At 41.0% G+C, this 247,578-nt stretch overlaps 13 protein-coding genes and 2 long non-coding RNA genes across 23 annotated transcripts; 9 read left to right on the top strand and 6 right to left on the bottom strand.

Annotated features, from left to right (window-relative positions):
- Positions 1 to 4,592: 4,592 nt before the first annotated feature.
- Positions 4,593 to 19,565, bottom strand: LOC129038405 (histone H2A type 1-C). Its single transcript, XM_054491364.2, has 2 exons — positions 18,935 to 19,565; positions 4,593 to 5,659 (listed from the first exon to the last, which is right to left on the bottom strand). The coding sequence occupies exon 1, from the start codon at positions 19,449 to 19,451 to the stop codon at positions 19,059 to 19,061; it is 393 nt and encodes a 130-aa protein (XP_054347339.1). The 5' UTR covers positions 19,452 to 19,565; the 3' UTR covers positions 4,593 to 5,659; positions 18,935 to 19,058.
- A 93-nt stretch (positions 19,566 to 19,658) lies between these two features.
- LOC129038409 (histone H2B type 1-C/E/F/G/I) lies at positions 19,659 to 30,454 on the top strand. Its single transcript, XM_054491368.2, has 2 exons — positions 19,659 to 20,168; positions 28,488 to 30,454. Exon 1 carries the CDS (start codon positions 19,779 to 19,781, stop codon positions 20,157 to 20,159), a length of 381 nt encoding a protein of 126 aa, XP_054347343.1. The 5' UTR covers positions 19,659 to 19,778; the 3' UTR covers positions 20,160 to 20,168; positions 28,488 to 30,454.
- Positions 30,455 to 35,493: 5,039 nt separating this feature from the next.
- Positions 35,494 to 46,947, top strand: H1-6 (H1.6 linker histone, cluster member). Its single transcript, XM_054491349.2, has 3 exons — positions 35,494 to 36,463; positions 42,601 to 42,699; positions 45,901 to 46,947. Exon 1 carries the CDS (start codon positions 35,494 to 35,496, stop codon positions 36,160 to 36,162), a length of 669 nt encoding a protein of 222 aa, XP_054347324.1. The 3' UTR covers positions 36,163 to 36,463; positions 42,601 to 42,699; positions 45,901 to 46,947.
- LOC129038414 (uncharacterized) lies at positions 39,278 to 124,143 on the bottom strand. Its single transcript, XM_063665889.1, has 4 exons — positions 123,459 to 124,143; positions 119,903 to 119,907; positions 97,502 to 97,865; positions 39,278 to 39,680 (listed from the first exon to the last, which is right to left on the bottom strand). Exons 1-4 carry the CDS (start codon positions 123,742 to 123,744, stop codon positions 39,355 to 39,357), a joined length of 981 nt encoding a protein of 326 aa, XP_063521959.1. The 5' UTR covers positions 123,745 to 124,143; the 3' UTR covers positions 39,278 to 39,354.
- On the bottom strand, positions 48,041 to 56,222 carry HFE (homeostatic iron regulator). Of its 3 annotated transcripts, XM_054491347.2 has the most exons (7): positions 56,056 to 56,222; positions 52,474 to 52,737; positions 51,990 to 52,265; positions 50,947 to 50,977; positions 50,626 to 50,861; positions 50,354 to 50,467; positions 48,041 to 49,400 (listed from the first exon to the last, which is right to left on the bottom strand). In XM_054491347.2, exons 1-7 carry the CDS (start codon positions 56,129 to 56,131, stop codon positions 49,360 to 49,362), a joined length of 1,038 nt encoding a protein of 345 aa, XP_054347322.2. In that variant the 5' UTR covers positions 56,132 to 56,222; the 3' UTR covers positions 48,041 to 49,359. The 3 variants fall into 3 exon arrangements, with proteins under 3 accessions (XP_054347322.2, XP_054347319.2, XP_054347321.2); XM_054491344.2 differs by lacking the exon at positions 50,947 to 50,977 and having other exon boundaries at positions 50,626 to 50,901; positions 56,056 to 56,219; XM_054491346.2 differs by lacking the exons at positions 50,947 to 50,977; positions 52,474 to 52,737 and having other exon boundaries at positions 50,626 to 50,901; positions 56,056 to 56,221.
- Positions 52,544 to 57,277, top strand: LOC134739695 (uncharacterized). Its single transcript, XR_010126599.1, has 2 exons — positions 52,544 to 52,855; positions 55,412 to 57,277. It is a non-coding gene; the product is annotated as an uncharacterized LOC134739695 (long non-coding RNA).
- On the bottom strand, positions 66,877 to 70,442 carry LOC134739696 (uncharacterized). Its single transcript, XR_010126600.1, has 2 exons — positions 70,343 to 70,442; positions 66,877 to 68,258 (listed from the first exon to the last, which is right to left on the bottom strand). It is a non-coding gene; the product is annotated as an uncharacterized LOC134739696 (long non-coding RNA).
- Positions 87,008 to 87,798, top strand: H1-2 (H1.2 linker histone, cluster member). Its single transcript, XM_054491356.2, has one exon. It carries the CDS (start codon positions 87,073 to 87,075, stop codon positions 87,712 to 87,714), a length of 642 nt encoding a protein of 213 aa, XP_054347331.2. The 5' UTR covers positions 87,008 to 87,072; the 3' UTR covers positions 87,715 to 87,798.
- On the top strand, positions 99,532 to 100,032 carry LOC129038410 (histone H2B type 1-B). The gene has a single exon (XM_054491369.2). It carries the CDS (start codon positions 99,593 to 99,595, stop codon positions 99,971 to 99,973), a length of 381 nt encoding a protein of 126 aa, XP_054347344.1. The 5' UTR covers positions 99,532 to 99,592; the 3' UTR covers positions 99,974 to 100,032.
- On the top strand, positions 111,868 to 112,401 carry LOC129038408 (histone H2A type 1-B). The gene has a single exon (XM_054491367.2). It carries the CDS (start codon positions 111,921 to 111,923, stop codon positions 112,311 to 112,313), a length of 393 nt encoding a protein of 130 aa, XP_054347342.1. The 5' UTR covers positions 111,868 to 111,920; the 3' UTR covers positions 112,314 to 112,401.
- Positions 113,392 to 118,575, top strand: LOC129038217 (histone H3.1-like). The gene is made up of 4 exons (XM_054490949.2): positions 113,392 to 113,853; positions 114,645 to 114,712; positions 115,326 to 115,343; positions 118,175 to 118,575. Exons 1-4 carry the CDS (start codon positions 113,447 to 113,449, stop codon positions 118,489 to 118,491), a joined length of 810 nt encoding a protein of 269 aa, XP_054346924.1. The 5' UTR covers positions 113,392 to 113,446; the 3' UTR covers positions 118,492 to 118,575.
- Positions 124,144 to 124,260: 117 nt separating the features above from the next.
- LOC129038404 (histone H3.1) lies at positions 124,261 to 124,940 on the bottom strand. Its single transcript, XM_054491362.2, has one exon. The coding sequence runs from the start codon at positions 124,938 to 124,940 to the stop codon at positions 124,530 to 124,532; it is 411 nt and encodes a 136-aa protein (XP_054347337.1). The 3' UTR covers positions 124,261 to 124,529.
- A 2,670-nt stretch (positions 124,941 to 127,610) lies between these two features.
- On the top strand, positions 127,611 to 128,456 carry H1-1 (H1.1 linker histone, cluster member). The gene has a single exon (XM_054491352.2). It carries the CDS (start codon positions 127,666 to 127,668, stop codon positions 128,311 to 128,313), a length of 648 nt encoding a protein of 215 aa, XP_054347327.2. The 5' UTR covers positions 127,611 to 127,665; the 3' UTR covers positions 128,314 to 128,456.
- Positions 128,457 to 160,833: 32,377 nt separating this feature from the next.
- Positions 160,834 to 182,547, bottom strand: TRIM38 (tripartite motif containing 38). Of its 2 annotated transcripts, none has more exons than XM_054491343.2 (8): positions 182,345 to 182,547; positions 181,920 to 182,151; positions 178,235 to 178,833; positions 175,755 to 175,850; positions 173,075 to 173,305; positions 172,115 to 172,137; positions 171,906 to 172,018; positions 160,834 to 162,070 (listed from the first exon to the last, which is right to left on the bottom strand). In XM_054491343.2, the coding sequence occupies exons 3-8, from the start codon at positions 178,643 to 178,645 to the stop codon at positions 161,547 to 161,549; spliced, it is 1,398 nt and encodes a 465-aa protein (XP_054347318.1). In that variant the 5' UTR covers positions 178,646 to 178,833; positions 181,920 to 182,151; positions 182,345 to 182,547; the 3' UTR covers positions 160,834 to 161,546. The 2 variants fall into 2 exon arrangements, with proteins under 2 accessions (XP_054347318.1, XP_054347317.1); XM_054491342.2 differs by having other exon boundaries at positions 182,283 to 182,395.
- A 32,480-nt stretch (positions 182,548 to 215,027) lies between these two features.
- Positions 215,028 to 232,894, top strand: SLC17A2 (solute carrier family 17 member 2). 6 transcript variants are annotated; one of them, XM_054491425.2, is made up of 12 exons: positions 215,028 to 215,138; positions 219,842 to 219,952; positions 221,795 to 222,006; positions 224,303 to 224,536; positions 224,622 to 224,709; positions 227,128 to 227,214; positions 228,605 to 228,723; positions 228,846 to 229,007; positions 229,817 to 229,949; positions 230,039 to 230,186; positions 231,002 to 231,092; positions 232,221 to 232,894. In XM_054491425.2, exons 2-12 carry the CDS (start codon positions 219,925 to 219,927, stop codon positions 232,353 to 232,355), a joined length of 1,437 nt encoding a protein of 478 aa, XP_054347400.1. In that variant the 5' UTR covers positions 215,028 to 215,138; positions 219,842 to 219,924; the 3' UTR covers positions 232,356 to 232,894. The 6 variants fall into 6 exon arrangements, with proteins under 6 accessions (XP_054347400.1, XP_054347403.1, XP_054347401.1 ...); XM_054491426.2 differs by lacking the exon at positions 215,028 to 215,138 and adding an exon at positions 215,166 to 215,401; XM_054491428.2 differs by lacking the exon at positions 219,842 to 219,952.
- Positions 232,895 to 247,578: the final 14,684 nt, after the last annotated feature.

Genomic DNA, 247,578 nt, shown 5'->3' with positions numbered 1-247,578 from the left:
ACCGTCCCATGCTAGTCTCATATAAAATGCTTCCACCACTTCTCAATCAGCATGCAGTTCCTAAACCTTCCTTGTGGAAAAATTCTAGAGTCCCTAATATTCAGAGATTTAAGGGACCACAGATATCACAAATCCTCCCACTTTACAAAACAAGAAACTTAAGCCCAGAGTGGTGAAGGTACATCCTGAAGAAGTGACCATCCTCTAAATTTCCAGCAGCGTGAGGACCAAGTCTGACATTTAGGACTAGCAAACACTCCAAACCATGCTCTCTGTACATGAGTTGCTCAGGAAAGGCCAATGTTCATTCAGTCCTACTGTTTGTCAGTGTACAAGTACAGTCCACTCTAGGGATTTCATATAGAAAGAATTAAATAGAGGTAATTAGATAAACAGGTGATGAAAGAGTTGAGAAACCCAAGAGAGGGGGTGAGAGCAACCCACAGATAAGCTGCAGCAGAAAGTTGCCACCTCTGTCCTCTAGGAACAAAGGGAAGAGGTGATGCTGGAGTCAGGCAGGGAGAGCGCAGGCTGGTAAGGCAAGAACTGAGACCACCAGGAGAAAGGCTCTGTGGTAGGACTAAAGTCAAAGTACCAAGGAGGCTGGAGAAGCCCCAGGAAACAAAACAGAAGAGAAATACTCTGGCCCCACCATCATCGTCCATCAGTGACACCCATTGGCCAAATCTACTGGAAACTGGAGAGCAAGGAAACCTGGGAAATGTAGTTTCCAGTGAGATACAGCAGCATCAGAGAGTAAATGGGCAAATGATAGAAACAAACAGAAACTCAAACACCACAAATATTTCTGCAGTTTTAGATTATGACCCTGTACCTGCATGTGTCCCTGTACTTGCACTTAGCAAAGTGCCCTAGAAAACACAGAGGTGCACTTCCATTTGTAAGGATGTCAGATCAAGAAGACAGTTTTGCCTTGTTTTACACAGGTTGTGATTTACCCAGTGTGGCAGGTATTCTCTAGGATGATCCCTGCCTCTGAGGGTTCATCCTCTGGTATTATCTGCTTTCCTGTGGGCTGCACCTAGGGACTTGCTTCTAACAAATAGAATATGTCAAAAATGATGCTGTGTCACTTCTGACATTAGGTTACACAAGGTTATGGCTTCTTTCTTGGGCCCTCTCATTTGCTCATTCTTTTGGAAGAAAGTCAGCTGCCATGTGGTGCACTGTCCTGTGGAGAGGCCCACATAGGGATTTGAGGCTTTTGGTCTAACAGCCCTGGAAAGAATTGTATTCACTGAATCATGTGAATGAGCTTAGAAATTGATCAATTACATGTAGTTTGGATAGCATAGCAAACTACAGTACATTTGGGCAACAAGGAATATCGATCGCAACCTGAGGCTCAGCTTCTGAGCTAAAGGTTAGATGCGAGCAAAAAGTTAGACTCCTGATCACAGAGCCAGACGACCAGTCCACATATGCTGCACCATGACACAAATGTGGGCCCACCAGAAACCAGGAGCTCAACTCTTAGGTCCTACATGACTGACTGCCACTGGGGCATCTTTGGCATGTGGCAGTAGGGCCTCCACATATTTCAACACTACCCAGTGCAAAACAGAAAAGAAACTTTTCTAAAGTGCTGCTTTAAAAATAGCTAATGTTAAATGGAGAGGAAAGAGAGATAGTGGGCAAATAATGGACAACAGAAAGGGGGGCATAAATGGAAAATTACAGAGACAGCTATTGGTTTGTGACTTTCATTAAGAGCATTTGAGAAGATGAGATACAAGGTGACTGGAATAATGATTAAGAAGTTAAATCCTAGCCCTTTAATGAAAGCCTGTATCCACTCATTTCCACTGTCTACCACCTTTAGAGGTAATTTAATTCCTCTCGTGGCTTCTGCCTGTCTTGTCAGCAGGCACAGTGTTGCTTGTGCCAGCTGGAACTAGTGGGCAGAGGGTTGCAGATACACAGTGCCTGTTCTCCTGCAGCCTACAGAGCCCTGAGCCCAGGAAGGGGGTAGCCTGATGCACAGAGAGGCTGTGCTCCAGAAAGGGACCCACACACAGCCCGGGCTGTTCCTTTTCAGAGAGAAAGCATGAGAGCAGACTTGATAAAGAGAATAAACATTTTCTGTGTGGGTGTCAGCTGAGAAAGCCAGCCTTCCAGCACCTGGGAACATTGGCTGATCCTCCCACAGGGAAAGAAGCAGCCATTGTTCCCAGTTCATTGCCAGGCAACCCAGAGAAAGTCCCTGGGGTCATTGGTTGAAGAGCTCTGCTTGTGTCTTCAGTGCCTTTGCTCACTGCATTCCTAGCTATGCTGTTGCTGACAGTTCACATTCCCAGCGTCACCATCCACCAGACCATGTTCACTTTCTCAGAAGGCCTCCCTGCCCCTCTGGGAGTGGGAAAATGGTCAATGGAGGGCCTCACTGAGGTGACATTTAAGCGAGTGAGTATCTGCAAAAAGAGTGTTCTAGGCTTCCTCATAAAATTTGGAGAGCAGACATGAAAACAGGGAAGGTGAGAAACAATATAGAAATATGTGCAGTGGGTACAGCTCATAGGAAAGAGTATGGAACTTAAATCGGACCAGAAGCATGGGGGTTATTTGAGACAGGGCCCTTCCCGGTAGGAAAACAGCACAATAGTGACCCAGTGTGCATGTGCTGGATGGAGTTGAGGAGTGGGGAGAGAGAGAGAGATGAGGCTATCGTTACTGGGAAGGAGCAGAGAATATTTAAGGCAGTGGTGTGATGATGTATGTTTACTGACTCTCCAGGAACAAAACAAAAAAACCCTGATGTAACATATGCTAGTTCCCATGGTGTAAATGCTGCCATTATGGCCAGTTTCAAACCACCCATGTTACGCTGGCCACAGAGTAGAAAGGAAGGAAGGCTTTAAGATGACGCATAGATCTTTAATTGGAGATCAGAGAAAATGAGTACCAAGGGCAGAAATATACCTCATTGTGTGGATGTGGAAAAGCCATTGACTTGTTTTTGTGACCATACCTAAGGCCAACCAATTCACAGCCCCAGCCTCTTCATCCTTGATCTGAAGGGACTGTGCTAAAGAAAATGGGAGTTTCTTTCTGTGCTCTTTCATTGATTCTTTCCTTCCACAGGGCCAATCTACCTAGGGCCTTCCTCATTTCTCTGCTCTGCCAAGTTTGCTCAGGTACCCAGACTAGATGAATTCTCCATGTCCTCACTGAAGGTAGGAAGTCAAGTTGAACCAAAAGCAGAATGGGCAGTGTGGGGGGCATCCCTGTTTGGAAAGCCTCTGCTTCTGGAAAGGTGGCTCAGCTGAGTTACAAACACACATGCCCTCCACTGGGGCTGCTGCTTCTGAACCTGGAGCTGACTTGGTGGGAGGTGTGTGGGTACACTCCACCACCATTCAACATTCCATGTCTACCAGGCTGACTCTTCTAAAAGCTTCACTTAGCCATGGGGGCAAACTGCAACCAGAATCAGTTAGTACTTAGGTGTAAGAACCCCAATTACTTCAGTTTCTGCAGGTGGAAGCCAGCAAATCTCTGACAGAAATCCCAACATCCTCTCCTGCTTTCACTTTTCCGCATTTGAAAATGATGGACAGAAGACAGTCTTTATATAAACTTGCACATATTTATGTCAGGTTTTACAAGGAATATAGTGTTTTCTCATCTGCCATCTCATTTGATAGTTTTTCATAACTCTGGGAGGTACTATTACCTTATGTTACAGAAGAAAAATTCTGAGATGGCAGGCAACTAATCCCATCAGATATTTGGTGAGTGGCCGAGCTGGAACAAAATCACAAGTATTTTGGCTTCAGATTCCTGTGTCTTTCCAGAACACCTGAGTGTCTATGCAGGTGTGTGTTTGTGTAGACACACAAAACCCACTTTTTATAGGTTTATTGTATAGGCATTTTTGTTTTTTTTGAGACAGGGTCTCGCTCTTGCCCAGAGCTGGAGCGCAGTGCTGCAATCATGGCTCACTGCAGCCTTGACCTCCAGGGCTGAAACAATCCTCTCACTCCAGCCCCAGAGTAGCTGAGACCAGAAGTGCAGGCCCACTAAGCACAGTTAAATTTTACATATTTTGTAGAGATGGGGTTTCGCCATGTTGTCCAGGCTGGTCTCGAAATCCTGGGTTCAAGCCATCTGCCCAGCTTGGCTTCCCCAAATGCTAGGATTACTGGCCTAAGCTACAGAACCTGGCAAGGTACTTCTTAAGAATAAATTGGGTGTTCCCTTCTTCCAACTCAGCCTATGATATTAAGGTGGCTCTCTTGCCAGCTCCTGAAAATTCAGGGCCAGAATTGAAATTTCCATCCAGATTAGGCCTCATAATTCATCAGCCATTTCTCGAGTGCCAGGCAGCGTCAGGCACCATGCTGGGACCTGGGAATACAGCAGTGGACCATACAGGCCCTTAGCCACCAATACACACAGATTTTGTAAGAGTAACAGTCAGTCTTAAAACCAGACCTTGACTGCAGATGAAAAAGGAGGCAAAAGACAGCAGGCAGGTCAGGAGGATGTGTTTCCTAATCATTATGCAAGAAAGGAAGGACATGGCAATTTAACCAGCGAGGTGTCCTAGGCAGAAAATTAATGACACATGCTTTCCTCTCCCTTTGCGTTACCTTTTATTACCTCATGCCAGGCTGGAATTTGGGAAATCTGTTTTTATTACAATGTATACATTATACATTAAATAAGATTATGCACATTACAAATACAATTATTTCAAAATTAAGAAATTACACATAGTACAATTAAAATTAAATTTGAAAATAAAATAATTTTATTTGTGCTGTTCTTTAGAGCACCAAACAATTCATACACATGATCTTCATTCTCATAGCCACTTAAGCTAAGTATTACGTCCATTTTAGAGGTGAAGAAATTAAGGTTTAAAATAACTAATTTGGTGATGGCCACATAGTTTTTAAGAACCTTGAGTCTAGCCCAAGAGTGACTGGAATTTTAAGTTCACTTACCACCATACCAGCAGAATAGCAGAGCAATTTCAATTTTGCAGTAAATCAGGGTTAATCATCCCAGAACTGTTTGATAGCAAAAGACTAAAACAACTCAAGTGCCTACCAACAGTGGACAGGTTACATAAAATATTATATGCATTTGCATAATGCAGTACATGCAACTGTGTACAGGAAGCTCTGTATGTTCTCATAGGGAAAGTTCTCCAAGATAGATTGCTATGAAAAGGGCAAGTGCAGAAAAGTGTATACAGTCTGCTACCTGACAAGAATGAAAAAAGTGAAGAAAACACGTATCATTCATTATTGACTGATATCAGCAGGAATGAATACTGGGCAGATACACAAGAAAAAGAAAAGTGATCACCTGGGTAAGTTGAGGGATGGATTCTTTATATATATCTCTTTACTTCAAGTAGTTTGAACCCTGTGAACGTAATACTTATTTAAAAAATTAAACACATTTTGTATTCAGAAGAACTTCCCCTCAATAATATTCTTTCTCTTCATTTTACCCTCCTTATCTCCCCACACATGATGTAGAATGTTTTTAATAAAACAATCTGTGGATGCAGAATCAATCAGTAATGTAGGAATCAGTAATGCCATCCATCCACTTATTCCTTACAACTGGTAAGTTTGGCAGGCACTCAGGATCCTGGCATCTCTCTGAAATAAGCTTTTGCAACCTAAGAGAGAGAGAAGAAAAAGTAAATATATCTGGAAACCTCCTTCTTGGCCTTCCTTACACATACAGAAAAACTTACAGATCCTTTTCTTCATGAGCTAGCTTCTTTACAGGTACCACAGCCCTTCTCAATTCCTCAAATAACTCCCCGTGGTGTAAAAGGACCTATCCAGACTAGACACTCCAGTTTGCTCTTCAGATAGGGTTGCTAGATTTGGCACATTAAAAATACCAAATGTCCAGTTAAATCTGAATTTCAAATACACAGCATATATATATATATTTTAATGTATAGGATGTCTCATGTAATATTTGGGTGGGCAGTGAGGGGCATACTTAAGCAATTATTTGTTGCCTGTTTGAAATTCAAATATAATTGGGTGTCCTGTATTTTGTATGGTAAATTTATCCTCTGATTCCACTTGGAGGAAGCTAGTTAAGTGCACTTGATCTTATTAGCCCAGGGGCACAAAAAGTACCTAGCCCAGTGCAATCCAATAGAATTTTCTGTGATGATAGACATGTTCTATGTCTGTGTATCCAATACAGTAGACACCAGCAACTTGAAATGTGGTGAGACTGAGGAAACTGAATTTTTGACTTAATTATTTAAATTTAAAATATCACATGTGGCTAATGGCTACTGTATCAGAGAACAAAGCTCTAAAAAGAGTAATGTATCTGCCTTCAATTTAGCAACTGGGATTTAAGATCCAGTGATGGTTAAAATGATACGTAACTCAGGAATACACTCCTAAGTCTCTGTAGCTTAGATAGTGACTACTCCGTTTCTGCACAAACATGTTTTGCTGTCAACATAATCATTCTGGGTTTTTTTCCCTGTATTTACTGAAGATTTATTATATGGAAAGGATGTGAAGGGCCAGGGTACATGCAGATGTGAAGGTAAAGGGTACAAGGTAAGGTAAAATTCTCCAACAAACTTATCCTAGCAGGTACGAGTGTTAACTGAATAATCTCAGCATTAGAACATAAAAGCTGGGGTCGGGCACAGTGGCTGAGGCCTGTTAATCCCAGCAATTTGGGAGGCCTAGGCAGGCGGATCACTTGAGGCCTGGTGTTACAGACCAGCCTGGCCAACATCTGAAACTCCATCTTTACTAAAAATACAAAAACTAGCCAGGTGTGGCAGCATGCACCTGTAATCCTAGCTACTTGGGAGGCTGAGGCAGGAGAATCGCTTGAACCCGGGAGGCAGAGATTGCAGTGAGCTGAGATCGCACCACTGCACTCCAGCCTGGGCAACAGAGCTAGACTCTGTCAAGAAAGAAAGGAAGGAAGGGAGGGAGGGAGGGAGGAAGGAAGGAAGGAAGGAAGGAAGGAAGGAAGGAAGGAAGGAAGGAAGGAAGGAAGGAAGGAGGGAAGGAAAATAAAAACTGGGAGGTTCCATTATCACAAAGTAAACATTAAGTGGATGAAACAGCACAAATTTGATCACACACACCAGCTGTGTGACCATTTTCTTTCCATGATTTTAAGCAAACATCTATTAACCCTAGACCCAGAGCATATTAAAGAGAATTATTTTATGCATGATGCCAGCTAGTAGAGAACAGGCCCTTAAAAGAATTAACAATCTAGACAACTTAGAATTATCAGTATACATGATGTCTGGAGAGGTTAGTGCAGAAACTGGGAAAATGGTAAGAGTGTGGAAAACAAATGGGGTGTAATTCTAAACTTCACAGTTTTCCTGGTGGCTGGGTAAGGTGAGCAGGTAATGTATTAACAATGATTTATAGATAGACATTTTTATAGAGAAATTCAGATAATCACACTCTGTGCAGTGAAACAGCTTTCTGGGCTAAAAAATATCTATTCTCTGGTTTATTTACCAGATACTTGCGTTCCCACTAAGTGTCAGGCCCTCTGCTAGATAGATGCTGGGACATAACTGTGAATGAATAGACCAGGTCCCTACTTTGTGGAGCTAGGTTTAATGGAAAGAGGCAAACAACAAGGAATCTGATAAATAAAACTTCAAAATGCATTTAAAAGAATCTAAATAGGATGAGTGATAGAACATAATTTGAGGTGGGAAATGGAGAAAGCTTACTTTTTTCTCTCTTTATACTTTAAAAAAAATATACTTGCTCATTTTAACAGTTCACACAGAGATGTTTATAAAGGTTTACCTCTCCTCACTCCATTCTATTAGGTTGGTACAAAAGTAATTGCAGTTTTTGCCAGTGAAAGTAATGGTAAGAACCACAATTACTTTTGCACCAACTTAGTTTCAGCTCTCTGAGATAATTAATGTGATACGTTTTCTTCCATATGGTTCTCTATTTACTCTCATCAGTTGTGTGTGTGATTTTGTTTCACCGGATTATTGTTTTGGGTAGCCGCGTTAACATTCCATAGTATAAATGGATGTCTCACTATGTCAACAGTATTCTTATTTATAGTTATTTAAATGTTTTACGTGTATAATTAGTTTTTTTTTTTTTCTCATTACAGTTTTAAGTAGTTTTTTTGTTTTGTTTTGGGATGGAGTCTCACTCTGTTGCCCAGGCTGGAGTGGTGCAATCTCGGCTCACTGTAACCTCTGCCTCTTGGGTTCAAGCTATTCTCCTGCCTCAGCCTACCAAGTAGCTGGGATTACAGGCATGTGCCACCATGCATGGCTAATTGTTGTATTTTTAGTAGAGATAGGTTTTAACCATGTTGGCCAGGCGGGTCTCAAATCCCTGACCTCAAGTGATCCACCCGCCTCAGCCTCCCAAAATGCTAGGATTACAGGCATGAGCCACCATGCCCGACCTCTTGTGACAGTTTTGAAAGAGTCCTTACATATGTAACCTTACCTAGTGGGGCCTTTATTCTAGATTGTCGACACTCTTCCTTTCCAAATGTCTATTAATACAATTTAATAGACATTGCCAGGAAAAGTTATGAAAAATTTTATGACAATGGCAATTCTTCCTCATCCTTTGCAGTCCTGAGTATACTGGCTTTAGTGGTTGTCTATTCATAGGTAAGAAATGGTATCCCAGGCTGGGCGCAGTGGCTCACACCTGTAATCCCAGCACTTTGGGAGCCTGAAGTGGGTGGATCATCTGAGGTCAGGAGGAGTTCGACACCAGCCTGGCCAACATGGTGAAACCCCATCTATACTAATAATACAAAAATTAGGCCAGGTGCAGTGGTTCACGCCTGTAATCACAGCACTTTGGGAGGCTGAGGCGGGCGGATCATGAGGTCAAGAGACCGAGACCATCCTGGCCAACCAACATGGTAAAACCCCATCTCTAATAAAAATACAAAAATTAGCTGAGTGTGGTAGCAGGCGCCTGTAGTCCCAGCTACTCGGGAGGCTGAGGCAGGAGAATCGCTTGAACCCAGGGGGTGGAGGTTGCAGTGAGCTGAGATTGCTTCACTGCACTCCAGCCTGGACAGCTGAGCAAGACTCTGTCTCAAAAAAAAAATGGTATCTCTTTGTTGTATTAATATGCATAATTTTGAATTACTAGGAAGGTCTTGTTTTTCATATGTATTGGCCATGTGAATTTAATACATGATATAAAATACCATTTAATCATTTTTTATATTATGTTGTTTGCCTTTTTACTAACATTTTGCAGTTTGTCCTTGTAAATTGAGGTTACTAACCCCATATGTTTTAGAAATCCTTTATCCCAAATTTATTGCTCTTTCCACAACTCTCTTTACATATATTCTGTCTTAAACCAGTTTTGGACCTATCTAGTCTGTGTCCTTTCCTATATGGCTTTTGTGTTTCCTCCTCACTTAGTAATGACACCCTCCCACCACCATTTCCAAACACACACACACACACAAATTAGGTATAAAAAGGGTCTCCTAAAATGTCATCTGATATTTGTTATTTCATATTCTCAGATTTTTAATCCATTTAGGTAGGTCTATTTTAGACAGCCTTGTCTGAAACAGAGCTGAGACCTGATGAGTGAAAATGAGATCACTAGAAGAAAAATCAAACAGGCATTTCAGAGATTGAGGCCAAGAAGGTAAATGACCAGAGCTTAGCTGTCTTAAATGAGCAGAGCTTAGCTGCTTGATGGGAAAAGAGACCAGCGTGGCTGGAACAGCAAAGGAGAACAGCAGAAGACGTGAACAGAGGCCAGAGGTGGTCACTGAGTGGGCCCTCAAGTCATGGTAAGGAGTATGGAGAATGAATTATTGCATGTATTGAATATGTAGGTGACGTAACTCACAAATACTTTGGATTTGTAGAGATGAAGGAAATGTAGCAAGTGACACTCTTATAATGTTGATTTGAGTAAATGGTAGTGTCAGTTATTGAACTGCGGAGAACTGGAAGGGATAACAGGCGTAAGGAGCACATTTATTTCTGTGTCTTGGAAGTGTTTAAGGTGAAAGACCTATTAGAGTTCTAAATGGAGATGTCAAGTGAAAATGTGGCTACACACATTTGCATTTCAGAAAAAAGGTCAGGCTGGAGATGTAAAATTGGAAGTTTACTGCATATAGATAGTCTTTGGAACCATAGTATTGATGAAACCATTAATGAGACAGAACAAAGACTAGGAACCAGAGCCAAGCTCCAAGTTTCTAAAATTTAGAGCACAGTACAGTCTGGTCATTTCGAGGTGAATACTTAATGACAGAACAATTTGCTGAAGTGTAAATTTAGAGCCCTACACTTTTAGCTCTGATTATTAACGAACACAAGAAAGAATGGATATAGTTATCTGCCTGGTGTCTGTGAAATAATTTAAGCCAGGAAGAGATCCTCACCAGAAACTGACTATGCTGGCAACTTGGATCTTAGACTTCCAGCCTGCAGAATTGTTAGAAAATAAATGTCTATCATTTAAGCCACCAGTCTGTAGTATTTTGTTATGGCAGCCCAAGCTGACTAAGGTTTTGGTACCCAGGCGTGGGATACTGCAACAACAAATACCTAAACATGGGGAAGTGGCTTTGGAAATTGGTGATGGGTAAAGGCTGGAAGAGTTTGAGGTTCATACTAGAAAAAGCCAATTGCGAAGGGACTATTGATAGAAATATGGACATTAAAGGCAATTCTGGCAAAGGCTCAGAAAGGAAGAGAGCTGGAGAGAAAGCTTCCATTTTCATAGAAACTTAGATTTATAACGATCATGAATAGAATATTAAATATGTTGGTTAAAATATGGACATTAGGCCAGGCGTGGTGGCTCACACCTGGAATCTCAGAACTTTGGGAAGCTGAGGGCACAGATCACGAGGTCGGGAGTTTGAGACCAGCCTGGCCAATATGGCGAAACCCCGTCTCTACTAAAAATACAAAAGTTAGCTGGGCATGGTGATACGCTTCTGTGGTCCCAGCTACTCGGGAGGCTGAGGCTGAAGAATCGCTTAAACCGGGGGGTGGAGGTTGCAGTGAGCCAAGATCACACCACTGCACTCCAGCCTGGGAGACAGAGCAAGACTCCGTCCCCCTCCACAAAAAAAAAAAAAAAAAAAAATATATATATATATATGTATGTATGTATATATACATATATATGGACATTAAAGTCAACTCTAGTGAGGTCTCAGATGAAAATGAGGGAATAGTTATTGGAAACTGTAGAAATCGCTGTTCTTGTTATAATGTGTCAAGAACTTTGCTGAATTACGCTCTAGTGTTTACTGGAAAGAACTTATAAACAGTAAAACTGGATATTTACCAGAAGAGATGTCTAAGCAAAGTATTGAAGGTGGGATTTAGGTCCTCCTTATTGCTTATAGTAAAATGTGAGAGAAAAGAGCCGAAATAAAGAAGGAATTTTTAAGCAAAACACAATCAGAACTTGGAGATTTGGGATAGATTTCTCAATCTATATTGTAAAAATTGAGAAAGCTTTTCTTGAAGAGGTATGGTTGAACAATCTTTTCTTTTTCCTTTTTTTTTTTTTTTTTTTGAGACAGGGTCTGGCTATGTCATCCAGGCTGGAGTGCAGTGGCACAATCTCAGTTCAGTGCAAACTTTGCCTTCAGGCTCAAGCAATCCTCCCACCTCAGCCTCCTAAGCAGCTGGGACTACAGGTATGCACCACCACACCCTGGCTAATTTTTTGTTGTTGTTTATAGAGATGGGGTTTTGACATGTTGCCTTGGCTGGTCTCTAACTCCTGAGCTCAAGTGATCTGCCCTCCTCAGTCTCCCAAAGTGTTGGGATTACAGGTGTGAAACATTGAGCCTAGCCTGAACAATCATTTGATAAAGAGATAATGGGTGTGACCCAAGGATTTAATCAGCCATCTCAGCAGAAGCCAGGAAGAGAGATGGGATTATTCCAGCAGAGACACTGCCAATTTGAACTAAAGTAGGCAGAGAAAACAGAAAGGAACAAAGGAAGGTTGTCAACTTTTTGAATTCTATAGAACAGGATCATAAAGCTACCTGGCTGTCAATGTGTACTATTCTTTAAGAAAAGGAGACTGACCCACCAAAGGCAACTTATGAGATCACTAGGGCTGACTCTTGTTTTTTCTTGAGGCAGTCTCACTGTCACCCAGGCTGTAGGGCAGTGGTGTGATCTCAGCTCACTGCAATCTCCACCTCTCAGGTTCAAGGGATTCTCTTGCCTTAGACTCCCGAGTAGCTGGGATTACAGGCCCTAAATCTATAGCCTCCCAAGTAGCGGGCCTGCCACCACGCCCAGCTAATTTTTGTATTTTTAGTAGAGATGGGGTTTCACTATGTTGGCCAGGCTAGTCTGGAACTCCTGACCTCAAGTGATCCATTCTCATCGGCCTCTCCAAGTGCTGGGATTACAGGCAGGAGCCACAAGGGCTGCCACTTTGATCTCAGACTCAAAGAGTACAGGTGGGATAGGGTGGGGGTGGAACATGTAGTCAAGGCTGACTCTACCTGAGTTTCAAAGATGCCCTGCAGAACTGTGTGGGAGAGTCTCTCACAGATGGCTGCCTGGGTGGGACCCCACCAAACTGAAAGACTGAGACTTCAGGCAGGGCAGATGGAGTAGGCCAACCACAGAGCCAGAGGTGATACTGAGACACCACTGGGCCTGGAAGTCAGGGCATCAAGCCAAAGAAGGTTTTTCTTAAGAGCTAACAGAATTTGCCTTGCCAGGTTTTGGACTTGATTAGGACACATTACACCTTCTTTCTTTCCTATTTCTCCATTTTCTAATGGGAATGTCTATTATGCCTGTTTCACCATTGTACCTTAGAAGCACGTAACATTTCTGGTTTCACACGTTCAAAGCTGGAAAGGAATTTTGTCTCTGGATGAATCACACATTGAGTCTCACCCATAACCTGATTTAGATGACTTTTTAGATGACACTTTGAACTTTAGAATTGATGCTAGAATGAGTTAAGACTTTCAGGGGGCTGTTGGAATGGAATAATTTTTTTTTTTTTTTTTGAGACGGAGTCTAGCTCTGTCGTCCAGACTGGAGTGCAGTGGCGCCATCTCGGCTCACTGCAAGCTCCGCCTCCCAGGTTTATGCTATTCTCATGTCTCAGCCTCCAGAGTAGCTGGGACTACAGGCGCCCGCCACCACGCCCAGCTAATTTTTTTTTATTTTAGTAGAGATGGGGTTTCACCGTGTTAGCCAGAATGGTCTCCATCTCTTGACCTTGTGATCCGCCCGCCTTGGCTTCCCAAAGTGCTGGGATTACAGGCATGAGCCACCGTGCCCGGCCGGGATGGAATAAATTTATCTCGTATGGGAGAAGGACATACATTTTGGCAGGTCAGGGACAGAATATTATGGACTAAACTGTGTCCCCCAAAATTCATTTATTAAAACCCTAAACCCCAGTGTGACTGTATTTGGAGATAGGGCCTTTAGGGGGTACATAAAACTAAAGATCATAGGATAGGGCCCTAATCCCATTGGGGATGGTGTCCTTACAGAAGATGAGACACTTAAGAGCTCACTCTCCACTCAGGCACCAAGGAAACACCATATAAACACACAGTGAGATGGCAGCCATCTGTAAGCCAGGAACATATTCTCACCATAAACTATGTTGGCACCTTGATCTTAAACTTCCAGGCTCCAAAACTGTGAGAAAACGAATTTCTGTTCCAAGCCTCTTAGATATGGAAAAAAGATCCCGTTGTTTAAACCATCCAGTCTCTGGTATTTTGTTATGGCAGCCTGAGTAGGCTAAGACAATGAAGGATGTGGTAAAACTTTACGTCCCAACCACATACCAAAGAGGCTGGAATTTAGCACACTTTCTTCTTTCAACTATAGGCAATGTGCACAAGTTCTAAATCCTAAGACATGTTGGTTCCTTTACTCTGCCCAAACTACAACTCAAATAAACAACTGTAATATAATAACATCCAGTGAAGTTCTGACATTTTTTCAACATGAGTACACTAATTCAATGCCAGATAATTCATTTTATTTTGAAATCTACATGCCATATTTCCAATTTCTGTTGAAGGCGCAATGGTTATATTTATTCTTTTTAATATAGATTTATCAGGCTGGGCGCGGTGGCTCACACCTGTAATCTTAGCACTTTGAGAGGCTGAGATGGGCATATCACCTGAGGTCAGGAGTTTGAGACCTGGCTGGCCAACATGGTGAAACCCTGTCTCTACTATAAATATAAAAATTAGCTGGGCGTGGTGGTGCACGCCTGTAGTCCCAGTTACTAGGGAGGCTGAGGTAGGAGAATTGCTTGAACCTGGGAGCAGGAGGTTGCAATGAGTAGAAATCGCACCAGTACACTCCAGCCTGGATGACAGAGCAAAATAATAAATAAATAAATAAAGTAGATATATCAGTTTATCAATAATATAGTTTTCTTTTCTAGATGTAAATATAGGTAATGACTGTCCTTTAGTACATTTTCTCACGATGCTCCTCTTACTTGGTTTGGTACAATATTAAGTATTGAAATAAAAGAGAATCCTGTCGCTACATATGAACACTTATTCCATTTACTCATCTCCAATATGCATGGGAAATTCTCAAATTGCTAATAATCTTGTAACACACATGCATTATATTTAACAGGAATATATAAATTTATAATTATAATTTAGGATCAACAAACCTTTAGAAGGTTTGTATTTAACCTTAAAATATAATTTTTAAAAATTGGTTATAAAATTTCTAATACTTTCTTTTTTGTGACCTCAAGGGGAAAATATAATTCTTATAAAAAAGAGTTCAAATGATTTACTGAATACAAAAAGTGAATAGAGATGATGAATGAATTAAAGGAAAGGATATTGCTACATAGATTTGGAAATTTAAAAACGGAAATTACAATTGCTGATTTTGTGTTAAACTGATCCGCTTTGTTCAGGATACCTTATGTACCAAAAAATGATTTTATCTCAGCCTCACATCTCAGTAAATTCCTGAGATAAACTTTTGTCCCTGGTGCCCAGGTGCCTTTGGTAGTTGGAGACCTCTAGGTTTAGCATCCTCATCCAGTCGCCCCAATTTAAATAGTCCTCCCCAGGGCCATTCAGGCAAGGTAGATGAAAACTTGCTCAACAGTTGGAATCCAGTTGAAGCTACCGACATTCATTGCTCAATAGATAATTTTCCCCAGAAGTAACTAGGACTTTTGGATACAATAGTGGCATTTCAAAGTAGAAGGTAAAGTATTTTGGAGATAAGGAGACAGGACAGAGCTACAAGGAATGTCCTTTGCTTAGGAACTAGGGTCTTAGCAGTACCTCTTAGGTAAGAACTGGTTAACTGGCACCTTCTGTGTCTCTGAAGCTCCCAGAACAAACTGCCAATGCAATTTGGATTTTCGGAATATATTTTCTTTTTTGTTGTTGTTGTTATTTTTGTTTGTTTTGTTTTTTTTTTTGAGACAGTCTCACTCTGTTGCCCAGGCTGGAGTGCTGGAATGCAGTGGTGCCATCTCGGCTCACTGCAACCTCCCCCTCCTATATTCAAGTGATTCTCTTGCCTCAGCCTCCCAAGTAGCTGGGACTACAGGCGTGCACTAGCAGGCCCAGCTAATTTTTGTGTTTTTTAGTAGAGATGGGGTTGGTTTTTTTTGAGACGGAGCTTCACTTTGTTGCCCAGGCTGGAGTGCAGTGGCACGATCTCGGCTCACTACAACCTCCACCTCGCGGGTTCCAGTGATTCTTCTGCCTCAGTTTCCTGAGTAGCTGGGACTACAGGCGCCTACAAGTGAACACCGCCATGCCTGACTAATTTGTGTAGTTTTATTAGAGACGGGGTTTCGCCATGTTGGCCAGGCTGGTCTCAAACTCCTGACCTCAGGTGATCTACCCACCTCAGCCTCCCTAAGTGCTGGGATTACAGATGTGAGACACCAGACCAGCCTCAGAAGACATTTTCTATTGGAAAGAGAAAACACTATTAGCAACCTATGAGTCTAATGTTTAATACTTAATGTCTTCCTTAGTAATAAACCAACTCTCTAGAACAAAGTGCTTCCTGGCTGCCTAGTCATTGATTCATTCAGTTCAACATTTTCTCAATGCCCAATAACCAAGTGTCTCTTGTATGCCAAGTTCTATGCTGATTATCGGTACTTGAGTAAGAGAGGGTCTACATCTTAAGTATTGCTTAAGATGAAAGCCTCTAGGTTAACAAACTTAACACAATGTATCATTCACTACTAAATAGACCAAATACAAAATCTTGTTATTGGAGCCCAGAGAGAAGAATTGAAATTCAAGTTTTCTCTCTTCTTTTCTCACTCACCACAGTAAGTCAGTTGCACCAAGTCTTGTAGCTCTTTACTGAGCCATCTTTTCACCTGTCTCCTTGTTTTATTTGCCACACCCTAAATAAAAATTGTACTGGCTTTTTTTTTCCTGGGTTTACAGTGTTAATACATTGCCAAAATTTACCTCTTCATGTAGATTCCCTGGGGAAAATTACCTTTCCTCCTTCCCTTAAATTCTTCAGAGGTTAGAAAGCCATTAGTAACATTCTGGTATGTGGACAAAGTTTACCCATTATGTACGGATGTTTTACTCTTCCTATTTTTCTGACAATAATCTCTTAAGGAGGTGTGGTTACAGAATAGCCAGCTGTTATAAGTACTGTTTTCTTGGCCTTGGAACTTAGACAAGCTCTTTAAGCTGTTTCTTAGTTTGCTCATCTCAAAATTCAGAATAAGGATAAAACCTATCTCTTAAATTTTTGGATTAAGTGAATTAACATACTGGAAGCTCATGAAATGTGCCTGGCACACAGTAGTGCCCAATAAACCATCTCTCTTATTCAGCCTGTTTTCTGATTTCAGAATCTACACTTGCTGAGCCAGGTTCTTTTCAAGGTGAGCAAAAGCATACAAGGAAGAGATGGAGGCAGGGAGAGATTAAGCGCTAGGCCAAGGTCACACACCGATTGGGAGCTGGAATCAAAGGCAATTTGGCCTGTGAATAAAAAGGATTCCAAGGCACATAAGGCAATTCTAACCTTAGGATCCAAGTTCTCGGACATACAGGAAATGCTGGAGGGGGGGTGGAAATCCGGTCTTCTCAGCCACGTGAAACCAGACCTTCAAATCTGATGATTCTCAGCCTAGCTGCCCATTAGAATCGTTGTAATTTAAAAATACCCTCAGAAAATTCTAATATGTGGCTATCAAAGGTGATCATTTGCTTTGATGCCACTTTGTTTTCACCCAAATGGGACATCCAACCCTTTTCCTTTGAGGGTAGTGGTAGGGAAAGGAGGGGGTGGAGGGAGGGAAGAACAGAAAAGGCTGGATCCGCTCTGAGCCGGTGTCAGTATCTGGGAAGTGGGAGGCGCATCAGCAGTAAACAGCTTCTGCTTGGATTATCATCTCCTGCCACACACTCGATTTGAAGGCTCCAAACGAAACAATGCAAAATGCTTCAGTTGAGTTCCAGAAGCGTTAGACTAAACGACTGGGTCTGTTTGGCCAGTCTGAGCAGCTGGGCGCTGATGCGTAGGCAAGACTTAGCCCGCCTAGACTTTCCTGCCCACTTAATTCCGATCAAAGCGGAAACCGGCCGGGCGCGGTGGCTCACGCCTGTAATCCCAGCACTTTGGTAGGCAGAGACCGGCGGATCACCTGAGGTCAGGAGTTCGAGACCAGCCCGGCTAACCTGGTGAAACTCCGTTTCTACTGGTGGCGGGCGCCTGTAATCCCATCTACTAGGGAGGCTGAGGCTGAGGCAAGAGTTGTCTGAACCCGGGAGGCGGAGTTTTCATGCTGTGAGCGAGATCGCGCCACTGCATTCCAGCTTGGACAACAAAAGCAAAACTCCGTTTCAAAAAAGCAAGCAAACAAACAAAAAAACGCAGAAACCGAGATCCGGAAGAAAACCTAGGCAAGATTCACAGAATCCAGGAAAATAGGTCTCTAGAAATTTGTCCATGGTCCCAGATCTCCATTTCTTGCGGGTGGGGCAGCTGTTACCAGATCCCTAGAAGCAAAGGTTTTCTTTTTTGGGGACGGTGTCTCACTGTTGCCCAGGCCGGAGGGCAGTGGCACGATCTCAGCTTACTACAACCTCCGCTTCTCCCAGGCTCAAGCGACTCTCCTGCGTCAGCCTCAAGAGTAGCTGGGATTACAAGGTATGTGCCACCATGCCCGACTTATTTTTTTTATTATTTTTTTTTAGTAGAGAAGTGTTTCACCATGTTGGCCAGGCTAGTGTCGAACTCGTGACCTCAGGTCATCAGCCCCCTCGGCCTCCCAAAGTGCTAGGATTAGAGGGTTAAGCAGAAAGCAAAGGTTTTTGAGTGGCCACAGGCCCCATTCTATTTCCTTTTCTGCCTGTAATAGCAACCTGTACGCTTGAGCCTCTTAAAATACAAAAGTAAGTTGCCTGTCAGGCATCGTTCTAGACTAGGGACATTAGTCTGTTTTTTACAGACACCTTTCAACTCTCTGGTTAACTTTTAGATAATATACTCTGCACTTTAGCAGGAATGGAACCTGTAAGTCTCACAGAATTAGGAAAGTGAGGCTGCCTACAGCCTAAATTGAGAAAGAAGTAGACGGGGGACTAGTCGGAGGACCGAACAAGGTTACCAACACGTTAGAGTTTTGCCTTCAGTTTACATTTTTAAACTAATCAGAACAAAGTTTTTAGATCCAGAGGCATCCTTGCATGTAAACTACTGTTAGGCACTAACTGTGGTCGATCTTACAAAACGTTAACTAGAATATTTCGTTAGAGTATGATAGTACGTGCGAACATTAGATCCATAACTGACCTATTACATACAAACAGACCAACCTTTAGTAACAGCGCTCCCCAAAAAATCGAAAAGCAGGAATACACTTTGCTCCAGGTTGGCATAAAATTAACTTACCTTAGTTCCTTTTTTCCTTCTACCTACAAGCAGTGAGGTTAGCTCTTCCTTTGAAACGGTAGGGGGGCTCTGAAAAGAGCCTTTGGGTTTGATAGCGTTTCCGGGAGCTCAGATGCCTGTCAAATCACTTGCCCTTGGCCTTGTGGTGACTCTCGGTCTTCTTAGGCAAAAGCACGGCCTGGATGTTAGGAAGGACGCCGCCCTGAGCAATTGTCACCCGGCCTAGCAGTTTGTTGAGCTCCTCGTCGTTGCGGATGGCTAGCTGTAAGTGGCGCGGGATGATGCGGGTCTTTTTGTTGTCACGAGCCGCGTTGCCGGCCAGCTCCAGGATCTCGGCGGTCAGGTACTCCAACACCGCCGCCAGGTACACCGGCGCGCCTGCCCCAACCCGCTCTGCGTAGTTGCCTTTGCGGAGCAGGCGGTGCACTCGGCCCACCGGGAACTGGAGACCAGCGCGAGAAGAGCGGGATTTCGCTTTAGCGCGAGCTTTGCCTCCTTGCTTACCACGTCCAGACATTGCAATCAGACAAAATTACCGAAACCAGCGGCCAGAGCTCACGAGAAAACAAACAAAATCGAGAAATATGTAAAACATGGCTGCTTTTATAGGTAGTTCCTGGGGAGTAAATCCGACTTTTTGATTGGTCGATAATAAATGCTAGTCAGGTAGCCAATAGAAAAGCTGTACTTTCATACCTTATTTGCATAGCTCTGCCCACGGATGACAACTCTGCAGTTTGTCTTCCAATTAACTAAGAGGTACTCTCCATCCCTCATTAGCATAAAAGCCCTATAAGTAGCAGAAATCCGCTCTTTACTTCCGACACATTTGTGGTGTTTTAAGATGCCTGAGCCAGCCAAGTCTGCTCCCGCCCCGAAGAAGGGCTCCAAGAAGGCGGTGACCAAGGCGCAGAAGAAAGATGGCAAGAAGCGCAAGCGCAGCCGCAAGGAGAGTTACTCTGTGTACGTGTACAAGGTGCTGAAGCAGGTCCATCCAGACACTGGCATTTCTTCCAAGGCTATGGGCATCATGAATTCTTTCGTTAACGACATATTTGAGCGCATCGCGGGCGAGGCTTCCCGCCTGGCGCATTACAACAAGCGCTCGACCATCACCTCCAGGGAGATCCAGACGGCCGTGCGCCTGCTGCTTCCCGGAGAGCTGGCCAAGCACGCCGTGTCGGAGGGCACCAAGGCCGTCACCAAGTACACCAGCTCCAAGTAAACTTTCCAAGTAAGCGTCTTAACACCTAACCTCAAAGGCTCTTTTAAGAGCCACCCACATACCCACTAAAAGAGCTGTGGCCAGGCGCCAAATTTTATTTGGCGGCGGAAGGGTATTAGAAGGTACGGATTGGAGAGGGATAGTGACAAGTATTGCGTCTTAGAGACAAAGGGGCCTGAACCCGGAAGAAGCTAGCCATTAAAAGTCGGTTTGGGGTCAATTAGTTGTGCTTAAATTTAAAATGGAGACAAGCGGCCATTTTGCTAACTCGGCGTTCCCGGAAGAAACCTCAGGCTTGCTTAGGTTTTGTACCCAGCTGTCTGTCCCTGTCTACGTCGCCGGGATCAATGGTTGCCGTAATGTCATAATTTCGCCACCAGCTTCTAGCCAATAGGCTGTCCTGTCATTTTTAATATTAACCAATCGAGGGAAAGCTGGTTTGAGACTGATTTACATAGCGGACCGGAGTGAGAACCTGGGCAGTAACTGCCTAAGGAAGGACACCCCCTCCTCTGTCTTCGTGGCGCACACCTTCGTAGTATACTGAAGGCTGAGTCTCCTGGGTTTCCAACTGCCCCGGTAGTACAGTTTTTTAATCTAATGCGTCAGTTTTGATAACAAGACTAAGGCAGTACAGAACTAAAGATGTAAGCACTGCGCCAGATGTTGCTTCATACATCTTATTCTATTCAACTGGTTTATTCAAGATTCAAATCAAATCAAATTTCACTTGAATCCCAGTGCTCAGTCAGCCATAAATGGTGTGTTGCCTGATTGAAACTTAAAATCTCCGTAGAGGGCTTGTAACATGCAGAAAAGTTTGAAAGTTGCTTTGGGAGAAGCCAACTCTAAACTGCTGGGTAAATTGACAAGCCTTCGAACACTGAACTGAAGGCCAGTAAGGACTAGGCGTTGGGTGGGAGAATGAAGAGGAGACGCCATTAAACTTAGCACATACACTGTGTCTCCTAGAGGACCTTCCCTTCCTAGACAACTGCAGGCCGCATTATGGCCTGGGAAATTCCACATTCCCTTAAGTATTTTACTCATGGTCTTTTGCAGGCAAAGATTTTAAGATGAAGGGTTAGTAGTCTACCTATCTTTTTATTCAAGTCTAGAACACGTTTTTAGCACCTAGAAGTGAAGTTTGCTTTCTTCATTAAAAACCGGGAATATACAATAAATAAAATTAGTGTTAAAGCAGATTTTTCCAAATTTAAATACCATGTAATTTAGGTTACAGTTATTTAACATAACGACTGTGTGATCTTAAATCTGCAATTTCTTTCACACCTGGAAAATAAACTAAGGCCCGTCTTTGGTGCCAGACAAGGCCTTATAGTTGAACACTGCTGTGCAATCACAGGAGGCATAACTTATCTGAGAAATTCTGATGAGAAATGAAATTTCCGGAGTCCCTCACAAGTAAATTTTTTTTTTCTTTTTTTTTTTTTGAGACGAAGTTTCTTGTTTCCCAGGCTGGAGTGCAATGGCGCGATCTTGGCTCACAGCAACCTCCGCCTCCCGGGTTCAAGCCATTCTCCTGCCTCAGCCTCTGGAGTAGCTGGGATTACAGGCATGCGCCACCACACCCTGGCTAATTTTGTATTTTTAGTAGAGACGAGGTTTCTCCATATTGGTCAGGCTGGTCTGGAACTCTGGACATCAGGTGATCCGCCCGCCTTGGCCTCCCAAAGTCCTGGGATTGCAGGCGTGAGCCACCGCGCCGGGCCTAAATGTTTTTTTTTTCTATGCCTCTAATGGACCTGGTTAAAGACTTATTCCCATTCAGACTGACTGCTCTCCTACCTGCCAACTAACTAATCAATGTAACCAAAATCTGCAAACAAAATTCAGTATTCTTTCCCCGCCTTTTCCCCTTTCTCTTACATAAATTATGTTTTTGCCTGTGTTAGATGAAATAATTCTGTTGCTTGTTCTCTCTTCTGTACAAGTACCCAGTAAGCAAATTATTAACTTCTTGGTCATTTATTTCTGAATTTTCCACCAAGAAAGTGTTTATGTGAGTCATACAATAAGAACAAACAGAAATGTGTGTCTTGGAAACAGCTTGTCTATCCCTGGACCCTTTGAGTTTTCTGCTCTCCTTCCTTTGGCTTTTGCATGCTGAAAGTTTATCGTCCGCGTTTGTTTCTTGTTTTGGTTATTCTAATTGGACTTGGCCGATTGGTTGCATATTGGTAGCAGTAGTAGAATTTGAATTCTGGTTTTCTGGTCACATCATTAAGTGATTAGTCAGTGGAGAGGACAGGAAATCCGGTTTATTTATTAACCTTTTTTGGGGGTGTTTTTGTTTGAAGATGTTGATATTCTCTGTGAGGACACAGGGTTAGAGTTGGTGTTTTTTTTTCTGACTTCACATGGGATTTGATGTTTTGTGCTTGTATGCCTCTTTCCACCTTCCAAAACTTGTCTTTTTTGAGTCCAAATAGTTGTCGATATCTGCAAAACCAGTATTCCTGTGTTAAGATGATATAAATATAAAATGGCTGCCCTGTTATAACTTTTGACTTTAAGAAAGTGTTAGGACTAACGGGAGACAAAAAGGAAATCAAGGAAACCGAATGTCTGGTCTCAATAACTGCTATGCCAGAGGCTCTACAGCTTATTATTAATTTTAGTAATTTCACATTATTGCCCCTTCAGGTTCTTTAAGTAAGGTTAGAGGACAGAAGAAACATAATGTTGTTACAAATTGGACTATTGAGTCAGGAAAAAAAAAGAGTGCTTTCAATATCTGAATAAAACAAAGATTTAATATTTTCTAAAACTTAATGAGTTTATTGTAAGGGATGTGATGCTGGAAACTAGAATTTTCTACTAAATTGAGAATCAGAGAATTATTCATATTCTCGGCAGTGGTGCCATCTGAGGGACCTCTGATCTTAATTAGATACTTTTATTTCTTTAACTGATCAACATGCTAAATAGATAACCTATGGCTCTGTTTTTACCCACTTTAAATTCTGTTCTATTAGCACGGTTAGCTTTTCTGATTGGCAATAAGATTGAGACTATCTTTTTTTTTTTTTGAGACAGAATTTTGCTCTGCGGCCCAGGGTGGGGTGCAGTGGCACAATCTCGGCTCACTGCAACCTCTGCCTCCAGGGTTCTAGCGATTCTCCTGCCTCAGCCTCCCCAGTAGCTGGGATTACAGGCGCACCACCACGCCCGGTTAATTTTTGCATTTTTAGTAGAGATGGGGTTTCGCCATGTTGGCCAAACTGGTCTTGAACTCAGGAGATCCACTTCGGCCTCCCAAAGTGATGAGATTACAGGTGTGAGCCACCGTGCCCAGAAAAGACTATCTTATTTTATGAATTTAAATAATTGTGAAATTATCCACTTAAGGGAATTAATAAATTATAATGTAATCTTAAATTTTAGTTGGCTTACATAAAGACTTAAAATACATCAATTTAAATAAAAACTCATTTGTCTAAAAAAAATCAAAAATTTTCCTTGTGCTTTAAATGTGCTACCTCTTTAAGTTGTAATTAAGAGAAAAAAAGTTTAACTGTGAGTTTCATTACTGGTCTTAGTTAACAGCTTAAAGTATTTTGTAAAAAAAAATACTTCACAATTTTTAAATAACTTAAAAATATTAATACCTCTTTTATTAGGTTTTTTTATAGGGAAAATATATAATACATCTAATCAAGATTATTTTTTGGACAAATTGGCTTAATAATTTCATTTTAAAAATGGCTTCTTCTTTATTCTTATAATGTAAAAATAATATTAGCATAATATTATAGTATACACAAGTTTAGGGTTCATGTTCTAGAAAACAAAAACAAAAGCTAATTTAATCTGAATTTACTAAATTTCTTCCACTATTTGTACTGGTTACATGAGTTAACATCACTTTATTTATAATTTTAAAATTGTAAATTATTCATTGAACCAAATTAAATCATAATAGATAGTCATTTTAAAAAATGGAATTAAATTTTATGTTACTAATTATAAGGATTCAATGTGTGAGCTTAAGTACTGAGTTCACAATATATGATAACTTTAAGAATTTAGGTGAATATTATTAAATTGAGTAAATTAATGCTCAATCTTTGGATACCTGGACAATTTCTGAATTGGAGGGTACAAAATACAAATCACAAGAAACAGTGTAGTTTATGCAAATAACATTCTTACACAGTTTAGAATAACCATTGATAAATAGATAAGAGAACATATGATTTCCTTAGAATAGATACTGTTGCTTTTGCCACCTTAGATTTGTAAATCACGTACTGTATACATGTGGGCCTAGAGGACCATGCAGGTTTTGGATGACTGCCTCTGTTTTCTTCATGCCTATGAGGGAACACAATTGCCTGCTTTGTTTAAGGGCTATGGTTAAACCAAACAGCTCTGACTCTATCAAGTACTATAGCTACAGAGAAACACAAGTAAGCATTCAAGATAATGACTACCTTGAGCCTTTACTTATTTAAAAAGTTGTTACTGTTTGTTAACGTGGTACATTCAATTTACTATGGATTGTCACTCTAAAATAAGACTTCAATCTTTTTCTTATTTTTATATAGCCATGATTTATATTCATATCTTAATGTAATAACCAATCTTCTCTGACAACATTATAACAATGCTGGAACCTCCATTTTCAGTACTTCAAACAAGAAATACTGCTTTTATACTTCAGAGCAGATGGATATGTGCTTCCCAGTGTAAACACATTTGGAATCTCACTGAGAAATACACTATCACTAAAAATACAGTTCTGAGATTCATTAAAAGACCTCCAGAATTCTGGAAATAGGAAGTTTCCTCTTCAAAGTCTACACATGAAGATGAGGTCTGAAATAGACAGCTTCTTCCTTCTTTTACCTGTGGTATTACTCTGTTTTGTCCTTTTCTCCATTATCTGTCTTTCCAGTGATGAAATTTTGATCTGGCCCTCCCAAGTATTAAAAAACAAGCAAATAAACAAATCTCAGTTATATTTTACTAAGATATTGGCATGCTAACTTTTTGCAGGTTTGTAACAAGGACCTTTATACCTTGACTAAAAGTTCCTAAATAAGAATATTTACTAGAAAATTTATTTCTGCCTATGGCCCACATTTGAGTCAAAATAATCAATTAGGAAAAATGAACTTGTTTAACTAAAGTTGACCAAACTGATCTTTGAGACCTATTCATCTAACTAAGACAAGCCAATTAAATTCTTGGAGACAATTTGTACTTTAAGGAATTCTTATAATATTTGTAATTACCCTCATAACTTTTTTTTTGCCCTACTTCTGTGCTTCTCTAATATGCAAATTATTAAATGTTGTTACAAAGCCATTGTCAAAAAAAAAAAAAAAAAAAACTAAACAAACTCACATGGTTAGACTTGCTCCTTTATGAGATATTTTTACCAAAAATGGAGGAGTTGAAAAACTCTGGTGCCAGAAATCGTGAAGACATGGCCTACCTAACATGGAAATGTTGATTGTCAGTGGAAAATATTACACAGAGATAGCTACAGTGCTGCACAGCCAATCTTAAGTGTTTCTAGAGAATCACTAATTGTTTTCTTTTAACATTCTTGGTTTATACAAGAAGAGAGTATCCATACTAAACTCTTTTCTACTGAAAATAATGTGCAAACATAACATCCTATTCCTAGACAGTTTGTAGTTTTTTTCTCCCATTTCTATTTTATAAATCATCTTTTTAAAATACTTTGTTGAGTGAGATCAGTCCATTGCTTGATATACCTTGTGCACAAGTAAATAGTATGCCAAAAATTAAATGTCTTTCAGTCACAGTTTGACAAACTCAACTACCCTGAGCCTATAGAGTGGTAATAATTGCCCTACTCATAAAGATGGGGTGAAGATTAAATGAAATAGCACCTATAGAACACTAGTTTCAGACGTGGTATCATGCTAGTAAAATGGCTGCACAGCATTGCTCAATGATGACAAAAAGTGAAGCCTCTGGTGACAAACTCCAAGTTTGACTCCCACATCACCGCATATCAGATGTGGGACTCTGAGGCAGGTCATTTAATCTCTCGGTACATTAGTATCCTTCTCTATACCTTTAGGGTGATGGTAACAGCACCTACCTTCTAGAAGTATGTGAAGATTAAAGATCCTTAATGCATGTAAACCACTGTGTTTACTGCTGTTTGACAAATTTTATTTATAACCATCTTTACACCCCTAAAAGGACTTGAAACAGCTTATGACTGAAGACTTTGGTAGGAGTTGGCCTTCTATAAATTATAAGAATTTCATAAATTATTTGATATAAAAATGCCAGTTGATCATAATGTGTTTACCGGGGTCCAACAGGTTGAGAAAAAATACACTTTTTTCCCCTGAATATATAAAATTAGCTCTCTAGGCATATTCCTAAGGACTTAAAGAATGATAACTATCATTTCTCTTAAATCTTCCAGATTTGGAAGGATATATATATTCAGCACATTGACAGACAATCCCAGTAGTCCTAAATTAAAAGACATTAAAAATTAGTGAAACTTTTCCTACCTTTAGCCTGTGTAATCCTGGATGACCAAGCATAAAATTAAATTGAGTAGAGTATACCACTGTAACATTTCCTGAAAGGTATTCTAGGCTCTGAGTAATTTCTTTGGGGTCTGAAGATCAGTTTGACATATCCTCAAGTACCATGAGTTCATTATAATTAAGATAAAGGGAGTAAATCTGGAGAATGAGCCACTTTCTTACTACTCCCTGACCTCAGTTCTTTTTTTCAGAGACAGGGTCTTGCTTTGTTGCCCAGGCTGCCAGGCTGGAGTGTAGTGGTGCAATCGCATCTCATTGTAACCTCCACCTTCTGGGCTGAAGCCATCCTCCTGCCTCAGCATCCTGAGTATCTGGAACCACAGCAGGTGCACACCACCATGCCAAGCTAATTTTTTAAAAAGTTTTTTGTAGAGATGGGGGTCTTACTATGTTGCCCAGGCTGGTCTCAAACTCCTGGGCTTAAGTGATGCTCCTGCCTCAGCCTCCCAAATTGTTGGGATTACTAGTGTGAGTCACTGTACCCCACCCCACCTCAGTTTTGAGGAGGAAAAAATATGTAATAATAATGGGACTTTGGTTTGCTGATTTAAAGATTCATGTAACCTTATCATCCAATGCGCAATTTGTAGAATAATTAATAGAGACATCTGGTCTCATGTTTCTACAGTTGCTCATGCCTTGATAGTAGATCTCCTTGCTGCTGGCTCAGAAGGGTAAAAGAGCAGAAATGATGGGGCTTTTCTCATTCTATGAGGAAATAGACCTATGTAGAGGAGGCTACCTGTGGTAAAACCTTATCGTCATCACTTAAAATTCTAGGCTTATTCTCTGACCATATCAAGTTTTCAAATGGTAAAAGAATTGGATTCAAGAGAAATATGAATAAACTTCTGTTTTCACTTCTCTCCCTCCTCTCTCCCCATTCTCCCTTCCTTTATTTTCTTGTCCTTAGTTTTCTTTTCACTTTTTTGTCTACTATTATTGGTCCAAACTCAGCTGTAGGCTAGCACAAAAAAAAATTGAAAATTAAAATGTGCCCCTTTTGTTGTTAGACTTGCTTAAACAATTGGGGTAATAAACCTTGGACACTAGATTTTAAAACACACACATTTGAGCTTCAGTGCACTGAAATAAATATATTTTTAACAATTAAAAAATAAAATTGCATGTTTAAAAAATCTGCAGAGACAATACACGTTCTGAGATCTTGAATGGAAGGAAAACTGCTAGCCTCAAGAGTGGATCAAAGATACTCAGCAGGCAACAGAGTAAGAGCATGTTGGAGGGTTTAGAGAGAGTGCTCAGGATTCTAGGCTCTAAAAATCAGACAGTCCCCACGGCCTGGCCTTTGTCGCTATATCTTCTTTATGAAAAACATTAAGTCTTTTTCCTCGCTGGACAAATTTTTATCCTTCAAGTTTAGATCAAATGGAACTTTAGGACACTGACTAGGTTACATTCACCTTTTAAGAGCATACAGAGATTCAAGGGCTAGAGGGTGTGGGTTTACTGCACAGGCTCACTATCCAACAGCTGTGCTACCTGGGAAACTTAACCTCTCTGTGCCTTAATTTCCTCATCTATAACGCAGGGAGAATGACAGTAGGTATCTCATAAGGTTGTTGGAACAACTAAATGCATTGGTATCTATTGTGTAAAGTGCTTAAAACACTGCCTGGCACAGAGCAAACATCCAATGAACTTTAGCCATCATCATCATTGTTCTCAGAGTCAAATACAATATCTCATATCTGATAAATTACAGAAGTGAATCAATCACTCTCTCTCTTTTCTCCAGGGGGAGACAACAGCTTTTAGACATATCTTTTCCAACAGTCGTCACTGCTGGACACTGTTTCATCTTGCAAATAAACCAATGAAAATGAGTGATCCTAGAAGAAGATAAATGGAGATATTTTGAACAATCAAAGAAGGACAAATGAACACCTGGCTAAGAAAAATTAGCTCTTTTTTTCTATGCATAAAACTATTAAAATGTTCTTCATAGAAATTTATGACACGAGAAACATAAAGACAAAATTAAAATAACTCCTAGTATCTCCTGTTCTTTTTATATGTATATCATATATACTCATATTCATATATACATATATCTCACATCATGTATCATATATAAAATAAATTTAGGTGTCATATGATATATATTTAGATAAATATACTTAGAAACTTTTTTATGGATATATAATTTATGGATGTATTGATAATTATGTATTTGTTATTGACTACTTCAATTGATTCCCATTTTTATGCATTATATTATAGATTATATAGCTCACACATCTTTGTACATAAATCTTTGTTCAAATATTATTTCCTAAGGATAGACTTCATGAAGTGGAAATACTAAATCAAAAGTGAAAAACATTTTCTAAGGTTCTTAACATATACATTGCCAAATTCCTATTCAGGATCATACCAATTTATAATCCCAACATAATATGGAAATTCCAGTTTTATAGCACTCATATTTACAATAAATTTTTAAGATCATTGTTAACCTAATAGTCCCCCAAAAGAAAAAAAAATTGAAATTACATTTCTTTATTTTAATGACTATTAGTGAGGGTCATTCTTCCCATGTTTCTTGTTAGCCATGACCCTATAAGAAATAAACTGCGCTGCAAAATGATAAACATGATATCAATCATTACATGGGAAGGCACTATATAAAGAATAATACCTTAGGTTAAGGCCAAATAAATATTTATCAGGTGCCTTTTCTGCGGAGGACTCTGAAGGGATATTAAACTGCATTTAGCTGCGTGCAACTGAAACTACTTTTACCTACATTGTCTCTTATAAACATTATAACTACTCTTTGAGAAAGTGTTTACTATGGACTGAATTGTCTCCCCATCCCCCCAAATTCATATATTGAAGCCATAAACCCCAATATGACTCTATTCCTAGACAGGACTTATAAGAGGTAATTAAGGTTAAATGAGGTCATTAGGATGGGTTCCTAACTGGATAGGATTGGTGGCCTTATAAGAAGAGGAAGATTCTGCACTTGGTTTTCCAAATTAAATAATTTATTAAAAAGAAAAAAAAAGAGGAAGAGAGGGAGCTCTGCACATATACTGAGGAAAGGCTGTGTGAGCTCTCACAGTGAGAAGGTAGCACTCTACAAGCCAGCAAGAGAGCCCTTACCAGAATCCAGCCATGCTATACCCTGCTGTGAGACTTCCAGCCTCCAGAACTGTGATAAAATTTTGTTGTTTAAACCACACAATCTATGGTATTTTGTTATGGCAGCCCAAGCCAACAAAGACAGCATCATTGCTGTCACTTACAGACAAGAAAACTAAGACTAGGAGAGAGAAAAGTTAAACTTGTCCAAGATCACAAAAGCCAGAAACAAATGAGGTGAGAAGTTGACCTTGTTCTCCTCAATCCAAGGCCAAGACTCCTCCACTCCACATGTAGATAGCCACCTCACAGTCAACTGCCAAATGTCCACACCCCAGAGTCAGCATTAGACCAAGATGTCTTACCAGGAGACAAATGCCTCATCTTGAATAAATATGTTCTAACAACTTACCCATGTAAAACATTGAACCTCATGAAAAACAAAAATGCAAAGTATGTAGAAAACTATGTTTACCACTTAACTGACAGTGATACAAAGCTTAATGATATCCTTATAGTCTTGGAGGGGTTTGTATATGTGATGAAACAGGTGCTCACGCACTGCTGATAGACTGTAAATTGGTCCTAGAGAGAAAAATAAACTGGAAGGAGATATGCTGTATGTTTACTTTTTTTATGGAAATCTATGAGATATACCTGGAAATTCGATTGGCAATGCATCTATTTCTTCAATGGGTATGCACAGTTGAGCTGTTCCCATGCACCAGGCACTATAATGGGACAATTGCACATGACAGTCAAAAATCTCAGTCTCATGAAGTCGACATGCTCATGGAGAGGTGCCACCCACTAAACTAATATTTGTATATCAATTATGGATACATTGGGCCACATTTTACAGAAATTTACTTACAGTGGGTTAGCCAGAAGGGATTTGTTTTTCTCGATTGGCAAGACGGCTAGGCTGTTTTGTTGGGGGCTGGCAGGAGCTGTCTAGGCTGCCCAAGTATGCAGGTCTCTTCTATCACCCTGTGTTAACCATCTTCCGTGTAGCTTTCAAACTCATGGTCATCTGCAGCATGTCTAGGGGTCATATCTATGTTCCATGCAGGAAAAAAGGGTAAAGGCAAAGGGAAGTAGACATGTACCTACCATCTTAATGCACACCTTGGTTTTCAGAAAATTTAAGAAGAAAGACTTTCTGCTTTTCTCTGACTATTCTGTATTCTGGATTACAATGCAACAAAAACGTCACCCTAAATTCTAATGTTTTTCTCTCCTTGCTTTCAAAAACTGACTCATTAGCCTCCATGTGGTTTGGAAAAATTATTTCAGTCATCCAGTAATGAGCTGTTGATAGAAATGTTTTGGACATCAAGTCTGTGTTGTTAGCATTATACATGTTAAGCATAGAATAAAAAACATGATGTGGGTACATTTCTTTACTTACATATAAGTACTTATATACTTATAGCTGAAAAGAGAGGTTGAAATGTCAGGTGGAACAGAAATAAGATTACCTAGATGTTTCCCCTATGGGCGATTTTCAGCTATGCTAATCTTTCTTCCAGGTCAGGTACTTCCAGAACTTCCTAATTAAATGGTGGCCCTGATCTTAGTTCCTCTCTCCTCTTAGACATTTTCCAGGACTACAGAAGATGTGCAGTTTATAAATGAGTAGCAGAAACCTACTGAACAAATTATTCAGGCTCATCTGAACAGAGAGGACACTCTTTCTGCTATACTGTCTCAGTGATTTCCCTGCCTTGGGGTCAATTATTGTCTTGGACATTGATTTAAGCACATAATAATTGTTGTCATTGCTTATGTTTGGATTTTATCTCCCGAAATAGATGGTAAATTCTTTAGTTTAGAGACCAAGTAATACTTAAAAAAAATTTTTGTGTGTGTTTTTTTTTTCTGTGTCTCTCAGCCCTGTAATAGCATCGTACTTACACTTGTTAGATTTTTAGAGACAACTTTTACAAAACATGGAATTATCTACATACCCTTTCTACAAAACAGACAAATACTCGGTAGTTGAACAAAAAAAAGCAGTTCAAATAAAATACTTGAAAATGAAGAAATCATTTGAACAGAGTTAAAGTTAATTGTAAAATAATGTCTGTAAAAATTATTGCCAATCAAATATAAAGTTCAAAAATAGTGCTTGAAAAAGGAAGAATCATATGAAAAGGGAGTACTCGTTTTAAAAATGTGTTAGATATCAGGAAAAGCCAAGAAGTGAGTATGGTAAGAGTGCTGTCAAGTGAAACCCTGCTGATCTCACTGAACATATAAAAATCTGTAGATGCCTTTATTTTATTCACTCACACACATATGTAGAAAGAGAAATATATGGTAAACATTAAAAAAAAACTAGAATGTAAAATTAATACTTTAAAAAATGGGCTGTATACTTTTCTTATCACCAGAGATAAGAATTTATTATTTTTAAAAGAAAATAGTTATTTTCTTTGTGACTGTTTCCATGACTTTGCTTAGAAGTTAGAGATGCCGAAGTTTATCTAAGAAAATGTTTATGGAAGTATTATTTCAATAATGAATGTTTAGAAGACTGAATTTCCTGACTGGGCACAGTGGCTCATGCCTGTAATCTCAGCACTTTGAGAGGCTGAAGAAGGAGGATCGCTTGAGTCCAGGAGTTCAAGACCATCCTGGGCAACGCAGCGAGACCCTGCAGCAAAGTAAAAAGAAAAAAAATTGAAAAAGGAAGACTGAATTTCCTTTGGGCAAGTCATATGACATTCCTGTGCCTCAGTTTCTTCATCTATAAAGTTAATTCCTACATTTTTGGGGGAGGGGGAGAAAAACTTAGGATAGTGACTAGCACAGGAAAAGCACTATATACTATATATATGTGGATATCATTTGTTTTTATGGTACCATTTTAGCTATCTAATGCAAAATGAATCTTTTTTTTCTGGGTCTTAAATTACGGAATGTAAGAATTTTCTAAATTCTCTATTTCTGTGTTAGTTTTAAAGCAATGGAGTAACATATCTGTCAACTTCTAAATATAAGGATCAACCTGATCCACAATTTGACCCGTAGCCACTAATATTTAATAGTACAACACTCAGAATTTATCAAAGGTCAGAGAAGCCAAACAAATGTAAAAACATACAGGTGCTCAGAAAGATGCACCTGTAATCTCTAAGGAGAAATATTTTCCAAACTGAGTGACACAGTGCTTTAGTGAGTTGTGAAATCAATCTCATGATTTCCAACCTAGTGTTCTTCTAAAAATGAACTAGTCCACAATAGAATATACTAAAGTGCTGGTGCTTAAGATAGTATTGTTTTCTGAAAAAAAAAAAAAAAAAAAAAAAAAATTTTTTTTTTGAGACAGGGTCTCGCTCTGTTGCCCAGGCTGAAGTGCAGTGGCACAGTCATGCTCACTGCAGCCTTGACCTCTTGGGCCCAAGTGATTCTCCCACCTCAGCCTTTTGAGTAACTGGGACCACAGGTACGTGCCACCACACCCAGGTAATTTTTTAATTGTAGAGACAGGGTCTTGCTATGTGCTTAGGCTGGCCTTGAACTCCTGGGCTCTAGTGATCCACTAGCCTCAGCCTCCCAAATTTATGGGATTATAGGCATGAGCCACCTTACCTGGTCTGTTCCCTGAATTTTTTTTTCTTTCAGGTGTTTGTGCATATGTGTCTGTGTATGGGTATAACAGAGAGAGAGAGAAAGAAACTTTTCTATCTCACTTTGCAATCAGAAGTTTGAAGTCTTATCTTTTGGCTTTTGTTTCAGAAATATTTCAAATGTAGACTCTCTCCTTTACCACACTGTCCCCTTAGGCAAGTTCTTTGCCATTCTTCTGAGACTATTGCAACAGACTCCCAACCTCTGACTGTGGGCCCTTCTCAATAACGATTGTTTATGCAATAAATCTAAACCCAAGACAACTACAACAATACAACAAATTCTCTGCTTAAAAACTTCCAATGTCTGCCGGGCACAGCTGCTCACGCCTGTATTCCCAGCACTTTGGAGGCAGAGGCGGGCAGATCACCTGAGGTGGGGAGTTTGAGACTAGCCTGGCCAACATGATGAAACCCCATCTCTACTAAAAATACAGAAAATTAGCCTAGGCGTGGTGGTGGGCACCTATAATCCCAGCTAATTGGGAGGCTGAGGCAGGAGAATTGCCTGAACCTGGGAGGTGGAGGTTGCACTGAGCCAAGATCACACCATTGCACTCCACCCTGGGCAACAAGAGCAAAACTCTGTCTCAAACCAAACCAAAACAAAACTTCTAATATCCACCAAATGTCTCACACAAGTATTGGGGGATCTTCACAAAATGGCCCTTATGGAGTTTTCCTTTGCTGAGACCCCATGGCTCTGGCCACACTAATCTCATTCAGCATCCCAGAAAGGCCTCGGCCTTTGTGAGCAAGCTCTTATCTCCAGGCCTCTCACAAAGACCTGTTCCAGTAGAAGCTCAGGGGAGCACACTGGACATTATTCCAACAACCCTTTCCCCACAGCTATGCAGCCAAATCTGCCAGCTCAGTTAATTAATTAATTAAGCAATTCAGAGATGAGGGTCCGCCCAGGCTGGAGGGCAGTAGCTGCAACCTCAAGCTCCTGGGCTCTAAGTGATCCTCTTCAGTCTACCCAGAAGCTGGGACTGCAGGCATGTGCCACCACACCCAGCTAATTTTTTTTTTTTTTTTCGGTAGGGACCCGGCCAACCTATTCTTGAACTCCTGGTCTCCAGCCTCCTGAAGTGCTGGGATTACAAGCATGAACCACTGCGCCCAGCCAACCCGCCCAGTCTTGTTAGACATGGGGTCTGTAGTTTCTAGTAGTTTCTTGAGTCTAGGGTTCCTACCTCATGTTTTATAGTTAATTTAGGAGAGGGACTGTGTCTGTTTATCTGGGGAGGTAGGGGCGGGCAGGGGGATAGAGGGGACTTCAATTAATGAAACCAGAAGCAAAACTCAGTTGAAGACACCGGTCATGAGAGTGGCCTGATTATGGCCAATCTTACATAATGTGTGAGATCTTGATATTAGCCCATCCTTGAGAGTTCTCTATAAAGCTACAGGGACTTGGGAGCACCTTTAATTACACACAACCCATGTTCCTGTGGATTATGGTTTATTAGATTGCACATGCCTAAATAAAGACATCCTCTGCAGTCTTTTGACAATTCTATAAGCATCTTCTGACTCCACAATTAGACAGCTAAGAGATCTGTGTTACTTCCCTCACATATATAAATAATTTTAAATAAAAATCATGGCGTGAATAATTTATTTCCTCTACCGATTTGAAGCTATCCATTTGGAAGACCACTGTGAAGAGACGAAATAAGTCTTCTGCCAAAAATTACTTATTAATTTACAAGGAAAAGGGGAAGTTTTGTTCCTCTCCTTGAATTTGACTGAAAATCGAGGGCTTTCTCGAATAGTTTTGGCATCCAGGGTCATTTTTCATTAAAAAGCGAAAAGTCATGTGAAATATGAATTTCCGCAGATTATTCAGCACTAGACCCTGGGAGATTCTGTAAAAAGGGGTTTTGTTATAATCAACTTTTCCGGGTAAAACAAACACAAATACTCCTCCTCCAAGGGGCGGGGGCGGTGCCTAGGTGATGCACCAATCACAGCGCGCCCTACCCTATATAAGGCCCCGAGGCCCCGTGGCGTTTTATGCTCTTCGCTGGTTATTACGGCTTTCGTTTCTCTGTTGGTATGTCTGAAACCGTGCCTGCAGCTTCTGCCGGTGCTGTTCCAGCCGCTATGGAGAAACTTCTAACCAAGAAGCGAGGGAAGAAGCCGGCTGGCTTGACAAGTGCAAGTAGCAAAGTGCCGAACCTCTCTGTGTCCAAGTTGATCACTCAGGCCCTTTCAGTGTCACAGGAACGAGTAGGTATGTCTCTGGCTGCGCTCAAGAAGGCACTGGCCGCTGCTGGCTACGACGTGGAGAAGAATAACAGCCGCATCAAACTGTCCCTTAAGAGCTTAGTGAACAAGGGAGTCCTGGTGCAAACCAGGGGTACTGGTGCCTCTGGTTCCTTCAAGCTTAGTAAGAAGGTCATTCCTAAATCTGCCAGGAGCAAGACTAAAAAGTCAGTTTCCGCCAAGACCAAGAAGCTGGTTTTATCCAGGGACTCCAAGTCACCAAAGACTGCTAAAACCAATAAGAGAGCCAAAAAGCCGAGGGCGACAGCTCCTAAAACAGCTGTTACGAGAGGGAGAAAGGCTAAAGGAGCCAAGGGTAAGCAACAGCAGAAGAGCCCAGTAAAGGCAAGGGCTGCGAAGCCAAAATTGACCCAACATCATAAAGCTAATATTAGAAAGGCCACATCTAAGAAGTAAAGAGCTTTCCGGGAGGCCGATTTGCAAAGAACCCAAAGGCTCTTTTAAGAGCCACCCACATTATTTTAAGATGGCGTAACACTGGAAACTTAAGTTTCTGTGACAGTTACCTGTAGGTTTAAGTTGTGATGCAGCTGAGTTGAAGTCTTGAGGTTGGAGAATTAATTCAGGCCAGGCTTCAAGACCATCCTGGAACATAGCCGGACTACCATCTATACCAGGGGTTCTTATTCCCCCGGCCACCGACCGGTAACTGGTCCCTGTCCGTGGCACGTTACGAACTGGGCCGCACAGCTGAGGGGTGAGTGAACATTAACCACCTGAGCTCCACCGCCTGTCAGGTTAGCTGCAGCATTAGATTCTCATAAGCTCAAACTCTATTGTGAACGGCACATGCAAGGGATCTAGGTTTCAGGCTCTTTGTGACAATCTAATGCTTGATGATCTGAGGTTGGAACAGTCTTAGTCCGGAAACCATGCCCCCAGCCCCTGCACCCCCTGGCCCGTGGTATAATTGTCTTAGAACAAAACCGGTCTCTGGTGTCAAAAAGATTGGAGACTACTGGTTTTACAAAAAAGGAAATTAATCAAGCATGGTTGGTGCGCTCCCTTAGTCCCTGCGCCCAGGCGTTTAAGGATACAGTGAGCTATGGTGGTGCTACCTCACTCCAGCCTGGGTGACAGCGAGTCAGACCTTGTCTCAAAACTTTAAAAAAAAAAAGAGTTGAAAAAGGGCTTCTTGTCAGAGACTGATGCGTATCTAGAGGTCCAGGAACTAAAAAGTCTGATGTCCAATCCTGAAAAGTTCGATGGTGTACTAGAGTAGGCTTTTACGTATAAGATCATCTAAGTTCTGGAAATGCCAGTGTCAGGGAAGGGAAGTGGAGAGCAATTCGGCATCGAAACATAATTTGCTGATACTTTTTTTTAGCACAAGTACTACATTCTAGTCTTTCTGTGGTGTCATTGTAACTATTGTTTCTTAATATGCTGTCCACCATCTTCAAGGGATCAATAAATAGGAATCAAGGTGTCCCAGAATATGGATTAGGGGAGCTTTTTTTTTTTTTTTATTCATTAACCTGTAGCTGAAATTTAGAATTTTATTCCATTGAGTGTGACTGATAGAAATAACAAATTTGTAGGTTATAGTTGTTGCAAGAATCTTGAAATTGTGCTTGCTTATTTCCAAAGTACTATTATTATTAGGTATGTCAACAAAAACACATATTACTGTCAAGTGGTTTGATAATTATTTTAATATTATTGGTCTAATACAATTGTAACCCTATGAATTACTTTTAAGTATCTTATTTATGAAAAGAATCTATAAGTTTCATCAGACTGCCAGAGCATTGCGAACACTGAAAAATTTTAAGAATCCAAACCTTAATGGAAATGTTGGAGGCTGCCCAGTTGGGGTCTGAATTCAACCTTCCTGAATCACAAAATTGTTTTAACTCTCGGTCTGAGCTAAAGTACGTTTCTCTCTAAACAAACATAGTTTATTTTAATTTTCCTTCGATTTGTGATTTAGTATTCTTACTGATCATCATAAATATTCAATCAATGCTAATGTTAGTCTACTTTGGACCATGGTATTTCGAGAAACTTTGAACAAAGTCCCCTGCAAAACTATGCATTGCATTATTTCACATATATTTATGTTTTCCAGACGGTTCAATAGTACCTCACTTTTCTGAACTTATTTGTATAGTTTGGCATCTTTTTAAAAATTAAGTTGTGTCCTATAATGAAAAGTTATAAACACTATGTTTTAAATTTGTATAGATAAAATCAACCACAGACCTTTCCTTGCTTGGATGTAATTGCCATTCTTTCCCAATGAGTTCGGAATTAAGAGGATTGTGCAAAAATATGCCTCACTTGCCTGACATATCAGAGAGCCCTTTTGTCTAAATGCTGTGCCCAGCAATGGACTGTCGTCAGATTCTCATCACATACAGTGAGGATGAACAACTGGCCTCCCAGCAGCTGGCTGGTCTCTCAATAATATGGGAATCCCTCAAGATGGCTTCCTGCACCTTTGCTCCTCTATCCTTGTATGTATACAAGGCTAGCATGCCTGGCATACATAAGGTTAAAAACAAAATCAACCAGTTATGGTTCTTCCTCCAGTTCTGGGGATTATTAGACCACTTTTTTTTTTTTTTTTTTTTTGGATGGAGCCTCGCTCTGTCACCCAGGCTAGAGTGCATTGGCACAATCTCGGCTCACTGGAACCTCCACCTCCTGGATTCAAGCAGTTCTCTGGCTCAGCCTCCCAAGTAGCTGGGATTACAGGTGCCCGCCACCACGCCCGGCTAATTTTTGTATTTTTAGTAGACGGGGGTTTCACCATCTTGGCCAGGCTGGTCTTGAACGCCTGACCTCATGATCCACCCGCCTTGGCCTACCAAACTGCTGGGATTACAGGCGTGAGCCACCGCGCCCGGCCTTAAGACCACTTTGTTTTGGCCAATAGGACAACAGCCATAGAACCCTCCGCGAATGAGAGCTTGTCCCTAAAGATGCTTTATTTACATAGCTGTGCGCCGCAGGAGCCAAAAGGTGATAACCTTTGTTCAACACGCGCCTCCAGCCCTTTGGTTAAGTTGAAAGTACCATTCTTAGAATACACTAAAACACTTAATTTTTTTTTTTTTTTTTTTTGAGAGGGAGTCTCGCTCTGCCACCCAGGCTGGAGGGTAGTGGCGCGATCTCGGCTCACTGCAACCTATGCCTCTGGGCTAGCTGAGCCTACAGATGCAGACCACCACGTCCGGCTAAGTTTCGTATTTGTTTTGGTAGAGATGGGGTTTCACCATTTTGGCCAGGCTGGTCTCGAGTTCTTGACCTCAAGTGTGATACACTCACTTTGGCCTCCCAAAGTGCTGGAATTACAGTCGTGAGCCACTGCGCCCAGCAAAATGCTTCTTTTGTGGAGGCAATCACTGTATTAGCGCTTGCCTCTCTATGCCTACTTTTTGCTTTGAAATTTTGTCACAATGTGGCCGGTCATTGCAAACACAATTCATTCTTATGCAGGCTATCACAGTGAATTCCGGCATCCAAACTCATTCTCGCAACGCATTTCAGCTCTTTAAAGATTTTGTGAGCGGCCCTGAAAAGGGCCTTTGGTGTTTTGTTTTGTTTTTTTTTAAGTTCCCAGGAGACCGCGTATTCTTAGATTCAGCCGCCGAAACCATATAGAGTGCGCCCCTGACGTTTTAGGGCATATACTACATCCATGGCTGTGACGGTTTTGCGCTTGGCGTGCTCCGTATAGGTGACGGCGTCTCGAATAACGTTCTCTAAGAAAACCTTAAGCACACCTCGAGTCTCCTCGTAGATAAGACCGGAAATGCGCTTGACGCCACCGCGCCGAGCCAAACGGCGAATAGCGGGCTTTGTAATGCCCTGGATGTTATCCCGGAGCACCTTACGATGCCGCTTAGCACCACCCTTCCCCAAGCCTTTTCCGCCCTTGCCGCGACCAGACATGATTTGTATCACAGTGGAAGTTATGAACTGAAACAGTCCCTTAAATACAAACTTGGCGGACCTGATTGAAAACAACATGAATTGGCGCGGATTTTTTTTTTTTTTTCAAATTAGGTCACCAAGTGGGTGGAGCAAGAAAACTGTTTCATTACGAGTTCATTGTTTTCATTGGCCAGTGACAGCTCACTCTTCCTGGGACTGGAAGGGTGTCTGCAAGTTGAATGCACTGTATTCGTGTCAGCTTAATGACGCTAAGCACAGCCCCACTCCAGATTTCTTTTTATTTGCACTTACTAATAAATTACGGAATAGTTCATTGGGGAACATACAAATAATGTTTAAAGGAGGTCAGGTTTATAGGTCAAGGGATTTACCCTCCCAATCATTTTAATATTTTTATTTAAACCAGACATTTTGATGGCCTTCTCTGTGCTGGACAAACTATAAGTTTGGCTATGAAGCGTCACTCGTAAAGACCCTATGTTTTGGGAAGGCAAAACGGTAGCCAAATAATTGCAAATTAAAACCTCATAAGTGCAAACTTCTTTCTCGTCACCTTCCCTATCTCGATTCAAATATTTATCGAGTGACTCATTTTTCTGCAAAAGTCTGAGAGAGACAGGGAACATAAACTTAAGTCTGGATAATATGTTTTCCCGGGACGCTCTTCCTGGTCTGCTGTGCCTGTTTGGTGTGCCTGAAATTCCAAACACTCTTCCCTTCCCTCCGTTTTTAATCCCCTTTCAACTTGCTCCAGCTTTAGAGAAAAGAACATACGTTTTGTACAGTTGGGGATTAATTGAAGTGTAGGGCTAATACTTGATTAAGGTCATTACAAAATCTACAGGGTCTTCCTCTGGGAGGTTTTTGTGATAAGATTATTGGTGTTAAAATAAGGCTAATCCCCTTGAAAAATAAATAGAATAAGAGAATTGGGTCTGAATGTGGTTTGAAGAAAGGGACTTCTCAATTCAAAATTATATTCTTAGCTTCCTGCCGGAGCTTTCCAGAATGCCCAAAAGATCCACTTTTGTTTAAAAAACAAAAACACAACCCCACCCACCACTCTCTGGTTAATAAATGAATTTCTATTGGGAATATTTAGAATGGGGCTGTGGCCTGTGAGAGACATTATATAGTAACCTCAGACTTGCTCACATGAAGAGAAGAAATCCAGGAATGGAGAAAAAAGACCCAGGAAAGGCCAGAATGCTCTACATGTCATATTGTTTGTATCACTTCTGAAATAATTGATTACATTTTTGTGCCCCAAATTGGTTTTTCCATTCACTGTCCACATGCCACAACACAGACCTTATAACTAGAGACTTAGCTAGGAAGAAATGTCAAACATTACGGAGAAAAAATGCAGAGTCTGAGATCATAAGTAAAACTCTGAAATCTCAACATGCCTTTTAATTCATGAAAATAAAAAATATAGCAGCATATGCAATATGATAATTCTCTGAAAACATACATCATGTGAACTACCCTGCAACACATCTCGCCAAGTGCCATCTTCATTTAAACCAGAGATCTGGGATGCCTTTCCTTTATTTTGCCTATTATATCATTTATAAAACCCTATTTTTATTTTGATATTTTATTTACTTTCTATTTCCTGCTCCTAATATCTCCTTTCTAAACTTTTCTCAATGGTAGTGACTGAAAAACAATGAATGTCAGAACAAATATTTAAAGGATCTATACGTGTAGATATATATATTTAAAATGGATTCTTCCACTCTGGGAAGAATTCAGGCATGCTCAATCTTATGGTTTGGGAGAGGGGTGGCTCACTCGCCGAATCTGTATGGCTTCTCGTTCGCTTTCCATTTCACCTTCCTCTCACCCATCAGATCAAACTCATTCGTTGAACAAGAGACCTAGGCCCTTCAGATTAAAATTCTGCAAACAAGTTGTGGTTGAGAGGATACGTGAAGCATTCAAACAAATAAACCTATGATATTAATCAGAGGTCTTGCCCTGATGCAGTGGCTCACGGCTGTAATCCCAGCAATTCAGGAGGCTGAGTTGGGAGAATCGCTTGAGCTCAGGAGTTCAAGACCATTTTGGGCAACATAGCAAGTCTTCATCTCCACTTAAAAAAAAATAACCAGAGGTCTTATGAAAATATAAATTGTCCAGAACTACCCTCCACAAACTAACTCTCTCAGAATATTTGATATGAGGAATGGAATATGGCGTGTGTGTGTGTATGTGTATATGTGTGCGTGTGTGTATGCACCTATATATGGCACCTGTATATTCAACAAACAATTCTGATAATTGGCCAGTGTTGAGAATGACTAGCAGTCCAGCATACACTATCAGTTTTAAGTATATAATTGCACTTTAGTAAAATGTAAAGAAATCCCAGAGTAGAAATACTTTTGAGCTATATTACAGGTGAGAAAATGCATAAGTATAGTCTCACCCAAGTTAGACTATGGGGGCTTTATAATGTCACAACAGTTGTTTCCAGGCATTTGGGGACATCACCACTGGTCTTGGGCAAACAACTCCTCTAGCCAATGGCTGATTTATCTCACTCCCATCTAAGGCTTCACTGCATTTCTCCTTTTCAGCAACCTAACTTATTTAAAAATATCCATTTTCTGATTCATTTTTTTCTGAATTAAACTGTCAGTGCCATTGGCACACCTTTGGTTCTGTAGCATAACCTATGTCTCTGCTGTGTTTTTTTTTTTACCTCCACTCCTTACTTTTCTAGGAAAAAATCTCTGCTTTTTTTTTCAGTTTAAATTATTTTACAAAAAGCTTTCTTGACTTGCACTTCCTAGGCTTGCTGTCCTTGTGTGGGCACTCTCCCATAAACACTATTAATACACTTCGATTTGTTAAAAATAAAGATATTTGGACAGAAAATTTCTTTTTCTTTTCTTTTTTTTTTAATTTTTATTTTTTTCCTAGACTGGAGTACAGTGGCAACATGATGGCTCATGGTAGCCTACACTTCCCCGGAATCAAGTGATCCTCCCACCTCAACCTCCCAAGTAGCTGGGACTACAGGTATGCACGACCACATCTGACTAATTTTGTTTTTTTGTTTGTTTGTTTTGTTTTTTGAGATGGAGTTTCGCTCTTGTTGCCCAGGCTGGAGTGCAATGGCGCGATCTCGGCTCACCGCAACCTCCACCTCCCAGGTTCAAGCAATTCTCCTGCCTCAGCCTCCCGAGTAGCTGGGATTACAGGCATGCACCACCACACCCGGCTAATTTTGTATTTTTAGTAGAGATGGGGTTTCTCCATGTTGAGGCTGGTCTCGAGCTCCTGACCTCAGGTGATCCGCCCACCTCGGCCTCCCAAAGTGCTGGGATTACAGGCGTGAACCACCACGCCCAGCCACTAATTTTGTGTATTTTATAGAGATGGGCTTTCCCTGTGTTGTCCAGGCTGGTCTTGAACTCCTGGGCTTAAGTGATCTGCCCACCTTGTCCTCCCAAAATGCTAGGATTACTGGTGTGAGCCACCAGGTCTGGCTGGAAAGATAATTTCTAACATTATCCTCTCTTAAACATTTGTTTCAAAAATTTTACAAACATGATAGTAATTAAATTTGATTTTCAAAATTCCCTTGAATACTTTCTTAATAGCACTCAGAAAGCACAAAGTATTTTTACATTTGTTTTAGTGATGAAATTGTGAACCCAAAGTTACACAAAGAAAAACCTGTAACATTATCCCCATACTTAAAACAGATGCCCTCATATACACAGTAAAACTTTTGGGGGCAGTAGTGAAGTTGGTTATTTACTGTTTTATGAAAGTGCCATTCAGCCAGGTGCAGTGGCTCATGACTGTAATCCCAGCACTTTGGGAGGTCGAGGCAGACCGATCACGAGGTCAGGAGTTCGAGACCAGCCTGACCAAAATGATGAAACCCCATCTCTACTCTACTAAAAATACAAAAATTAGCTGGGCGTGGTGGTGTGTGCCTGTAGTCCCAGCTACTCAGGAGGCTGGGGCAGGAGAATCACTTGAACCCGGGATGCGGAGGTTGCAGTGAGCTGAGATCGCACCACTGCACTCCAGCCTGGGAGACAGGGCGAGCTCCGTCTCGAAAAAAAAAACGAAACAATGCCGTCGTAGGGACTCAGTTTTAAGGAATAAATCAAGGATATTTAACTCAATAGACTACAGTTAGCTAACGTGACTTGCACTGAAAGTTATACAAATATTGGTACTTATTCCCCTGCCCCCAAAGTATGAATTAAAGACTCCAAAATTCTTTTTAGAATCTTCAGAGTAAGAGCTAGAATTTGATTTTTTTTAAAGAATAAAAAAATACTTTGTATCTAAATCTGGTGTATAAAATAACTTGGTGGATGATGCTTCAAGGCTATCCATCCCCACATTTCTCCCTGAATGATAAAGAGAATAAATGGATATGTCAATTCAAAAGTTAGAAATTTGGCCGGGCACGGTGGCTCACTCCTGATAATTCTTTCGGATGCTGAGGTGGGTGGATCGCATGAGCTCCGGAGATCAAGACCAGCCTGGGCAACATAGCCAGAACCCGTTTCAATAAATAATAGAAAAAAAATGAGCCAGGCGTGGTGGTCCCAGCTACTCAGGAGGCTGAGGTGGGAGGATCACTTGAGCTCAGGAGGTCGAGACTGCAGTGAGCCGTGATCGCACTACTGCACACCAGCCTTGGTGTCAGACTGAGACCCTGTCTCAACAACAACAAAACAAGTTAGAAATCTGGCTGGCGCGGTAGCTCACGCCTGTAATCCCAGCACTGTGGGAGGCCGAGGAGGGCGGATCATTTGAGGTCAGGAGTTCGAAACCAGCCTGACCAACATGATGAAACTCCATCTCTACTAAAAATACAAAAAAAATTAGCCGTGCATGGTGGCATGCACCTGTAGTCTCAGCTACTTGGGAGACTGAGGCAGGAAAATCGCTTGAACCCAGGAGGCAGAGGTTGCAGTGAGCCAAGATCATGCCACTGCATTCCAGCCTGGGTGATAGAGTGAGACTCTGTCTCAAGAAAAAAAAAAAAATTCTGTAGGAACGGAACAAAATATCCTTAAATTTTAAAATACATCTGAAAGATAGTTCAAAATATTTAGGAAAAAAATTATAGGGATCAGGCAAATTCTGAGATTCCTTTTTCCCTGCAGCAAACATTAGGAGTGCTGCTATTCCTAAAAACATGTTAACAGTTGCCACACCATATGTTTCCTTGGCTCAGACATAAGTTTGTGTAGTTGTTATTCCAGAATGGCTAGAATAAAAATCCAGCACAATCATTTTCTTCAGCAAGTTAACTAACCTCTCTGTGCCTTGGTTTCATAACAGCAACATAAGCATAACAGAATAGCAGCAATAGCTCCTACCTACCTCATAAGATTCTTTGGAGGAATTAAATTAAGATTCAGAACAGAGCCTAATATCTAGTAAGTAATAATAATTGGCTAAAAAAATTTTTCTTAAGATTATATATATTCATGGGGTACAAGTACAATTTTGCTACATTGATATATTGCATTGTGGTGAAATCAGGGCCTTCAATCCATCCTGGAAAAAAGAAAAGTTTTTGAAAAGATTTCTGCCATGGAAAACTTTTAATGTACAAATTCATCCATCCAATAAATAGAAAATATATAAGTATCGACTCCAAATCCACCATATCAATCTCTTCTACACCTTAAACAATTACTCAGAAATAGAATGCTTGAGATACCAGAATGCATGCATATCAAGTAATAAATGTATGCAGGAGGTCAAGGCATCCTAGGCTTTCAAATAAAATTGTCATACAAAATACTTTAATATTGTAGTAACATTCTACATGTTAGAGTGTAGAAGTTAATCGCTGATGCAAAAAAGGAAAAGAACACCTTATACCCAAAGCCTACAGAGAGAATCACAATTACAAATATCAGCCTGCATGTGAAAATCTTTAATTTGAAAGTCAGAAATATGTAAATGATAGTCATTGTTAAATCAGATTGTGATTTGAAAAAAAGTTAGTTTAAAACTGAGTTTATGAGAAATTTGGGGATTTTAGAGACAGTGTTTTGTTTTTAAATGTGTGTGAGTTTGTGAAGAATGTTTTATAAAATACTGACAGTACTATAAGATGACATTATTATAATACAACATAAGAATTTTGGCCTGTACCTCTCAGCAGTCCTCAATCACCTGCTCTACTTGTCTCAATGATTATCAGAGTGGTTTGTTTTCCTTCTGTTGTGTTCCCAGTTCAGGCAGCTCAGCAATGGCCTGTGATTCCAGCAATTCAAATAGCTGGTAAGTAGTTTCTTGTTTGTTTTCTCAAATTTTCAGGGGCTTTTCTCTACAAGCGATTTCCAGTTCACGCACCTCCACCCATTCTTTATTCCTTTACCGTCAGGAAAACCCTCAGCCCTGCATCTCTGGTCACCGGACCACCGTGGTATGTTTACCTATGGCCACCAGGTGTCACCCTTCTCTTTACTACCATGGTTTGTGAATGGTTTTGCCAGGGGTGAATAAGAAAGAATTTAAAATGCAGGTCTTTGATTTTTCAAATGTAGTTGATCTTAAGAATTTATGAATAAAGCCAGAAAAATTAAGCTTAAAAAACACCGAAAGAAAATGAGGACTTAAAATTTCTATTAAAAAAATTAACAGGCCACAGTTGCTGATGTTTAGTAAATGTGTTACCGAAATGTGTTACTGTGAAGACTGGGGTGTTTCTTGAAATCTCAGCCCAGGTGAAATAAAACCAATATAAAACAAATGCTTACCTAATGAATTAATTGTAACATATTCTTTATGAGGTAGAAGAGTAAGTGAAGCCTTATAGCAGTCTGCTTTCAGTATACTACAATATTAAGAGAGAAAGAATTTGTCATATGCTTTCAGAATGGTTTGTTGGTAAAATAACCAGTGCCTTACAACTTAGACGACAATGTCCCTAGAGTGAAGAAACACAATTAATTCGGCTACCACAGTTGAATGAAAATATTCCGTAAGACAAAATGTAAAGAAATTAGAAGCAAAATAAATGTCTCCAAAATGACAAAGCGATTAAGTATATACACAGGATGAACAAGAACATCAATAAAATCATGCAGTATACAATACAATGTAAATTTATTAAAGTATATGCATTTTTAATGCAACAATAATACTAACAGGTAATAGACAAGCTGTTAATAGTTTATCACTGGCTAATTAAATAACAGCTTTAATTGTATTCATTTTATAGCTTTTCTACAATGAGCATAAATCACATTTACTTTTTTCTACATAACTTTTCTAACCAGAAAAAAAGAAAATGGTTTAAGAGATGAGATATCTTTGCTAAAATTTAATGCCTACAGAAGAAACTTTTGAGCTGTACATGTTATCCTGAAGCACCTGCCCTTCAAGACAGAATGCTTGTACCACATTTATGCAGCCAAATGCATGTAGCAACATAAACACATGCCATCTGGACATATATATTAAGACTATTGACGGCCGTGCAGGGTGGCTCATGCTTGTAATCTCAGCACTTTGGGAGGCCAAGACAGGTGGATCACAAGGTCAGGAGAGTTCGAGACCAGCCTGGCCAACATGGTGAAACCCCGTCTCTACTAAAAACACAAAAATTAGCCGGGCATGTTGGTGCACGCCTGTAATCCCAGCTACTCGGGAGGCTGAGGCAGGAGAATCGCTTGAACCTGGGAGGCAGAGGTTACAGTGAGCCAAGATCCTGCCATTGCACTCCAGCCTGGGCAATAGAGTCTCAAAAAAAAAAGACTCTTTTGAACATGGTGAACTGATTTCCCAGAATCTAGCAATTCCTGAGTGTCCTGGTTAGATTTTTTTTTTAATGTGCACTGGAACACCAGTGGTCCCATGGCAGGACCTGGGCATCCTCTAAGCCACTTGGTGGCTTCCATTGTACCATCTCAAAATGAGAGAGCTTACTCCACTTCTTCGAGGGAAATACCACCAGAGTTCTGACTCCAGAGGCACTGGCCTAGGGAGGACACTGTGTGTGAAGCCCAGCAGGGCCACTAGCTGTCCCCACCAATTACAGTCCTTGCGTAGGGTCCAAAGAAATGAATGCCAAAGAGAGCAACAGAGGAGCAAGGGAGTCACATTCCAGGACCTTCCTTCAGGGACTTTTAAAGGAAACATGACGGCTGAGGATCAGCTGGTTGTTTTCTGCTGTTTCCCTTCATGTGATTCAAGCTCACTCAGAAGAAACACAATGAGACAAGAGAAGAGCCATCTCCTTCCTTCTCTATTTACTCTAGGCATCTAAACTACTGAATGTAATGGTGTGTGAGATGTATCAAACGGTCAGACTGACTGAGTTTGAACCTGTTTCTATCACTGACAAGCTATGAGATACTCTATTCTTCACTTTCTTTATTTTTTCATTTTTTTTATTTTTATTTTTATTTTTTTGAGATGGAGTCTCACTCTGTCACTTAGGCTGGAGTGCAGTGGCGCGAACTCGGCTCACTGCAAGCTCTGCCTCCTGGGTTCATGCCATTCTCCTGCCTCAACCTCCCGAGTAGCTGGGATTACAGGCGCCTGCCACCATGCCCAGCTGATTTTTTGTATTTTTATTAGAGACGGGGTTTCACCATGTTAGCCAGGATGGTCTTGATCTCCTGACCTCATGATCCACCCGCTTTGGCCTCCCAAAGTGCTGGGATTACAGGCGTGAGCCACCATGCCTGGCCTACTTCACTTTCTTCATCTAAAAAAGAAATGGGGATAATAGTACCTATCTCATAGAATTATTGTAAGAATTGCATGCAGTAATGCATGTAAGTAGGTGCTCAGAAGAGTTGGACATGAAGTAAGTGCTTTTATCATCATTATCATCATCCTTATCATAATTTTCATTATCAGAACAAGGAGAGACCAGGTAGAAAATTATTGTGATTCTTCAGGTCTGGAATACTAGAGTAGCATCCCAAATGAAGTCACCATTAAACTTTGCAAATATGTATGACACCTTCATGCCAATTAGAAAAAGACACCTCTTCGCAACCCCTTTCAAGATATTTGCCTCCTACCTGCTAAAAACACCCATCATACTACCCACAGATAGCCATGATGCTTTTTCTGGGACAGGTGCCTCTTCCATTCGTGCAGTGTACAGCCTTCATAGCTGTGCAACTCACACCACAATCAGATGGAAGAATCCCCATGGCTTGATGACAGATGAGTTACTGGGTAACACAGAGAGAGGATTCAAAGGAAAAGTCGAAGGAGTCCAGAAAATGCATAGATACATGTGTAAAATTCTGGTAAGGTTATGACTAGCCATGTCCCAGGGTTCAAAGCTTTTCTCAGATGTTAAAATGAATCATGTAAGTCCCCCAAATTTAAGGAGTCCTCTTCCAAAAATAGGAAATGAGATGACATAGGTGTATGTGTCTGAGGTGATGGAGGAAATGAAGGAAGCCTCTAGATGCAGCTTGAGGTTCATGAGAGGCAGTTCCAGGGGAGAGGTCACAGCTAGGGATCACTGGCATGCAGGAACTCAGAAACCTAAATAGTGAAATCTTTTTGAGGAAATGAACAGAGAAGGCTAAGAGCAAGGAGTTCTTCAGGCAATTTCTATGTTTAGGTTCAACTCTGTCCTGAAACATGAAGAGCTCATAAATGCACTCCCTCTTTGAGTCTCTAGTTTTGTCTCCTTCCCACAATGAGTCTGCAGGCTGCGTGTCACTCACGTTCAGCTAAGACGTAGTGCCCCATGGCTCCTCCTGTAGAGACAACAGACCCAGGAAAGAGGCATCACAAACCTAGGCATCATCTTGCCTCTTCTCTGTTCCTTATTTTCCTCATTCACCCGTCTCAATTTAGACCTGGGCACTATTGGATTTCAAGAAACATTATTTCTCATCTGGAAATGCTTATTGGCTTTCTAACTGGTCTCCTCACCTCTCATCTAACTTCTTAACAACACATTCACCATATAAGGGAGATCGTGGTCCTCCTTTCTTAGGATCCTTCAGTGACAACCCAGTGATCATAACCCAATATCCCAAAAGACCTTTGGACTCTGTATGAGCTGGTTTCTTTCTGATTCTCTTTTCCCTACACCACAGATGTTCAGGGGGTAGAAATGCAAAATTGGTGAGTGATAGCTATGCAAACTCAGGGTTAAGATACAGTAATTATTTCTAATCTCCCAGTATGCCTTATACTCTCCTACTTGGCATGGTTGCTCTGTCTGTGTAGACTTCCCATCATCTTCAACCTCACCTAATGGAATCAAGCTTCTCCTTCAAGATCCAGAAGGCTTTCTTGATCCCCAGCTGAATGTGATCATTCCTTCCTTTGACACCCTAAGCATTTGCTTCCTGCCTGCTTTAGGACCTCATGGGGTCTTCTTTAACTACATTTACTTGCTATCAATTTCATTCCCTACCAGATTTGGGTTCTGAGAATAGCCACAGTGACTTCTCAACCTCAAAGCCCCCGCACTACCTTAAACAGCTCTTGCAAAATAGCAGGTGCTCTGAAGATGTTTGTTGAATTAGAGACTTTCATTCTGGGGAGAACCATTATTTTCTGTCTCCCAGGGAGCTGCTGGTGTCCCCAAAGAATATAAATAAGAAAAATGCTTCCCATGGATGCCAGATCCCCTCTGCCCTTCTTCCCACTGTGCCCTGGGGCAGAGGTACTAAGAGACTTCCCCCTTGTTCCTACTCACTTGAAACCTGCCTCTTCCTTAATATTATGGACAAAATTCCAATGAACAAGATGACGACAAAAACAGCAATTCCACTGATGACTCCAATGACTAGGGTGCCAGACGGTGAGGGCTCTAAAACAGAAAAAGCAAGTTAAAGCCTTTGATTGCCACCCTCAGCCCACTCCCTAACAAAGAGCAGATCCTCATCTCACTGCCATAATTACCCCCTCAGGCACTCCTCTCAACCCCCAATAGATTTTCTCAGCTCCTGGCTCTCATCAGTCACATACCCCAGATCGCAAGGAGGGGCTGATCCAGGCCTGGGTGCTCCACCTGGCACGTATATCTCTGCTCTTCCCCAGGGGGTACAGCCAAGGTTATCCAGCCCTGGTAGGTCCCATCCCCATTGGGCAATACGTCTTTAGGTTCGAACTCCTTGGCATCCATTGGCTGCCTATCCTTCAGCCACTTCATGGTGATGTTCTGGGGGTAGTAGTTCAGGGCCCGACACCGTAGAGTGGTCACTGAAGAGGTCACATGATGTGTCACCTTCACCAAAGGAGGTACTTGACAGGAAAGAGGAAGGATGAGGAGAGGGGATCTGTTTATCCTTGCCAGGAAGATTGGAACTTTCACTTCCTTCTATAGGTTGGAGGAAGGAAATATCCTTTTCAGAAAAAAACAAGCTACAGGAGAGACACCATTTTGTGTCCTAAGATTGGACTCTAACACAGTGTCACTTGGAGAGCAGTCAAATCAGCTTGTTCTCCTCACATGTAAATATACACATCTGTTACCCATGTTCTTTGTTCTGATAGACAAAATTGCCCTTTATGTGCATTGAAAATGATTGAATACAGATGGTCAGTTTCACCTGGGTCAACCTAGGAGGCATTGTTATAAGAAGGGGCCTTGTAAGATAGGTACCCTCAGTGATTATTGCTATGTTATGTGAAAGAAACTTTTAACCTAAAGGATTCTGCTACTCTGATAAGTGGCCTCACTTGATATTTTGTCCTGATATTCATATGATAGCTGACATCTCTGAATTCTCTTTTTTTTTTTAAGATGAAGTCTCACTCTGTTGCCTAGGCTGGAGTGCAGTGGCGCGATCTCGGCTCAGTGCAACTTCCACTTCCCGGGTTCAAGCAATTCTCCTGCCTCAGCCTTCCAATTAGCTGGGACTACAGGTGCGCACGACTGTGCCCAGTTAATTTTTGTATTTTTTTTTTTAGAGACGGGTTTCACCATGTTGGTCAGGCTGGTCTCAAACTCCTGACCTCGTGATCCACACACCTTGGCCTCCCAAAGTGCTGGGATTATAGGGGTGAGCCACCACGCCCAGCCTTGACATTTCTGTATTCTTAACATGTATAAATATACAAGAGATTATTGGTTAAATAAAAAGCAAGGGCTGCAGACACTTCCCTTTGAGCCATATGCATGGAGAAAAGAAATTAAACCCATGACTTGTGGCTGTCTCATACATCTCAATTATAAGGTAGAGACTCTAGGATTGAGAAAGTCCCTTCCCAGAATTTGGAGAGGCACACAACCTCAGCCAACTCTGAAACTCCAATCAGGGATTCCATGCCCTGCATCCTCCTGCACTCTGCCACTATAGTGTGGGGGCAGAAGCATGTTTCTACCATACCTTGTTGGTCCAAAACACCTCTCCCCAGCTCCAGCAACTGCTGCAGCTGTGCAGGGCAGTCCCTCTCGAGGTAGGCCCTGTTCTGCCTGGCCCGAATCTTGTGCCTTTCCCACTCCAGCTTGGTGGGCCAGGCCCCAGGTTCTGCTGCTCTCCAGTCCAGCGTGTCAGGGCAGAATTCAAGGTGGTTCTGCCCATCGTACCCGTACTTCCAGTGGCCCTCGGTACTGTTGTCCTCTTGCATTTCACAGCCCAGGATGACCTGCAGGGTGTGGGACTCTGGAAAAATCCCCAGCCTTGTTACTGCAACCAAAGAAGTAGGTCCCTATTTCCACCATCCCCAAGGACCAAATGATCTCAAGAAGCAAATTCCTTCCCTCTTCCCTGCTCCCACAAGACCTCAGACTTCCAGCTGTTTCCTTCAAGATGCATGGAAAGATGAAAAGCTCTGACAACCTCAGGAAGGTGAGGCCCCCTGTCCACATACCCTTGCTGTGGTTGTGATTTTCCATAATAGTCCAGAAGTCAACAGTGAACATGTGATCCCACCCTTTCAGACTCTGACTCAGCTGCAGCCACATCTGGCTTGAAGTTCTACTGGAAACCCATGGAGTTCGGGGCTCTACACGGCGACTCTCATGATCATAGAACACGAACAGCTGGTCATCCACGTAGCCCAAAGCTTCAAACAAGGAAAGACCAAGGTCCTGCTCTGAGGCACCCATGAAGAGGTAGTGCAGAGAGTGTGAACCTGGAGACAGAGCAACAGGCCTTCACCATGTGTAGTAGGAGGGGAGCAGGATGTTGAGGCTCCACACACCTGCATCAACTCATACCATCAGCTGTGTCTGGTCCTCATTTTGTGAAGGGTGAGTTGCAGTCCTGTCTTTCTTCCATATGACAGTCCTGGCTGCTCTTTCCTTGTGCGTCTTTCTCTGCCATACATGGCTGCCACCCCCTCACTACCCCCAGATCCTATTCCAATACTCGTGATTAGACAGACTCCACTAAAGCTGGTGGATTCTAGAAAATGTTAAGGTGTCTCTAGCCATGATAGTTGAACTCAGGAGTTGGTGCTCAGGGCAAATTAGACCCAAATCCTGAGGAAAAATTCCTTCAGTTTTTTTTTTTTTTTTTTTTTTTTTTTTTTTGTGACGGAGTCTCGCTCTATCACCCAGGCTGGAGTGCAGTGGCACAATCTCAGCTCACTGCAACCTGCACCTCCTGGGTTCAAGGGATTCTCCTGCCTAAGCCTCCTGAAAACCTGGGACTATAGGCGTGCGCCACCCACCAGGCTAATTTTTGTATTTTTAGTAGACATGGGGTTTCACCATGTTGGCCAAGCTTGTCTCAAGCTCCTGATCTCAAGTGATCTGCCTGCCTCAGCCACCAAAGTGCTGGGATTACAGAAGTGATCCACCGTACCCAGCCTTGGCCCTGAATTCTTACACTGAACTGCCTATGTGGCCTCACCACTTGGAAGCCTGACTGGAATCTCAAACTTAACATGTCCAAATGCAGATCCTTGATTTACCCCAAACTGCTCTTTCCTCTGCCTTCACCATCTCAGAAATGGCATTGCCAATTACCCCACTGCTCAGGCCAATAAAATAAAGAACAAAGTCAACTTTAACTCTTCTCTTTTTCAGGGGGTCGGCGGAGACAGGGTCTTGCTCTGTCACCTAGGCTGAACTACAGTGGCACAGTCATGGCTCACTGCAGCCTCAACTTCCTGGGCTCAAGCAATAGCCCCCACCTCAGCCTCCCGAGTAGCTAGGATCACAGGTGCATGCCACCACACCCAGCTAATTTTTGTATTTTTTGTAGAGAAGGGGTTTTGCCGTGTTGCCCAGGCTGGTCTTGAACTCCTGAGCTCAGGAATCTGCCCTCCTTGGCCTCCTCCTTGGCATGAGCTACCACACCCAGCCAATCCTCTTTCTCTCACACAACATAGAATCCTTCAGCAACTTCCCTCAGAATATATTCAGGAGACAATGGTTTGTCACTCCCTTTTCTGTTCCCACCCAGCCCACTCCACCATCTCTTGCCTAGACTGTGTAACAGCTTCCTGGCTGGGCTCCCTGCTTTTACTGTTGCTCCCTTCATTCTGCTTTCCACATAGCAGCCAGAGCAATCTTTTAAAAGCCTGTGACAGATCACTGTTACTCCTTGGCTAGAATTCACACCACAGCCTACAGGCCCCTGCACAACCTTGTTTGTGGCTCCTCTGCTGAGCCCATTACCTACTTCTTGGCCTCTACTCCCCAGCACTACTTGTTTTTTTTTTTTCAACCTGAGCTTTCTAACCAGGAGTTTGTCTCCCAGGTGACATGTGGCAAAGTTTAGAGACATTTTTGGTTGTCAAGACTGGGGGAGTGCTCCTAGCACCTAGTGAGTAGGGAGGACAGGATACTGCTAGACATCCTACATGCAGATGGTAGTCCCCCTTCCCACCCCCCCGCCACCCCCCCCCCCCCCACACACACACACACGTGAGTAGTGCTGAGAAAACCTGCTTTTTAATCCAACTTGCCAGGCCCACTCAGTTTGCCTGGGAAATACTGCTCCCAGTCAATATCATTCTTATTTCCTGCACGTCTCTGCTCAAGTGTCAGCCCCAGAGTGACTTGCCCTGACTTCTCTGCTTCTCACAACACCCATGGTTTCCTGATGTTGTATATCTTTCTGCTCATTTGCTTATTGTCATCTCTCCCACTAGAATGCAAAATATCAAAGGGTAAAGACTTGTTTCCCTGCTCTCTCCCTTGGGGCTTGAACAGTACAATACATGGTTGGGACTCATTTACACTTGTAAACAATGAGTATTTCTGCTCCACATGAAATTTTATTATTCAACCTCTAATGCAGTGTGATGTTTAAGTATCATAGCTATGAAGTGGAGACACGAGCTTTGCCACCAAAGCCCAGTGTACCATTGAATAAATTTGCCAGGAAGCAGGCCGTGCCATGCCTCATTCTTGTCATGTGTAAAATGTGGATACACATAGTACCAAAACTCAAAGTGCTGTGCTGAGGCTGGCGTGTGACCCACAGAACACTGTGCTACACTACGGGCAAAATCACTGTCAATTAAGATTAGAAGCAGCTGTAGTACTTGAAATAACATCAGAAAACCAGATTACTTATGTTCTTTGTAACCTGAAAAGAGTTTTATAATCTGAATTCCAGTTAACTTCTAGTAAAATAAACGTATTATTAGCTCCTACCTCCCTATGCCTAGTGAAAATCAAATAAGATCAGATATGAATGTAACTTACAACTGAGTGCATTGCTTACATGTTCATTATCAGTACTTTGTAGAGAGGCCTCTTAATTACACAGTACATTGCAAATCAATAAAGCCTGGCCGAAAAGAGAATTGTTCAGTTCAAACGTTCAAAACTAACATATACTTAATTTTCCAGGCAAAAGAACAATTGCCAAGAGTGGGGAAAGGCCGAGGTAGGCCTCTCTCCAGGAGCCTCCCACCCCAGAGACCTCCACCCCAGGTCTCACCAAAAGTGGGTGGAATGGTGAAGAATTCAGATCCCCAACGCCACTCTTTCGCGCCCCCACCGCCCAACGCATTCGTTCTGAGGTGGAAACCCCGTGCAGATCCTGCTGTGGGTTTGCTCAGCCTTCTCGGCAAGCACTCAGGGAAGAACTTCCTGTTTGGAGATGACTGGGGAAAAAACTGCACAGCTGACATTGGAAATAAACCCGACTTCCAGGTCCAAGGAGCCCCAGGCTTAGCTCAGCTCAAGTGAGGAACTACGAGATTTATTTAAAAGCATTCTGGTTGGGGAAGGGAGTGGGCGGTTCCAAAAATCACTCCGAAGAGCCCGGACAGCCGGGGGAGGGGGCAGGTCCTGGGGCGAGGGTCCCCTCTCTGCAGTTCAGTGGTAGGCACTCCCTCACGGGGTCTGGACGCAGAAAGTAGGGAGAGGGGCTTGCGGATAGAGTTGAGCAGGTCCTCCAAAGTTAGCAAACTCCCAAGCGCAAAGAAAAGCTAGTTTCGATTTTTCCACCCCCGCCGCGCCCCTAGTTCGCCCGCAGCCCTCGGACTCACGCAGCAAGCGCCCCTGCAGGACCGCGGTCTGTAAAAGCATCAGGAGGAGAAGCGCCGGCCTGGCTCGCGGGCCCATTTCCCCAGCTCTGACCACACGTCCCCGTTAAATCTCCGCTTCTTTTGAGGGGCGGGGAAACGAGGATGGCTCCAGAAGTCACCCTACAGCTATTGCCTAGGCTCAGGAGATGCCCAGTAAAACTTCCTGGTGAAAAGCAACAGGTCTTCAGAACTTTAATTCTCTCTCCTACAGCAGAAGATACCTGCTTGTGAAACACTAGGTGATCCAGTGTCCCCCTTGGTTTTTAAATCCTGAAGGGGTGTTGTGATTGGGGAAAGTACCTTCGCAATGTTCTGATCTGAACTTTAGATATTTAAATATTTATTATTTTCAAAATTCAATTATACATTTAAAAATTTTATCTCAACCTTAGACCAACTTATGTTTTATTTGACTTAGAAATATAAAGCTTTTTCATTTTGTTTTTTGATTCAATTAAATCATAACATTAACCAATTAGATCCTACTGAAACACCTTCCACAGCCTTCATAATTGAGTTATCTGACAAGTGTTTCACAAACTTTACAGTTTTGGGATTATCTGAAGAATGATTAAACATCTTGAGGCCTGCTCCTAACCCCAGACACACTGATTTAATGGGCAATTGTTAGGTAGTTAGACATTAGCAGTTGGGAGGGGATGACAGAAGAGAGCGGAAAGGCTGTCACTAAGACAGCCACTGGCCCACCTAAGTTCAGGCCCAAGACTACCCTAGTGCCACCCTAAGGGATGGAGTTTATGATAAAGTCTGTGGCCAAAATATCCTGGAGAAAGAGAAAGGAGGGTACAGGCGGAAATTCCCTAAAGTGGCACATGCCCAATAACACAAAAGCCTGTCCTCAAGTTCACCCCAAGTTCATCATACCATCATTATAATCAAGTTTACATACAGTTTTGCCCCCCATCCCTGGGAAGCTTTTCTTAACGAATTATAGGTAAGACCATGCACAGTTTAATTTTAGATTGTATAGCTATAAACTTCAGTCAAATAACATCATCCTGTCACTCAGATACAGCCCAAACCTCAACTCCTCCCCACAAACCCCATAAAAAGCACCTTGAGCTCTGTAAAGAAGTGCTGATTTCACTTCGCAGAAATCAGCCCACTCTCTCTCCCTCAGAGTGTATTATTGTGCTTCAATAAACTTTGCTTTAAGCTTGCATTTTGGTGTTAGTTTGTAGTTCTTTGCTCACTATCACAAGAACTGAGATTGCTGGTTCAGAGCTCCAGCTCTAATAATCTCCTCGGTTAAAGGATCCATCCCAAAGCATAATTCCCAGTAACAGTATAGGATGCCACCTGGGCAATGGGATTTTAAAAGCTTTCCTCCTCCCTCAACAAAGTTTGGGAATTATTGCCTTAGACATTTCAAACCATATTAATAAATTTAATACACCTGATTTGCTCCAAACCTTTACATATCTAGCAAATTCAACAGGCATTATTTTTGTAAGCGTGTATGCAAATTTTGGCAATTCAAGAAAATCAAACAGGATATCATCAGGGCCTCAACTGTAGGCGAACAGATACAATAACATTGGAAACATGTAGAATATTGATGATGGACACATTGGGGCTGATAGTACTATTCCTTTTTTTCAATTTTTGGTAAGATATAATTAGCATACCATATAATTCATCTATGTAAAATGCAAAAATTGGCCCGGCTCAGTGGCTCACACTTGTAATCCCAGCACTTTGGGAGGCCGAGGAAGGCAGATCACCTGAGATCAGGGGTTCGAGACCAGCCTGGCCAACTTGATGAAACCCCGTCTTTACTAAAAATACAAAAATTAGCCGGGCGTGCTAGCAGGCAACTGTAATCCCAGCTACATTAGAGGCTGAGGCAGGAGAATCACTTGAACCCGGGAGGCGGAGGTTGCAGTGAGCTAAGATTGTGCCATCGCACTCCATCCAGCATGGGAGACAAGAGCGAGACTTCATCTCCAAAAATAAAAAATTAGCCGGGTGTGGTGGCATGCACCTGTAATTCCAGCTACTCGGGAGGCTGAGACAGGAGAATCGCTTGAACCTAGGAGGCGGAGGTTGTGGTGAGCCGAGATGCCATTGCCGTCCAGCCTCGGCAACAAGAGCGAAACTCCGTCTCAAAAATAAAATAAATAAAATAAAATGCAAAAATTAATGGATTTTAGTATATTTACAGAGATGTGCAACCATTACCAAAATTTTACAACATTTCTATCTCCCCAAAAAGAAACCATGTTCCCCTAATTCAGTACCCCTAATTCATCACCTCCCAGATTCCTCCATTCTCCTCCTCCTCCCCTCCCAGCCCTAGACAATCTTTAATCTACTTTCTTTCTATTTGCAACATTTAGTATACATAGAGCCATATAATATATTGCTTTGCCGTGACTGGCTTCTTTCTTTTAGCATAATGTTTTTATGTATGTTTTTCATGGACCAATAATATCTATTATAAGGACATATCACAACATATTTTATTTATTCATTCATCCACTGATGGACATTGGTTTGTTTCTACTTTACGGCTATTCAGAATAGTGCTGTTATAAACATTTATGTACAAGTTTTTTTGTGGACTTATGTTTTGATTTCTTTTGGTTATATATCTAGAAGTGGGTTTGCTGGGTCATATGGTAACACTATTTAACCTTTTGAGGAACTGCCACATTCTTTTCCAAAGTAAGCATTTTATCCTCCTATCAGCAGTGTATGAGAATTCTGATTTCTCTCCATCTTTGCCTGGGTTTTTGAATCAGGGCCCCAGAAAGAACAAAAATGTGGTTATTCAGTTGTTCCGCCATCACTTGTTGAGAAGACTCTTTTTTCACTGAAGTGTTTTGGCAACCTTATCAAAAATCAATCTACCATAAATGTGAGAGTTTATTTCTGGAGTCTCAATTTTATCCCATAATGCTATAATCTATAATCCTACCTTTTTTTTTTTTTTTTTTCTGACAGAGTCTCACTCTGTTGCCCAGGCTGGAGTGCAGTGGCCCAGTCCCGGCTCACTGCAACCTCCGCCTCCTGGGTTCAAGCGATTCTCCTGCCTCAGCCTCCCAAGCAGCTGGGATTACAGGCACCCGCCACCATGCCTGGCCAATTTTTGTATTTTTAGTAGAGATGGGGTTTCACCATGTTGGTGAGGCTGGTCTGGAACTCCTGACCTCAGGTGATCTGCCCACCTCAGCCTCCCAAAGTGCTGGGATTACAGGCGTGAGCCACCGCACCCAGACTATAATCCTATATTTATGTCAGAACTACACTGTCTTGATTACTATAGCTTTGTAGTAAGTTGAATTCAAGAAGTTTCTCAACTTCAAATTTGATCTTTTTTGGAAGACTATATTAGCTATTCTCAGTCTGCTGAATTTCCATAGGAATTTTAGGATCTATTATCAATGTCTATTCTATTTTTGTATGTGTTTTAATATTTTCATAAGAAACTTTTTTCATTTAAACTTTTTTTTTTTTAAGAAAAATAGTGAAAATCAGAACACTGGGGGTCGGGTGCATTTAACAGGCAGAAGAAGAATAAAAATTTGTCATATAAACAAAAAAGAAATGACCAACCATATTCTGGAAGCCATGGAGTGGTTATAGGTGCCAAAAGCTGCAGAGAAATGGTGTCAGATATACCTGAAAATTGTCCATTATATTTGGACATTAAGAGACTTGGAAGACTTAAGGCATAGATTGCTCAGTGAGACCCCGAGGGCAAATGGTCTGAAGGTGAATAGACCGTTTCACCTTTAAGAGAGCAGGTAGGAAGCTATAAATCCAGGTCTAAAAAGTTGACTGAACTGTTAAGGAAGAAACTGTAATCTTGAGCCACTCTATCCTGGCTCCACCTTCTGCTGCAAGCAAACAGAAATGCTGAAATTCAACACTCACAAAGGCTGGTAAGCTGGAAATGACACAAATTACTCCTGGGAAAGTCAGAATCAGAATTAGGCCATATTTGTTGGGGTTCAGATTTTCATGTACACTTGGGAAAGGGTTTAGCTTATAGGCACATACATGAAGGGAACTGGTATAGGGCTGTGTTCATAAGGTCAAGAGTTGAAGGCCAGGCATGGAGGCTCTTGCCTGTAATCCCAGCACTTTGGGAGGCCGAGGCAGGAGGATGGCTTGAGCCCAGGAATTCAAGACCAGCCTGGGAAACACAGGGAGACTCTGTCTCCACAAAAAAATTAAAAAATAAAATTAGTCAGGTGTGGTGGCACACACTTGTGGTCCCAGCCACTCAGGAGGTTGGGAGGATCACTTAAGCCTGGGACATTGAGGCTGTAGTGAGCCATGATAGTGCTACTGCACACCAGTCTAGGTGACAGAATGAGACCCTGTCTCAAAAGAGCTGTATCCACATCCCAGGAAAGTGGTTGAAGACCTACTTTTCTCTGTAAACCTAATAAAAAATAGAGTGACAAATGTGTGTTGTGGAAAGAAATGGGGTGAGGGCTACGTAGATGCAAAACAATACATCCCCACATACGACTTGTTAATCATCCTTTTCCACCCACTTATGGGATGAATTGCATCTCCCCAAAAGATACTCTGTCCTAACCCTCAGTACCTGTGAACCTGACCTTATCTGGAATAGGGTGAGTTCACTGGTTAAGAAGAGATTATAGTGGAATAGGGTGAGTCCTCCAACCAATGACTGGTGTCCTCACAGACACAGAGGGATGATGGCCATGTAGAGATGGAGGCAGAGATTATGCTGCCACAAACCAAGGAACACACGAAGCTGCTAGAAGTGGAAACAGGCAAGAAAGAATCCTCCCTCAGAGGCTACAGAGGGATCTTGGCCCTGATAATACCTTGATCTCAACTGGCCTACATAACTGTGAGAGAATAAATTTCTTTTGTTGTAAGCCACCCAGTTAATGGTACTTTGTTACGGCAGCCCTCAGGAACTTGATATACATTTCTTTTACTGTCATAGAAGTTTTGAATCTTTTAAGTAGGTCTGTCCCCTTCCTCCCAGTGTCAACGCATGGAATTCCTCTCCTTGTGCCTTGGAAAGTGAAAGGTCTTTGAACTGGTAACGAAAGAAATCTCAGCATGAGGCCAGTTGCTATACCTCACACCTGTAATCTCAGCACTTTGGGAGGATGAGGCGGGCAGATCACTTGAGGTCAGGAGTTCTAGACTACTCTGGCCAACACGGTGAAACCCCGTCTCTACTAAAAACAAAAAAAGTTATCCTAGCTGGGCATGGTGGTACACACCTGTAGTTCCAGCTACTCAGGAGGCTGAGGCAGGAGAATCGCTTGAATCCGGGAGGTGGAGGTTGCAGTGAACCGAGATCACACCACTGCACTCTCTAGCCCTGGTGACAGAGCAAGACTCAGTCTCAAAAAAGAGAAAAAAAAAAAAGAAATTTCAGCATTATAGAATAAAAATGTTTCCCCTTCCCCCCAAACTTTAAAAAAGCAGAAGTCTGCTCATAAAATGGTCTTTGCCAATGTTATTTTTATTATAACAAAGGAATCTTGCAAGGCTACCAGATCTCAGCAATTGTCACTATGTTCTATAAAAATCACTTCCTAAAATGTCTGAATTGACTGCTTGTCTCATTTATTTGTTTCTCGTGTCATACTGCAATGGATATCTGTCGTTAGTATAAATATTTGTGCATTTTGTTGTTGTTAAAACAGCTTTTTTGGCCTGTCTTCTTCCACCTATGAGGTAATATAAAACTCATGTTTAACACTTATTTTTGTAGCAGGACAAGCCACAGACAAAACCCCTCAGACACTGAGTTAGAGAAGGAAGGTCTTTATTCAGCTGGGAGCTTCAGCAAGACTCACATCTCCAAAAACCGAGCTCCCAGAGTGAGCAATTCCTGTCCCTTTTAAGGGCTTGCAACTCTAAGGGGGTCTGTGTGAGAGGGTCATGATCGACTGAGCAAGTAGGGGTATGTGACTGGGGGCTGCATGCACCGGTAATCAGAACAGAACAGGACAGGGATTTTCACAATGCTTTTCCATACAATGTCTAGAATCTATAGATAACATAACTGGTTAGGTTGGGGGTCAATCTTTAAACAGACCCAGGGTGCAGCACTGGGCTGTCTGCCTGTGGATTTCATTTCTGCCTTTTAGCTTTTACTTTTTCATTCTTTGGAGGCAGAAATTGGGCACAAGACAATATGAGGGGTGGTCTCCTCACTTATTCACCCCCTTTGAGAATCTCACTCATTAGTGGGAGTTCTCACTTTTATTCTCACTACCCATGTCTTCTTGAAAGACAGATTGATAGTGATTCATATAGTACACTTGTGCTGAAGCATTTTGGTGAGCTAAGGTAGCGATGAAGCTTTTTATCATTTGGAGAAGTACAGATAGCAAACGAGGGAGCAGTAAGCAGGTTTCTATTAATATTATAACTCCTATTATAAGAGTTTTAAATCTTCTTAGCACTGGAAACCATTTTTCAAACACAGCCCCAGGATCAAATCCATGCCACACCTACATGGGCACATGTGCCACTTTTGTCATATTTCTAACTATGTCTTCAACTATTTGCCCTTAATCATCTATGTGTAGACAGCAATTAGTAAGGTTAAATTTCCTACAGACCCCTCCTTCAGTTGCTAGCAAGTAGTCGAGAGCCAATCCATTTTGATAAGTAGCATTTTGCATCTGAGTTTCTTGCCAGGCCAGAGTAGTCAAGGCTCTGCCAGTCTTATTAGTGATTAATTCTAAGACAGCTTGTAACCGTATGATCCGGCTGAGCATGTAAATGGGGGTCCGGTATCCCCACGAGCCATCTTGTGCCCAAGTAGCAGGCCCATAATATTGTATGATTCTCTCAGGGGGCCATTCATTATTTTTCCAATTTTCTATAGCTATGTTTTTTGTTTTTTTTTTTTCGGGAAGCCCAGGAGTTTGCCTGTCTTTATGGGCAGTAGGAAGAAAGATGGTTTAATAGTGCCAATAACACAACTACCTGCCCACTGTTCGGGTAATTTGGCATAAGCTCTATGCCCACATATCCAGTATAATCCAGTGGGGGCTGTGCAGTCCCGGTGGGACTCCGGGTGGGTCCACACAGTTTGAAACTTTGGGAATTTACTGAATGGATTTTTCTTAGTGTGGTTTGAACTCCACTAGGTGGCTGTTTTTGTAGTACTATTATACAGTTTTTGCCCAAGGCAGCTGAGTCTTCCCACAGGAAGGGTGAAGTCCTTCCGCACTCTTGTTATACAGTATTGTCTAATGATTGAGGCTTTTAGGACCCAGAAGTTATCAGGGTGATTCTTTTGAGCTGGGAATTTATCAGGAACTGGGTCTGTAGGTACTAATTCTCGTGCTTCCCATGGCCATTGATCTCCCATTACAGTTCCTCCACATACATAACATGAAGTGACATTGAGATACTGGGCTAGATGCTCAGCTAATTGCAAAAACATATTTCTTGTTTTTCCTGGAATTTCTGGTACTGGCACATTCAGTTCATCATAAGAAGGTTTGAAATACTGGCTCAGGGGAGTGTTTATAAACTTCTCCTCAAACCACCATATTTACTCGAGGATCCAGTCCAGCCCCATCTATTTCTAGGGTTATACGCTCCCCTTTTTTCCAGCGAGAATCAAGGGGGTTGGTTATTACTAGTTCTAAGGGGTTACACTGAACACTGGTACAGGAAGGGCCACTTTTCCCTTTCTGAAGGTGGACAGGATTCTTTTTATTTTTTAACCAAGTTGCCTAAATGACACAAGACCAGTATCTACATTTATTTCCACACAGTCCCAATTCATGACAAATGTACTTATTTTCTGCTATATAACCTCTTTCCTAATGAAGAGAACCACATCCTATTTCTAACTTATTACTATTAATGACAGCACAGGCATCAAATTTCAAGGTGACTTGTTTGGGCATTCCTTTTTCTTCTGTTTTGGCTAACAATGTACTCGTATCGTTTATCAGCCCCCACCAGTCCTCAGTCCTTAATCTTATTTCAAAAACTGTGGGAGGCTCGGATGGGTCATAACACACATCAGGTTGGTCATTTCTTGGGCTACCTACCTTGTATAGAATAGCATTATATAAACAAGTTCTTTTTAGCATCCCTGTACACTTATAATAACCATAAAATAGTAAGAATGTAGCAACTTTTTGTCCTACCTCAGTGACTTGATGTATACACTGGGAACAGCCCTCAGTCTGAGAAAGGTCTGTTGAATTCTTTACTGTGCAAGTCCAAATTTTAAGGAAAATGAGTCCCTTGATGAGTTTTCTCATGTTTCGGCCGTGCATGGACCAGTCAGCTTCCGGGTGTGACTGGAGCAGGGCTTGTTGTCTTCTTCAGTCACTTTGCAGGCGCTGGCGAAGCTGCCACGTACAGCTCACAGTCTACTGATGTTCAAGGATGGTCTTGGAGGTTGGGCCCACTAGAATTAACTGAGTCCAATACCTCTACTCAGTTACTTTCAACTGGCCTCTCTGATGCCAGGAGCAAGGTGGCGGGTTTTAGGGTGTTGCAAACTTCAATGGTGATGCAGGGATTTTCACATAGCAAACTTTGGTACTTGGTTAATCTAGCATTTGTTAGCCAATGATGTAGTTATTAAAGTCACTACAGCATGGGGGGCCTTTAAGTTTAGGTTTTGTGCAAGAGTTAGCTTATCCGCCTCTTGTGCTAGCAGGGCTGTTGCTGCCAAGGCTCTTAAGCATGGAGGCCAACCCTTAGAAACTCCATCTAGTTGTTTGGAGGCCCAGCCTCGGCCAGGGCCCCACAGTCTGGGTCAAAACTCCAACCGCCATTTTTTCTCTTTCTGACACATAGAGTGTAAGGGTTTTGTCAGGTCAGGTAGCCCCAGGGCTGGGGCCGACATGAGTTTTTCTTTTAACTCATGAAAAACTCATTGCTATTGGTTGTAATAGATGTAGTTTATCCAATCTACATTTTTATTAACTGTCACCCACCAAAATATTGACTCAAATCCTGCAGCTATTTGATTTTGGGCTTTAAATTGATCTGGTATTCCCTGTGGGACTCCAATTGCGTCTAAATAGATGTGAGAGTTGAAAGACCCATAAGGGGCTTCTCTTGCTTTACGATGTCTTATTTTTCCTCCCTCTGGTTGATGAAATGCCAGGGTGAAAGCGATAGCCAATTGGACTAAAGTACAAGTGCCACTCCAGTTATTTGGCAGAGTGTCCAGTAAAGGTCCACCACCATACCACCACACATCCACTTGGGGATGAACAAGGGCTGACTGATTGATAAGCTCCTGAAAATTCTTAAGCTCACTGCATCCCTTCAGGTCTCCAAGGAATGCTAAGTTTCCTCCCTGTCATGAGAGACAAGAAGTGAACTTAGCTTTGGGAGATGGAAGCTGGATGGCCCTCGGGGGTTGACCTGCAGGGTGCTGGACTTTGGGATATAGCAGAGAGAGCTTGGCACGACTTATTACTCCAGGCCATAGAATCCTGGAAAACAGTTACCATGAAGCCCATGCCTGGTCAACGGGAGGACCGCCTTAGTGGAAAGGGGACAATCTGGGCCTCTGGCCTGCCATGTGCACAAGCATAACAATTGGTTTTGTTTAATGTGTGGACAGAATATTTGATCCATTCCAACTAAGCATTTGCATCTTGGTATCCTGCTTAATTATCAAAGTTTGTTATAAGTCTTTAACTTCTATGATCCTCTAGTAAAATGAATGTATGATTTTAGGAAATTACAAAAACCAGTTGGGGCAGTCCATCCTTGCTCTTTAGTGGTCCACACAACATTGGACCAACTATGGCATAAAAGCTCTACATCGGGGGGCAAGACTCCTGGTTGACACTGGGGTCTTTATTGAAATCTCTCTGGATTAAATGGTCTCAATTTACTAAGGCCCAGTCTGAGGAGAATCAGGAGGGACAGAGGTACTTTTCTGAAGTAGAGAGATGTCTTTGACTTGGCAAGTCCCCACAGGGTATAACAAGGCAAGCATTAAATTCAATAGTTTGAGGCAAAATTGACTTGGTTATGTTAATAACTAGATGGTCAGAAATAGAGTGAGGAAAGAAGAAAGAGTAATAGAATAGATGAAGGAGTTAAATTTTTCTTAGCTTTAGTTTGGCAGGGTTTTCCCCTGGGACTATGGCCCACGACTTGGACGGGGTGGCACTTTCTTGACTCGGGTGTGATGAGTCCATCCCTTTTTCACCGTATGAACAACAGTCTTGGTGGTTAGCAGCACAAGGTAGGGTCTTTCCTAGGCTGGCTCAAGTTTTCCTTCTTTCCACCCTTTGATGAGAATATGATCTTCAGGCTGGTGCTGGTTTACCAAAAATTTTAGGGGTAGTACATGTGCTAAAAGACTTTTAGTTTTGAGGGAAAGGAAAGTGGAAGATAAACCAAGTATATAACTTTTAAGAAGTTGACCTTTTGTTTTAAATGTGGGGACATCAGCAGTGGAGTTTATAGTCCTTGGTGCCTTCTTACTGAGAAATTTCCTTTAGCACCTATTTTTATTAGTTTTTAGACCAAAGAAAGTCAAATGCCATTTTATATTTGACAACGCTTCTTGTATGTTTATACCAGATAAGCTAGATTTCACCTTTATATTAGTGTGTTGTTAATGTTAAATTTGGTTTTAATAAAACTTTGTAGACATATTTATTTGATTTTTAATGTCTGACCATAAGGTAAGATTTTTATAGACTTTTTTTAACCTTTTATAATTTTTGTTAAAGAACAGGTTAGTGCTTTAAGAAAAACCCATTGTGTTTTATTTTAGTGTTCAGTTCACAGAAAAACTGGATGATACCCCTTAACTTCAGCCAATATGTTTAGACACAGAATTTTCTTTACAATTAAGGTTTCAAAACTTGCTTAAACCTTCAAAACAATTTTTGTAACCTTTTAATGTAGGTAAAAATCCACATTCTTATGCATCCTGTTAATCTTTTTACCAAAGGTATATTTTACTTTCCTTACATACCTTGCACATAAACTATTTATTCAATAGTTTTACATTTAGGAGGCCTAATTACTTTTAAATTATACAACATTTCTTGCATAAATTTATTTTTCTAACACACATTTTTTTCATGACTTTCACAGACAATTCTTTTACATGCCTCAACTTTCTGACTTATTGCAAACATCCCTTTCTGTAAACAACTAGTTAGTTTATCTCAGGACAAGGATTTTCCATATAACATTCTTTTTTATATAAATTCTGCCTCCTTTTTATTTCCTTTTTTTTTTCCGAGGATGACAACCATTCTTTTCCAAAGAGAACTTCCTTTATGTCTGTGGACTAGACTGTCTAAGGTCACAAGATTAGAAGTTACTATAATACATGTTACACTGTTAACTTTTAGCAAACTTTACTTTTGTTGAAAACCTTGTAAGTTTTGGATTTCAATTATCCTTTGCTATTAATAAGACCTTATTTAGTCCAAATTAACTTAGAATTGGTATAGATGGCTTTTTTTTTTTTAATTACCTGGGAGGAACCATCTATCCTCCTGTCCTGAAGGGAACCCCTCCTAGGTTTGGTCAGAGCTTTGTATGGTAATTAAGATTTAGATCCCCTGTTAGGAAACCTGCTGTGTTAAGAGAATTTTCAGTGGTTAATGTTAAATCATCTTTTTTTTTTTCTTCCTTAGGATACCTCTGAACTGGTGAGGTGTGCTCACAATGAGGTTTCCTCTAAAAGTTATTTTTTTACTTTCTTCTGTTAGCAAAACAGTTGCCGCTACAGATTGAATGCATCTGGGCCATCCGCGGGTTACTGGGTTAAGGATTTTTGATAGGAAGGCCTTAGTGCTTTTGGAATATGCCCTGACAACAAAGTGCCAGTTCCTTCCCGGTGTTCAGCCACTGCGTTGATCCTCCACGAGGGCCTGCCACGCGCTGCTCTGGCGAGGCGTTCCACCCGGGCAATTGCCTACCCGGAAGCGCTCTCCAGATCTGTGTCGCTCAAACAGGCTGGAGTTCCCCCTAGGGATGCTCCACAGGGCAGGCCTAAGCCACCTAAGGGGCTGCCTCGACCGTCCCTTAATCACCTCTCTCTCCAAAAACCAGCTCTCTGAGTGAGCAATTCCTGTCCCTTTTAAGGGCTTACAACTCTAAGGGGGTCTGCATGAGAGGGTCGTGATTGATTGAGCAAGCAGGGGGTACGTGACTGGGGCTGCAAGCACCTGTAATCAAAACAGAACAGAACAGGACAGGGATTTTCACAATGCTTTTCCACACAATGTCTGGAATCTATAGATAACACAACCTGTTAGGTCAAGGGTCGATCTTTAACCAGACCCAGGGCACGGTGCCGGGCTGTTTGCCTGTGGATTTCATTTCTCCCTTTTAGTTTTTACTTTTTCTTTCTTTGGAGGCAGAAATTGGGCATAAGACAATATGAGGGGCAGTCTCCTCCCTTAATTTAAACAAAATATTCAAAGTCCTACCTCAAGTAAGTTGGCAAATATTAATAAAGTTATGGCATAGAAAATAAAAATGATTGTAAAAGGTGTAAAGATATTTCTGTGGGGAAAACATTTGTTTATTAGTTATCAGTTAAAATTCTGTGAAAAATAACCAGTAGAGATCCTAAAGTACCCAGGGGCTAATAATAAGAAGGGAGGAACACCCTCTCGCTCCCTCCCATTACCTCCCCGGAAGGGAAGAGGAAGAGGGTGACTCCAGGAGAGCTGTGATCTCCCCTCCCCATATGTCCACATATACCTGACCTCCCCTCCCCAAAATATACACCCAATACCTCTCCCATATATACATATTTATCTGACCTCTCCACAAATATATACCTAAACTTTCTCTATATATCCACATATACCTAACCCTCTCACACACATATAGCTGACCTCCAGTGGAGGAAAATGGGGAAGAGAGAAGAAGTTATCAAAGGATAAATCTAGGTCATACTCAGAAATGTGAAAAATAAAAACCACAAGCACAAAAAAAACCCACAAAAAATAGAAATTGATGAATTTGTTTGTGTGAAAATTAAGAATTCCAGTTCAATGAAGGATCCCATGGATAAAGTTAAGACACCACTGTAAGGATGGTAGAGAATTAAATGTCTGAATCAGACGAAAGGATGAGTAATTACAATGCACAAGGCCAAGAAGAACAAAACAGAAACTCCACATAAAAAATGTACGAGGCCGCGCGCAGTGGCTCATGCCAGTAATCCCGGCGCTTTGGGAGGCCAGGGCGGGACGATCAGGAGTTTGAGACCAGGCTGGCCAACATCGTGAAACCCCATCTATACAAAAAATACAAAAAATTGTCTGGGCGTGGTGGTGGGTGCCTGTAATCCCAGCTACTTGGGAGGCTGAGGCAGGAGAATTGCTTAAACCCAGGAGGCGGAGGTTGCAGTGAGCTGAGATCACACCATTGCACTCCAGGCTGGGTGACAGTGTAAGACTCCGTCTCAAAAAAAAAATATATATATATATATATATATGAAATAAATGAACAAGAAATTTAGATACAGGAAAATCCAAAGCACTTGGTAATGAAAGAAAGGTAAAGTGATGTGTCCTTTTGCATTTAAAAGAGAGCATTAACAAATTAGAGAGCTAAATAATGCTCAGTATTGGTGTGGATATGGAGACTCAGGAATCCTCATGCACTGCTGATGGGAGTGGACACTGGGGCTTTAACTCCATTTCTGGAAATGTTTTCCAAATATCATCTCAAACATATCCCATAAAGGTGACAGGAAGGTGTGGGCAGACTGATCTCCTTCACTGAGAGAGTTGGAGGTAAAATGAAGTCACTGCACAACATAGAGTTGGAAGCAATGGATTAGACGTCCACATCGTTACCTGGAAGAATCCATAAGACACACACACACACACACACCTTTGCGTATATTGTTCCTGGCAGGTAGGCATGGAGGTTTAGAGGCTTTCTACATCACACCTACTGCACACAGTAAATGGCCAGGCTGAGCACTGACTTCCATGAAGGGAGATTGAAGGTAAGAGATTGAAGATTGTTCTCTGGCCTGGGACCCTGCAACTGAATATGCAGAAAAAAGTACACCCCGCCACCCCGCTTCCCATCTTTCCTACCTGATTAGAATAGCTTTTTCAGAAAACTTTGGCCAGGGTTTGTGGCTCACATCTGTAATCCCAGCACTTTGGGAGGCTGAGGCGGGCGGATCATCTGAGGTCAGGAGTTCCAGGCCAGCCTGGCTGACATGGCGAAACCCCGTCTCTACTAAAAATATAAAAAATTAGCAGGGCATGGTGGTACACACCTGTTGTCCCAGCTACTCGGGAGCCTGAGGCAGGAGACTCACTTGAAGCGCGGAGATGGAGGTTGAAGTTAGCTGAGATCGTGCCACTGCACTCCAGCCTGGGCAACAGAATGACACTTTGTCTCAAAAACAACAACAAAACCCACCAAAACTTTAAATCTACCTATGGCCAAATGCCTGCTAAAATGAGCACCCGAGAAGCAGTGTTCAGGAAAGTCAGATGCATACCCTAAAATTAGATGCAATGTTGGCTGGTCACAGTGGCTCACGCCCTGTAATCCCAGTCCTTCTTGGGAGGCTGAGGCGACAGATCGCTTAAGCCCAGGAGATCGAGACCAGTCTGGACAACATGGTGAGACCGTGTCTCTACAAAAAAGTACAAAAATGAGCTGAGAGCGGTGACGTGCACCTGTAGTCCCAGCTGCTCAGGAAGCTGAGGTGGGAGGATCTCTTGAACCCAGAAGGCGGAGACTGCAGTGAGCCGAGATCATGCCACTACACCCCAGCCTGGATGATAGAGCCAGACCCCCATCTCCAGAAAAAAAAAAAAAAAAGAGAGAGAGAGATGCGATATTTAGGGTTCAACAAGACTGAATTTCTGACTCCTTTCCCTACCTCGCCAGCATGTTAGATTCTGGGTCCTTCATCCCAACCCCCTGTTCATGCCATAGCCACCCTGTGGTACCAACTTTGAGAGCCTGGATCTTCATCCCCTCATGATAATGAGTGTCCCATTCAGGTCTCCATACTCAGCTTGGCAAGAGTGTCTGTCTTCTCCTTATGGGACCGTCACATTCACCCAGCACTGACAGGTTCCATTCCCACTAGGGTGGCACCCTATATGGTCTGAGTCCAGGCCTTCCTGGTCCCTCAGTAAGCTCAGCATGGTAGCACAATCGAAAAGGGCTAGGCACGGCAACACCATTTCCCACCAAGAGGTCTGATGGCTGATCACATAGACTGAAGGAGATTCTGAAGAGCAGAGGTGGAATGAAGAATGAATCCTGGGCTCTGCTCTTCCTAGGCCTGTCTTCCTCCCTCCCGAGATGTTAGATAACTCATGAGAGCCAGAAACCAACTGCAGGCTGGCCTCAGGCCCTTAGGTAGTGCTTCAGCCTCAGCCGTCCACATTCTAGGTACCCTCATATTATAGGTTGAAGTATGCATTCTCACAAAAATAAAGTTGTTGAAGTCCTAACCACCAGTACTGAAATGGGAAAAGTTCCCTTGTCCCACTCGCACGGCATGTGATGGGGGTGTGGCTAATTTCTTCAGTGCCTGGCTGCTCAAACCTCTAGGGGAACATAAAGATGGGCAGGTTGTGGGTCTCCAACCCCATGACCCCACGACAGTGTCTAGGGTTGAATGTTTACAGCTCCTGAAGCCACAGTGGGTGTGTGTTACAGGGTGCTCTTTTAGTTTTGCCATTTATAGGCAGCTGGTGTTAACCAGCTCAATCAGACCATCTACCTTGTCCCAAGGACAGAAGGCTTTCTGTATCCCAGGTTCTTGCCTTGGTGTATCAGAATAAATCAGACCACACCTGGGCTGAGAGAAAGAGTGCAAGGTTTTAAGTGGAGGTAGTTCTCAGCAGTTGGGCAAAGCCAAAAGTGGATGGAGTGGGAAAGTTTTTCCTTGGAGTGGCCCAGGCTCTCCTCCAACCACCCCAGCCAAATTCTGCCTCATTTTGCCAGGCAAACGTTTGTTGTGTGTTCTTCTGCCAGTGTGCTCCCCTGGACAGCCAGCTACTCGTGTCTTGTGGCAGGCCAGGGGAGGTCTTGGGAAATGCAACATTTGGGCAGGAAAACAAAAATGCCTGTCCTCACTGTGGTCCCTGGGCACAGGCCTGGGGGTGGAGACCTAGCCGGGGACCACGCCCTTCCCTTCCCCACTTCCATATAATTTTAAAGGGACCACACCCTTCTCTTCCCAGCACTTTCCCCCTCCTGTATCAGTACCTCTGAATGTGGCCTCATTTGGAAATAGGGTCTTTGCACTTGATCGGTTAAGATAAGAGTGGGCTCTAACCCAACATAAAGGGTGTCCTTATAAAAAGGAGAAATGTCGTACACAGAGACTGACACCTATAGAGAGAAAATGTGGTGAGTAGACACAGGGAGAATCACCATTCAAGTCAAGCTGTGAGTCTGGGGATACCAGAAGCTGGGAGAGAAACCTGGAACAGATTATCCCTCATTGCCTTCAGAAGGAATCAAACCTGATGATACTTTGATTTCAGACTTCCAGCTTCCAGACTGTGTGACGATAAATATCTGTTGTTAAGCCAACGAGTTTGAGGTACTTTGTTACTGCAGCCCCAGAAAACTAATACAATAGGTACTATGGACTGAATTGTGTCTCCCTTTCCCAAAATTCATATGTTGAAACCCTAACCCCCAGTGTGATGGTACTTGGAGCTGGGGCCTTTGGGAAGTCACTGTATTTAGACAAACTCATCAGGATGTGTCTCTCACGATGAAATTCATGCCCTTATTAAAAGAGACAACAGGCCAGGGTGCGGTGGCTCATGCCTGTAATCCCAGCACTTTGGGAGGCCGAGGTGGGTGGATCACCTGAGGTTGGGAGTTTGAGACCAGCCTGGCCAACATGGTGAAACCCCATGTCTACTAAAAATACAAAAATTAGCTAGGTGTGGTGGTGCACACTTGTAATCCCAGCTACTTGGAAGGCTGAGGCAGGAGAATCCCTTGAACCCAGGAGGTGGAAGTTGCAGTGAGATCACACCACTGTACTCCAGCCTGGGTGACAGAGACTCCATCTCAAAAAAAAAGAAAAAGACAATAGAGCCAGGTGCTGCAGCTGATGCCTGTAATTCCAACACTATGAGAGGCTGAGGCAGGAGGCTCGCTTTAGCCCAGGAGTTCAAGACCAGCTTGGACAAAATAGTGAGACCCCATCTTCTAAAAATTTAAAAAATGAACTGGGTGTGGTGGTACACATCTGAGGCCCCAGCTACTCTAGAGGCTGAGGTGGGAGGATTACTTGAGCCCAGGAGGAGGCTGCAGTAAGCCACTGCTGTCCAGCCTGGGCTACACAAGAACCTGTCTCGGGAAAAGGAGAAAACAGAGAGACCTCTTTTTCTCTCCTCCTTCTCTCCACTGCCTAAGCCCTACAAGCACAAAGAGGACACCACATGAGCACATAGTGAGAAGGCTGCCACCAACAAGTCAGGAAGAGAGCGTTCACCTAGAAACTGAATTGGCCAGCACCTGGATCTTGGACTTCTGAGTTTCCAGAACTGTGAGAAAGTTATTTTTTTTAGCGACTAAGTCTATAGTATTTTGTTACGGCAGCTCAAGGTAACTAACATAGTAGAAGGGATGAATTGTGGAGCTCACAAGTCCACACCTCCAGAAAAAGGCTTCCCTGAAAATTAGTCTGAGCAAAATTCGAAGAATTATTTTTAAGAAATTTTAAGGGATCTGACAAGTTTGCAAGAGCTAGAGAATGCTTTACAATATGATAATAGAATGCTCTGTGATGACAGAAATCTTTCCACACTGTTCAAAACTAGCTACTGGCCACTTGTGACTATTGTGCACTTGAAATGTGACTGGTGTCTGAGGAGCAAAATGTTTCATTTTACTTAATTTTAATTCATTACAATAGCTACATGTAGCTAGGGGCTACTGGATTGAACAGCACAGCTCGAGTCTTTTAGAGGGAAACAGGACTCACCAAGGTGGATGCTGGTGGCCAAGCAGCAATGGCAGGTAGTACACACACAAGAGGCAGATGATACAACACATTCTCCCCAAACCTGGAGATAAGCTCACCCCACAATCCCGCCACTGAAATAGACTTTATGTTACCAATGTGCATTTTTACATCCTTTTCCATACAGAAAGATCATTCGACAAGTACTATGGTACTTAAAAAACAATATTCAATTCATTATTATGACAAAATTAAATTAACAGCTCTTCCTTAAACTTTTAAATTCAATTTACAATGCTCACTATTGGCATTTATTAATCTACCAATTTTTTCCCATAGAACCCATAGAACTAACAATCTACCAAATTTTTAACATTCGTTTTTGGCAAGGCTTTTGCAAGTTGATGAACTTTAAGGAAAAATCTTAATAATTGCAATTTTTAAATCTGACATACTGGACTTTTAAAGTATCCAATTGACTAATGAACAAAACTGCTCCAAATTTTTCAATTCTTAAAAATCTTAAGACAATACTTAATATGGCAAATCTTAACTTCTTAAACTTTGTAAGAATGCTTATCAACTTAGATTGGTATAAAGTTGTGTTAAAAATCACAGGATACATCATCTCAGCTATAAGTTTTCATGAGTTGAGTTTTTACAATCATTTGAAATGCTTAGAATAGGAAATATGTATAAATTATTTAACATAAAATATTGTTGCAAAACCTCTGGAGTGTCAGTTTCTCTGGCCAGACTTTATGCTGCAGCACCTTTGCCTGAGTTCTTGTCCTGCATCCAGGAAGAATTAGGTACAGAGGCAAGAGTAAAGAAGATTAGTTTTCCAGTAGTTCAGCTCACCTAGTTAACTCCTGTTCACAATCTTCAAAGTTATCAGAAACCTGTAATCGAGGGTTACAATCCGTCCTTTGAAGAGTTTCAAAACAAGACAACATTTGTCTATGAGTGTTAAAATTTCCTAAGGTAGTCACAGTCAAAAACACAATTGACAAAGAAATTTAGTCACCTCTGTGATTTACAATAGCCTAACACAATGACTCTAATTATAACTGACGACACAAACTCAGATATCAGAACTCTAGAAATCCCATATAATTTTGGAACACACATTCACAGTTTTCACTAAAATATAACCTGAAGATCAAATACCACCTTACTTCAACAATCCTATATAACTAAACATGTCAAATGATCTTGTTTACCTCTCCTTTGGATACTCCAGGGGCCCTCTGTAGCATCCAAAAGTTAGGGGTTAGCAAAGACAATTTTCAAGCTGTAAAGGCTCAAAACACTCAATGAACCTCTAGTCATATCTCTTCTCTACTCACTAAATGCTAGTAGCACCTCTCAGTTTTGGCTAAGCTGGGAGGATCTCTTGAGCCTAGAAGTTTGGGGACGCAGTGAGCTATGATTATGCCACTGCACTCCAGCCTGGGCAACAATGCAAAATCCTGTCTCAAAAACAAAAACAAAAAACAAATTGCCTATGCTGTGGTTATCTCACAATTAATAAAAAGGAAAAAAAAGTATGCAGTCTCTGTAGGTCCTTGGGGTTTGTTGGAACTCAGAAAACAATACCCCAAAATAAAGGCTGCAGAAGCCAAAGTTTTTCTCTGATCTTCTCCTGCCCTCCTGTCTCTGAGTCCCATTCTCCCCGGAGTCTAGCTACATAAATGAGAATTCCTCTTCCTCAAGTTAGGTCATAAAAATCAAAACACCTTTTCCCCAGAGCCAGCCATAAAACCTAAAAATATTACTCTAACTTTCCCTCTGTTTTTCTGTGTAAAAACTGGCCACAAAGAAATTATCTGAACTACCTTATTTGATCGTAGATCACCAGACCGCATTCCAGAGAGGATCCAGAAGGAAGGAAGGCTGCACAGAGAGGCCAAGAAGAATCTAGACAGACAGGCCTTGCTGGGTTTCCCTACTCCATTCATTAGCAATCCTGTTTCTACACGGCAGCCCATACTTTGTTGAATCTAAAAAATAAAAATGGACAATTTCCCCTGTACACATTAATACACATTAATAAATTGGATATAAATTGGATAATTTATTAATGTACACATTTATAAATTGGATAATTTATTAATGTACACATTAATAAATTGGATGCGGCCAGGCGCAATGGCTCACGCCTGTAATCCCAGCACTTTGGGAGCTGAGGCAGGCAGACCACGAGGTCAAGACCACCCTGGCCAACATGGTGAAACCCCGTCTCTACTAAAAATACAAAAGTTAGCTGGGCGTGGTGGCGCATGCCTGTAGTCCCAGCTACTTGGGAGGCTGAGGCAGGAGAATTGCTTGAACTCGGGAGGTGGAGGGTGCAGTGAGCCGAGATTGTGCCACTGCACTCCAGCCTAGTGACAGAGAGAGACTCTGTCTAAAAAATAAAAAATAAAATAATAATAATAATAATAAATTGGATGCATTTTATCCTATTAATCTTCCTCTTTTCGGTGGTTTTCAGCGACTCTTCAGAGGCCAGAGAGTAAGTTTTCCCTTAGCCCTTACAAGTTCTTATGTTTAATTTGTTACTCTCATTTAAGACATAATTAAAGTGGCTTCTCCATGAAGATTATTTCTGCATCCATTATTTGGTAAGATTGGCCATTTTCTCCTTTGATCTCTACTTCACACTGACCCACATAAAACATCACTGCCTGTTTTTTTTTTTTGTTTTTTTTTTGAGACGGAGTCTTGCTCTGTTGCCCAGGCTGGAGTGCAGTGGTGCAATCTCTGCTCACTGCAAGCTCCGCCTCCCGGGTTCACGCCATTCTCCTGCCTCAGCCTCCCAAGCAGCTGGGACTACAGGCACCCGCCACCAAGCCCGGCTAATTTTTGTATTTTTAGTAGAGACGGGGTTTCCCTTTGTTAACCAGGATGGTCTCGATCTCCTGACCTCGTGATCGGCCCGCCTCAGCCTCCCAAAGTGCTGGGATTACAGGCGTGAGCACACCGCGCCCGGCCCCGTTTTTTTTGTTTTTTGCATGTCTTTTCCCTTTTACTGTAAACTATTCCCACTACCACCGTAGTTATCATTTCTACTGCTTAATAATTGTTTTGGGGAAGTGAATGAATCAACCCACATGAGTTTCTTGTCTATTTGACAATTTATTCTCTTTAGGAATAGTATTAACTCCTAAGGTCCTGGGAGCCAGACTCTGTACTTGGCTGCTCCGGGGTCCTACTTCAGTTTCCCAGCTTCTTAGTACTGTCACTGTCAATTGTGGGTAATAATTATTTTTGTCCATCAAAAGACTCTGTATGTGAATGAGTTTTGAAATCTGCTGAGTAATACAGTGTCAACCCAGTTAATGATTTGCCAGGCGGCTTGATCAGCGGCTGTCCCACTACCGGCATTTTGATTTGGAGCGTCATCTAGTGTCTGCAAGCACAAACAACATCCCGCATTGTAAATGCCTTTGGCTACAGAGATTGAAACCAAAGCAAACCTATGTTTTGAATTGTTATTCTTCAGCAGTTCCGCTAGCCTTGAAAAATCTAAAAGTTAAAAAAAAGCTTTATATTTCATTCTCTGCCTAAACTCTTTAAAATTGCTAGTCGACAATTAGATATTTTCAATTTAATGAAATTTTTTTTTTTTTTAGTTCACAGATTAATACACAACGGGGGAGGGTTCTTATTCTGTTGGACTTTTATATAACCTCCACTTTAGTGCAGTCTGCTTTATGGGGTCTTGTTTGAGGTGTGTGTGTGTTTAAGGGAATGTGGTTTACAATCAAAATATTGGGTTGCTCTTAGGCACACTGTAAAGTCACAAACCTGTATTCTTATTGATACATAATGATTAATAACATTATTATTACAGCCATGATCACCATCATTATTGATATATCTAAATAATGAATTTTATAATTTTGCTTCCTGTCAGGCAAGAGCCAATTTTAGTGCTACCATGTTTGTACAGCAGTATTTATGTCTGTCATCCTCCTCAGTGTGGTCATTTTACTTCACTTGATCTTAGCCAAAAGGCCGAGAAGCGATGGTCATTTTACTTCAAAAATGAAAAGAATTAATATTTTTACGTTTCCCTTAAAAACCCTCTGTTTAACCTCTACTCCTGGGTAAAATGGTCTAGTCCCTCCTTTTCATATCATCTCTGATATCTTTTGCACAGCCACTATTACCTACCTTTTTCTAGATCCCTATTCTTCAAACACCACCATGAAAGTAGAGCCTGTCTTAATTACTTTCTTGTCCCCTGAACTCAGTACATTGTTGGACTTCTTGAAGATGTCGATCAGTTGTTTGTGGAGTGATTGAATCAGCTAGCATGATTTTTCTAGACCACTGAGACAAGAGTCCAAGACACTTGTTCCCTCCCATGTTCTTGCCTGCCTGTGCAATCCATGCAGTCTCATGGCTTCCCAGTGCCTCAGAATTATCCCCTGTCAAACAGGCATTATAATTTCTGTCCACTGAAAAGGACAAAAAACTAAGTGTATAGCTAGAAGTTAAAAATTACCGGCCAGGTACTGTGGCTCACTCCTGTTATTCCAACATTTTGGGAGGCTGAGGTGGGCAGATCACCTGAGGTCAGGAATTCAAGACCAGGCTGGCTAACATGGCAACCCCATCTCTACCAAAAATTTAAAAATTAGCCAGGTGTGGTGGCTCGCACCTGTGGCCCCAGCTACTCAGGAGGCTGAGGCAGGAGGATTGCTTGAGCCCTGGAGGTTGAGACTGCAGAAAAATAGGAATATACTCTCTTTCAAGAGTTCTGGTTTTGACTGCCACCTAGCATACATCAGAAAAACCGCATGACATAGGAAATGCCTGTGACAGAGGGGTAAGGTGAGAGAGGTTGATGAAGAATGTATTGAAGGAGTGAAAACGCTTCCATCCCTCTACTTACTAAATATATTAGTTAAGTAGTTGGGGCATATTTTAATTCATGCATTTTGTAGATAGAAAAACAAAAGTTTTATTATGTTTTATTTCAGTTGATACTTTAATATGTGTGTGTTTAGGATGCATGATTTATAATCAGTCTGCAGCACTTCTTGGAGAAGTCTGAATTCTCATTCTCCATTTCCTTATTGGCAACGTGAGAATGATTACAATGGTGGTTGTCTCATAGGATGCAGGGAGTCAGAATGAAAATAGTGCATATAATGCCTGGTGCAGAGGAAGGGTTCAGTTAACAGTCTGTATTAATATTACTGATAACAGTCATGACAAACAAAAGCTTAACAACAACACCAACAACAACAGTTGCAGAATTGAGCCACCAATTTGCACACAAGATTGTAGGTAAGATGTTTTAGAAAAGTTATTATTTAATATATGTATATATTTTTGTACTTAAAATATGTCAGAGATTGTTCTAAGAACTATTTAAATATTAACTCCTTAATCCTCATAATGACCCATGAAACAGGTAGGCTTATTATTGTCTCTTTACAGGTGAGAAAACTGAGACATGAAAAGGTTTATTAACTCATCCAAAGTCACACAGCTGATAAAACGGCAAAATTGAATTTGAACTCAGACATTCCAGGTTCCAAGCCAGTCTCATTATTCTTTTGACTAATATACTAAGCTGCCTCTGTATTTTTCCTTGATTACTTTGTAAAAGTATGAGGAAAATATAAGTGCTTCAAGTAACCATGAAAAATATAAACAATCTATGTATCAACTGAAGCATAATTACAAATCCTTCGATAAGCAAACATAATAAAAATTTGATATCAATCAAAAATTTTATGTAATGTAAGCAGGTTGAGATGAATTCTATAGTAAAAAAGTGCAGAGTGCTGGAATACCATGCTCCTAATGTATTGGCTAGTCACACCTGCCTGCTATCAAAGGTATGCACACACCTTGGATACAGAATGTGGGGACTGGGTAGTTATGTGAGTGTCATCAGAATTCTTTCCCACTTGGGAAAGAATTGTCCATCATAAGCTTGGATGATGGACAAGGAGTGAGCTCCCAGAACAGTGATGTGGGGATACATCCTCACATCACAGTGACAGTGAGTGTTCTAGACTGTTTACACACCTACCACTCCTAAATGCACACATATAATTGCTTGCACACACACACACACACACACACACTCATCTCTTCTCTGGTGGTCCAGCTCTATCTTATCATTAGGCTTCCTGGGGCTAGTACCTAGGGCCTGTATCCTTTCAGAGGCAGCTAAGGGAAGCAGACATAATTAGAAAGAATGAACCAGCTTGTTGGATTTGGTCTCTTCCCATCCAGCCCTCCAAGTTAAGGAGAGTACCTTCTTTCTTAGGGTCACCAAAGGAAAAAAAAAAAAAAGAAAGAAACAGAAGGATATCATACAGCAAGGATCTAATGCAAATATGCCTCAAATGAGAGGCTACTGTGTGCTCATCCCAATCCCAGGAACTGTATGCACATTATCTAATTTAATCCTCACTATATTTCTGGGAGTATTATTCCCATTTTACAGAGAAGGAACTTGGCAGGGCAACCAAGCTCATGAATGGAGAAACTGGGATTAAATATAAAGCTTCCTTGCTCCAGAACTGCTGTCTTTCCGCTCTTCCACACTACCAGCTCAGCTGTGTTCTCAACATGCAGGCAGCTTTACAAGTTATAGATTAGCCTGGGACTTCCAGGGTTTTGAATGGGTTAGGGAATGGGGAACTTTCGGGTATACTTTCCATTTTTTCTTCATACATATGTAATACATAACATAAATCTATGTTATATATGATAAATATATAGCTACATATGAACGATATAATCACATATATGCATTATAAATAAATATTAATTTTATAATATTTTAAAGGTTATCAAATAAATATTAATATAAATAAATACTTAATACTCAGCTTTGTTTTCCAAAGTGATAAATGCCTATATTTAGCAAAAGATTTTTTGGAGGCCTGATAATTTTTAGGAGTGTAATGAAGTCCTGATATCTAAATGTTTAAGAACCACTATTTTAGGCTGTTGTCTTCTGTCTTATTTTCCCAGCTAGACTGGTAAATACTTGAAGGCAAACGTTTAACCAGCACATCAACATTTTTAAGTTTTTATTCTTTTGTTCTCTCAGTGGCATCAGATTTCTCACACTGTATGATGGTTATATTTGTCTGTATCTGTCCCACCAGGTATAAGTTCTTGAGAGGACACACTGCTAGGCTGATCTTAGTTTTTATTATTTCTCCTGGTGTCCTGTGCTTAACAAGTGCTCATTAAGTGTGTAAAAACACAGCACAGTAAAAAACTAGACATTAAAAATAATGTCAACCAATCTATTGAAATTTGCATTTCCATGTTTCTTCCAAAATAGTCATTGTGTCAGGTTATGTACTTATTCTGATGAAGACTATTGCCTAATATACGTTTGCATCTTGTGCTTTATAACTGCCTTCATATAGACACAGATTGAGAAGGTGTAAAAATGTGCGTATCCTCACAATTGACAAATTCTTATCCTTTGAGGGCAGGTTTGACTTTCTGAAATGCTTTGACATCATTTGAAAGAAGCTTGAAGAATAAGATAGCTGTTAATGACCCAGTTTCCTGCATCACTTATATGATTATAATGGCAATTTCAAAATGTTAGGTAAATATATTTTGCAATATATTGTTCCTTTTGTAATACTTTCTATGTATTTATTTATATTTTTAAATTTTATATTTATGTATTTATTTTTCTGGACAGAGTCTTGCTCTGTTGCCTAGGCTGGAGTGAAGTGTTGCGATCATAGCTCTCTGCAACTTCAAACTGCTGGGCAAAAGCGACCCTCCTGCCTCAGCCTCATGAGTAGAGTAGCTGGAACTACAGGCGCATGCCACTGCACCCAGCTAATCAATGTATTTATTATGCTCCCACCGTGTGCTCTAGTATATTTTCTGTTGTTTTCTGCAACCCATTTTGAGAGCGTGTTAGGGAATATAGATGCAGTAACTTTGGTCTCAGCCCTTGAGGTGAGGAAATATTTAGCCTCAGGTTTAATCTCCTAATTGTTGGCCATTTGCCTTCGAAGATTGAAAAATGAGTAAAACTGTGGCTCTGGGTTATATGTTAAAAAAAAGTTTATGGGGCTGAAGCCAGGCAACAGACAAGAGCCCCTACAATCTTATTTAGGCTGAAAATATCCTGGAGTCCCTGTATTGTTGGTCTCAAGCAGATAGCAACACTAACACTTACTCTTTGAGGCAGGCACTGCCAGTGGGGTGGCTGTTATTATTAGCCTCATTAATTGGTGAGTCAGGAAAAAACAGCTTTAAATCATTCAAAGTTCTGGCCTATACAGGATATGTTAATATTAGGTTAGCTACATCCAAAAGCTGACAGAACCCTACTCTAAGGCTGGGCTTGGTGGTTCACACCTATAATCTCAAAACTTTGGGAGGCTGAGGCCGGAGGATCACTTGGTGCCAAGAGTTTGAGACTAGCCTGAGCAACATAGTGAGACCCCTGTCTCTACCGAAAACAAAGAACTCTAATTGGCATAGTAGAAGGAAAAAGTGAAAGAAAAACCAGCTGTCACCCTCATTCCTTACACCTGTCCCAACAACTCCTCTCACTATCCTTTGAATGTATCTTGGCTGTTTGAGTCTCTCTCTAGCCCCATTACTGCTGTTTGGACTTGACATTTTGCTCTGCATTTTTAACTTTTTCTACCAGGGTTTCCAGAGCCTGAAGAGTGTGGCATGAAACAAAACTAATCAACCTATAATATTTATGATGTGTGTGTAAATACAAGAATACACAATATATTGCATTACAATATTTTAACTGTGTCCTCAATTTGTTTGTGGCTTTCTTGAGGACATCAGTTTCGGGTGGGACGACCACATCCTTAATCTGAACTTTCCCTTGGAGGTCATTCTTTTTTTTTTGAAATAGAGTCTCGCTCTGTCACCCAGGCTGGAGTGCAGTGGCGCAATCTCGGCTCACTGCAACGTCCGCCTCCAGGGTTCAAGTGATTCTCCTGCTTCAGCCTTCCGAGTAGCTGGGATTACAGATGCACGCCACCATGCCGAGGTAATTTTTGTATTTTTAGAAGAGACGGAATTTCACCAAGTTGGTCAGGCTGCTCTGAAACTCCTGACCTCATGATCTGCCCGCCTCGGCCTCCTAAAGTGCTGGGATTACAGGCGTGAGCCACCCCACCCGGCCAGAGGTCATTCTAATAGACTTTTTTGTTGTTGTTGCTCACAGGCTTGTTCAATCTTGCTTCAAAATTTGAGAAATACAGTTTCCATGGAACACCAACCAGATATCAGGTTGCTATGGAGTTGATAGTCAAAAGCTTTGTATCTTCCAGTTTTTCAGAATGGCTTCTAAAGGTTCTGATTCAGAGCTCTTAGGCCAAATTGAACAACCAAGTGTCAAAGTACAATATTCAGGAAGTTAAAAACACGACTGACATATATGTACTATATATAGTGAGCTTGTGTATGTGTCAAAGAATGATTTAATTCATTAATGAAGGAGGAAGCAGAATCACAATTAGGTCAAAGGAAGATACGGGAGAATAAAATATGTATTTGGTCAAGGAAAGAATGTATACTGGAAGAGGAAGGGAAAATCAGATATAAAGTTGTTTAATGCCTTATTAGGCAATATAATAATAACTTTTAGGGTCATTTTTTCTATATTAAGAATTCATTTCCATCTCTATGACAAAATCCTTATTAATTTGTTAAACTTCTACAAGTGAATGTTTACTTTTAGATAATCTGGACCCAATAAAATGTAAACATTAAGTCAGAGTTACTTTCACGTAGGACAGTGTTGTCCAATAAGGTACCACTAGCTACATGTGATCATTGACCATTTGGACTGTAGCTAGGCTGATTTAAAATGTTCTAAAAGTGTAAAATACACACCAGGTTCTGAAGATTTATCATTTAAAAAAGAATGTCAACTGTCTTTTTTTTTTAGCTTATTTATTATATGTTGAAGTGATAATAGTTTGGATATATTAAGTTAAATAAAATATCTTAAAATTAATTTTACTTGTTTCTTTTCATTCTTTCAATGTGACCACTAGAAATCTGTAAAGTATTTATGTGATTCACATTCTATTTTACTGTCTAGTATTGCCTCACATCATCAGGTACCCCATAAATAGGCTTTTTAGATAATTCTCTAATATAGCTTGGAAGGATATGGAGAAATATTTTTGCGTTGCTTTTAAGTTTTGCATAACTTTTTCAACACACCTTATAAAGGATCTAGAAAAGGGTTGGTTACATGTTTGTCTTCTGGCCTCCACCACGTTGCCAGGAGGTTGGGGACAAGATTCTGGGTGGCTGGATGTCCTAATGGCTTGAGGTCTGGACTTCAGATTTGCATATAAAGAGATGTGATTAGATTGAATCGACTAGAAAAATCATATTAGAGAAATGAATCACAGCGATTAAATTTACATGTTGATTTATAAACCAGGACACCAATTTATAGTGAAAGAAGGTCCAGTTACCTGGTAATCAAGACTTTTCATAGCTATTTTCATGATGGATATACTTAGCTGAGTTTTAAATGAGAAGGGGGTTAATTGCACATAGAATAAGATCTAAGTGAAATGTTCTATTTTTTTTTTTTTTTTTTTTTTAACATGGAGTCTTGCTCTGTTGCCCAGGCTGGAGTGCAATGAGGCAATTTTGGCTTCTGGAGTGCAATGAGGCAATCTCGGCTCACTGCAACCTCCACCTCCCGGGTTCAAGTGAGTCTCCTGCCTCAGTTTCCCGAGTAGTTGGGATTACAGTTGCCTGCCACTACGCCGGGCTAATTTTTGTTTTTTTTTTTAGTAGAGATGGGGTTTCACCATGCTGGCCAGGCTGGTCTCGAACTCCTGACCTCAGGCGATCTGCCCGCCTCAGCCTCCCAAAGTGCTGGGATTACAGGCGTGAGCCACCAAGCCTGGCCTAAGTGACATGTTCTTATATTGTTTCTTTCTTTTTTTTTTTTCTTCGACTGAGTCTCACCCTGTCGCCCAGGCTGGAGTGCAGTGGCGTCATTTTGGCTCATTGCAACCTCTGCTTCCCGGGTTCAAGCGATTCTCTTGCCTCAGCCTCCCGAGTGCCACCACCCCCAGTTAATTTTTGTACTTTTAGTAGAGATGGTGTTTCACCATGTTGGCTAGGCTGATCTCAAACTCCTGGCCTCAGGTGATCCGTCCCCGAGTCTCCCAAAGTGCTAGGATTACAGGCGTGGGCCACGGGGCCCAGCCTTATATTATTTCTTTTACTACAATATATTAGTATGATGCAGGTGCTTCAATTGTTTATACACTTTCCATAATTTTGTATAATTCTTATACCCTGTCACTCTGAGGAATGGCCAGTCTAAAGTGTTTTTCCACCACTGCTAATTCATCCATCACTAATCTCATTAGACTGTTAATTCCCAGAGGACACAAGCACACAAGTAGACAATGTTTACAAATGTTAGACAAATGTTATTTAATAAAACAATGGAGTCACTCTTAGTCTAAAAGATGTTTCATTTTTCATTCGTCATTGAACTCAATTTGTAGGTTCCCTTTTGACTTTCCCACAATCTAAGGTTGTTCTCTTTAACACATATTTTCATGAAAACATATATTTGAGCAGAAATTGTTGGTGAGTTGTAATATTACCTTTGTCCCTAAATATGAATCTATAATTATATCAAATATATGGGCAGACAATTTACTTTGCCTTTAATCTCAAGAAAAAAATAGCAATTACTTGGGGTCGGAGAGTAAAATAAGAAGTAGTGAACCTTAAAGTAGCAAACTTTAGAACAGAATAGTTTCAGAGGATGAGAAGAGGTGATTTTTCAGCTCATCAACAACAGATCTTATAATAAATTACATGTTCTGGTACTTTTCTTGTCTTTCTGTGTTAAATTTTGCTATTTAAAAAATAAATTTCAAATATATTGTTCATCTTAAAAGTCAAGAGTGTGTTTTATTAAAGTCAGTTGCTTTATTTGCAACTCAAAAGATATATTTGAGTTCCCAACTGGAGATTGTCCTATATGTTAACTTGTGTAAGGTATGGTTACTGAAAGTAACCTACAATTTTCATGGGCTGAAATTCATCTCTATATTGCAGCGTACAAAAATAAATAAATAAATAAATAAATAAATGCTTGTTTTCTTTGAAAACATATTATCTCAGTGCCTCTAACTGACAAATCTATTGGCTTTTTTGCAGGCTTAAGGGATCTCCCTTGTTCCTTTATTATCTCTATCTTGAGGGCCAGACCTCCTGCCTTACACAACCCAGAGGGGGACCTCAGAGCTTTTTAAAAAGAGCCCAATTTCTCGCCTGTGGAGAAGTGAAAAGGATGCCCCGCCCCCATCTATGAAAAGAAGGATTTGATAGTTTCAATGTCTTCAAATCAAAGATTTAAGTCTCTAGCCCCCCACCACCCCGGACCCTACCAAGGCTCATGAACCCCCTCCCATCCCGCCCTAATTGCTTTGGACTGGCCCTGGAATCCTTGTCCCAGTCCACAGTTCCTGTGCGACTGCACGAAGAATTCACAGAGGACCTGTGTTACTTCCCTTGTGAAGAAACAGAATTATCATGAAAATTTAGGTGGAAACCATTTCGCTTTTTTTTCCAAAAATAAGGGAAGCATGTGCCCAACCACCCCTGGGAAAAAGAACTTTCAGGGGCAAAGGAGCGAACAGGTAATTTATAAGAAAAACAGAAAGTGGTCTCTGATTGCCCCAGACTTCCTTCGGAGTTGGGGGAATTGGGGACGCCTGGACGCGTTGTTATTGTGTTTGTGGAAAAAATAAATGAAGAGCATGAAGCCCGAGGCTTCTGAGATTCTTTCCTGACCAAACCCGGGTGATTTGGTGCGGGGAATTTTAATATTTTTCCCCTTTTGTGAGGTGGAACAAACACAACTTGGGAGCAGCGCAGCGGCTCAGAGCCTGCCAGCCAGGCGGGCGACCAGAGCACCAATCAGAGCGCGCCTGCGCTCTATATATACAGCGGCCCTGCCCAAGCGCTGCTTCATCGGCGCTTTGCCACTTGTTCCCGAGTTGTTGATTCTCAACATGTCCGAGACTGCTCCTGCCGCTCCCGCTGCCGCGCCTCCCGCGGAGAAGGCCCCCGTGAAGAAGAAGGCGGCCAAAAAGGCTGGGGGGGCGCCTCGCAAGGCGTCTGGTCCCCCGGTGTCAGAGCTCATCACCAAGGCCGTGGCCGCCTCTAAAGAGCGCAGCGGAGTTTCTCTGGCTGCTCTGAAAAAAGCGTTGGCTGCCGCTGGCTATGATGTGGAGAAAAACAACAGCCGCATCAAACTTGGTCTCAAGAGCCTGGTGAGCAAGGGCACTCTGGTGCAGACGAAAGGCACCGGTGCTTCTGGCTCCTTTAAGCTCAACAAGAAGGCAGCCTCCGGGGAAGCCAAGCCCAAGGTTAAGAAGGCGGGCGGAACCAAACCTAAGAAGCCAGTTGGGGCAGCCAAGAAGCCCAAGAAGGCGGCTGGCGGCGCTACTCCGAAGAAGAGTGCTAAGAAAACACCGAAGAAAGCGAAGAAGCCGGCCGCGGCCACTGTGACCAAGAAAGTGGCCAAGAGTCCAAAGAAGGCCAAGGTTGCGAAGCCCAAGAAAACTGCCAAAAGTGCTGCTAAGGCTGTGAAGCCCAAGGCCGCTAAGCCCAAGGTTGTCAAGCCTAAGAAGGCGGCACCCAAGAAGAAATAGGCGAACGCCTGCTTATAAAACCCAAAAGGCTCTTTTCAGAGCCACCACTGATCTCAATAAAAGAGCTGGATAATTTCTTTTCTACCTGCCTGCCTTTTCTTGGTCTGCCCTGTTCCTTAAGGTTAGTCACACGGGAGTTATTGAGGTTACCAAAAAGAATTGGGTAAGGGGGTTGGAGAGTGGCCGCGGCGAGGTTACAACACTTTACCCTTTATTGCGGCTTCTAGGTCCCTGGCTGTTCCGAGGCGTTTCCCGCTGGCGGATGTTTTTGGGATGGCTGGCAGCCCCGCCCCAGGCCTGTGAACGGCAGAAAACACCGCAAAACAACAGCCAGTTTCCTAGTCTAAAGGAATATCCGGATTGGACAAAAAAAAAAAAAAATTCAAAAGTCCCGCCTTGCGCCCGGGTTGGTCCATTCTTCTGGTACATGACTTTCATTCTGTATTTAATTGGATGGTGGCAGACGTTGCGTATTCTGTTTTACTTTACTGTGACTTAAAAGTTTTGCCTCTTTTCTCGATACTAATGTCTGGGATTTCGGACGCTTTCCACGTTGTCGGTAGTCAAGTTGATGTCTCCTGGAGGTAGTGGCAACATCCAGCCCTGGGAGGAGAGTGCGTGCAGGTACCTTTGTCCTATATTCCTCTGCTGTTAATTTCTCATTCCTGTGGCAACGAAGGAATGCATTTAAAAACACAGCCAAAACAGCGGCAATAGCCCTTCCTCCACCCAAGGCAATCGTGGACCTAGGGAGCTTTTTGTGCCACATATCATGTAGCGTTCCGCTAAACTGACAGATTTGAGCGTATCGATTTTGAGCGTATCGAAAGCACAACTTTTAGCCAGCCATTTTGTCCTCGCATGACGGTTGCTTATCCTGTTTAGACAGACAGCAACATTTAAAAATCGAAGTTACTTTAAACGTATTTTGTTTGGCAGTCCAAATGTTTCTATGCAGAAAACAAAATATTTGTACTATTAACTATTTAGAGTGTATGGATAAATGGGAGACATTTCTAATAAAGGCCTTCGTTAATGGTTCCCTCTATTTGACATCCATGGTGCTTCTGAATACAGAAAGCCTAGCGTCTTGTATTCGCTTCTTTTAAAATCTGGTGGGCACATTTTGGTGAGACCTAAATTATGGGGACTGGGGCTTCTGGAGATAAGCTGCTCAATTATTCTACCATCTCCACAATGATGAATGTAGTGAGTTAATTTATCTGTTAGTGATAGTGACCACGGATTCATCCCAAGAAAGAGAGAAAGGGGAGGGAGGCAAGAAGAGAGACAGGGAGACAGAGGCAGGGAAGAAGGAAAAAACATTCTCCCATGGTTTAAGTAATTTTGTGTTGTTAATTTTACATTACAACACGGTTTAACATGGTGAACCCTCTATTTTGGTGTAAGGTTTAATATATGGACATACTTTCTCCCAAGACCATTTATGAACTTTCATTTCTGCTTCCCCCTTCTTCCTCCCGTGCCACCCGCCACACTCCCATCAATTTTGGCTGTTTTGTCATAGGCTAATAGGCTAAAATTTCATGGACAGTTGTACTGTCTCAGGTTTCTCAGGTTTCTCAGGTTTCTATTTTGTTCCTTTAGTCATTCCCACAGTTAAGGTAGAATTGTACTGTTTTAAACATTGTGTTTTGTGCTATCCTCAATGCTGAGATGATCATGTGACAAATGGCAAGTATTCAACTAATACCTAAATCTGTAGTACCTTATCAAGCCTAATGCTATTTCACAATGCCTACTCCATTCACCTCACTTTATCTCATTACAGGCATTCTATCATCTCACATCATCACAAGTAAAACGGTAAGCTATTTTGAGAGAGATCACAGTCATATAATTTATATTTATATTTATATTTATATTTATATTTATTTATTTATGAGACGGAGTTTCCCTCTGTTACCCAGGCTGGAGTGCTATGGCACGTTCTCAGCTCACTGCAACCTCCGCCTCACGGGTTCAAGCGATTCTCCTGCCGCCTCCTCCTGAGTAGCTGAGATTACAGGGGCCTGCCACCATGCCCGGCTAATTTTTGTATTTTTAGTAAAGACTGGTTTCACTAAGTTGGCCAGGCTGGTCTCGAACTCCTGACCTCAAGTTATCCGCCCACCTCGTCCTGCCAAAGTGCTGAGATTACAGGCGTGAACCACCGTTCACAGACTCAAATCATTTTTATTACAGTATATTGTTATAATTGTTCTGTTTTATTATCAGTTATTGCTAATCTCTTACAGTGCCTGATTTATAAATTAAGTTCATCATTGCCATGTGTATATAGAAAAAAACTGTATATATGGTTCAATACTATCTGTGGTTTCAGGCATCCACTGGGGGTGCAGTTTATTAAACATGCATTTACATTAGTCTCCCCTTCGGGAGACTAATTAACCGAGATGTTGTAACATGACTTTAATACCTGATAGAGCTAATTTTCTCTCATTATTCTTTTTCAGAATTTTCCTGGTTATTCCATTTTTATTTTTCCATATGTATATTAAGATCCCTTCCACCTCCTCCTGTTTCTCCATCTCAACATCACACAATTAAAAAAAAAAAAAAAAAAAAAAAAAAAAGGGCCGGGCGCGGTGGCTCAGGCCTATAATCCCAGCTCTTTGGGAGGCCTAGGCGGGTGGATCATGAGGTCAGGAGTTCAAGACCAGCCTCACCAAGATGGTGAAATCCCGTCTCTTCTAAAAGTATAAAAATTAGCCAACCATGGTGGCAGGCGCCTGTAATCCCAGATACTCGGGAGGCTGAGGCAGAGAACTGCTTGAACCCGGGAGGCGGAGGTTGCAGTGAGGCAAGACCGTGCACTCCAGCCTGGGTGACACAGCGAGACTCCATCATAAAAAAAAAAGCCGGAAGCGGTGGCTCACACCTGTAATTCCAGCACTTTGGGAGGCTGAGTCAGGCGGATCACCTGACGTCAGGAGTTCAGGACCAGCCTGGCCATGAAAATATAGCCTGGCCATGAAAACACACAATAAATTAGCTGGGCGTGGTGTCACACACCTGTAATCCTAGCTACTCGGGAGGCTGAGACAGGAGAATCACTTGAACCCAGGAGGCAGATGTTGCAGTGAGCTAAGATGACGCCACTGCACTCCGCCTGGGCGACAGAGCCAGACTCTCTCTCAAAAAACTAAATAAATAAAAATAAAGTTATGGTACATTGAACTTCTGTGTTCCTTTCTCCCTTAGATACTTTCATGGCTACCCATTTAATTGATGTTCTTATCATCTCCAAGGGTTAGTCAGGAGAGGAATCAACCCAAGCAAAAATAGCTGATTTTCTAATTTTCCTTCAATGCCCTTTGGGGTCTTAATCTATTTGATTTATGTACTTTCAATTAATCCTAACCTCGAATGCCTTCTGCAAACATGTTTCCACAGATGAAACCCGTAAAATGAAACACATTCCTTTAATTTATAGAGTTAAAAATTAGAAAAATTTTCAATTCTACTTGGCCTTTAGATTCAGTCTTCCATATGTTTTCTCAATTTTGTTCATGCTCTTTAGTTTTGTTTTATTCCATCACAATTGTTCACATAGCTTACTGGCTTAGGTCTAATGAACCATTCATTTGGAAATTAAAATTGGCCATTTTAAGATGAAAAAGATTCTTGCCTCAATTTTATTTAGTTTTTGAAACTGTCAATGAGGACACATTTTTTTCTGTACTCTTAGATTCACTAAGTAGGGTCTTGCAAATTTAACTGACAAAGGACAGATTAACATGCGAAAAAAAGAGCATACAATTTTATTAGTATATTACATGCACAGAGTTCCCAAAGGAAAAAAAATTGAAACCTTAAAAAAGCAGTTAGACTCACGGACTTATACACCATTCCAACAAAGGAAAGGGAGTCTGCACTTCATGGGATGACAAATTTGGGAATGTGACTTGGAAATACATGGGCAATAAAAACCATGGAAGATAAAATGAAAGATAGAAATAATTGTAGTAAGATTTGTTTTTGCAGATTCATCTCAGTGCCAGCCTTCCATATCTAGTGATAAGAATTGCTCTTTTTCCTGGTATAGCAGTTGGGGACACTTTTACAAGGGAAATTTCTGTCACCTTCACAAAGGGAAATTTGGGTAAAGAGAAGACAGAGAACTCTTCCTACACCTGTTGATTTTCAATTGCCTTCAGCTGAAAATAACTTTTATGCCAAAGTAGAATAATTTGGGGGTGACATCCTGATATTCTTCAAAACTTATATTTAATTTCACGAGTAATTATATCATTCTTGATTTTTTAATTAGTTTTATAAAATAATTTTGAAAAACAGTAATAATATTCAAATAATTTCAGAAACACTGCTGATAAGCCAAAAACATCAATGAATATTGCATAAACAACTGATAATTCAACCATGAAAATTTATGACATTGTTCATGTGTGATGAAACTATGAGTAACATAAAAACTAGAGGCTACTTGTAATGCATTATTCCAAACTTTCTGTTTTTTATTTATTTATTTATTTATTTATTTTGAGACATAGTCTCTCTCTGTCACCCCGGTTGGAGTGCAATGGCGCGATCTTGGTTCACTGCAGCCTCCATTTCCCTGATTCAAGCAATTGTCCTGCCTCAGCCTCCTGAGTAACTGGGATTACAGGCGCCTGACACCAAACCCGGCTAATTTTTTTGTATTTTTAGTAGAGACGGGGTTTTGCCGTGTTTGCCAGGCTAGTCTTGAACTCCTGACCTCAGTGATCCACCTACCTCGGCCTCCCAAAGTGCTAGGATTACAGGCGTGAGCCACCATGCCCGGCGCATTATTCCAAACTTTCATACACAGTGCTATCATGGCTACAAATTGGAGTATCATATTATACACCCCTAGGCAAAGCTCTGGATATTTTGGCTATATAAGCCTGAGGGAAATGTAGAAAGGGCATTGTGGTTGAAATTCATACTAGAGATGAACAGGCCCAGTGCAAGACAAAATTACATCACTAAAGGATATCAGAAGAGAATAGGGATTTAGGGTACAGTGGCAACAACGGTTTTGGGAACTAGCATTTTTTGAGCACTTATTTACAATATGCCAAGCACTGTTGCTGATTACTCTATATTTTCAAACACATTCTTGTCAGAGCACTTTGAAGTAAGTGCCATTGTCATTCCCACTTCAGGGTGAAGGACTAAGTAAAGCTTGGTGTCATTAAGGATGTAGCTAGTTAGCTGTGTGTGTGTGTGTGTGTGTGTGTGCATTTTTTTTTCTAATTTAAAGTCAATAAATTTTTATTTGAAGAATTGCACATCAAGGTAAACTTTGTTCCTCTAAAGAGCTGGAGTCAAAATGTATCTTCAAAAGATTCATCTTCAAGTTAGCCCTTCTTAATAGAACCGATGCTTAATCCACAGTTGTCAGCCCACAATTCTTTTATTTTGACTTTTTTTTTTTTTTTTTTTTTTTGAGACGGAGTCTCTCACTGTCACCTGGGCTGGTGGGCAGTGGCGTGATCTCGGCTTACTGCAACCTCTGCCTCCCGGGTTCAAGGGATTCTCCTGCCTCACCCTCCTTAGTAGCTGGGACCACAGGCGCATGCCACCGTGCTCGACTAATTTTTGTATTTTTATTAGAGATGGGGTTTCACTATGTTGGCCAGGCCGATCTCGAACTCCTGACCTCATGATCTGCCTGCCTCGGCCTCTCAAAGTGCTGGGATTATAGGTGTGAGCCACTGCACCCAGCCTTATTTTGCCTTCTTTAATCTCCATTTGAATATGGATACACTGATGAAAACGTCAACATTCTTCACCAAAAATCTTTGGGATTTAATTTCTTCAACCACTTTACTTTGGGGTCATTTTAAGATTAGGTGTATCTGCCTGGTTCTCAATTTGACACCCTTTCTCTCTAAACATGAATGAGTTCCAATCATATTTATTCCTAAACTATCACACTCAAGTATACTACAGATCTGTGGAATATGCCAAAAGTTAAGGTGAAAAATTAAATTATTAGGTATTTCATACTTTTGCTAGTTTTTGATCTGTGAGTGAATATAACTATCCTCTATGTCCTGGCACTGTTCCTCAGAAACATAGGGCCCACATATGTAATTTTAAATTTTTTAGTAGCCACATTTTAAAAAGTTAAAAATCTATTTTAATGATTTTAATCCAGTGTAACCAAAAATTGTTTCAACAAGGTATCCAATATTAAAATATTGAGGTTTTACTTTGTTATTTTACTAGGTCTTTGAAATCTGGTGTGTATTTTACACTTAAAGCACATCTCAGTTTGGAGTAGCCACATTTCAGTGCTTGATAGTCACATATGGTTAGTGGCTACCATCTTGGACAGGACAGCTTTTATACTCTGGGAAGATGCAAGCAAATACTTGCTCTGCAGCAGAATCCAGATGTTTTCCAAGAAAACACTTTTTCTGACCTGTTCCTGAAACCCAGGGAGTGTCTCTAATACTTTATATTTTATTGGCTTGTCCTATTGTAACCACCCAACGGGCTCTCCTTGTCCACTTCCTAGGCAGAGCTGATTTATCAAGACAGGGAAATTGCAATAAGGAGCCGGCAGTACAGGAGACTAGAGTTTTATTATTACTCAAATCAGTCTCCTTGAGAATTTGGGGACCAAAGTTTTTAAGGATAATTTGATTGTAGGGGACCAGTGAGTCGGGAGTGCTGCTTGGTTGGGTCAGAGATGAAATTACAGGGAGTCTAAGCTGTCCTTTTGTGCTAAATCAGTTCCTGGGAGTGGTGGGGTGGGGTACACAAGACCAGATAATCCAGTTTATCTATCTGGGTGGTGCCAGCTAATCCATTGTGTTCAGGGTCTGCAAAATAGCTCAAGCATTGATCTTAGGTTTTAAAATAGTGATTTTATACCCAGGAGCAATTTGAGGAGGTTTAGAATCTTGTAGCTTCCAGCTGCATGATTCCTAAACCATAATTTATAATCTTGTGGCTAATTTGTTAGTCCTGCAAAAGCAGTCTGGTCCCCAGGTGGGAAAGGGGTTTGTTTCTGAAAGGGCTGTTATTGTTTTTGTTTCAAAGCAAAACTATAAACTAAGCTCCTCCCAAAGTTAGTTAATCCCAAGCTCAGGAATGAAAAGGACAGCTTGGAGGTTAGACATTGGATGGAGTCGGTTAGGTAAGATCTCTTTCACTGTAATAATTTTCTCAGTTATGATTTTTGCAAAGGTGGTTTCACTGTCCACTTCACCTCACATCAGGCCTCTGACTAGAGGATTCCAACAATACTTAGGCCAGGACACCACCATGTCTCCTTATCCACCCTGAGGGAGTCCAGTTTCTGAAACAAAGGAAACTATATATGATAGTATGAAACTATATATGAGAAGGAAATTACATATGATAATCAATTTTAGGGTTATCTTATTGATTAGAAGATATTAAAGTGTGACACTGCCTGGCAATGATATCTGCTGGTAGTAAGAATTTGGCCAATTTAGTGAAATTCCTGAGGCTGAACCTCCACTTCTGTAAAATGGAGACAGTGAGATAATTTGCCTTACAACGCTGAAGTAAGAATTTTACACAATAATTCAGACCAACCACTTCATGTGGTACTTGGCCTATGGAAAACTATCAATGACAGTTTATAGTTTATACTATTAATGAATCCTTTGTTTCATTGTTATTTCCTTCTACACATTGGCCTCTCTAAAAGAAGGTAATATTCAATACAAATAAAGTTATAACAGCTTGCAAAGTTGTCCCAGGGAACTCACTTAACCACTGAAGTGTTCAAATTGCTTAAGGTTGACTTTATATTCTCCTGACTAAGCTTTCTCCTTCTGGTATTTCCTCTGAGAACAGCACCACCATCCAAAGCATCATGCAAACAGTGGTCATCCCAGACCAGTAATTCTCAACTCACAGGGTGCTCCTGCAGAGATGTATTTGAATAGAGTGGTAGGATGCTGAAGAAGGCCACGTATAATTTGGCCAGTGATCTGAGGCAGATTTATCCTGAAGCTAATGAAACACAAGTGTAAGGGCCTGTACTTCCAAGGTGCAGAGAGGGGCCCTACAAATGTGTTAGTTTGTCTCTCTCTCTCTCTGTTTTTAAAATTTGCAGTATTAAGGTATTTTAATCACAGATGGTTCAGACTGCTATTTCCACTCAATCCTCCTTTTTATTAAAATTCACCATTGTCTGATTATGTTGGAATCCTGATGAAAATCTTTGAAATTTGAGTAAGAGGAAGTTTAGTTGAAGATGTATCTAGTATGGGGATAATAAGTTACGTGATTTGCATATGTGTTCATGTGTACTTCATTCGTTGCCAGCCAATCTGACGTAAGAATGGCTTCAAGGAATGTTCCTACTGCTCACTGGAATAACTCACCTAAATTCCTGGCAAGATGCAGGTCTAGATAAAATGTTATGACATCTAAGTATTCAAAACACCTTCCCAGCACTGAGAGTGAGTGTCTAGTGGAGAGTAGAAATGTATAGAGCCAGAAGCTAGTCTGGAAAGAATTCTTACAGTTTACAACTTACATGTGAAAGGAGCTTGACAGAGGATTTTCCAAACTTGAAAACAATCCTAAAAACTTACTTGACATTACCAATAATGTGTTTTGAAACTGAAACACATTTTGAAACTGAAACTAAGTTATCAAGAAAACATATTATCATCAGCCACCCTGGAGGAAAGAGTGAATTCTATTTCCATTACCTATAGACAACATTACAAAATAATTTCGATCTGAATATGGAATCAGAGTATTCAGTCAAAACTACAGGAAAATATACATGGTAGTGTCATATTCAGAAGCTAATAAAATATGCTATTTTCTGAATTTTGTGATGGCTGTTGTTTTGTCAGCTTTTATAAAATTGGAATTTGATTTTATTTTCCCATTATAAATTTATATTTACAGTCTGCAGTACTTTTGCATTTTTAATTTTACATTATAGTTTTAATAGTTAACGAGTTGTAAAAGGTTTGATCCCCAGAAAACCTTGATCTACCCCATCAGTTAAGTATACTAATATATTTAGAAAATGGATGAAATTAGCGTTTAAATACATTTTTAAATATTTATTAAAAGAGGACATGGGTAAAAGAGCTTTGCAATTGCTACCCTTCATTCTCAAATTCCCTGGATAAGGATGACCGCATAATCTTTGGATGATCATATGCAAGTCTTGTGTATTTGTTATATAAATCTATTTAGTGGACTTCTGGCAGTGTGTAGTGAGGCCAGTTTCTTCCACCTGAGCTCTGACTCCACCTCCAGCAGCCCAAAACCAATACTGAATTTTGGGGTCAGATATTGTTTTTGTGGACTTTAGGTAACTATACACACATTGCCCTTATGATAGCTTTAATAATACTGCCATCAGACCTAAAATTGTCAGGTAGATTAAAAGGAGTGACGGTGTCGCCAGGAGCCTATTTCAATATGTAAGTATAAACACATATACATGTTAAAAAGACCCCTAGGAATTTTTTGACAAGGGCAAGTCACTAGTTTTCTCGCAGTAAAACCGGTTGAAAAGAAAAGGCCTGATAGACTTGACTGTAGTAGTTTTCGACTTTCCACTACCTTTAAATCATTTATATCTCCCGGAAACTAACATAGAAAACCGAATTGGTTACAGCTGTTTTTAAGTGAAATTGTAAGTGGCTCTGAAAAGAGCCTTTTCAATTATGAAGAAATGGGAAGACTTATGCCCTTTCCCCACGGATGCGACGTGCCAGCTGAATATCTTTGGGCATGATGGTGACGCGTTTAGCGTGAATAGCGCACAGATTGGTGTCTTCGAAGAGCCCCACCAGGTAGGCCTCGCAAGCCTCCTGCAGCGCCATCACCGCAGAACTCTGGAAGCGAAGGTCGGTTTTGAAGTCCTGGGCGATTTCTCGCACCAGGCGCTGGAATGGCAGCTTCCGGATCAGCAGCTCGGTGGACTTCTGGTAGCGGCGGATTTCGCGCAAGGCTACAGTGCCCGGCCGGTAGCGGTGAGGTTTCTTCACGCCACCGGTGGCCGGAGCGCTCTTACGGGCCGCTTTAGTAGCAAGCTGTTTGCGCGGCGCTTTGCCGCCGGTGGACTTGCGAGCTGTTTGCTTCGTACGAGCCATTTGCAATGAGAGCACACACAAAAGTGTAGTGAACTGAGAGCAAGTGGCCTTTAAATATAGTGAGAAACATTCTGATTGGTCCTGTAATATTTCAAAAGTCCCGCGCGATAAAATTATTGGCTGAAGAGTGACCAGACTGATTGGTTCATTACCAGACAATCTTATTGGATGAGTTGCCCCACCGCCCATCCTGTTCTTTTCGTTTCAGTTATCTGCAGCGACAAATTGTCTAAAATTCTAGCTCATCCAGTCCCAAAGAACAGGGTGTATAACAAACTATCTAAGGTTTTTCAAAATGTAAATTCCGATTCAGTAAGTTTGAGTGGGACTTGAAATTCTGCATTCCTGACAGTCTCGCAAGTTATCAATGCTGGTGAACACTCACTAAACCACCAGAAACGTTCACTGACTCATGACGGGACATAACGTTTATATTCAGAGAATGAGAATTCCACCCTATTTTGTTACTGGCGAACAGCAAGTTTCCTTGCCCTTTGTTTTCTAAGTCCAAGTCACATTCCCACCCTGCCTGTTCTCAAAATATCTTATTTTGGTTGGCCTTAAGTTTCGCCTTCTATACTCTAAAATGTAGTTTCTAAAGGAAGGTGTTATTTTCTCGAAACTTAACTTTTTAACACCATTAGGCTACGGGGGCGGTGGCTCACGCCTGTAATCCCAACATTTTGGGAGGGCGAGATGGGACGATCACTAGAGGCCAGAAGTTCAAGACAACTCTGGCTAAAATGGTGAAACCCCGTCTCGCATAAAAATACAAAAACTAGCTGGGAGCGGCAGCAGACGCCTGTAATCCCAGGTACACAGGAGGCTGAGGCATGAGAACCGCGTGAAGCAGCGGGGTGGAGGTTGCAGTGAGCCGATATCGCGCCGCTGCACTCCAGCCTGGGTGACAGAGCTAGACTCTGTCTCAAAATAAACCAATCCAAACGAAAAGCAAAAAATACCCGTAACAGAAGCAAGTTATCATCCTTTCTTGTGAAACCATAGACGGCTCTGAAAAATGCCGTTACAAGTGTAAGCTACGTTTTCTGATTTGAGTGTTTACTTGACCTTGGCCTTATCGTCGCTCTGTTATTTTGGCAACAGGACGGCCTGAATATTGGACAGGACGCCTCCCTGAGCAATAGTGACGTTGCCCAGCAGCTTGTTGACCTCCTCGTCGTTGCGGATGGCCAGCTGCAGATGGCGGGAGATGATGCTGCGGGTCTTGTCACGTATAGGCGCTGCCCGCCAGCTCCAAGATCTCGGCGGCCGGGTACTGTAAGTACACTGGCGCACAGGCTCCGACCGGCTCAAAATAATTGCGCTTTCGAAAAAAAGGACGGACTCTGCCCTATTGGGAACTGCAAGCCCGGTAGCTATGAACAAGTTTTTGCTATAGCTCCGTTTTCCACGTGCGAAAACAGCGACCTACAAAAGCAGTCATAAACTGTGAAAGACAAGCAAGCTGGAATGGTCCCTGAACAAATCCTTTTATACAAACTGCAAGGCTGCAATAGGAAGCTATCCTATTGGTCAATTATGTTTGGCGCTTTATCCAATAGAAAAAGATAACATAAATCCCATATTTGCATAAACCCCACCCCTCGGTGAAACCGTGTTTCTTTTGTCCACTCAGAAGTGAGGAATCTTAAACCGTCATTTGAATCTCAGGACTATAAATACATGGGCTCTGAACTGTTCTCTGTACTACTTTGTGGTGGAGAGTGTTAGTAGCTTTTCTATTCTGTTTAGGAATAGAAATGCCTGAACCCTCTAAGTCGGCTCCAGCCCCTAAAAAGGGCTCTAAGAAGGCTATCACTAAGGCGCAGAAGAAGGATGGCAAGAAGCGTAAGCGCAGCCGCAAGGAGAGCTACTCTATCTATGTGTACAAGGTTCTGAAGCAGGTCCACCCCGACACCGGCATCTCATCCAAGGCCATGGGGATCATGAATTCCTTCGTCAACGACATCTTCGAGCGCATCGCGGGCGAGGCTTCCCGCCTGGCGCACTACAATAAGCGCTCAACCATCACCTCCAGGGAGATCCAGACGGCTGTGCGCCTGCTGCTGCCTGGGGAGCTGGCTAAGCATGCTGTGTCCGAGGGCACCAAGGCAGTTACCAAGTACACTAGCTCCAAATAAGTGCTTATGTAAGCACCTCCAAACCCAAAGGCTCTTTTCAGAGCCACCTACTTTGTCACAAGGAGAGCTATAACCACAATTTCTTAAGGTGGTGCTGCTGCTATTCTGTTTTAGTTCTAGAGGATCAACTGGAATGTTAGCGAAGGCAAGTTTTAGAGCCAAGGTTAACTTTAACTTGGACAGGGCTGTGTGCGGTGCCTCTCGCCTTTAATTCCAGCAATTTGGGAGACCGAGGCGGGCGGATCACTTGAGGTCGGGAGTTCGAGACTAGCCCGGCCAACATGGCAAAAGCCCGTCTCTACTAAAAATACAAACGATAGACGGTCGTGATGGCGCTCTTTCTCATCTGCCTTAGCAAACTTATTTGTTCCCCCTGGGTAAGCCTTCGGGTACTATGTATAAATAAGCCTTCGGGTACTATGTATAATTCCTCTGATAAGGTTACTATTCTCTCCCTGGTCTAGTACAGGAAACTTTCTGGATAATGAAGAAGGTAATGGAATTCAGGGTATAGTGTTTCTGTGGGGGTCATTAGCCGTTAACCTCTGTGAGATGCGGGGGAGGGGAGCAGAAAAGTCTAAGCGACAAAAGGGCATATAGGGATATTTCCTCCTGCAGCTTGCCTATGCTGTAAATTTTTACCTCAAGTATTGAGGAAACAATAAGCGAAGTCTGATTTCCCGGGCGCCTTTATACGGAATGTTTCCCGCTCCACAAAATGAAATCGCAGTAGTTTTGCGTTATAATTGTTTATCAATGACAACAGCTATGTAGTTTACATATTTCATGCATCCCAGAAATCCAGATTCCCATTTCCTAGGCCACTTAATGTTCTGATTTCCAGCTCTGCGAGATACAAAAGGGTTTGGATTTTGTGCCCTTCCCCATCTGGCGCCACTGCAAAGCTTACTAGGAGGGCCCCACTTGGAGAGGGAAACCCTTTTCGAGAAGTCCAGGACGCCAAAAACAATATACCTAAAAAACACGCAGGAAGAGCACTAGTTGAGGAAGAGGACTCAATGGGCCAATTCTGGGTCTGGGGCTGGGGGAAGAAATTCAAGAAGAAAAGACACTTGTTGACTGCACACTAGTAGGAGGGGGTGGGGGAATCGGAGAGGAGTATTTTCAGCGAATTTATGGGCATTATATGTAGGTGACATTCAACAGTGTCTTTGGATGAAGAAATGAAGTTTCTCAAACAGTTTTTGTTTTTGTTTTGAGAAAGGGCCTTGCTCTGTCGGCCAGGCCCCATCATAGCTCACTGCAGCCTCGACTTCCCCAGCTCAAGCAATCCTCTTACTTCAGCCCCTTGAGTATCTGGGACTACAGAAATGCGCCACCATACCCAGTTAATTTTTTAATTTTTTGTGGAGGCAAAGAGTCTTACTTTGTTGCCCAGGCTGGTCAAGCGAACTCCTGGGCTCAAATGATCCTCCCGCTTTGGCCTCCCAAAGCCCTGGGATTATAGGAATGAGTCACCGCGCCCGGCCCAGATTTAATTTTTAAGAATCTTTTAAAAGAGGTTCTGGGCCGGGTGTGGTGCAGCTCACGCCTGTAATACCAGCACTTTGGGAGGCCAAGGTGGGAGGATCACTTGAGCCTAGGAGCTCAAGACCAGTCTGGGCAACTTAGTGAGACCTTTTGTCTCCACCAAAAATTTAAAAATTAACCAGGCCTGGTGGCACATTTCTGTAGTCCCAAGTACTAGGGAGGCTGAAGTGGGAGGATTATTTGAGCCTGGAAGGTGGAGGTTGCAGTAAGCTATGACCGCACAACTGCACTCCAGTCTGGGTGAGGACAGACCCTGTCTCAAAAATAAAAAATAAAAAATAATCGATGCCACACAAAATGTCAGTGAACAACTGTAAGTGAAGCACTTCCCGTCCTAGTACTGTATATGCAAACTGCTGTTGTGAAAGTGACGCTTGGCTTAAAAATCTACATTTTTTTTTTTTTAAATTATGAAACGACCACCTCCCCCAAAAACATTACTAAGGAATTGAGGCTTCAGTTTAAGAAGCTGATATTTAGGATCTATCTCGGGAGAAGTGAGACCTGCTAATATAAGCATTTTCAAAATGAACTTTTGGGCCAGGTGAGGTGCGTCATGCCTGTAATCCCAGCACTTTGGGAGACCTAGTCAGGCAGATCACTTGAGCTCACAATTCGAGACCAGCCTGGGCAACATGGCGAAATCCAGTCTCTACAAAAAATTAGCCGGGCGTGGTGGCATATGCCTATAGTTCCAGCTACTATAGAGGCTGAGGTGGGAGGATTACTTGAGCCCGGGAGGCAGAGGTTGCAGCAAGCCAAGATCGCGCCGCCACAGCCTGAGCGACAAAATGAGATATGCACCCCCCGCCCCCCAAAAAAGCATGACTCATTAAAAAAAAAAATTTAGCCGAGCGCGGTGGCTCACGCCTGTAATCCCACCACTTTGGGAGGCTGAGGCGGGCGGATCACGAGGTCAGGAGATCGAGACCATCCTGGTTAACACGATGAAACCCCGTCTCTACTAAAAATACAAAAAAATTAGCTGGCCGTGATGGTGGGCGCCTGTAGTCCCAGCTACTCAGGAGGCTGAGGCAGGAGAATGGCGTGAACCCGGGAGGCGGAGCTTGCAGTGAGCCGAGATCGCGCCACGGCACTCCAGCCTGAGTGACAGAGCGAGACTCCGTCTCAAAAAAAAAAAAAAAAAAATTAAAAAATATGAAGTTTTGAAGCAGAAATTATTTTGTCATATGTTGTTTCATAAATTTTTTGCCTGCCTGCCTTCTTCCTTTTTTACAGAACTCCAACACTTACCCAAAGGTAGCTGTTGTGTCAGGGTTTCTGTACTATAGTCCCTTCTGTGGTGGCCAGAAATATGTTACAGGAAAGAGGTCCCCATCCAGACCCCAAGAGACGGTTCTTGGATCCCGCGCAAGAAAGAGTTCAGGGTGAGTCCGCAGTGCAAAGTAAATGCAAGTTTACTAAGAAAGTAAAGTGGTGAAAGGACAACTACTCCATAGACAGAGCAGGACATTCCCGAAAGTAAGAGGAGGAAGGCATCCACACTAGGTACAATGCTTGTATATATGGGGAGATGTGCTCTGCTACAAGAGTTTGTGATAAAGGATTAATTTTCTTAGTTACTATATTTTGCAAGAATCAACATTATTATCTTTAAACAAAATTAAGAATGCCTTTGTTCTCCAGATATAGGGATATCTGGACACTCCAAAGTCTGAGTCTGTTTAGTAAGCATTATTTATTTGTTCCCTTAACCGTAAACATCTAGAAGCTAGGAACGACTGACTTTCTGGGAATGCAGCCCAGAAAGTCTCAGCCTCATTTTCCTAGCCCTCACTCAAAGTGGAGTTACTCTGGTTCAAGTGACTCTGACACTTTTCTTCTTTTTCTTCTTTTTTCCTTCCTTTCTTTCTTTTTTATTTTTTATTTTTGAAATAAGAAATCAAGAATACTTGCTGTTTATCTAAAACAATACCCATAATTGATAAGCCAAAACAAAAACCTAGGTTTTCTAACTCAAAACTAGGATGTTTTGCTTTCTCTGCTGATACTCGGCTGATCGTTAATAGGTAATTAACAAACAAGCCTTGCTATGTCCCCCTCAGTTTATTACCATTAGATCTATGCCTACTGTCAATCATATTAATCCACAACTATGCATTTCACAAAACTTACCATAAAAATTCACAGGTTTCCCGCTTCCGTCATTTTCATTTCTGAAGGGTCCCATGTAATATAAAACTTATATTAAATACATTTGTATGCTTTTCTCTTGCTAATCTTTTTTTTTTTTTTTTTGAGACTGAGCCTTGCTCTGTCACCCAGGCTGGAGTGCAATGGCGCGATCTCGGCTCACTGCAACCTCCGCTTCCCGGGTTCAAGCGATTCTACTGCCTCGCCCTCCCGAGTAGCTGGGACCACAGGTAAGTGCCACCATGCCCGGCTAATTTTTTTGTTTGTAGTAGAGACAGGGTTTCACCTGTTACCCAGGATGTTCTCAATCTCCTTACCTCGTGATCCGCCCGCCTCGTCCTGCCAAAGTGCTCGGATTACAGACGTGAGCCACTGCACCCGACCAATCTGTCTTTTTGTAGAGGGGCCTCAAGCATGAACTTACTGATGGGTGAGAAAAACAGAATTTTCTTTTCCCCTACAATATAAACATTAATTGTAATTTTATCATTCAGGAAATTTTGGTGACCAATCTTACAGAAATTTTATCTTGTGCAAGTCTACACAAACCAATATGTAAATGTTCTATAAGTGAGATTATATTTCACTTTTCTAGTATCCTTTTAAATTAATAAAAGAGATTCTAATGATTATTTTCATTACTGCATTTCATTATAGGGAAGTAGATAATTGCCATTTATTCATTGACCTTCCCTTTTTAAAAATTATAAACCATGTTACCATGAAAATGCTTTTCAGTTTTTCTCTACACACAAGATTGTTGTAAGGGCAAAAATAGAGATAGGAATCATGCATCCATTAATATACATATTTTGGTTTTTAATACATGTTACCAAGTTGCCTCCTGAAAGTCTGTTTACACTCTCACCAACAGGGTGTTTTTTCCTGACTTCCACAAATGCTCTTGAACAGTGGGTTTGTTAGTCTGTTCAAATTGCAGACATGAACAATTAAATCTCGTTGTTTTTATTTTTAAGACAATTATTATTTGAGACTGTACATTTTGATAATAACATTTCTTCTATTATGGTTTGATTACTCATGATTCTTTCCCATTTTCTTTTGGGATGTTGCCTTATGTACATTATTTTAAATAGATAGCTCCATGTATTAAAAGATTATTATGTTTGAGGGCTTATGATATGTCAGTTACATTTCTAAGATTTTTTTTTTTTCTTGAGACAGAGTTTCGCTCTTGTTGCCCAGGCTGGAGTGCAATGGTGCGATCTCGGCTCACCACAACCTTCACCTCCAGGGTTCAAGCAATTCTCCTGCCTCAGCCTCCCCAGTAATTGGGACTACTGGCAAGCGCCACCACGCCTGGCTAATTTTGTATTTTTATTAGGGATGAGGTTTCTCCATGTTGGTCAGACTGGTCTCAAACTCCCCACCTCAGGTGATCCACCCGCCTCGGCCTCCCAAAGTGCTGGGATTACAGGCATGAGCCACTGGGCCCGGCCACATTTCTAAATTCTTTACAAGTATAAATTCATTCAATCTTCACCAAAACTCAATGAAGTGTGAGTACTATTATTATCATTGTTTTACAGATTAAAACAAGTAATATAGCCACTTACTGAGTTCTTCTATACACTTGGTAATTTTTTTGTTTCGTTGTTCTATCAATTATTGGGGGAGGGGTGTTGAAATCTCTACCTTTAAATCATGTATGTGTCTATTTCTCCTTTCAGTTCTATCAGGTTTTGTTACACATATTTTGCAGTTCTGTTATTTGATGCATATACATTTAGAATTGCTTGTTTTTCGTATTGGATTGACCCTGTTATCATTATGTAATATCCCTGTCTGTTCCTAGTAATTTTCTTTGCTCTGAAATATACTTATCTGATGTATCATCCAAAAGACCACCAGGATGGCTAAAGAGTAGAAAGGAGAGATTTACTGGCAATACTAATTTGCAAGCCAGGAAGAGATGGTCCCAGAACCTGCCAAAATTACTCTCCCTTTGGGTAGAAGGAGCAGGTTGGTTATTTTTATGCCTCATAGGATATATATCACACAATAGAGTCATACATTTTCAGCACGTTTGGGGGGACAGCTATATATATTATGAGGGGTGCCAAGTGCATTCACAATGGATAAACACGTGTAACATACCTCCCATGTTCACTTTGAGGTTAAATTTTAGGTTAAAATGAGGTAGAATTTAGGTCTTTACATCACAAGGTGAACTATAGGAACAAAGACAGTTTACGTGCTGCCTCTAACAGCTGGCTGAAAATGGCTTAATGTCTACAATTACGTGTAAGAATAGAATGTGTGTCAAGGCGGTCCTCTGTCCAATCGGAGTTGTAGTGGCCTGGACTGTAAATCAGAGTTAGGAGGGCTTCTGATAACTCCTATAGTTAAGGAATTTAGCAAGTGTGAGTTTTTTGGTAGTCTTTGGAATTTAGGAATTTGCCATGCCAGCCAAGTCATGAATGCTCTACCAGTAGGTAACTTTGTTTCCTTAATCTTAGAGTCTGTCTTAGTTGGTATAGGGGCATCTATTTTGGTCTTTCAGATCAGAGATATTATTAATACAGATACCCTTGCAGTTTTGGGCTGATGTTTATATGGCTTATCTTTTTTGCAGCCTTTAATTTCAACCTGCATTATGTTTATATTTGAAGTGAGATTCTTGCAGACAGTGTACAGTTGTTTTTTTTTTTTTTTTGAGATGGAGTTTCACTCTTGTTGTCCAGGCTGGGGTGCAGTGGCACAGTCTCAGCTCACTGCAACCTCCACCTCCTGAGTTCAAGGGATTCTCCTGCCTCAGCCTCTTGAGCAGCTGGGATTACAGCCATGCACCACCACACCCGGCTAATTTTTGTATTTTTAGTAGAGACAGGCTTCACCATGTTGCCCAGGCTGGTCTCAAACTCCTGACCTCAAGTGATCCGCCGGCCTCGGCCTCCCAAATTGCTGGGATTACAGGTGTGAGACCCCGTGCCCAGCCAAACTGTTTTTTAATGGGTGTATTTACACCATACACATTTAATGCAATTATTGATATCTTAGGGCTTAAGTTCATGAAGGGTACTCTGGGAACCATAGTCTCTTGGCCCACTAAATGTTTGCCAGAAATCACTGACAAGGCAGATTGATTAATAGGTGAAAAGGCATTTCACCTATTGTTTAACGTGTCTACATGGGAGCATTCGGAATTAATTACCTAACTTCCCAATGAGTTATAGATGCTTACATACCATTTTTAGATCACAGAAAGAATTGGGGCTTAGATTCTGGTAAAACAGGTTATGGGAGGCAAAAGAGGTTTGGCTTGCAAAGGTGGCCTTGTTATGCAGGTGAAGCCTCCCTCAGAAAGAATAGATGGTAAATGTTTCTTTTACGATTTTTAAGTGTCAGACTCTCAGTCTCTCCTGGATCTGGGGAAAGGTATGGAAAGGGGAAGAGGCATGGCTGCATTAATGGAGATTCTCTATAGATGTAAAATTTTTCCCATTTAAGGCAGCTTTGCAAGCCCATTTCTGCCTGCTGGCCAAGCAGCAGCCATTTCAAAATATGTCAAAGAAATATATTTTGGGGTAAAATATTTTGATTTCCTTTAGACTGGTGGCTTTATAAGAAAAGGAAGAGACACCTGAGCTGACACACATACTCTTGCTCTCTCAACATGTTATGATGTAGTAAGAAAGCTCTCACCAGATACTAATGCCATGCCCTTAGCTCCCCAGGTTCTAGAACAGTAGGAAATAAATTTCTTTTCTTTAAAAGCTAGCCAGTCTGTGGTATTCTGTTATAGTATCACAAAATGGACTAAGTAACTATATTATGATCATCTTACATGACTGATCCCTCCTACATCATACACATACACAGGCCACATTTGGAACATTGTTACAGGTTCCACTGTCCAGTAGAAATGTACTACAAATTATATATGTATTTTTAAATTTTTGAGTATCTTCAATAGTATATTTTCGTTAACTTTTATAGTCAAAATGTCATTATAACATGTATTCAATATGCATAATTATTAGTGAGATGTTTTACATTCTTTCTTCATACTAAGTGATATGGTTTGGATATTTGTCCCCTCTAAATCTCATGTTGAAATGTAATCTCCAATGTTGGAAGTGAAGCCTGGTGAAAGGTTTTTGGATCATGAGGGTGAACCCCTCATGAAGCGCACTCTTCAGGGTAATCAATGGGTCCTCACTTTGAGTTCACAAGAGATCTGGTTCTTTAAAAGAGTGTGACACCTCCCCCATCTCTCTCGCTCAGCTCTCACCATATGATATGCCTACTCCCTCTTCACCTTCCACCATGATTGGAAGTTTCCTGAGGCCTTGCCAGTAGCAGATGCCTGCACCACACCTCCTGTACAGCCTGCACAACCGTGAGCCAAAAAAAATTACTTTTCTTTATAAATTAGTCAGTCTCAGGAATTCCCTTATAGTAATGCAAGAACGAACTAACACACTAAGTCTATTTCGTATTTACAGAATAGCTCAATCTGAAGTACCCTTTTTCAACTTCACAGTAGCTACTTGTAGCTAGTGGGCACTGATTTGGAGAGTGTTCAAGGGTGAATTGTATTATGTAATTAACAGATTTTTTTTTTATTGTTTTCGCAAACCACGAGGCATCAGATTGTCTTACTTTCTCTGCTCCTGGTGTTGGAGTTGTTATTGGGAAACAACTTATTTTCCTCTTATATTTATATGGAATAAATAACCCCCAATATTTCCCTCCCCATTATCTGCCTTTTGTTTTTTGAAGGCAAGTGCCTAGAATTTACTGTTTTTGAAGCACTTACTGAAAGTATTGCCATCAAGTTGTTTTGCTAATAGCACATGCCAGGCGCTAGTTGGTTTGCTTAATTCAAGGTAACTTGGATGAGAAGAAGAGTTTTTCTCATCCATGGCTCAGTAGAGTATAGATTACTGATATTGTGACTGGATGTACTCCTGCTTTCTAGTGTGAGTTTTTGAAGCTACCCTTAATCTTGGTTTCAATTTTATCTAGCCCTGTACATATCCAAGGCTCTTTCCAAAAATGGTCTACGATTTGTTTAGGAAGTTAGAATAACTGTACCTTCTGACCCACGGTTCCTGACATTTTCTGGGCTTCGAACACATCCAGCATTTTATCGAAGTATTTATCCTTCCTACTTGGCTGGCTTCTTCATTGCCTTCAGGTCTGAATTCAAATGACATTCTCCTGATGAAACTTTCCATCCTTATTCCTATTCTTTTTTCTTATCCCCTTTCTTTATTTTTCTCCATAGCACTCATCATTTATCTCTACATTTTCACTATGTATTTACCTTATTGTGCACTCCCCCTACAAGATAAGTAGCACCGTAAGGAAACAGGTTGTCTGCTTTTTCACTGCTATGCTCCCTGCACCTAGAACACTCTCTTGGCACTTAGCAGGTTTTCAGTAAATATATGCTGAACTAATAATGGTGGATATACATCTCCCTCATGAACTCTCTAAATCCTTCTGATTTACATTGGTCAATCTTCTTTTCCATGTGCTTTTGTATGATTTATTGCTCAAAATCTTTATTTTATATGCAGAATGCGCACTGCTATTTAATGTTCATGTATGTAAGTCCTCTCTTCTCAGAGTATAATCTCTTCAGGGCAGTATCTGAGATAACTTTTTAACATCTCCATCATGAATCTTGCACCTTTTCAAAGAAAATGAGCCAGTGGTTACTGATGTTTACGGCTGTTGTTGAGGGTGAAGATCATTATAATTTTGAAAAGGGAAGTTGAATATTGTGAAGGGAAAGATATCACTAGAGTCAGAAGACTTGGGAAAAGGCAAAAAACAAAGTAAAAATGAGCACTTTTAGTCTCCTGACAGTTTCTCTGAATCAAATCCATAGTTCTGTGACAGCGTTGGCTTAGAAGCAGATTTTTTTTTTTTTTTTTTTTGAGATGGAGTTTCGCTCTTGCCCAGGCTGGAGTGCAGTGGCAGGATCTTGGCTCACTGCAACCTCCGTCTCCAGGGTTCAAGCGATTCTCCTGCTTCAGCCTATGGAGTAGCTGGGATTACAGGCTCCCACCACCATGCCCAGCTAATTTTTTGTATTTTTAGTGAAGACTGGGGTTTCACCATGTTGGCCAGGCTGGTTACGAACTCCTGTCCTCAAGTGATCTGCCCACCTCGGCCTCCCAAAGTGTTGGGATTACAGGCATCAGCCACCGTGCCCAGCCAGGAGCAGATTTTCTTACACTCATGTTTCTTTTTCCTTCTGCCATCCTGTTTCAGTATAACTAGACCACAGATAGAAGTAGTAGATACCTCAGAAATTCCTGGAATAATTAATCCACGTTCATCTGTACTCCATCTGCTCCTATCTCATGGAATATAAAAGGAAAAACACCAAGATTTCTCTAGGCAATCTGTCTTGATTTTAGGTTCCTCAACAGGAGAGCCAGGCAATGGCTGTAATAATATTGTCCCGGCCAAGGAAAAACTTCCCCTTTGCCCTCCCAAGGTTTATGGAAAATTACTGGCAAAACACAGATTAATTGGAGAAAAGGCATATCTATTTATTTCATCACAATTTTACAGGAGATTTTAGAATTAAGACTGAAAGATACAGGGGAAATTGCCCATTTTTATGCTTAGGTTCAACAAGATAAACAGCTGTATAGGGTACGATCTAATGCTAACAGACTGAGTGGGGAAGCCCCACAAGGCTTGTCTGTCAAGATTCTTCTTGACCTCTCAGTGCAGCATTCCTTCCTTCTGGTTATAGGACAAGACCCTTTTTTAGAATGGGGGGTCTTATGACCTACAGGCAAACAAGGTAGGTTAGTGTAATATTTTTAGGTTTTATGGCTGGCTCTGGGGAAAAGGAGTTCTGGTTTGTATGGCCTACAAACCAGAATTCTAGAATTCTAGAATTGAGGAGGAATTCTAGTTTCTATGGCTAGACTTTGGGGAGAATGGGACTTACAGACAGGAAGGCAGAAGAAGGTCAGTGAAACACTTTTATAATAATAATCCCATTTTGAGTATTTCTGTGTTATGGAATGTTCTTTCATTTCCTGAAAGATTCCAGAGACTCCTCATTCAGTGTTGTGAAAAAGTTCAGGAAATGCAACTCAAAAACGTGCCACTTTGTTATGCTGATTTCTTTGAACTGAGGGCACCTAGGAAACAGTAAATTCAAGGAGGGGCTTTCTCTGAACTTCTCTAATCAAAAATTTCAAAATTTAAAAAAAAATTCAGAAAGGAATTTAGTTGTTAAGATTCACTTCCCTGGGGAATCTCATCAACCAGAGAAGATTAACTGTATCACAGGAGAGGAGACTGGTGGTTAACACCATCTAAACAGACTTTGTCACAGCTGTCACCTATTCTTTGAAACACCCATTTATTTTTCTCCAAAATCATATACTCTCCTCTAAGTTGCCTACATCCCCCTTCTCTCTCCCTTATGAATCAGAGAGCTTATAAGCTTCTACAGTTCACTGGGATTTGGGGTATTCGCTTTTCTTCCCTCCCACTCCCCCTCCCCTTTTTTTGTCTTTGAGACACAGTCTTCTGGCTCTGTCGCCCACGCTGGAGTGTGGTGGCTCTATGTGAACTCACTGCAACCTCCTCCTCTCGGGTTCAAGCGATCCTCCCACCTCAGCTTCTCGAGTAACTGGAACTACAGGCGTGCACTAACTACCAAGCCCGGCTTTTTTTTTTTTTTTTTTCCGTTCCTTTTTTGGTATTTTACTGGAGACAGGGTTTCTCCATGTTGTCCACGCTGGTCTCGAACGCCTGGCCCGCCGTCCTCGGCCTCCCAAAGTGCTGGGATTACGGGCATGAGCTACTGCGCCCGATTTGAAGGACCTCTTAAATCTATTTAGAAATTGGTCGGAGTCTACTCCTTTCCAAAAGCATGAGTCACAATCCCGGAAAAGCACGAGCGGCTGAAAGTCAAAATAACCAGAACAAAACCTCCACTCATGCTTAAAAAAGGTATTTTGACAAAATCCTAATTCGGTCAATTATTATTAGTATTCAAGTAGAAGGCTCAAGCCAGACTGGGGATTGGCTCAAACATAAACCTTACACCAGACGGAAGGATTACATGCAAATGAAGGATGCAGATTCTGATTTCCCATTGGGTATTTGACATTAGCCAATGGGAGAATTCCCCACAGCCTACCTCCAGTCAGTATAAATACTTCTCTGCCTTGCGTCCTAATGTAGTTTCGTTACATTTCCTTGTGGTGATTTTTTCTTTTTATCTGAGGTAGTTATGTCTGGTCGCGGCAAACAAGGCGGTAAAGCTCGCGCCAAGGCTAAGACTCGGTCTTCTCGTGCAGGTTTGCAGTTTCCCGTGGGCCGAGTGCACCGCTTGCTCCGCAAAGGCAACTACTCCGAGCGCGTCGGGGCCGGCGCGCCGGTGTATCTTGCGGCGGTGCTTGAGTACCTGACCGCCGAGATCCTGGAGCTGGCGGGCAATGCGGCCCGCGACAACAAGAAGACCCGCATCATCCCTCGCCACCTGCAATTGGCCATCCGCAACGACGAAGAGCTTAATAAGCTTTTGGGGCGTGTGACCATCGCGCAGGGTGGCGTTCTGCCTAATATTCAGGCGGTACTGCTGCCCAAGAAGACTGAGAGCCATCATAAGGCCAAGGGAAAGTGAAGTGTTAACGCTTCATACACTGCTGTTTTTCTGTCAGCAGACGGTCAGTCTAACAACAAAGGCTCTTTTCAGAGCCACCTACGACTTCCATTAAATGAGCTGTTGTGCTTTGGATTATGCCGCCCATAAAGATGTTTTTGAGGTTTTTTTAATGGTTTTGAGTGTGGCACTTTTAGTAATTTGTACTGCAGAAATTAGATTCATAGAAACCTCAGGAACTCTAGGTATGTGGGAGAAGTGCCATGCAGCACGAAAAACATGTTTACTGGGGTGATTCGCGTTAAGTTTCACACACGGCAATTACTACATTTTAGAGGAAGGAAATTATACCGATGAGTGCATTCCTAACTATCTTTAATGGAAGTGTTGAACAAAACCCGCATACAACACACGTTAAAACAGTTTGAAAATGTCATACCATTTGGTGTAGCAATTGATGGCATACACAATTGAGAGCATACACATTACCACTTAACATTTGAGTACGTATTTCCCAAAATAAGGAGCTTTTTTCCAGTTTGGGGATGTTTTGCTTTGTTTTGAGGTGGAGTCTACCTCTGTCGCCCAAGCTGGAGTGCAGCGGCGTGATAACAGCTCATTGTAACCTCGAACTCGGGCTCAAGCGATCCTCTTGACAGCCTTCCGAGTAGCTGGGATTACAGGCGAGAGCCGCTACGCCCGGCTAAGAGCATTTTTCTAATTGCCCACAATTCTTATGCGACGCCCAGAAAAATATAATTTTAAATAAAGCGCATATGCAAATTTCCCTAATCCTCTCCAATATGCTCTGATTTCTTTTTTATATTTTAACTAGAAACAATTGGAGGTTTCTGCGTTGCTTTGTGTGGTTGTAAATTTTAAGACTTTAGGAAGCTTTTCCAGTACAAGACTTGTCCACAGTGGATATAGCAGCTAAGGGGTTAACAAAATGACGTCAGAGTAGCTATGGTAATGGCCAGGAGCCTCTCTTAATCTGCAACCAGGCACAGAGATGGACCAATCCAAGAAGGGCGCGGGGATTTTTGAATTTTCTTGGGTCCAATAGTTGGTGGTCTGACTCTATAAAAGAAGAGTAGCTGTTTCTCTTTTCCTCCACAGACGTCTCTGCAGGCAAGGTTTTCTGTCTTTTTGCCATGGCTCGTACTAAACAGACAGCTCGCAAGTCCACCGGCGGTAAAGCGCCGCGCAAGCAGCTGGCTACCAAGGCTGCTCGCAAAAGCGCGCCGGCTACCGGCGGCGTGAAAAAGCCTCACCGTTACCGCCCGGGCACTGTGGCTCTGCGCGAGATCCGTCGCTACCAGAAGTCGACCGAGCTGCTGATTCGGAAGCTGCCATTCCAGCGCCTAGTGCGAGAAATCGCCCAGGACTTCAAGACCGACCTTCGCTTCCAGAGCTCAGCGGTGATGGCGCTGCAGGAGGCTTGCGAGGCCTACTTGGTAGGGCTCTTTGAGGACACAAACCTTTGCGCCATCCATGCCAAGCGAGTGACTATTATGCCCAAGGACATCCAGCTCGCTCGCCGCATTCGCGGAGAGAGAGCGTAAATGTAAAGTTAATTTTTCATCAGTCTTAAAACCCAAAGGCTCTTTTCAGAGCCACCCAATTATTCCAACGAAAGCAGCTGTGATAATTTTTTGTTGTCTTAACAAAACAAATCTCTAAGGACCCCCAGAAAGCATTAGATGCTCTTAAAAGTTCATTAACAGAAACAACGGTTTGATCAGTCTTGCAGTGTAGGCTATTTCTGACCTTATTAGTAAGGTGCTATTTGGAGAGAAGAAGCTGTGTAAGTCCACTATCATTCAGGCCTCTAGCTTGCTATGATTAGCATTATTTTAAACAACTTTGTAAGACCAAGAGTAAGGGAAAAATCTGGAAGTAGTTAACTGGCACTTACTAGGCATTTTTTGCAAAGCTTTGAAAAGACTGGAAAATTTTATCTTGCGAGTTCCAATGTCTTCCTCAAAATGCTTAGAAGGATTTTCTCAGCTCAATACATAGTTCCCTAGGTTTTCTCATATTTTTTTTATATATATATACTTTTATGTGAGGCAGGGATCTAACTGGCTCTCATTTTATCCATAGCTAGCTACCCACTTTAAATCTGTCAGTCTGTCGACCAAGCATAATTTAATCCCTTATATGGGAATTATTTTATATGTGTGGCTTTGCTTGTAAATAGTCTATCTGGTTGCATTGCTTTGTCTCCTCTAGGACTATGCACCATGACATGCCACATTTTTTTTTCAGTAATTCTTGCCTGTAGTTATCTATTAAAATCTAGAATTTACAGGTTTTAACCATTTTCTTTCTGTTGATCTTGCTTTTCAGTTTTGGAGGTTGGGGATTGAGTACTGGAAGAAAATTTATAGGGATGGGAATACTGTACGTAAACAAAAGTAATGTTTAAAATTTTTATATTTTATATGATTTTTTATCACATAGCTTTTCCATGACATTCTTACAAACTAACTTTAGAACCACCACAGAATGTCCAACATTAAAACTATTAATTCCAAAGACCTTGCCTCACATTCTTTTTTACAATAAATATTTTTTACACCTAACATTCTTTCTTGGCCTACATCTACAATGTAAATTGATGTACCGTACTAAAATCACCTGACCAACTGTCAACAACAAATCACACACACACAAAAGATTAAATTTGAATTGCATCGTTTACTTAAATTCATTTGTGTTCCAGCTTTTAATAAAGCAGTTTTTGGTTTATAAAGTAATATTTGCATTTTAAAAATTATGAAAATGAATATGTCTGTGTGTTTTATGATTCATTTTTCTTGACTCTTATACAAGTGACTCTACCTGGCATAGACATTTGTTATCCATAGACAGCATGGATATGTTAGAGATGCCAATGGACTTGGTCTATGCCAGGGTGACTACCCACAAGCTCTGGGCCCAGCTGAAGGTCAAGTATTTTTTTTCCAGTTATAGATGTGCTGGATCTGATGTATAGTGATTGACTTTTTATATTTTCTTTATCTGTAGGAAACAAAGGTGTTGGAGGTACTGGGTCTGATGAATAGCATAAAAGAATAAAGTGACATTACTGTCTGAAGATCAGATGGACAGGGGTGGTAGCTAAGTCCAGCTGTTCTCCACTCCCTCACTTACATTCTTTGCCCCCTCCTCAATAGAACAAGGATTCTGCTCTAACTCTTCATTTACAGTTGATATTTAAAAATTCACAAATGGATGAAATTGTCATTTGTGAAAGAAAATTTATTGAGCATTTTGTATTTGTGAGTAGTGCAAATATTTTAATATTATATTGAGAATCTATTGTTTTGTATTAGACGAGTAATTAAGGTGAGATTGGAGACAAAAAGGGGGTGTTGTTTGCAGAATATACCATCCAAAAATAGACCACTGTGGGATCAGGATTCTTTTGAGCTAAAGGCACTTTAAAAACAGCAATTCAAGAAGGGATTCTTCTAACCTTTTCTTTCTGAAAACAGGAGATAAAAGTTCCAATGTGAAAAATGCTCTCCTTGTACCAGGAGAAAAGAAATATTCTTCAGCCCAGAGTCATAGATGAGATAATTCTGCACAAACACAGCAGGGAGTCATAGCCGAGAGACTTCCATACACAAACCTTGTTAAAATAATCATATTTTCCTTTAATCTCCTCATATGGTTTACTTTCCCACAATTGCCTCTCTTTAACTTAATGTGAAAGCATTTAGCTTTTGCCATTTCTTTGGGTCTTCACTTTTTTATGAGGGTTCTCCTGTCCTGTAAAATTTACATTAAATACATTTGTATGCTTTCATTCTGCTAATCTGTTTTAGGGCAAATTAATTATCAGGTCCAGTTGGAGACCCTAACAGAGTAGAGGTAAAATTTTGCCTCCCTACAACATAGAGATTGTGTGCATTAAATGTTGATTGTTCCCAGTTGTTCAGTTTCTCAGGCCTCTGAGCCCAAGCTAAGCCATCATATCCCCTGTGACCTGCACGTATGCATCTAGATGGCCTGAAGTAACTGAAGAATCACAAAAGAAGTGAAAATGGCCTGTTCCTGCCTTAACTGATGATATTACCTTGTGAAATTCCTTCTCCTGGCTCATCCTGACTCAAAAGCTCCCCCACTGAGCACCTTGTGACCCCCATCCCTGCCAGCCAGAGAACAACCCCATTTGACTGTAATTTTCCACTATCTACCCAAATCTTGTAAAACGGCCCCACCCCATCTCCCTTCGCTGACTCTCTTTTCGGACTCAGCCCGCCTGCACCCAGGTGGAATAAACAGCCTTGTTGCTCACACAGACCCTGTTTGGTGGTCTCTTCACACGGGCGCCCCTGAAACAGTTTAACAGGGTTTTTCCTGCCCAGTCGCCACAAAGTGATGTTATGCTGCAGGCTGAAGTTTACAGCTAATGCCGTTGAAATCTAAAATCAGTTTTGGTTTGTTAGATTTGGGTGAGACGGCTAAGATTCTCAGAGAAAGAAGTCAAGTTTGGGGTGCATTTTTCAGACTTAAAAATTTAGCAGTAGCCCTTGCAGTTTTTCCAATAGAAGTGATTTATGAATGCTTTCAGGAAATTTAAAACAACAGTGAGAAGCACGTATGGAGATTTGAACTACACTCCAGACTTGGCTATAGGAAAGCACAAAGGCTGCTATTGTATTGCACCTTGGAAAAGAGAACAAAGGAATATTTTTGGACAATTTTAACATGTCACATATGAAAAGGAAAACAATCTGTCAACACCTTGTACGTTATTACAGGCTGTGATTTTAAAAAAACAATCCTTAGTAATACATACATAGTTGCTGCTAGCAATATAGTGTTGGGAGTAAAAACATGAAAATGAGAGTTCAGGACAATATCCCAACTCTGAGCAGATTTTTTTAAGTAGTAACATCTAAAATTAAACCATATTATGTAATATTTATTTCTTTTCCACAGTCTCTTTTCTCATGCCTCGTTCACATTAGCTAATTAAAAGTCCCCTGAGTATCATCATAACCCGATTTACAGATGAAGGCACGGTTGCAATGAGCTAACAATCACCCTCTTCTGAATGAGACAGTACAGTGTGAAGGATAGCAAAACTCCACATCCATCCTCTTAGGGCTCTGGCTGGACCAGCAAATTAAATTAATGTAAAATGGATTAACAGGAGAAAGGTATATGCATTTATTTAACACAGGTTTTACGTGACACAGGTGCTCTTATAAGGTAATGAAGGCCCAAAAAAGCAGTTAGCTACTTACATAATGAATTGGACAATCAGTAAAATGTAAAAATGCGCTAAAGCAAAGGAATTTAGGCTAGAATATATAATTGTGTAGAGAAGCGACCAGCAAGGGCTCTTGGCCTCAGCCTCCTATCCTTGAGAAGAATGTTGCTTTTTTTAAAGTACAGTGAGAACATCTTTCATATGAGAATTTCACCTACTGCTTCTAAGAAACAGGTCAGCTTTCAAGAAAAGATAAGGCCAGAGTGATCTTTTCACGCCTGCTCTTTTAAGTACCTTTGAATAGTCAATGTCTTCAAGCACTTGAAAGACTTAAAAACTTTACCACTCTGGCATATTAATGAAAGCCCTTAATATAAGCCCTTATTAAAATTCTCAGTCGAGGGTATAAATTCAGATTCAAATAGTAGTGTCGTAAACGGGAGGGAAAAACTAAAGGAATTAAAAATGAAACTATTGTGTTCTCCCTCGCAGTCCTTAGGTCACTGCCCCTCGAGGGGCGGAGCAAAGAGTGAGGCGGCAACACCTCCTTCTCCTCGCTCCCGCTTTCAGTTCTCAATAAGGTCCGATGCTCGTGTATAAATGCTCGTGGCTTGCTTTGTTTTCACATATGTGGTTACTGTTCTGAGCTGAGTAGCCATGTCTGGTCGTGGCAAAGGCGGTAAAGGTTTGGGTAAAGGAGGTGCCAAGCGTCACCGCAAAGTGCTGCGGGATAACATCCAAGGAATCACCAAGCCGGCCATTCGGCGCCTTGCTAGGCGTGGTGGGGTAAAGCGAATCTCTGGTTTGATTTATGAGGAGACCCGTGGTGTTCTCAAGGTGTTCCTGGAGAATGTGATCCGGGACGCTGTGACCTACACGGAGCACGCCAAGCGCAAGACTGTGACTGCCATGGATGTGGTTTACGCGCTCAAACGTCAGGGACGCACTCTGTACGGCTTCGGCGGTTAATCTTTTGGTCAGCTTTCTTCTAATGGCCCTTTTCAGGGCCGCCCACTCCTTCTCAGAAAGAGCTGTGATTGTGTTTTTTCGGATGGTAACATCTTAATGACTGTACTTGGCTACTTTGCCTAGTATGTAGAACTGTTATAAACCAGTTGGGAGAGACCAGGTTGTTTGGTCTGAGTGGCTGCTAAAGCAGAAGTCAGCTAAGCAAACGAGGTCTCTGGGATAAGTGATCTATGAACTTCAATGCGATAGTTTTGACATATCAAGCAACTTAACTGTGCAGCGCGAGTCCGATAAATGAGTAACTCAGCTTTTTAGTTTTAAAAACAAATTGGGTTATTTGTGCGAGAGCTTAAGATGCTAGTCTCCTGCAACTGAGTAGGTGGATTAAAATGGATGTCAGGTGTTTTCCCAGGCGTATCTGACTTAACGTCAGCAAAAGCTGTACTAGCCTCCCTGGCAACACCTGCCGTCCTTAACCGCCCCCTGCCCATAGCGCCAGAAGCCTTTACTTCCATTTCTAGTTGAGCTTGGCGTCCTGCTGAATGACGTCACCTCCCCCTTCCCTGGAGTAGGACTGGTGGTTAAAGCTGCTTTGCTCTTTTCAGTCGTCAGGCTGGAGGCTCTCCTAAGCAGGCTGCCTACGCAGTTTGTAAATTCCCACTTAGACTAACGGATCTGTTTTATAAGGACTCAGATTTCCTCTGACTCCGAGGTCTGTGGCAGTAGCTGTAAGATGGAAGCCCCCTCTGATATAAGATTCTTAGATGACTTGCATCTTCACTGTACCTGTCAACCCAATAGTCTTCTATTCTTGCCTTAAATTGTAAATTCCAAAACTGATTTAATTGTGAAAGTTTCAAACTGTACGACCTAGGAAGTGTTTCAAAGTTAGGTGACCAGATTTTTAGAAGTCAGCCAAATATTCAGCATCTTTGATTTAATAACAAATTTATTGATGGCTACTTCAGCAAAAAAATCAACTTTGTTGCCGGTTATTTTGCTAACAAGCCTCTTGACAGGAGGACACAGTGACTAGGCAGTTGAATAAGTGAGTTCAGGTGAGAGGTCTGAGCTGGAGATAAAAATGTGGGAGTCATCAGCAGATAAATAAGTGCTGAGACCAGATGAGATGGCTAAAAACTGAAACATAATGTAGTGCAGCATTGTTTGTAATAGTAAATGAGTGGGAACTGTAAAGTTTTCATCAGAAAGGACTAGAGTGTGATCTGTATATCCATAAAATAGAGTATCTCTCTACACAGCCCTACTAAAGAATGAGAAATCTGTACTACTCCTCTACATACTCTGGTGTACTCTGGCTCAGTTCTTGGACTCCTCTTTTCTTGGCTAACTCAACTAGCCTCACCACTTACATGCTCTGTGCTCTGTGAAATAGTTTGTTCAACAGAACACGGCCTAGCTGTAAGTGCCACGTTAACTTCTAGCAATGCCAAAGCCTGTGATAGTGGCAGCTTCCGGCTGTTTCTCATTCCCAGGATGCCTAACCACCTCTCCAAATTCTGTTTGCTTCCACCCACTTCAAGCTTCAGAACGAAACATAAAGCTTAAGGAAAATAGGCCCGGCACGGTGGCTCACGCCTGTAATCCCAGCACTTTGGAAAGCTGAGGCGGGTGGATCACCTGGAGTCAGGGGTTCGAGACCAGTCTGGCCAATATTGTGAAACCCCATCTCTACTAAAAAAAAAAAAAAAAAAAAATTTAGCTGGGCATGGTTGCGGGCGACTGTAATCCCAGCTACTCCGGAGGGTGAGACAGGAGAATAGCTTGAACTCGGGAGGCAGAAGTTGCAGTGAGTTGAGATCGTGCTATTACACTTAGGCCTGGGAGACAAGAGTGAAACTGTGTCTCTAAATAAATGTTTGCAATTATAAACCATCTCCCTGACCTTAAATCTGTAGACTCATATACAACTGCATATTTGATGTATCTATTTGAATATCTAATGGGCATCTCAAACTTGTCCAAAATAAATATGTTTATACATAAACACCAAGTCTGTTCTTCTGATATTTGTCACGTCAATCAATAGAACTCCATTCTTCAAGCAGCTTGGGCCAGGAATTGTGCAATGTTGTTTGTCCTGAGCTTCTTACAACTTTCTTCCAATGCAGTCAGCTCTGTTGAAAATCGATCAGAATACCTTTCATTGTTTTCTTTGCTGCTTCTTTAGGAACAAGCTGCCATGGCGGTTTGTCTGAATGACCACAGTGACCCCAAACTGGTCTTTGTTTTCACTTTTAATCCCCCTGTCATACAGTTTTTTCTCTATCCAGCATCAACAGTGATCCTTTTTGAAGGTATTATGTCCACTGTCTGCTGAAAACATTCCACTGGCTTTCTATCACCTTCATAATAAAAACCAGCATCCTCATCATAGCCTACAAGTAAGATGACCAACCATTACAGTTTGCCTGACTCTCAGGGGTGTCTCAGGGTGTAGGACTTTCAGTGCTGCAACTTAGAAAGTTCCAAACAAACTAGGATGAGTTGCTCAACCTACTTAGGAGTCCCTACTAGATCTGTACTCTGGCTACACTCTGACCTCATTCTCTTCGTAGTTCTTTCTCTTCACTGACCTCCTTGCTGTTTCTGGAATGGACCAAGCATTTCCAGCATCAGCAGCTTTATATTTATTCTTTCTCCCTAGAAGGGTCCTGTCCTGGATATCTGAATAGCTCTAGATCTCATTTCATTCAAGCCTCTCCTCAAATACCAACCTTAAGAAAGAGACCTCCCATAATCATCCTTTGTAAAATAATAAGCTTTTCTGCTCATTTAGCATATATATATAGCTGACTATTCTCAATAGCATATATATATAACATTTCCCCACCTATATCTATATATGTAACATATTTAACAAAAAATACATATAACTAGATATATTTTATTTTGTGTTTGTTATCTCTCTCCCAACTAGAATATATTTTTTGAAGGTAGGGACTTTGTTTTGTCCCAGAAGTATCCCTAGCACCTTGAACAGGGCTGACGTTTAACAGGTAGTTTATGGAGGTTTGTTGAATGAATGCATGCGTGAATCTTCTATGTAAGTCTCCAGGCTCCCTACTAAGCCCACTAGAATGCTAATACCATCAATTCCCCATCTCATTCCTTGACCTGCCACTGCCTGAAGCAATCAGTGTGCAATTTCTCTTTAGAAAATCCGGGGGGATAGTCTAGGGGTTGCAAATTAAGCAACATTATCTTTGTTCTGAAAAAGGACTGCATGAGTGTTAGGATTGAAGAAGGCCCAAGGTGGTGGTGAGTATGCCTAAGATGAGTATGACCTATCAGCAATGCTATGAACTAAAAAGGCCAGGCAAAACGTAACAGCTAGTCATGGCTATTGTTACAGCGACTGTACCTCCCATATGGGTAATTGATATCCACACACCCCTCTACATTGACTCTGGAATTCAGGAAAGGGAATTAAAATTTTCTAACTTATGTACCCCAATGATTACAACAATATCTGGCATATGAGATCAATAAATATCTTTAAAATACCAACTAAGTAAGACATAAAATGACCCACCCTCCATAACAGACTCATTTTTGCTCCTCTGATTTCTGAAACTATCCAGGATGCAGCTATGAATTCTCTCCATTGCCAGTTTTAAATTAAGCCAAGCTGGGCACTTGTGTAATTCCTCAAAAAATCCTGGATGAAAACTGTCAGGTGGAAAACAGGACCTCAAAATAGACATCCATCACTAAAGCTAACATAGTGAGGCTGAAATCAGTCCTCTATAACAATGGTACCAAAAAGAGCACAATGAGAGGCATTTGTGAATATTTACTCAGATGAGAGTAAGATATTTCCCTATCAGCTAACCTCAAGTTCACATCCCTTTTCCAGCTGAGTTCTGAAGCTAGATGTACTTAACTGGAACACATAACTGCATCAGGAACATCCTTTAAAACTATGGCTACAATGGCTTGACTGGACAAACCCCAGGCTTCCAGGTTTAGCACAGGTGGCCCTTCACAGACCAACATTGCCTATGCTACCAACCTCATGTCCTGCCACCCTGCTTGCATCATTTCTCCCTCTGCATATATAAAAATATATGTGTATGTATATAATCAGCTTTATTGATATTTAATATACCACAAAATTTGCCCACTTTAGGTACAATTCAATGAATTTTACCATGTTTTCTTAGTTGTACAACCATCATCACAATTTAATTTCGGAATATTTCTATCACCCAAATTTCCATTTCTACGTAAAGGGGAAAAAAAAAGGCTAACTGCTGAAGGCCGCGTTAACACTGAAAAAGGTGGCTTTTCTCTCTAAAACAGATTTTAATCTCCCCTGAATTTAGTGTCCTGGGTATTCCAGTAGTCTGAATGGGGTTTCAATTTTCAGGGTCTTTTTAATAGAGGCAAATTGTATTGGTGGCGATAAATGTAGTACTGTTCTCAGTACATGATTGAGGGATACTTAAATGTCTCTGTGATTTTATTTCATAATCCCTAAAAAAGATTTTTTTTTTCCTAAAACAGGGTTTTTGTCTTTTCTCACTAAGCTTCTTAGTTTCCCCTCCGGCTCCCTGGCTTGCCTCAGGAAATATTAGCTCATCAGTTCTGATTGGTTGACAGCTACGAATGGCGCTCATTGATTGGGCAGCGCTTCTCTTTGTCCCTTGGAAATTAATACAGATTTTTAACACCACTTTTTTTCCACTCATTCTTCAGAGTTGGAATATCGTTGCTCCCCTACCCATATGTAGTGAGTGGAAGGCAAACTTGGAGTTCCCTTTATCTTTCCTTTTTAGGATGTCAGCTCATTATCATTCATGTTAATTATACATTGAGCTTCTTGGCCTAATGGATACAGCTCTTCTTTTGTTTAGTTGGGCGGCCCTGAAAAGGGCCTTTGGTTCAGAAATGCAAGCTGTGGAGAAATCAGCAACCTTAACCGCCAAAGCCATAAAGGGTGCGTCCCTGGCGCTTGAGAGCGTAGACCACGTCCATGGCAGTGACCGTCTTGCGCTTGGCGTGCTCCGTATAGGTGACAGCGTCACGGATCACGTTCTCTAAGAACACCTTAAGCACCCCGCGAGTCTCCTCGTAGATCAGACCAGAGATCCGCTTCACACCGCCACGCCGGGCCAGACGCCGGATGGCCGGCTTGGTGATGCCCTGGATGTTGTCACGCAACACCTTGCGGTGGCGCTTGGCACCCCCCTTACCCAAACCCTTCCCGCCCTTACCACGTCCAGACATGACTTCCCAAGAAGTGAACCAAGAGCAAGTGAGAGAGAACAGGGGAACCGATCTTTATATATCTACGTTACCCTTCCCCCACCTCCAGCGGACACAGAGAATGAAAAGCGCGCAGGCGGGAAATGTGACGCCTACAGTCCCCTCCCTTAACCCCTCCTCCAAGCCCCAGGAAATGGCGGGAGCAGCGATTGGGGGAGGATGAGGAGACGGGGGTGGGACCAAGCTGTCTTGACCAATGGCCTTTATTTTTTTTAACAGAGCTACAGGCTTTGAGGAACTGGGTTAAGAATTAAATGTAAACCCATTCCGACTCCAGAACTATTTTAAGTCGAATTTTTTTTTTAGCCGAATCTCGCTGTCGCCCAGACTGGAGTACGTTAGCGCAATCTCGATTCACTGAAACCTCTGCCTCTCAGGTTCAAGTGTTTCTCCTGCCTCAGCCTCCCGAGTGTAGCTGGGATTACAGGCGCTCGCCATCGCTCCCGGCGTGTTTTTGTATTTTTCGTAGAGATGGGGTTCGGCCATATTGGCCAGGCTGATCCCGAACTCCTGATCTCCGGTGATCCGCCCGCCTCAGCCTCCCAAAGTGCTTGAATCACAGGCGTGAGTTACCGCGACCGGCCGAAATCGAATGGTTTTGAAGCCTTCCGTGGCAAGCATTAAAACGAAAAGTGCTCCCAATGCATTCCCCTATGTCTTAAATTGGTTTCTTACAGCTACTTTACTTGAAAAGGTGGTGGCTCTGAAAAGAGCCTTTGCTTGGACAGTCAGAGCTGCCAGAGTAATCACGCCCGCTCTCCGCGGATGCGGCGGGCGAGCTGGATGTCCTTGGGCATGATAGTGACGCGCTTGGCGTGGATGGCACACAGGTTGGTGTCCTCAAACAGCCCCACCAAGTAGGCCTCGCACGCTTCCTGCAGAGCCATCACAGCGGAGCTCTGGAAACGCAGGTCTGTTTTAAAGTCCTGCGCAATCTCGCGCACCAGGCGCTGGAAAGGTAGTTTACGAATGAGCAGTTCAGTGGACTTCTGATAACGGCGGATCTCGCGCAGAGCCACAGTGCCGGGCCGGTAGCGGTGAGGCTTTTTCACGCCGCCAGTGGCCGGAGCGCTCTTGCGGGCTGCCTTAGTGGCCAGCTGTTTGCGTGGCGCCTTGCCACCAGTAGACTTCCGAGCAGTTTGCTTAGTACGAGCCATAACAGGAAAAGAGTACACCGCAATACCCAATACTAACGCAAATACACCCACCAGCTTCTCTGCTATTTATAGTATGTAAAGTGCAGTGATTGGATGATAGAAGACGCTAAATATAACGTTACAAGCTCTGATTGGTCTATCTTTAAGCCATCAACAATCGTGCAGTTTCACTAGCTACTATATTCTATTCCAACTCTACAGATGATTATTTAAGTGGTATTTTATTACTATTATTATTATTTTATTTTACTTTTGCTTTGTTCCCCAAGCTGGCCTTAAACTTGGGCTCAAAGGATCTTCCCGCCTCAGCGTCCGGAGTAGCTGGGATTACAGGGGAGCCCCACTGCGCCGGCTTGGACTTTAATTTTTTAGACTTGTCCTCTAAGGCTGTGTTTATTTTCCATAAAAAAAAGCATCGATTCCAAAGGTATTATAATTCCCCAATTCCGTATAACCTTCAGCTCTTTAGAAAAAAAAAAAAAAGAGGGAATACTGCTCACCTCCTCTCCGGAAATGTACCCTTTACGGGAATTTCTGAAACCTTTCACAAGAATTGGATTCCTTTGTAATGCTTTAATTGGCTTGGGAGTGTTATTGAAATCTACAAAGCATCTCAAACATAGTAGGATTACACTATTACTCAGAAACATTTTCTATGAGACGTCCTTCTCTTGATTATGCTCTTTGAATCCTAAACTTGCAGCGTTCTGCAGCTTTTGTTTTCTAAAGCCTAGGTGTACTCTGCCAGTCACAAAATGGCTTTTCTCCAGCACTGCCGCCAGGTACCACCAGCTGGGAGTTGTTCCTCTTGCGGAGCAGGAGGTGGACTTGGCCCAAGAGAAACTGGATAGTGGTTCGCAAGGAACATAATTTAGCATTGCCAAGAGCTAACGCAATCATTTTAAAAATCTCAAAACACTGAAAAGTGTATTGTGACCTTTTTAAATTCACAGGAGACAGGCCACATTCTATCTTTTGATTGGTTTAGGCTATTTTCTTGAACAGCCATTTAGAAAGCAGATCTATCATCCTTCATTTGCATGGAGCGTTCCCATTTTATTTGAAACCAGTTTAACCCAATAGAAACAAGGGAGGCAGAACCCATTATTTAAAGTGGAAACTCCTGAATCAGATAATTCGGAGTATTTCCTTTTTGAAAGTTGCGTTTTCTCACATACCTCGCTTATTACACTAAGAAAGGTTTATATCTTTCACAAAGGGTTTACTTACAAAAACCTTCCAATTTTGTATACCTGTGCTTCATAACTGACTAGCCGTCAAACCAAGATGTAGAATTTCCAACTGTTATTTTCCAAATTTTTAGAAATTACGTGAAATACTTGAATGCATGCCTTCTCAATAAAATGGGACGTAGGAAGCACTGGTGCAGAAGATGGGTACAATACTTATCTGGGACCACTCCATTATTTGGTTGGGACGTTGAAGAAAAAGGAGAAAAGCTCAGGTTACTTAGCATGGTTCGGACTTATTTGAAAACTACCACAGCACGAGCGGAAATAAGACCGCACTACCTCACTCTCTGCTGTGCTGTGCTAGGGGGTTTTCCAGAATAGGACTGTAGAAGTGGATGTCGATTTAATAGTTTTTTATTCTCCTGTTAGCTGAGTCTCTGATTGGTAATGTGAGATGGTTTTAGCTTATTGATACTTTGAAATGCTCTTAACAGCCACAAACAAGTTAAAGGGATGTTACCATAAAATCTTATCCCCAGGGTGTGCTTGCACTTATCACCCGCGTTTGCTTACACACTAAGTGGACTTAACTCCCCAGTAGAATGCATGTCAGGGAACCGGTTTCGTGGGCCCAGCATTTAACGTCTTTCGCAGGCTTGTGAGGCCCATAAATATTTGTTGAATAAAAGAATGAGTTGACCATGTCATGGTGCGCTGATTGCATGTGCTGACATGGAACACAGGTTGTAAACCTTAATACCAATTTGGGGCATGTTGCATGGATGAAAAGGGCATTGGAAATTCCTGAAGTGCATCCCACATTGGACTGTGGAAATAAGTTGCAAGTGCAGAAACGTTTCCACACTTGCAGTTTGAGTATTAATTGCAGCGTTAGTGAATTCTGCTGTTGTCTATGATTCATTCTTCTTTGACGTGAAAGGTATTCGCGAGACACATCGCTCTAAAACACTGCCAGAAAATGTAATAGAGGTGATGAAAACTGGCCCTAACACGGCCTAAAACTCGCACTTTCCTCTCCCTCCGCAACTATTCAAAACACTGTATTTTACATTTCTTGCAAATTAAAAACTAACATCTCTGGCAACGGACCTCTAAAAATTTCTAATAAAACTCCTCGGATGCTAGTGGGACTGCATTTGTAAACCGCCCCCCCTCAACCTACTCCCTAAAAAAGAGCTGCTTTTTGAGAAAGAAGCGGTACCCTCTGATGCTACTGGGCGGCAGTCTGCCTACAATTTCTTTCATAATGAGGCAACCAGAGCGGCTTTTTCTGTGTGTTTGCTTGCGTTGAGGGGAGCAGGACCATAGACCCTAGAGGCCCCCAGCTGCCTTCTGAGACTGGGCGAAACCCTCGGCAGCGCGCAGGGGGCGCTAGGGCGCGAGGGGCGGGCACTGATGGGCACCAATCACGGCGCAGTCCCACCCTATAAATAGGCTGCGTTGGGGACTTTTTTTCGCCTCCTGCTTCGTCAGGTTTATACTAGTTTACTTGGTGTGCTGTGTTAGTCACCATGTCCGAAACAGTGCCCACGGCTCCTGCCGCTTCTGCAGCTCCTGAGAAACCTTTAGCTGGCAAGAAGGCAAAGAAACCGGCTAAGGCTGTAGTAGCCTCCAAGAAAAAACCCGCTGGCCCTTCTGTGTCAGAGCTGATCGTGCAGGCTGCTTCCTCCTCTAAGGAGCGTAGTGGTGTGTCGTTGGCAGCTCTTAAAAAGGCGCTGGCGGTCGCAGGCTACGACGTGGAGAAGAACAACAGCCGCATTAAGCTGGGCATTAAGAGCCTGGTAAGCAAGGGAACGTTGGTGCAGACAAAGGGCACCGGAGCCTCGGGTTCCTTCAAGCTCAACAAGAAGGCGTTCTCCGTGGAAACCAAGCCCGGCGCCTCAAAGGTGGCTGCAAAAACTAAGGCAACGGGTGCATCTAAAAAGCTCAAAAAGGCTACGGGGGCTAGCAAAAAGAGCGTCAAGACTCCGAAAAAGGCTAAAAAGCCTGCGGCAACAAGGAAATCCTCCAAGAATCCAAAAAAACCCAAAACTCTAAAGCCCAAGAAAGTAGCTAAAAGCCCTGCTAAAGCTAAGGCTGTAAAACCCAAGGCGGCCAAGGCTAAGGTGACGAAGCCAAAGACTGCCAAACCCAAGAAAGCGGCACCCAAGAAAAAGTAAATTCGGTTGGAAACTTCTTCTAGTAACCCAACGGCTCTTTTAAGAGCCACCTACGCATTTCAGGAAAAGAGCTGTAGTACACAGATGAAATCCCCCAAGCAAATGCAACACGCCCTCAATTATATTAGAATCACTTGGAGAGTCAATAGGAACTTTAACATAGCCTCCTCTGGTAAGAATTTACTACTCAACCTATCAAAGATAGCAAGGTGAATTCAAATGCGCCGAGTTAGGAAAATCGAGTTTTAAAATTACCTGGGTTTTGTTTTTCTTTTTTTTGGAAGTAGCCCAAAGTCCCGCGTCTCACGACCCCAAGCTAATTAGTCATAACCGTATTGAACCAAGGTTGAAGCCCAGTCCCAGGCTTGAGGCTTTTTATTATACAAGGTTAAAGTGGGTATATTGCGTTTTGGGGTCAATATTGCTAAAGTAGCCTTTTCCGAAATTGGGTGGTCCTAAGAAATGCTTCTGGGATAGTTGGCAAAATTCATGGCTTAACCACGCCCTCTCCACAGGAGTGGCTAGCGAGCTGTCTGTCCTTGAGAATGACGGTGACCCTGCTGGCATGGCTGGCGCCCACGTTGGCGTCCTCTGAAAGCCCCGCCAGGTAGGCCTAGCTCGCTCGCTTTCTGCAGCGCCATCATGACAAAGCTTTGAAACGCAAAATGCTCTTTCTTTGTGCAGCGCCTCACCGTGGGTACACTTACGGGCTGTCGACTTGGTTTAGGCCCTCGTCAGGACAAAGGAGCTTAGTTTGTTGGAGTTTTAGAGCTGCAACCCAAAAGCCCTTGCTCGGTTTCTCCGTTTTCAGAAACGGAAGCGCCCTGATTGGATAATATTTGAAAATTACTGTGCTTAACTGGATCGTGTTTCATCAATCGTGCAGGATTTTCAACCCTGGTGGAGCCCACATATTCAAAACTGAAGATCCTTTTCTCAGAACTGCCCCTTTAAGCTTTTGCAATTTTAATTCTGGGGTTCAGATTTTAATAATTGGACTTTTTTGTTTACATCTGACAAGAGTATATGATGAGCCAAGTTTACTCACTTTTACTTAGTGCAGTTCAATTCTAAAAGTTTATTTTTGCGTGTGTGCATATGAGTTAATAATCAGTTGTATTTTTCAAACGGTCTGCCTTTTTTCAATTGTTTTGCTTAGCTCCTTCCATCGTCTAAAGTCAGGGATACAGGCACATCACATCCCTGTTCCCCCTTCCTCAAACTAATATGTAGCTACCTACATTTATCCTTTAAAACAAAAATTCTCATCTATTTTTGTTAGAAATATACATGTTTTTCTTTGAACTAAGTATTTTACATACACCTGTCTATATACATGCATACTTGTGGTTTTGTTTTTTAAAAAAAAAAAAAAAGTTATCTTTTGAGACTGGGTCTCAGTCTGTTGCCCAGACTGGACTGCAGTGGCATAATCACAGCCCACTGTAACCTCCAACTCCTGGGCTCAGGCTATCCTGCAGCCTCAGCATCCGGAGTAGCTGGGATTGCATGCACGTGCCCCCATGCCGGGCTAATTTTTTGTTTTTATTTTTTGTAGAGACAGTCTCACCATGTTGTCCAGGCTGGTCTAGAAATGGCCTGAAGAGATCATCTGCCTCCCAAAGCGTCGGGATTACGGTCACTGTGCCTGGCCTTGTATGCATAATTGTTTTGTCTTTTGATTAGGGTTATTAATTTAAAAAACAAAGGCTGGATGCAGTGGCTCACACCTGTAATCCCAGCATTTTGGGAAGCCGGATGGGCAGATTGCTTGAGCTCAGGGAGTTCAAGACCAGTCTGGGCAACATGGTGAAATCCCATCTTGACAAAAAATACAAAAAATTAGCAAGGCCCAGTGGCACGCACTTGTAGTCCCAGCTACTTGGGAGGCTGGGGTGGGAAGATGACTGGAACCTAGGAAGTAGAGGCTGCAGTGAGCAGAGATCATGCCACTGCACTCAAGCCTAGATGAAAGAATCAGACCCAGTCTCAAAACAAAAATAACAAAAATTTTTTACAATGATGTTATATACACTTCTGCATGTTGCTTTTCTCTTAACCAAACTTTTCTAAAACCCTGTCATGAAAAAAAATCCTTCACATGGAGTAGCATAAGTTATTCATCCATTTCTTATTGATAAGCATTGATGTTTCCAGTTACCACTGCTGAACATGGTGCAATTGAATAGAATTCCAGGGCTGAGATTGCTAGTTTTAAGTTGTATTTTATTATTTTATTTATTTATTTATTTATTTATTTAGACAGAGTCTCACTCTGTCACACATGGTGGAGTACAGTGGCATGACCTCAGCTGCAACCTTCGCCTCCTGAGTTCAAGCGATTCTCATGCTTCCGGTCTCCCAAGTAGCTGGGATAACAGGCACCTGCCACTACGGCTGGCTAATTTTTGTATTTTTAGTAGAGATGGGGTTTCACCATGTTGGCCAGACTGGTCTCAAACTCCTGGCCTCAAGTGATCTGTCCACCTCGGCCTCCCAAAGTGCTGGGATTACAGGTGTGAGCCATGGCGCCAGACCTGGACTTTGTCTTCTGTTTCATCAGTCCTTCTGTCGGTTCAAGCACAGTATCACACTGAAGACTGATGATTCTATATAAATATGGTAAAGACTGTACACCCTTACTGTTCTTATTTTTTAATTTTAAGGCAATTTTAGATTCCAGCTTTCCAAAGAATTGTGGAATGCTTAGAGCTAGAGAAGCCTTGGAAGTCATTTAGTTTTTGTTTTGTCAGAGAAAATTCTGTAGAGACTCTGTCCTGCTCTCACTGAGTACCATCCCATAGTACCCCCCATCAGCTTTAAAGGGCAATAATACCTTATGGACAGTATGCTTTTCCTCAAATATATTCTAAGCCATGATCAATGCAAAAGAGTGAGAAGGAAAGTAAAGTTGTTATCTAAGAATCAGTGGGTGCTCTCTTTAAACTGATTTATCACTCCCCCTTCCAAACTCTCTTGAAGGTCACTCTGCCTCCCTTTCTACATAAGAACTCCTAACTCCAAGGGAGGAAGGTAAGTTATTCCATGCTTAGAAAAAGAGAAAATAGGTTTGGTAAGCGTCCGCTTTCTGCTACCATTCTCTATGTTTCTGTGTTTCTTATAGGATCATTCAATTATTGGTTGGCTCTTGAGAGGGAATGCAAGGTTCAAGGATACAAGCCTAGATCTTGCCTGTATAGAACCTCATGATGTTATGCTTCTCTAAAATGAGGCCTGGAGGAGACGTGTTGAAAGTGACCCATAAATCTGCAGTATCTCATGTCTCTCAATGGGGAGAAGGAGTACCGTGGGAAATAGCATTAGGTCAACGACAGGAACAACTCCCAGGTGAGTTGATTTATTCTTTTATTTATAAAGTTGTTAATATGCTACATAGTCCCTACTTTTGCCACAAATAGTCATTATTTTAATTTCATATTTCAATATTGATAAATGAAGGAAAAAATGAGTAGCAGTTAAGCAGTCCATAAATCTACATATAAAGCAAATTAGAGATTTTAAAATCGATTCTGGATGCTTAAAATCCTTCTCATTGAAAAAAAATTTCTTATTAGAAGATTTCAACATTCTTTAAACTGAGAAGCATAACATATAAACAGAAAACCATAGCAAAATAAAAATGCAAAGCTCAATAAATGAACACAAAGTGAACACCATAATAATTGCCATACAAGTAAAAAAACAGAAAATCAGCCAACCCTCCCAGAGCCGCCTGATGCTTGCTTCCAGTCACATATCACTCCATCTGCCCTAAACATAACCCCTATTTTGATTTCCAATGCTGTAATTTAGTATGCCTGTTTTTGAAACATATAAAATGGAAATAAAACAAATGTAATCCTATGTACCTGACATATTTCACTCCAGAACATTAGGTTTGAACAGGTTCATCTGTGTTGCTGTGTATAACTTTAATTCATTTTTATTGTTATGTAATATTCTATTTTATGAGTGCAACAATTTAGGTGTCTACTGTTGATGCATATTTGCTTCCTTTTTTCAGCTAATATAAACAGTACTGTGAATATTCCTGTGTATGTATCTTGGTATATATAGGAATACATATTTTGTTTGTATATCTAGGAGAGGAATTGTTGGGTCAAATGCTAAACTCTTTTTGAAAGTGGTGATATAGGTTTACATGCGATGAAATGAAAATTAAAACCACAGTTATAAACAGACATGGATGAACCTCACAAACCTAATGTTGATGGAATCTAGCTGGGAATTCCTGTTCTTCCATATACTTCCCAATATTTTTTTTCCAATTAAAATTGTTAGTCTTTTGAAGATGTTATCCATTGTGGCAGATGTGCAGTATTATCTCATTATGGTTTTATTTTACATCTTTTGCCCATTTTTTGTTAATTGGATTGTATATCAGTCTACTTGGGCTGCCATAACAAAAATACCAGACTAGGTAGCTTAAACAAAAGGAATTTATTATCTCACAGTTCTAGAGGCCAGGCCAGAAATCCTAAATCGAGGTGCCAAGAGATTCAGTTTCTAGTGAGGGCTCTCTTATTGACCTGAAGATAGTTGCTGTCTTAGATTGTTTGGTGCTGAACAGAATACCAGAGACCAAATAATTTATAAAGAATACAGATTTATTTCTTACAATTCTGGTGGCTATAAAGCCGATGGTCGAGGGGCCCACCTCTGGCAAGGGCCTTCTTACTGTTATGGCAGATGTGACATGTCATCTCATATTCATACCACAGCAGTCGCCTTTTGTGTCCTCATGTGGCCTCTTCATATGCCCATAAAATGATCTCATGTCTCTTCCTTTTCTTATAAGGACACCAGATCTATCAGACTACTGGTCCAGTCTTATGACCTCATTTAACCTTAATTATCTCCATAAACTCCCAAAATCCCTATCTCCAAATATAGTCACATTGGGTGTTGGAGTTTCAACATCAATTTTGGGGGAACACAATTTAGTCCAAACAGATTGTATTTTTTCTTGCTGGTTTAAGATAGCTGTCTTTTTGTCCTTTTTTTTTTTTTTTTGAGGTGGACTCTTGCTGTGTCACCTGGGCTGTAGTGCAGTCGCGCTCTCTCAGCTCACTGCAACCTCTGCCTCCTGGGTTCAATAAATTCTCCTCCTCCCAAGTAGCTGGGACTACAGGTGCATACCACCACACCCTGCTAATTTTTGTATTTTTGGTAGAGACGGGGTTTCACCATGTTGGCCAGGCTGGTCTCAAACTCCTGACCTCAGGTGATCCACCTGCCTCGGCCTCCCAAAGTGCTGAGATTACAGGCGTGAGCCACCAAACCTGGCCTGTCTTTTCTGTTTTAAGTTTTTAAATTTTGCTTCCGAGCCCTTTGTCCATTTTATGTGTTGCAGGTATTTCCTCTGTAACTTGTCTTCACTCTGTCAGAGGCTGGAGTGCAGCGGCACAATCACAGCTCACTGCAGCCTCCACCTCCCAGGATCAAGCGATCCTCCCACCTTATCCTCCTTAGTAGGTGTGACTACATGTGCAGGCCACCATGCCCAGCTAATATTTGTATTTTTTTGTAGAGATGGTGCTGTTGCCCAAGTTGGTCTCAAACTCCTGGGCTCAAGCAATCCATCTACCTTGGCCTCCCGAAGTGCTGGGACTAGAGGTGTGAGCCACCACTGCACCCAGCCAATGATATCTCATGATGCATCAAAGTCATTAATTTAACGTACTCAAATTAAGCACACTGCCCTTTTATGCACAACCTTTTTTGTATCTTATTTTAAAAATCATTTTCTATTTCAAGGTCATGAAGATCTTATTTTATAATACCTTCTTGTGAAATTAGTTCTCAAGACTACCCTCACTTCTAACACCAATTATAAGTTGAGAGGTCTGTGGTTCCCAATCAACCTTAGGTTAGTAATTTGCTAAAAGGACTCAGAACTTGCTGAAGCTGTTAGCCTCATGGTTACAATTTATTATAGGATATATAGCTTATTATATGTCATTCCAATGCAATGTAAAATTATACAACTACTTTTAAAAAGATTTTAGCATTTGACCCAATAATTCCACTCTGAGGTATACAAACAGCAGATATGTGTGCACATATATACCAAGACACATACACAGCAAAATTCATTGTAAGAATTGAAAAGGGGAAACAACTCAAGGAATACAGATTAAAATCAGCTGAGAAAAGAAACACACAGGGCAGTATTGTGGATCAAATTGTATGCAGATCTCCCTTGCCCCCAGAAGATATGTTTAAAGTCCCAACTCCCAGTACCTCTGAATTGTGGCCTTATTTGGAAATAGGATAGTTGCAGATATAATTAGTTAAGATGAGGTTATAGTACAGTATGATGGGCTGGTGACTTAGAAGAAGAAGTAGTATATATATTTTTTAATAGAACTAGTATTCTTCTAAGGTGGTCATGTGAAGACAGACACACACAGGCAGAGACTGCAGTTATGCAGCTGCAGGTCAAGGAATGTCAAAGGTTGCCAGCAAGTACAAGAAGCTAGGAAGAGTCAAGGAGGGATTTTCCTACAGGCTTCAGTGGAAGCATAGATCTAATGATTCCTTCAGGTCAGATTTCTAGCTTCCAGAACTGCAAGAGAATATATTTGTTGTTTTAAGCCACCCTAGCTTCTAGCTCTTTGTTACAGCAGCCCTAGGAAACTAATAAAGGCACAATCCAGGCAAGTTCCAAATATGAGCTTCCAGTTGTCCTCTTCCAGTGATATCATGAACAGTATTACTTTCCCAGCATTAATGTGTGACAGTACACATGACGTACAGAGCAGTCCCCACTTATGCACAAAAGATATATTCTAGGACCTCCAGTGGATGCCTGAAACCATGGATAGTACTGAACTCTATATAACTGTTCTTTCCCATACATACATAGCTATGATAAAGCTTAATTTATAAATTAGGCACAGTAAGAGATTAATAACAATAAAATAGAACAATTGTTAACAATACACTGTATAAAAGTTAGGTGAATGTTTATTTCTGAAATTTACCGTTTATTATTTTAGGACTGCAGTAGACCACAAGGAACTAAAACCATGTAGAAACTAGATACAAGAGAACTGTATTTCACCCGAGCCTCAGTGTGCAGTTTTAATGGCCTGCCATGGTTGACTGCTCACATGGCTGATCTTTTAGTCTACCTCCACAGGTAGAGCTGATACTGTGTGGCTCAAAGTTCCTATTATAAATCAAATTGTGGACTGTGTGGTGGTCAAAACCTCCAGGTAAACAAAGACACACTTATCAGGGAGGACATTTCAAGGGTCTAAAATTCATCTCCCAGTAGCTGAGGGGAAAGGCTAGACCTCTTTTTGGGTAAGATAAATTTTTTACCATATACTTTATTTTGCTTTTCATGTTTAGCTTTATTTTGCTTTTCATGTTTAGTTCCCCTGGAATTGTTTTTTGTGTATAGTGTGAAGTAGGGGGTCAAGTTTCTTTTTTTTCCTTTTTGTTCTTTTTCTGTTTAAAAGGATATACAATTGTCCCATGCCATTTATTTACAAGAGTCCTTTCACCATTGTTGTATGGTGCCACTTTAGATGTAAATCAATGTCCATATTTGTTTGAGCCTGTTCCATTCGTTTGTCTATTTTTGGACAACACTGCCCTGATTATTGTCATTTTATCAGTTTTGATATTTAATAGAGCTGCAGATTTGTTTTGTTTATTTTGGGCCCTTGGATTTGTGTATTAAATTTGAACACTGTCAATTTCTATAATAAAGCTTATTGGGAATCTGATTAGGATTACAATGGTTTTGTAGATCAGTTTGGGGACAATTAATACCTTTAAAATATTGACCACTTCAACTGTAAATATACTCCTCCATTATTTAGTTTTCCTGTTTAATTTCTCTGAGTAATACATTATAGTTTTCTTCGTAGAAGTCAGATATGTAGAAAATTAAAAGGCCAAGTGCAGTAGCTCATGTCTGTAATACCAGCACTTTGGGAGGCAGATGTGGGTGGATCACCTGAGGTCAGGAGTTTGAGACCAGCCTGGCCAACATGGTGAAACCTCATCTCTAGTAAAAATACAAAAATTAGCTGGGTGTGGTGGCGGGCACCTGTAATCTCAGCTAATCAGGAGACTGAGGCAGGAGAATCGCTTGAACCCAGGAGGCAGAGGTTGCAGTGAGCCAAGTTCCTGTCACTGTACCCCACCCTGGGCGACAGAGCGAGACTTCATCTCAAAAAAACAAAAAAAAGAACATTCAAATAATCAATGTAGATAGTTCAAATAACTAAAAAATGAACAGTTATTAAAGTATAAGGATATAAAAGTTAAAAAATCAATAACTTCCATATATACAAAATGGCCCATTGGAGAAAAAAAAAAAAGAATAGGCGAGACTTTAAAAAGCTGGGAATCTCCCTGAAAATCTTTGAGAGCCTTGGCCCTGCCCTCAGGGATTTGTCTGGCTTCATGCCAGATACGGGTAGTTCCTTGTTTAAAAAAATTTTGCTCCATCAATCAAGAAGGGGCTCCTTCCCCAGAGCACAAGGACCTCCATAACACCGGACACTAGATGTCTAAGGGACACCTCTTAAGGAAGTTAGACTTCCAAAGAATGGTGTTTCCTCTGTCCCCAAACCCTGGAACTCACAGCACAACTGCTCCTTGGAGTTCGGTTTCAAATCTACAAGGCCATCATGGAGGTTGCAGACCCAGTCCATGGCCTCAGTGTCCAGATGTACGGAGGCCTTGGCACCTGAATGTGAGAACATGACCTCCCTGAAACCACCACAAATATTGTTTCATGTTATGTATGTTTTTTATCTGAAATTCCTTTTCTTTAAAAATTCAAATTACATATTTTTCAAGCCCCTGAACAAGCTTCATGAGCATTTATTGAACCCACAGCTTTTAAAACCTACTGAACACTTTGCTATATGTTGTCATTCACTATCCACCAATTATTTAATTATTGATCAATATTGTTTCCTTAGTGTTGGGATAATTTATACATGTATTTCTTTTATATTGCATATTTTATATTTCTGCGTTACAGTTATTACATATTACTTTTGGTACAGTAATAGTTCAGAAGTGTACATCCAAAATTTAGCTGTAAAGTGAATGGACTGAGGCAGAACTGGAGGCAAGAAAATGTCACAGTAATTCTAAAAAAATGTACAATTAGAGCAACAGAGTAGCACTGAAATTGAAGAAAAATAGATGCGTTTGAGAGAAAATTAGGAGGTAGAATCAACAGCTTAGATGTAGGGATGAGAAAGGGTCAAGGATGACACTAGGGTTTTTAACTGGAGCAAGTAGGTAGATAGAACATTTCTTCCTGAAAGAGCAGGTCAGATCATGTGTTGTCTCAAAGGGCATGAAGAGCAGAAAGCCTGGGACAGATCCTGAGATGATACCCATGGTGCAGGGAGAGGGAGGGAGATCTGCTAAAAAGACTGCAAATGTCAGGATAGTAGAAAATCATGAGTGTGTGATGTCCTGGAAGTTGAGACAGCATCACATTTGAGAACATTTAAATGGTAACTCTGACAAAAAGCTGGAGGCCAACTGTGGACGCCCATGAGAGTGAGAAGCTCCCACACTTTTGTGGGCATCAGAAAGTCTGCCAGGTTCCTGCAGTGAAGATCTGAGAAGGATCCTCTTGTGGCTTTGGCAGGGAGAGAAGAATTATTATGAAATACACCCAGAACCTTCTTCAAAACAAAGGCCTACTCTCAAGGGGAAAACATTTTGCCAGAGTCTTATTCCAGCTGGGAGAAGGTAATTCTTCCCACTGCAGCCTCATCTAGGCTTTCTGTCTCACTTAAGGGAGGAAAAATAGTCAACAGGGATCAGAGCTTCATGAAAATAAATTGGAAATGGTGCAGCCAGGAAAGGAGCAAAGGTCTGAGGAGGAGGAGGAGGAGGAGGAGGAGGAAGAGGAGTTGTATCATTATAAACACTTGAGGAAGAGGAGGAGGAGGAGGAGTTGTATCATTATAAACACTTGTGATGGTCCCAGCCCCAAGATACAGGCGTGCTAATAAACTGAGGCTTAACACTTTGACTACAGAATGCTGCTTCTCCCTAACACCATCAAGGCTCCAACTGAATAACAATGAATTATGAATGAAAGAGCTGTAAGGAGAGACAAAAATTAGAATGAGACAAATATTGATATCTAGAGATGCCAAGAAGGCAAGGAAGATAACTAAAAAGGCACTCTGGATTTAGAAACAGGAAGTCATTAGTGACCTTGTAAATAATGGAGCCAGAGGAATACCAAGGGCAGAAGCCTCACTATAGTGTGTTGCACCTGTCAGAGGTCAGGAACAGAGGCAGGAGGTGTAACTGACTCTCCCACAGTGTGGCTTTGGAAGAGAGAAGTCAGCAGCTGCATGGAGATTTGGGAGAGGGAAAGCTTTTTTTTTTTTAAGTTGGAAAAGACAGCTATGTGTAAATAGAATAAGACGTTAATAGACGGGAAAAGTGTAGACACAGGAAAGAGGGCAGACAAAAACAAGTGCACAGTTATCTAAGGAGGGAAACAATGGGATCAAGCTGCAAGTATATAAATTTGTCTTGATAGAAGAATCCTTGATCTGGTTTATTCAGTGTTTGGTCCAAACCCACATCCCTGTTCTGCCTGTCTCTGACTTGCTCTGTGCCCCAGAAGCCCAGCTTCTACAGATGGCATTAGCTGGGCAGCCCTGCCCTCTGGCACCAGCTGGATTTGGCCAGTGATCAGCCCAGCAGGAATGTAGATGGCAAAGGAGAGAGAGGTCAGTGTACTTATTCCCTGCATCACCCCCACTGCTCGATGGGCAGCTCTTCCTCCACAGTCTCAGCTCTGGCCTAGCTCTGGTTACAGGTTCCCTCCTATTGCCTCTTCAGATTTAAAGGTGTGTCTGTCAGGGTATAACTGGGAGCTAGAAATTGCACTGAAATTGAACAAAGAATTTTATGGGAATGGTTGTTAACTGGTTATAAGAGGACTGAAAATGGAAAAGTGGAACAAAAGTATCAGAGATAGTAATGACAGAAAGCAACTACCACCTCCAGGTTTAGGAGAACAAGGAAAAGATTCTTTGAAGAGATCCCCAGAACTAGGACCTCTGAAGAGTGGATGCTGGACCACTGATGATGATATGTCTGTAGACAGAGGCATGATGAGGCTGATTTTAGGAGCATGGAAGATCTCCAAACTGAAGCAAACTGCTGTTACTGGATTCAACTGCCACTGCCAGGTTGAAGAACCCATTCTGTGAGGATGTCAACAAAGTGGGAAATTTTCACATCCTTCCAGCCCTCTAGTCTTCCTCCAGTGCTTCCTATTGGTAGGGTTTGGGGAGGCGGCTAGCAAAGCGGGATTGGAAAAGATAGACTAAATCTTCATAACCAGCACAGGGTGACATTGGATCACTACTGTTGCTGATCTTGGGTTGCCTCGTATCCCCTGTTCTTCCCATTAGCCCTGTCACAACTTTGTAGATATCCCTTCATTATATGCCCTTCATATATTCTTTTGGTTTAACTTTTTCTGTTGGAATCCTAATATGGCACTTCTCCATTTTTCAGGACCAAAAGAGTATAAAAGATTATCTTTTACTAAAAAAAAGACAAAAAACTGATCTAATTCCTGATTTGATCATTACACAATCTATACATGTATCAAAATATCACATAGTACCCCATAAATATATACAACTGTGTCCATTAAAATTAAAAATTAAAGAAAAGATGGTAAATATAGCTCTATCAGGCAGTGGGCATTTTACCACGATGGTTTTATTTCCCCCATGAAGGGGGGAGTGAGGGAGCAGCTGAAAGTAGGTGCTTATAGGGGTTTAGAGGGGCTCAAAGCTTTGAGAGAGGAGAATGTCTGAAAGAGCTGCCAAATAGCATGCAGGTCCCATGAGGGCAGAGCCTCTACTCATTCACCAGTGCCTCCTCAATATCTACACTTAAGCCTAACACAAAGTGTGTGCTTAATAAGTATTTGCTGAGTATTTAAAGTGGAGACAGAACCAATCTGGCAAACTTTGTAGGACTGGTGGGCAATGAAGATCAGTCAGGTAAAATCTGTGGATATAAATTGATCAAAAAATTCAAGGTTAGGTGTTTTTCTTCAGTCATGCTCAACGATGCTTCAGCCACGCTCAACTCTTCCTGTAGCCACAGAAAAAGATTTACTCATAATCGAGCTGTGTCTGTGTCTGAATAATGAAAAGACCATGATGCAAGGGAGTTGGAGACACACAAACAGTGTTTGAAGTAATGGGTAATGGAAGCATGCTACCAGGGAAAGGAAAGAAGTGGCAATAGGAAGGAACAGAGATCTGTGGTCCTATGTCCCCTGAGCATATTACCATGTTAAAGCTAATTCAGTTTTCAATCATCATTAAAATTTTGTTCCTAAATGTATGGCCATTGTTTTCCACAACCACACTAAAACTTTATTACCTCTGGCAAGTGACTATGCAAGTAACTAAGAGCAAAAAAAATCCACAACTACCATTTGAGCTATAAATTTAGGGAAAGTCATCTGGATATAATCTAAGTGACCCTCCACTGAATGTCAGTATCTTTGCATATGTGATTTAAATCTGGGCCTTCGCAACACCATAAACTGTTCTTGTCTTTAATATCCAGATTGAAGGAAATAATCTGAGCAGTTACGAGTCCTGAAGCTAGAAAGATGGAAACCCCATTTGCTCATCAGAAAGTCTTAGAGCTTGGGGGCTGGCGGGTCCTGTCTCACTGGGACAGAGGGGCTCTTTCCTCCCCGTCTGACAGTCTGATAACTAGAGAAGCCGGCCAACTTATTCTCCAAGAAGGAGCCATCTTAGTTCCTCCCGAAATGTTCATATTTAGAAATTATTGTTTGTCAGTAATTTAACCCCTTATGGGCTTGCCTTGTGGTCCATACCACTGAGTGCAGAGCTTGCCTGGAAGCATTGTGAAGGCCATTCCATCTTCCAGGCAGTAGAGTTCAGTACTTCTTTAAAATTGCTGCTGAACTCTGTATTTGAAAAGAAAGAATCATTTGGGTGTGGTAGCTCACACCTGTAATCCTAGCGCTTTGGGAGGCTGAGGTGGGAGGATCATTTGATGCCAGGAGGACCACTTGAGACCACCCTGGGTAACATGGCAAGACCCTGTCTTTAGGAAAAAAAAATACAATAAAATAAATACAATAAAAATAAAAGCAAAAAGAAAGAGTCCATCTTAGGGACAGACTGTAACTGCTCACTGGAGCTTACCTTTACATAGTTCAGGATCAATTATAATAAAACACTTCTGTGCAGATTCAATAGGATTATTTTAATCCCCATCATCTCTCTGAGTTTCCAGTCAGTTTCTCTCCACGTAGACCCCCTTCTCCAACCCACCATTGTCTCTCCTCCTATAGCTCCACCAATCAATCAGAGCTTTTTCTAACTGCACCTAGTGCACCTAGAGTCTACTCCAGAATGCTCATGGAGAAAGTTTCTGAAAGGTAAAACTCAGAATGATATTTGTAGCTAAAGGGAGACTTGCTAGAGACAATAAGCTGATAGTTGTAGACTTCAGTAGAAGAGGAATGACACTGCAATGTCAGGGTGCAGGACTTCAAGAGGGCAGAGTCTGGAAACCCAATGGGAAAAATGCTCACCAGGAACATGAAGAGAAGGAATTACGTGTAAGGATTTCTCAGTGTGTTTCCAAATTTGCCCAGCAGAGGGAGGCCTCGGGTTGATGGCAGGCGGACCACACAATTAAAGAAGGCTGAACCTGTGGGCTTTTAACAACCATCGTGGGCTCTACTGTAAGCATTTAGAAAAAGAAAGTTATCCATTCAAAAATATATATATTTTTAAATTTCAGAACAAAATTATGAAGAGCTATATTTACTTTTCTACATTCTAATTTTTATAAATCTGAGTATATTTTGCATATATTGTTATAGTACATATTCAATTTTATATTTTGCTTTTTTCACTTAACCATTTTTACTAGATTATTATGTGTTCATAATAATCACTTTTTTAAAACTTGTATTTTTATTTTTTATTTTTTGAGACAGAGTCACACTCTGTCACCCAGGCTGGAGTGCAGTGGCACGATCTTGGCTCACTGCAACTTCCACCTCCTGGATTCAAGCAGTTCTCCTGTCTCAGCCTCCTGAGCAGCTGGGATTACAGGTGTGCACCACCAAGCCCGGCTAATTTTTGTATTTTTAGTAAAGACGGGGTTTCACCATGTTGGTCAGGCTGGTCTCCAACTCCTGACCTCATGATCTGCCCACCTTGGCCTCCCGAAGTGCTGGGATAATCACTTTTTATGCTGCATAATTCTTCAAATTTGTTGATAAAACTGTATTTACACTCATTTGTTTTATTAGAAGGAATTCCAGAATATTTTGGCTGCCCTAATTAATTTTACAATTAATATGATTTTGAAATTGGGTATTGGCTCCTTCTGAATTGGTTTATTAAAATATATTCTAATGTAATTTATGACATTTTCATCATATTAGCATATTTATTCTGTTAGAATTTCATAATTTATAAAGCTACAAACTATATGTGATATAGTTTGTAACTTTATCTCATAACTTTATGCAGTTACAAGTAGAAATAAAATGTTCCCCTCAAGATTGTTTAAAATTTTATTGTAAACAAGTGTAAAAAACAAAATCACTAAAACACTCCCTCTTTTTTCCCTCAAAATGCATGTTTCCATTTTAATAGAACCCGTATTTAATCAGCAGATTTCTATGGTGGCTAGATTTGTAGACTAAATATTAAAAGCCCCAAAGCAAATGCATTTTTCTCTTAAATTTTACTGACTTTTTTTTTTTTTTTTCTTAGACGAAGTCTCGCTCTGTCGCCCAGGCTGGAGTGCAGTGGCACAATCTCGGCTCACTGCAACCTCTGCCTCCCAGGTTCACGCCATTCTCCTGCCTCAGCCTCCCAAGTAGCTGGGACTGCGGGCGCCCACCACCATGCCTGGCTAATTTTTTTTTGTATTTTTAGTAGAGACGGGGTTTCACCGTGTTAGCCAGGATGGTCTCGATCTCCTGACCTCATGATCCGCCTGCCTCAGCCTCCCAAAGTGCTAGGATCACAGGCGTGAGCCACCGCGCCCGGCCTACTGACTTTTATCCAAAGAAAATATAAGAGCTCTTCATCATAACATATGTTTCTTGCTCTTGTTATTAAATATGACACATTTAGGCTTAAACTGATTTGAAGGTTTATGACATTAAGTTATTACATAATTAATTCATAAAGATAATGACTAGTTTGAACTACTGACAGCTCACACATCATCAGTTGAACAGCAGAAAGCTTATTAAGCTACTTTCTTATATTTCTGTCTCCCAGCTACTAAAAGAAACGAAACCCTTCCAGGTGTTAAGGCAAAACTTTCCTCCCCTTTTCTTCCATAAATCTGATTCCATGTTAGTGAAATTTCTACTGATGGCTTTGGTTTCCTCTATAGTAGGATAGAGATCCTGTGGCAAAAGTCATGTCTGACATGGTAGCAAATAGAAATGGGGAAAAGGAAGGTCTGCAAGAGCCAGTGTGGGAAATGGGGAGAGGACTGACTACAAAAACCCAGCAGGAATTCCAGAAGAAAACTCCTCAGGCTGGGCACATTGGCTCACGCCTGTAATCCCAGCACTGTGGGAGGCTGAGGTGGGCAGATCATTTGAGTCCAGGAGTTTGAGACCAGCCTGGTCAACATGGCGAAACCTCATCTCTACAAAAAATAAAAAAATTTGTCAGGCGTGGTGGCACACACCTGTAGTCCCAGCTACTCAGGAGACTTAAGTGGGAGAATCACTCAAGCCTGGGAGGTGGAGGTTGGTGAGCCGAGATCACGCCACTGCATTCCAGCCTGTGCGACAAAGCGAGACCCCATCTCAATCAATCAATCTCCGCGAAAAGCAACATTATGGAGAGACAGGATTCCGTCAAGGCCTGGGGCACGCAGGAAAATATTAAGGCAGAAGAGAGTTTCCTTCCCACACCACACTGTATCCCACAGGCACTGTGGATGTGCATATGAAAGAGGGGTCGGTCCTAAGAATTTAGAGTCACAGAGGAGGAGGCACCAAGCAGACTGTGGAGAAAATCATGACCAGAAAGGGATAGAATGTAAAGCTTCACCTGATTATCTGGCCTCAGGGATTCCAGAGGAACTGGTCCCAATGGTCTCCTGGTGATGTAGATTCTTAGGTTTCTTTTACAGGGGTTTTCTGGGAGAACGTTGACCCAGTTAGCATTCAAGCAACTTCCACCCTGCACTTTCATTCTTTCCCCTTCACCTGCTTAGGTTTTATCTGTCCAGGAAATAATAATAAAATTATTGAGCCCTGGACATGTACCTGTAAAGCTCCTTAAAGATGATGCCTTCTAACTACTCATTCAACAGATACAAAAACATTACAATAAAATGACTCATGCAAGACACCCAGGTAGTTTATAGCAGCTAATAAAAACAGAATAACTATAATAAACGGTAAGTTTATAAAAGTTGCATTGAGTATACTTTATAAGAACTGCTTATTGAGTTTGCCTAATAATCACACAGCACAATAATAATATGTATATATTTTTAAATATGTGTAAATATGTGTAACACAAACTTGTAGAAGGTATATCTGAGTACAACCCTATTCTCTTTGGTTAGCTTTTCTAGTTCATTACGTAAGTGGCATAGCTACCTAAGGACTTATGCTTATAAATGTTTAAAAACTCAAAAAAATACAGAGGACATATGTGGATAGATAATGGAAGAGATAAGATAGGTAGGTTGAAGTGATGGGCGGCCCCTCCACATCTGTGGGTGTTTCTCGTTAGGTGGAACGAGAGACTTGGAAAAGAAAGAGACACAGAGACAAAGTATAGAGAAAGAAAAAAGGGGGTCCAGGGGACCGGTGTTCAGCATACGGAGGATCTCACCGGCCTCTGAGTTCCCTTAGTATTTATTGATCATTGTTGGGTGTTTCTCGGAGAGGGGGATGTGGCAGGGTCATAGGATAATAGTGGAGAGAAGGTCAGCAGGTAAACACGTGAACAGAGGTCTCTGCATCATAAACAAGGTAAAGAATTAAGTGCTGAGCTTTAGATATGTATACACATAAACATCTCAATGCCTTAAAGAGCAGTATTGCTGCGCGCATGTCCCACCTCCAGCCCTAAGGCAGTTTTCCCCTATCCCTGTAGATGGAATATACAATCGGGTTTTACACCGAGACATTCCATTGCCCAGGGACGAGCAGGAGACAGATGCCTTCCTCTTGTCTCAACTGCAAAGAGGCGTTCCTTCCTCTTTCACTAATCCTCCTCAGCACAGACCCTTTACGGGTGTCGGGCTGGGGGACGGTCAGGTCTTTCCCTTCCCACGAGGCCATATTTCAGACTATCACATGGGGAGAAACCTTGGACAATACCTGGCTTTCCCAGGCAGAGGTCCCTGCGGCCTTCCGCAGTGTTTTGAGTCCCTGGGTACTTGAGATTAGGGAGTGGTGATGACTCTTAAGGAGTATGCTGCCTTCAAGCATTTGTTTAACAAAGCATATCCTGCACAGCCCTTAATCCATTTAACCCTGAGTTGACACAGCACACGTCTCAGGGAGCACAGGGTTGGGGGTAGGGTTACAGATTAACAGCATCTCAAGGCAGAAGAATTTTTCTTAGTACAGAACAAAATGGAGTCTCCTATGTCTACTTCTTTCTACACAGACACAGTAACAATCTGATCTCTCTTTTCCCCACAGTAAGTGATGGCCGGAAGGACATGGCAGAGGGCAAAACAAAACAGCATTGGGAACAAGCTCTGTTTAAAAGGAGACTTGTGAACAGCAAAGAGTAGAAAGGGTTCTCTTACAACTGAAGCCCATGGAAGACAAATGTGTACTGCGTGAGTTTTAAGGCAATAGGAGTAGTGGGACCTAGGGCACACCAGAGAGCATATTAACTTTCAAACTTTTAAAAACATCGTATCTGCTGGACACAGTGGCTCACACCTGTAATCCTACAACTTTGGGAGGCTGAGGCCTCCCAAAGTGGATAGCTTGAGCCCAGGAGTTCGAGACCAACCTGGGCAACATGGCAAAATCCCGTCCCTACAAAACAAACAAACAAAAAACAAAATTAGCCAGGCATGGTGATGGGCACCTGTGGTCCCAGCTACTCAGAGGCTAAGGTGGGAGGATCGCTTGAGCCCCGGGAGGTTGAGGCTTCAGTGAGCCATGATAATGCCACTGCATCTCAGCCTGGGCAATAGAGGGAGAACCTGTCTCAAAACAAAAACAAAAACACACCATACCTAACCACAATGCGTCTGTCTTTAAGTACCAGTACCACATCCCTTTACTCACTACTAAACAGGTGAGTTCCCAATCCCTGGTAGCAGGTTTAAGCATGTTATATTAAAGGTCTTAGGCTAGTGACTCATTCACTCATTAAACAAATACTTATTGTGCATCTACTATAAACTAAGTACTGTGTTAGGTACAAAAGCAAATAATCTAAGCTCTATAAACTTTACTTTCTTCATCAACAAAATGGAGATATTTTAGGCATCTACTCATTGTTCTGAGCTCCATCTTTTGTGACTGTAGTTGGCAAAGCTTTTTATCAGTTTCTCTAAATAGCTCTACCAGTCCCTGGTGGATGCTGGCATGCCCCAAGGATCCATCCTGATGGCCCTGTCCGCTTACCTTAGCTGCCTGCCTTTGCAGCACCGCTCTGCTCTTCTGCAGGACTTCCCTTACCCTTTGGGGTCTTGCTGCTCTTAGGCTGCTCTGCTTGTTTTGATCTGCTTTGCATCACATGTATGTAAAGGCCCTTTCCTTATTTACCCATGACCAAGATATTATGAGATTCTGGAATTTCCCCAAACCACATTGATTGCTGGGAGAATAAAAGAAGTGGATTACAAGTGGAACTTAGAAGGGGAGTATTCGAGAAGACTTCTCTGCAAATCCATTTAGAGAGAGCTTTCTCCAGTGGTGACTCAAAGATGCAGCTCCTTTCATCCTGTGGCTTGGCCATCTTCAGCACATGGCTCCCAAGGATGTCCTCAGGACGGTCTCTAATCCAAGGAGCCTGAAGAGAAAAAAAGGCATGGAGTATTGTGAGTGGTAGGTGGTTATGGACAAGTTACGGAAGAAGACGCATCACTTTTGCCCACCTTCTACTAACCAGAACTCACACAGCCATAGACACTGACAAGTAGGACTTAACAAGAATCTAATTTTGAGTCTAGGAATACGATTGTAGCAAATATTTAACAGCTTCAAACACAGGTGCATTGCTATCACTATGCCTGGCCCAGGCCTGTCTCCCTTTCCTGCCATGTCATAAGGGCCAGCATTTATGTCTAGATTGGGTTGGTTGGGATATTAAGACAATAATGAACCAATATAACATCTTGAGCATAAAACCAACTGATACAATGATGTACAAGTCAGATGATTCTGATGATTATGAATTATGTCAATAAAAGAAATGTGATAACTAAGGTAATTTTTGTTTTGGCAAATTTTTGTTTCTTCATGACAGGATGAAATCCTGTCATTTGTAGCAAAATGGATGGAATTGCAGGATACTATATTAAGTGAAATAAGCCAGAAACAGAAAGTTAAACACCACATGTTCTCACTTATATGCGGAAGCTAGCTAACTAAATAAATAAGTTTATCTCATTGAACTAAAAAGTACAACAGAGATTACTAGAGGCTGGGAATGGTAGGGGAAAGAGATGATAAAGAGATTCGTTAAAGAAAATAAGTTACAGCTAGATAAGAGGAATCAGTTCTAGTGTTCTATTTGTACTACAGAATGGCAACAGTTAACAGTAATAAATATTTTCAAAGAGCTAGAAAAGAGGACATTGAATGTTTCCAACACAAAGAAATGAGAAATGCTTGAAATAATGGATATACTAATTAATTACCCTGATCTGATCACTATACACAGTATGTATAAAAATACCACTATGGGCTGGGCGCAGTGGCTCACGCCTGTAATCCCAGCACTTTTGGAGGCCAAGGTAGGCAGATCACTTGAGGTCAGGAGTTAGAGACCAGTCTGGCCAACATGGTGAAACCCCATCTCTACTAAAAATACAAAAATCATCCAGGCGTGGTGGCATGTGCCTGTAATCCTAGCTACTCAGGAGGCTGAGGTTGCAGTGAGCCGAGATCGCGCCACTGCACTCCAGCCTGGGTAACAGAGCAAGGCTCCATCTCAAAAATAAATACATACATAAATTTTTTTTTTTTTTTAAATCACTATGCACCCCATATATACGTATAATTATTATGTTAATTTGAAACATAATTTTGAAAAATGAAAAAATGAAACACAAATATGAATCAATCCTCTCCAAGTTGATATATTTAAAAGGAAAAAAGTCCAAGGGCTTAAACTATTCAATTTCAACATTTTATTAAAATGCTATAGTAATCTGGAAAGTATTTCAGAATGAATTGGTATGAGGTTAGACACAAAGATCAGTGAAACAAAATAGAGAACCCAGAAATAGATTCACACATCTATGGACAACTGGTTTTGACAAAGGTGTCAAGGCTATTCAATAAGTAAAAAAATCGTCTTTTCAGTAAATGTTTCTTGAACAAGTAGATATCCTGGTGTGGGGGAGAGGAGCAGGAGCCTTACCTCAAACTTTATGCAAAAATTAACTCAAAATAGACCATAGACTTAAATGTAAAAGCTAAAATTATAAAACTTCTTTAAAAAATAGGAGAAAATCGTCAATACCCTAGGATTAGCAAAGATGTCTTTAAAACAAAACAGGTTGTTTATGAAACATAAATAACAAAATGATAAATTTCATCAAAAGTGAAAATTTGCTTTTCAAAAAACATAAAATGAAAAGCAGGAGTCTGAGGCATGAGAATCACTTGAACCTGGGAGGTACAGGTTGCAGTGAGCCGAGATGGGGCCACTGCACTCCAGCCTGGGTGACAAAGTGAGACTCTTTCTAAAAAATAAATAATAAATAAATAAATAAATGAAAAGAAAAGAAAAAGAAAAATCACAGGCTGAGAAAAAATATTTATAATACATGTGTCTGACAAAGGACTCGCACCTAGAAAATATAAGGAACCTTATAACTTAGTAAGATGACAAGCCAAAACAAAGAGTAAAAGTTTTCAACAGACATTTCACAAAAGAAAACATACAAATGGCCAGTATGCACATGAAAAGATTTTAAACATCATTAGTTACTAGGGAAATGCAAGTCAAAACCACAATGAGATACTTCACATTCAACAGAATAGCTAATGTTCAAAGGACTGACAATCCCCAGGGTGAGCAAGGGTGTGGAGGAAACTACTCTCATATATTGTGGATGTAAGAGGACAATGTTACAACTACTTTGAAAAAAGTTTGGCTGTTTCTAACATAAAATTAAACACTTATACAGCCCAGCAGTATTTCTGGGTCATTTCTCCCAGATAAATGAACACATGTCCACACTATGACTTATGTACAAATGTTCATACTGGTTTTGTTTCACAATGCTATAAACTGGAAACAACCCACGTGTCTATCAACAGGTGAAAGGGTAAATAAATTGTAATATATCGGCCGGACGCAGTGGTTCATGCCTGTAATCCCAGAACTTTGGGAGGCCAAGATGTACGGATCACCTGAGATCAGGAGTTTGAGACTAGCCTGTTCAACATGGTGAAACCCCGTCTCTACTAAAAATACAAAAATTAGCTGGGCATGGTCACGGGCGCCTGTAATCCCAGCTACTCAGAAGGCTGAGGCGAGAGAATTGCTTGAACCCAAGAGGCGGAGGTTGCAGTGACCCAAGACCATGCCATTGCACTTCAGCCTGGGCAACAAGATGGAAACTCCGTCTCAAAAAAAAAAAATTGCAATATATCTATATCTTGGAATATTATAAAGCAATAAAAGGGAATAAACTACTGATATATATGCAAAATGGATGAATCTCAAAAATGTGAAGGAAAATAAAAAATACATATGATATAAATTCCATTCATATGAAATTTTAGGAATGGGAAAACTAAGCTGTAATTATGGAAAGCACATCAGTGGCTGCCTGGGGCCAAGAGGATGGAAGAGGAGGCACAGGTGATACTACAAATGGAAACTATCTAGGTTGACGGAAGTGTTCTGTAACTTGATTACAGTAGTAACTGTTGGGGTATATAAAACTCATCAAATTGTATAATTAATGCAGGTGTATTTTACTGTGTATAAATTATTCCTCAATAAAGTTGATTTTTCATTAAATATATTATTTGCTAAAATGAGAGACAACTATTATCTTAAAGTAGTTAAGCACAATAAAAATACTACAATCAACTCATTATATGTGGAAATTAAAGGAGAAAAATAGTGGTATGATTAATTAAAAAGAAAACCTTCTAAATTTTATCTTAGTTCATAGTTGTAAAAGCTGCCATCCCTAATCAAGGCCACCCTTGACTCTTTCTCATGTTCCATCTTTCTGTTTGTTTCATAGTTTATGTGTCACCAAAAGCTATCAGATAAACGTATTCTTGTGAAGATTTAAATATATTACATGTTAAGCCTTAGCGAATACTTCAATATCTAAAGAAGCTACAAACAAAACAAAAATCAGCACTTAGTGATAAGCGATTACATACTCTCCAGGGAAGACCTGAAGACTAGCCCCTTTCTGGATCCTCCCCTCATCCCACTCCAAGTCCTCCCCTCCAATCCCATATGCACTGGGCATTCATACAAATAAGACCATCAGCTCTGGATATCTGTACTAATTGATGCTCCTGCTAACTAGCTGAATGATTGCAATGTAAGGACAGCACTACCTGAATCCTATTTATCTCTCGCTATGTCATAGCAGCCTTCCATGCTGATGGTGTGTTTGAGGATCCAGAGGGGTCTTTGGTAGGCAGGATTGTTTTATTTCCCCAAGAGGAAAGCCTTGATGCAAAAATAGGTGAAGAAATCAGTACAAAAAAACAGAAAGCCTAGAAACTACCATGCACGCAATAGAGTAGAAGTAGCCTCAAGAGTTAGTGGAGAAAGGATGGTCTATTCAAGTACCTGGGCTGAGAAACTGGCTTTCATATGGAATAAAAATAAAATTATAGCTATACCCCATATCATACACAAAAGTTTCTACATCTAACAAAGACACAGGTAGAAAATCTTTTAAAATTTTAGAAGAAAATAGTGCAGAATTTTAGTGCAGAATTTCTTAGACTAGATGCAAAAACAAAAATGATTAAAGTGGCCAGGCATGGTGGCTTACGCCTGTAATCCCAGCATTCTGGGAGGCCAAGGTAGGCGGATTAGTGGAGGTCATGATTTCGAGACCAGCCTGGACAACATAGTGAAACCCCATCTCTACTAAAATACAAAAATTGGTAGGGTGTGGTGGCTCACGCTTTTAATCCCAGCTACTTGGGAGTCTGAGGCAGGAGAATCACTTGAACCTGGGAGGCAGAGGTTGCAGTGAGGGGAGATGGCGCCACTGCACTCCAGCCTGAGCAACACAGCGAGACTCTGTCTCAAAAAAACTAAAAATAAAAAAAAAGATTATTTTAAAAAGATAGACTATTTTAAACGAAAAAAATCGTTTAAATGATATCATACACTACATCTAATATTTGGAAAAGTACTTCTTAATACTTTTAATAAAAACAGGCGCTGAGAGCATACAACCTATCCTCAGAAGTGTGTTTGACCTCTAGGAGGAACGCAAGTGAGTTCTTCCTTCATTTTAACTTGTCATTTTCATTTATTTCAGGAACATCTGAAGTAAATACAGTCACACGTTAATCTTCAAAAATCTAGGAGGTGCGTACGCATAGTTCCATTACTTCAGTTTTTGTACTTTTGCATTTTAAAATATCACCGGAAAGCTCGGTACAGCTTCAAGGCTAGAAGGGGTGGCTCTCTCTTAAGCCCTGTCCACGCCAGCCTCAGCCCTCTCGCCCCGCCCCCATTGCCCAGTCCCCACCCCCACTTCCCCATTTCCCCACTCCCGCGGTCTCTTAACGCACCTCGTTTTTCGTCCAGTGGACTCAGGCCTGTAGTCTTCCACCATGATCGGCTGCTTTCCCGGAGCTCTCGCCCTTAGAAGAAATTGAGAGAAGCATCAGCGGAGACCCATCTGTGGCTCCCCTGAGGGCGCGGCATTCAGACCTCAGATCCAGCTGTGAGAAGGGACCCCAGGTTCACACCAGGTCTGCAGGAGCCGGCCCATCAGAGGCGCTAGAAAACAAGCCTCTCGGGGAGGCGCGCAGGGCGACTGCAGGCTGTAGGGGGCGCTGGCGCCGGCACAAACCAGGGGCAGGGCCGGCGCTGCGGGCCGGGCTCCTGCGGCGTAAGGAGCGGCCCCAGGCCAGCAGCTGCGCCCTGGCTGGGAGCCGGGGAGCATTTGCTGCTCTGCTGGACCCCGAGTCTGGCGGCGGGCGGCCTCCTCCCCGCTCCCCGCCCCCCATACCCCAACTCCCGATCTCTCTGCTGCGTCTGGCCTTAGGCTGAGACCCAACGAATCATCCCCCGCATGGGAACCCTTTATAACTGAATTTAGTCTCATGTATAACTGAATTACGGATGTGAGAATCGCAAATGAGGACGAATGGTTTTTACGCACAAAACATGAGACACAAATCTGTAAGAAATATAAAGTCGTGACCACGTCCTTTCAGAACTTTAACCTGTTTTCTGAAGTACGTCAGTAACAATGGCAGGGAAAGGGTATCTTATATTTCACCACAGCCTCAAAGAGGCCAGTTCGTGGATCCGCTGAGGCTTGGAGTAGGCCTTCTGCCCACGAGTCCTGCGGCTATGAAAGAGGAAGCCGCGGTTCAGGGCGTCCTCGCGAGTCGCGCAGCCCGCCCTGCTCCAGCTGGGGACACCGGTGGTCACGGCGCTTTCCAGCTGCAGATCCAGGCGGCAGCCCAAGGTTTGGTCCAGCTGCCAAGGGGTGGCTCGCGTGACTGACGGGCCTTGAACGCTCCCAGGACCCACATCTGGAGAGGGAGGTGGGGTGGGGTGCTGAAGTCATTCTTGGGGCCCCTGGGGGCGGGCATGGACCTGGGTAAGGCCAGAGAAATTGACACCTCGTGACATCCCGGGAAGAGAAGTACGTTCAGTGTAACTCCAGAGCTGAAAGATACCGCCTTCTGGCTGGTCCCTCCTCACCTACATACTTTTCTAATTTGTCTGGAGCAGGCCGGGCATCTGTATTATCTGGTTATTTAAAAGCTCTCCATTAAATTCACATACACAAAAATAAAAATTAAAAAAAAAAAGAAACAAAAGCTCTCTAATGACCAAATCCTACACAATAGTGAATACATTTTTTTATGTGGTCCCTAAAATTGAGTTCATGCCTTTTCTGAAGTAATAGACACCCAGAGAAGGGATTGACTTACCCACCATGCCACAGAGATTACTTGGCCCCAGAGTTCTTTAGCAGACCGTGTATATGAACATCGTTTGCAATCATATAAATTAACGGGGAAAACCTCATTTAGTATGTTACATGCCTAGCGTTTTGTGCCTGAACACCTTACAAGAACCAGGGACTATTGCCCCAATACTATATTTCAGGAAAGGAAGGCCCAGACAGATGGTGTCACTGGTCCACTTTCACCCAGTTGGTAAATGAAACCAGAAATTATAGCTGTACCACAGAAAGGTGAAAACGTTTCTTTTATAATTTCACATACAATCTTTAATGGACCCAGTGTCCAACACATTAAAGCAAGTGCTCAGGAGTGACATCAAGATGTAAAAAATAGTCCTGTCCTCAGGGAGTTGAGGTCTTGGAGAAAAGAGATGCAAGGAGACACAAGACAAAGGGGAAAGAGAAGGAGCACTGAAGACTGAGGACCCTGCCTGTGGTCTAGAGTGAGGATGGGGACACCCGATGCCCAGAATATGACAGTTTGGAGGGGGCTGAAGGACTCTTCTATTCTTTATCAGAAAAACAGAATTACTCTCCTAACCAGAAAGGGTATTTCAATTTATATTTTCCATCACAGCACTTTTCTGGTGATAATTTAATGTGTTTTAAAAAATGTGTCACAGTGATGGCCTGGTGTGAAATAAATAAATAATAAAATTTTAAAAATTAAAAAATATAAAAATCTTTTATACAGACATTAGGAGTTACAAGGATAACTGTGAATTATAATTAGTAATTAAATTGAAATACTGATTATTTTCATTTTTAATTATTTAATAAAACCTATTTAACATTTAATATTTATCAGTAATTAAATCTAATTGTAATATTTATTATTATAAATTATTTTAGAATTAAAAATAAGTGTAGAAGTGAGGCGTGGTGGCTCAAGCCTATAATCCCAGCACTTTGGGAGGCTAAGGTGGGAGGATTGCTTGAGCCCAGTAGTTCAAGACCAGCCTGGGCAACATGGAGAAACCCTGTCTCAATACAAAAAAATGAGCCATGTGTGGTGGTGCGTGCCTGTAGTCCCAGCCATTCTGGAGTCTGAGGTGGGAGGATGACTTGAGCCTAGGCAGTCAAGGCTGCAGTGAGCCCTGATCTTGCCACTGCACTCCAGCCTGGGCAACACAGCAAGACCCTCTCTCAATATACATATGGACAAACTTAAAATTTAAAATGAAAGCATACTACTGATACAGAATTGAGTGGAGATGCAAAGCTAGTCCTATAGCCAGAACAATAAAGATAAAAAGGAGAGTGGAAGAAGGTATGTCATAAATTTCATGATAAATGGCAATTGCAGATATCCTGTAGCAGAACAAAACAACAAAGTTGTAGATAAAACATATCCAACACTTTGGAAGGCCAAGGAGGGAGGATTGCTTGAGCCCAGAAGTTGGAGACCAGCCTGGGCAACATAGTGAGATCCTGTATCTAAAAAGGAAGAAAGAAAGAAAAGAAAAGGATGATAAAGTAGACAATATTGAAAGCCATTTTCTGCAAATACATAGTGAATTTGATCAGTAATTTTCTTCCAACAGTGCAAAAATGAATAGATATTAGTTGCCCGAAATAAAAATCAAATATCCAACAAAAAATGTTGACTAATAGAATCTAAGCTAGTAACTTTGGCCAGTTATAAAATGTCTTAAATTTTTATATAAAAAAAGAAAACCATATTTATAAGAAGAGGTGATAAAGAGAAATTATTTCAGTTATGAAGCTTTTGTTAGAAAACTATGAGAAAAAAACTATTTTTTTTTCAAAAAGTGAAAGATTAAGTTACCAATCAGTTGCTAAAGAATACCGGATGGCTGAGTGTGGTGGCTTATGCCTGTAATCCGAGTACTTTGGAAGGCCAAGGCAGGAGGATCATTTTAGGCCAGGAGTTCGAGACCAGCCCTGGGCACTGTAGCAAGACCCCTGTCTCTATAAAAAAAAAAAAAAAAAAAAAAAAATACAAGACCTTGCTAACAGTAGCAAAGATCAATTAATTCAAAATTTGAACAACTGTAATTTATTTAGCTTTAGAGTACTCTTGTGATATGAGATTGCCAAATTAATACTTTGGGTACATTTCTTTTCTCAAAGGACTTGCAAATTTACAAAGAAGTGTTGAAGAAAAGCCAAACGTTGGCAGATAATGTTTGCAAAAAGACAGATCTGATGAAGAACAATATTTTTAGAATACACAAAGAATACTTAAAACTCAACAGTAAGAAAATAACCTGATATAAAGCAGGCCAATGACCTGAACATCTGTTCACCAAAGAAGATACACAGATGCAAGTATGCATATGAAAAGATGCTTGACATCATGTCATTAGGGAATTGCAAATTAAAACAAGTAGATACCACTACATACCTAGTAGAATGACCAAAATTTAGAACACTGTCAGCACCAAAGGTTGCAAAGATATGTAGCAATAGTAACTTGTTCATTACTGGTGAGAATGCAAAATGTGCAATCACTTTGGAAGACAGTTTGGTGGTTTCTTACAAAAGTAACCATACTTTTACCATAAGATCCACCAATCACACTCCTTAGTATTTATCCAAAGGAATTGAAAACTTATCTCCACACAAAAACCTGCACATAGATGTTTATAGCAGCTTTATTCATAATTTATCCAAAACTTGGAAACAAGATGTCTTTCAGTAGGTAAGAGGATAACTGTGGTATTTCTGAATAATGGAATGTTATTTAGAGTTAAAAAGAAATGCATTCACTTTGGGAGGCCGAAGTGGGTGGATTGCTTGAGGCCAGGAGATTGAGACCAGCCTGGTCAACATGGGAAGACCCCAATTAGCTGGGCATAGTGGCGTGAGCCTGTAATCCCAGCTACTCGGGAGGCTGAAATATGAGAATCGCTTGAACCTGGGAGATGGAGGTTGCAGTGAGCCAGTGCCACTGCACTTCAGCCTGGGCAACAGAGCAAGCCTCCTGTGTCTCAAAAAAAAAAGAAAAGAAAAAAAAGAAAAAGAAAAGAAAAGAAATTATCAAGCCATGAAAAGACATGAAGGAAACTTAAATGTATGTTACTAAAAAGCCAACCTGAAAAGACTGCATACTATATGATTCCAACTGATGCAGGGCAAGCAAGCCAAAAATTAGGGCTTAGCCCAGGAAAGAATTCAAGGGTGAAGTGGTGAAGTGGTGGTGTTAGCAACTTTTATTGAAGCAGCAGTGTACAGCAGCAGAATAGGTACTGCTCCTTGCTGAGCAGGGCTAACCCATAAGTAATGTGCCCAGAGTAGCAGCTCAGGGGCAGTTCTGCAGTCATATACCTGCTTTTAGTTACGTGCACATTAAGGGGGATTATGCAGAAATTTCTAGAAAAAAGAGTGGTAACTTCGGAGTAGGTACAGAGGAAAGAAGTCGATAATGTCCCGTTGTTGCCATGGCAACGAAAAACTGACATGGCGCTGGTGGTCGTGTCTTATGGAGAGGTGCTTTAACCTCGTCCCTGTTTTGGCTAGTCTTCAATCTGGTCCGGAGTAAAGTCCCTGCCTCCGGAGTTCACTCCTGCTTCCTTACTCACAACTATATGACATTGTAGAAAAGGCAGTAACTATGGACACAGTCAAAAGATTAGCAGTTGATAGAAATTGGGTGACAGGAAGGGTTGAAAAGGCAGAGCACAGAGGATTTTTAGGACGGTGAAACTTCTGTGATACTATAATGGTGAATACATGACATTATACATTTGTCAAAACCCATAGAAAGTACAACACCAAGAATAAACCCTAATGTAAATTATAGACTTTCGTTGATAATGACGTGTCAATGTAAGTTCAATTGTAGTAAATGTACTACTGTGGTGCTGGATGTCTATGGTGGGGGGACATTTTTGCTTCGATAGTTACAGTTGAAGTAAATGTTTGTGTTTCGCACAATTCATATGTAGAAACTCTCACTCTCAATGTGATGGTCTTTGGAGGTGGGCTCTTTGGGTGATAATTAGGTTTAGTTGAGATCCTAGCGGATCGAGTCTTCATGATGGGCATGATGGGACTGGTCCCTTATAAGAAAAGACCAGAAAGCTAGCTCTCTCTTTGCCATGTGAAGACATAGCAGGAAGGTAGCCATCTGCAAACTAGGAAAGGGCCTTCACAAAGAATCAACTCAGACCTCAGAACAGTGAGAGATAAATTGTCGTTGTTTAAGTCACTCAGGCTGTGGTATTTTGTTTCAGCAGCCCAAGCTAAGACTGTTAATTAGATTAGAATTTCCTTTTGGGGATGGTGTGTGTTGGGGAGTACCTTTGTTAAGCTTTTGTATCAATGAGTTTGTAGGCTTTTCTTTTTTGGTCATTGACTGGGACAGTTTAAATAGTATGAGTGTGAAGGAGATTGTTGGTCATCTATTCAATGTCCATTCTCTGTTTTTTAATATGAGAACTCCTGATTTTCAGCCAACTACCCTGGAAAAAAAGCTAATCTTTCTGACTTCTTAAGTGTGGCCATGGACTAAATTCTGGCTAATGCAAGGCAAGCCAAAGGTTTTATGATAGGTTTTAGGACACTAGAGTAAAAGAGAGCTGTTGCACACATGCTCTTCACCCTACTTTTGTGTCCTTTTTTCCATCCTACAACTTGGGTTGTGAGTATGATGGCTGGAACTTTAGTGGCTCTCTTGGATCCCAGGGGTAATTGAGGGGTGGCTGGAAGGAATCTGTGATTTTCTGGAGTTTCCATACACAAACAAGACCTGGATTTTCTGGGCTTCCCAGACTTCCACATCTAGACTTGCTTTAAATGGGAGAGAAATAAACTTGTTTCAGCCACTGTCGTTTTGGGCTATTGTATAGAACTTAATCTAATCTTCAAGGGTACATGATTTGCTTTTCCTTAAAAAAAAAAAATCAGCCATAAAATTATCTTCTTTCTTTTTTCTTTCGTTCCCCACATTATTTAGTTGGAGCTCTGTAACTTTTTTTTTTTTTTTTTTTTTTTGAGACAAGGTCTTGCTCTGTCACTTAGGCTGGAATTCAGTGGCATGACCATGGCTCACTGCAGCCTTGCCCTCCTAGGCTCAAGCAATCCTCTTGTCTCAGACTCCTGAGTAGCTGAGACTAAGGCACATGCCACCATGCCCAGCTAATTTCTTTTCTTTTAGACATGGGAGCCTTGCCCAGGCTAGTCTCAAACTCCTAGCCTCAAGTGATCCTCCCACCTCAGCCTCCCAAAGTGACAGGATTACAGGTGTGAGCCACCATGCCTGGCCGCTCTGTAAGTGTCTGAATTTCATTTTGTATTTATTAGTCTGTTTAGATTTTCTTTCCCTTCTTGGGTCAGTTAGGCCATTTGTTTCTTTTTAAAGGTTTTCAAATTTACTTGCATCTAATTCTTCAAATTACTCTCAAAATTATTCCAGTATATATTCTTTTGTTCCTATTTTCTTCTGTATTCTCTATTAAAATAGCTAATGATTTATCTAGCAGGACTTATATTCTTTCTATAACTTTCCTGCACCCCAATTAATCTCCAATTTTATATTTATTCTGGCCTTCCTTATGGTTTCCACAGGTTTATTTTATTCATTTTTTAAAACGTTTATTTAATTGTTTATTTTGTTATCATTCTTTCTTATTCGGCAATCTAAGTGCTTAGGGATATAGAATTTCCTCTAAGCAGCATATGCTAGGCTTTAACAATGTTAGGAGGCCTCCCCTTTCTGGGGAAGACCACACTTAGATAACACAGGACTGTGGGATGCCAAGAGGTAGAGAAGAGCTTATGAATATCCAGATTACATCTTCACTGATCCTGCACAAAGGTGGGGTTCCTCGGTTACCCACTGGGTCCTATTCCCCAAGTCTGGGTCAGTATACTGAGACTACAGGGATATAGAACAAGTACGACTGGGGATAATCCTTCTGTTGGAGAGAAAAATCTTTTTTGTCTATTCATCTTAGGTTCTCCATCTGCAGCCCTATCAAGTAGACTAACAAAAGACAGATTGACAAGACAGAAACAAAGCATGTGCATTGCACAAACACAGGGGAGTACTGAGATGAATACTCAAGAGGATTTAGAACTTGGGCTTATATAGCATTTTAACAAAAGAATACATTTTTTAAGTAACAAGGAAGAGGAAAAGGACTTTGAGTTTCTAGTGCAGTAAATTGTGGGAAGGCAATTTTTTTTTCCTTTTTTTTTTTTTTTTTGTTTTAAATAAGACTTCTCTGGTGCTATGTCCAGGCTGATAAGAGTCTAAAGTCTCTGGTGACCAACTTTTGTTCTTCCCGGAGTAAGAGGACACCTTCACAATTTCATATCCTGCTTTTAGGCAAATAGGGAGAGGGCAGAGGTGTTTGTTTTTTTTCATCTATTTTTTTCTCAATTGTCTTCAGCTCAAAATACTTCTTATGCCAAAGATGGCATATTCTGCTACCCTTCACTTGCTAGTTACAACCCAGCCTCTATCATCATAATTAGAACTTCTGACCCTGGGGAACATGGGCAATAGTCTGAACTCTTTTATGTCTCCCTTAGGCAAAGATGGAGGCCCAGCCATGCCTCTGACATCTAGACACAACTGTTGCTTCATTTCTCCTATTCTCCGAGGTGATGTCATAGAACCTCAACAAATATCAGTAAACACTAATTTTTTTTTTTTTTTTGCTTGAGGCACAGCATGATCTTGGCTTACTGCAACCACTGCCTCCCAGGCTCAAGCAATTCTCCTGCCTCAGCCTCCCGAGTAGCTGGGTTACAGGCGCCTGCGACCATGCCTGGCTAATTTTTGTATTTTTAGTAGAGACGGGGTTTCACCATGTTGGCCAGGCTGGCGTTGAACTCCTGACCTCAAGTGATCCGCCTGCCTCAGCCTCCCATAGTGCTGGGATTACAGGCGTGAGCCACCATACCTGGCCATCAATTTTTATGTCAATTCTAAATTATAACATTTAGCAATTTTGTGACTTTTCGTGGTCATCATTAATGTTGTTTATGTTTTAGTTGTAGTCCTGTCATTACCCACTCGGGTATGGTAATTTGCTCTTTTTCAAAATGAAGTTAAGGTCTATTTGATCTTCTCCGAATCATAGTAAGAACTGCCAACAGCCATTTCAGCAATAACTATTTACTGAGATTTTAAAATATTTCAAGGTAATTGGTCCTAGCAGACTGGAAAATACCAACTTCTTTTCCAGAACTGAATCCCCCATCAAAGTTCAGTTTTACTCATCATTCCATTTTCATTTGAAGCATCTCATTGTAAGCCAGTCTTAACCCTTCTCTCACACTTTGCTTGGCTGTTTCTCAGGTATAACTCGGTAAGTCTGGTAGCCTCCAGGACTGCCGCTTAGATTATTAAACATGTCAGTGGTTGGAAGGGTCAATGTTATTTTGATTTTTCTGTTTTGTTTTGTTTTAAATGCAGTTGGCGGATAATTGCAGCTTTCTTTCATTCCCCACATGAGTTCAAATGGCAGCAAACAAACTAGGAGAACGCAGACCTTCTGACCTGTGGGTACCCCTACTCATCACCTGAAGACCCTTGGAAATCAAAGCCCTGACCCATTAAAGACAGATGGAGACAGCAACCTACAATCATCACTATTATCTTGCTTTGCCCCAGTCCAGGTTAACCATCTGTGGTATTTTTAGTTGCTAAGTCCATATATTCAACATAAATCAATTATATATCCACTAAAATCCCAGCACTAGTCTAAGTACTAAGGAAATGACAGCGAAGAAAACAGACCAAACGTCTGCCCTTATGGGATTTACATTATTTTCTCTGTGCTGGTTAAACCAAGGAGCTTCTGCTCTTTTCCTTAGTCATCTGGGGGAGGCAGAAACAAAGGAGAATATTGATAAACCTGGAAATAGGGCCGGAGAGTATCAGAGAAGGAAGCCTTTGGGAAAGTAAAGATGTGGCAGCCAGTAGTCCCGTTATAAAAGGATACAACTCCGGCCTCATAGTCCAGAAAAACTCCCACAAGCAGGGGCTGCTCATGCAGATGAAGGGAAGTTGGGGGAGAAGTAAGTGCTACATAGCCTTTCTTTTTGCACAGCCTGAGGGTCCAGAAGCCAGACTGAGGCTCTTGCTTCATGCCAGTGCCCCTCTGCACATTTTCCATACAAACTCCTAAATCCCACCCGGTTCCTTCGCCAACATCCACTTCAAAGTAACGTCTTCCTGAGGTGAAGCCTTCACAACCCAAGACACAGGGGAAGGCAGTAAATCTCCTGGAAGATGTGTCCTGATTCTCCTGGGTGTATCCACGAGTCACTTGTCTCCGATCCTCAGAGAGAATTAGTTCATGATGAGCTGTATCTGGATCCAGAGTCACACTAACTGAAAAACAAAACAAAACAAACAAAAATAATTTTGTTGCTGTGAAGAACACAAGTTATTTTACTTTTTTTTTTTGAGATGGAGTGTTGCTCTGTCACCCAGGCTGGAGTGCACTGGCATTATCTCAACTCACTGCAACCTCCACCTCCTGGATTCAGGCAATTCTCCTGCCTCAGCCTCCTGAGTAGCTGGGACTACAGGTGCGCACCACCACAACTGGCTAATTTTTTAAAATTTTCTGTAGAGATGGGGTTTCGCCATGTTGGCCAGGATGGTCTCAAACTCCTGACCTCAAGTGATCCACCCGCCTCGGCCTCCCAAAGTGCTGGGATTACACAGGTGTGAGCCACCATGCCCCGCCACAAGTTATTTTCAATAAAACCAGCCTGTGTTCAAACCCAAGTATTGTTTCTTATAAACTGGGTGAGCTTAGGCATCATTTAACTCTCTGAGCCTCAGTTTGTTAACTATAAAGTGGAAATTACCGTGTTTGTTGCAGAAAATGGTGGGTAGGATTGAACAAGCTTATGTTTGCTTAATGCTTGGTAAAATTCCTGGTACATGGTAACCACCTAATAAGTGGTAATTGTTGGGATGGTCAGGCCCAACACCAGGCCATGGGGGCTGCAAAGTCCGGCGGGGTCAAAGGAATGAGAAAAGACAAGTTAAGAGTGCATAAAGTGGGTCCAGGGGGCCAGCGCTAGATTGGAGGCTGTGAAGGCCCTAAGCTCTGGGAGCCCACACTATTGGTGATCAAACAAAGAAGCAGGTGGTGAGGACGTGAGGGTAAACAGGTGAGGGTGTGAGGACATGGGGGTAGAAAGGTAGTGGTGCATTAAGCATAGCTGTGATGGTTTAGCATTTTCTTTGACATACATAGAATATACTCTGCTGCTTGAGATAATAGAGGACATGTTTATGAGTAAGAAGCAAGGAACCAACAAGTCTGTGCACTTTCCAGAGGCTATGAGGGGTTTTATGCCCTGAGCCCTGGGTTCCATCCAAGCCACAAGGGGTTTTATGCCCTAGGCTTAGATTTGTGGTGCAGTAGGGCAGCCTTCCACCCTTTGACACAGAGCTTGGTGTTCCAAAGGCCACGAGGGGTTTTGGATCTTGGACCCTGGACATCTTCCGAGACTCTTTTACATTATGACAGACAAGCCAGTCCTGCTTCAACATGTAGTAATAATTATATCATCAACATCATCTTCGTCTTAATTATTCAGGGATGCCAAGGTACAGAACTAACCTGTTAATATGGTTACCATCCTGTCCAAAGTTCTTCTCCCATGCAGGACTTCCAGGAATCATGAGACAGTTGAGCAGAAAGATACCTTTTCCCTTCTCTACTGAATAACCACCAACATTGAGAATCAGAGAGGGAAAATGACCCAGCTAATGTCTTCGCTTGTTATTGGAAGACCCAGGTCTCATGACACATGCCTAGTCCCATGACTTTTAATTGTAAGCTCTTCTCTTTCCCCTCAGATAATGTTCCATAAGCATTAGTATGAGATAATAATACACTGAGGACCAATATACATGAAAAATATCAGACTAGAATCAAACAAGACAGAAAAAAAATCTGATAACCTAAAGTGAGGTACTGAACGGTATGCAGTTTTAAAAATAAAAAATGGTAATAGGATGTTCTAACAAGAGAGTTAAGAAACCACTGTGCTACTGAGTTAAATGTTGATCAGTTGGTCTGTGACAATTAAGGAATTCAAGTATTCAGAAACACTTCCTGTGCTGGATGCTCTCTGTTTGTTCTTCCAAATAATTCCCTCACTTTTCCCTGTCTTGCTCTGTGCCCAGGAAGGCTGACGTGGACATATTAACCAGGCTTTCTGCCCTCTGGCTTCTGCTTGGTTCAGCCAATGGGAAGCACCAAAGGAGACCATAGGGCACAAAGCAGCAGCCTTGGGAGTATTCAGTACCCCAGTTCCACGCTCTGATTTGGAGGGTCTGCATTCCTCTGCCTCTGGGGACACTCTCGTATAGTTGCAGCTCCCCACACCTGCCACTTGAGGCCCAGAGGAGGTGATGGCTCTCTAACTGTTCCTAGCTCTGGGAAATCCTTCTGGATTTCCCAACTCCTCACCTTTGTAAATACCCTCTTTTTTCAAACTCTATTCAGTTAGCTCTTATCAGCCTGACTCACAGAAGTTTGGGGTTTCCATTCATATTACCTGAATGACCCAGGAAAACCCATGTTGAGAAATTAAAATGTTTACAAGGTGGTAATACCACTTAAGAGAAAAAATATCAATTGGATTTTTTAAATTTCCCCTATCTGTTGGTGTGACATATCAACAAAAACATATAGAAAGATTGGAAGCTAAAAGATAAATAATATAGTCATATACTGTTATAGTATTATATCAAAAGATATTAAGTCAGAGCATTATTAAGAATGGAAGGAGGGCCAGGTGTGGTGGCTCATGCCTGTAATCCCAGCACTTTGGGAGGCCAAGGCAGGCGGATCACTTGAAGCCAGGAGATCAAGACCAGCCTGCCCAACATGGCAAAACCCTGGCTCTACCAAAAATACAACAATTAGCTGGGCATTGTGGCACATGCCTGTAATACCAGCTACTTGGGAGGCTGAAGCACAAGAATCACTTGAACCGGGGAGGCAGAGGTTGCAGTGAGCTGAGATTTCGCCACCACACTACAGCCTGGGTGACAGAGAGAGATTCTGTTTCAAAAAAAGAAAAAAAAGAAAGAATGAAAGGAGTCACCTAAAGAAGATAACACAATTTTAAACATAAATGCACTATATTATTAGTGAATTCATGTTTAGAATTGTGTTAATATACAAAGCAAAAATTGTAGAATTATAGGAGAAATTGACAAATCTACAATCATCATGGGATATTTTAACATTCTTATTTCCATAATTGATAGATCAGGCAGACCAAAAGAAAAAAATAAGGGAAGATATGGAAGGTCTGAACAATCTAAGAAGCCCAATCTCATAGTCAATACATAAAGCTCAGCAATTGTTTAATAATAGTAAGCAGAGAATATGGTTTTCTCAGGTATAGATGGAAAATGTACTAACTGAGTAAATACTAGGCAAAAAGCAGTCTGAACAAATTTCAATAAATCTGTATTACACAGATCATTTTCTCTAGCCTCAATATAAGATTATAAACCAATAATAAAAAGATGACTAAAAAGATTCTAAATATTAGGAAATGTAAACTAATAAATCATTAGAAGATGTATAGAATAGAACAATAATAAAATGCTATTTATAAAAATATATAACGAAGCTAAAGCAGAATTTTAAGGAAAATTTGTAGGCTTTAAATGCTTATCTTAGAAAAATTAAAAAGCTGAACATTAATGAGCCAAGCATCTAATTTAAATTTTAAAAAGAACATAGAAAGCCAAATATAATTTTTTAAAAAGAAAAAATAGATATTAAACAATGTAACAGTGAAGTTAAAGAAAACAAGAATGCAATAAAGAGGAAAAACAAAAAAGTAGCTTCTTTTAAAAAAAATTTAATAAAATAGACATCCCTGCAATGAGATTTATCAAAGTAAGACAGAAGGCACAAATGTAATGAATACAGAAACTTTTTAAATATTACAGAACTTTATAATAAATCTTATGCTACTAATAAAATTGAAAGCACTGATAAAATTATTACTTCCTAGGAAAAATATTTCTGAGTAAAACTCATTCAAAAAACAAATAAAGCATGGGCAGACCTAACATTAAAGAAATAAAATCACTACTTTAAATTTTACCAACAGATAATAAAACATGCATCTTTATCAAGCAAAAATGGATCTTGTCAGTTTTATAGGAAATTTAGAAGTCAAGGCATGAGTAATGCCAATCTCATACCAAATCCTCCAAAGAATAGAAAATTATGGCACCCGCTTACAGACATAGATATAGAACTCCTGCACAAAATAATATAAATAACAAACCAAATTTTATATATGCAACTATACATATTATATGTGTATGTATTATATATGTTAACATATACATATATATGTATAGAATTATATGTTCTACATATTATATATGTATAGTATATGTATTTTACAATATACAAATGAAAACCCAATCTTTAGTATATTTATCTATATTGTCATATATGACACATATAATACATTACATCAAAAATGTGTACAATAATCAGGCCAGGCACAGTGGCTCAAGCCTGTAATCCCGGCACACTGGGAGGCTGAGGCGGGTGCATCACTGGAGTCCAAGAGTTTGAGACCAGCCTGGTCAATATGGCCAAATTCCATCTCTACAAAAAATATGAAAAATTATCCGGGCATTGTGGTGCACACCAATAGTCCCAACTACTCGGGAGGCTGAGGTGAGAGGATCATTTGGGCCTGGAAGGTGGAGATTGCAGTGAGTCGAGATTGCACCACTGCACTCCAGCCTGGGTGGCAAAGGGAGACCATGTCTCAAAAAAAAATTAAAAATTAGCCAGGTATGGTGGCCTGTTCCTGTAGTCCCAGCAACTGGGGAGGCTGAGGTGAGAAGATCACTTTAGCTCAGGTGGTCGAGCCATGATCGCACCACTGTACCACTCGGCTTGGGCAACAGAGTGAGAGCATGTCTCAAAAAAATATATATATAAACACACACACACATACACACAGTAATCAATAGATATATGTACCAATCAATGCTTGACTTTTATATATAATATAGATTACATCTTATTAGATATATAGTATTCCTTCTCTATAGATAGATAGATACAGATATAGACATAGTATCCTCTACCCATATTAGAGAGAGGATACTATATCTATCTATAGTATATAGAGATGCTGCCTCAAAAAAATTTAAAAATCAGCCAGATGTGGTGGCCCATGCCTGTAGTCCCAGCTACTGGGGAGGCTGAAATGAGAGGATCGCCATTGATCCTCTCATTGGTTGAGCCATAATCGCACTACTGCACCACTCAGCCTGGGAGACAGAGTAAGAACTGAGGTGGGAGGATATAGATATAGATATATAAATAAATATATATAGAGAGAATACTGTATATGTGTGTATGTGTATATATATATTATGAAGACACTGGGAGAGAATACTATATATATATGTGTGTGTATAGATATATTATGAAGACACTGGTGGGATGGTTTCATTACCAATTGGACCAAGAGTCCAGGTATGGAGCCAACATGCAATGTTGTTGTTGACTGAGCTGGCAGAGCACTGGTCATAGTTACAGGAAAAGAAGGTCTCCAATGAGACATACTTAACAAAATATATGAACTTGCTGTATACATGGAGAGTTCTGGTGTGTATATAGCCTTCTCTCACCAACCTAGCAATTGTCTTCATCATCATTATAATGCTATCAGAGCATAGATGACAGCTAAATTTTTTTGTCCTTTTCTTCTTCCTCTTCCTTCCCCTCCCCCACCTCTTTCTCTTCCTCCTCCTCCTTCATCTCCTTTTTTTTTTGAGATGGAGTCTTACTCTGTCGCTCAAGCTGGAGTGCAGTGGCACAATCTCGGCTCACTGCAACCTCTGCCTTCTGGGTTCAAGCAATTCTGCCTAAGCCTCCAGAGTAGCTAGGACTGCAGGTGCACACCACCACGCCTGGCTAATTTTTGTATTTTTAGTAGAAATGGGGTTTCACTATGTTGGCCAGGCTGGTCTCGAACTCCTGCCCTCAAGTGATCCTCCTGCCTCGGCCACCCAATGTGCTGGGATTACAGGTGTGAGCCACTGTGCCCGGCCTCCTCCTTTAAGAGACAGGGTCTAGCTCTATTGCCCAGGCTGGGTACAGTGGCGTGATCATAGCTTACCACAGCCTCGAACTCCTGGGCTCAGGAGATCCTCCTGCCCTAGTCTCCCCAGTAGCTGGAATTACAGGCATAGCACATGGGGCTAATAAAATTAATTAGGTGATAAAATTCACTGTCCACTGATGACTAAGCTCTTTGGAAATAAAAGACACAGACCTTGAAGGAAAATGTGTCTACTTAATTTTGAAACCCTATTTATCAAAAAACAGGATGAAAATTCAAAATGCCATCCACATGCCAGAAGATATCAGCTATAATAAGTTCCCATAAATCAATAAGGAAAAGAACCCAATAAAAATTATTAAACCACAGTAAATCATGGGTAAATCACAGAAGCCTGAAGGGCTAATGGACGTACAAAAAGAATCTCAATCTCACTAGTGAAATCAGAAAAGCAGAAATTAAGTACACAGTTAGGTACCATTTTAAATCCATAAGACTGTCAAAATCGTAAATTATATAAGTAAAGACTCAGGGAGTTTTGGAGGAGTGAGAGCTCTTATATTGCTGGTGGGGTAGAATTGGAACAATTTTAAGATCTGTAGTATCTGGTAAAATTATGATATGCATCCCTCACACCAGCATGTCACTCCAAGGTATCTCCCTGGAGGAAACATTCACGGGACACAAGGAAGCATGGATAAGAATGTTCACAGTAATTGTCTGCAACAGCAACAACAACAAAAAAACCCAACTACACACAACCTCAATGCCCAGTCCACAAGGCGATGGATTAAATACTCTTCAGGCCGGAGATGGTGGTTCATGCCTGTAATCCCAACACTTTGGGAGGCCGAGGCGAGAGGACTGCTTGAGCCCAGGAGTTCAAGACCAGCCTGGACAAAATAAAGAGATATTGTTTCTACAAAAAATTTTTTAAAAATTAGCCAGACGTGGTGGTGCTTGCCTGTGGTCCCAGCTACTGGGGAAGCTGACGTGGGAGGATTGCTTAAGCCCAGGAATTTAAGGCTGCAGGGAGCCATGATGGGGCCATTGCACTCCAGCCTGGGTGACAGAGTGAGACCCTGTCTAAAAGAGATAAGTAAATAACAACTTTGCACTTCTGTCACATTGCAAAATGGTGAAAGAGTGGTTTCTAGACTCTAGACTCTTTCTATGACTACCTTCTAGTTATGAGATCCTACAACACTCACCTAACCTCTCTGTGTCGTATTTCCTCCTCTATAAAGCAAAAATGCCCCATATAGAGAGGACTGTGATATAAAACAAGAACCAAGAAAAGTAAAGCTTTTCTAATCTGTCACAGACTAAAGAGTGCTCAGTATATGTGAGTCATTATTCCTGGTGCTGGTAGGAGTATACGTTACAACTTTGAGTCAAGTAATATGGTACCATATATTAAGATTAACAACAACCTCAGCAATCCCAGTTTGGGGTATGTTCCCAAAAGAAATGAAAGCACCAGGATATAAGGATGCATGGACTAGAAAGTTATTGTAGCAACATTGTAATAACTAAGTTCTAGAAACAGCCTGAAGCTCCATCAGTAGGGATATGGTTACATATATTTATTATATTCTTATGGAATATTAGACATAAAAAGTAATGAGTAACATAGAAGGGACAGTGTATATATGTTACATGTTTGTACAAACTTAGGGAAAGATATAGGTCACCCTACCTAGAGAAGTCAGATTGGAGAGGGGTGGGAGAAACCTTGAACTTTCTCTTTATATCCTTTGTATTGTTTGACTGATTAAAATTTATTTGTTGCATCTGCTTGAAGGCAATGTAAAATAAAATAGATAAACATACATTTAAAAATAAAAATAAAATTTATTCGTGTCACTTTTGTAATAAGGCCGGGCACAGTGGCTAACATTTGTAATCCTAGCACTTTGGGAGGCAGATCACCTAGGTCAGGAGTTCGAGACCAGCCTGGCCAACATTGTGAAACCCCATCTCTACTAAAAATACAAAAATCAGCCAGGCGTGGTGGTGTGTACCTGTAATCCCAGCTACCTGGGAGGCTGAGGCACTGGAACCCAGGAGGCAGAGGCTGCAGTGAGCCGAGATTGTGCCACTACAAGTCAGCCTGCGCAACAGAGCGAGACTCCATCTCAAAAAAAAATTTAAAAAAAGAAAAATTTTAATAAACAGTGTTTAAGAGGGGAGAAATATTTAGTTAAAAGATAAGCCCATTTAAGAAATAGTTTCATTTGACCCGGAAGGCAGAGCTTGCAGTGAGCCGAGATCGCGCCACTGCACTCCACCCTGGGCGACAGAGCGAGACTCTGTCTCAAAAAAAAAAAAAAAAAAGAAAGAAAGAAATAGTTTCACTTGAAACATACTATGATTCCTTCTGTAAAAGATGAGAGTAGGCAAATTGACTCAGTGAAATCCCAGCAAAACTTACACAAAGTCTTGTTCTTCCTTCCTGTCATCTGTATAGGATGCAATACAGAGTGCTTTTGGCTTTTGTTGTTGTTTGTTGTTGTGTATTTGAGGGGAACACAGGTCTATAATTCCTTATCTGAAATCCCTGGAACAAAATGGGCTTTGCCATTCAAATTAGTTTAGAAGTTATAAAGGCAAAAAAATGCATATACTCTAAAGTTCAACCCCATCACGGCCTAAGGCAGAGCCCTGTAATCAAATTCATCAATATATCTGCAGCAAAACATTTATTCAAATTAAGTGGGATAAATAAAGACTTTTAAATAGTCTCATCTCAGTACCGTTCAGGGTTGGCCACTGTGGAAGACAGACTCAAGGGTGGCCTTCTATGATTCCTGCCTCTTGGTGTTCACACCCTCATAAAATTTCTTGTCTTTGAGTGTGAGCAGGGCTTATGAATTGCTTCTGACCAATAGGATATGGCAAAGATGATGGGATATAATTTCTATGATGACGTTTCATTATGTAAGACTCCATCTTGCTGGCAGATTTTCTCTAAAGAGTCTGTCTCCTGAGCTCTCTCTGAAGAAATAACTGGCCATGTTATAAGCCCATGTGCAAAGAGCTGAGGGGTGGCCTGTAGAAGCTGTGGGCAACCTCCAGCCAACAGCCAGAAATAACCAGGGCCAAAGTCCTGCAACCATCAGGAAAGAAATTCTGCCTGCTACCTCAGTGAGCTTGGAGGTGGATTCTTCCTTAGCCTAGCCTCCAGATAAGAACACAGGCTGACCAACACCTTAATTGCAGCCTTGTCAGACCCTAAGCAGCGGGCCCAACTAAGCTGTGCCCAGATTCCTGAACCACAAAAATTGAGATAATATATGGGTGTTGTATTAAGGTTCTGAATTATGGTAATTTGTTTGTACTAATAGATAACTAATATAACCACCAAATCATTTCAGGTTAGGCCAGATTTTTACAGCCAAATGAATCATGATAAAACTTTCCATTTTCAGGGATTTTTTTGATTTTGTACTTATGGATACAAATTTGTGAAAGTATAGTCAGCACTGATTTAAAAAATCAAGGGAGTAGGAAACTCAGTAAATGGTTCTAACATTTTGGAATCTGTAAATTGGTTGTAACATTTATCATCTGTGTTATCTAAGTCAAGTTCCTAAAATATGTGAATGCTAGGCTATCATACTCACCTACCATTCTTGCATTGCTCTAAGAGTTGGCTGATCTATTAATAATAAACACTATGATCAGATCTAATACCATGATGTGGTACTATGATCATGTGTCAGTCACAGGGCTAAGCACTTTGTATATGTTGATGCATTTAATTTTGATGATAACTCAATGAAGTAGGAGCTGTTAATATTTTCATTTTTCAGAGGGGGAAAGCAAGTCACTTGGAGTAACATGGCTAATAAGTGAAAGAATAAGAATTTGAAAGGTTTGCGCAGATAACCAGAATGCAATGCTCATCACATTCACTAAGCAGTGAATCATACTTACTAGAGAAAGTATGAAAGCTCTACTGAAATTAACTAAACAACCTCTCTGGCTGTGAGCCTGCCGAGGGACAGGTGGTAAACTTGGTTACTGCATAAGGCCCCTTCTATCCACAGTATTCAGGAATTCTTTAGTGCACATACCTTGATGACTCCTTAACATTTTCTTCACATCGAAGTAAAGCTTGGAAACATTGCACATAGTATGAAGTTCCAAGGAGATGGCCTCTGATGTTTCCAGCTTCACAGCCCAACTCCTAGAATAAGCAAAGGCCAGAGATTTCTTCAGAGGTGCATTCCATTCAGTTCTATATATGCACATCCTTCCCCTCCTGCATTCACACAGGACTTACCTGCTCAAAGTGTCTTTCACATTCTATAAAGAAACAAAAAGAAAAGGTAAGCATGGGAATACCGGTATTTCATGGGGCTTGTCATGCAGGGCTATTCTTCTTTGCTTTACCCAAAGAAGTAGAGTTACCCCAGTCTTAGATATTGATGGATACTCAAACAAAGTAATTCCCACCAGTCTTAGATATTGATGGATACCCAGATGGAATAATTCCTACCAGCTTCTGGGAGATTCAGCATGGCAGGATGTTTATCAACATTTGCATCTATTCTCATCCTTGCTGAAGTCTGAGGGCCAGGAGCTTTGTCCATGCTCCCTCTGTCAAGACTAGCTTTTGGTGATCGGATTTCCTTCACAGTGAGCCCAGATTAGAGAACACTTATCATAAAGGTCCTTAGTGGTGAATCTGTGCACAGCCCTGAGACTGGGCCACTAAGATGGTGGTAGCAGGTATCACACAGTGGTAAAGCAATCATGCTATACACTCAACCTTACAGTATAGTCACCAATCCTGTTAGTTAGAACCAGAATTAATGGCTCCAGATGTTTATCTTCCTACAGATAAAGCTGTAGATTGTACCATAAAAGCTCTGGAGCAAGGGTTCTACAAGCAAATCAGGGAAAAGGTTATCACTCATTTTGGCTGCCCCGCTTCATCACCCATCAGTCACCTAGTGGAGTATTTCAGGAGAGAGTCAACAACCAGGGTTCTCTGCACATGGGCCAAGGAGGCAAACAGTGGTGAATGTTATCCCGTGGTTTCATTTGGCCAAGCTTGTTCCCTCAGAAGTTTATTTTTCTAATTGACATAAAGGTACCCTATAGATTAGTGGAGGCCAGCCTGATGGCACTGATGTACATCTAAAAGAAACATTACTTTATCTTCCCATGCTTCCTTACCATTCTCCTTTAATAGCACAATAACATACCTTTTTTCCCTACTCCAAGTACACAGCCTCACCTGCAGCAATTTCTGGGCTGAGCCCTGACATTTTTCCTCTAGTTCCAGGATATGGCTCTTGAGTTCATTGCTCTTCAGCCCCAGACCAGCCTCATGGTCCCTCAGTCTACTCAGAGTCTGTTGTTCTTCTTTCTCCAGCCTCCAGAGATAAGACTTCTCTTCCTCATGTAGGAAACACTGGAGATTCTTAAAGTCAGACTGGATTTTTTGTCTCTGAATCTGTACCTTCTCCTGGAGTCAAGAAAGTATGGTCAAAAGGTGGAAGTAAACCAAATGTCTATCTATGGATGAATGGATAAACAAGAATAAAAGTCTGACACACGCTACTACATGATAAGCCTTGAAGACATTCAAGCAAAATAAGCCAGAAACAAAAGGGCAAATATTGTAAGACTTTGCTTATACAAGGCATCTAGAATAGTTAAGTTCATAGAGACAGAAAGTAAAATAGTGGTTACAAGGTGTTGGCAAGACCAGAAAATGGAAAGTTATTGTTTAATGGGTAGTGAGTTTCAGTTTAGAAGATGAAAGATGAAACTGAGTTGCAGTTTGGAGATGGGAATGGTGATGGTTGCACAACAATGTAACAATGTAAAAGCACTTAATTCTACTGAACTGTATACTTAAAAGTGGTTAAATGCTTAAGTGTTATATATATTTTCACACAAACACACACACACACACAATCAGCCACTGGGACATTATTTTCTCATGAGTCACTGAAGCTGGAAGAATGGCCCCAGTTTCCTGCTGCAGAGTCATGTGTGGGAGGCAGGCACTCAGATGTGGAAAAGGTTGTCTCAGATTCCTTATAGTCACCCAATTAATTTTCTTGTTCCTCAGCCAAGACACAGGAGAAAGCTGGGTTAGGAATGCTAGATAATTTAATTGTGAAACTAGGGCCAAGTTCAAACACTTTATCAGTTACAAGGATAAAAAGAAGTTTTTACTTATGATTTAAGAAGTTAGATTTCTGAGTTGGAGCGATTTTCTTGAAGTAAAAGCTTATAATGAACATCACCCAGACTGGATTTTAAGACAACCAGGCTGGTAAGAGGGTCCATAATTCTTGGCAGGGGGAGCTCTGAGTGTGGCAGGCATTTATTATGGTTAACTGAGAAATATTGTTCTACTACCCTAGGGTCATCTTAAGCATTCCTATGTGTAAGACTGACAGAAATCAAGTGAAACTCTCATCTGAGGAGATGTAAAGTTGCAATTTCCATTAGTGCTGTCTAAATTAAGGCAGGGGGAGTGTGTATTCAGGGCAACTTGAATCTATGTTCTCGGATTGCAGTCTTCAAACTTGGCCCAAATAAACTCTCTACTTATCTTAAAAAAATAAAAATTAAAAAATAAAAATAAATTCATACAGTGTTTTGATGACTATGATGTAGAAGAAGGGTCTTTGACTTAGGATGAGGTGGAATTTTTGTGTAGGAGACAGGTGCAGCTTTAACTCTTGTATAGACGAGTTTTCATATATGTTAGTTACAATCAAGGTCTTCCCCATTGCCCAAGATCCTAGAAATGGGGGAAGTAAGAATGTACTCAGGAGCTCAAGAGCAACATCCACAAACAAAGATCAGGGTAGAGGTTAGAAAGGACTCTTGAAAGAGAGAAAATTGGTCATCAGTTTGTGGGATTTTACTGCAAGCTAGTGAATTATATAAATACAAAGTTTGGTGCAAAAGTAATTGAGGTTTTTGCCTTTACTTTAATGGCAAAAACCGCAATTACTTTTGCACGAACCTAAATATTTCCATAAAAGAATGTGGCTCTGATAATGTGGAAGTTAGTCAGCCACGGAAATTGTCCGAAAGTTTGTAGTTGCAAGTGTGTAGGTTGTTGCATTACTTATGATGTACTTATAAATCAAGTATAGGCCGGGTGCAGTGGCTCACGCCTGTAATCCCAGCACTTTGGGAGGCTGAGGTGGGTGAATCATGAGGTCAGGAGACTCAGACCATCCTGGCCAACATGGTGAAACCCCGTCTCTACTAAAATACAAAAAATTAGCCAGGCATGGTAGCGCATGCCTGTAATCCCAGCTACTCAGGAGGCTGAGGCAGGGGAATTGCTTGAACCCGGGAGGTGGACGTTGCAGCGAGCTGAGATCGCACCACTACACTCCAGCAAGACTCCATCTCAAAAAATAATAATAATTTAAAAATAAATAAATAAATAAAGTATATTTCTTTCATCAGCCTCATGAGCTTGAGTAGTATGAATTTCAATCTGGAGTGATCCTGTTTTCTAAGTGTTCACAAAGGTTGGTTTCTGTACCTGTAAAGTTGAGAGCCAGATGCTCCACTGTGGTAAAAGTGCCAGGGTAATAAGTTGAGGCCTGCAAACCAGGTTTCTTTTGAGGTATTTAAAATTTGAGACCCAGTCAGTGCTTTTTCTAGGTAAATAGGTATACTAATTCTGCTTCTTCTGACTGAAGTAGCAGGAATCCCAGCCAACTATGGTTTAAAGATGGAAGGGGTTGGTGCTAAATACTCATGGATGTAAACCTGGAACCAGGAGCATAAATACAAATAATGGTTTCTTCCTTGGGTTTCATTTTTTCGATCTGGTTTAGTGAGAATAAATCCTCATTGTGCTTTTCTTCAATCATCCCCTATGACTAAGTTCTAGAATGGAAAATAGCTTGAGATCAATGAAGTCAGATTCTTACTTTCCATTTAGTTATTCGTATTGCTGTGGACAGCTTCTGCTCCGTACATCTGTCTTCAAGTTGCCTCAATTTTGTCACAGCTTTCTGGAGCTTTTCCTGAAGGAAAAATTTGATAAGTGAAGCCTATTCAATTTGACTCTTCATTAGGGACCTAGGGGGAATCCCAATCTTCTAAGATATATTTGAATAATAGTGAATATTTATTGAGTCCTCATTGTTTTTTGCTGGAGAGCATGCTAAAGCCTGTATGTGCAGGAACATACTGATCCCCTTGGCAACCCTGAATAGTGGGTAGGATTTTAAACATCATTTCTGTGCTGTAGAAAATGAGACTAAGAAAGGGGTAAAATAACTTGCCCAAAGGGCTCTATGACTGCCAGGTGGTGGAGCAACAGTTGCAACCTCATCTGCTGACCCAGAGCCTGAGCTACATCCACCACTATAGTCCTGCCAGGAAAAAGTTGTATGTAGAACAAGGTAACCATCATCTAAAAGATATTGTAAAATAACATGCTGAACCAAGCAAAACCAATACCAGTGTTTGGCACACATGAAATTTTGTGTCTTATGAGTCAGGAAAAATCAGGATGCCAGCTGGTTATTAGAAACAGTTCATGGAAGATGGGAATTCTGGTATCTTTTGAACAATGGTATCATGAATCCAATTGAAAATGATTTAGTATTCATGTCAAGCTTTTAGCTTATTCTTCAAAACAGTTTCTCATATTTCTATCGAAAGTGATTTGAAGCTGACCCAAACTGCTAATTGTAGACAATGCTAAAAGAATTGTCTCCTGTCCTCTGTAAACCCAACAAGTATACTCATTAGTTCTCGAGCATTCTCAGGAAAGGGCTCTATGTAACTGTTTTAGCAAAAGATGACATTGTCCTTGCTATATGCCAAGTGCTATTCTATGCATTCTATATTTTAATGTCCTCAAAGCTTATAACCACCTCCTGTGTATGTGTTTTAGGGAGGGAGAACACTGCTATTATCTCCATTTACAGATGGAGAAACCAAGGTGTCAAGACATTAAATAACATGCCCAAAATTGCCCATCTAGTAAGTGACCAAACTCAACTTCAACATAAGCTGGCTCCTTTTCTTACTACTTGGTGGAAAAGTAATTCAAGTGGGAATATCATCATCGCAGTTATTAGCTGCTCCATGGAGTTTAAGGAAGAGCTGCCATGAGCTGAGTGGTGGTCAGGATTGACATGTCCTTAGAAGGACTTAGAGCCTTCATACAAGACCACCTCTGCCTCATGGAGGACAGAATAAGGAGCCTGACACTGGGGACAAAATTTTCCTCAAATTTAGGCAGGATAGAGAAGGAAAAAGGACATCAGGACTATGCCCATTCCTCCATACTGCCAACAGCAAAGTCTCACCTTCCTTAATATGCTTTCTGGCAAGAAATCTGGATGGTACACAAAACCTCTCCCTCTGCTTTACCTTCCACAACCAAGCATTTCCAAATCTTTGACTCTTCTTCCTGAATCTTGCTTAAAATCTGCCCTCTCCTCCCTTTCTTATATGGATAGTTTGAATTTTACTCCTTGATATTCCTTTTATTATAGACATGCCAGAGTAGCTGGGCACAGTGGTTCATGCCTCTAATCCCAGCATTTTGGGAGGCTGAGATGGGAGGGAGACCAGGGGTTTGAGGCCAGCATAAGCAAGAAAGGCAGACCATGTCTCTACAAAAAATAAAAAAATTATCCAGGTATGGTGGGGCATCCCTGTAGTCCTAGCTACTTGGGAGGCTGAGGTGGGAGGATTGCTTGAGCCCCAGGAGGTTGAGGCTGCAGTGAGCCGAGATTGCACCATTGTACTCCAACCTGGGATACAGAGCAAGACCCTATCTCAAAAAAAAGAAAAAAAAAAGTAGAGGTACCAGAGTGATATTTTCAATGTCACTGACCCTTCATTCCCCAAATGAAAATTCCCCCAATAGGTGTTCAATTTTTATGTGTCCTTCAGGAGTTACTTCTAAGATGAACCACTCTCTACCCTAAATGTCCCTCCCCACCACCAAAACCAGGGACATCCAGGCAGGCATTTTTGATAGTTTGTTTTCTTTACTAGACTGTAGATACCTAAAAGGTGATGAGTCTTTCTTCCCTGTTTTCAGGCCCTACTGCACGGCTTTACATATTGTGGTTTTTCAAATGATATTCATGGTGTGAAATAAGAAAAAATGCGGGTGTTTGGTTTGAGAACAACCTGTCCTAAAGCAAAGAGAAATTCATCATAACACAAATGGATAGAGATAAGAGTCCAACCATCCCATTGAAGGTCAGAATGGACAGTCTAGATAATTGAGCAAGAAATCATCATAAACTATTTTTCAGAAGAATGACATGATGAAAGCTGTATTTCCAAGTCATAATGTTAGGTTTCAGGTTAAATTATCTCAGCTCCTGGGGAGCAGGATAAGACTTGGTACTTACCAAGGTCCCCTGGCCCACACACTCACCTTGTAGCCCTGGCATACATCTTCAACAAGAGCTGTGGTGTGCCCTTTGTGCTGCGGTGCCCGCTCACAGCGCCAGCAGATGAGCTGCCCCTCGTCTTCGCAGAACAGGTGGAGCTGCTCTCCGTGTTCCTCACATGACATTTCTTGATCCGTCTCTTTGAGGGCTTCAATGAGGCTTCCCAGCTGCTTGTTGGGTCGGAGGCTATCCACGTGAAATGGAGCCCGACACTGGGGACAGCAGAATGTCTCCTGCCTCAGTTGCTTTTGGCTTGGGTTTTTAAAGAAGTCTGTTATACACAAGTGGCAGTAGCTGTGTCCACAGTTGATGCTTACTGGGTTCGTCATCAGGCTCAGGCAGATGGAGCAGGTGGCTTCCTCCATCATCTTCTTGGTGCTGGTGGTTGAGGCCATAGCTTTTATTGAAAAGCTCCAATATTGGCTCTAGAGATGGAGATGAAGCAGCCAGAATTTTCCACCGTAATGAAAATACACCTCAACTGCACCTCTATGTGATGAGCCGGCTGCAACTGACTTCCATAGGTCTTGAAGGTTTTCCTTCCAACCCTTATTATCTCATTTTGTATTGAAGAAAAGAGGACCTAAAAGGAAGAAGTTGAGGCTGAGGTTGTTTGGGCCACGTTTGAGAACTGCAACCCAGGTGCAGTTTCAAGTTGCCCTCATTAGCAAGCAGTTACAAGTGGTTGTTTAAAGGAAAAAAAGCAGTTTTAAAGCAGTTTTAAAGTTGTTTACCAAGAATTTACATTAAAATAGCATACGCTTTTGACTGGCTATACATTGTTCTTTGTATTACAAATCTCAGGAATATGTAGGTAATAGATGAGGCAGCCAGTCAGGAACAAAATGCTTTTAAACATGGGGTCTTAACTGAAGACCCATACTCCTGCCTCACTTGTCCTGATAAATTTTGCATACCTCACATTAGCTCAGACTGCTCTAAATTATTTAATTATTTTTCTTTCCTCAGTCTTCTAATTTTTTTTTTTTTTTTTTTTTTTTAATGAGACGGAGTCTCACTCTGTCGCCCAGGCTGGAGTGCAGTGATGCGATCTCAGCTCACTGCACCTCCGCCTCCCGGGTTCAAGCGATTCTCCTGCCTCAGCCTCCCGAGTAGTAGCTGGGTCTACAGGTGTGTGCCACTACGCCCCGTGAATTTTTGTATTTTTAATAGAGATGGGGTTTCACCACGTTGGTTGGCCAGGATGGTCTCTATCTCTTGACCTTGTGATCCACCTGCCTCAGCCTCCCAAAGTGCTGGGATTACAGGCATGATCCACCACGCCCAGCCTCTTTTTCTTTTCTTATAAGACAAGTTCTCATTGTCTTGCCCAGGCTGTAGTGGAGTGCAGTGGCAAGACCACAGCTCACAGCAGCCTTGACCTCCTGGGTTCAAGCAATCCTCCTGCCTCACCCTGGCAGAGTGGCTGGGACTACAGGCATGTGCCACCATGTCCAGCTAAAGTCTTCTCTCCGGAAAGAAGAAATGCATTGGAATTTAGAGGATACACAAACGTCTAGCTGTGTAGCTAATACAGTAGCCACTATCATGAGTAGGAATTTAAATTTAACTTAATAAAAATTAAAATGAAAAAATTCAGTTTTTCTGTTCCACTTGCCACATTTCAATTGCTTAATAGTTGCATGTGACTAGTGGCTACATAACAGCCTCAATATACAACATTCCGTTATCACAGAAAGTTACCTTGGACCAAGTTCTGGGAGAAGCAATGCAGGCTTCCTCACAAAAGCTGTAGAAGAGAGAACTCAGGGAGTGTGAAACTCTTTCTGATTCTAGTTAACTTCAAGAATAATTGTTACCAGGCCAGCACGGTGGCTCACGCCTGTAATCTCAGCACTTTGGGAAGCTGAGGCGGGCGGATCACCTGAGGTCAGGAGTTTGAGACCAGCCTGACCAACATGGCAAAATCTCATCTCTACTAAAAATACAAAAAGTTAGCTAGGCGTGGTGGTGCACAACTGTAATCCCAGTTGCTCAGGAGGCTGAGGAAGGAGACTGACTTGAGCTCTGGAGGGGGAGGTTGCAGTGAGCCCAGATTACACCACTGCACTCCAGCCTGGGTGAAAGAGTGAGAATCTGTCTTAAAAAAAAAAAAGAATAATTGGTACCAGAATTACTCTTTGTAATTGGTAGTAACACTTATGCAATTGGGTGATCTGTGACAGATTCCATTGAAGGAGTATGGGGAGCTTCACCCCAATATATGACTCCCTGGTATAATGAGTATTTTGAATTAAAGGCCCTTAGAGATCAGCAGATGCTGGAAGAGACTTTTCCCCTATCTACATAAAGACCAGTCACACTAGACAAGAAGAACAATTGTTTTTCCTTCCAACTCCTATTATCTCATTTTGTATTGAAGAAAAGAGGACTAAGAACGTAACCAGACCTAATCAGACACTTTCATAAAATAATGTCTGTCTCTCAGGCTCATTCATTTTCCAAAGAGAACCATTTACAAGTTAAACTCTGTCCCTCCATTCATTCATCCTCCCGAATATTCATTTATTCTCCCTAGTAATCATTTACTGCCCCTCAACAGGATTACCTATATTCTCCTGATATCACCCTTCCCCTCTGAAATAAATATGTATACATGTATAAATATGTTATATATACATATTTATACAGTATACATACATATTTATACATATGTAAATATATGCATACATATTTATATTTATGTATTTATACATAAGTATTTATAAATAAGGCTACATAAGTATCTACCCCCAATGGCAGAGGGGGTAATCACTCTGTGATTCTAGCCCATGTACCTGTTAATAAATTTGTATGCCTTTTCTCCAATTAGCCTGCCTTTTGTGAGTTGATTTTTCAGTGAACTTCAGAAGGCAAAGGGGAAGTGTTCCCTTGGCTCCTACACCATCATGACAATCAAATTTGACTCCACCTCGATCCGATCCCCCCCATCCCCCACAAAGAACAACAACCAACACTGGTTAATAAGGTCGGTTGTTTTTTGTTTGTTTGTGTTTTTTGTTGTTGTTGTTGTTTTTGCTTTCAGGAGCAGAGGTATAATAGGCAAAAGAAAGAGAAAGGAGAATAGTGAATACCTCTCCTGCAGAGAGAGGGGTGCCTAAGTGGGACTTCCCTGGCTAATAACGTCTTGCTAGAGACCCAACCAGGAGGATAATGGAAGCAATCAAGGCAACCAGAACAACCAGAAGAACTGGTTTATCCTTTTTTGTGCCCTCTCCCTAAACTGAGGGAATAAGAATTGGAAAGAAGGCTGCAGAGCAGAGGGTTTGGTCCTGAGGAGCAGTTATTTCTATGGGATCAGAGCTCCTGCAGAACTGGGGAGTTTACTATTAATATCTCTTCTCCAGGACAGGACCTATCTCAAGAGACATGTTCAGAGTGATTGCAACATAAAGAGTTTGCAGACCCAAGGAGGTAGGGAAGGCAAAAAGAAGATGGGGGAGGCTAGGGATAGGCAACAGAGGAGTGACCAGGAGCAAAAAAGCCTGCCTCTTCTGAGAACCTAGCTGGGCTCTCCCTGCACCCCCCATCCCTCCCCTCGCCTGCCCCCACACCCCTACTCCTGGGAGCTCCTCTAGGACAGGGGCAGAGTCAGGAGGAAGTTTGAAGAGTGCCTAGAATAAAAAACAGTAATTTAACTACAGTTACCGGGTAGGCTGTTTTCCTCTCACAATCAGATCAGTCTCTTGAAGCCACACAATTTCTTCTGAAGATGTGTATTCCTTGGCAGGCTATTTCCTCCAGTGATACACCAGGCCCCTCTCTGCTGGGGTTACTGTGCTTCTGGGGAGATGGGGCTCCCCTCCTTCCAAGGCTCCAGGGTTCCTGTCCTGGGCCCCACTCATCTAAGTTCTGAATCTTCTGAGATTTGGTGTGAAGTCTGGTGAAAGAAAGAGCAGGAAAGAGGTGAGAGCTGTAAAACAAAGAAAGTCCTGACCATTTTCAGAGTTGGAGGGGCCCTGCTGTCAGGAAATATATTCCCCACCCCACCTGCCACCAGTACACACTCACATATCCACTGAGAAAACCTTAGCCTGGACCTTTTCCATAACCTTCACTGCTCAGACACTTACATATTCGCTGCTAGTTCCCTCTGTAGCTGCCACTTCCTGGGTCAGGAAGTTAACTCAGACCGGATTAAACTGAGAAGTGAAACTACTGTGGGAGGCGGGGCTCATAAGATTTAGGAGAAAACTAATGACATTGCTCATATCATTTGCACTCAGCCTCTCCGGTAAAGTAGGGGGAAACGTAGGAAAAAAAATCCTTCTTTTACAGCAATAAAAAGAAGGAACCAATTAATAACCCAGTAAACTATCATGTGACCCCAACACAGAGTATCTAAAAACAGGAAGCCTGCAGAGAATCAGTTCACAGACTCTGATTTGAGATCTTTTACTTTTGCCACCAACTCCCTTGGGAGTCCTTAAGCCTTCCTAGCTGATGTTACTTTTTTGCTATTTCTGGGTTGCTTGTGGTTCTATAACTGCTCTGAAGGGTGTGGTGGAAAAAGGGATGGTAACAGCAGTAGGACTCATTGGCATCACAAAATTCATCTAAGTCAGCTTTCTATTCTTCTCTGTCCCGTTCTGTGTCGTGTTTTTCTCCTTGCTGTCCTTCTGCAGGACTCAGATCTTCTTCAATAGCCAGGGTCAGCCAGGACAGAAAATCGGAGTCACTAGTGGCCCAGCAGTAAGTGCCCCCAGCTTAGAGCTGTGTGGGATCCCTGGGACCATCACTCTGCTTTGTGCTCTGTGGAGAAAAGGCTGTGGGGTCCAGGGTCAAGTCCTTAATGACTCAGCTCCAGCTTCTCCACTTCAAAATGAAAGGAAAAGTACTATCACCACCCAAGTTAGAATTATTATTTCATGGGGAAAAAACCTGGATTACTATCTCACAATAAGAGCTTGTCACATTTATAAGTCTCAGGTGTAAGAGGCATTTATGATAAGAACATAATAAGTGCTGGCTTAAGTAGATGCCGTGGTCCAAGGGAACCAGCAAGGGGAGCTCAGGACACAAGTGGGAGGAGAAATTAAACTTGAATTCTGGGAGCCACTGGCCTGTCTGGGCCCTTGGCCTGTCTGCTGACCCTGATAGCCAAGGGAACATGGAGTTTGGCCCAGCTGCAATCCCTCTCTCTGGTCCAACTCCTCAAAATAAAGGCAAGATTGGGAAACACGTTCCTTTCTTCCTATACCAAGCAGAAGACTCTTCAGCACTGCACCCTCCTGGATTCTCACAGAGCCTTCTGTTGTTTTGCCACCTACGATTCATCATGCCCTGGCATGATGGTTGCAGACCCAATGCATAGCATGGGACATTCTACTCTTAAGGCAACCAGCACACAGAGAGAGGAGAAAGAATGAGCCCCTGAATCCTTGGTCCCACAATGAGTCCTTGCAGATATCTACGACTTTCATTGTTGTGGATGTGACTCGGTACCCAGGCATGGCTCATTCCAGATCTGTCCTGTTGTCAGAGGTTTTCGAACCAGAATGAGTCCATTTTGAATGGGGGCTAGGTAAAATAAGGCTGAGACCTACTGGGCTGCATTCCCAGGAAGTTAGGCATTGTAAGTCACAGGATGAAACAGGCAGTTGGCACAAGACACAGGTCATAAAGACCTTGCTGATAAAATAGGTTGCAGTAAAGAAGCTGGCCAAAACCCACCAAAACCAAGATGGCAACAAGAGTGGCCTCTAGTCATTCTCATTGCTCATTATACACTAATTATAATGTGTTAGCATGTTAGAAGGCACTCCCACCAGCTCCATAGTGGTTTATAAATACCATGGCGATGTCAGGAGGTTACCCTATATGGTCTAAAAAGGGGAGGAACCCTCGGTTCTGGGAATTGCCCACATCTTTCCTGGAAAACATATGAATAATCCACCCCTTGTTTAGTACATAATCAAGAAATAACTGTAAGTATCTGTATTAGTCCATTTTCACACTGCTGATCAAGACATACCTGAGACTGAGTAATTTATACCAGGAAAAAATGTTTCATGCTCTTACAGTCCCACGTGTCTGGGGAGACCTTACAACCATGGCAGAAGGCAAGGAGGAGCAAGTCAGGTCTTACATGGATGGCAGCAGGCAAAGAGCTTGTGAAGGGGAACTCCTTCCTATAAAACCATCAGGTCTCATGAAACTTATTGACTGTCATGAGAACAGCAGTATAAATTACTCAGGGAAAGACCTGCCCCCATGATTCAATTACCTCCCACCAGGTCCCTCCCACAATATGTGAGAATTTAAGATGTGAGTTAGGTGGGGACACAGCCAAACCATATCAGTATCCTTAGTCCAGAAGCTGCTGCTCTGCCTGTAGAGTAGCCATTCTTTTATTCCTTTACTTTCTTACTTTCACTTTACTGTGTAGACTTGCCCCAAATTCTTTCTCACACGAGATCTAAGAACCTTCTCTTAGGGTCTGGGTTGGGACCCCCTTTCTGGGAACACTATCAAAGGATCAGGAAAAGGAAGCTAGTGAATGCTAAAAAGGAAACAAACTACCATTACCAATAATAACAGCAAGACAAAAGCAAAACGGATTGTGACAGCTGTCCCATCTCACACCTGTTTCCCATTGCAGGAAGGAGGGGCTGGTTCATGCAGAGAGTGGCAAATATTAGAAGCAGAGAGGGGGTGCAGATGAGACTTCAGGAATATGTTGCCAAAGGCAGGCCTAGGGAGAAATCAACCTGAACTATCCCCAAGGAGGAGTGCATTATCTCCAATATGTAAAGCTAGGCCTGATCCTGTGATTATGGGATACAGGAGTCCAAAGACTCACAATGGGAAGTAGGTCACTAGAGTCTCCTTCAGAAGCTCTGGACTGTGTGTTCCCACTGTGGGGAAGAGTCAGCACTCAGCTATTCCTGGAATGCCTTTCCTCAACTCCTTCAGATTTTGCCTCTCAACCAACCCTATCCTGACCACTTGTTAGCAAGTGTATCCCTCTCTCCCTCCCAAACCTTCTCAAATCTATTTTGTTCCCATGGCACTTATCACTGAATATTTTACTAATTTATTTTGTTTAGTATTTGCTTCCCCCATGAGAATGCAAGTTCCATAAGGGATGGATTTTTTTCAATATTGTTCACTGATGAATCCCAGTGACTAGAATATTTCTAAGCATAGTGATGTGCATTAAATGAAAGAGTAACTTTCTGAGTTGCACTAAACACACATCACAGGAGGTGTGTGCACATGTGTGCATGATGCACGTAGTGTGGTGTGGGTGATGTGTGGGGTATGTGGTACTGTGTGTGCTGTGTGTGGTATGTGATACATAGTTTGTGTTAGTGTGATGCATGTGATGTGGTGTGTGTGTGCGTGGCCATGCGTATTAGGGGTGGCAGGGATGTTAATATGTCAAATGGTACTAGACAGTATCAGAACTCATGGTGCTTACCGGTTTCCCAGAGAGCTGCTTCTCTCCCTCCTGTAGGATATACTGATGGTTTGGACAGAGAAGAAATAAAAAGAAGGCTGTGACCTACTGGGCTGAGGAAATAAAAACAAAAGTAAAAGAAGAGCTGGGAAAAGAGAGTGGCGGGGCCAAGGGAAATTTCCCCTTTGGCTTCTGGGGAAACTTTGCTGAAAAATCAACTCACAAATTTATTAACATGTACACAGGGAGAACCATAGAATGATTATCCACTTCCCAAGAGGGCTTAAAAGCTTATACATTATCCTGGCAAAACAGATTATGGGAGGGGAAGAAGAGAAATTCTGTTGATGGGATTACTGTTGCGGATTTTTGCTCCTTCGCTCAGCTATGTCCGGGTTCTTGTCTCACAGCCAGGAAGAATTAGGCATGCAGCCATCAAAGAATGAGTGGAGTAGAATTTATTAAGTGAAAGGAAAGCTCTCAGCAAAGAGAAGGGTCCTGAAAGCAGATTTCTGGTTTGCTCTTCACAGTTGAATACCAGGGCTTAAGGCTCAAATTCCTGGCAACTCCACCCAGTCCTACCAGTGCATGCAGGCCTTTAGACTGAGCTACTCCATATTGATTAATTTCCTGAACTGCGCATGTGTTAAGGAAAGTAATCTTCCACTGCAAGCATGTTTAGGCAAGCCCCCTGTGCAAGTTCCCTTATCTGCACAAAACATCCGGTGTAAGCCCTTGTGGGGCAGGTCAGAGGTTCTCTGGGGACCATTCCCTTACTGTCTGCCTAAAGCAAGCTGGCCAACTCCTTTCATTACTAGGGAGAGCAAGTAGATTAGGGAACAGAGATTAACTTGAACATTATCTTGTGAAAGTCTGTTCAGGCATGGTTACATTCTTGGTCTTACAGGAAGGGGAAATAAAAATAATTGCTCTTTTTGGTGGGTCTGGATCTTAGGTAGATAAAGAAACTTTAATTCCATGATGTGTTTTGGGAGAGATAGTTGGTGGCAGGGATGTCAGAGAGACTTTGAGGCTTCTTCAGTTCAATATGACCAAGTACTGTATTTTAGGGTATCAATTTCTGAGCCCCAACAAGAGCTTAGAAGAGATATGATAGCATCACAGTGTGAAAGCAATTTTTTGTTTGTTTTTAGAGACAGGCTCTTGCACTGTCACCCTGGCTGAAGCACAATGGTACGATCACAGCTCACTGTAATCTTGAACTGGGCTCAAATGATCCTCCCATCTAAGCATTTCAAAGTGTTGGGATTACAGGCATAAGCCACGGTACCCAGCCTGAAACTGCACCCACTTTCTGATAAACTTTTCAAATGACTAAAGGGGAGAGAGTAAGCACTACTCAGAGGCAGGAAGAACGGACACAGGATTATAGGATTAAAACAACAACCACCAAAAAAACCAGGCCAGGTGTGGTGGCTCACACCTGTAATCACAGCACTTGGGGAGGCTGAGGTGGGGGGAATCACTGGAGGCCAGGAGTTCAAGACCAGCCTGGCCAACATAGCAAGACCCTGTCTCTATTAAAAAAAAAATAATAATACCTGCCTTGAGCTAATCAGAATGATGGGCCTGACAAAGGGCATCCCAAAGTAAGTCTTAGCATTTTTTTTTTTTTTTTTGAGACAGTCTCGCTGTGTCACCCAGGCTGAAGTGCAGTGGCGTGATCTCGGCTCAGTGCAACAGCTGCCTCCCAGGTTCAAGCAATTCTCCCTGCCTTCAGCCTCCCGAGTAGCTGGGATTACAGATGCCCACCACCACGCCTGGCTAATTTTTGTATTTTTTAATAGAGATAGGGTTTTGCCATGTTAACCAGGCTGATCTTGAACCCCTAACCACAAGTGATCTGCCCGCCTTGGCCCCTCCAAAGTGCTGGGATTACAGGCGTGAGTCACTGCACCCAGCAAAGTCTTAGCATTCTTTACAAAGAGTTTGTACCCACATCTCTATAAGAGAGTAGTGAATTTCACCCCAAAATATGGCTTCCTGATATAATGAGTATTTTGAATGAAAGACTCTTAGAGATCAACAGACACTAAAGAGACTTTTCCCTAGGTACATAAAAACAGGATGGCTCCACCAGCGAGAACAATTGTTCTTTTCTCCCTCCCTGTTATCTCATTATGCATTATAGGAAAGACCAAGAATGTAATCACAGCTGAGCAGACCCTTTTATAAGATAATCAGTCTCTAAGCATCATTTAAATTCCAAGGAGAACTATTTACAAATTTATCTCTGTTCTTTGATCCAATTAGTCTCTCCTGGTAGTTACGTATTGCCCCTCAACAGAGTTCCTCTTCTATTTCCCATAACCTGTTTTGCAAGGATCAAGCCCCTGTTATTTCTGCAACTTCAAGTTGGCATATAAGCTTCTAAATCCCACAGGGATATTGGTACTATGTGCATGAGGAGAACCACAGAGTGATTAAATTGCAAAGCCTTTTCTCTTATGAATCTGCCTTTTTGTGTGTTCATTTTTCAGCAAAACTTCCAAGGGCAAAGGTGTAAAACAAAAATAAAATTCTAAAGCCCCCCAACCTTCTGAATAGACTTTCTCTTCAGTCAGCCTTCTTAAAATGTAAACTCAAAGACTGGCTCAGGCCATTAAGAGAAGTGGGGGTTGAACGTGCCTCATTATTCCTCTCCTGCATTAACATCAACACAGCTTTTAAGTCTGATAAGAAACATTTTACAACCTATTCTCTCTGAAGCCTGCTAGCTAAAAACTTCATCCCTAGAAATTCCATTCGACCCAGCCATCCCATTACTGGGTATATACCCAAAGGAGTATAAATCATGCTGCTATAAAGACACATGCACATGTATGTTTATTGCGGCATTATTCACAATAGCAAAGACTTGGAACCAACCCAAATGTCCAACAATGATAGACTGGATTAAGAAAATGTGGCACATATACACCATGGAATACTATGCAGCCATAAAAAATGATGAGTTCATGTCCTTTGTAGGGACATGGATGAAATTGGAAATCATCATTCTCAGTAAACTATCGCAAGAACAAAAAACCAAACACCACATATTCTCACTCATAGGTGGGAATTGAACAATGAGAACACATGGACACAGGAAGGGGAACATCACACTTCGGGGACTGTTGTGGGGTGGGGGGAGGGGGGAGGGATAGCATTGGGAGATATACCTAATGCTAGATGACGAGTTAGTGGGTGCAGCGCACCAGCATGGCACATGTATACATATGTAACTTACTTGCACATTGCGCACATGTACCATAAAACGTAAGTATAATAATAATAATAATAATAATAATTTTAAAAAAAAGAATAGGATATTTAAAAAAAAAAAAAAAAGAAAACTTCATCCCATAGTAGAACTTTGGTCTTCCCAACCTGTTATCACAACCTAGTGCTCCTTTCTATTAATCCCAAATCTTTATACAAACTCAACCAATTGTCATCACCTCCACCCCACTCCTCCGCCGCTTCCAGTTGTCCCGCCTCTCTGGACCAAACCAATGTACATTTCTTAAATGTATTTGATTGATGTCCCATGCCTCCCTGAAATGTATAAAGCCAAGGTGCATCCCAACCACCTTGAGCACTTGTTCTCAGGACCTCCTGAGGGCTGTGTCATGGGCCATGGTCATTCAAATTTGGCTCAGAATAAATCTCTTCAAATGTTTTACAGAGTTTGACTCTTCTTGTCATGACACAGACGACTGCTTCACTGAAGCCTGCTCTGGAAGTGAGTGGGGGTTTTGCAAGGATAATTTTCCCTGGATAGCCCCCGAAGCAGCTAGTAATAATACACTTAAAGGTAGCTAAAATGCATTGAACACTTGTTTTGTGCCAGACCTATGTAAACACTTGCTTTGTGCCAGGCTTATGCCAGTACTCCCGATTTGTTAATACAGTCTTTCTAAATAAAAATTCTGGAGTTTAAAATATAATAACTGAAAAACAGAAAATAAATAAAAATATATAATAACTGAAATAAAAATTTACTAAGGCTGAGGATGGTGGCTCACTCACACCTGTAATCCTGTTACCAGAAAGGGGTCCGTCCAGATCCAGACCCCAAGAGAGGGTTCTTGGATCTCACACAAGAAAGAATTCGGGTGAGTCTGTAAAGTGAAAGCAAGTTTATTAAGAAAGTAGAGGAATAAAAGAATGGCTACTCCATAGGCAGAGCAGCTCTGAGGGCTGCTGGTTGCCTATTTTTATGGTTATTTCTTGATTATGTGCTAAACAAGGGGTGGATAATTCATGCCTCCATTTTTTAGACCATATAGAGTAACTTCCTGACGTTGCCATGGCATTCGTAAACTGTCGTGGCGCTGGTATGAGCATAGCAGTGAGGATGACCAGAGGTCACTCTCATCGCCATCTTGGATTTGGTGGGGTTTAGCCAGCTTCTTTACCTTTTTTTTTTTTTTTTTTTTTTTGCCCAGGCTGGAGTGCAGTGGCACGATCTCAGCTCACTGCAACCTCCAGTTTCAGAGTTCAAGCGATTCTTGTGCCTCAGCCTCCCAAGTAGCTGGGATTACAGGCATGTGCCACCATACCCAGCTAATTTTTTATACTTTTAATAGAGACCGGGTTTCACCATGTTGTCTATGCTGATCTCCAACTCCTGCGCTCAAGCCATCCAGCCAGCTTAGCCTCCCAAAGTGCTGGGCTTATAGGCGTCAGCCACCCCACTTGGCCTAGCCGGCTTCTTTACTGCAAACTGTTTTATCAGCAAGGTCTTTATGACCTGTACCTTGTGCCGACTGTCTGCCTCATCCTGTGACTTACAATGCCTAACTTACTGGGAATGCAGCCCAGCGGGACTCAGCCTTATTTCACCCAGCTCCTATTCAAGATGGAGTCTTTCTGGTTCGAATACCTCTGACAAGCCCAACACTTTGGGAGGATGACACAGGAGGATTGCTTTAGCCTAGGAGCTCAAGACCAGCCTGGGCAACACAGTGAAACCCCATCTCTAAAAAAAAAAATACAAAAAAATTAGCCAGTCATGATGGTGTGTGCCTGTAGTTCCTGCTACTCAGGAGGCTGAAGTGGGAAGATGGCTTCAGCCCAGGAATTCGAGGCTGCGTTGTCAGAGGCATTTGAACCAGAATGACTCTATCTTGAATAGGGGCTGGATAAAATAAGGCTGAGACCTGCTAGGCTGCATTTCCAGTATGTTAGGCATTCTTAGTCACAGGATGAGATAGGAAGTCAGCACAAGGTACACCTCACAAAGACCTTGCTGATAAAATAGGTTGTGGTAAAGAAGTTGGCCAAAACCCATCAAAACCAACATGGCCACGAAAGGGACCTCTGGTTGTCCTCACTGCTCATTATACGTTAATTATAATGTATTAACATGCTAAAAGACACTCCTACCGGCATCATGACAGTTTACAAATACTGTGGCAATATCTGGACTTTACCTTATATGGTCTAAAAGGCGGAGGAACCCTCAGTTTTGGGAATTGTCCACCCCTTTTTTGGAATGCTCATGAATAATCCACCCCTTGTTTAGCACATAATTCAGAAATAACTGTAAGTATGCTTATTTGAGCAGACCACACCGCTGTTCTGCCTACAGAGTAGCCATTCTTTTATTTCCTTACTTTCTTAATAAACCTGCTTTCACTTTACTGTATGGACTTGCCCCAAATTCTTTCTTGTGTGAGATCCAAGAACCCTCTCTTGAGGTCTGGATGAAGACCCCTTTCTGGTAACATCTTTCTGGTGACCACAAAGGGACAATACTGAGGAGACTCTGAAGCCAAAGGAAACAGACTGCAGCACCAACTGGCTGACTTTGGGTAAGTGGTGGGGTCCCCGGGTAAAGGATGGGATTGGGTTAGAGGTGCAACTTGGGGGAGATAGGGTCTCTCCTAAGACAGACAGGGTTTCAGTCCGCTCTCAATAAAAGGCAAGAACGCTTGACCGAACTTGGGTTTGAGATCCAACTTAGGAAGGCTACAGTCCTTAAGATTTAAGGGGTTAGAGGCCCCTCTCAGTAAAGTCTCTCTTGGTTAAAAATGGATTTAGCATTAGGGGATGTTAACTGCTATTCTGTTTGTATTAATCTGCCCTGTGCTCTTTGCTGACAGCTATGGGTGACAGGATTAGGCATGTACAGGATCACGGGACATGGGGAACTTTTCTTCTCTCCAAAGGGGGAAGCTTGACAGCTGATGGGACTGCTGGAAAAGATCCCTTTGCTATGACAAGCGGCCACCTGAACTTTTGATTCAGTGTTGCTGCAATGGGTGGGTCTTTCTCTGGCCTCCGTGAACTTTTAACCTTCCCCACCTCACCACAGGCAATGCTTTTCTCCCTTTCTCTCTTTTCTCTTTTCTATCTTTTCTGTTCCTTGAGACAACCATCTTGCCCAGAGACCACATATTGAAACTCCTGGTCAGAGGTTTGATTAAAGATGAAAGGGCCTATCTGGGGGTAAGTTTGAGCCTTCCCAGTTAGATATTGGGTGCTAAGTGGAGTGGCCAATGTCTATGTTTTGTCACATGTATATTACTCTGGCTGAAATGGAAAACGTTAATTTTGTTACTTTGTGCGGCCATTGGGCAGCATCTTACAAAAGTGAGAGACATTTATTTGCCTGTGGTTCCATGAAACAGAAAAAGTTGGTTTTCCTTTGTGTCGTAGCTTGGACCCAAGGGCTTTGCAGCGAGCAAGGTTGCTAGCGCTGCTCAGTGAAAGAGAACCCAGAAACCTGGCATGCCGGCAAAAGGGTAAAGATTTCTTACCAGTCAGGCTTCTGGCTTCTCTCTCTTAGTGAAAACTGAATGAATGGTAAAAATCACTGTTTATCACCTCTGTAAAGTTTTGATTAATGGGAACAAGGATTTGTGGGGCTAGTCTTAAGATGTAATGAATCTGGTATACTTTGTGCTATCAATTTGTCTTTCTGTATTACTCTGTCATAAAGAGGAATATTGTAGGATAGAACACAGGCTTAGGACTCCATAAGCCTGCTGTTCAAGCCAGCCCAGTAAACTGGTCAGTTGCAAAGTTTACTACAGGTCCCTGAAAAAAAAAAAAAAAATTAAAAACTGGATGAAGTTTCCTTCTCATCTTGTTTTATGTCCTTTGGAGCTTCACCTTGTAACCACGTGGCGGTACTTTCTCTTGGTCTCTGCCATCCAGGGAACAGGAATTTTGGGGTTTATGTAATAGTTAGCTCTAAAAATTATCTCAAGCCATTGCAAGCTCAAAATTGGCTGCTCTCGACCCCTTCTGGGAAGGGCAATGGAAACTGACCAGTGTTGTAGCTCAGCAGCTAAGGATTTGTCATTTTATAATGGCGGCCAAGGTTCGATCCTGGCTTAGGGAATGAGTACTTTCTGATTGATATCTGTGTGACCTTTACCATTTGTTGATTCTGTTCTCTTCCCCTCCACAAACTGTCTTGAGTTTTCCTCTCTCTGAGCACCTGGGAGATTATCTTTGGTAAAGTTCAAAAGCCAGAAATAATGGCTGTGTGGGATGGCTAAAGTTGGGTAATAAGAAACTTAAAAGGACTCCTTTTTTTTTTTCTTTAGAGTGCTATGGTTTATGGTTAAAAGCTTAATTAAAAGTGGATATTCAATCTCTAAAAGCCTGGGACTCCTTGGGAAAAGCAGAGGAGGCACCACAGACCCCATTTTGGGAAAAACCTCTGTTTTCCTCATGAAACCCCAGGAACTGGAAGTGGATAGATCCTTCACAAAATCTAAGGCTCTGTTCGGTTTTGCATTGTGTTATCTGATGTTTTTGACTTTTAGGGGTATCAGAAATTACTTTGCATTATGAGGGAGATTTGGCGTGTAATAACCAGGTAGGAAATATACTTTTGGGGATAGCTAAAGGCAAATATAGATGAATACTTGGCTATTTGCACTTTTGGATCACAAGAAGCATTCTCTTGACTACCTAGAAGGTATGGAAATGTCTCCACCCCCACCGAGAGATAAGAGTCCCATGGGAGATGGCTGATCCCCCAAAAGAGGGCTGATTCCCTCTTTTGGGGATCCAGGATCTGGTATAAAAATGGGACCCTGGCCAGGCACAGTGGCTCACACCTGTAATCTCAACACTTTGGGAAGCCTCAGAGTTATGAATGTCCCTCACCATACTGACACTTTGTGACTGAGCTCCTCTCTACCCTGGACACAAGACACCCTAATAATTAGGCAGGAATATCATTGCCCCTATTTAGCCTGCAGAAGTTATAGAAGACGGATCTTCATCCCACTGCAATCCTTAGGACTAAGGGTTCCCTGGTAAAAGGGAGGGGGAAAATATGTCAGAGGCATTTGAATCAGAGTGACTCCATCTTGAATAGGGGCTGGGTAAAATAAGGCTGAGGCCTGCTGGGTTAGGTTAGGCATTCTAACCAGGAGTTTAGTCACAGGATGAGATAGAAGGTTGCACAAGGTACCCGTCACAAAGACCTTGCTGATAAAATAGGTAATGGTGAAGAAGCCAGCCAAAGCCCACCAAAACCAACATGGCCACAAAAGTGACCTCTTGTCATCCTCACTGCTCATATACACTAATTACACTGCATTAGCATGCTACAAGACACTCCCACCAGTGCCATGACAGTTTACAAATACCATGACAACATCTGGACGTTACCTTATATGGTCTAAAACAGGGAGGAACCCTTAGTTCTGGGAATTGTCCACCTCTTTCCTGAAAAACTCTTGAATAATCCATTAGTTTAGCACATAATCCAGAAATAACTATACGTATGCTTATTTGAGCAGTCCATACTCTGCCTATGGAGTAGCCATTCTTTTCTTTTCTTTTTTTTTATTTTTTAGATAGAGATTCACTCTGTCACTCAGGCTGGAGTCTGGAGTGCAGTGACGTGTTTTGGCTCACTGCAACCTTCACCTCCCAGGTTCAAGCAATTCTCCTGCCTCAGCCTCCCAACTAGCTGGGACCACAGGTGGGTGCCACCATGCCTGGCTAATTTTTGTATTATTAGTAGAGACGGGATTTCGCCATGTTGGCCAGGCTGGTCTCGAACTCCTGGCCTCAAGCGATCCACTTGCCTTGGCCTCCCAAAGTGCTAGGATTACAGGCATGACCCACTATGCACGGCCCATTCTTTTATTTCTTAATTTTTTTTTTGTTTTTTTGAGACAGAGTCTCACTCTGTCACCCAGGCTAGAGGCTGGAGTGCAGTGGTGCGATCTTGGTTCACTGCAACCTCTGCCTCCTGGGTTCAAGCAATTCTTCTGCCTCAGTCTCCTGAGGAGCTGGGACTACAGACATGTGCCACTACACCCAGCTAATTTTGTATTTTTAGTAGAGACGGTGTCTTGCCATGTTTGTCAGGTTTGTCTCGAACTCCTAACCTCAAGTGGTCTGCCTGCCTCAGTCTCCCAAAGTGCTGTGATTACAGGCATGAACCACTATGCCTGGCCCTTCTTTACTTTCTTAATAAACTTGTTTTCACTTTACTGTATGGACTAGCCCCAAATTCCTTCTTGTGTGAGATCCAATAACCCTTTTGTGTGTGAAAGAATTTATTGCTGCTGTTCAGGCTGGAGCAAGGTGGAGCTCATTCTGCTGCTCAGACTGGAGCATGCGTGATCTGTGATCCCAGTAAGAGGATCATGGTCACTTCAGCCTGAACGACAGCATGATATCTCATCTGCAAGAAAAAAGAAATTACTAGAGGGCTTTAACAGCAAATTTGAGCAGCAAAAAAGAAGTGATCAATGAACTCAAAGATAGGTCAATTGAAATGATCTACTCTGAAAAACAGAAAGAAGACAGAATGGAGAAAAAGAAACAGAGCCTTAGAGACATGGGATACCATCAAGCATACTAATATATGCATAATGGGACCCCCAGAAGGAGAAAAGTGAGAGGACAGGGAGAGAGAATGTTTGGAGAAATAATTTCTCAAAGCTTCCCATGTTTGGCCAAAAAACATTAACTTGCATACATATTTTAGGAGCTCAATGAATTCCAAGTAGGATACACTCAAAGAGATCCATACCTAGACACATCATAATCAGATTATCAAAAGATGAAGAAGATGAATCTTGAGAGCAGAAGGAAAGAAACAATTCATCACGTACAAACAGTACTCAAAAGATGTCTGGAGTAGGTATACTAATATAAGACAAAATAAACTTTAAGATAAGCATTGTTATAATAAATAAAGAAAGGTATTTTGTAATGATAAAAGTGTCAATTCATCAAGAAAACATAACATTATAAACATACATGCACCTAACAACAGAGCCCTAATATTCATGAAACAAAACTGACAGAATTAAAGGGAGAAATAGAAAATTCAACAATAATAGTTGGAGACATCAATACCTCACTAGTTAGACATGATCAACAAAAAAATAGAAGACTTAACACTTGAAAACACCTAACCTGACCCTAACATAAATCTATAGGTCACTACACCTCAAAACAGCAGAATAAACATCCTTCTGAAGCTCATATGAAACATTTTTCAGGATAGACTGTATATTAGTTCATGAAATAAGTCTCAATAAATGTAAAAGGACTATAATAATAAAGCATATATTCTCTGACCAAAGTGGAATGAAGATAGAAATCAATAACTAGGCTGGGCGTGATGGCTCACTCCTGTAATCCCAGCACTTTGGGAGGCCAAGGCGGGCAGATCACGAGGTCAGGAGTTTGAGACCAGCCTGACCAACATGGTGAAACCCTCTCTCTACTAACAAAATACAAAAATTAGCCAGGCCTGGTGGCATCTGCCTGTAGTCCCAGCTACTCGGGACACTGAGGCAGGAGAATCACTTGAACCCAGGAGGCAGAGGTTGCAGTGAGCTGAGATCGCGCCACTGCATTCCAGCCTGGGAGACAGAGCGAGACTCCATCTCAAAAAAAAAAAAAAGAAACTAGAAAAATAAGAACAAATCAAACCCAAAGCAAGCAAGAGGAAAATAAAAAATTTTAAAGTAGCCAAGAACAAAAGGCGTATTACGTACAGAAGAACAAGTATATAGATCACATATTTCTCATAGACACAATATAAGCAAAAAGACAGTGGAGCAAAATTTTTTAGATTAATGAAAGACCTACAATTCTGTACCAAGCAAAAAAACTACCCCAAAATGAGGGTGAAATAAGACAATTTAATACAGAGAAAAGAGGAAGGAATTTATCTAGTCATATGTGAGAGTTTTATGATACATTTTGTACTGTATATGTGGATGTTTTCTATTTCATTTAAAAAATCAACTGTGCAATTAAATGGTAGGTTGTCTTGCTTCTTTTTGATTGACACAGTCATTAACTAAAATATTGTAGTATTTTTTTTATCTCCCTGCCTAAAGGCAATAAACATCTAATCAGCAGACTACAACAAAAAAAAATATTTTTTAAAAGTCCTTTAGGCAGAATGATAAAAGTCCCTTAGGCATATTGAAATTCCTATTTATACAAAGGAATAAACAGAACTAGAAATTGTAACTATGTGAGTAAATAGATAATATTTTTTCTCCATAAAAGGTGGTTGACTATTTTCACAAAAATAGTTAACAATGTAATGTGTGATTTATAGCATTTAAAAGTAAAACGGGCGAGATACAAAGGTTCGTGCCTGTAATCCCAGCACTTTTGGAGGCCGAGGCATGCAGATCACTTGAGGACAGGAGTTCGAGACCAGCCTGGCTAACATGGCAAAACCCCATCTCTACTAAAAATACAAAAATTAACCAGGCGTGGTGGTGCACGCCTGTAATCCCAGCTACTCTGGAGGCTGAGGCACAAGAATCACTTGAACCCAGGAGGTGGAGGTTGCAGTGAAGCAAAATTATACCACTGCACTCCAGCCTAGGCAACAGAGCTAGACTCTGTCACACACACACACACACACACAAGAAAAGTGTATGACAACAACAGTGCAAAAGAAGTGGAAATGAAAATAATGTTTTTTATATAAGTGGTATACTTTTAGATGAACTATGATAAATTAATGATGTATACTATAAACTCTAAGGCAACCACTGAAATAACAAAACAAAGAATTATGGCTAACAAGCCACAAAAAGAAATAAAATAGAATTAGAAAAAATATTTAAGTTGTTCAACAGATGGGAAAAAAAAGAGGAAAAAGAGAACAAAGAACAGATGGGACAAATGGGAAAGTAATAGCAAGATGATAGACTTAACTCTACCCATATAAATTATCACACTTAAGGTAAATGATCTAAATACTCCAATTCAAAAGCCAGAGGTTGTCAGATTGAGTTAAAAAAACAAAACAACAACAAAAAAAAGCAAAAAATGGGCCACTATATGCTGCCTACAAAAAATTCACTTTAATATAAAGACACAAATAGTCTAGAACACCATCACTTTTAACTTTATTTACTCAAACCTCCTAACTGATCCCTATTTATTTATTTATTTATTTATTTATTTATTTTTGAGACAGAGTCTGGCTCTGTTGCCCAGGCTGGAGTGCAGTGGCACCATCTAGGCTCACTGCAGCCTCCACCTCTTGGGTTCAAGTGATTCTCCTGCCTCAGGCCTCTCAAGTAGCTGGGACTACAGGCACATGACACCACGCCCGGCTAATTATTATATTTTTAGTAGAGACGGGGTTTTGCCATGTTGGCCAGGCTGGTCTCAAACGCCTGACCTCAGCCTCCCAAAGTGCTGGGATTACAGGCGTGAGCCACAGCACCCAGCTCCTCTTCATTTATTCTTGCTACGCTTCCTCCAATCCATTTTGTGCATTTGATGATTTTGCCAGTAACTTCTTCATTGTTCTGGTAAAATTACTTATGGGTCACTGAGGACTGGGATGTTCTTTCTTCTAGAGGGGGTTTGTGTCTGCTTTTGCCAGGAAGCTGGGGTACCACCAGTCAAGTATTAATTTAAACTCAATCCATGAATTGAGACTTTTTTTTTTTTTTTTAACAGAGTCCTACTCTGTCACCCAGGCTGGAGTGCAGTGGTGTGAACATGGCTCACTGCAGCCTCAACCTACTGAGCTCAAGCAATCTTCTGCCTCACCATTCTGTATAGCTAGGACTACAGGTGTGTGCCACCATGCCTGACTAATTTTTTTAATATTTTTTTTAGAGATGGGGCTCACTTTGTTGCCCAGGCTGGTCTCGAACTCCTGGGCTCAAGTGATCCTCCCACCTTGGTCTCCCAAAGTGCTGGGGTTACAGGCATGAGCCTCTGTGGCTAGTCAAGACTTTTTATTTTTTAGCCTAAATGTGTATAAAAGTTGGTTTATGGTTACAACTTATCAGGATTGATGATCTCTCTCTCTCTCTCTCTCTCTCTCTCTGTCTCTCCCCACCTCTCTCACATCCCTTGCTCTGCTGAGAAGCAGAGCAAATATTCTAGCAGTTTCCAGAGAGTAGGATGGGGTTACTTCCAGTTTACTTTTATCATCCTTTGGGATATCAGTATTACTGGGAGAACACGAGTATCTCTTATTAGACATACCACCTTTGTAGAATCTGGACTTTGATTTTAGACTTTATTTGTTTTCTACTATAAGCAATTTAAGTTACAGATCTCTCTACACACTGTTTAAGTTGCGTCCCATGAATTTTGATGTGCTTTATTTTCATTATTATATAGTACAATGTATTTTATAATTTTTTGTGATTTGTTTGGAGAGATTGATTAATTAGAATGATGTTGTTTAATTTCCAAATATCTGTGTTTTTTCCCTATGTTTCTTATTTTTATTGTGTTCAAATTTATTTCTACTGTAGTCAGATATAATAATTCATTTATTTTTATTATTTTCATTTTTTTAGATACAGGGCCTTTCTGTGTTGCCCAGGTTTGTTCCAAACTCCTAGTCCCAAGCAGTTCTCCTGCCTCAGCCACCCAAAGTGCTGGGATTACACGCACGAGCCACCCATGCACAACCAACAATTCATTTAAAAAGTGGGCAAGTGAACTGAGCAGACATTTCTCAAAATAAGGCATACAATTGGCCAAAAAAATATGAAAGAATGCTCAACATTACTGTATTAGTCTGTTTTCATGCTGCTAATAAAGACTTACCTGAGACTGGGGAATTTACAAAAGAAAGAGGTTTAATGGGCTTACAGTTCCACATGGCTGGAGAAATCTCACAATCATGGTGGAAGGCAAGGAGGAGCAAGTCACATCTTACATGGATAGCAGCAGGCAAAGAGAGAGCTTGTGCAGGGAAACTCCCGTTTTTAAAACTATCAGATCTCGTGAGACTCATTCACTATCACAAGAACAGCATAGGAAAGACCTGCCCCATAATTCAGTCACCTCCCACTGGGTTCCTCCCAGGACACATGGGAATTGTGGGAGTTACAATTCAAGATGAGATTTGGGTAGGGACACAGCCAAACCATGTAAATAACTAATCATCAGGGAAATGCAAATCAAAACCACAATAAGGTATCATCTCACCCCAGTTAGAATGGCTATTGTCAAAAAAACAAAAAATAACAAATGCTGGTGAGGATGTACAGAAGAGGGGACTCTTATACCCTACTGGTGGAAATGTCAATTAGCATAGCCATTATGGAAAATAGTATGGAAGTGAGGTAGGTTACATAGGGTGGTCATAGCCTCCCCTGAAAGGAAACAAGAAACTTGTCAAATTGATGGAGAGAACAAATCTCTTGACATTACACAAACTGCATCTGGGGCTAGTGGTTAGAATATCCTCAATCAAGGAGGTAGAAGAGCAGGAGGGAAAATCCCTAAGTTCGTGCAAGTGCAGAAACCCACAAGCTGTGTTCTCAGGTTGACATACACTCATTTTAATAGTAAGAAACACACCTTTCGGTAGAGAAATAAAATGCTAATAATACATGTGATGTATGTACTAGCATGTACAGCAATATTGCATGCACATTCAAGAGACCACCCAAAACATGTTTAACAACAATGCCCATTCCCACCCCCTCATGGATAATCATGTAGGACTCCCATAACGGGAGTTTCTTCAGTGTCAATTGGTGCTGAAGCAGCCTACTCTGACTCTGCTATCAGCGTGTACTTTCACTTTGCAATAAACTCCTTTGCCTACTTTTACTTTGGACTGGCTTTCAAATTCTTTTGTGCAGGGAATTCAAGAATCTGAACCAGCCCACTGACAACAGAGGTTTCTCAGAAACCTAAAAATAGATCTACCAGATGAGGCAGAAAATCTGCTACTGGGTATTTATCCAAAGGGAAGGAAATCAGTATACAAAGAGACACCTACATCCCCATGTTTATTGCATCACTCTTCACAAGAGCTGATATATAGAGTCAACCCTAAATGTTCATTAACAGACAAATGGATAGAAAATGTGGCATATATACACAATGAAATACTATTTGGCCATGAGAAGAATGCAATCTTGTCATTTGTGGCAACGTAGATGAACCTGGAGAACATTATGTTAAGTAAGATAAGCTAGGATTGGAAAGATAAATATTACATGTTATCACTCATATGTGAAAGTCGAGAAAAATTTTTAGGTCATGGATTTAGAGAATAGAACTGTGGGTACTGGAAGCTGGGAAGGGAGCAAGGACGGGAGGATAGGGAGAGGTTGGTTAATGGTGACAAAATTACAGCTAGATTGTAGAAATGAGTTCCAGTGTTCTGCACCATTGTAGGGTGCATATGGTTAACTCTAATTTATTGTATATTTTCAAAAAGCTAGAAAAGAATTTTGAATACTCACAATAAAAGAAATGATAAATGTTTAAGGTGATGGATATACTAATTACCCTGATTTGATTATTACACATTGTGTACACATATAAAAATATCACTCTTTATCCCGTATATATGTACAGTTATTATATGTCAACTAAAAATAAAAGAAAAAAAGAATATGATCTATCATGATGTATATATCATGTGTACTTGAGCAAAATGTGCATGCAGATATTGTGTATAATGTTCTATAAATCAATTAGCTCAAGATAATAGATAGGATTGTTCAGATCTTCTGTGTCTTTACTGATATTTTGTCTAGTTATTGCATCATTACCAAAAAAGGTGTTAAACTCTCCAAATGTGATTGTAGAATTGTCTATTTGGTCTTTTCTTTTCCATTTTTACTTTATGTATTTTGAAACTCTGTTATGACATTTTGCTATGTATTTTAAAACTTCGTTATGTATTTTGAAACTCTGTTGTTAGAATCATACATTTATGAGTATTATGTTTTCTTGATGAATTGACCCTTTTCTGTTGTTGTTGTTTTTGTTTCTTCTGAGATGGAGTCTCACTCTGTTGCCCAGGCTGGAGTACAGTGGCACAATCTTGGTTCACTGCAACCTCCACCTCCTGGGTTCAAGCGAGTCTCCTGACTCAGCCTCCAAGTAGCTGGGATTACAAGCATGTGCCAGCATGCCCAACTAATTTTTGTATTTTTAGTAGAGACAGTTTCACCACGTTGGCCAGGCTGGTCTCGAACCTCTGACCTCAGGTGATCCGCCCACCTCAACTTTTTTTTTTGAGACAGAGTCTTACTCTGTCACCCAGGGTGGAATGCGGTGGTGTGATCTTGGCTCACTGCAACCTCCGCCTCCTGGGTTCAAGCAATTCTCATGCCTTAGCCTCCCAAGTAGCTGGGATTACAGGCACATGCCACCACGACTGGCTAATTTTTGTATTTTTAGTAGAGATGGGGTTTTTCTATGTTGGCCAGGCTGGCAACTGACTCCTTTAACAATACAAAATATCACTCTGTCTCTGGTAACACTCTCTGTCTTAAACTCTATTGTAGCTGTTCTTATTATAGCCATTTTAGTCTTTTTCTGCTTTCTGTTTGCATAGTGTATATATTTTAATATGTTTATTCTCAAGTTATCTGTGTTTTTATATTTAACATGTTTCTCTTCTAGCCAACATGTTTGGTTCTTGCATTTTTAAGTCGATTCTAACAATCTTTGCCTTTCAATTGAAATATTTACACCATTAACATCTAACATTAACATTTATTTTTCTTTCCATAGTACACTGGCTAGCATCTCCCATACAATATTGAACATAAATTGTGATAACTGACATCCTTATTTCATTTCTACTCTGAGTGGAAAGGGCAGGGGTGGAGAAAGCATTCAACAATTTGCCATAATTATAATACTTTTTGTTACACTGTTTTCTTCTGCATTAAAAAATATCATTACATTTTGCATGAATTATTAGAAGAAAATATTTTCCAATTTTCCTGGAAAATGCCATAACCACGTCTCTCAATTTTGTTTCCATCTTTCATCCACATTTTACATAACCTACATAAGAGACACATTATCAGGTATATTTTACATGGCTTCTCAGTGTCTTCTCTGTCTGCTAACAGGTTTACCAAGAGATGGCACTCTTGTATTTCTGGTGGCTATGTCCATATCGTTTTGCCTTTAAGACAGCATAACTACTTCTTTCATCAGTATTAAAGACATGTACATTTGATCTGGTTCTTGTGGATGATTTTTAAATGACTCAAGCTAATAATCCTAATTTTACCTAAACACTCCATTATTTTAAAATGTATTACTTTATGCCCACAATAAACATTTATTGACATTAGACTGGATATTAGGCTTCTCTATGGCAGATATTAGGCTGGACCCTAGCCATATATCTATTGAGGGAAAAAAATTATTTTCTATATAAGTTTCCAGAAAGCCAAGATGTGTTTTAAAAACAAAACAAAACATTACATTCTAAATGCTGTAAAAAGATAAGAAAAAGTGTTGAGTCTGAGAGAAGAACAAAGCAGCAAGCAACTCCTGGAAGAACCACTGCTGCAGAGGTAATAACTGCTGAACCATGTTTTGGAGAAGGAAAAGGTCACCAAGAGAAGGAGGGGGTCCAGGGGGTCCAGAAAGATTGTATGCATAAAGATCAAGGGTAATAAAAAAAATTCCGTATTATGTAAATGTGAAGTTCCAGGACCATGAGCTTGGAGAGCATGAAGTACAGGAGGAGGGCTGGTTTCAAATAAATCTGGGAATGAAACAGTGAAGCCTCTGGCAGAACTCACATCTCTTTCCTCCCCTCTTCCTTGCACATTCCCTTTAGGGAGTAATTGCAGGGATGGGAAAAGTTCAAAACCACCATTGAGCCTAGGAAGTGCTAGGGTAAGGTGGAGAATGAACCTGCGTGGTTTGCTCATCCTAAACGAGGTTCTTCTAGGAGAGCCCTTCCCCATCAAATCTGCCCTCCTTGAAGGGGCCCAGACAGCCTAAGCTCACCTCCCAAAGACCCCTTACTTGCTGACTGAATCTGATTTTACCCAGACATGGCCTAAAACCCTTCCATAACTCTATAGCCAAATTCAATTTTAGACAGGCCTCATACCAACCTTTCTTCCTCTATGTCTGCCACCCTAGGCAATTCTCAACATTCTCTACACACTTTAGGGCCATAGACATGCTACCAAGTCTCCAGACCTACACCTGATGGAGCAGTGCTGTGATGAGACGACCACTGGCCTTTGAACCAGACCCTTCTCTGTGGCTCCTATGCATCTCCAACCTGTTTTGAGCTCTGCTGCCAAGACATCTTTGGCACTTTGTTGTGAAGTTTTAAAACTGAACTAATCGACAATACACCTAACCTGTACCCTTTAAAAATTCATTGTCATTCATATCATGAAAGATAAAGAAAAGCCAGGAAATTGTTCCAGGTTAATAGAGACTAAAGAGATAACAACCAAATGCAATTTGTGATCCTGGATTGAGGGGGAAAAAGTGTTGTGAGAGACATGATTGGGACAGCTGGTAAAATTTGAATTTGAATTTAAAGATAAAGTATTGAGTAATATGGGAAGATGATATCTGCAACTTTCAAATGTTTCAGTAAGTATATATATACAAAGAGATATAAAGACATATAAATAAATAGATGAATAGGTAGAGAAAAAGCAAATGTGGTATAATATTAACAATTTAGGTAAAAAGTATATGAGTGTTCTTTGTACTGTTTTCCTGATTCTTCTATATGTTTGAAATTATTTTAAAATAAGAAGATTTTTGGGTTTTTTTGTTTGTTTTTTGTTTTTAGAGACAGCGTCTTATTCTGTCACCCAGGCTGTAGTGCAGTGGCCCGATCATTGCTCGCTGCAGCCTCAACTTCCTGGGCTCCAGCAATTTCCCCTGCCTCAGCCTCATGAGTAGCTGGTATTTCAGGTGTGCACCACTGCACTCAGCTAATTTTTATTTTTTAAATTTTTGTAGAGATGGCGTGTTGCTATGTCACCCAGGCTAGTCTCAAACTCCTGCCCCCAAGTGATCCTCCCACTTCGGCCTCCCAAAGTGCTAGAATTATAGGCATGAGCCACTGCACCCAGCCCCAAATAAAAAAATATTTTATTTTAATTAATTAATTAATTTTGAGTCAGAGTTTCACTCTTGTCACCCAGGCTGGAGTGCAATGGCATGACGTTGGCTCACTGCAAACTCCGCCTCCTGTGTTTAAGCAATTCTCTTGCCTCAGACTCCCGAGTAGCTGAGATTATAGGCACCTGCCACCATGCCCAGCTAATTTTTATATTTTTAGTAGAGACGGGGTTTCAGCATGTTGGCCAAGCTTGTCTCAAACTCCTGATCTCAGGTGATCCACCCACCTCGGCCTCCAAAAGTGTTGATGAGCCACCACACCCGGTCTAAAAAGTATTTTAAAACCACAAGTCCCACTCTACCTTGTCCTACACTACCAGGGGCCAGGATCACCCCATGTCTTCTAGGATATAAGATAGAGGAATCCAAGGAAGAAGATAAGCTACTTGGTTCCTCTGTAGGGTCTTGTGTGTGCTCTCGTGTGCTCTCTCTCTCTCTCTCTCTCACACACACACACACACATGAATACCAGAGCTATCACTTTCCCAGTCTAGTATTCATCTCATCCCAATGGTTTTGTGTTGTAGTGGTTTGCTCATTTGTTTGTTTTGTTTGTTTACTTGGGTTATTCTTTTTCTCTTTTTGCAGCTGAAGGGAGAATTTCCAGGCCAGCCCTTTGGCCATTAGAGTTACAGTGCCTCTATTCAAGCTTCATAGAGAGACCTGGGATTCAGTAGTGGGGGGCTTTTATCCAGTTCAAAATAATGCATTCTCACCAAGATGTACTTTGAAATAAAACAATGCTAAAACACAAAATTTTATTTATGCTGAACATTGAATCACTTTTTTCTGTATTTTGTGTAGAAAGTTATACACACACAAACACATTTGCTCCTGCTTTGTTTATTGGCCCAGGGGTATGTTTGGTAATACTTCATCAGGGATGAGTAGTACATCTTGGAAGGTGTAGTCTAAAGCCTAGACTCCTATCTGTTTCCTTCAGCATTCTCCAGTGTATCTGTCCTCTGTCTACCATAGGATAGGGGTCTCCAGAACTTCTTTTCACATTTAGAAGAGGGCAGCAGCTTTCTATGGAAAATATGAACTCTCATTCATCTCTATTCCTTCTTCTAGCTATGGTCCAGCCCAGCTGTTTGGAATAAAGTACCTATATGAAGTCTGTGAATGGTTCTCAGACTGGTTGAACATTAGAATCACCTGGGTACCTTCTAAAATTCTTATTACCCAGGGCATACCTCAGAATAAGTACCACAGGGTAGGGATAGGATTAGGGATCATGATCTCTGGAGTCTGGTTTAGGCACTAGTGCTGTTTAAAACTACGTTCGTGAGGCGGAGGTTGCAGTGAGCCGAGATGGCGCCACTGCACTCCAACCTGGGCAACAGAGTGAGACTCTGTCTCAACAAAACAAAGCAAAAAACCCAACTACCCTTGTGATTTGAATGTCCATCCAAAATTGAGAACCATTAGGTAAGGCCAAGCTGTATAATTAAAGAGCGGTTTTCATTTGTCTGGTGTGGTGGCAGCTTTTTGATAAGGGAAGTATTGTTGCCATCCACATACCTGAGCCTCACTCCTGAGAACACTGGTGTGTATGTTGCTAAAATTCCCCAGGTGATTCTGAGGTTCCTTCCTGGATAAAAACCACTGACCCTGGGAATGTACCCACTGCCAATCTCCTGTGTAAACCTTGGAAACTGGGAAGCCTACAGTTGAAAATATTGGGCTTGAGATCCTGAAACAAATCTTATATTTCATTAAGACTAACATTTGGTACAGTGCAGCAAATCAAGGGAATTTTGGAGGCTGAGTTCTTTTGGAGCTTTTGCATTGAGATAGGTTCAGGCAGCAATAAGTTAAAACTACAACTTCAGCTAAAGGATTAAAAGACACATGAGCTGGGTAGGATGAGGTCTAAGGTTGGGTGTGGCGGCTCACGCCTATAATCCCAGCACTTTGGGAGACTGAGGCGGGTGGATCTCTTGAGGTCAGGAGTTCAAAACCAGCCTGGCCAACATGGTGAAAACCCATCTCTACTAAGAATACAAAAAAGTTAGCTGGGCGACGTGCCAGGCACCTGTAATCCCAGCTACTGGGGAGGCTGAGGGAGGCGAATCACTTGAACTCAGGAGGCAGAGGTTGTAGTGAGCTGAGATCGCACCACTGCACTCCAGCCTGGGTGACAGAGCAAGACTCCATTTAAAAAAAAAAAAGAATTCAGACACATCCAGGCATCAAACAGATACCTGGGGCAGATGAATAGTCTTGAGATTCAAGTCACACGTGGAATTTAGGTGGAAAATGACATTGGAGAAATTTGAGATTATGATGAATGGAAATTTTTCAAAGAGGAATTTCAGGCTCTGTTCTTGAGGGGAGATGGACTTCTAACAGCAATAACACAGGATTAATGAGGACTTGGGATGTTACATAAATTAAAGATGTTAGATGGATAAAGAGATAAAAGTACTCTAAGAACATGGGACCAGATATAGGCTCACTTCTATCCATCAGACATAACTAGCAGACTAAACAGTCTAAAAATAAAAATCATGCCCCACTCCGCTTAAAACATTTTAATTACTCCCAGTCACTCTTCAGTTTTTCTACTGCGTTATCTTTAACTACAGGGTTGGTCTGGGTGTGCAACACAAGAAAGCCTCGCATATACATGGATTCAAATGTATGCCATGTACATATAATCTTTCATGTACTATTTCATGTATTCTTTTTCACATCTGTTTTTTCCTTCATTGAGGTCAATGGCTGATATTAGATTCTACTATTCATGTGTACTAGTTATATATTGTTACAAAACAAATTAGCAAAAACTTAGTGGCTTAAAGCAACACACATTTATTATTACCTATGGTCTGTGGATAGAAGTTCTGACATGGCTTAACTGGGTTCTCCGCTTCAAGCCTCATGTGGCTGCAATCCAGCTGTTGGCTGAGTCTGAATTCTCTTCAGAGGCTTGATTGTGGAAATTTCCACTTCCAAGCTCCCTCAGGTTGTTGAAAAATTCAGTCCTTTGCACCAGTAGAAGTTTCTTGGTAGAGGCTGATTCAACTTCTAGAGGCTGTCTGCAGTTCCTGTCACCCAGGGTGGAGTGCAGTGGAGCAATCATAACTCACTGCAGCCTTGACCTCCCAGAATCAAACTGTTCTCCCACCTCAGCATCCTGAGTAGCTGGGACCACAAGTGTGTGCCATCACACCTGCTAAAAAACAAACAAACAAACAAAACCCAAAAAACTTTGTAGAGACAAGCTGGTCTGGAACTCCTGTGCCCAAGCAATTCTCCTGCCTTAGCCTAAAAGTTCTGGGATTATAGGTATAAGCCACCATGCCTGGCATATGGCAAGTCTTGAGCAGGACAAATACAGATGATTTATGCCTGTCTTCCGTGGTATTCTAGGTTATTGTTGAGATGGTCCTCTATTGTCTTGTTCCATCTATTGATTAGATAAAATGTTGTTCCTTCTGTTATTTCTCAACAGTAGCTTTTATGTGTCTCTCTTTATCTTAAAATTCTAACCAAAGAGCTGCTCTTTTCTTGGTGTACTTTACCTTTGGTTGATCCTTCTTAACCTCTTCTTGCCCTCTGGGGCCTAAGATGAGGGCTGTTGTCAGATGTGAGTCTATGGGAAAGCAAGCAAGAGGTTCTTCAGCCTCCGTTCAGCCTTGAATGTCTAGGTAGAAATCAGTCATGGCCCTTCCAATGTGGTGCAGACCAAATCACAGAGACAGGGGTCTCAGCCAAGGTTTTCTGGCCTAAGCCTTATAGAAATAATGAGTGTTTACTTACTTGGGGAACTCCCTTGGAATATATTTTTTGTGAACCTGAGGCAAATTTTGGTGATTTCTTGACATCTTGGGAATCTTGGTCTAGAGCCATTTCAACTTGATTTCTTTTCATGTCAGTGGCATTTTGTGACCAGATAGTAAATAAATTCTATGATGTTCACTCAGAGAAATACAATGACTTATGATGTGAAGCTTCTGTGGTTCAGCCCTTACTTCACCTTCATTCCCGCTTATCTGCATCTGTCTCCTTCTTGGGAACAAAAGTCTGGCTTCATTCTATGACCCCCACATTGAGTTTCTTAGTAGCACTTACTTTTCGATTAGGAGTGTCCTCACTTCTATCCATCAGACATAACTAGCCGACTAAACAGTTTAAAAATAAAAATCATGTCCCACTCCTGCTGAAAACATTTTAATTACTCCCAGTCACTCTTAATTTTTTCTACTGGGTTATCTTTAACTACAGGGTTGGTCTGGGTGTGCAACACAAGAAAGCCTGGCATATACATGGATTCAAGTGTATGCCATGTGCATGTATTCTTTCATGTACTATTTCATGTATTCTTTTTTCGCATCTGTTTTTCCTTCTAAAATTTATTTCCTTTTAAAAATGAAAATTTTGCATTTGACTACATTTGTCAAATTTAGTCAAATTTGTTTAAAACCATTTTTAAAATGTTTCCCGAAGTTTTGAGTGAAGTTAGTACTTCGGAAAAACTGTTTTGTATTTTTCCTGTGACCTCCGTGCACTGCTGTGCATTTCCATTTCTGCGTCCACACACATTTGTTTTGAGGAAATATAGGAACCACAAGATAAAGCTCAAGCTCCTGGACATTGCATAAAAGACCCTCATCACCTGGCCTTGTTGACTTCTTCCCTAGATTTCCCGCTATTTCCTAAGTTGAGATTTTTGGTTTGGATGCTTTGTGTTTTCCTAAAATCAAAATAGGTTTTTGCCTTTTGTGATTATACAGTAAATAAATGCTATTTGTGTGAAACTTTAAACAATACAAAAAAAGCCTAAGGAAGAAAGTCAGATTCATCTAAAAATCCTTGTGGCCAGAATTAACTACCTTAGTTATTATTTTCTCTATCTCTCTCTCTCAATGTGTATTTGGTGTGGGTATAGGGGTGTGTGTAGTGTGTGTGTATATATATATCTGTTTCTATTCCTGTATGTGGATGTGCACAACGCATCCTGCTTTGTACACTAGAGTACTAGCATTTTTCTAATGTATTTCAATATTGTTGAAAACATTTTAAAATAGCTTGTATATATACACACACACACATACACATACATGCATGTATATACATGTGCACATACAGACAAAAATGTATCTATGTATATTCACACATGTATACACTCACACATACATAGAGTTTTACATCCATAGTTTATAAATGTTGCTTTTTTTGTGGTCACCTTTTTGCTAACTCTTACACTTTTTTTTTTTTTTTTTTTTGAGATGGAGTTTTGCTCTCATTGCCCAGGCTTAGTGCAGTAGCACGATCTCACCTCACTGCAACCTCCACCTCCCAGGTTCAAGCGGTTCTCTTGCCTTAGCCTCCTGAGTAGCTGGTACTACAGGCGTGCGCCACCACGCCTGGCTAATTTTTGTAGTTTTTTTTTATAGAGACGAGGTTTCACCATGTTGGCCAGGCTGGTCTGGAACTCCTGACCTCAAGTGATCTGCCTGCCTCAGATTCCCAAAGTGCTGGGATTACAGATGAGCCGCTGCACCCAGCCAAGTCTTACACATTTTTTTTTACCACTAAACTGTTTACCCAAACCTGATAACCCAAGTCAACAGCTATTATGGCTCACACAACTTATGTAAACAAAGATACAAATATATAGAATTTTCTTGATTAATATTCAGAAAAAAATGGAGTCCTTTATATGTACTTAGTATCTGCTTTACTTATTTAAAAACGTATTACATTATATAAAAGTATCCAGGTCAAATGTTATAGATGTGTGATTCATTCTTTTTAACTGTGTTATTTTTCTGCAATGACTATGTATCACAATGTACCCAGTCTTCCACTGATGAAAATTTGGGCTATTTCCAGTTTGTCTTCCATTTTTCTTTCTTCCACTTGGATTTTTCATTCAATGTGTTTATTAATTTAGGAAGAATCAATAGTTTTTATGGTATTACTTCTCCCATTCAAGAAAAGAACATATGGTATAGTATAGTAGAGTACTTAGTTCAATTTAGCCAGATGCTGTTTCCTGCCCTTTAATAAAATTCTATCATTTTCTGCCTTTGAGTCACATTTTCCTTGTTCATATAATTCCTTAAAAATGTATAGTTTTCATTATTAGCGAACATAAAAAAAATACTTCTTTCTGTTTCTATTCCTGTCTAGTTATTTCTACTATTGGGAAAAGTAACTGTTAAAAAAAAATTCTCATCTTTCCAGTCAGTTCACCACATTTCCTTTATACCTTTGTACTTTAATCCCCAGTCATGTTGAACACTTCTTATTCCTCACACCAAGCCTCAACGGGTTTGCTCTTTCTGGAAAAGGTGCTTCCCCTATATTACTGACTTATTCATACCACACATGGAGACTGGCGCAGCCCTGTTCTGCCTGGGAAGCCTTCCCCTGATACCCCTAGTTGGCAGGGGTCTTCATTTGTTCTTTTCTAGTCACCTGTGCAAGTTTGTATTGTTCATGTTTATCATCCTTCATCCTAGTTGTCTGTCTCTGTGTGTGGTCTCATTCAGTGGACTCTGAACTCTTATGAAGTCATGTCATAGGTCAGATCTTAATAAATTAATATTGTCAGAAGCTAATGTCATGTCTAGAATACAGAAAATTTATCAAAAAAAAAAAATAGTATGTTGGCTGGGCGCAGTGGCTCAAGCCTGTAATCCCAGCACTTTGGGAGGCCGAGGCAGGGGGATCACATGAGGACAGAAATTCAAGACCAGCCTGGCCAGAATGGTGAAACCTCATCTCTGCTAAAAATACAAAAATTAGCCGGGCGTGGTGGTGCACACCTGTAATCCCAGCTACTCAGGAGGCTGAAGCAGGAGAATTGCTTGAACCTGGGAGGCAGAGATTGCAGTGAGCCAAGATCGTGCCACTGCACTCCAGCCTGGGCAGCAGTGAGACTCCATCTCAAAATAATAATAATAATAATAATAATAATAATAATAATTGTATGGAAATGAACTGCTCTGATTGGAAATAGCTGTTTTTTAAAAAATTATTATTATTTTTTAAGTTCCTGGGTACATGTACAGGATGTGCAGGTTTGTTACATAGGTAAACGTGTGCCATGGTGATTTGCTGCACCTATCAACCCATCACCTTGGTATTAAGTACAGCGTGCATTAGCTCTTTTACCTAATGTTCTCCCCCACCCCCACCCCATCCTCCCCCAACAGGCCCCAGTGAGTGTTGTTCCCCTCCCTGTGTCCATGTGTTCTCATTGTTCAGCTCCCATTCATAAGTGAGAACATGTGGTGTTTGGTTTTCTGATCCTGCCTTAGCTGTTAAGGTCAGGCCAGAGAGGCTTAAATTTTTAAGGATCTCTGGATTTTTCTTCTACATTACTCTTGATGTTTATAAATGTTACAACTTCTTTAATTTCATTAAATGTATACCTTATTGAGTTGATTTAACTGAGTTAACTTTGTTATATGAAAATCATGATTGGGAGTGAGGGGGTTAAACCAGCTACAGAGATCTTGATTGTTGGTGGTGAAGCAATGCAAGAATTCATTCATTCAGTAAACTAATGTTTATTAAGCGTATACTGTCTTAGTCTGTTCAGACTGCTATAACAAAATATCATAAACTGGGTGACTTATAAACAACAAAAAATTTATTTCTTACAGTTCTGGAGGTGGGAAGTCTAAGATTAAAGCCCTGGCAAATTTAGTGTCTGGTGAGGACAGGTAGCCATCTTTTTGCTGAATCCTAACATGGCAGAAGGGTTGAATAAACTCCCTTGGGTTTCTTTTACAAGGACACTAATCCTAGTGATGAGGTTTCTGCCCTCATGGCATAACTACTGCCCAAAGACCCCTCCTTCTAATACTATCACTTTGTGGATTAGGATTTCAACATGAGTTTTGAGAGGATACAGACATTTGGATCATAGCACATACCATAGGACAGACACTGTGTCAAGAATTGTGGATATAGTGATTCTCGAAATGAACAAGATCCCTTCAGAGAGCTTGAAAATCTAACTATAAAATTATGCTTTTTAAACAAATTATACAGTTTGAAGAATCTACTCTGAATCTTACTTGTGGCATTGAATACTTTTGGCCACTCTTTCCTTATTATATTAAATATTTACTCTTGTTTGGGGGATCCAGTCTCACCTACTTTTTCAGTCAGAACTGGTATCAGCTCATGCTCTGCTTTATGCAAATTAAGAAAATATCATACCTTTTGGGTAAATTAAGCCAAGAAAGTTCTCATTTCTTCTCTCTCTTTCTCTCTCTCTCTTTCTTTCTTTCTTTCTGACAGGGTCTTGCTCTGTTGCCTAGGCTGGAGTGCAGTGGTGCAATCTTAGCTCACTGCAGCCTTGACCTCCAGGGCTCAAGCAATCCTCCTGCCTCAGCCTCCTGAGTAGCTGGGACCATAGGCATGCGCCACAACATCAAGCTAATTTTTGCATTTTTTTCTGGAGATGGGATCTCCCTACGTTGCTCAGGCTGGTCTTGAACTCCTGGGCTTATGCGATTCTCCTGCCTCAACTTCCCAAAGTCCTGGGATTACAGGCATGAGCCATTGCCCCTGGCCATTATAACTATTTTCATTGGCTTATTAGGCACATGATAACTATAATAAATCAATCACCAGAATTTTTAATTAAAGAAAGGAAGGAATTGTTTCAACTCTTCCTGCTACCCCTCTATCCCTCAAAAGGGTAGGCTGAATGTTGTCCTCCAAAGACATCCATGTCCTAATCCCTGGAATCTGTAAATATATTACCTTATATGACAAAAGGAACTTCACATGTTTAATAAGTTAAGAATTTTGAGATTGGCAGATTTTCCTGAATTTTGCGGATGGGCCCTAGTGTAATCACAAGGGTCCTTATAAGAAAGAGGCAGAAGAGTCAGAATAAGAGAAAAGTACTTCAAGATGTTACACTGCTGGCTTTAAGGCGGAGGAAGGGCCAAGAGCCAAAAAATGCAGTGGTCACTACAAGCTGAAGAGAAAAAGAAATGGATTTTCTCCTAAAGCCTCTGGAGGGGGCGCAACCTTGCCAATACCAATTTTGGCTCAGTGAAACCCATTTTGGACTTCTGACCTTTAGAACTGTAAATAAATAAATAATTGTGTGTTGTTTCAAGCCACCACAGTTGTGATAATTTACTATAACAGCAATAAAATAGAATTAAATACAGAGATCTGAGGAGTTGAGTAGGATAAGCCTACTCCAGCAGGTTATTTCGGGAGTATGGTGAGACTCACTAGGATGGCGGAACTCAATTAAGGAAGTTTGACACTGATAAGCCAGAGAGGGAAGGCTCTCACTTCATTTTATAAGGGTTGCGTCACACTACGAAGATCCAATAGCAACCACAGTCTCAAAATTAATAATTACAAATAGGACACAATTCCAAGAGTCAGGAGCCAAGCAGAAACTGGATTAGGGAAGACATGGATGATATGAAACAGCAAGGAGGGGTACAAGGCAGCTTCCTGGGAAGTTGCCAGGGCAGTCACAGTTCACATTCATTAGGCCGTGGGCACCAAATGCGCATGGAAAATCTAACTGACTTAACTGAACTCCTGAAGAGGAATGAACACCTCATTTATTGAGGAGCTACTACCAATTAGAATATGTATTTCATTTGTTCAATAACCCCATGAGTACAGTATCACAATCCTTGCTTTACTAAAGCGGAAGCCAATTCAAAGAAGTTCAGTGACTTGTCCAAGCTCAGGGAAAACACTAGGAGGTGAATATGGGTCTGACTCCATCTTTGATTTCAGGAGCCCTGCCCTTTCTTCCACACCATGCCCCCTTGCTTTCAGAAAAAAAGGCTTGTTGACTGAATGGTTGTATGCATAGTTCAAAGCAGAAACACACGATGACATCTTTTGAGATACTCTGACAGTGAGAACTTGAAAATGAAGTTAAAAATTAAGCGGCAAAACCAAGCTGAAGCTTTCTGAGAAAGTGGGGCCAAACCTGTTGCTGTCTGACTGCCACGTGGCTCACTATTTATCCCTGTAAAAACCTGCAAAAGTATTTGAAAGGGAAGAAGGGACAGAAAACTCCCTCCTTTTCCAAGTTAGCCTTATAGTCTAGGGCTTAAAATACTGGTTTAATGGTGAAGGTAAGTGCTTTTCTTCTTTTTGGGTAGAAGGATAATTACTAACTTACCAAAGGTCCATTAAGGGGAGGGAACAGTTTTAGGAGAAGTCAGAGAAAAGACATTAACAGCAACATAAGGATCTCCATCTGGTAATATTGCCTAATTCCAAAATGAAGAGACTTTCTGAAAAAGATAACTGATTCAATGAAGACCCTAGGGCAAGGCTTGAGAAGCCACTGGTACCAATGGACACTGTGGACAATGGTCATTTCTCCAAGGACGCTGTGAGTATTAACTGTGATGCTGTGATTAGTCGGACTGGGATTGGCTGTGGAATGAAATACTGATCAGAACTGACAAGATTTGTGTTTGGGACTGTGGCTAACGAGTCTTTTCAGACTTCTATATGAATGTGAAATGGTCTCTCAGGAAAAGGAGAACAAGGCCGGGCATGGTGGCTCACGCCTGTAATCCCAGCAGTTTGGGAGGCTGAGGTGGGCAGATCACTTGAGGTCAGGAGTTTGAGACCAGCCTGGCCAACACGGTGAAAACCTGTCTCCACTAAAAATACAAAAATTAGCCGGGCATAGCAGTGCGTGCACCTATGCGTGTGTGTAGTGCGCGTGCCAGCTATTCAGGAGGCTGAGGCAGGAGAATTGCTTGAACCCGGGGAGGTAGAGGTTGCAGTAGTTGAGATCATACCACTGCACTCCAGCCTAGGTGACAGAGTAAGACTCTGTCTCGAAAAAATAATAATAATAAAAGAAAAGGAGAACATGACCTAAGTTATGAATAAGACTGAAGGCAAGAAAATTGTACGCCTGCAGAGATCACCTAGCTTGTTGCCCTCATTGTACAGCTAAGAAAAGGCACCCAGGGACATTGTAGTCAGCACCAGTTTCTCAGAAAGATAGGCAGATGATGAGAGGGCCCTCAGTTTTTCTAACACTGAAGGAATTGCTTCTTCCTATGTTTTCTGGTGAACCGCTCCCCACTCATCTTGTGGATTCCAGGCCGCTCCCCACTCATCTTGTGGATTCCAGGCCAGAAGAATCCACTTTTAAAAAGAAGCATTTAAAACCAATTTAACAATCAATCGAAGGCACTTTTATAGAAATATATTTCATTTGCTGTAGGCCTGTACTTACAGATCTGAGAGGGCTAGACTGCCAATATTGTGACTGTTTATTATTATTGCTGTTGCTAATGTCTAGAATATTATACAACGTATAACACTTTGCAATTTACGAGGCATGTCTCATACCTTTGTTTTCACTCCAAACTGCCCAGTGAAGTAACATTATCCCAATTCTTCCTATGAAACAGTGAAAGCCCTAAGAGTTTATGAAACTTTACCTGGTTTACTCAATTTGGGAATGGCACAGCAGAATTCAGTCCTTGAATATCCTCCCACTGCAGGTTCATGCTCTTTGTTCTAGGTGTAACATTTACTCTGAGTAAACTAGGACTCTGGGCTAACAGAGATGATGCAAGACAGGCTGGATATTAGGAGAATCTAAGAGCAATCTAATGACCATTATAATAAAATCATGAGTTCTGGACTTAAAAAAAGGGAAAAACCTGTTTTTTTGCTTATGCATATACCATAATATTTACATTATTTATTTTTTTCCCAAATTCAACCTATACTGTGTCAAGTAATTTTTTTTAATATAACATTTTCCTTTAACTTAATTTCAATTCATTTTTCTGTGTCTACTTACAACTTTGGCACTAGAATTCACAATATTTTTTAGAGGTATAGCTCCTTAAAGGGAAGGGTTCTGACACTGTTACATGTTCTCAATTGTTTGCAAATAGGTTAATAATTATTCCAGTGTCTCTAAGTACATATCAACCATGCCAGTGTTCAGCCTCCATAATTTTATTAGCTTCTGTGCTTATTTTGGAAAAACATTTCCCATTACCATGAAAGACCTCAGTTTAGAATGGTTTGGTATGTTAGCCTGATTTCTGCATTCGTCTCATGCAAAGGAAAATAGGAAATGAAGAACTGAAATTACCTACTGATACAAAATCAAAGTAGCATTTGAAACCATAAAACTTAAGTAGGGTTTTTCATCCTTTCTCATTAGACAGCAACAGGGAATGGGAAGAGAAACTAAAGTGGTGGGTTCGTGATACAATTCCAGTAACATAAAGAGAAAGGAGAAGTAGTTTTGTTGTGTTTATGTTTAATATTCAAAGCTCAACTTAAAAGTATTTTTCATTATCAAATTTTCTTCTAGAATAAATGATTAAAACTTGATTTAAAATGTATGAATTCTCCTTTATAATACCTCAAAATGGAGCTACCCCATTGAGTTTTAAGCTTGTGCTTAAAATATTACGAAAATAAAGGGGAAGTTGTTTTAATAGGTAGAACAAGCAGTAGTCTAGGCATTAGGGGATCTGGTGCTGGCTCTGTGCATCATGTGGTTTCAGGCAACTTTTCAAATTTTCTGTACACAAATTTTCTTATCAGTAAAATGAACAGTTGGGCCAGAGGATCTCTGAGTCTCTTTCAGCTTTCAGTGTTTATAAGATTGGAGAAGTTGGTGGGAAAGCTTTAAGTGGAGTGTAAGTAATTGCAGCTGCATGTACAGTTAAAGAGTTGCCTTCAGCCAAGCCACGGGATCTTGCATAAAAAGTGAAAGCAAATAGAAAACAGTTCAAACTCTGGGTCTGACCACAGATGACTTCAGCTAGGATCTGAGTGTAGAGCAATGAGCTGAACTCCTGATATCCAGATGTTAGCAAGACTTGGAGGCCTTCTAAGGCAGAGCAACGACCAGTATCTGTCCTGGTGCTGACCTGATCTTACTAGCAATTGGGCCTCCATTTGGGTCCATTGTACAAAACAACAACAACAACAACAATAAAATCCCCAAACACCCAAAATTCAAAATTTAGATGGAGAGACATTATTCCCAGAATTCTAGAGATATTTGGAAAGCAGAAAACTATACTTGCCATGCTGATGAAGTCCAATTATTGCTCTTTTAAATACATTTAGCTACTTCTGAATATAAAACGAGTATCTACTAATTATTTACAAAATCACTTGGTAAATATAGAAAATCACAAAGAATGAAGTGACCATTCTGTTTTGTAACCCAGAAATAGTCATCACTGGCACTTGTATGAATCAGTTTCTATTCCTGTATGTGGATGTGCACAGCATATCCTGCTTTGTACGCTAGAGTACTAGCATTTTTCTAATGTAATTCAATATTATTAAAAACATTTTAAAATAGCTTCCATCACAATAATCTATCAAATTGACTTGCCAGGCTCTCATTATTAGGTTAATTTATCGCTAACATTATGTGGTCATGAGTAATACTACAAAGGATATTTTCGGACACAATTTTTCATCTATGCCTTTCTTTATAATCCTTCATCCTAAGGTCACAGATTATGAATATCTTTAAAGTATGGACAAGTCTTTTAAATTTTGTGTGCAAAAACAGTGCAAAGCCTTGAATGATAAAATATAGGTTTGATACATATGTTTTTTTGTTTGTTTGTTTTGAGACAGATTCCTGCTCTGTCCCCCCGGGCTGTAAGTGCAGTGGCAGGATCTTGGCTCACTGCAACCTTTGCCTCTTGGGTTCAAGCAATTATCCTGCCTCAGCCTCCTTAGTAGCAGGGTCTACAGGCATGTGCCACCACACCTGGCTAATTTTTGTATTTTTAGTAGAGACAGGGTTTCACCATGTTGGCCAGGATGGTCTTGAACACCTGACCTCAAGTGATCCACCCACCTCAGTCTCACAAAGTGCTGGGATTACAGGTGTGAGCCACCGCACCCAGCCAATACATGTGTTTTTAAAGTCATAGAAATTTCGGATGTCTTGAAGGATTTTAAACAATTTAAAAAATAAAGTCATAGAAGCTTCAATTTAGGAATGAATGGAAAATTGATGATATTATTAGAATATGGATTTTTCCTAAAAGAAACAAACGTATGCATCCCCCAAAGATAATTTGATTAGTGTACAAATATTAAATTAAACATGTCCATATTTAGAGCCATGAATTCTCTTTGCCTGTCACAATAGCTGGATTTATTCACAATTGTAGTAAGTAGTCCCTGTTCATTATAATTTTCTGGGGGACATGAAGACTTTGTCAGTCCAATCAAGTGTCCACATTGTGTGTAGCAAACATGAGAATAAACATTTTAAACCTTTAAATGTAATACATATTAGTGTTACGTAATGTCATCCTTCATGTTCGAAGGCACATGGAACATTGTTCTGGTGGTACAGAGGGGAGAGAAACACCATCAGAATGAAAGGAAAGACCACTCTGGAACCTTCCTCCTTAGCTCTTGAGCTTAGTTCAATTGTCCTGTCTTATGGTCTGCTACAAGCAATACTACTCTTCACCTTTGCATGCTTCTCTGTGGTTTGATAAAGTACATGCAATTTTTCATTGAATTCTTCCAGCTGCACTCAGAAAGGAGCCTTATCTTTATTGAACAGATGAGGAAATGAATGATTAGAGAATTTAAATGACTAGCTCTAGGTCACACAGCTGGAACTTATAGCCAGATTTCTTTTTAACAATCCTGTAACCAAAAGCATACCAGTAGTGCCCTATAAAATGTAAGTTATAGAGCTGTGTTGGGTCAAAACTTTTACTGATGCTAAGAGGAGGCAACATTAACAAGGGGAAATTATCTGTGTATTATGTTTTGGATTATGTTCTCTCCATAGATAAAAGACTGTCGTAGTAAAAGAGATTCAGGGCACAGGGAAACTCCACCACAAAGCGTGGTACCATTTCCCACAGAAGCTAAATGGACGGGAAGCCTGCCACCAGGAAAGGTAAAGCCACTGCTCTTGTTTGCAGGCTATGTTAATAAGCTGAAGTTTATTCCGACACATTTACACATCTCTGCATCACACTGCCCCTTTGTAAAGATACTCCCAGTGTAACATTGGAGCCAGCTCCAGCCCCTGATCCTGTTGCTTTTTCCTTAGCCCCATGAAGTCATCTGTGAGGAATTAAGCCAAATAAGCAATAAATCCTGGGATCTAGGGAGTGGAATAAGTTTTGGGAAAGTCTTTTTTTTTTTTGACTGAGTCTTGCTCTGTCTCCCAGGCTGGAGTACAGTGGCGCGATCTCGGCTCACTGCAACCTCTACCTCCCGGGTTCAAGCGATTCTCCTGCCTCAGCCTCCGGAGTAGCTTGGACTACAGGCATGCACCACCATGCCCAGCTGAGTTTTTGTATTTTTAGTAGGGATGGGGTTTCACCATGTTAGCCAGGATGGTCTCGATCTCCTGACCTCGTGATCCACCTGCCTCGGCCTCCCAAAGTGCTGGGATTACAGGCATGAGCCACCATGCCTGGCCCAGGAAAGTCATTTTAAACCAACCTATGTATGAATCCCTACTATAATATTCTCACCAAGAGGCCGGCTCTTTCTCCTGAGCTTGGAAACCTCCAGTAAAATGGAAATAATTATTTCCCAGACCACCACTATTATCTGTGAGCTTTTTTGGCCATTAAAAATTATTTCTTCCATTATATTTTTATCTGTGTCTTCATAGGTTTTCTCTTTCTTTCACTTTAGTGCTTTTCTTCAAATAAGCAGGAAAAATCCAATCTATTGTGCACGTGGGAACGCTTTCAATATTGGTCTGTGGTTGTTCCACTTTACGGGGATGCTTTTAAAGAAAAAATTTGTCCTTTCAATATATTGAATATCTTCCAGCACCACATCACCTACAAGCTTTGTAAAAATAGTTCTACATATATTTTTTTTTTTTTGAGACTGAGTCTCGTTCTGTCACCCAGGCTGGAGTGCAGTGACATGATCTTGGCTCATTGCAACCTCTGCCTCCTGGGTTCAAGTGATTCTCCTGACAGCCTCCTGAGTAGCTGGGATTACAGGCATGTACCACCATGCCTGGGTAATTTTTGTATTTTTAGTAGAGATGGGGTTTCACCATGTTGACCAGGCTGGTCTCAAACTTCTGACCTCAAGTGATCCACCTGCCTTAGCCTCCCAAAATGCTGGGACTACAGGCGTGAGCCACTGCACCCCACGTAATTTTTTTTTTTTTAAGTTGAACATATGTGAAGGCAGGACCTACTGACACACAGCAAAAACATTTCCAAGTAGACATTACACTAGGGAATTAGTCAAAGTGCTCATTTAAAGTACTATCTCTCAAATGTATTAAAAGAGAATCCTTCGATGTGCAATACCTTAATTCAAAGGCAGCTCGTTATGTATAAACTCTCAAGCTTTGTGATAAAAAATGTACATAACAGATGGGACTATTGACTTACAGCCCAGAGAATTTTACTGATGCTGAGAAGGTTATGTGACTGGCTCTGCCACTGTCATCCCCATTCACTTCATTTTGGAGCAATATGACATAAATGCCTTACATGTGGGTTTTCTCTATTTATCATGTGTTTTCTACCCCCTTGAAAGATGGCCATATTTGCTTTACTTGGTTATAAGATCCTATATTCACTGTCTTGAAGGCAACCAAATAATTTGACAAAGTGGGTTTGTAGTGCTGGCTATTTTGGTGAAAAAAAGACAATGAGACTTCATGATGTCATCCAAAGTTAGATCGAACTGTGAAAGAAAGGAAAAGAAAGGGATCTCAGTCAGGATACTCATTGCATACATCTGTGTTGTTGTCTAGGTCCAGATTTCTGTTCATTACGCTGTGGGCTGGCTGTTATCATGCACTTCTCAAACTTCACCATGATAACCCAGCGTGTGAGTCTGAGCATTGCAATCATCGCCATGGTGAACACCACTCAGCAGCATGGTCTATCTAATGCCTCCACTGAGGGGCCTGTTGCAGATGCCTTCAATAACTCCAGCATATCCATCAAGGAATTTGATACAAAGGTAAGTATGATGGAAAATAGGGCTCTTTGTTGAGAGGAAAAAACTTTGAAAGGAAGGCATAGATCTTGATTCTGTGGAGTATGGAAGTATACATTTCCAATGACAAATTGAAACTGACTGGAACTATTTTTCTTTGAGACATTGCTTACTTCTATAATAAAAATAAGATTTCATTGAGGTTATTATGATTATAAGGTAGGGGAACTGTAGAGTTACATGTGAAAAATTTAAAAATGGAACAGTTTATGTGATGTCTTCAATGAAAAACTAGGTATTACCTGGGCACATTCTTATAGGTTACTCAAGCCTATTCAGTTCTCTGCCTGTTTTATTGTTTCTGAGCAATTTTATATCCCTGTAAATTCTATATAACAGATAGAAATGCAAACGATTCTTGTCCATAGCTTTGCAAATAAATTTTGCCAAGAGAAAAATCAGTTAAAACTTTTCTCCACTCACCTCCCAGTTGAATCAGCCAGTTTTGCTGTTTGTTTGTTTGTTTGTTTGTTTTTTGAGATAGAGTCTTTCTCTGTCATTCAGGCTGGAGTGCAGTGGCATGATCTCAGCTCACTGCAGCCTCCGCCTCCAGGGTTCAAGAGATTTTCCTGTCTCAGCCTTCCGAGTAGCTGGGACTAAGGGGGCGTGCCACCACGGCTGGCTAATTTTTGTATTTTTAGTAGAGACAGGGTTTCACTAGGCTGGTCTCGAACTCCTGACCTCAGGTGATCCACCCGCCTCGGCCTCCCAAAGTGTTGGGATTACAGGTGTGAGCCACTGCGCCAGGCTCTGCTGTATATTTAAAGTCTATTTCAGCATTGCTTCCTGCTTGTGTTATGAGTGATTCTTTGAGTTTTCCTTTGAACCAGTTATAACATCTTACTTACTTCCTCCATTAATCAATGAGTTAAATAGAATCTTTGTTTTATGTTTATTTTACATTTATATGAAAACCATGAATCTACCCAATTAAAAAAATTATCCTTTAAATTATCTTGTACTGTACATTTCCCATGTCATCCCTATAATTCATGATTAATGATTTTATTACATTGGACCCAGCTTATTTACAACGAGTACATAAATTTGTTGTCTCCAGTCTTTCTTCCATTATCCTGTCTACATATCCACACTGAGTAGATTCACTACTCAGCAATCTTGGACACTTTCAAGTTGCCAAACATGCAGTGTTCACTGGACATGCTGTGTTCCTCCAGAATTTGGGCCTACTTCTCAGCACACTCACATCTGCTATCAATGACCCATGGAAAGTTTTTGCCCTGAGCAAGCCAGAGTCCCTGTTAGTTTCTTCCAAATGCTACAAGTTCACTTTTGCTATTTTTTCTGATGAGATAAAATTTTCCTTTTTGACTTTCTACAAATCATAGTCATTTTTCAAGGGATAGTTCAAGTATTGCTTCCTTTCTGGGACCTTCCCGAATTATTCTTTTCTCCTCTCAAAGTCGCTGTTTTATTTATGTTCATCCTCAAATCTTGATTCTCACATGAATCATATACCTTGTATTATTTATAGTTTTTTTGAGTGGGTAAAATATTTCATATTTTATATTCTTTGGCTCTCTACTTTATAGCATGATGCCAGATATTTAGGGGCCTTATTGCATTTATTTTTTATTTTATTTTAAAATCTATTTTATTTTTTATTTATTTTATTATTTTATTTATTTATTTTAAAATCTATTTATTTTTAGGTAAATATTCAGGTAATATAATTTATATAATTAGGTGTTTTAGGTAGTTATTTTAAAATAATTCAAATTATTTATTGAGTTATATCAGAAGAATGTGATCTTATTCATTTGTAATATGTGTTTTAGGAGCTCAGTTCAGCCAGGGCAGACCATAATTCCCAAACTTGGCTTTTCTTTTTAATTAGGCACTGATTTTGGTTAAGAGTTCAGTAAAGTTTTGTGTGTGTTTTTAAAAAATTCTTTGATATAAGAGTCAACATGTTACTCAACTTTTACTAGAAGCAAAATAGAGGAAGCGCTTTCACAGATGAAATATCTCTCAATGTTTTCTTCCATTTACTTCTTCCTATTATTCATATATATAATCATTTTCTTTACCTCTTTTCTTCATTTCTTCTGTTTTTCTCTCCTTCTAAGACAAGCAAATTAGGGGTATAATTGGTTGTTTGGGAAGGTAGGAAGAATATAGAGAGAAACAAAAATCAATATTTTATCCTAGGGTCTCACCAACCTCAAGCAACTCTGACTGTAAAGTGGATTTTCATAATATGATTTCTTGACAAAGAGTTTTCCTATTTTTCCCCCAGGCCTCTGTGTATCAATGGAGCCCAGAAACTCAGGGTATCATCTTTAGCTCCATCAACTATGGGATAATACTGACTCTGATCCCAAGTGGATATTTAGCAGGGATATTTGGAGCAAAAAAAATGCTTGGTGCTGGCTTGCTGATCTCTTCCCTTCTCACCCTCTTTACACCATTGGCTGCTGACTTCGGAGTGATTTTGGTCATTGTGGTTCGGACAGTCCAGGGCATGGCCCAGGTATCCAGATACTTTCTCATTCTGGGTGGGATCCAGATTCCTGAATTCTACAAAATATCAAAGGTCTTAATGATTTTCATTTCAGGGAATGGCATGGACAGGTCAGTTTACTATTTGGGCAAAGTGGGCTCCTCCACTTGAACGAAGCAAGCTCACCACCATTGCAGGATCAGGTAAGTGTGCACACATGGGTCATAGCTTTGTCATCTGTTCCATCTGACTGTGTCTTATCTTCTATGAATCAAATGGTTTGGGGAAGAGGGAGAAAAAGTACTGCTGAAAAATTCAACAATATAAGACACTTGCATCACAAATAAGAAAGATGCATCTGTGCAGTAAAGACATTGAGGCTTAGAAGTAGAAAAAACCATTGTGAGCTAGGTTTCAGCTCAGAAAAGCCTTAGTAGTCAGAAAAGCCTTGTAGGAAAAAGTTTAAACCTTTAAGAATTGCATACATGGAAAAAGATCAAGTAAACTATATATACACCATCTTAGCAATGATTTTGAAGTGAGAATTAAGGCTACCATAGCTCCAGGTGGTAAGGAGAGAAATCAGGCTGGAAGAGTTTGAAGTTTCTGTATTATTCGAAGCTCTTTACTATTCTATTATGAGCTCATTAATTCTCACAACAACCCTCTCATGTAAGTACCATTTTAAATTCTTATTTCACAGAGAAGGGAGTTAAGGAAGGTGGAGATTAAGAAAATTGCCCAAATACAAATAGCCAGCAGGTGGTAGGTCTGAGATTTAAGCCCATGCAGATTTTAGCCCCAGAGCAGACACTCTCAATCACTATGCTAGACTGCCTTACCATGGTATGTGATCCTACTAAGGCCTCTACAGCTCTACCATTGCTGTTCTCCCCAGCCTGTCGTGCTGAGAGTATATACTCAAAGAGCAGAACTAAGATTCCATCCAGCTTCTCACTCCTAGGTCCACTACACAGCTGCATCCTGAAGACTTTTACCTCAAGCAGCCCTCCTGCGTTCTTGCTTCCTTCCATCATAGTTGTAACCATCTCCTCTATTTGCAAATACTATCTGCTGATCTCTCTCTTCTAGAATGGTTTCTTTCAAACTTCTTCCCACCAAAACCAAGTTAGCTTGCTAAAATGAAGTTGGTGCGTCTTTACTCACCTGCTTGAGAATTTTCAATGTGTTCCTTCATGTTTACAGAGTAAAGACTGATCTCTTTATTGCATGGATACAAAAGTTCTCAGCCATCTGGCCCCAACCTTGTTCCACTCAACTCCCCTGTGCAAGCATGGCTCTAGTGGCACTGGATATTGGCTGCTCCCCACATAGATCTGCACTGCACTTCCCTCTGGCTCTGCTCCCATTAGTTTATATGCCTGGAAAGTTCTTTGCCCCTGTTCCTTGTGCCAAAATTCCATCTATCCTATTGCATAGCTTATGTAAAAACTTCCTAAATCTTTTTTTTTTTTTTTTTTTTTTTTTTTGAGACGGAGTCTCGCTCTTTCGCCCAGGCCGGACTGCAAGTAGCACTATCTCAGCTCACTGCAAACTCCGCCTCCCGGGTTCACGCCATTCTTCTGCCTCAGCCTCCCTAGTACTGGGACTACAGGCGCCTGCCACCATGCCCGGCTAATTTTTTGTATTTTTAGTAGAGACGGGGTTTCACCGTGTTAGCCAGGATGGTCTCAATCTCCTGACCTCGTGATCCACCTGCCTTGGCCTCCCAAAGTGCTGGGATTACAGGCGTGAGCCACCGCGCCAGGCCAAAACTTCCTAAATCTTATAATTATTATCAATTTATCCTCAGATATACTTCCACGTACATTGTAGTTTTATTATCATATTTATATTTTACATCTTTTTTTTTCAAATTGCAGGTTGGGACCCATTAGTGAGTCATAAAATCCATTGAGTGGGTTAAAATCATTATTTTAAAAAATGGGTAGAATAGAATAGAAATTGTTGGAGTGCATTGGACATGGTAAAGTTAAATATCAATTCATGAAACCATTGTTTGAGGCATATGTGTGTGGTTGTATGTACAAGTGTTTATGTATATTGGTGTGTGTGTTATGTTACCCTGTAAAATGCATTTCTTACTATGGGTCTCTGTGAATTATGTTTCTTGTTGTTTTTTAATGTAGACTTCCAAAGCCTACATGGCATTTCACTAGTGACAATCAATTTTATTCACATTTTTCTCTCCAATTGGACCAGAAGCTCTTTGAGGGCAGGGGCTGTATCTTACTGATTTTTGTAAGTCTTTCATTTCCTGCCCCTAGCCTCATATTAGATCATGCAAGAGTGCAACTGTAATCACAAGAAAATACTAATGGGCTATGATAGCAGAGAGTTACTGTGACAAACTAAGGGATTTAGATTTGGTCACATTGGTATTGAGGAGCCATTGAAGAATCAGAGGGTGTGTTACTATTATTTATTAATTTTAATTATATCATATTACTTTATTGGGGAAAATCTGTGAGCAGAAATAAATACTCTCATTGCCCAATAATTCTAAGTCTGCCACCTCACTGTTGGGACATTGTTTAGGGAGGCCATGAAGTCTCAGCCTTTGATATTTTCATAAGTGTTTTTCTCCCTCTTTCCTTTAGGGTCAGCATTTGGATCCTTCATCATCCTCTGTGTGGGGGGACTAATCTCACAGGCTTTGAGCTGGCCTTTTATCTTCTACATCTTTGGTGAGTCACTTTCTCTTAAATCCTAACGCCTCCATTTCCCGAGTATCCATTTTGGCACCTACATCACCCACATTCTTCCTATATGAAAGAAAATGTCCTTTATCAAGTGGAAGATGATAAAAAATGTCAATGGTTGGTATCATTTTTAATCTAATCACACAACTTGATTAACACCTTCCTGGTGGTTCTGGGAAGCCACACGCACAAGGTAGAGGAGGTGACTATTCACATGGCACCAACTTGTGATGCAGTCTTGTCCTTCCATATCAAGCATCTTCTGCAGAATCTCTACCACCACATCTGAAGTGCCTGCTATATGCAGTTAAGATGTCAAAAATAGTGAAGTACATTTTCAATGTGTCTTCATATTTCATAATTATTATTTCTGCCCAAGATGCCTTTCACCTGTTCTCTACCAAGTTAATCTTGCAAAGTTCAATTCAAACGTCCCCTTCCCCATGGGCCCTTCCAGGCTTACCCTATCAGATTCTGGCATTCTCTCCTTTATGATATTTCTCTCTAGATTATGTTGGTGTGTAATTATTTATTTCTCCTTTTCTTTCCACTAGACTGTGAAATGCTTGAGGCAAGGAATCCATTCTATGTTTTCATCACTTGGGTGTCATCATGGTGCCTGATTTTTAGCTTTAAAATAAAAGAATCAATGAATCCAGTAATTAGAGGGAATTTAAAGAAAACTAGTCCTCAGAATCTTTTAACATAGACTGTTCTTCAAATAACAAATTCCAATAATAAGACAATTTTCTACACTTGATTTTGTTTTTATAGCCAAATGGTTTCATTAAATATAGTCCTGGCCTGAATGGCTTTCTCATTAATGGTGCTAATTATTTTGGTTTGTACATGTTAACCACGTATTGTACAGAAATATTTCTTTTGGGAATCCATAATGGATGTATGGCTTGAATACAAATAATACTGTCTCTTGTAAGTGCATTGGAAATTTTTCCCTGCCACATGATTTCATGGAAGGTTGTTTCGTGTATGTATGACTGCAAACCTGACTAATCAGATCTTCCGCAACAAGACAACTTATGTGTGCATTAAGAAGTTGCTGCCTAAAATACATAACACTGTAATCATTGGAGGCTTTAAAGTAATTAATCAGCTATGCAATGCCATGCTCCTGTTATCTCCAGAGGGCTCTGACATTGACAAACGGTGGCTTTCTATTTGAGACATAATATCTAAAAAGCTTTAACAGGTTTGTAGAAGGATTGAAAGAAAGAATGGGAACATTTAGGTCCTTATGGTAGAGTAAGCATTAATTGATTAGTGTGTAGAAGGGAGAGGCATGCCACTTCAGAGGAAACTTCCTTCCCCCAGTAAACAAATCTACCTAAAAACTAAATTTATCCCTTCTTCCCAGGTAGCACTGGCTGTGTCTGCTGTCTCCTATGGTTCACAGTGATTTATGATGACCCCATGCATCACCCGTGCATAAGTGTTAAGGAAAAGGAGCACATCGTGTCCTCACTGGCTCAACAGGTACAGTGCACACCTTGTACCTGTGGCCCATGCAGAGGTTTCTAGGGCAGGGTGTGGATCTCCTCTGAGACGCACCATCTTGGCTGCTCTAATACTCATGCTGATTAGATCTTCCTTTTCAGCCCAGTTCTCCTGGACGAGCTGTCCCCATAAAGGCGATGGTCACATGCCTACCACTTTGGGCCATTTTCCTGGGTTTTTTCAGCCATTTCTGGTTGTGCACCATCATCCTAACATACCTACCAACGTATGTCAGTACTCTGCTCCATGTTAACATCAGAGATGTGAGTTTACTTCCTATACTTCTATGAAAATGATAATGGTAATAAGGAGAAACAGTTCTGTGTTACCTATTACATTCTGGCTTTACATATAACCATTAATTTAACCTTCACAATGACCTTGAGAGAGGCATTGTTATAATTCCCTTTTCACAGGTATGGAAACAGGACACTTAGAGGTGAGATAACTTGCCCCAGGTTGCACAATACTAAGTGGCAGAGCTGCTGCAGCATCCGGATTCTTAACCACTATGCTATACTACCACAACAGCTGATTCCAAAGCTCCTTTTAGAAATAATATTGCTGGACCAGGCACGGTGGCTCATGTCTGTAATCCCAGCACTTTGGGAGGCAGGCAGATCATGAGGTCAGGAATTCAAGACCAGCCTAACCAATATGGTTTACTAAATATCATCTACTAAAAATACAAAAATTAGCCAGGCGTGGTGGCAGGCGCCTGTAATCCCAGCTATTCAGGAGGCTGAGACAGGAGAATCACTTGAACTCAGGAGGTGGAGGTTGCATTGAGCCAAGATCATGCCACTGCACTCCAGCCTGGGCGACAGAGTAAGACTCCTTCTCAAAAACAAAAAACCCAAGAAATTAATATTGCTTTTATCTGGAGCCCAGAGTGATGCAGCTTCTGGCCCTCTTATCTGAGACAGTGTTCTTTTAGTGTGAAAAAGATGCTAATTTTCCCCCAAACAACCCACAGTATCATGGGGGTAAGTTAATGGCTGGTCTGTGTAACTGACAAATTTTGGTGCTAATATATCTCTATAACTACTCTGTATAAACTTCCTTCCTTCAGAGTGGAGTTCTGTCCTCCCTGCCTTTTATTGCTGCTGCAAGCTGTACAATTCTAGGAGGTCAGCTGGCAGATTTCCTTTTGTCCAGGAATCTTCTCAGATTGATCACTGTGCGAAAGCTCTTTTCATCTCTTGGTAAGGATAAGCGTGTGGGCCCATTTAACCAATCCCTTTTCTGCACACGGTCTCAGAGGGTTCCCTGACAGCATGTCCTCATTGCCCAGGGCTCCTCCTTCCATCAATATGTGCTGTGGCCCTGCCCTTTGTGGCCTCCAGTTACGTGATAACAATTATTTTGCTGATACTTATTCCTGGGACCAGTAACCTATGTGACTCAGGGTTTATCATCAACACCTTAGATATCGCTCCCAGGTAAGAGCTCTACCTGTTTTTTCCCCTCCTCCAGACCCCTCCAGAGGTGTTAAACCTCAGTGGTCGCCGTGAAACTCTTTAATGTTACTGACATGCACTAATGGCAGAATGACAAATAACTACAAATATCTGTCTGTGGCCATTTTTAGAACAACAAATCTGGCATTTTTAGAACAACAATTTCCAATCTTGGCCAGTAATCATTTTGATAAAAACCTTCCCAAGCTTCCCTAACAGAGATTGAACTGCGTATGCTGGGAAAAGGCCCACACACAGGTGATTTGGAAAAGTTTCCATGGTTTTGTTCATATTAGCTACCACATATATATATATATACAGTCACAATAAGCCAGCTCCTGTGCCAAGACTTGCCATATATCAACACATATAATCCTCACAGTTATATTAGGTAGGTCCTATTGTTATCCCCATTTCATAAGGGAGAAGGCTGAGGCACAAGGAGGTTAAATGGTGTGACTATGGTCACATAAAGGCAGAGCCAGGATTTGGACTGGGAGAGTTTGGCTTTGGAGTCTGTGTCCTGCCCGTTGCACAAACTGGCTTCTACACTCAGCAGCCAGGGTAAAGAAATGTGGTTCCCAGAGAGACTGCATTGCTCCCTGGTTACTGACTTGGTAGATTGGTAATTTCAGGTTTGGCAAATAGACATTGCCCTGAATGTCTTTAGGTGAATGAAAAACTGCATTAAACAAAATGACTTTGCCATTAGAGCTGAATTGCGTTAAAGTTGAGTTGCTGCAGAAGCTGTAGGTGGCTTTCTATATAAAATCATTTATAAAATCATCTTCCCACAGATATGCAAGTTTCCTCATGGGAATCTCAAGGGGATTTGGGCTCATCGCAGGAATCATCTCTTCCACTGCCACTGGATTCCTTATCAGTCAGGTTGGGCCAGTTTATTGAACATCTTCAAGTGGCAGGTATTGTTTTAGGTGTTGGAGATACACACGGTGCTCTCAAGATCTGGATGGCAACACAATTACTCTATTTACATGAGCCTCTAAATCAGACTCTGGTAGGTCAGATTTCCCAGGGGAAGAAAAATATAAGCTTATTTTCTCAAGATGAATAGATGTTAGATTGATTAAAATGAGCTGTTCCGGTTCAGAAGACAGCACGTATGACTTCCTAGAGGTACACGAGCATGAAACAGTTCTTAGTTATGACCAGAATGAATGACACATGTCAAGGAATAGCAAGAGATGAAGACAGAGGGGCAAAAGAAGATCATGAAGAATATGTTCAGACTAATCCAATTTTTAAAAAATCACAAAAGGGAAACAAAGTGTCCCTAGGCCAGTTTAAAGATAATTTAATGGCTGAAAACAGATTGGCTGTGAGACATTGCAAGGAGGTTTGCTCGGTGTTTGGAAATGCAGGCTCATGAGGAAGATGAAAAGACAGACCCAGGCAGGGATGGAAGGACTGACGAGAACCAACTTACAAAGAGAAGTTTTGTTTTTACTACGTTTCTATGTGATCAAGTTCCCAGGTTAATATTTGACTGAACTGCTAGGAATCCACTGTGACTATAATGCTGGAAATGACTTAGTAGGGCTTTCTGAGGAGGGTCACACAGAAGACCAAACAGAACTCATGTTGAATTGAGATGGGTTGTAGTGATAGATATCAACAGCCAATACAAAAACAAACAAAAAAACAAACAAACGGCAACAACAACAACAACAAACAGAGAAGACACAAAGACGATGCCACAATGCCATTTTTGACATAATTTTAAATGAGTAATATTATATGTTGAAATCCAAATTTTCAGAAAAACGTTAGTGTATTTTATTTTCGTTTAAAGAAATAACCATCTCAACTCAGAACCCCATGTGCATTTTGGCCATTTTGTTTCCAATTGTTTCATAAACTTTCTTAAGTAGCTACTGCACATTTTTCCTTATATTCCTTGTGATCAACATTGCAGCACACAACTTGGAGGGCTACTAGAACTGGTGTAGAAGGAACTTGTGAGATTGATCATTTTTCTGTGTTTTTTACATCTAGGATTTTGAGTCTGGTTGGAGGAATGTCTTTTTCCTGTCTGCTGCAGTCAATATGTTTGGCCTGGTCTTTTACCTCACGTTTGGACAAGCAGAACTTCAAGACTGGGCCAAAGAGAGGACCCTCACCCGCCTCTGAGGACATAAAGTTAAAAACTTAAATGTGGTACTAATCATGAACTTTTAAAACATTTTTTACTTATCTTCATATTCTTGACCATAGACTCAGCAGTTCTTAACTCTGGCTGTGTGTTATTCTTCCCTGGGGAGCCTTTATAAGATACTGATGCCTGGGACCCACTCCAGAGATTCTGAATGAATTGGTCTGGGGTGGAACCCAGATACCACTAATTTTTAGATACTCCTTAGAGGTTTCTAGCATGCGCCCGGGGTTGACAACAGCTGGACAAACTTGAAAAGTCAATTCACATGGCCTTTGAATTTTCCTCATTGGAAAGTACTAAATAAATAAAAATTCATGTGAAAATGATCACTGATAAATATCTTCGTGGTGGGACAGGTAATTGGATACAGAGAAGATCTGCTCGGAATTGTAGCCATATGTTACAGATCTCAGCACCGATCGGAACTGTAAAGCTATAATCCCCAGAATTAAAGTTTTTATTATTTTTTATACATTGTAAAACATGGACGTTTATTTATGTGGTTAAATTCTATTAAAATTTACATGCTAAAATAAAATAGACCATTTTCAAATTATTTAGATCCAGATATTTCCATCAGATTAAACAGATGTTTATTTATCCTAGCCCAATTGCAAGAGATTAATGATGAGAAAATGACCAATGAAAGATTAAATAAATGAGGTTAACTTAGAAATCAAGGACAGAGAAGATAGAATTGGAAAGCTTGTATTGTGAGAAGAATGGATGTGAAGGAAGGCAATGTAGACACTTCCAGAAGGGATAGCAATATAGTTTAGACCATATAATGAAAATTGGAGAGAGATGACAGAGACACTTTCAAGTGAAATGACAATTTATATGGGGGAGAAAAATATTGAAGATATAACAAGATGAGAAAAGGCATAGAAATGTATCACATACGAGGCATAGAAATGTATCACATACAAGAGAAGTTCCTTTTGAGCATAGAAAAAGATAATTTAACCTTCTTCATATTTTTTCTTACTTCCCCAAGATACTCAGATAGGCAGCGTCAACTCTAACAGGAATTAATTTGGCTCCTAACACTGAAGACATATCCTTTAGTTTGTCTCCTCACACAGAACTGATTCTGGTTTTGCCACAACGTGTCTAGAGAAGAAGTTCCCACCATATTTTAAATCCTATTAAAAAACTGCTAGGACAAGAACCTTGGACTAATTCAGCAGATGAAGAGAATCTCCTAATGCAAATCAATGGGTATTTCTGAGCAGGTTTTTCAGAAAAACAGAGTGTCAGGCCCTGAGGGTGATACTAAGATGAGAACATTGATTTTGCCTTCATGGTATTGGCAATATAAGGAGGAAAGGGGGTTTGCAGAAAACTAAAAGAAGAAGTAGAAGAAAAAAGAAAGACATAGTATAATAGGTAGTCAAATTATGTACAGAAAAAGAGGAAAAAAAAGACCAAAAAAGGGTGTGGGGCAGACAACCCAACTAAAAAATGGGCCAATGACTTGAACAGGGACTTCATAAAAGAGAAAATGTAAGTGGCTCCTTAACATATAAAAAGATGTTCAACTTCATTAGTCATTACAGAAATGAAAATCAAAACTACAATGAAATACCACTATAAAATTAACTAATGGATAAAATGAAAGGAGATGGAAAACAAAATGTTGCCAAGCATGTGGAGCAACTGGAACTTTTATACGCCACGAATGTGAACTTTGGAAAGCTGCTCGGCAATATCTCCTAAAGTTAAATGTACAATTCCAGTGACTCAAACATTTTACTTAGAAATGCACATATACATCCATAAAACATGTACAACAATGTTCACAGGAGCACTATCTGTAATAGCCCTAACAGGAAGTTGTCTGTTAAGAGAAGAATGAGTAAATAAACCATGGTCTATTTATATAGCAATGAGAATTAACAGACCCCAATATATAATAGATGAATGGGTCTCATAAACACAATATTGATTGAAGGAAGACAAAAGGTACATTCTTTTAAAGGTTTATAAAATACTTTTTAAAAACAGCTACAACCAATCTGTCCTGTTGAAAATCAGTGAGCAGTTTCCCTTGGGCAGGGATGGTGGTTGTGGCTGGATGGATGGTACTTAAGAAGTGCTCCTGGGGTACTAGAAATATTTTATTTCTTGACGGATGTGTGTTTACTTTGTGAATATTGTACATTTATGATTTGTGCACTTTTATGTACGTAGAAAATAAAACAGAAAGCAAATTCAAAGTATCATCCTTTTGAGAGCTTCTGCTCTGTTTGACTTCGTTTTGACCAATGGAGCAGGTGGGAAGGGGTCTTGGTCCTCTGCTTTTTTTTTTTTTTTTTTGAGACGGAGTCTCACTCTGTCGCCCAGGCTGGAGTACAGTGGCTTGATCTTGGCTCACTGCAAGCTTCGCCTCCCTGGTTCATGCCATTCTCCTGCCTCAGCCTCCCGAGTAGCTGGGACTACAGGCGCCCGCCACCACACCCGGCTAATTTTATGTATTTTTTAGTAGAGACGGGGTTTCATCATGTTAGCCAGGATGGTCTCGATCTCTTGACCTCATTATCTGCCCACCTCAGCCTCCCAAAGTGCTGGGATTACTGGCGTGAGCCACCGCGCCCAGACCCTGGTCCTCTGCTTTCATGTTCTTCTTGGTCCTCTTCCTCCTCCTCTTTTGTTGGAACTTCCAGTATCAGAGCAGGAAGGAAGGCAATGGGACAGTCAATGCTGTCAGCTTTTGGATTAAACTGCAAGTTCTCAAACAGCAAAATTAATGAGCTCAGGCTTCAAAGAAACCATGACCCTGAAAGCATCAGTTGCTTCCAATTGCGTCAGTTGCCACGGGTGATAAGAACAATGATGACTCAGCACGCCTAGGTTTTCCCGGCAGCTTCTCTGATTGATTCCTGACAGATGACTTCGGTGTGTCAGACTTTCAGGGTATCTTTCCTTATGTGATGGTTTGAGGAAGAGTTACCATTCACATTCCTAATGGCTTCAGAATAGATGCAATTGTGAACTGGTAGGAAACATTTCTAACTCATCTCCCCTCCCCATCCCTAAAGGATTGTTTCTAACATTAATAGTCATGAAGATTAATTCACTTTTCTCAAATAGCTTATTGTCATCTATCTAATGACGAGATGACTTGCTTTTTCTCCTTGACTGTTAAATATTATGAATTATATTAATGTATTTCTTAATTTTGAGCTTTCCCTTGAATATTCTTTTGATGTACAACAGAATTTGATTCACTAATAGTTTATTTAGGACTTTGGCTGATGTATTGATATATGAGATTGGCTCTGTATGCATACATGTGTTTTGTGTATCTTTTTTGTGTCTGGATATGGAGCTTATGCTGATTTCAAAAACAAGAAAGGAGAACTTTCCTTTTTCCCCATTACTCTGGAAAAGATTGACTAGAATGGAATTTTTATCATTGCTATTGTTATTTGAAAGCTTGAAAGCATTGGTTTGTAAAAATCATGCAGGCTGAAAGCCATTTTGAGGAGACTTCTTCAATAACGTTCTCAATTTCCTTCAGTTATTGGTCTTTTAAGGGGTTCTATATTTTTCTTTGATCAGTTTTGACCATTTGTGTTATCTTGGAGGATCATCTATTTTACACACTATTTAAAGTATATTTGCAAAATATTCAACTCTTTTATCAGACTATCTTTTTAATAATATATTCATTTTATCTGTATCTGAGGTTTTAGCTTCTTTGTACTTCTGACCCAATTGCATGTGTGCCTTCTTTCTCCTTCATTAGACTACTCAGTCATTTACTAATTTTAAGAATAGCTTGTCTTTTATTTATTTATTTATTTATTTTTGAGACTGAGTCTCACTCTGTCACCTAGGCTGGAGTGCAGTGGCGCAATCTCGGCTCACTGCAACCTCCGCCTCCCGAGTTCAAGTGATTCTCCTGCCTCAGACTCCCGAGTAGCGGGGATTAAAGTCACACACCACCATGTCTGGCTAATTTTTGTATTTTTGGTAGAGATGGGGTTTTGCCATGTTGGCCAAGCTTGTCTCAAACTCCTGACCTTAGGTGATCCACCCGCCTTGGCCTCCCAAAGTGCTGGGATTACAGGCATGAGCCACTACGCCCAGCCCTGCTTGTCTTTTTATTTTATAATCTATTAGCTTTATCTTTTATCAAGCTTATGTCCTATTTCCCTTTGCTTTACTTCATATAAATTTTGTTTTGGATAGTTTATTTATTTTTCATTTATTTTTATTTAATTATGAAACAGGTTAAAGCTTAGAGGAAAATTGCTCCTCTAAGTCCACTTTTGTGGGCAGATTACATTTTGCTGTGTTGTGCTCCCAAATTCATTGTTCTTTTAATGTTTTATTTCTCAAGTTAATAACCTATATAGTAAAAAAGCGGCTGTTGACTCTCAGCTTTTTTTTTTTTTTTTTTTTTTTTTTTTTATAGATACAGGGGTCTTGCTGTGTTGTTCAGGCTGGTCTGAAACTCCTGGCTTCAAGGGATCCTCCTGCCTCGGCCTCCCAAAATGCTGGGATGACAGACATGAGCCACCATGCCCAGCCATGTCTCTCTCCTTATATATAATAAGGAAACAGACACACTGAGGCATCCTATCACTTCACTCTTGATTTCATTACTGTTTTCTGGAAGTTTTGCTCTGAACTTTTGCAGTTAATGTATTAATTTTGCATTGAGTAGTTTCCACACGAGAATTACAGCATTTGCATTCTATGGGGTATTACACTTGTCACTGTTATTTGAACATAATTTGAGGGCTGAAACCAAGATGAGGCAAGTGAGGTGCCCAGGGAGCAATATTTAAGGAGGCATCCTTTATTAGGCTCATGCAAGAACAGAATTGGCACATGAGAGTGAGTGCCTCCTTAATTTTGAGTGCTGGACACTTCTTGCTCACTTAGCATACCCCTGGACAATAAAGTGTTTTTTGTTTTGTTTTTTCATGTCCATCCTTTATCCTTCTTCATCTCAAAACATTTCAATGGAGTATTTTTTGGAGCAGTACTTGGATGAGCCTCTGAGTCCCAGAGTAGCTAAGAATTTATTTCTTAGTACTCTTTATGATCACTGTGGAGCCTTAATACATTGTAATATTAACTTAGCTGGGAACAGAAATTTTGTTTCACAATTTGTCTTATTCAGAACAGTATTGACTTCCTGCTAGTCTCTTCTGATGTCCAATATGAGGAAGTCTAGTTGGCCAGCTACTTTTTGTAGGAGAGCTATGTTTAGGCTAGGTGCTATAGGATTCTCTTTACCCTGGAATTCCTTCACCAAGATGTCCCAAGGTGTTAATCATTTTCTCTTGCTTTTTGGCTGGTGGTCTTAGAGTTCCCTTTGATTTTGTTTTGTTTGGTGATTGTCCTCAATTTGTTGTGTTTTCTTTACTAAGAATCTCTCTTCTATTTATCTGTATGGTAAAACCTTGTTGCCCATCTTTCTGGTTTCTGCTGACTTTCATTTTTGGACCTTTTACTTTGCTTTCTCCATGGACTTTTTGGTGGCGGAGGCAGGCAAACACTTTCCAAAGTCTTTCTCAATTTTCATCAACTTCAACTTATTTCCTAAAATTGCCTCAGAATGTGCCTATGTCCACAATATCCCTCCTTCCACTTTAGAAAGGAAAGGCATCCACACTTTATTTAGGTGCAATGCCTGAAGTGTAAACACTTTCTGGTTGTCAACAAAGGAGTACTTCCAAATATTGGTTTGGGGATAACCTGCTAATGATTAACACATTCACCTTGGCTCTTGGTTTGCCTGCTCTCTCTTTTTTTGTCTGCTGTGTGTATTTTTTTTTTTAATCACTGAGAATATGCAGAGTACTGTATGTTTTATTATAAGAGAGGACTGGCCAGAGTGGGAATATTCTGAATTCAGAAAAACTGAAGCAGTACAGGATAAGAACTGGTTCTTTCAAATGAAGCTGGCATATTTTTCCAGAGCACCAAGTTTCAATATATATTTAAAAAACTTGATATGAACGATACAATAAAGTGGTTAAAACTTTTATTAAAATAAACTTATGTCATGAAATACTTATTCTAATTATAGTCACTCTTCATCTTATTTCATCTTATAACATGTTTAATGTTTCCTTTTATTTACAAAACAATTTATTTTTTGATGAAAAGTTTTAGAAATCAAGTTAAAAATATTCAAAGGAATGCCTAAAGTTTTCAAAATTCTTTTACATATTGTACAGTCAAAAGACTCTGAAGACCATTTAGCTATCCAAATTGTTTATTTTTAAGCAGTATCCCTTCTAATATTTACTATTTATAATCCTTAAAAATTTGCCTTAGCATAGGAGAATTGCTTGAACCCAGGAGACAGAGGTTGCAGTGAACCGACACAGTGCCACTGCCCTCCAGCCTCAGCGACAGAGTGAGACTCTGTCTCAAAAAAAAAAACAAAAAACAAAAACAAACAAAAAAACTGCCTTAGCATTATTTGTTCATTAAAAACTTTCTTTAATACTACTAGTTTCCCTTTCCTCTCAGCCCATTGTCATATTTTGATTTTTATCACTTGCTTTGTAGGACATATGGGTTTTTTTTTTTTTTTTTTTTTTTTTTTTTTTTTTTTGGAGATGCAGTCTCCCTCTGTTGCCCATGCTGGAGTACAATGGCGCGATCTCGGCTCACTGTAACCTCTGCCTCCTGGGTTCAAGCAATTCTCCTGCCTCAGCCTTCCAAGTAGCTGGGATTACAGGCGCCCGCTACCACGCCTGGCTAATTTTTGTATTTCTGGTAGAGGCAGGGTTTCACCATGTTGGCCAGGCTGGTCTCTAACTCCTGACCTCAAGTGATCCACCCTCCTTGGCCTCCCAAAGTGCTATGATTACAGGCATGAGCCACCTGCCCAGCCAGAATATATGTTCATTTTGAGTACTTTAACAAAGTCATAAGAATTTTAGGAATTCAGTTACTTTCCCGAGAAAATCTTTTTGAAAAGATGCCAATAATTTATAGCCAATTATATTGATTTCTCTTTTTCATATTGAGAATTGTTTTTTAAAAAGTTTGTATGTGTGAAGATTTTTGAACTGTAGTTAAAGAAACCACCTGTGTGTTGATTAAGCCATAAGTACATTTATTCAAATAAATTGAGGTGGGGTTACTCTGAGGATCAAAGGAAAACCTGAAGAAACAGGCAACCTCAAAAGGTCTTAGTTGTAGCAACTTGCTCCTTTGTTGAAATAAATAGGTTTGAACTTGTATTTTCCCTCTACTCAACATTTAAGGTCTCAGAAGATAATATAATTGGTGAAATTTAAGTAAAGTGCTCACTCTTTTGCTTTAACAGACCCTAGAGAGCTGGTAGGCAGAGCCTCAACGACCATTTTAGCTTCCAAAGGGAGTTCAGGACACCATGATTCACGACCACAATACATCACACATAATTGAGAAAAGATAGTTCCGCCAAATAAAGTTGAAATGCTGCAAGAAGGGGTAAGAAATCTTGGAAATAGGTTTATATAAAATTTATTTTTTCCTTTTTTATTATTATGGGATAGGGCCAGTTCTACTTAAGCCGGCCATTTGCCAAAATAAAGTGAGAATCGTTGCTTTTGGGGACTCCTCTTTGTAGCTCCAAGTGCCACTAACAATTCTTAGGACCTGAGCTATAAGCCAGGTGATTTCAGTTAATATGATCAATTACTTCATTTAAATGGCTCTAATGTGCAGAGGGAACGGAGCCCATCAGCATTCCCTGCAGGGAACTGCAATGGCTTTTATCAACTTGAACAGCTAGCTTTCAACTGTTTTGAAACCACTTTCAGGGTGGTCATGTTGTTGCTTTTTTGAAATCAGAAGACGATTCTGCCTCTTTTAATATGTGACTCCTCAGATTCAGAAAGTGCTCGCTAGTCTTAAGAGTGAATAACCCTCAGTGGTCCAGCACTTATGAACCCACATCTAACCCTATCCCCTGGGGGAACTATCAGAGAAATTGGTGCCATGGACATAAGAGGAAGGCACAGTGAAGCAGAGAGGCCCGCATTATGAAAATCAGCGGACAGCATCATTATTTACAACTTTGTAATCACCCAGGAGCATGAAAATCCAGGCCAATCTGGCACCATGAGCTCTAATTTTTGTTGGAGTTCTTAGACCCGATTCTGATGAATGACTGTTTAGCCATTTTGGAGTGTGGCATACGTGTCTGCTGGCATACAGAGGTTGGATGTAAACGGGCCTTTGCCCTCTCTTATGAACATAGACAGGAACTAAACTGTGTCACACAGGTTCCAAATGGTGGCCTGAATACTATTTACAACTAACATACAATGAAATTGAGTAGTCTTTTCCTCTTTTGCAGATACCATCATTATTCATATCTTTCTTCAAAGTTAACTATTTGTATTTGGTAATTTTTAATAGAAATGTAATAATTGCTTCTCAAGTTTAGTCTTTAGTCTTAATTGATGCTTTCCATGTCCTTCCAAAAAAAGGTATGTTGCTTTTATTATATCCTGGACTTCAGATGGGATTATTCTGTTTTGTTCTTTGTTAATATATACTTTGAGCCACTTTTTTTGTGGCTCTGGGTGAGATGCTATAGGTACAATGACAAGTGATACCTGTGTTTTCCCTGTCACAAATGTGGATAGCCTAAGTGGAGACTTTTACCTCCACTCCAAATATATGTATCACACACCTGCCATATGCCAGGCACTACTCTAGGTACTAGGGATATAGCAGTAAACAGACAAATGCAACCCCTGCCCATGTGAAAGAGAATAAGACAATAAATAAGTAAAGTGCATGTTATATGGAGGTGGCAAATGCTAAAAAGAAAAATTAAGCAGGCAAGAGGACTCATTGAAAAGATGACATTTGGGTAAAGGCCCATGTATATATGTTCTATTGGTTTTATTTCTCTGGAGAGCCCTGACTAATACACAATGACTTTGAGAAGTTACTGGCTTTTAATTTATCATACTATTCAGAGTGCTGAGAGACTTCTTAGTGTGTATTTGGTGTTTTAACAGAGCTTGTGGATGAATAATAAATAGGACAAAATTTATCCAAACTTAAGCCTTGCTTTAGTTAAAAGGGCTCCTCTTACAAAGTAGAAGGTTATTATTTGGCATTTAAATCCAAATGAAGGCTACTAAGACTAATTAATTAAAAGTTTTTAAATCACAACTGGGCGCAAAACAAATGGAACTGCCATGCTCGCCAAGTGTGCTGAGTGGTGTGCATGGGAGACAGCACGAGGCTAATCCCACTCATCTTGCAGGTTGCTCCATTTTTCTCCTAAAATTAGTAAGACACAAGCTGGTCAGATTATCAAGAGCCCTAGTTAAACACAGCAGTAGCATTTGGAAGGGGTTGCTCTCAGCAGGCAGTGCCTGACCACACCAAGAGATGAACAGGCCCTGTGTCTGAAGCCATCATACTTAATTATGGTCCCCCACTGTTCATGATGCCTGGAAGGGAGGCCCCCTGCACCCTAGAAAGCTGGGTGGGTTCTACTGTCTGCTTTACTGCTAAAAACCCTCTTCTTTGGATCTGGACTTTACCTCTATCTGATTTTTTTTTCTAATATATGATTTGGCACTGAGTCTGTCACTGCTGCTAGCTCAGCAGTTCTAGGGTCATTGCCCCATTGCCTCACAGAAAGAATTTCATAGCTTCCGGCATCCTCTCTCCTTCATTATACTTTGATTTCAGCATTGCTATTTTTCCTCTTGGGTGTTGCAGCTCTCTCTCTCCTTCCCACGTCTTGTTGGTTTTCTGCTAACTCCTGCTTTTTTTTTCTTTTTTTTTTTGAGATGGAGTCTCGTTCTGTCACCCAGGCTGGAGTGCAGTGGCGCAATCTCGGCTCACTGCAACCTCCACCTCCCGGGTTCAAGCTATTCTCCTGCCTCAGCCTCTCAAGTAGCTGGGACTACAGGCGCTCACCACCATGCCCCACTAATTTTTGTATTTTTAATATTGCTGTCATCAATCCACATGTCCAGAAGCACCTAGAAACTCTAATTCTTCGTAAGTATCAAACCCTAGGACTCTTTCCTCTAATCACAATATATAATCCCTGATTCCCAAACACGGTCTTTTCATATACATTTTCCACTGTACATACTTTCCGACCTGGAAAACTCTTACACAAACCCTCCCTCCCCTAGGAAGCCTTTATAAATGTTCCCAGGAAGAATCAGTCACCCAATAGTGTACTTGTCACTTCTTAGGTTCTACACCTTTATTTGTTCTATCTGAATGTAATCTCCCAGAGGGTGTTATCATCTTTTTTTTTTTGAGATGGAGTCTTGCTCTTTTGCCCAGCCTGGAGTGCAGTGGCATGATCTCAGCTCACAGCAACCTTCGCCTCCTGGGTTCAAGTGATTCTCCTGCCTCAGCCTCCTGAGTAGCTGGGATTACAAACGTGTGTCACCACAGCCGGCTAATTTTTGTGTTTTTAGTAGAGACAGGGTTTCACCGTGTTGGCCAGGCTGGCCTCCAACTCCCGAACTCAGGTGATCCACCCGCCTCAGCCTCCCAAAGTGCTGGGATTACAGGTGTGAGCCACCATGTCCAGCCCCATCTTTTTCTTTTAGTTTAGTTCTTAACGAATAGTCTGAAACAAAGGGGATATAACAATATTTTGAATTATGAATAACTAAATTAATATTTCCAGATTTCCTGGTGCTCTCAAAGTTTTATGTTACAAAAGAAAAACAAGTCTAAAATAAGTGCCTCAAGTTTTTATCTGTACTGATTTCAAACCAAATAAAAAACAAGTGGGGTAAAAACTGAAACAGGAAATACATATAACTGAAAAATTTTGGTGTGTTCGTATGATAATACTAGGTCATTTTTCCTGTTTCCCCAACTTCATTTTATATAGCAATGCAAAGAAACAAGTAAATGTATATTAATTTAATTTAAAAGAAGTAGTCTACCATCCCTTCTGTTAAAAAGAAAAAAGTATTTTAAAAAATTTTCTCTAGAAGGATACACAGGGAACATTACTCTGGTTTCTTCCAAGAGGGAAATGAGGAACTAGAGAGCATGGCTAAGTGGGGTTTTACTTTTGTTTTGTTTGTTTATCTGTTAGCTTTTTATTATTTTCTTTTGTAGGTTTGAATTTCAAACCACATAAATCTGTTATATGCTCATAATAATAAGTTTAAAATAAAATTTTTGGCTGGGTGCAATGACTTACACCTGTAATCCCAGCACTTTGGGAAGCTGAGGTGGGAGGATACCTGAGGCCAGGAGTTTGAGATCAGCCTGGGCAACATAGTGAGACCCTGCCTCTGTAGAAATAAAGAAACAAAAATTAACTGGATATGGTGGTGCATGCTTGTACTCCTAGCTACTTGGGAGGCTGAGGCAGGAGGATCCTTTGAGTCCAGGAGTTTGAGGCTGCAGTGAGCTATAATCACCCACTGCACTATAGCCTGGGCAATAAGGTGAGAACTTGTCTCAAAAAAAAAAAAGGGGGGGAAACAAATAAGTAAATATAAACAAAACTTTTCTTTCAAAATATGTAATATTTAGCACTAAAGAATTCTGAATTGTAAAGCTAAAAAGTACTTAAAAGTTAATAACTATTGTCTCATTTAAAAGAATTTTTATCAAAGTATAATTTGTATCCAGAAATATCCATATCAGCAAGCTAAACTTTCTCAAAATGACATATCCATGTAATTAGCTCCCAGGTAATTAGCAGGTAGCCTCTATTCAGGTTGAGTATTCCTAATCTAAAAATTGGAAATTCAAAATGCTCCAAAATCTGCAACTTTTTGAATGCTAACATGATTCTCAAAGGAATGCTCATGGAGTATTTCAGATTTTGGATTTTTGGATTTGAGATACTCAGTATAATGCAAACATTCCAAATCTGAAAAAATCTGAAATACTTCTGATTCTAAGCATAAGGGATACTCAACCTGTGTTAGCTAATTAGACCCTTCATGGTCTCTTCTAGACCTCAGCTCCTTCAAGATAACCTCTATCCTCACTTCTAATAGCATGAACTTTTCTGTTTTAGAATAATTTGGATTTTCAGGAAAGTTGCAAAGATAGTACAAAGACAGTACAGGAAAGTTCCCATATATCTTTCACCTAGATTTCCCCCATTGTTAGGATTTTACATTATTATGATACATTTGTCAAATATAAGAAACTCACATTGATACATGAAACTCTATTAACCAAACCCTAGACTTTATGTGGATTTCACCACTTTTTCCACTAATGTTTTCTTTCTGTTCCAGGGTCCAATCTGGAATACCACACTGCATTCACTTGTTATATCTCCCTAGTCTTTTTTTGTCTGTGACAATGTCTCAGTCTTTTCTTGCTTTTCATGACCTTAACAGTCCTGAAGATTATTTGCTTTTTTTTCATAATTACACTGGAGTTATAGATTTTTTGAAATAATACCACAAGGGCAAAGGGCCCTTCTTGTCACATCATTTTAGGGAGAACATGATATCCACATGACATCACTGATATTAACCTTCATCATTTGGTTTAGGTAATGTTTCAGGTTTCTCTACTGCAAAGTGATTTTTTTCCCTTACTTTAGCCCACCCTGAACTTATCAATTTTGTTTTCTTCCATGAATAATACTTTTGTTATTATAGCTAAAACTTCATTGGTGCCAAATCTTAGATCATGTAAATTTTCTTCTATATTTTATTCTAAAAGCTTGACTGTTTGATACATTACATCTAGTCCTTTGATTTATTTTTAGTTACTTTTGTATAAGGTGTGAGAGATGTCTCCAGGTTCGTATATTAACACATTGTGGTGTTCCAGTACTATTTGTTGCTAAGACTATCTTTTTTCCATTGATTACCTTTGCTTAGTTGACAATATTTTTGTCGGTTTATTTCTAGACTCTTTATCTCATTCCACTGATTTGTGTCTATCTTTTTGACAAAACTGTTGATTACAGTAAGCTTTGAAATAGTTCATTTTATGTGTCAACTTGATTGAGTCAGGGGATAACCAGCTATCTGGTTAAACATTATTTCTTGCTGTGTTTGTGAGCGTGTTTCTGGATGAGATTAGCCTTTGAATAGGTGATCCTAGTAAAGTAAACTGTCTTCCCAATGTGGATGGCATTATGCCACTTGATATCCAGGGTCTGAATAGAAGAAAAGGCAGAGGAAGGGGGAATTTGAGCCTTTTTTTCTGCCTCTCTGCTTGAGCTGGGACATCTCATCTGGTCTCCTGCCCTTGAACTGGGATTTACATCATCAGTTCCTCTGGTTCTCAGGCCTTCGGATTCAGACTGAATCATACCACCAGCTTTCCTGGGTCTCCAGCTTGCAGATGACAGATCACGGGACTCCTCACCTTCCATAAATGCATGAGCCAATTCAGTCTATATCCTTGAGAACTGCCCCACTGCAGATTAAGGCTTTTTTCCACTAGGTGAAATAAAGAAGCTTGTTAGGCAGATTTCCCTTCATCCAGTCCCCTCTCCTCTTTAAGTTACAACACATTGGCTACACCTAAGTGCAGGGGTGAGGATGAGGGTATAGTCTTCTTGTTTGCTGAGAAGAGGACTGTATTGGGAAAGCTCTAGAATTGTTTGATACATACATAAACAAGGCATGGTTTTTGCACATAATTTCACATTACATTTTTCCCAGAAAAAAAAGGAATGTGTAGGCATCACATAATTGTACTAGCTGGAGTCATTCTTCCTGATTATCAAAGGTAAACAGAGTTACTCCTATACCAAGATGTCACGGAGAAGTACTTTTGGAACACAAGGAATTCTCTGGGAGTCCTTATTACTCTCAAGCCCAATGAAAAAGTTAATGAAAAACTATAGTACCTTCATATAAGTAGGACCACTAATTACCAGGCTCATTTAGGAATTTGCCTTACCGAGTAAAACATAAGGGCAGCTGAGGTGCTGACTGAAGACAAATGGAGCATAGAATAAGAGTAGTGAAGAATGCCATAAATACTGTCATGTATCCATTGACAAAAGGAGCTATAAAGCCTTTAGGTATTTTCACACTTGCTCTGTAACATAAATGTGTGTGTGTGTGTGATTGTTTATTTTTTCCTTCTTTCCCACTAAAATGTGTTAATACTGATTAACACTATAAGTTAAGCTTATAGGATAGGGTATCAAAAAATGATTGTGACTGAGCTCAAAAGAACACTACTCAGAGATGGATACAGTGAATTTCAGATGTTTGTATTCTACTTGGGAGCTACAGACAATAAAAAAGTAAAAGCATATATAGTTTGTCAGATACTGATAAGTGCTATGGAAAATATTAAAGAAAGAAATGGGGATAGGGTGGGATTAGGTGTGGTAGCAGTTCTAACCTTGGTGCTGAAATCTATCAGTATTCTGTTCAGTGATCCACTGTCTTCTACCTGGCCATATCCCCCTGGGAAAGGTGAGCCACATTACTAGCTTCATAGGGTGAATTCTGACTGGTCCACACCAGTCATGTGGTCCCTTCTTCTATAGCTGATTAGCTCAGGCAGCACCTGAGACTAGGCCAAGTTTTGGCAAATGAGACATAAGGGGGAGTTTTCTGGAAAGGCATTCCTTGATCTCCAAGAGAAACGCACTGTTTCTTCCTGCCTTTAACTTGTGTCTGCACGGACACCTGAAACTGTGACCAGCATGAGGGTAAAGCCTGCCGTGAAGGAGAGCAGAGGCAAGAAGACTGAGGGCAGTGGAGCCAGAGCTCTGATCACCCTGCACTGGAACCTTTCTGCCTTTGATGTCCTGTTTGGGGAGACAAGAAATTTATATAGTGTTTAAATTTGTTGAGTCAGGGTTTTCTGTACCTGCAGTCAAAAACATGCTGAGTGATTCAAGAAGTTGGTCAGAACTTTAAAAAATTATTACTCTACATTTTCCCCCAAGTTTTTCTGAGGAAAGAGAGTGCTTGGTAGGCAGGATAACCCTGGAAAGTGGCCATGGGGCTGAGGCGGGTTTTGGAGAAATGCAGACACTGTTGTCTGATGTGAGTTTCACCTGATGAGGGATCAGGATCTTCTTTCATATAATTTGGGAAAGCAGATGTTGGTCCCTTTAGATCTGTTAACTGACATTTAATATTCAAAACTGTCTCGTGATTCACAGAAGTGTTATAAGATATTATGCAGATTTTAGCACAGCATTCAACTATTCAATCAGATTTTTGTAAAGACTTTTTAGATAAAAACAGAATCTATATCTCTAATGTATGAATTAAGGAT

Source organism: Pongo pygmaeus, chromosome 5, assembly GCF_028885625.2.
Source record: "Pongo pygmaeus isolate AG05252 chromosome 5, NHGRI_mPonPyg2-v2.0_pri, whole genome shotgun sequence".
Taxonomy (NCBI): domain Eukaryota; kingdom Metazoa; phylum Chordata; class Mammalia; order Primates; family Hominidae; genus Pongo; species Pongo pygmaeus.
The sequence above is the reverse complement of the archived record's forward strand: the minus strand, read 5'-3'. Positions and strand labels throughout refer to the sequence as shown.

Coding starts and splice junctions, on each gene's coding strand:
- LOC129038409 (XM_054491368.2), top strand. CDS start 19,779: ATGCCTGAGCCAGCCAAGTCTGCTCCCGCCCCGAAGAAGGGCTCCAAG.
- LOC129038408 (XM_054491367.2), top strand. CDS start 111,921: ATGTCTGGTCGCGGCAAACAAGGCGGTAAAGCTCGCGCCAAGGCTAAG.
- H1-2 (XM_054491356.2), top strand. CDS start 87,073: ATGTCCGAGACTGCTCCTGCCGCTCCCGCTGCCGCGCCTCCCGCGGAG.
- LOC129038410 (XM_054491369.2), top strand. CDS start 99,593: ATGCCTGAACCCTCTAAGTCGGCTCCAGCCCCTAAAAAGGGCTCTAAG.
- HFE (XM_054491344.2), bottom strand. CDS start 56,131: ATGGGCCCGCGAGCCAGGCCGGCGCTTCTCCTCCTGATGCTTTTACAG. Junction 50,902..51,989: donor AGGTGTTTTGGACCAACAAG/GTATGGTAGAAA, acceptor TTTCCTGTCAAG/TACCTCCTTTGGTGAAGGTG. Junction 50,468..50,625: donor GCCCCTCCTTGCGATCTGGG/GTATGTGACTGA, acceptor TTTCTGTTTTAG/AGCCCTCACCGTCTGGCACC.
- TRIM38 (XM_054491343.2), bottom strand. CDS start 178,645: ATGGCCTCAACCACCAGCACCAAGAAGATGATGGAGGAAGCCACCTGC. Junction 172,138..173,074: donor CAGCCCAGAAATTGCTGCAG/GTGAGGCTGTGT, acceptor GTTTCTTTATAG/AATGTGAAAGACACTTTGAG. Junction 172,019..172,114: donor GTGAAAGACACTTTGAGCAG/GTAAGTCCTGTG, acceptor TGCTTATTCTAG/GAGTTGGGCTGTGAAGCTGG.
- H1-1 (XM_054491352.2), top strand. CDS start 127,666: ATGTCCGAAACAGTGCCCACGGCTCCTGCCGCTTCTGCAGCTCCTGAG.
- LOC129038217 (XM_054490949.2), top strand. CDS start 113,447: ATGGCTCGTACTAAACAGACAGCTCGCAAGTCCACCGGCGGTAAAGCG. Junction 113,854..114,644: donor CGCATTCGCGGAGAGAGAGC/GTAAATGTAAAG, acceptor CTTGCTTTTCAG/TTTTGGAGGTTGGGGATTGA.
- H1-6 (XM_054491349.2), top strand. CDS start 35,494: ATGCTCTTCGCTGGTTATTACGGCTTTCGTTTCTCTGTTGGTATGTCT.
- SLC17A2 (XM_054491425.2), top strand. CDS start 219,925: ATGGACGGGAAGCCTGCCACCAGGAAAG. Junction 219,953..221,794: donor GAAGCCTGCCACCAGGAAAG/GTAAAGCCACTG, acceptor GTTGTTGTCTAG/GTCCAGATTTCTGTTCATTA. Junction 229,950..230,038: donor AAAGCTCTTTTCATCTCTTG/GTAAGGATAAGC, acceptor CTCATTGCCCAG/GGCTCCTCCTTCCATCAATA.
- LOC129038404 (XM_054491362.2), bottom strand. CDS start 124,940: ATGGCTCGTACTAAGCAAACTGCTCGGAAGTCTACTGGTGGCAAGGCG.
- LOC129038405 (XM_054491364.2), bottom strand. CDS start 19,451: ATGTCTGGACGTGGTAAGCAAGGAGGCAAAGCTCGCGCTAAAGCGAAA.
- LOC129038414 (XM_063665889.1), bottom strand. CDS start 123,744: ATGTCTGGACGTGGTAAGGGCGGGAAGGGTTTGGGTAAGGGGGGTGCC. Junction 39,681..97,501: donor CTTCGAAGACACCAATCTGT/GCGCTATTCACG, acceptor TCATAACTTCCA/CTGTGATACAAATCATGTCT.